Source organism: Erpetoichthys calabaricus, chromosome 1 (assembly GCF_900747795.2).
Source record: "Erpetoichthys calabaricus chromosome 1, fErpCal1.3, whole genome shotgun sequence".
Lineage (NCBI taxonomy): Eukaryota > Metazoa > Chordata > Cladistia > Polypteriformes > Polypteridae > Erpetoichthys > Erpetoichthys calabaricus.
The window spans coordinates 238,047,423-238,293,441 of record NC_041394.2 but is presented as its reverse complement, the minus strand read 5'-3'; the positions used below and the strand labels follow the sequence as shown (position 1 = coordinate 238,293,441).

General features: G+C 37.4%; 3 protein-coding genes across 5 annotated transcripts in view; all 3 read left to right on the top strand.

The window, feature by feature from the left end:
* Positions 1–34,829: 34,829 nt before the first annotated feature.
* LOC114660252 (ataxin 7-like 1) lies at positions 34,830–159,027 on the top strand. Of its 3 annotated transcripts, XM_028812839.2 has the most exons (11): positions 34,830–35,165; positions 35,725–35,793; positions 73,187–73,291; positions 100,465–100,687; positions 130,516–130,793; positions 135,760–135,842; positions 136,935–137,188; positions 137,568–137,760; positions 139,675–139,796; positions 143,065–143,968; positions 154,472–159,027. In XM_028812839.2, exons 1-11 carry the CDS (start codon positions 35,069–35,071, stop codon positions 154,487–154,489), a joined length of 2,346 nt encoding a protein of 781 aa, XP_028668672.1. In that variant the 5' UTR covers positions 34,830–35,068; the 3' UTR covers positions 154,490–159,027. The 3 variants fall into 3 exon arrangements, with proteins under 3 accessions (XP_028668672.1, XP_051786998.1, XP_051787002.1); XM_051931038.1 differs by lacking the exons at positions 34,830–35,165; positions 35,725–35,793 and adding an exon at positions 68,627–68,716; XM_051931042.1 differs by lacking the exons at positions 34,830–35,165; positions 35,725–35,793; positions 73,187–73,291 and adding an exon at positions 88,119–88,402.
* Positions 159,028–172,540: 13,513 nt separating this feature from the next.
* si:dkey-42p14.3 (EF-hand calcium-binding domain-containing protein 10) lies at positions 172,541–210,194 on the top strand. Its single transcript, XM_028812814.2, has 4 exons — positions 172,541–172,704; positions 178,895–179,059; positions 179,178–179,268; positions 210,156–210,194. The coding sequence occupies exons 1-4, from the start codon at positions 172,602–172,604 to the stop codon at positions 210,190–210,192; spliced, it is 396 nt and encodes a 131-aa protein (XP_028668647.1). The 5' UTR covers positions 172,541–172,601; the 3' UTR covers positions 210,193–210,194.
* Positions 210,195–230,351: 20,157 nt separating this feature from the next.
* znf800a (zinc finger protein 800a) overlaps positions 230,352–246,019 on the top strand; it is a 125,589-nt gene continuing 109,921 nt past the window's right edge. The window contains 1 exon segment of the mRNA XM_028812793.2: positions 230,352–230,606. The gene's annotated coding sequence lies outside the window, so the exon portion shown is untranslated.

The following is a 246,019-nucleotide window of genomic DNA, read 5'->3' as shown; positions in this document are numbered from 1 at the left end:
TATTGGGGCCACAAACAAATTTAGTATTTGACAACAGGAGATTATAGGGAGTCTTGTGGCCAGCAGAAAGTAATGAATGTGTTAAAGTGGCTCAAGAAAGTTGATTCCATATACTGTATAGTTTGGGTAATCTTGTTCGATTGGCTGCTTTTTTGGAACCAAAGAGAAAATAAGGCTGTCACAACCTTATTAAAGCTAAGTCCACTTGAATGGACAGCCTGAAGTCAGCTCCTTCCACCTGTGCCTTGGAAATTCCTCCAGCTGCCCTGAGTATGGACATACAGTCATTGAAGATACCACTGGAGAACTGTAAGACAATTACACTGTGTCTTTGGATTCCTCCAGCTGTTTGTACTTTATATATTGGAGTAGAAAGTGCAGTTATGAGTAAGCTAAATGTATACAACCAGTCAAAAGTTTGGAATCACTCAGAAATTGTAATGTTTTTGATAGAAATTAAACCTTTTTAGCTAGATAACATTAAATTAATTTAAAAATACAGCCCAGTCTTTCATTTGTTAATGGCTATTAATGTCTGGTTTTTAATTTATTATTTGCATATGACTGCAAGGCCTTTTCCTTCAGTGTCCCAATGGTCAACTCCCTTAGCTTATTCTTAGTTAAACATGTGTAAATGCTAATTGGTTATTAGAGGAACCTTATTTATTTCATTGGCACCGCTGAAAACAAGCATTCCTCAAGTTCAGTTCTGGGTACAGAACTGGCCAAAATGCAATAGCTTTCTCAAGAAAAATGTCAGTCTATTGTTTTGTTGTCTTAATAAAGATTATTCCATCTGACAGATTGAAAAAAAGAACAAAAAAAAATAAGATATCATACAAATAAGTCTATTACTATCTTGAGAAAACAGGGCAAACTGTGTCTAACCAGGACAGAAAAAAAAGGGAAGGCCCAGGTACACAACCACATGAGAGGATAAATACAACCAAGTCTGTAGTTTGAGAAACAAATACATTACATGTCCTCAGTTGGTTTCTCCTTCAAGTACATGCAAAATCCCAGTGTCATCTGCTACAGAGGAATGATAAATCTGGAATGCTGGACTTTGAAGAAAACCCCATACTGTATGTGAAAGTGGCAAACAAAAAGAAAATGTTAAAATGAGCAAACAAACACAGACATTGGAAGGAAGATGACTAAAAATGAATATTACAGTGAGCATCCGGGAGTCATTAGGCAAAACAAAAATATACCAATATGTTCCTTTAGAAGGCTGCTTCATTTCAGCTATTTTTGAACCCAAAACTGAACTTTAGGAATGCTTGTTTCATTGAACAGAATAACAGGATTCAGAGGCGCTAATGCAATTATAAAGGTTTCTCTAATAACCGATTAGCATTTAAAAATGACTAATTAAGGACGAACTGGGAGAGTTCACCATTGGGACAGTGAAGGAATGGCTACTGTAAAAGGGAGTTAGAGTTGGTCTGTGTTAGTCTACATCTGCAAAGGAAAAAAGTTTATAGGTTATCTTCACTCTAAGGAGTAAATGAGGTTAATGATACAATGTTTCTGCTATATAGCCTTCATCAAATATGCAACTGAAAAGGAAAGGACAGGTAACAAACATGTATAGGAGGGAGATCAAGGCCAGGGCCTTGTAGATTACAACCTGCCTGAAGAAGGGGCCTCAGTTGTCTCGTAAGCCTGCATATTGTAATCGCTTCAGTTAGCCAATAAAAAGTTTCATTTGCTTGACGTCTCTATGAAGCCCTGTGAAAGAACACAAACAGAAAGATCAGTGTGGCTATGATAAAGGTATATGAAATGTTCTCCAACAGGCACTGTAATTTCTTTAATTTTAATGGCTAGAACATGCTCCCTGAAACGGTCTGCTAATTGTCGCCCTGTTTCACCTGAATACAGTAGATGGCTGGACTCTTCCTACAATTAATGGAGTAAAAAAGATTTTCAGACTTGTAAGAGACCCATTGTTCAATTCTGAATTTACCAGAGCGTCCAGATACAAGGATATTGCTAATGACATATTTGAAAGTAACACAATGGTCTCTGTTACAGCTCAAAACGTCTGGTGAGGAATGTGGCTCTCCTCTGTGAAGTGAGCTACGGATGAGAATTTTGAGTAGGGTAGGTGGTTTACACAAGGAGATCAAGGGAGGGTTAGGAAAAAAAAGGCTGCTGTGAAAGGATCAGTCTGCAAAATTGGGAAATTTTATTTAATGACCTGTGGGAGAGATAGTGTTAGAGTGGAATGGAAGGAGCAGCCAGATGCAGGTTTTATTATTGGGTTCCTCTTAGAGTAGATGTTACAAGGTCTACTTGAGAACCCTGTCCTCAATATGAGAAAGGTATCCTCTATCAATGAACAAACTCCTCATTCTGTGTGCTTCATTACAGAAGTCAATCTCTTCACTGCATCAGCAGCAGAATCTAAGGAACTAGGAAAGAAGTAGATAGTTTTTAGTATGCCAGAGATAGAAGGAGCTGTAGAGAAGGTAACTGTGTGAGTTGCTTGGCTTGTAATAGACAGAGGGTTTAAGTCCTGGAAAGCTTATAGAAAGACTGATACCCAAAAATAGTTGAGATGTATTGGAAAGGTTAACCTTAAACCTAAGTGATGGATGGGAACTGGTAAAAATCATTAATGAATTCTTGTAGTTGGCTTCAAAAGCAAGAGGTAGCACCAACAACAACAACAACATTTATTTCTATAACACTTTCATAAAAATGGTATAGCTCAAATTGTTTTACAAGATGTAAATGAAAAAAATAAAACTAGATAAGAATAATAATACATAGAATTGTCCTTTAAGTCTCTAAATGACAGTCTGGCGATAAGGTCAGTTGGCCAGGGTGGACAGAAATAATAAAAAAAAACTTCAGTTAAGCTGGAGAAAAAAACTAAATCTGTAGGGGTTCCAGGCCAAAAGATCATCCAGCCCCAACTGGGAATTCTGCCTAATATACTGTAAATGTTCTTTATTGTGTTTTTTTAAGACTTAACGCAGTGGGTCTCATGGAAGCTTGGCGTATCTGGTTTCATTCAAACATCGCAGTGGCTGCACAGGACAGGTGTTGGTGTCATAGAATGCTGTCACAGAAGAACCACAAAAGAAATCAGAGAAAAGATTTAGAAAGATTGCAGGTTCATTGAAGAGTATGATAATTCCATGCATATCTACTTTAAGGGGAGAACTAAAATGCAGCTACGAAAAAGCCATCTTAAAAAACTGGGTTTTTGGGAGTTTTTCTAAAACTGATTTATAGTGTTTGCCTAGTGTATCTCTATTGGTAAAGTATTTCAGATTATGGTGCATAGCTGCCTCACCACTTCTTTTGTGATTATCTCTTGGAATAATAAGCAGGCTGCTGTTAGAAGATGTAAGGTTACAACTTGGAATGTGAAGGGACAGGTACTCCAAGATATAGGAAGGAGCAAATCTTTATATACCATTAGTAGTATTTTAAAATCAATTCTAAAAGACACAGGTACCCAATGGAACAATGGGAAAACTGCTCAGATGTGCTCAGATTTTCTTTTTCTGGCTAAGATGCTTGCTGTTGCATTCTGGACTAACTATAGTCGATTGATGTCTTTCTTAGGTAGACCATTTAGGAGTTAATTACAGTGGTCTAGTCAACTAAAAACAAAATTGTGAATAATTTCTCAGTATCTTGCAATGTTATACGATGTGTAACTTTTGCAATATTCCTTAAATGGAAAAATTCGTAGTAATACAATTAAAATGTGATTTGATGTTTACGTTAGAGTCCATGACCTAACCACTTTTCCACCTTCCAGCTTGACTTTTAATGCTGAGTGATCAAGCTTATTTCTAATACCATAATGACTACGATTTCAGTTTTTTTAGCTTGAGGAAATGACTATTCATCCATTTAGAAATACAAGAGAAACATTGGGTCAGACAGCCCAGAGCGTCAGGGTCATTGAGTGTTATAGATAAATAAAGCTGTGCATCGCCTACATTGCTGTGATAGTTAACCTTGTATTTTGAGATAATCTAGCCTAATAAGAGCACATAGATTGAAAATAACATAACAGCAGGCCCAGAAGTCCTAATACCATGGATCTCTGAACTTTAATGACCACAACTAATTTAAGACACAGCTTAAGTTGCCCACTCACTGACTAAGTTGATTTATTAGAGCACTGTGTTCTAAGGTGTCAAATGCTGCGTTCAGGTCTAGCAGAACAAGAACAGATACATGGCCTCTGTCAGCATTAACTCGTAAGTCATTTACTACTTGAAACAGTGCAGCTTCAGTACTTTGATTTATTCTATATCCTGATTGAAGCATATCAAGAATAGAATATTTATTTAAACAGTTGCTGAATTGCTGAAAAACTACTTTTATTTAAAAAGGGCAGGTTAGAAGTAAATCCAGAATACTCTGAAGAAAACAAATGCAGACACATGCAAACTCCATACTGACATGAGAACAGGATTTAAACCCAGGATGCCACATCCACAATGCAGAAGTGGTAACAACTGTATCATCCATTTAACATACCGTATAGTCTTGCCAAAATGGAAAATTTTTTTCCGCTAAATGCAAATAAAAAACACTGATCACTTCACTGACCACAGATATACTGTGTGCAAAATGTAACACAGAAATTAGATAAGCCCATTTTTCAGGGAATCATTGTGAGACCCTGTTAACACACCTTAACAAAGAAAAAGATGTTGTCACACTGTCCTATTGTTTTTCTTATTAAATGCAATTCTTCTCCCATGTGTGTACTATCAGCCAACTTCTTCTAGCTTCCATTTTAATTATTAGTTGCTATGAACTGCAATGCTTTTAAGGAACTTGAGTGTTTATGACCAGTTCTTCTGCTCTGTGCTTCTCTTTCTTCATTGCTGATTTATTATTCTCCGTCACTATGTAAATTTAGCTTGATATAGCAATATAATTTACTGTACGAAGCACTTTGCTGATGTACAGATGAAAATCATTGTCAAATTTGTGTGTTTTCATAATATAAATTAACTAGATTACAAGTAAACACACATTCAGTAAATAAAAATACAAATACACATTTCTTGAGCTAAATAAATGTGTTAAAAAATCTGCAGTTGAAAAGTGCATTAATATACTGTATAATTGACATATAACAATAACATTTTCTTTCTCTGTTAATTGTATAAATATTAAAAGGTATTATTTATTACCTTGGAGCATATTGTTCAACAACAAATTATCAATTTGAAGTGTCTGGTAACATATAGAAATGTGATAATGTTTCAGTAGTGAATATTTTTGACAACTATTTCAAACCTGTTGAAACATCTAGAAAAAAATATAAATAAATTTTACTATAAAGCACTTGTAAACCTCCTCCACTAACCCAATTTGTTTTAAAGCTACTATGTAGTAAAATGGATTATTCTTCTAATGAAGGATTTTATTACTACTGACAGTTTTGTTTGAAGGATGCCTGGTATTTCATGTATCACTTGGATAATTCCAATGCAAAATTCAGTTTGTTTATCTGGATAACATTCATAATATTGGCATAAATGTTTTATAATGTATTAAGCCTTTAGCTAGTCAGATTGCAGGTAGAGGGTGACATCAACCAGTCTGGGAAGGAATCTACTGACATAAACAGCAAATTCAAATTGAACAATAAGTAAAGCAAACAAAACATTCAAGCTTTAAATAGTATGGCAGTTTCACAGAGAATGCTAATAAAACTTAACATACTCTTCAGAAAGAAATTAAAATTAATTAGCATATATATTAATCAGTTTTAGACTAAATTGTGAAGTGAGAGGTGGCGAAGGCTAAAGAAAAGGCATATGATGAGTTGTATGAGAGGTTAGACACTAAGGATTGAGAAAAGGACCTGTACCGATTGGCTAGACAGAGGGACCAAGCTGGAAAAGATATCCAGCAGGTTAGGGTGATAAAGGATAAAGATGGAAACTTACTCACAAGCGAAGAAAGTGTGCTGAGCAGATGGAAAGAGTACTTTGAGAGGCTGATGAATGAAGAGAACAAGAGAGAGAAGAGGTTGATGATGTGGAGATAGTGAATCAGGAAGTGCAACGGATTAGCAAGTAGGAAGTAAGGACAGCTATGAAGAGGATGAAGAATGGAAAAGCCGTTGGTCTAGATGACACACCTGTGGAAGCATGGAGGTGTTTAGGAGTTTTTAACCAGATTGTGTAATGGAATCCTGGAAAGTGAGAGGATGCCTGAGGAGTGGAGAAGAAGTGTACTGGTGCCGATATTTAAGAATAAGGGGGATGTGCAGGACTGTAGTAACTACAGGGGGATAAAATTGATGAGCCACAGCATGAAGTTATGGGAAAGAGTAGTGGAAGCTAGGTTAAGAAGTGAGGTGATGATTAGTGAGCAGCAGTATGGTTTCATGAAGAGCACCACAGATGCGATGTTTGTTCTGAGGGTGTTGGTGGAGAAGTATAGAGAAGGCCAGAAGGAGTTGCACTGCATTGCATATGACAGGGTGCCTCAAGAGGAGTTGTGGTATTGTATGAGGAAGTCGGGAGTGGCAGAGAAGTACGTAAGAGTTGTACAGGATATGTACGAGGAAAGTGTGACAGTGGTGAGGTCTGTGGTGGGAGTGATGGATGCATTCAAGGTGGAGGTGGGATTACATCAGGGATTGACTCTGAGCCCTTTCTTATTTGCAATGGTGATGGACAGGTTTGACAGACAAAATTAGACAGGAGTCCCCATGGACTATGATGTTTGCTGATGACATTGTGATTTGTAGTGATAGTAGGGAGCAGGTTGAGGAGACCCTGGAGAGGTGGAGATATGCTCTAGAGAGGAGAGGAATGAAGGTCAATAGGAACAAGACAGAATACATGTGTGTAAATGAGAGGGAGGTCAGTGGAATGGTGAGGATGCAAAGAGTACAGTTGGCAAAGGTGGATGAGTTTAAATACTTGGGATGAACAGTACAGAATAATGGGGATTGTGGAAGAGAAGTGAAAAAGAGAGTGCATGTAGGGTGGAATGGGTGGAGAAGAGTGTCAGGAGTGATTTGTGACAGACGGATATCAGCAAGAGTGAAAGGGAAGGTCTATAGGAAGGTAGTGAGACCAGCTATGTTATATGGGTTGGAGATGGTGGCACTGACCAGAAAGCAGGAGACAGAGCTGGAAGTAGCAGAGTTAAAGATACTAAGATTTGCATTGAGTGTGACGAGGATGGACAGGATTAGAAATGAGTATATTAGAAGGTCAGCTCAGGTTGGATGGTTGGGAGACAAAGTCAGAGAGGCGAGATTGCGCTGCTTTGGACATGTGCAGAGGAGAGATGCTGAGTATATTGGGAGAAGGATGCTAAGGATAAAGCTGCCAGGGAAGAGAAAAAGAGGAAGGCCTAAGAGAAGGTTTATGGATGTGGTGAGAGAGGACATGCAGGTGATGGGTGTAACAGAACAAGATACAGAGGACAGAAAGATATGGAAGAAGATGATCCGCTGTGGCAACCCCAAATGGGAGCAGCTGAAAGAAGAAGAAGACTAAATGGTTGTCAAAAGAACCAAGAATGGAGAAAAAATGAAGTAGAAAGATATTCTATAGTTCTAAAGGATGTTAAAAATGGAAAAAATCCATATTTAATGACTAACAAATTTAGATAAGTACCGGTAATATAAATGTGTTTTGGCAATATAAGACATCCATTTCTCTACATATCCTTTAACGGACCAATTGAACCTAATTCAAAAACACTGGGGCAGCCATTTATCCTGGTAACACTAAGTACAGATCATTGCATTAGTTATTTACATTCCATCATACTTATAAATTCTAAAAGAGATTCTTGTACATAATATTGGCTCCTATGTCTTGAACAAGAAATGTCAGAGGCCTGATTGTTAAAACACATTTGGAAGAAACATCAGCCAGAAAATTCCTCAGCATAGTGAAGTTTGGTGAGGACCAGTAGCTAAGGTGATGTTGACATGAAGCAGAGCAAAAAAGACATGCATTGGTTTAAGATACAAGAGCATACAAACAAGCAGCTCCGAATAAGCAAAGTGGTGTAAAAACACAAACAGCAGTCTACTGAGAAATGGAAAAGCCAATTGCTTTGATTAATCATCATTCACCTTGCTTCAACAAAATGAGGAGTACGTAAAATGGTGTACAGCAAACATCTTTGTGCTTGCATGCCTGTTTCCCACAGTAGAGAATTCTTGTAACACTGTTATAGTGGGTGATGTATTTTCCTGGCATATTTTAAACCTTTAGGTTTCCTTAGAGGGCAAAGTAAATTCCAATAAATATAAAGCAACACTGAGTGATCTTGGTAATATCATGCTGAAGTAATTCTATCCTGATACTATTGGAATAGCATAGGGTGAAACTGTACTCATTGTGGCCAGATGAAGGAATGACAGGCTGCTGGAAGAAAATTGCCCTTGTCTTTAGGCTGTAAATTACAAAAAGAAAACGTAGCTTCTAGTCATCTGATCTCACATCTTAACAGAGCCTTAATGTTTCCGCTATCATCAAAACACTGAATGACTGAAGTACTGTTTTAACAGTTTATATGTGTATTCATTTAATGTTTATTTCTTTATTAAATAAAGAAAGCATGTAAAGGGGGTTGAATTAAAGCAGAGAACAAAAGTAAAAATAAATAGAAACTAAATCCTATTATCTCCTAGCATTCTAAAAGTTGTCTAACAGGTGGGGTGGCTTACCCACCACAAACTATTGCACAAATTAATCCCTTTGTCACTAGATCTCAACTTGAATCTTGCACTTAGTCATTGTGGATTTTTTTCTTTGTTGCTCAATTTTCACATTCCCAAAAACTCTCTTATCAGATTTATTTGGTAATTCAAAGTTACCCACAGGAGCACTGGTGTCTTGTTTAGGGCTGGCTCCTGCTTTGCAGCTAATATTGTGAGGATGTGATCCAACCTGAGAATCATAAAATATATTCTTTGAGTTTGTGAATGTTATGTTACATTATCTTATGTTACATTACTATTTTGTTAAATAGGTGTCATCATGGAAAGATTTAGTCCAATTCATACAAAAACTATTGGAATATTTTGCTTTCTGATTACTTTTATCAATATAAACTAAAGAAACTAACTTTCCCACTCACAAAAAAAAATTCAAGAAAATGTTTACCATATATACTCACAGATAAGTTCTCCTGCGGATAAGTTGGGACTTGATTTTACTGTATAATTTCCAGTATTTTATAATGTCGGTCGTATAAGTCGAATACGGGAAATCTCACGCTATTGGTCCAAGAGATTATGATATGCTAACACCCACCTGAGAGAGTAACCACAGAGCAGACTAGCTTTTTTTTCTATGTATTGTGCCTACGTTACCACACAGTAATACCAGAACTATTGCGAAGCAACGTTTGCACTGATTTGTGTTTTTTGTATCTCACACCCTCATACACCTTTATCGTAAGAGCATCCCTTATCTACGATGAAGCGTTTGATCAGAAGAAAATATGAAGCTGGTTTTAAATTAAACTTCGTTGAAGTAGTGAAAGAAATTGGTAACTGCGCTGCTGTAACAAAATTCGATGCGTCTGAGAAACTGATGTGAGATTGGAGGAGGCAAGAAGATGTAAAAAAAAAAATTTGAGTGTCGCATTTTTGAACGGACATATAAGTCGGGGTCTGATTTTATGATCGATTTTCCGGATTTTAAGACACAACTTATATGTGAGTATATATGGAAGCTCCCTCTATAACAGTATGTTATAGTTTTTGGTTAGGTTCTCATATAAGTTAGATTTTTAACAGATCATTTTGAAAAATTCCCTAATAATTGCATAATATTGTCTTGTACTACTGCATTACCATCTCATAATTAAAACATTTATTTTGAGAATTTTCTTTTGGAAAGGTAAAATGGGCTTCAAATGGCTAACACGTGAAAATAACAAATAAAGGCTTGCTAAAGGTAATGCAGAGAAGTTGCCATTCGACTTTCATCATCATTCACATAATCTGTAATATAAATCACATTTAAATGCTTTTGTATATCCAAAAAGTTTCTCCTCAAAAAATCATAAAAAGGTCAAAATATAAAATTAAACTAAGGCAGTAACCAGTAAAATTAAAATATTTGACATAAGAAAGAAAAAACAGTATGGTGGCACAGTGGTTAAAGACGCTGCCACAGGGCTTTGAGAGACTGTGTTCAAATCATACATTTTCTATCTCTGTGCTGTTTGCCTGTTTTCTCTGTGCTAGTATGAGTTTTACGTGCAGATTAGGTTTGTGACAAATCAAAATTAGTTGGTATAAGTGGGTGTTCCATAAATTAGCATATGCTTGTTTCTTCTTTAGACCTAAAAGTGCCAGAGTAAGTTCTGGACAACCATGACCAAAAGTAAGAAAGTAAAATAATTATTAAAATGAAACACAATTGAAATATTTTATTCTTTTCAACATTGTGTTCTTTAGGTTTGCTAGTGTAGACACTGGAGATGATTATGTTACTTTGTATTCTTGTTGTAACATGTCTGTTCAGTGATGTCAACAAAAATAATGGTGCTACTCCCCTTTAGTTAAATACGTGATGCAAAATAGATGAAAGGCCAGTCCCTTAGAAAATGCTGTATAAGTACCTTCGCAAATGTTCACTTCAAGTAGATGTTTGCTCTTGCCTTGGTAACTATGCCACACACAATCAAGAATGTAATTTCCTTGTTAGTTGTTAGCAGGTCGATTCAAAGCTGTCTGCGTAAGAGAGCCAGAGAGTTAGAGATAGAGGTACTGTTCATGCAAAAGGGTCACAGCAAATTTTACATGTTGCTCATTCAGTAAATGGTGAGCAGTAAGCAATAAACATGTTCAATAAGAAATGACAAACTACTCCTCACATTTATTTCCATTGTTAATGATTAGATGTAGGGGTCAAGAGTCACAGTATTGTTAAAGTTTTAATCCTCCCCGGGGAAAATGATTATAATCATTTAGACTTTCTGCAAAGAATAAGATGTGTAAATAAACCTGAACACACCAGTTTTGCATCCAAAATATTAAAGATATTTAAAGCATCAACAAACGTTACCCTTCAAAATTAGAAGTACTGATTTCTAAAATAAATTAAATGGCAGAACAAAGCTTGAATAACCTAACTAAAGCAGATACCAAACTATGTGTTTAACCTGACTGGATTATAGCCTGTAATATCTCAGTCATTAGATAACCACAAGCCTGACAGACCAATTTAAACAAAAAAAAAAAACCCTAATGTAAGGGGTATGAACATCAGGGTTACATTTCAATGGATTTACATGTTTTAGACCTGCCTGAGCACAATGTGATCACTTTCAAAGTGATATAAGAGTGTGTGTGTGTATGTCCATATGTTTGTGTTTCAGGATAGGAGTCAATGAACACAATAATTAAAAAACTAATCTCTCAATCCGATACAAACTTGGCATAGTTATTAACATTGCACAATGATAGAAGGCTATTGATATTGAGCAAAATCATTGAAACAGAGTGATTACATTATAAGTACAGTAATCATGGCAATCTGCCTCTGTTGTTCTTTTTAGCCCACTGCTATGAGGCACTCTTTAAATTCATTTTGAAATTTCTGCATAATGTACATTTATGTATTTTTATTTATTTATCAGTTGGTTTATTGATTGAATGATTGGCTGTATTATCTGTCCTGTGAGTCTGTATGCTTGTTTTTTATGCTTCTGCTGCTGTATGTATCAGAATTTCCCCTTGGGATTAATAACATTTATATATTCTAATCTTAATAATTCTTCTGGTAATTGTCAACAAATGTTTAGTCTGAGACCTTTCCCTTGGCACATCTGGAAGTGCACATGATGTGACCATATTCACCAATATGTCGAACAATTTCTAGACCCGTAAATATTATGAACACCTAGACATCCTATGTACATGCCAACCTATTTTTAAATGAAATTACTTGTGTCTTTTTGTCAGTTACCAAGAAGAATTGTAGTTGTTTTATTTTTCTAAGTGACACTGCAGATATTGTAGTTTTGACAGGCTGTATGTTTTGTTGTTGATGAAGCAGGTAATACTAATCCTGTCTCATTACACCAAATGTATGCTTTATTTTTACTATTAAAATTGTTTCAAATACAGTTTCGTAAAGCATTACAAGCATCAATAATAATAATAATAATAATAATAATAATTCTTTGCATTTATATAGCGCTTTTCTCACTACTCAAAGCGCTCAGCAATTGCAGGTTGAGGACCTTGCTTAAGGGCCTGACAGAGCTTTTTGGCATTTACGGGATTCGAACCAACAACCTAAATAAATAATTTATCAATTAAAGCAGAACAGAAAAAAGATTTACAGATGTAAAATATTAACCAATAATTACTGTTTCTATTTAATTTATTGACAAACATTTCAATGTGTTAAAACATCTTTTGGATGGAAACCTGGCTACTGTTACTAAGTCTGGTTTCATTAGTAAAAAGACACTGTACTAACAAAACAAGGAGAGAGTATAAATCTGTGGGGCACCATGAGGGCCAACCCCGTATACTCAAAATAAAACACATGGTATGTGTGCTTAGAAAAGAAAAAACATCAAAGTGATGCGAGCCTCCATAAGACTGATCAAGATAGCATTGTTTCTGGTGATAAAGGTCCTGGGCAGGAAGAGTCAGGTCCAGGCCAGCAGAAACCAGAACTGACATTAGAGGTGTCATGGTTGTCAGTCTTCTGGTCTGCAGAGAGAGGAGGAGAACACAAGAGAATCACATTGACTTACTGTAATTATGATCCAATATTTCAGTTTCTTTCTGTCCTTCAAAGTAAATTTCTTTCTCATCAACTTTAACTAATAATTACTTGAAGTAATGCTATCCTCCTCCTTCTCATCTTCCTCCAGGATCCTTTGTCTTTTTCATCACTTTTCTTTTTTCTCAGTAAGCAGAGAGTTTTTATGACAATATAGCTAAGTTGCTGTTAGCATACAATTTTACATTTTCAGGCCTTGCTGCTCCTTCAGTCTGTAAGTCTTCATTGTGTAATTTCTTGTTCTTGAACTCTGTATGTTCTGGATTAACAACTTTTCTAGCTCTAGTATCCAGTTAGTTTCATGCTGTGCAGTTATCCAAGGGCTTGTTAGGGGTGGATCCATGATGTAGTCTCTCTTTTTTGATTACTTTTTTGACCTCTTTTTTCATTCATTTGCTATAGGCTCCTCTCTGCAGAGTGTCTGGGTCAGTTCTCCCACCATCTGTAGCGCTTTTTTGACATTTTTGAATTTTGAAATGATTTATTGTCTTTTTTGACATTTTTGAATTTTGAAATTATTTATTGTTCTATCTATTTATTGTTCTATAATGCACTCTTTCCATTAACAGATCGCAAAAATAGCACATGGCACACAGCAGGCACATTAGATTGCACTTAACAAGTAGAAAATAAACTGAACATACAATTAGTGTTAAATCTGTCTTAATCATACTGGATGTTCTGCAGACACCAGCAAAATTCACAAACTCCAGATCTTCTGTATAGGCTGCCGCAGAGTAGAGATGATCAGACGTTACTGCGAGATGCTTGCTAAGGCTGGTAACTTCCCCCATCTATCAGTTCCCACATCTGTTTAAAGCAAACTCAATGACAAATAATTTCACTAACTCCCCTCAGAGTTTAGATGCACATTTCCTAATTGTAAAATGAGCCTGTTTAATATTTTACACTAGCTATAAGAATGCTTCACTAGTGATTCTTGTTGTTTATGGTTTTTGTCTAATACAACAATTGCCTACCTGTACATTTCTTTTACCAGCTATTTTACCTCAGCCAATCATATTCTGAAGACAGCAGCAACCTTTTCATCCCCTTTCCAATGATTTAGTTTGATTTTCAAGATGTGTTAATAAATGCATTGTCCATAGAGATCAGCACACTGCAGACACTCACATTTTATATTCCTTTCTTTCTGGCAGCAATACATTTAATAATTAAGTCTTGGAAGACACTTGGACAACTTTGCCAGCAGAATTTATATGTTGTGTAAGTACAAGAAAACTGTAAACAGGACACTTTAAGGTGGTGACCAGTTTCAAAGGCTGCTTTCATAAACAATCCATCTAATTAAAAAAAAAAAAAAAAGTTGGGTTAAATGCTGCAATGATTATTCTATCATGTAGCATCAGTACTGAGAAGCATTAATTCACTATATAACATACTATAGTACATTTTTAACAAAAAATATACTTTGAATTCACACATGCATCTGATGTTTTATATCAGCCAACTGTCTTTTAATGTACTTGAGCCAGAAATAATAGACATTTTAACTGTAGCACATATTATTTTATGGAACCTGTATGTACATTTTTCTTAATATCTCTTTCCATGGTTTACCAAGTTTATTGAAAAGGTTTGCAACATTAAAAATTAATTTCACAAAGATCTGTGGTAAACTTACTAAAAATCTGTGCGCATAAAATACTAGTAATAAGTTCCCAAATACATGGCATGTTGTCCCATACAGTAGCATACTGCATAATGTAACAGTGTCACTGCACCGTAAACAACAGGCTGACTTTCACAACCAATCAAACAATCCTTTGGTTTTCTATTTTTAAATCAATGACTAACTTTTATGATGTTTTGGTTTAGGTTTTAGGTTAACTTTATTACAGTATTAACATTACTCAAATGTCTTTGTTTGGGGCAGTATAGTGATGCAGTGGTTAGACCTGCTGCCTCACAGATCCACTTTCCTTGGTTCAAATTCTCCAGTCAGTCATACTTCATGCGAGTTTACATATACTTCCTATGTGGATTTCACACCTTAATCTCCAAATATTTATATTAGGTTAATTGGCAAAGCTAAAATTGGACAAAAAATTGGAAATCAGGCAGTTCAATTGTACACTTAAATAAGATATGAGAAAGACAAATAATATAAAGGTTTTTCTAATAAGAAATTAGTTTCAAGAGAAACAGTAAAAGGCATTTGTGCCTTCCTGTCTAACTCTCAAGCATCTCACTGATTAGATGGCATTTCGTCTCAGTGTTAGGTGTAGTCTGGGCAAAGACAAGTCCATGAAGGTTTGGTCAGTACATTAAAACTTGGACACTTTTGGTGTCTCTTTGAAATGTTTCTCTTTTTGTGAACCAATGTCTCAACATACCATACAGCCTACTTTACAGTATGAATAAGTATGTCAGTGCTCATCTTGAATGCCAAAGTAGCGTCCACTGGAAATATTAAGATAATAAGAGATATTATCAGACTCTTTAGTGAAAAATACTTCTCAGAACTGTGGCTATATAATTTAATATATAGTAATTCAATAATTATAAAATACACCAAGCATCTTCTGAAGCATAGATACAAATATATCAGGTGCCCCATTGTTCTGTTACTTTTTTAAAGCATTTTTTAAAGTCTTGTTCTGTAGCTGTGCAGAACTCCTTGTGTTGCCTTGTCTGTTACTGTTGTTTGTACTCTGTTTTACAGTATTACACAATAGCTATCCTGGATTTGTACTACTCCTTTTGACACTTCTTGTGTAAAACCTGTCAAGTATACCTCAAAGAGAATGCTGGTGTCTGCCAATGGTAAAATTCTTGTGAGTATATCCTTGATATTGTTCTTGTCAGTTTTTAAATCTGATATTGCTTTGTAATCTTGTACTGTAAGTGATGGATTATGTTACTAATGGCATTAATTAATGTAAACATTAATTGAATAAGGTGCTAAAACATAGTTAGGCTAGCAGGATATCAATTATCAAAAAGCAACTTACAAGAGCAACATTTATTTCTATAGCACATTTTCATGGTTATCATGGTTATAATGGACAGCCGGAGCACTCGCTTCATATGAGCATAGCAGATGGCTGCACAGTTCCTTGATCAGAAAAGAAAGGCAGAGAACAGTAGAGGTTAGTAAAGACTGCACATCCATGTAGAATATGACAATTCTGTGCATGTATAGTCTAAAAGGAGTACAAGTAGCATGTAGGTACAAAAAAGCCAAATTAAAATAGTGAATTTTTAGTAGTTATTAAAAATGATTCACAGTGTTATCCTTGCATACAGTATCTATATTGGTAAAAAATATATCCATGTGAATCATAAAGCATATATGGATATATATTTTGCTATTTAAATAGTGCACTAAAGAAAGTTTTATGATAATACTTGACTATCTCTACCAATCAGGCACTGAATTAATTTATTCGTAATGACTGGGGGCGATTCCAGCGCCTATCAGTCCTGGCTACAGTTTGGTGCTCTGCTTTATGTCAGATCATATAACATAAAAGAGATTTTTATGTCATCTACAAAAAGTGTCTGAATGTCTAGGCACATAAAGATCAATCACCAGTGACTGTACTAAGTGCAACTAAGTGTTCATGTCAGACTAGCAATCATTTTAAAAAATTTTGGCATGGCTTGACTACATTATTGTGAATATACAGCACAAACATATCTATAGGTTTTCTGACTGTGGATCATCATAACCCAATGCCTGAACTCATGAGTCAGTCAGCCATTTTCCAAACTTCCAGACTTAATAATAATAATAATAATAACAATAATAATAATTTGTTACATTTATATAGCACTTTTCTGACTACTCAAAACGCTCTCCACCCAGGGAGGACCCGGGAAGCAAACCCACAATCTTCTTACTTCAAAGCAGCAGCGCTATCACTGTGCCCCCGGCTGCTAGTCATGAAGAACTAAAGCACATCCTAATAACACTAATCATAAGTTGGATGCCACTCCCACACTGGGCATGCCCCATTTTCAGTTGAGCTCCAGTTCCTAGGGGTAATGAGTAAGTAGAACTAACCAGTGTACCATCATGCCACTCTCACCCCATTTATATAATTTAAATAAATCTTGTTATAATGGTGCATAAATTGTTTTTTTTTAAATAAAGCTATTTAGTTTTCTCACAAAGCATGTATTGAAAGTGAAGCACTTCTCAACATTTTGTTTACAACTCTTCCATTACCTTTTGCGTTTGTTTGTTTCCAGCCTAAAGCAATGCCCAGTTCTTTTTTATTTCAGCCTCAGGAATACCTTTAAGTTCTTTCTCAGCACATGATGCACTACTTCACTGTCTAGCCCTGCATTATTCTAATCAAGGTTGTAGGGTGAAGTTTGCTGGAATACCGGTCAGACAAGCATGAATCAAAACACAGGCAAATCAAATACAGGATTTCTTTTTTAAGGATTAGGTTACATACCAAGCCAACACTCACAATCAAATTTCAATAGCATACAGATTTATTTAGATAACCTAAAAAGGGAACATCTAACACAATAAAAGATCAATGCATACCCTCTTTAAGGTATGGCACTGTGCTTTTATGCCTAGTAATAGGCTGGCATCCAATCTAAAGTAGATTGTATTCTTGCATCTATTGCTGCTTGGATACTCACTTGCTATCAGTCCCCTGATTAAGATAAATAACTAACTTTAAATTAGTTGCTAATTGATGTTTGACAAACAACATGCTGTGGCTAAATGAACTGAGTAACTCTTATGTAATGTTCTCGATTCTTTAGGTCACTTGCTATATATAATGGTATCACTGACCACAAAGCAAAAGTAGTAGAATCTGCCTATATTAGGGTGTGCCCAGCTCAAAGGCATAACTAAAGTGATTTATTTAAATAACAACAAAAAATCTTAATTTTGTGGTTCACTTATTAGGCAGAATAACTAGCATGAGCAGTTATTGAATAACCTTGGGAACATTGGGAAGGTTGCTGTTTCAAATCCCATTGACTCCAGAAGTGACTCTACTCGGTTGGTGGCAGGATTGGCACTCCAGTCACTGTAAAAAACCTCTCACTGTTCCAGTGTGGTGCTGAGGTGTCCCGCACTGCAGTCAGGTCACAGTACAGGTGGTAATGTGTGCTGGGTGTGGCAACATGCTCCCAAATTCTCTTTCCTTGGGAATATCTTATTCTTTATGGAAAAGGTAAGTCCATTCATCATCCAAAGCAGAAACGAACCTTAAATGTGACATCAGCCCATCAAAGCAAAAGATAAGTACTTCAATAAATGTAAATAGAATTGTAATCCATAATATAAATAGTGGCATTAACAGTAAACACTTTGCATCAAAAAGAAGTAATAGATTTGGGAAAAAATAGGCAAATGTTATTTCCAGGCTGAAAAACTAAACAAAAGGTAAGAAGCATGATATTTTCGTCTGATGAACCATTATGAAATGTGTCCATTAAGTGGAGAGAGCATGTAAATTATATATACAAGTCAGATAAAGATGAGAAAAGGGAAAATTGATAGAAGATGTGAAGGGGCTGAAAGGACTGTATGGGTGCAAATGGCAGCCATTGGAATAAATAAAGGGAGAGATTCAAAGGTAAGCATTGGAGGAATACGTGATTCAAATTTGAAAAAGGTGTAGTTTCCTGGTTCCTGATTAAGATTAAAAACAAGCCTGGGGACACTGAGCCATCAGTGATAGTTATTTGGTCAATTGTTCAATTCCTCTATTATGTATTCCCACTTTGTCTGTTTCAGTGTCATAGCTGCTGGAGCCCAAACCAGTAGCATCAGCTGCCAGGCAGGAAACAACCCTGGACTAGATACTTGTCCATCAAAGGATATACCAACACACACACTTACTCAGGGCCAAGTAAAATAACAGATGTCTTTAGAATATGGGAAGAAACCCAGAGAACCTGGAGAAAACCCCATAGTAATATGGAAAGACCATGCTGACACCGCATAGCAGTAAGGCACAGGATATGAACGTACTACCCCGTTACCTCTGGTATTATAAAAAAGCAACATTAACCACTGAAACATTGCTAAAACACTTCAGTTCAATTTAAATCAAGTTAATTTAGTGTTGCACAAGTGTAAGATAAGATGAAATCTGCTTATATGATGACATCTACTGGCAGATACATTTAAGGCATGGAGTTCCATGTTACTTTACATTATGATGTTCATTCTATTTAATTTACACTATAAATAGCCAGGGAAATGACTATTAAAGTAATTTAGCTCATTTCTGTAGCTAGGCTAATTTAATATTCTGTATTGTCATGAGGCATGGATTAAAGTTTTGGGTTTTCCTGAATTCAAAAATCTTCTATTATTAATCAGGACAGATGACTCCATCAGCAGGTTACAGTTTCCCCTCACTACTCACAGTCCAGCTGTAAAATGTTTCCTGTATGTCCAGTGAAAAGCCTTAGGTCTATCTCCAGTGTCCCATATATCTTATTTCTGCTGGGGGTTGGGGGGGGTGCCCAGAAAGCTGTCGCAGTGGCAAGAACTTGCTTATAATATCTGTTGGGCCCTTGAGCAAGGCCCTTAACCTGCAATTGCTGAGCGCTTTGAGTAGTGAGAAAAGCGCTATAGAAATGCAAAGAATTATTATTATTATTATTATTATTATTATTATAATAAGAGAAATATGGAACAACAATGCTTACCTTGGCAGCATTAAGCAAATCAGGGCTTCAGAACACTGCAAAAGGCTGCACATCAAAGTTGAGTAGGAAGACAAAAGGTAGGAGAGACCAGGGGCTCTACGCACAGAAATGTTGCGTAAGAACGTTTCCACGGTTCAAATCGCGATTTATAAAACCTAAACTTGGCGTAAAGCCACGCACATTTCCACGGTACTTCATACCCTGTCATATGCAAGTTCTCTGCTCGGTTTTGCAGACTGGCAGCACCCAGCGTCAAAGCAGTGCTACTGTTCCTGTGTGGTTTATCTTTCTTTTTCAGATCCACATCCCTGACGCGGCTTTATAAATAGACTGAAATTAACTGCATATTGTTTATTAGTTTAAGGCATCTGATTGTAATTAACCTGTAACAATATAATGGTCCACTGAATGGCCAAACTAATCCAGATACCATAGCTGCTTTAGCATTGTTACTCTCACTGCACCTTCTTTTTCTCCTTTCAGCTGTTCCCATTTGGAGTTACCACAGCGGATCATCTTTTTCCATATTACTCTCACTGCACCACTCGGAGAAGCTGATCGGAAAGAGAATTATCAGTATACAGCATCAAGCACACGCTGCCTCAGCCATGCTTTCTATTTGAACTGCTTCTCACATGGCAAACGCTTCAAAACCTTTCCTGTACGGACCTTGCGGTTCAGAAAGAGTTTCATCCCAAGAGATCTAAACGCAATCAATCTGTCCATCAACTGCTCCTTGTAGAACTGTTTGTACTTATTAGTACACTCACCTCACTGTAAACTTCAGTAATACAGTTATAATACTGCACAACCAGAGCCACTTTATAAAGTGTGTATTTACATATGATGACGATATCATTTTAAAGATGAAATGCAGCAAAATACTATATGTTTATTATATTATACAGATAAAATTAACTTCATTTAAATAATCTATATTGTTAATAATTAAAGGACATGGTGTCGCTACGCTAGCAAGGATCTGGCACTCTGTTCACAGATTGTTCCTGCCTCGCACTGTATGCTTCACTGGGACTGGCGTGAAGGATAGAATAATTAAATACATACTACGAAGATATTTCAATGTTCCTTAAACGTTTTGAAGAATTGACGTTCTAAGCTTACAGATGGCTTAACGTCTATTACAGAGCTGATTGTGTGGCGATTGGGTATTTGGGGAAAGAAAAGTAAGGACAGTATTTGGGGGTTAGTACGTTTGAAAGACGCAGTACTGCTGCAATAAATTCATCGAAGGTCGCGCACAATTACTGCGCCACCGTGTTCCCATGTTTAATAACATGCTTTAAGTCCTATCATCATGAAAATTATATCAAGTATACATCTCAGTATTTTAATTATTCAGAGAGCTGTAATATTACGAATGTAATGGCTTCTGTGTCCTGTCAGAGGAAAACAAAACCCGGAAGCACGTAGTGATTCATACACATAGAGCACATACAAGATCAAATACAAAACAAAGCATTTAATGTGCTACTTTAGTTACGATGGGATTTGAGAAACTAGTACATTAAACAATTTTAAGATGAAGTTTATGATGTTCTACTTTAATGACAAAATAAACTACGTGATTAAAGTGGAAATTTCGAGATTGAAGTTGACATTTCGTGCTTTTTTCCCACTGTGTGTCTATTTTTTTTTCTCTGTACCCTAATGAGCTTTTATATGACACTCAGATGGTGTGCTACGACTCGCCTTTTCACGGCGACTTTGATATGTGACAACTTCTTTTTTATTTCGGGCACTGTGAGACTTTGTGAACTTGAGCTTTCGAGTTTCTCCGACACCCTGTGTCACTCGATTGACCTCCTTTTGTTGTTTATACCACTGTTTAAACCAGTGTTTCCCAAACTCGGTCCTGGGGACCCCCTGTGGGTGCAGGTTTTTGTTCCAACCAGATTCCTAATCAGTGACAACACCTGATAACACTAAGCTCATTTAATTAGCTGTTTTTTTTTTCTTTTATTCGACATTCAGAAAAGCACAGCAGCATGATTTTTTACATTTATAAGACATTTATACAGTAAATATTTCTGCTTTTGCTATAGATTTAAATGCTTAACTCTCTTTTGTGGATTTCATTATACTTTGCCCTTTCCCTGTGCAGTTTTTCCCCCTTCGTTGTATCTTAATAATGACAACCAGCAGAGCAGACACCCAGGCAAACAACACACTGAATAATCAAAGGCTACAACTACTTTAGAGTCAGACCCACTAATTAATAAATAATGGATTAATTAAACAATTAGAACACCTTGAAAAGTAGAATGAAGATGAAAATACTGTTGAAAAGAAAAAAAAATACATTATTCTTATAGAACTGCTTGGTACATTTTACATTTTTTTTTTAGCAAACTTAGTTTTCTAATTTCTATATTGGTCCCTAAACACAGAATTTGGGAAATAACACATCACTTAATTAGCCCAGGAGTTCAATTAAAAACAGAAGCTGGTTGGAACAAAAACCTGCAGCCACAGGGGGTCCCCAGGACCGAGTTTGGGAAGCACTGGTTTAAACCAACAAATAGTACGTTTTTCTTTGCCTCCACTTGGTATTTGCTGAAATTCTATTTTCCCCTGTGCTTTTCCCATTGTCTTTTCACAGAACACTGAGCTTAAGGGCTATTTATATTGATTTGCATATTCAAAGAAGCTTAATTCTGGGAGGAGTTGGGGCGGGACAGCAGGCACGTGTACAAGCGTTACTTTTCACGCTGACTGGGATTTATGTAGCGGAAAAACGTGGAAGCTGACGAACGCACAGATTTATGCATCTGGATTTTTTTGTGCGTAAGTACATTTCCGCTTTTGTGCTTACGTCATGTTGTAGTGCGAATTCTACACACGGCGTTATCCATGAGGCCCCAGGTGACAGTCTACAACAAATTGGACAATATTTGAGACTACCTTTGTCTACAGTGCAACAGGAAAGACTCAACGCTCTGTGATGCCCCTTGAAAGTGAGACCATTCAACAAATGGATTTCACAGGAATCATAAAGGATTTTGCTGCAAAGATCACCAGAATAAAAAGCTTATGAGGGTAGAGACATGTTTTTCGCTGTTGTGTTATTTTGTGTTATGCATTCACCTGAGGATTGTGGATGTTGTGGAGCTGACTGGCTAGACAGCAGTAGGCCTCTGTGTACACTAGCAGAACACATTTTGACTTACAAATGGTGCTGTTTGCAGTTGATTGTCACTGATTTTTCTTTCAGTCACTGTTACTGATAATATATTGTTACATTGGTATGTTAAAATAAATGTATGCATCAGGTGCCACACAGTGATTTGCATTTCATGCTTGCTATGGATCCCTTTCTGAAAGTAAGGTACAGAGAGGTGCGGCATTTGTATTAACAAGAAGGTCTTGGTGAGCAAACCTAGTCTCAGCCTAGGGGCCCCCAGGTTAATTATTCTGCCCCTGGATGCAAGGCAAGAATCATCTCTAGACTGAGTGCGAGTTTACTATAGTGCACACTCACACACTCATCCATACTGTAGAGTAAACTTATCTGCTGTGCCTGCCTGTGCATTATACAATAATGTTTGTTAACCTTAAAAACCTGAACAAATTTATCAGGAAATAATGCTCCATCAAAGGGCTAACCCTGGGCACACTGCAAGCTGTTGTAGAAAAGAGGACGGTGGCAAAATTGGGGAGAAGGGTCCGGCTACAGGCAATTGTATCTGGCTGCAGGTTGCAGACTCGGCCTTACACGCCCTCGGTCTTCCACGCCTCCTCCCTTCCACACCACGCCCCCAGCATTCACATCTGTCCTCTGTCACATCGCTTTCGTTGAAAAACTAGTAACGTTGATTTACCCTGCCACCCTAAAAGACGATATTAATATGACTTTCTCCAATCATGAGGCAAGAATCCCAGTTTCTCTTTATGGTATTACTGTCGTATTTACTTTTAGATACAAAAAAACAGTTTTATAATTTATGAGTCAGGATTCGATAGTTAAAAGAAAGAGGACATAACATATTTTTAGATTAAGGCAACACCATACTAAATATGAACGTGGTTGCTCTAACTGCTATTATAGTGAATTCTCTCATTCAAAATATTTGAAATTATGTTTACGATACTTGTGTACTAAATGGCATGTCTGACATTATTTCTAGAAACCTCATTCAATAAAGGAAAATTCCGTTAATGACATTAATTTATTATGTTACAAAATAAATAATGATCAATAACACAATATACAAATCAACAGGCATGAAAATGAAAAAAGAAACGTTTAAAATTGTTTATATTGAACAATTTTTTAAATGATCCAACTTACTATACAGTTCATGTGTACCTTCATTTCCATTGTCTGTCTTGAATTGTGTTTTCTTAATTTTGTTCCATGCTGCTGCTATAATGTTGATAAATTTCAAGTGGAGTTATTAAACTTTCAAACGTTTTCCTGGTTTTTAATTTTAATGCATAATTGTTCTCCCTGGGACCCTAACTTATAAATATGTACTTATCAAAAAAAGTGAAGCAAATCTCTTAAATTGCTTAATAGATATTATATTGTTTGTTTTTTAAGAAATGTAAAAATTTGCATTATTGAAAGTTGCAGTTCCATAAACCGTCTTTTTTATTTATTTTGGAACTGAACTAACAGATTTTAAACTTAACTTTAAAAATGTTTTGTTTGGGTAGATGCAGAAATTACAAATCATTTTTTTAGTGATTTAAATCCTTTAATCTCCATATACAGAGGCAAGTGGAGGAGTACAGGAACCTAATCAAGGACTTTGTTAAATGGTGCGACTCAAACCACCTACAACTGAATGCCAGCAAAACCAAAGAGCTGGTGGTGGATTTTAGGAGGCCCAGGCCCCTCATGGACCCTGTGATCATCAGAGGTGACTGTGTGCAGAGGGTACAGACCTATAAATACCTGGGAATGCAGCTGGATGATAAATTGGACTGGACTGCCAATACTGATGCTCTGTGTAAGAAAGGACTGAGCCGACTATACTTCCTTAGAAGGCTGGCGTCCTTCAACATCTACAATAAGATGCCGCAGATTTTCTACCAGATGGTTGTGGTGAGTGCCCTCTCCTACGCGGTGGTGTGCTGGGGAGGCAGCATAAAGAAGAGAGACGCCTCCGGCCTGGACAAACTGGTGAGGAAGACAGGCTCTATTGTAGGCATGGAGCTGGACAGTTTGACATCTGTGGCAGAGCGACAGGCACTGAGCAGGCTCCTATCAATTATGGAGAATCCACTGCATCCACTAAACAGTGTCATCTCCAGACAGAGGAGCAGCTTCAGTGACAGACTGCTGTCACTGTCCTGCTCCACTGATAGACTGAGGAGATCGTTCCTCCCCCAAACTATGCGACTTTTCAATTCCACCCGGAGGAGTAAACGTTAACATTATACAAAGTTATTGTCTGTCTGTATACCTGAATTGTTATTACTCTTTAATTTAATATTGTCTTTATCAGTATGCTGCTGCTGGAGTATGTGAATTTCCCGTTGGGATTAAAAAAGTATCCATCTATCTATCTATCTATCTATCTATCTATCTATCTATCTATCTATCTATCTATCTATCTATCTATCTATCTATCTATCTATCTATCTATCTATCTATCTATCTATCTATCTATCTATCTATCTATCTATCTATCTATGTACAATTTCTTGTATTAGGAATTTGTCATTTCTTGCATGCCCCAACTTACTCTCCAAATGGAGATATACTTTTTTGTAAATAAGATTGCCATTATTAGGTCATTGGTCTCACTGCTTGCTAAGGATTCATCTCTTCCCATAGTGTGTTCAGCTGTCTTTGAACACTTTGAGCCTGTGTGTGTCATCGTCTCTGTTGTCTGATTTGGTGCAATGCCTGAATCCTACAAATTGCCCCCAGGACAGTGTTCCCTCTCGATTAGTTAAGGGGTTTTTTGATTCTGTCAGACCAAGTATTGTTACCTTAATAAATGCTAGCTTGATTTGCTTGTGTTCCTGCTGCCTTGAAACACACTGTGGTGCAGAAACATATTTAAAAAACAAAATAAGGACCCTCTAATGTGTCAAATTTCAGGCCAATTTCTAAACTGCCTTTTTTATCTAAAGTCTTAGAAAAAGTTGTCCTAACTCAAACATTTCTGGATGAAAATAGTATTCTGGAAAAATTCCAATCCAGAGGTTTATGATGACCTCTTCCCAACTACTAATGCTGGTGATTCTGCCATTCTTGTACTGCTAGATCTTACCTCAGCTATTGATATCTTAAAATTTTTATATCCTGCCTTGAACAGTATGTAGGCATCCAAGGTAATGCCCTGAAATGGTTTAAATCTTATCTAGCAATAGGAGCTTTTCTATACATTTGAATGAGATCCCATCCTTTATAACTCCTCTTACTTGCAGGGTTCCACAGGGTTCCATCCTTGGACCAGTTCTCTTTTTGATATGCATGTTACCTTTAGGCTCCATTGTTAACAAGTATGGCTTCTCTATGCTGATGACACTCAAATACATTTGCCACTAAAATCAAAGTGAGAAAATACAGACCCTCCATGCATGCTTGAATGATATTAAAACCTTGATGGCAATGCATCTTCTTAAACTAAATGATAATAAAACTGTGATCATTGTGTCCAAAAGTTAAGAAAGTTTGAGTGTCTCTGATGTTGCTCTTGAACTCCTTGCCATAAACATATTATAAAGCTTCAGTTAGGAGCCCAGGCGTGATCTGTGACAGCTCATTCAAACTCACAAATTGTGAGGTTAAATTAAGCTTTTTCCAGCTGAGACTTTAAGGTAAAGGCTTTTTTTTTCTTTCAGTGATCTTGAAAAGGGCATCCAAGCTTTTACAACATCTCATTTGGACTATTGCAGTTCTTTGTATGTAGGTGTTGGTCAGGCCCTGTTACGATGCCTACAACTATTCCACAACTTTGCTGTTCACTTATTGAATGGCTCTCATAATTGTGGCCATATTTCACCAATACTGACCTTGCTTCATTGGCTTCTGGTCCGTTTCAGAATTGATTTTAAAATTCTATTTCTTGTTTTCAAATGTTTGAATGGATCAGCCCCATCTTGCCTCTCAGAACTTCTTCACTTGTATGTGCCAACAAGAGCCCTGCAGTCTACTAGCCAGATGCTCTTAGTTGTGCCGAGGTCAAGGCTGAAGCAAAGGAGGAATGGCTCACCTTATTATATTAGGTCTGCTCCAACACCGGCCATTTTTAAGTCATCATTAAAGTCTTATTTCTTCTTGCTGCCATTTGACCCTGCCAGAGGTTGACATTGTTTGTATATGTTGGCTCATGTACATTCATGATTATAAATATGTATGTATGGGTGTGGGTTTATCTTTTATGTAATGGTTGGTCATGCTTGCAGTTTTGTGCTGTGTACATACACTCGTATTTAAACTGCTTCTTTTACCCTTTCTTGTACAGCACTTTGGTTCAGTTCTGGCTTTTGTAAATGTGCTTTAAAAATAACAATTGCCTTGCCCTGCTTTATAAAACATTATTTTAATATATAACACTAAGAAGTGCAGATCTGAGACAATGGACTGTAAAGATGATGTTGGTTTGCAACACTTATTACAAAAAAGTTAAAGAATATATAAAATATAGAACAAGAATTGTAGGTTGTAACTGAACAACGAGGGACATATATGTTTGTTACATTTTCTCACAAAACACAGTCATTTTCCTTTTTCCTCTCACATTATCTAAAAACAGATGCTTGTCTTCCATATGTGAAAAAAGGATGATGAAGAGTCTAAAGAATATTCTTTCCCCTCTTCTTCTGGAAATTCAGATAGCAAATCAGATTTCTGAAGGGCTTCCTCAATGTCATCTTTGTCCATTGACAGTAATGCAGGGAGTAAGATGTGGCCCCTGAACACAGAAATATTCTCAGCACACCACTTCTCTGCCTTGGTAAGATGCTGAAGGATTCCATGTTGCTGTAATATGTTTTATTAAAAAAAGAAAAAAAGAAAATTCTTTAAATGGTCATTATAAAGTTTATAGCTTTTTCCTCCACATTCACAAGGAATGTAAGAAAAGGAAAGTAAAAACATTATGTACAGGATATTCTGAATTTGTTATACATTATTAACATTACTGCTTTCGATCGCAGATTCTACAAGTCTCCAATGTTTCTTACAATACACTATTATTAACACAGCGCACAATGCATTTCACATTTTTAAGGCCTTTAACAGTTGTACTAATACTCCAGTTTGTCAGAAGATGTAAAACAGGCTTTTAGTCTTTTGGGCTTTGACTCCTACTGGTTAACGATTAACAGTAGGCATCTGAGACAAGCATTGCAACCCAACCACAGGGGATGCACAAACCAGTGTGTTTCTTCGTGCTGGTCCCAAGCCCGGATAAATAGGGAGGATTACGTCAGGAAGGGCATCCGGTGTAAAATTTTGCCAAATCAATATGCAGAAAACAATACAAATTTCCATGCCGGATCGGTCGAGCCCTGGGTTAACAACGCCCGCCACCAGTACTGTTAGTCAACAGGGTGCTGGCGGAAATTGGGCTACTGTTGGCCAAAGAAGAAGAAGAAGAACAGGGGGGAGACGTGTCTGAAGGCAGGAGGAGGGGAGGAAGGTACGGAGAGTGGAACTGAGGGTAGGAACTTTGAATGTTGGCAGTATGACTGGTAAGGGGAGAGAGTTAGCCAATATGATGGAGAGAAGGAAGGTTGATATATTGTGCGTGCAAGAGACTAAATGGAAGGGGAGTAAGGCCAGGTGGATCGGAGGTGGATTCAAATTGTTCTATCATGGTGTGGATAGGAGGAGAAATGGGGTAGGAGTTATTATGAAGGAACAGTATGTCAAGAGTGTTCTGAAGGTGAAAAGAGTGTCAGACAGACTAATGATTATGAAGCTGGAAATTGGAGGTGTGATGATGAATGTTGTTAGTGCATATGCCCTGCAAGTTGGGTGTGCAATGGATGAGAAAGAATATTTTTGGAGTGAGTTGGATGAAGTGATGAACAGTGTACCCAAGGGACAGAAAGTGGTGATTGGAGCGGATTTCAATGGACATGATGGTGAAGGGAACAGAGAAGACGAGGAGGTGATGGGTAGGTACTGTATGGTGTCAAGGAGAGGAATGAAGAAGGTCAGAGGATAGTGAATTTTGCCAAAAGGATGGACATGGCTGTGGTGAATACGTATTTTAAGAAGAGGGAGGAACATAGGGTGACATATAAGAGTGGAGGAAGACGCACACAGGCAAATTACATCCTATGCAGAAGAGCCAATCTGAAGGATGTTGAAGACTGCAAAGTAGTGCAGGGGAAAGTGTAGTTAAGCAGCATAGGATGCTGGTCTGTAGGATGACATTGGAGATCAAGAAGAGGAAGAGAGTGAGGGCAGAGCCAAGGATCAAATGGTGGAAGTTGAAAAAGGAAGACTGCAAGGTTGAGTTTAGGGAGAAGGTGAGACAGGCACTGGGTGGTAGTGAAGAATTACCAGACAGTTGGGAAACTACAGCAGATGTAGTAAGGGTGACAGCAAGAAGGGTGCTTGGCATGACATCCGGAGAGAGGAAGAAGGAAAAGGAAACCTGATGGTGGAATGGGGAAGTACAGGAGTGTATACAGAGGAAGAGGATGGCAAAGAAGAAGTGGGATAGTCAAAGAGATGCAGAAAGTAGAAAAGAGTACAAGGAGATAAGGCGCAAGGTGAAGAGAGAGGTGGCGAAGGCTAAAGAAAATGCATATGATGAGTTGTAAGAGAGGTTGGACACTAAGGAGGGAGAAAAGGACCTGTACCGATTGGCTAGACAGAGGGACCAAGCTGGGAAAGATGTGCAGCAGGTTAGGGTAATAAAGGATAAAGAAGGAAACGTACTCACAAGCGAGGAGAGTGTGTTGAGCAGATGGAAAGAGTACTTTGAGAGGCTGATGAATGAAGAGAACGAGAGAGAGAAGAGGTTGGATGATGTGGAGATAGTGAATCAGGAAGTGCAATGGATTAGCAAGGAGAAAGTAAGGACAGATATGAAGAGCATGAAGAATGGAAAAGCCATTGGTCCAGATGATATACCTGTGGAAGCATGGAGGTGTTTAGGAGAGATGGCAGTGGAGTTTTTAACCAGATTGTTTAATGGAATCTTGGAAAGTGAGAGGATGCCTGAGGAGTGGAGAAGAAGTGTACTGGTGCCGATATTTAAGAATAAGGGGATGTGCAGGACTGTAGTAATTACAGGGGGATAAAATTGATAAGCCACAGAATGAAGTTATGGGAAAGAGTAGTGGAAGGTAGATTAAGAAGGGAGGTGATGATTAGTGAGCAGTGACAAAGTCAGGGTGGCGAGATTGCGTTCATTTGGACATGTGCAGAGGAGAGATGCTGAGTATATTGGGAGAAGGGTGCTAAGGATAGAGCTGCCAGACAAGAGAAAAAGAGGAAGGCCTAAGAGAATGTTTATGGATGTTGTGAGAGAGGACATGCAGGTGATGGGTGTAACAGAACAAGATGCAGAGGACAGAAAGATATGGAAGAAGATGATCCGCTGTGGCAATCCCTAACGGGAACAGCCGAAAGAAGAAAAAGAAGAAGATCTGAGATAAGTATTACAAGTCTTTTTATACATTTTATTCACTATACTCTAGGCATTGTAAGCCAGCATCAACAAAATGTAATTCATCTTTCTAATGGAAGTTTATAAAATGATGTGTCTGTACCTGCTCATCGGTGCCCTGTGCTGGATGTTGGAGAAGGGAGGCTGATGTTTCTTCTAAAAGAAAAGATCTGAAACCTGCATGAATGCAGTACTAGGGAACAGAATAGCAAGACATTTTTGTTTTCATTTCAGATGTAGTGCAAGTCTTTACTCTGTCTTCTCATTTATGGCTCAATAAAGTGTAAACCTGAAAACAAAGAAAATAATATTTACCTAAAGAAATGTTAAAAAAGAACCAAATGAATAAGCTCAAAAAATGACCCTGTCCTGGCTGTTCATTACTTCTATACCTTCTAATTTTTTGTTTGATTTTTGGCCTACATTTAGAAAGGTGTTTGCTCGCTCAGTCCAATGTGAGCAATTACTTCAGTGATTTCAAAAAGAAGCACTAAGTTTTATAATGGTAAACATTTTGACTATTTGTCTTTGATTTACAATATGGCTAAGTATATTTGCCATATTACCACAGAACTAAATTAAAGTTATTAAAGGAAATTTAAATTTCATTTACCCCTTAGGGCTGGAGTTCTCAAGCAACATTCTACACCAACACTTCCTCAAAGCTGGAATTTCATTCTAAAGGGGACTGAGCAGAGTCACGTGGTTAAAAGGAGTTTAATGTTACAAAAATATTTATGCAAACAATTATAAACATACATTTAAAATATCTGGATTTTGAAAGGTTGGTGTTTCTGGAAAATCAAAACTACTAGGGACAATATGCTAAAATTAAAAAAATACAAATATAATCAAATAAAATAAACATAACGCAAATTTCTAACACAAACTGTAGAAGGTAACAAAAATGGGAACCGACAACCAGATATGATCCTCGCTCTACAAATTCTACAATGAAAGAAGAGAGGACTAAAGTTGAGACACACCTCGTTAAAATTGAATGGGGCCTCGAGGATGAAATACAGAGAAACCACAAAATGGTCATTTGGAAACCTGGACACAACATTAAATACAGACATACAAAAAATATAGTTAAAATATGAAATGGTCATAGCATCAAGATGAAAATTCCACAGTCATGGCTATTCATCAGACTTGGAAGACCCTAATACAAGGGGAAAAACAATTAATTAAAGAAAAATATTAAATACTGACAAACAGTAAACTGTTGACAATGACTTTTAAACAAAAACAACAATGGAAATGGCCACTTGTTACACACCCTATGTTACATCTGTAAATATTATTTATCTGGTTTATACAATGCTATATACTGTATACCCTGTCGTTCTATCTTAAACTCTGTGAAATGCCTTGAGCATGGGAAAGGTGCTATATAAATAAAATGTATTACTATTATTATTATCTTCCTCCACTCTTGTACGTCACCCTATGTTCCTCCCTCTTCCTAAAATACATATTCACCACAGCCATGTCCATCCTTTTGGCAAAATTCACTATCCTCTGACCTTCTTCATTCCTCTCCTTGACACCATACAGTACCTACCCATCACCTCCTCGTCTTCTCTGTTCCCTTCACCATCATGTCCATTGAAATCCGTTCCAATCACCACTTTCTGTCCCTTGGGTACACTGTTCATCACTTCATCCAACTCACTCCAAAAATATTCTTTCTCATCCATTGCACACCCAACTTGCAGGGCATATGCACTAACAACATTCATCATCACACCTCCAATTTCCACCTGGTCGTACTCCCCTTCCATTTAGTCTCTTGCATGCACAATATATCAACCTTCCTTCTCTCCATCATATCAGCTAACTCTCTCCCCTTACCAGTTATACTGCCAACATTCAAAGTTCCTACCCTCAGTTCCACTCTCCTTACCTTCCTCTTCTCCTCCTGCCTCCAGACACATCTCTCCCCTCTTCTTCTTCTTTGGCCAACAGTAGCCCAATTTCCGCCAGCACCCTGTTGACTAACAGTACTGGTGGCGGTTATTGTTAACCCAGGGCTTGACCAATCCGGCATGGAAATTAGTATTGTTGTCTGCATATTGATTTGGCAAAACTTTACACCAGATGCCCTTCCTGACACAACCCTCCCTATTTATCCGGGCTTGGGACCGGCACGAAGAAACACGCTGGTTTGTGCATCCCCTGTGGTTGGGTTGTAATGCTTGTCTCAGATGCCTACTGTTAATAGTTAACTAGTAGGAGTCAAATCCCAAAAGACTAAAAGCCTGTTTTACATCTTCTGACAAATTGGAGTACTAGTACAACTGTTAAAGGCCTTAAAAATGTGAAATGCATTGTGCGCTGTGTTAATAATAGTGTATTGTAAGAAACATTGGAGACTTGTAGAATCTGCGATCGAAAGCAGTAATGTTAATAATGTATAACAAATTCAGAATATACTGTACATAATTTTTTTACTTTCCTTTTCTTACATTACTTGTAAATGTGGAGGAAAGGGTTTTAAGCTTTATAATGACCATTTAAAGAATTTTCTTTTTTTTTTTTAATAAAACATATTACAGCAACATGGAATCCTTCAGCATCTTACCAAGGCAGAGAAGTGGTGTGCAAAGAATATTTCTGTGTTCAGGGGCCACATCTTACTCCCTGCATTACTGTCAATGGACAAAGATGACATTGAGGAAGCCCTTCAGAAATTTGATTTGCTATCTAGATTTCCAGAAGAAGAGGGGAAAGAATATTCTTTAGACTCTTCATCATCCTTTTTTTTCACATATGGAAGACATGCATCTGTTTATAAATAACGTGAGAGGAAAAAGGAAAATGACTGTGTTTTGTGAGAAAATGTAACAAACATACATGTCCCTCATTGTTCAGTTACAACCTACAATTCTTGTTCTATATTTTATATATTCTTTAACATTTTTGTAATAAGTGTTGCAAACCAAATTCATCTTTACAGTCCATTGTCTCAGATCTGCACTTCTTAGTAGAGTAAGTTGGGGCATGTGAGAAATGACAAATTCCTAATACAAGAAATTGTATATGGCGATTAAAGGATTTAAAATCACTAAAAAATTGATTTGTAATTATTGCATCTACCCAAACAAATCATTTTTAAAGTTAAGTTTATAATCTGGTAGTTCAGTTCCAAAATAAATAAAAAAGACAGTTTATGGAAGTGCAACTTTCAATAATGCAAATTTTTACATTTCTTAGAAAAACAAATGTTATAATATCTATTAAGCAACTTTTTTTGATAAGTACATACTTATAAGTTAGGGTCCCAGGGAGAACAATCATGCATTAAAATTAAAAACCAGGAAAACGTTTGAAAGTTTAATAACTCGAATTGAAATTTAGCAACATTATTGCAGCAGCATAGAACAAAATTAAGAAAACACAATTCAAGACAGACAAAGGAAATGAAGGTACACATGAACTGTATAGTAAGTTGGATCATTTAAAAAATTGTTCAATATAAACAATTTTAAAAGTTTCTTTTACCGAGAACTCGAAGGTTTAGACCTTTGTTTTCATGCCTGTTGATTGTTATGTTGTGTTATTGATCATCATTTATTTTGTAACATAATAAATTAATGTCATTAACAGAATTTTCCTTTATTGAACGAGGTTCCAGAAATAATGTCAGACATGCCGTTTAGTACACAAGTACCGTAAACATAATTTCAAATATTTTGAATGAGAGAATTCACTATAATAGCAGTTAGAGCAACCACATTCATATTTAGTATGGTGTTTCCTTAATCTAAAAATATGTTATGTCCTCTTTCTTTTAACTATCGAATCCTGACTTATAAATTATAAAACTGTTTTTTTTTTTTGTTTCTAAAAGTAAATACGACAGTAATACCAAAAGAGAAACTGTGATTCTTGCCTCGTAATTGGAGGAAGTCATATTAATATCGTCTTTTAGGGTTACAGGGCAAATCAACGTTACTAATTTTTCAACGAAAGCGATGTGACAGATGACGGACGCGAATGCTTGGGGCGTGGTGTGGAATTGAGGAGGCGTGGAAGGCCGAGTCCGTAGCTTCACTCTGTTGCACAATTGCAGCCGGACCCTTCTCCTCTGTTGGGAGACACCTGCAGCCGGATACAATTGAAATTGGATGCCATTATGAAAAATCCCCTCCATCTCCTCCAGGGGGCTCTGTCTTTGGAGCACTTTTAGTCACAGCCTCATTCCATCACGATGTGATAAGAAGCGCCTGTGGGGATCTTTTCTGCCCACTGCTATCAGGTAATTCATGGTTTCCTCCTGCCTTACATTTTAAGTTCATTTTGAAATTTCTGCACGATACACATTTATTTATCGAGTTATTGATTGGCTGTATTATATGTCTCGAGTCTCTATCCTAGTTCATGTTTCTGACGCTGTATGCATCTAAATTTACCATTGAGATTAATAAAGTTTACCAAATCTAATCTAATCTAATCCAAAGTAGTATTCATTATAGAACAATACAGTACAGCAAAATGCCAAGCAGGGCCCTTCAACAGGCAGCAGAGCACTGATGTACACGGGATCAGAACTGGTCAGTGTCACAATGCATAGTACCCGCAGACTTGGAATGATGCCCACCTTCACACAAGCACCCAAAATTTATTTCAACGAAATAAAAACTTTGGTGGCTGGCAAACATTTAACCTATTGCTTTTACATCTTGGACATCAGCTATTGCCTAGCCTGTGTCTGTACAGTATATGCAAAAATAAATACAGAAATAATAAGCGGAAATGGAAGAGACGTAAACGCTTGTGTAGGCGTTTTCCTCTGAAGTTTGTTCTGTCAACAGTTTTTCGAAGAAATTCAGTCATAAAGGGAAGCTATTGCGGCAATAGAGCGTTTTCAAACGCGCGGCCAACTTTCTTAGCGACTCGGAAGTGCTCGGGGTAGCTACCGGAGTTTCCCGAACGTGACGTCACGACTCCGCAAGTCCCGTGTCGCTGACTGGCGAAGGAAAGGGGGAAAAGCAACAAGAAGGAAGAGCAATGGCGACACTGGATCGCAAACTGCCCAGTCCGGATGCGTTTCTGTGCAAACCCTGGTCCACCTTTATCGACGCAGCTAAATTACACTGCTCGGACAGTAAGAAAACCCGACCCGATACAGACTCGTTTTCCACGTCGAGATATTAATATCATGCCAAATGCTTTTAAATTCAGACAGTGGCCACTGGTGTCCTCCATGCGTCTGCTATTTATTATTATTATTATTTAATCTTTCTGAGTCCATACACAATCTATTGAATATACTGAGCGAAACTAGGAGGCCCTGGTGCTTGCTGGCCTGTCTGTCTATGCAAGTGTGTCCGTGTTTCCTGTTGCGTTTGTCTTTTTCTTCCTCACGAGTGTCGGTGACAGCTGCCCAGCTTCAGGAGTGCGCTCACCCCGCTCCGCTGCCGCTGCTGTTGCTGCTGTCTCCCTCTCCCTCTCTCTCTCTCTCTCTCTCTCTCTCACACACACACACACTCTCTCTCTCTCTCCCTCTCCCTCTCTCTGTGGGCCAGGTACCATATACCAGTCCAGAAGCACACCATGAATACATACATACATTCATATATACATACATAAATAAATAAAAGCACACTGCTTCGCTTCTCCACTGCCTTCATTTTTATTTTATTTCATTTTGCATTTATCTGCAGATGTAGATTTAGAAGAGACTGGCAAAGAGCTTGGAAAATGCAGGGAGGTGATGAGACTTAATAGAGAAGGTAAGTGTTGTCAATCATGCTTAAATATGATGACTTCACACCAAAGATGATAGACTTAAATGAGTATGAAATAATCAGTATCATTTGAGACGTGCCCACTGCTGCCCCAAAGAGAGTAGTCGCCCACGGTCCAAATCCATTTTTCTCAGTAATAATGAAATTGCCTCCAAGCTGAACTGGAAACCCTGCTTATCCTAGGTCTCATGAGGTTTTTACATTTAGGTTTGAGCTCTTTTTTTTCTGTAGAGCAGATTTTCTCAATAGATTGGGGTGTTCATGTAGTCTACCTTCATGGTTGTTGTTTAGTTTAATAATTCCTTCTTTTGAATTTGACTCTGCAGGTAAACTATGCAAAACACATCTGAAAAAAAGCAGCCTGTATGCCAAGCCATGTACAGTAGATGTTCAGAGTGCATTAAACACATTTCTGGATAAAACAGTTTCAACCTTTTACTTTCTGTTGGTTTTGTCTTTAAAGAATGCAAAATATCAGACCCATCCGTATGTGAAATTAAAATGAATTGTCCTTCTAAATTGAGATTAATTAAATTGTAAATGAAAGAATTTTTAGGAATTATGCAGGATTTGCCTCCTTTAAAGCATGATGCTTATAGTACATTTTTCACAAGGAAACTTAAAATATTTGCCTTCCCATTTTATAGCTACTACAGTAGACTTGTAACTTGTCTTGAACTGGATCCTGATGTACACCCAGTTCCGGCAGCATAGGCAATGGACTGCCACGGAGTTAAGCAAATTTGAGAGTGTTTTTATTTTCTAACATTGTTTCCTGGTGTGCTTTGCTGCTAGTTGTAATTTTACATTGGCTGTTTTTTATTTTAAGAATAAATTTCATAAATAGAACTATTTCTGTAAAACAATTTAATTGTAGCAGTTATTAAGTATATACATATATAAATACTTGATAAGAGGTATTTTATACCTAATTATTAAACATATTTCTAGAAGTTCCAAAAAAGTGACCAATTTTCCAGTTGAACTCTTCTTTCACAGTGCATCCAGGTTGTTCTGTTGATCCAACTAATGCTGTTGTTAAGGTGATCTCTGTCAAAACATAAAACCATATCTAGTCTTAAAGAATATCAACAAGAAATCAGTTTCAATGTAAAAATATACTGCAAATTAAGAATTATATTTATTTGACTAATCCATGCCGCCTCAGTGTTTACCATGCCCCCCAGCTTGTGTGTCAGGTAAAGCTCACTCAGCTAGTTGATCGTGTTACTTGCTTACAGTAATTCAGTAGTGCATGAACATTATTTTGGATTCCTGCCTTGCCTGCAAGTTTACATTACAAGTGATCTCTTAAGTGGAAAATTTTTTGTTTCTTTTAAATTAAAATTGTCTTATTTCTACTCTTGGCCTGTATATCATGAAATGTGTTTATTCTGAAACTATTGTTATAATTGTGTTATTGTAATTATCATCCTGACCATAATGTTCAGATTCTATTTGTCGCTTGTTTGCCAATTTCTAATTCATCCTTGCCTAATAATGACTGCCTTTTGTTACCTATTTGTTTCTGGTATTATAGAGAAAGGGTACAAGAGAAAAAAGATGCTTATTTTTTGAGCCTGTTTTTACAATACTAAAGTGAATACATATTAAGTGACAGAGTTTGGAAAGAAAAAAAAAATAGCTAAAAAGTGGTTCTCAGATGGCTTAAAAATGAAGTTAGTTGGACAGGTAATTGGATAGGTTATGTTTATTACATAGAAGTATGTTTGTTTTACTCTGAGATATATATAAAATATTTTTTTAATAGTTGTAATCTGTGTACCCTATTTCATTTTGTAGTTTTGTGTGACTTATTAGCCTCTGTGTCTATAAAATGGCTGTTACTTTCTAAAAACAGAGGTTTGCATTCAGGTATAACACAAATTATATTATTTGTCCACTGACAACATTATGAGTTGCATGTGCTTGTTCCTTAGAATTAACAAATGTTAATCAACATACTAGCATGGCACAATGTTGCAGTGGTTAAAAATGCAGCTTCATGGTTGAAGTGTCCTTATTTTAAATTCCATCCATGGTTGTTGAGTTTGCCTGTTTGCCTCTTTAGGTTAGGTTAATTGGTCATTTTAAATTCACCCTGCATGGATGCATTCACAAGTGGACCCTATGCTAGACTTTCCAGGATCCCCCCTTGCATTCAGTGTTACTAGGATATTCTTCAGCCACTGGTGACTCATAATTGGATTAAATATGTTTAACAAAATATTATGTCAAAAAACCTACTGTATTTACATATAAAATACAGACTTTAGCATGTTCATATAAAGAGGTACAATGCAAATCTGTGGACATTCAGAATCATAGTGAAGTAACAGGTAAATAGAATATTTAGTTAAGTCCTTAAATTTAGGAAGTAGGCACTGTTTAAAAAATTGAAGTAAATTTTGGCATTTTTGCCTTCTAGGACAAGGAAAAGTAAATAAAAGGTTTTAATATCTTTTAATGTTTGAGCTTTGCTAAGCAGTACTCAAAAGAAACAGTTCTGTATTGAATATTTTTTCAGTTATCTGATGAATTCTTTAATATTGGCTAACCCATAACAGAATTGCACCATGTAAAAATGTTTTTATTATGTAAATAACAGGGAAAAAAATATTAATCTTTACATAGAAATGTAGAAGAAAAATGTAAACTGTCTTTTGTATTTTAGCAATCACTATTTGTGTCCCAGCCAGTGAACCAATACTGCTCCAACATTCGGTGCGTAATATCCAAGTCTTTTTTCTTGTGAGCATATATCAAAAGTATTGACTGTGAAGAATAAAGTCTTGATATGAACTGTCTACAACAAAGAATTGTTGCAGTTATAGCACTCAATACATCATACTTGGCAGAAGAAAAATGAAATATCAAATATATGTCTGCTGAGACAGGACAATTTCTCACATCAAGAGTTAAAAATATATGAAGAGGAAAAGTTTAATCTGTCATCTCTTTTTTTATGCAAAGATTGTAATGTATTTACTAGGCTATAAGGTTCCATTATACTGACACTCTGTGCTTACAATTAAAGATAAATTAAGTGACATACACATTTAAACAGTAGTGGCCCATTTAAAATTTCTATACTTTCCTTAATTAACTAACTTCTGAGGCATTGCATCATTAGCAAATGACCACTTTTTAGATGAGAAAGCAGTAAAAGCAATTACTTTATACAGTATGCACCCATCACAGTAGATGGTACATTTTATATTACAGTAAATTAGTATTCAGTTTTATAATAATGCAGATTATTTGTCAGTTTTTGAAATAATTTGCAGTGATAGTGTAGTGCCATGACATTTCTGTCATTTTATTTGGTTAAAATTTTCCCTGGATGGATCAAGTGGGTTGATATAAGAAATGAAAAATAACATTTTATTGAGTATTACATTTTACATTTTCCTGAATATAAAAGCAAAGATTATGGCTACCTACTTTTCTTTTGAAATAATAGATTCAAAAATTACATTTACTGTCTAGCAGTGTCGTATAGTAATGAAGTAGAAATAATTAGTTACTGTAATTGAGTATGTTTAGCGAAAGTTTCTACTTGAGTATAAAATTTTTGGTCTACTTTTACATTATTTGGTAATCAGTATATTTTCAAATGCAAGTGGAGCCTTTTACTCCAATATACAGTGGATTCAGAAAGTGTTCAGACCCCTTCAATGTTTCAGCTTTATGCTAAAATTATTTAAACTAATTTTTTCCCCACATCAAGCAACACTCAGTACCTCAGAATGACAACATGAAAACAGGTTAGAAATATTTGCTAATTTAATAAAAAACTGAAATATCACTTTGACTAAATTTTTCATAACTTTTGCTATTACTCTTGAAATCCTTCTCAAGTGCATCCTATTCTATTGATTATCTATGAGATGTTTCTACAAATTGTTTGTGGTCCTCCTTTAGTCAGTTCAATTGTGTGGACTTGATTAGGAAAGACACACAACTGTTTATATAAGGTCCCACAGGTGACAATGTGTACTAGGGCAAAAACCAAGCCATGAGGTTGGAGGAAGTGCCTATATAGCTTAGAGACAGGATTGTGTCAAGGCACAGATTTGCAAATCTCACAAAAAGTTCTGTGACATTAAAGGCTTCCAAAAGCACATTTGCCTTCCTAGTTCTTAAATGGAAGATGTTTGAACAAACATGGCTCTTCCTAGAGCTGGCCAAATAGCCAATTTTTACAATTGTGGGAGAAAGGCCATGGTAGGTGTGGTGACCAAGAACCCGATTGTCATTCTGGCTGAGCTGCAGAGAACCCATGTGGGCAAAACATCAGAATGATAACTATCACTGCAACACTTCACCAATCTGGGCTTTATGACTGAGTGGCCTGACAAAAGCAACTCCTCAGTAAAAGACACATGTACACCCACTTGTATTTTGGAAAAAGGCAACTAAAGCTCTCCCAGACTGTGAGATACAAAATTCTTTGGTCTGAATAAACTAAGATTGGTGTCATGTCTGGAGTTAACCAGACACCACTCATCACCTGTGCACTATCATTCCAGTGCTAAAGCATGATGGTGGCAGTTGTTTTTCAGTGGCAGGGACTGGGAGACTAAACAAGGTTGAGGGAAAGCTAAACAAGGCAAAGTACAGTAATATGTTTAATGAAAACCTGCTTGAGAGTGCTCTGGGCCTAAAGGGGCAACTTTCACCAGGACAATGACCCAAAACACAAAGCAAAGACAACACAGGATTGGCTTAGAGACAACTCTGGGAATGTGCTTGTGTGGCCCAGCCAGAGCCTGGACTTAAATCCAATCAAACATCACTTGAGAGACCTGACAATACCTCAGCATCGATGGTCTCCATCTAGCCTACCAGAACCCGAGAGTAAATGCAGAGAAGAATGGCATAAAAGCTCCAAATCCAGGTGTGTGAAAATTGTTGCATCATGCCCAAGAAGATTCCGTGCCGGAATTGCTTGCAAAAAAGCTACAATTAAGTAACTGAGTTGTGGTATTCAGTATACTGGTAGAAATTTCTGTTTAATCATTTTTACTGTGGTAGAGTGCATCAGGACACTTCCTTTGTTACTTGTCGCAAAAGAGATGGCGCATGGGGGGGAAGTGGATATTCCGTTTCCTTCTGACACAGTCTGTAATTCTCACAGTTAACAACCTCCCCAAAAACTGTTTATGATTGCATCTTGGATTCTTTTTGGATTCTCTTTATATCATTTTTCTTCATATTCATAAAGATGTTTTGAACGGCAATATTAAAGTCTAGTTTAGGCTTGTTTCTTTTTGCTCAATGGGAAACCTTAGGAATTGGGAAGAATAAAATCCAATCTTCTATGTAGTTGTTTGAAGTACACTTCACTGCAGCCTGTGGAACAGGGCATAGCTGGATGTTGGTGGCACCCACTCTCTCAGTTATTTCCACAGCTGATGCCAGTGCTTTCAGACGTTGCCTTAATGGAGCCTGCTGAATTAGGTAGAGCTAGATCCACAGGCTGAACTGAAGTGTACTTAATAATTCTTTACATTTATATAGCACTTTTCTCACTACTCAAAGTGCTTAGCAATTGCAGGTTAAGGGCTAAGGTTAAGGGATTCGAACCAGCAACCTTCCGATTGCCAGTGCAGATCCCTAGCCTCAGAGCCACCACTCCACCTGTCTACTTGTACCTTCACATGCTGTGGTTCACTCACATGTCTTCTCAGATTAACTTGAGTATCACGGCTCCAAAACAGATCATCCGACAGTTGGAAAAGCTCTAGGAAAAAAACAAAATTCCATTCCTTTGAATGTTAAATTAGAAGAGATATAGTTTAGGTAAAGCACTTTATTTAACATTATTAGGGTTTGTTTTGATGACTAATGTTATTATTAATGTTATTATTATCCTGCCTTGCGCCCTGTGTTGGCTGGGATTGGCACCAGCATACCCCCGTGACCCTGTAGTTAGATATAGGGGGTTGGATAATGGATGGATGGATGTTATTATTACATTAATTCTGTCCATTTGTTTCTGTGGTTTGGTGTTCTTTGACCAATAATGGGGATCATTTTTGGGGGAAGGGAACACTTAAAAATGTTTTCCAGTAATTTTAGCTAGATATTACATTACTCACATTACAAAAAATCATTTTACAAAGGGATTTTCAGGAGTGAATTAGCTCCTTCCAAAAGTGGTGGAAGCTTGTACAGCTCTGCTACTAGGTCACACCCCAATGATTTAAGATATAAACATTAAGATGTCAACTCATGCTGATTGTCATAGCTTCAGAGTTGCTGTTCACTCATGTTGAATGTCATAGCTTGCAGTTACCTGGCAGTTAGTTTAGTGATTGGAATAAAACCTGTGCAAAAAGAAGGAAGTCTTAATTATTTTAAGTTTGCAAAAACTTTTTTTGACTATACAGTTTATAAATTGATGTAGTGCAGTGTTAATCCTGGGTTTTCCCTGTGTAGAGTTTGCACGTCCTCTCCGTGTCTGAGTGTTTTTCCTCCTGGCACTCTGGTTTCCTTACACAGTTGAAAGATATGCAGGTTCTGATCGATTGATGATGCTAAATTGGCCCCTGGTTTGTGTGTGTGTGAGTGTGTGTTCACCCTGCAATGAGCTGGTGTCCTGTCCGAGACTTGTTCCTGCCTTGCACCTGATGCTTCCCAGGGGAGGCTCCAGCTTCCCAACGACCCTTCTCCAAATAAATGGCTTTCGAAAATAGATTGATAGGTCGTAAATTTACTTGTGCTTAAGTACAATTAATATCAGATAACACAAATATTACTTTCACTTGAGTAACTTTTCAGAAAGGTGTCTCTACTTTTGCTCAAGTATGGATGTTGATTAGTTTATACAACACTGCTTTTTATACAATACAGAACTAGCAAAATCAGTCCTTTTAGTACTACTGAGCATATTTTTGTAGCACATGGTTTTAGGAAGAAAACACTTGTCCTTCATAGAATGTTGTCTATGGGACCTGGTATTTGAGATACACTATATTGCCAAAAGTATTGGGACACCTGCCTTTACACACACATGAACTTTAATGACATCCATCCGTTTTCCAACCCGCTGAATCCGAACACAGGGTCACGGGGGTCTGCTGCAGCCAATCCCAGCCAACACAGGGCACGAGGCAGGGACTTTAATGACATCCCATTCTTAAAACATAGGCTTTAATATGGAGTTGCCCTTTGCAGCTATAACAGCGTCAACTCTTTTGGAAAGGCTTTTCACAAAGTTTAGTAGTGTGTTTTTGGGAATCATTGACCATTTTTCCAGGAGAGCATTTTTAAGGTCAGGCACTGATGTTGAACGAGAAGGCCTGACTCGCAGTCTCTGCTCTAATTCATCCCAAAGGCATTCTTTTGGGTTGAGGTCAGGGCTCTGTGCAGGCCAGTCAAGTTCCTCCACACCAAACTCACTCATCTATTTCTTTATAGACTTTGCTTTTGTGCACTGGTGCGCAGTCATGTTGGAACAGGAAGGGACCATCCCCGAACTGTTCCCACAAATTCGGGGGCATGAAATTGTCCAAAATGGCTTTGTATGCTGAAGCATTAAGGGTTCCTTTCACTGGAACCAATGGGCTAGGATTAGAACTTCCTTTTCTAAATGTGTAGTAAACAACAAATTTTCTGCTACTGAATTTACTGTATGTTTCTAAAATATAACAAGTGTCCTGTTCAGTGTATAGAACCTAGGGCTCCTGCTGTGTCTCTTATTTCTGTATTGGGAAAACAAACAAAAAAAAACATTATATATTTGGGTAAACTTGAATTATATAACTAAACTGTTTAGATTGTATACTGCAAAAGACATGGACAAATTAGTCTTGTCTCTGTGGAGCTTCTTCTCATTATAGTAAACAAAATAATGAGGTTTCATAAATATTTCATAAGACCATATTAGGTAACATATCTGACATGCTTGACAAACATTTACAGAGAATTGCAAGGCATACCAAGGCGAAGAGAAGCATGGTTTGCAATAGAAACTTAGCAGAAAATCTAAAAAAATACTTTGAAAAAATGGTGGGAGAAGATCTTAAGGTAAATATCATGGAGTTATTTATTTAAGTATATCAGTATAAATGTTTAGGCAATTTAATATCTCAGTGGTAGTAATAATGGTTTTCTATAGTCTTTTTTTTTTTTAAAAGAGCTGCAATTGAATAGTTTTTGTCATGATATGGTATATCATGTTGGTAGTCAGTTTTTGTTGGCATCTATTTTACATCACTACAGTACAATTCTAGCATTTATTGATGTAAGAATAACATAGCATCAGACATTCAGCTTCCATGAACTCTCAGACGCCAGAGACTGCTAGCTGGAGCTGAAGAGAAAGAGGAACACAGCATACAGCTTTCTGTCAGAGAGGGCGGTAGATGCATTTTGAAATCTCTCTCTTTTCTAAATACACAGGAGTGAATATATTACCAGCAATACTTTAAACTAATTCTAGCAGCATACTACAATTGGTGGGTACAGCATTTTTGTTGTATCAGTATGTGAGGGATATCTCTTACCAAGGGATGACTCCTTGCAAGTATGCCTTGATTTCAATTACATTTTAAGCAGTATACGTGATACCTCAGGTTTCAGTTTCAGATTCAAGTTTATTTTCATATACAGATGATAGTGAGAAATCATTACCAGTAATAATGTCTAGTATAACAGCAACTGCACATTTAAACTATATAAATGTAATGAATTATTATTATTAAACATGTTATTTGTTATTTATTGATGTGACATTTTTTGGTGCTGCTTACGTGTTTGATTTGTAGCTGGAACTTTTGTAGAACAGTGCTGCCCTTGCACAATTTCTTGCATTATCTATCTATCTATCTATCTATCTATCTATCTATCTATCTATCTATCTATCTATCTATCTATCTATCTATCTATCTATCTATCTATCTATCTATCTATCTATCTGTCTGTCTGTCTGTCTGTCTGTCTGTCTGTCTGTCTGTCTGTCTGTCTGTCTGTCTGTCTGTCACAACAAGATACTGTTACTTGTGATACAAATGCAAATCATCCTGAGGACTTGGGTCTCATTTATAAAGCACTTTCCACGCAAATGGCGGGATTTGTAAAAGAAAATCTAGGGGGAACATGCATTTGTTTAGGGCAAGTCTGACTCATGCATATGCGATATTTTGGAGAAACTGGGAAATGACGACACCTTTGATTAATTAGGGAAATGCAGCTTAACCAGCTAAATGACAATTCACATGCATAATAATTCATATTTCTGAGCTATTATTATAATGTGCATTGACATCACAAACATATTACACCTCAAAAACATTGAATATAACGTATAGATTGTATTTTAGTTGCATGTCAAAAATATCTCGGCAAAGCTTAATCTCCATCGTGCCTTCTATGCTGGAAGCCATTGGCGAGGCACTACATCCAGTTTTTGTATGGTGAGGGTGTACATACACAAAACATAGCATGATTTTGCCAACATAGAACATCAATTTACACCAGTTTCTGGCTCTTCTAATGTGATTGGATCACTTTAATGCCCTCATATTGCAATAAGGGCACAGAGAATGAAGCTGTTTTTTTAACTATGAACAGCTGCATTTCATTAATGCCCAAGTCATCTGTTATGGAAAGATGTGGCTGAGAAACATTGTGTCTCCATGTCCTGGGTCAGCCTGTGATTCATTTATTTTGAAGGTAGCTTTGATAGATGTGACGGTGCACACAAAGTTTATAAATGAAGCCCCTGGACAGAATACCAGGGTGAGTTTAAAAGCTTTCCTGATCAAATTAGTTTTTACTTGTTTTTTTAAAAGAATGAATTGAGTCCACTGATCTCATTAACATAGGGAGTTTGTTTGAAAGTCTGGGTGCTGTACAGCTGATGACTCTGTCAGCTGTTGAGTATAGGTTTGTTTTGGGCACTACAAGATTGCCTGAATCAGTGGACCTTTATTGGCAGACAGAAGCATAATGATGGAGGAGGTTACAGATGTTGTCCAGTGCAAGGCCATTTAGAGCTTTATAGGTTAGTAACAGAATTTTATATTTGATCCTATAAGACAGAGGGAGCCAGTGAAGATAGAGGCAGGAAGTGTGTTATGTGACTGCTGTTTTGGGACTTTGTAAGGACTGAAATTCAGTGTTTTGAATCAACTGGAGCTGTGATAACAGATTAGAAGGGGCATGTGTCAGTAGGGAGTTACATTAGTCGATTTGGTATGTAATAAAAGCATGGACAAGTTTCTTAGGATCAGTAAAGGAGAGGAATGAGAGAACATGGAATATGTTATGGAGGTGGAAGTAAGAAAGTTTCTTAATGTGGTTTATTTGGGCAGAATGAGGAGGAATCAAAAATGACGTCAAGATTCCCTGCAGTACAAGAATGCCAGATTAATTGAAAATGTAATTTTCTTAAGCTGATCATTCAGTGCCAAATAGCATGAGTTCAGTTTTGCTGCAGTTTATTTTTAAAAAGTTATTTTCAGGTTTCACTGAGGCATGTTGTGAGCTTAGGAATTTCTAAGGAACTTTCACTTTTAACACTGGAAAAGATCTAAGTATCATCCACATAAAAATAACCTAGTACAAAGCTATGAATAATATGACCAAGGGAAAGCATGTACTGTAGATACAAAAGAATAGAGGGCTGAGGACAGAGCCTTGAGGGACACCTTGTGTGACTGATGCTGGACCTGCTGTTGCCAAGACTAACAAACTCTTGCCTTTCAGTAAGATAGGACTTACACCATTAGAGGGCAATGCCAGCGACACCCCGCATGTTCTCCATTAGTGACAGCAGAATATGATGCTTGTCAATATCAAATACTGCACTAGGGTCTCATAGAATTAATGTACTGGTTTGCCTACCGTCTGCTAATAATTAGTTAGTCAAAGCAGAGCAGTTTCACAGCTGAGCTATTAAACCAGATTGAAAGGTTTCTGACAGCTTATTACAAGTTATGTAACTAGTAATGTGGGAGACAACAACACACTCAAGCACTTTAGACAGAAAAGGTAAGTGAGAGATGGGCAGAAAGTTGTTCAGATTGTCAGCATCAATACCAGACTTTAACATTGGGTTTGCCGAGGTGAATTTCAAAACAACTGGCACAGAGCTGGTGTCAATGGATGTATTTATTATTGTCTTAATAGTTAGGATTACAGAATGAAGACAGGATTTATTGAAGATAGGGTCCAGAGAGTACACAGGTAGTAGGACTCATCTCACAGATCAAGTCATTAATTAATGTACAGTAGATAACAAAATTTTACAAAGTTTTCCATGAAGGAAATGATAAGGCCAGATGCAGGATAAAGTAGTTCTTTTAACCACAGAGAACAAAATCCTCGGGTTATTATGTCCACTCTCTATTATTTTGCCATAGTATGCATTCTTGGTTATAGAGAGGTCACCTCTGTAAGCCTTTTGATGGTTGGAAAAAGTCTGGTCAAACACAGTGAGAGTTTATATGAAACTCTTTGTAAATGTCGACCTGCTGCTTTCTTAGACCATAATGATATAATACCATAATACCATGGAGCGAATTATACCATGGAGCTGAATGTTTAAAAGAGACCACCTTGTGTTTTAATGGAGAAGTTTTATCTAATGTTAAATGGAGGGCTTAGTTATAGTGATCAACAAGACAAACTAATGAGCATGGAACAGCACAAGACAGAAAAGGGTCACAAGTAGTTCCAGCAAGGAAAAAGGAAGAGATAATTTTTCTGAAAGAAATTTGACATATACAGTTAAGAGCCAAAAGAGGCATTGGCACAGTGAAAGTACTGCTTTGTGATCAGAAAGGTCCAGATCAGTGTTGTAAGTGTTGCCAACAGATAAGCCAAATGTACAGACCAGGGGCCTCATGCATAACGCCGTGCGTAGAATTTGCACTATAACATGATGTAAGCACAAAAGTAGAAATGTACTTACGCACATAAAAATCCAGTTGCATAAATCTATGCGTTTGTCAACTTCCATGTTCTTCTGCTACATAAATCCCGGTCAGCATGGAAATTAACGCACATGCACGCGCCTGCTGCCCCATCCCAACTCCTCCCAGAATTACGCCTCTTTGAATATGCAAATCAATATAAATAACTCTTAAGCTCAGTGTTCTGTGAAAAGGCAATGGCAAAAGCACGAGGGAAAATAGAATTTCAGCGAATACCAAGTGGAGGCAAGGAAAAGCATATTATTTGTTGGTTTAAACAGTGGTATAAACAACAAAAGGAAGTTGATCAAGTGACATAGAGTGTCGGAGAAACTCGAAAGCTCAAGTTCACAAAGTCGCACAGTGCCCGAAATAAAAAAGAAGTTGTCAGATATCAAAGTCATTGTGAAAAGGCGAGTCGTAGCACACTGTCTGAGTGTCATATGAAAGCTTATTCGGATACAGAGAAAAAAAAAGGCACACAGTGGGGGAAAAAAGCACGAAATGTCAACTTTAATCTCAAAATTTCCATTTTAATCATGTAGTTTATTTTGTCATTAAAGTAGAACATCATAAACTTCATCTTAAAATTGTTTAATTTACTAGTTTCCCAAATCCCATCGTAACTAAAGTAGCACGTTAAATGCTTTGTTTTGTATTTGATCTTCTATGTGCTCTATGTGTATGAATCACTGCGTGCTTCTGGGCTTTCTCTTCCTCCTGCAGGACACAGAATCCATTACATTCGTGATATTACAGCTCTCTGAATAATTAAAATACTGAAATGTATACGTGATATCATTTTCATGATGATAGGAGTTAAAGCTTGTTATTAAACATGGGAACACGGTGGCACAGTGATTGTTCATGTCTCACGCAAGATGCTTACTGTGCCGTGCGCGACCTTCGATGAAATACTTTATTGTAGCTGTACTGTCACTTTCAAACATACTAACCTCCATTTCCTGTCCTTACTTTTCTTTCTCCAAATACCCCCAATCGCCATACAATCAGCTCTGTAATAGACTTTAAGCCATCTGTAAGCTTAGAACGGCGATTCTTCAAAACTTCTAAGGAACATTGAAATATCTTTGTATTATGTGTTTAATTATTCTATCCATCTATCCTTCCAGTGTCGCGCCAGCCACAGCAAGAATACAGCGTGAGGCAGGAACAATCCGTGAATGGAGCGCCAGCGGCTCGCTAGCGCAGCGGTACCATATCCTCACATGTTTAATTATTAACAAGATATATTATTTAAATGAAGTTAAAGTTTTATCTGTATAATAAACATATTTTGCTGCATTTCATCTTAAAAATATCGTCATCATATGTAAATACAGTACATGCTTTATAAAGTGGCTCAGGTTGTGCAATATTATAACTGTATTGCAAGTTTACAGTGAGGTAATTGTACTTAAGTACAAAGCGTTCTACAAGGAGCACTTGATAGACTGATTGAGTGCGTTTAGAGCTCTTGGGATGAAACTGTTTCTGAACTGCAAGGAAAGGCTCTGAAGCATTTGATGTATGAGTGCAGTTCAATAGATAGCATGGCTGAGGCAGCGTGTGCTTGATGCTGTATACCGATAATTCTCTTTCCGATCAGCTGCTGTACAGCTGTGATTCACACTCAGATACAGTGATATAAATACTCTGAGTGGTGCATTGAGAATAATATGGAAAAATATTATCCGATGTGGCAACCCCTAATGGGAGCAGCTGAAAGAAGACGAAGAAGAAGGTGCAGTGAGAGTAACAACACTAAAGCAGTTATGGTATTTGGAATAGTTTGAGCATTCTGTGGACCATTATATTGTTACAGGTTAATTACAATCAGACACTTTAAACTAATAAACAATATGCGGTTAATTTCAGTGTATTTATAAAGCCACATCAGGGATGTGGATCTAAAAAAGAAACGGTAACCACACAGGAACAGTAGCACTGCTTTGATGCTGGGTGCCATCAGTCTGCAAAACCAAGCACAGAACTTGCGTACGACAGGGTATAAGCTACCGTGGAAATGTGCGTGGCTTTACACCAAGTTTAGGTTTTATACATCGCAGTTTGAATGTGGAAATGTTCTTGCGCAATATTTTTGTGCGTACGCACCGTTTATACATGAGGCCTCAGATCTTATCAGACCACCAAAGTGGGTAGGAAATTCAACATGTTGCACCAATTCAAAATAGACCACTAGGGATAGGCATTCATTTGTCACCTTGCATGTAGGCATGTCAGTGTACATATTAAAATCACCTACAAGAATGACAACCTGGAAAAGAGAACTGAGCAGTTCAGTCAGATCAGCTAAAAACAGTAATTGTATTTTGGATGTTGGCAGAGAACGATAAGTAGGATAGTACCAGATTTCCTTGTCAGTTCTACAGCCAAACACTTGAAGGACAATTGACATTCAGTTGGTAATCTTTTGATGTTTAGTTCAGTTACAGTAAGTTCTCTGCCCTGATCAGAGCTCCTGAGTCCCTTCAAAGTAAACATAACCTGATGGAGTTGCTTCAATAAGAGATGCAAACATGTTAGGTTTTTGCCATGTTTTAGTTAAGCATAATATATCAAGGTTGCAGTCCATAATAAATTGATAGACCTTGTGTTATTTCAATTTGGCACAGACTTGACACTCTTACACATTGACACCCTTATTCCCTAAACCCTGAGTGGGACGGTGTATTCCAAAACAAATGTTGTCAAATGACGTCACAATCTAGAGTGTAAAAACTTTGGATGCTGCGCATTCTAAAATATATTTTTAAAATATTACAGTCCTACCATTTGTCTGTGCAAAGTGTACCATTTGCTCTGAGAAATAGCAAGCTGACTAAAAAGCAGAGCAGCACAGCGGGAAAGGTGGGAAGGGGGAGTGCAGCAAGAGTCCAGAGGAAACATTAAGTGATGTTACTTGATGTTTGATCCACTAAAATGTAGGAAAATAAAATAAGCTGCACATGAAAATAATTACCAGAGCTTGGAGGTTTGAGTACACAGCCATGGGTAATCAGAAGATGGACTAATCTTAGTACAATTAGTCCATAAGGAAAGGTGATGGTAGAGGGCTAACGATCCACTCAAATGTTAAGAAACAGAGCATGAAATACACAAAAAGGACAATCAAAGGAATCAGTAGGGCTCCTGTATCCCTGAAAGATTCCATAGGGGAGCACGGATATTAGCTTATCTCCCCAGTTGAGACACATGCAGATTGTGCTGGTAGTGATACTGTATATCAAGGAAAAACAGAATATTCCTAAAAATTTAGATCTACGCATTGTAAAGCAAAAATGTTCATAAATCAGGCTTCAGGCAGTAGCGTGCAATTGAAAAAACTTTAATCCAGTGAACTACATGGAGATTCAAATCAATTGTTGTTAATTTGGTTAAGATATCATCCTAAAAAAAATCCAAGTCTGAGATAAAAAAGAAGCAATTTGCTTGTGTGAATGAAACATACAGTGAGAGAAAGTAAAAAGTAATCTAAAAAGTCTTAAGGTTTAATGCAAAGTGTTTTTTTTTTCACAGAGTGAAGCGGCAGCAAACATGCACCAGTAAGCATGCACCAGTGCTCCCTCCCTGTTTGTCTAAGAATCAAAGAATATTGTTACACACTAATTTTACTGCTCTGCTCATGTATAGACATTGTCAATAGAATATTATGACTTAGTCCTAATTTTCTGTTTTGACATCTCCGTCTGTGCTATAGAAATTGTTTCAGAAGCTGAACTTGTTGTCTGTCTACAGTACCTGTTGGCTGTCTTTCTTTCATTTTTAAAAATAATATTATGTAGTTGGCTGACAAAGGTTATCCAGTGTAGCGGTAAGCACAGAATTGTAAAGGCCTGTTACAGAAGTAAAATTTTTAAGTGTTGTCACACTAAAGTATAATAAAAGATTTGATAACCAAGTTTTTTTATGTTAAAATTTAGACTGACTCGTAAGTCATAAGATGACCTTCTTGCATTTTAAAAAGAGCAGTTTTACTCCGATTTCAGAAAATTGCATGTGCAGTAGCTCAACTTTATATTGTTATCACATTCAGGCTGACAATGATGTTAGGAGTCAATGTAACAGTTCAGGTTGGCTCCATGCTCCTGTTTGCCTTTGGGGAGCATCTTGCACATAGATTGTTGATACTGTAACCGAGATGAGCTGAGCAGATAAGAACATGCATACAGTCATATGAAAAAGTTTGGGAACCCCTCTCAGCCTGCATAATAATTTACTCTACTTTCTTTCATTTCCTATTTTCTTTCTACTTTCTTTCATTTCCTAGGAACATCTGAGTACTGGGGTGTTTTCCGAACAAAGATTTTTAGTGAAGCAGTATTTAGTTGTATAAAATTAAATCAAATGTGAAAAACCGTCTGTGCACAAATGTTGGTCCCCTTGTAATTTTGCTGATTTGAATGCATGTAACTGCTCAATATTGATTACTTGCAACACCAAATTGGTTGGATTAGCTCGTTAAGCCTTGAACTTCATAGACAGGTGTGTCCAATCATGAGAAAAGCTATTTAAGGTGGTCAATTGCAAGTTGTGCTTCCCTTTGACTCTCCTCTGAAGAGTGACAGCATGGTATCCTCAAAGCAACTCTCAAAAGATCTGAAAACAAAGATTGTTCAGTATCATGGTTTAGGGGAAGGCTACAAAAAGCTGTCTCAGAGGTTTAAACTGTCAGTTTCAACTGTAAGGAATGTAATCAGGAAATGGAAGGCCACAGGCACAGTTGATGTTAAACCCAGGTCTAGCAGGCCAAGAAAAATACAGGAGCGGCATATGCGCAGGATTGTGAGAATGGTTACAGACAACCCACAGATCACCTTCAAAGACCTGCAAGAACATCTTGCTGTAGATGGTGTATCTGTACATCGTTCTATAATTCAGCTCAATTTGCACATCTGTATGGCAGGATGATGAGAAAGAAGCTCTTTCTACACTCACACCACAAACAGAGTCACTTGTTGTATGCAAATGCTCATTTATACAAGCCAGATTAATTTTGGAACAAAGTGCTTTGGACTGATGAGACAAAAATTGAGTTATTTGGTCATAACAAAAAGTGCTTTGCATGGCGGAAGAAGAACACCGCATTCCAAGAAAAACACCTGCTACCTACTGTCAAATTTTTTGGAGGTTCCATCATGCTGTGTGGCTAGTTCAGGAACTGGGACCCTTGTTAAAGTTGAACTTACGCAGGGGTTGGATATTCCAACAAGACAATTACCCAAAACACAGTTTGAAATCTACAAAGGCATTCATGCAGAGGGAGAAGTACAATGTTCTGGAATGGCTGTCACAGTCCCCTGACTTGAATATCATCGAAAATCTATAGGATGATTTGAAGCAGGCTGTCCGTGCTCGGCAGCTATCACATTTAGCTGAAGTGGAGAGATTTTGTATGGGAGAATGGTCGAAAATACGTCCATCCAGAATCCAGACACTCAATTGAGGTCGCCCTTTTGAAAGTCGCCTTTATTTATGTGCGCCTTTATTCTCCGCGCCCAATTGAGGTCACCTTTTTGAAGGTCGCCTTTTTGTGCGCGCCCTTATTGAATAGAACCTCTCTGCCATGAATGTTTCTCTTATCCAATGATCCACTTTCCTCTGTTGCACCACTGAGGCCCCTGACTAATCTACCAGGTTCTGCATGTATATGCGGCACCATTAACCAGCACCTCAATTAACCATGGAGTGAAATAAACTCGCACACACCTGTGCCTGATTGGAGCCTGCACTTTTTGGTGTGCGATTATCTACTTAAAATTATCCAGATGGCATGGACCACCTATGACAGTCTATACCTTCAAATGTTTAGAAAATACAGTAAATGTTTTTAGTCTGTAATGTTAGAATATATTTAATTTATGTAATACATTATTTAATATCAATAGCAAAATAAGTTTTGTAAATTTAAAGATAGCACTGTTGTAAGAGTAGCCACCTTCCTAGGTGATCCCAGATCAATAGGAAATTTGTGCATCAGCATTATTTTTTGTCTTCTAAACTGTGTCACTTTACACAAACTGCACTTGGTCACTAATTAAAATACAAGGAAATTAAGAAATGCATGCTTGTGATTATAGAAATCTCTGCATTTTAATTAATTTTGACAAAATGTTTACCTAAGCGGCAACATTTGCTGGGAGTTAATTTAGGTTTTAGACTACTCAGTCTTTTTGTTAAGTAGTGAGTACTACCATAAACTGTATGTCTTGAACAGTCTAAAGGAGTGATTCTAACTGCACTTGTCATTTTGTTTTAAATTGCATCCATGTGCTCTTAATGAAGCATCTACTGATTGTGTGCTCTGTAAAAGTTGCTTGTCTGCTAGAAAATATCAGAATAGTAGAATGTTTTCATTTTTACCTCAAAATAGCTCCTCTACAGATTCAGTCCCGTTGAAGAAGACTTTTTGGTACTTCATCATAAAAAGAAAAAAAATATTGCAGGAGTCCATTAGGAATTTTGTTTTTTATTGTGATCTACTGGCACAAAATCAAGGTTACTATTGCCTCAAACTGCATTGTAGTAACCGAGTTATAGTGTCCATCTACAGGGTTGGCTTTTGTCTTATGTCAGTGCTGCCACGATAACTTCCTTCCCTGCAATAAAGAGGGTTCAGATGAGAATTGTTGGGTAGCCATTGAGTAATTAATGTAAAATTTCTAATTAAAAAAATGTGACACAACTTTTAGTTAATGCAATGCTAGGTCTGTGCTAGCTACATTGTGCCATCAAGCAAAATCATCTTTCCCAAATCCTCAGTTCTTTTTATTTTTCTTACTTTTCCTAGAATTTTTTTTTTTTTTTTTTTTTTTTTTTTTTTTAAATACCTTGATGGCATCCATACAGATTCATATTCCCCTTTGGCCAACAGTTTCCAATATTCCTTTAGAAAAAATGAACTGTCCAAAATACATTTTTAATGAACTATTCAATTGTACATTAAACACAATAATATAGAAATTATCTCATGGCAGTCAAAATTTCCTACATTAAGCTAAATAGGATCCTCAGTTTAGTACTTGCATTTCAGAGTGTTAAATTTTCTTTGCCATTCTGAAGAGGATTGTTTTCAGTGGAAAATGGTGCATTATAATCTGTGCCATGAAAATTCAAAGTTCCAGATCTACATTAATTCAGTTCTTGTGATAGTGTGTCTACTATGATTATCAAGCTCTTGATCTGACTGTTCGTAGTAATAGTTTTTAAAAAATTCTGTTAAAAAATTATTTAACAAAAACTGTTTTCTGTTATTTTTTTATTTTATTAATTTTAATTAAAAGCAAATAACAATCTATACAATCAGATCAAACTTAACAAAACCAAAATTCAACCTCCACCCAAAACAAACAGAGAAGAGCCAGCCAACAAAGCAAATCTTTGAAGCACCAGGGAAGGAAGAGTATCTTTTCCCCTTATATATTAGCTTTTTCTAATATTATTATTGATTACATTTACTCACTGTTTGGTATTGTTCCAGTTGAGCAAGATTAAGTCTACGTGGTAGTAGAGAGGTAAAGGCAATTATGATTTGTTTGTCCTTCTCCATTTTAAGCCCATCTGGGAATATACCAAATACAGCTGTTAATGGGTAAGGAGTGATTGTGGCACCAAGGCTGTCTGATAGGCATGCAAAGATTGTGTTTCCTGTCATTTTTCACCAATACTCTCACTTTTACAAATACACTTTGTGGTCCATTTTGCTCATCCTCATTTTTGCACAGAATTGCAGTGTTAGTACCAGCTAGCGCTCAGAGTCTTGCTTTTCAGCCTGTGATTCTTCTAATCCTTAGACTTGTAGAGATCTGTTGTGTGGAAATTATTTTTAAAAATTCTAGGGCTTGATTATTGTGCATGTTGTGGTGAATGTTGATAGGCATGTCTAGTGCCAATCTGTAGCTTTGAAATTCAAATATACTGTTTTAAGATGTTACGCAAATATTGTTGAAGTGATATTTATGGTCTGGTAGTTCTTGGTTTGCACCAACCTGGTAGAAAAGGCACATTTGTCAAAGTGTTCCAGTGAGCACATATTGGCAATCCCTGTAGTATTTACAACATAAAGCTATACTCCACCTAAAAATGATATTTTGTTAAAATGTTTCTTACCCCATGTGCTTTGTAGTGACAGCCGAGAAAAAAAAAATATTTTCATGTTTTTATGCAGAACAAGATAAAAATGTTTTTGACAGAATAGAAATGGTGACCAGTTTTATCCAACAACAAACAAAAATTGAAAATGTCCATGGAAAAAATGCAAAACATTCTCAAATAAACTTGTGTTGTATAATCCACATGTCCATTATTAATTTGTGTGGTAAAAGTTAGCAAAATGTGGGAATTCTTTGCTGTAATATTAACAGTTACCTTCTGAAAACGTAGCAATGAATATCAGCAGGACAAAAGTAATTCCCAGAATACTGTGCATTTTTATTAAAGACAGAACTTTTGACCAATGAATGAGGGAGGCAGCTCTAAAGTTCTGTTATGACATGAACATGAGAAAAAAAAACTTTATCAACTGTCACTAAAAAGCACATGGGATAAGTAACATGTAATCAAAATAACATTTTTGGGTGGAGTATTCCTTTAACTGATATTCATTGTTCACTTCCATTCCTAAATAAAAAGAGCTCTCTGAGGCCTTCAGAAATAATGTCATAAATGCCTATTAGTCTGGGAAAGGACTTAAAAAGATTTCCAAGCTATTGAAAGTCAAGTATTGAATTCCACTGTCCAGGTGGAAGATCATCTGGAAGTGGAAAAGATTTAAAATCACTGTCAGGCCAGGTTGCCCCAGCAAGTTCAGTCTGAGAGCAGAATGCAACATGCTGCAAAAAGTCTCTAAGAACCCCAAGATTTCATTGTGGAACCTTAAGGTAGCTCATGCCACTGTTCATATCAAGATACATGAGTCTACCATTAGAAAGAGGCTGCACAAATTAGATCTATATTAGAAGTGTGGCAAGAAAAAAACTTTGATGTTAATAAAAAACATCAGGACAATACTAAAAGTTTCTTATAACACCTAGGCAAAGACCAGTCCAGAACTTATGGAATAATATGCTCTGGACAGATGAGTCAAAGATATTTATCTTTGCCACAGGGCCAGTGTTTGGTGAAAACCAAAGATGGCATTTGACCAAAAAACCTGATACTGTCTGTATATCATGGTGTTGGAAATGTTACGGTTTGGAACTGACTTGCTTCATTAGGTCCTGATCAGCTCACCATCATTGAATTACCTATTTTTAACTGTACCAGAGGGTTCTTGAGGATAATGAGAGACCATTTATTAGAAGAATGAAGCTCAACTGAAAGTGGACCTTGCAACTTGATAATGTTCTTAAACTTACCAGTAAATCTACCAAGGAATTTCTGAAAAAAAAGAAGTGGAGGGTTCTGGAAAGTCAAATCAAAGCCTGGATCTGAATCCCATCAGGATGCTATGAGTGGGATTTCAAATGGACTATGTAAACAGGACACCCTTTAAACACCTCACAGCTGCAGGAGTTCTAAATGAAGGAGTTGGAAATCAGAGTTAAAACTATTAGAGCTAAAGGTGTTCTGACTTTATCCACATATGGAAATTGCATATCTATTTATTTTTGTTGCATAAATTATTACAAAGTCAAATTTTCATTGTTTTTTTCTTCCAATTACATTTCCTTTATTTTAAGATACTGTAAATAAAGATGAAATAATGATATCTCCACATATGTTGAAAAAGAAAATGCATTTCATGTGGAGTAATTTCCTTTACACATGACTGTATGTATACCTTGGGCAGCTGAGCTCTTCTGATACTTATTGACATTCCTGTTCCAAAATGCTGTTGCACAAATGTTTGGAAACATGTATTCAGCTTTGTAGCTCCCACTTTGAAGGTCTTGATATATGTAAAAAAATATGTAAACACAAACACACACACTAGGGTTCCATGGTGGAATTTTTTGTTAAACAAAAAAACAAAAAAAAAAAACCTTTTTACAATATTTTACACATGGAGGACCCGGGACACAATTTCATAATCTCCTTACTGTGAGACAGCTGCACTGCAATTGCGCCACATATGTGGCTTGTTGACTGCTAACACATAACTGAACCACTACTGTTCTTACAGGAGCAGATGTATGTAGTGTATTTTTTATGTATTCATGTTAAATTGGTTGTATTGACATGAGAGTATCATTGTTGTATTCTACTAATGAAGATGAAAATAAATGATGTATATTATATGCCATACAGTTTTGAAGAAAAATGAGCATTGCATGCAAATGTTGCACGATTTAGCTACTCTTAGTAGATTAGAAGAAGGTTTGGGGTAGCCACCCCATATACTTGGAACAAATATTTGCCAAAAAAGAAATGGGTCGTTACGGACTGGAGTCCAAAACAGAACTGTGAAACAAAATGAAAATGGAGATTATATAGGTGAGCCAGAGGAAGTGACATCAGAATGGCCAGAACCGGAAGTGATGTCCCTAGACCCAGCAGGATTTCCTTTGGCTGGTCTGCAGAGGGAAGAGAGAAATGATCAGTGGCCTGCTTTTTCTCTTCTTTCGTCAGCATCTTTTCGCGTTAAAACTGATTGTGTTGCAATTACTTAGTACGTTTTCTTTAATTTTTCACTTAAGCTGGCTCTCAACTCTTCAATCTGCCTCAAGAATAATTTAAGATATGTAGAGGTAGAGGAAGTGACGGCGAAGATGGTAGGGAATGAGAACAGCGCCCGTACGCATGCGCAGCATGGCCGCCCTCTGCCGACAGTTGATTCTACAATACAATAAAATAAAAAGAGGAATAACCTTGGAGGTCAATCACCACCCCGAAAGCAGATAGTAGACGTCACGTAGTATATGTGTGCCAAATTTCAGGACAATGGGTCAAACGGTTTGCAAGCTACAGGTGATTTAAAATCCTGGACAGACAAATGGACAGCCACAGTAGCGTATTATATAAGAAAATATGTATAAACCATTAATTTATCATTTCCAACAGTGCCTTTAACTTACTGTAATAGTATTGACTCTATTGTGTATTAACCTTACTGTACTTAGAAATTTCTATACTATATTAATAAGTTATTGTTCACTGAAATTTTGTATTTGTTACTATTCCCTGATGGTCTTTGCAGATTTATATTGCAACTGTGTTTGATTTGTAAAGCATTATGTGATGTTATTACTGTTAATAGCACTATATAAAATAACTGCAGATCATGGTAAGGACTGCATAATCTATAATGTTCTTGCTCGAAATGGAAACGGATTGTGTCTTCCTGCATAAAACTTAAGAGAGTCATTTTAATTTTAATCAGTAATGGGTAGTTATAAAATTTCAAAAACTATTAAAAATCTGTATCTCTTGAAGGTAGTGCTCATGTACACGGCATATACTCTTCAGCCTTCTTGTCATCATACTTTCCTGTGTAACATTGCATTCATAATAAATAACATTACGTAAGGTTTAATTATTTACAGAATAGTACATTTTGCAACAGCTGACACTGATATACCTCTTTGTCTCTTTATCCAAATTTTGAGAGAGTGCCAACTTTCACAGTAGCACTGAACTACTGAAGATTTAATTCTCACCTAAAGCATGCGTTTGGAAGACCTAAAATACTCGTGCTTCTTGTGTTATATTACCATTACTTTTCTTGTTAAAAAAAATGTGGCCTCCCTTTATGAGTACATCATACTTTTAAATTTTATGATACATTATCTTTTATACAGTGACATGGTGGCATAGTAAGGAGACTGGGGTTCGTATTTTGGGTGTTTCATGTGTTGAGCTTGAATGTTCTCATCGTGTTCATGCGGGTTTCCTCTGGATGCTCCCATTTCTTCCCACAGTCCAAATGCATGCAGGGTAGGTGCATTATCATTGCTAAATTGGTCTGTGTGTGTTTACTCTGCCGTGGGGTGGCACCATGATCAGGTGTCTCCATTTTACTTGTGTGGTTTTTTGCTGTCTTTCACATGGCACCTATGAAAATCAGTTTTAAATAGATAATTAGATACTGTATAGAGATTCCAGATCAATTAATCTTCAATTATATCATAGTGTATACTACACAAAAGTACAATTACTCAGATTTTTAATATAATCTCTGAAAAATTATTTTTTGTATTTTTTTTTAGCTTTCCATATTTTAAATAAGTGATCAGCTTTAAAAAGATAAAATGTAATTTATATTAACACACAACTAAAATTTATCTTACCTATTAGAGGTCATGTTATTTTGTAATAGGATGTTCTGCGTTTTTTAAATCTGACATTTTAAATTAATATTTACTACAAATTGCTGGAAATGTAGTATGTGTATTAGGACAGTCTCTAATTATGAAGACATTGGATATGTCTAATGTTACAGAAGGTCTAAAGAAGAGCCCTAACTTGCATAGCAAGCTGACTGCTATTTGACTGCTGTTTTTATGCTTTCCTCTTTATTATTTTTGCTTTAGTACTATTACTGCTTATTTTTGCCCCTCTGGTTATTCAGTTCATCAAACCTTTTTGGCAAGGCACTAGGTACAAAATTAGGCTCTGAATGAGAAAGCTTTGCTGTATTGATCAATTACATGTCTACCGTATGTGTGTGCTACTCCATACCAGCAATTAAAGTATACTGAGGGGCAGTCAAAAGGTTGCCAGAATTCTGATATAGCGGGAGAGTGAGTGATCAGATTACGTGCACATTGTTGTGGAGGGGAGCGCAGCACATCTATAGACTGGTTAGAATTGGTCTGGATTGGTTTCGTCGTGTAGTATTGTTTTAATTACCATTTGAATTAGATGTGTGCGTAGTCATTCGGTGCAATGTTACAGTTCGAACAATATGCTAACATCAAATTCATGTGCAAATTGGGGACTTGTACACTAGCGGCACTGCAGTATTTGAAGCTGATTTGCCTTGTACAAACCCTTACACAAACTGGTGATCCACAGCAGGCCCACAGAGTCTCAATTGTAATGATGTGTAGACTTTGCGACCAACAAAGAGCCATTTAGACAAATAGAGTCATAAGTTGGCGCATGACTGTATTTTCATTTGTGGGGTACATTACTTTGACCATATTTGAAAATATGAAAATACTTCATTGGTCAGAATAAATTCATTGTTTGTTGTGTATATGTGTATATAACGCTGAGCCCTTGCATCACAGGCTGTTTGGGTGTGCTGGCGCACTTGTACTCTGAAGATTAAATTGGGGCCAATCAACCACTGCCGGCAAGTATTTACCTATGATCCCTGTGTGCTCACTCACTTGCCGCTGTGCTGCATGGCTATTCATTCGCAATTAGCCACGAGGTGTAATGTCATGTCAAAACAAACCTTCCTTGAACCTGACTCCTACCTCTCCTAGAAACAGAATACATAGGAGACCTTTCAAAATGATAATGAACATGTATTACTGCTGTGGTGGACAGCTGTGGCCCCTGCCTGGCCAGGACACCTGTATAATGGAAGGGCCAGGGGAGAGAGTGTGCTCAGGACATTTTCACCCCTGTGATGCTGGAGGGCTGCCCCCCTAGGTTGCTTCAGGACCACGGGTTCCCGCAGGGCGCATTGGAAGTTGGAGTTTGCTACAGCCCCGTTGGGTTCCATGATTGCTGCCAGGGGGGTGCTGCAGAGCCCTACTATGTTGGGCTTCCGCCACACCTGAGAGTAATTCTAGACCTCCCTAATGAGCCACCTGGAATACTCCCGGGTGCAGCTTAAATGGAACCAGCTGCCTCACAGAGATAAGCCAGAGTCAGGAGGTGGAGAACAAGGCTTGCCAAGAGGAGTAAGAAAAAGAGAGAGAGAGAAAGAAAAGAGAACAAGGGAAAAGAAAGTACTGTGTTCATTGTGTTGTTGCATTTGAGCTATGCTGTGCAGGTGGGAAACGGGGAAAAAAATATAAAATGTGTGTGCTGAACTTGTGTCCTGCACTCCTCTGTGTCGTGTTTGGGCAGCAGTAGCACCCTCTGCAGGCCACACTGTTTACAAAGTGTTTCTATCTTGTTTGAGGCACAGTGGCACAAAGGTTAGCACTGATGCCTCATAGTTCGTGTCAAATTTCTGGCCATAATAATCGGTCCTGCTTAGTTGGCAGACGCTTCCTTAGCCTTCTGGGAGACAAAAGACCATTGCAGCATTATAATCCAATTAAAACTAGTTCAGTTCCTCCTTCCCCATTGACTTCAATGAATTTCCCTAAGTTTGGCAAAGTTCCCGAAAAATCATGGCAAAGGAATTGCGCTGGGTCCACTCATGCCTATTTTCTTGTGGTAGAAGCTATCCTTTTTTCAGTTTCCTGACTGCCTGTCTAACATTCACCTTCAGGAGTTGTTAATATATAGTGGAATCCATTTTCCCCTGTACTCACATGGTGTTTCTTGTGTCACTAGTTACCACACAGCCCTAAAGCATAATAGATCCACCACTGTAATAAACAGTTGGCAAGGTATTCTTTTGGTTCATTTTTTCTCCAAACAAAACTTTTGTGGTTATTTCAATAGAGTAACTTCATGCAGCAGTTGTTTTGCATACATAAGATATTGTTTTTTGTGATGAGAATGCAAGTAAGGTTTCCTTCTGATTACTCTTACATGAAGGCCATGTTTGTTAAAATAGTGCTGCACACAGAGTAGTGCATCACCACTCCTTTCTCTGTTAAACTTGCCTGCAAGTTCCTTTTTTTATAGCCTTACCCGTCTTTGTAGGCATCAGTCACCTGCTTAGAAGAGCCCATGGTTCTTGAGTGTTGCATAATTTTTGAAGGGTCCAAGAATTTAGTAGGCTCTGGAATTGTCATCAGCAGACAATTCCTAATTCCAACTGTCGACCTGACCAACACCTAACAAGCTAAGTCAGACAATACTAACAACGCAGAAAGTTCTGAAGCCTTTCTAAAAGGGTGCCCAAACATTTACAAATGCCGTATTTACTTTTTCATTATTTTTTTAAACTTTTTTTGTTTATCAAATAAATCTTATGTGTTCATTAATATTTGCATAAAAACTCCATTGTTTTAGTTTGTTTGGTGTCAGAGTTTTATTTATTAATTTTTTTTACTTCAAGTGTCAACAAACATTGGATACCAGGGTTTGGCTAGCAGAGCTGTAAATTTTTCTGCAAAAAATGTCCTTTAGTTGACAAGATGTTTTAAAAATTTTATGGATAATTCCACCACCTTCCTGCTACACTGGAGCACACTTAGGAACATATACGTCCTATACCACTGAGGGGAATTACTTTTTAAGCAGACAGGTACTGATATATTGCAAGGAGGCATGCATAGGTTAGTCAAGGACTGGGGAATGTACAGGTCAGGAGTGTTTGGGGCATGCCAGTTTTATTAGTTCATGTAAGGTAACAGTGTTATTGATGAAAAGAATTTAAATGTAACTGTTAAATATTAATCAAAATGGCAGACATGTAAGAAGACAGAATCAGCAATAGATTCAGAAATGTTTGTCTTAATGCTAGTATTAAAAATAAATCAGTGCATTAAGTGTTATATGTTGTTACACAGAGATATGATGTTATAGCATTAACAGAAACCTAGCTAACTACTAGTAATGGAGATGAGTATAATATAAATCAATGCATTTAATTTAGAAAATAAAGTCAAAATCAAAACGTTGGGGTTTGGGAGAATAAATACTTATATACTGTAGGATTGACTTTAATACTAATCTGCTTCAAGTGGGCTATAATCAATGTCCTCATGAGTATATTTGGACTCAAATCAAAAGCAGATAGTGGCATGTCACTAACAGTGCGTCACTGACCCCTTAGTAGATCAGCCGTTTCTGAAGTTCTCAGACCAGCCTGTCTGGCACCAACAACCACGCCACCTTGAAGTCACTTAAATCACCTTTCTTCCCCATTCTGATGCTCTACCATCTTGACAATGTCTATATGCCTAAATACTTTGAGTTGCTGCCATGAGATTGGCTGATTAGATTTTTGCATTAACAAGCAGTTAAACAGGTGTACCTAATAAAGTTGCTGGTGAATGCGTGTGTGTTTTTGTATGTGTATGTATATAATTTTTTCATCACACAATCATTTGATTTATATTGGCAATTAAACTGCATAAATTTAAACATACATGCAGTTATACATTTAAATCATTTTAAATCATTAATTGCACTACAGCTTTTTGATGTTGAAATATACATTTATTATATTCATACAGGTGTTTTTTTCTTCATTGTAATAACTAGACATTTGTAGTTTTTTAGGTGTAATTATAAAATATGTATTAGCATTTTAATTATGTGGTACTTGTTTCTTATTTATGCTGTATGACAAGCAGCAACAAATAAAAACATAGTGTAAAGCTTTAAATAAAGCCTATTGTTTACTAAGCAGCAATTTCAAATTCGTTTTTATCTTTTTCCAATTAAAAGTGTAAGATGCTGCATTGTAATTAAAAAAGCTCATTGTCCGTTTAATTTAAAGGACAAGATAAAAAAGGTCTGAATTCATTAAAGTAGTTTTTATTGCCATTTGTCTAGGTGCACAGGATGACTTCTTTGATTATTTTTTGTTTTTTTTGTATTACTTTCTTTACCGTTAAGGCTAATAAACCAATTACCTCTTGTTCACTGCTAAAACAAGCTTCCACTTGCTGCCCTTTCTTTACAATAGTGATGTGCAGAACAATTCTTTTTAGTGATTTCACTGATTCGTTTACTTCAAAAACAACAAGAAGCTATATTCTAGTTTAAAATCTAGAATAGTATCATAACAGTGTAAAAACTTTAACCACCAAACAATATAAATAATATAAAAAGGAAGCAACACAATAAATAATGCATTCAGAATGCATGCATGCATTCAGTATGATTAGTGCAGTGGCGGACCGTCAGGGCCTGCAAGGCCTTCTCTGCTGGCCTAAAAAAATATCTGAATCACAGACTGATGTTAATTATATTTTGTCCATGAATACTTATTAAATCATTCCAAATAGTCTGTCCACTTCCTTTCATAGCTTTTCCGATGGTTGTGCTGCTTCCAGACATGTATTTTCGTATTAAAGCATTTAACCAATCACATTTCAGCCATCATTTGTTGCCAGGCAGGGTCAAAGTCAAAGAAGTCTGCTGGGAGGCCTTCACAATCCGTTCTGCAGGCCCTCTAACACAAAATAAATGTCGATTAAACTGTTGCTTCAACCAATCAGATTTTGAGTTGGTTTCACTAGGGCCCTCTAGCAGGCGTACGGCAACGTCACCGTATTCAGACCCATTGATTGGATAGGATGGTGTAATAGCTATTTTGTCACCCCATGGCTGAAGGAGGACAAGAAATAGATTTGGTGGCAGATTTACTTTCAAGGCCATTTTCAAGACGGACTTTTCAAGAAAAGCTGTACATTGTTAAGAAAGGTCGGACAACTCTGAAGCTAGCTAACCTGTCACAACCAGGAGGAGGATTTGTCCGCCACTTTCAGGTTACCAACTACGAGCAGTACCCCTGGCTCACAGGGTTCGAGGAACACTGCAAACTGTATTGCTGGGAGTTCTTGTTATTTGCCAATGGTCGACATGGTGTTTGGAGCCACACTGGGTTTGTAAATTTGACTTGCCTAACCAAGGCAGCAATGATACATCAAAGCACTGTCGGACACTTACAAGCAATGGTGCTTTCCAAAACTTTTGGGGAAACCAGAGTGGATTTACAGCTGAACGAGCAAGTGCGCAGGGAAATGGAGCTCCACAACGAAAAGGTGAAGAAAAACAGAGAAATCTTAAAAAGACTGATAGACTGTGTCATTTTTTGGGGCAAACAGGAACTTTCATTTCGGGGACACGACGAAAGCACGGGATATCCAATAACAGAGGGAACTATGTGGAGCTTCTTTCTCTCATTGCTGAAAGCAACACGGATTTACATTACCACCTGTCCACCAATAAAGTGTTTAGTGGGACTTAGGGTAAAATACAAAACGACCTGATCACTGCTATTGCTGAAGTGATGGGAGAAGAGATAAGAAGTGACGTTAAAAAAGCACCACTCGTCTCTATTATGGTGAATGAGACGACAGACGCGAGTAATGCAGTGCAGCTATCACTGGTCCTGGGTTACGTAACAGGCACAGGTGTCAAGGAGCGATTTGTCAGATTTGAAGATGTTACCAGTGGGAAGCGAGCTGATGACATTGCAGGTCTTATCATCAGATTTTTGTAGGAAAATGAATGTCTGGGTAAAGTTGTGGCACAGTGTTTTGACGCCGCAGCGTGTCATGTCTTCTGGATTAAATGGGGTGCAGGCTAAAGTTAAAGAGAGAGCACCTTTGGCTTTATTCATACACTGCTATGCACATCGGCTCAATTTAGTACTGACTCAAGAGGCCTCAAAGCTTAAAGAATGCAAGATCTTTTTCGGCCACCTCAATGGCCTTGCTGCATTTTTTTCTAGATCGCCTTGGCGCACGCAACTACTGGACAAAATCTGCCACCGGCGTCTCCCTCGTGTGGCACCAACACGGTGGCAGTACACATCCAGAGTGGTCAATACAGTCTTTGAGAAGAGAGATGCTCTAAAGGAACTGTTTCATCACATTCTGGAGCATCATGACGAGTATGATGAGGACACTGCGCTGTGCTGATGGATTTAAAGCACGTCTGGATGATTTTGTTTTTTGCTTCACACATTAAATGGCATTTTTGAGTATTCAGACGTGCTCTTTTCAATACTACAGGACAAAAAACTGGATGTGCAGTTTTGTCTGGCTAGGGTAAAGGAGTTCTGTGACACCATTGAGCGAGATAGAATCCGATATGAGGAACTCTACAAGGCCACTGAACGCACCGCAGGCGCTCTGAGCGCACAAAGAGGTCAAGCGCAAGATCCTCGTGCGCACTACCGCCAACTCCATGGCAGGATTCTGGACAATATTATTTGCCAGACACAGACCATTTTTCAAGACCATGAAAAACTGTTGTTTGTCACGCTCCTCGACCCCCAGAAGTTTCGGGAATACAAGAAAAGTTTCCTGCATGCAGCCTTCTCCAGTTTAACACAGAGCCACGGAGCACTTTTTGAACTGTCTTGGCTAAAAACAGAACTGACTGTAATGTATGCCATGGATGATTTTGCAGGAAAATCTCCAACTGATCTCCTTGACTTCCTTCATCAGAAAAATCTGAATGACAGCATGGGGCAGCTGTACACATTGGTATGTTTGGCGGTGACCATTCCCGTGTACACTAATTCTGTCGAACGGAGATTTTCAGCCCTAAAGCGAATTAAAACTTATGCCAGAAATACGACAGGGCAGGTTCGACTTTCAGCATTAGCTTCGATGGCGATAGAAAGGGACTTCGTGATGGAACTGAAGCGCATGGATAATCTGTACGACAGAGTAATTGAACTGTTTTTGAGGAAAGAGAGGAGGATGGATTTTGTTTACAAATAATCCGAATTTTTGGTGAGTAAAATGTTGCGATTTTCCTAAATAATATTGCAGGTTTATGAGTTATTATTGATGTTTTGTGTGTCGCAGCTGTAGCTTCAGTAGAAAGGAACTTGTTCTCCCCTGGTTTGTCTATTAAATAAAGGCATTTAATGTGGCTACAGGAGTTATCTATCTATGATGCAGCGGCTCTTTATACTGTATTTCTGCATATTAAGATGGTTTTTATAACCATAAATTAGTTTTTGAGGGGCGGGTTGATTCAGACGGAGCGCTACTGAAGGCCTACGTGTGAAATGCACGGTCCGCCACTGGATTAGTGTCAATATGCACTGAGCAGATTTGATTGTTTAGAGGAAAGGGAGGAATCAGAAAAGTATCCTGAAAAAATTGGCACAATACAAGAACCATCCCTGGATGGGGTGTTAGTGCATAACAGGGTGTTATCTTGCACATATTTGCAAGCATTTGCACAGATACAGTGTGGAGTCACCAGGTCAATGTAAAATGCATGTGAGGCACAAAGTAGGAACCAACTCTGGATTCTACCATCATAGGATACATTATCATACAGAAATCAAAACATATAACATGGAAAAATCATATAAAAACTGCACACATCATGTTCAATCAAACTTGAGTCCTTAGTGCTGTGAGGCAGGAGCCTAGTCACTATACTGCCTTGTTGCTCCATTTCAAAACATTATCTGCATTATTTATAGTGTACAACAAGTGCACATGTCTGATGCTAATGTCTGCATGCATGGATGTAATTCTTTAATAAGTAAATGCATTCTTATTATTTATTGTTTTGAGTGGCAGGAACAAACATCAGTAAACACAAGCTGGCACTTACTTTACTTCTATGAAGATTATGCATGTGGCTTTGGTCAACTTGAGTTATGTAAATACATACTGTCCTCCTGTGCTTTTGTCAACCTCAGGGTAAATATGACAAAAGTAGCATGAACTGTTTTCAGTTATTTAGAAGTATCAGAAAGTGAAAATGACATTATTTTAAATATGTAAGGAATGTGTTCTCGACTGTAATAAGCAGGATCTAATGATCTTACTTCTGTTAAATATTACTGTGTTTCTTACTGAATAAAGTATTCTTGCATTGTACATGTTGATCTACTCCTGGCTGCATTTACATCTCAACAATCTATTATGTGTTGAGCTTTTCTACAGTATGTATAAGAGTTGTTTGTTAATTTTATTTTTTCACTCACTGAAAGTTGTGACATTGTAAATACCATACTTTTTTAAAAATAAATGTATGTACATTAATGTATTGTTAATTTATTAAAGACTTTGCATGGGTCTACATTGCACAGCTGCATACATTCCCATGAGAACGCTTTGATGAACAATTTGGCTTTGAGTGTGCTATGCGACGATTTCAATATTTTTTTCACAGTGTGCTAATAGCAAGCCATTGACTCCTATTCTAGCATTGTCTTCAGCTGTCTACAAAATATTGAATTGCGTTTTAGCTGAACTGAAAACCATGGTTTCCTCTCATCCATAGACATATTCAAGGTAAGAAAATAATCATGAAATTCAGATTTTTTTCTGGTCTGTTCCTTTGAAAGTGGAAAGTTTGAGATATTCTCAGTTACATTAAATTATTCCAAGGGCATTTTTCTAGGGCTGTCATGTATTAAAAATACATAGAAATACTCCCAAATTAGCATATTACCGGTGTTTACAAAAGCAAATGCAGTTTGACTTAGATAATAGCAAGATATGGTTTTAAATCTTTGTAAGAAAAAATTTGTTACGAAAGGCAAATACCCACTAGAAAGTGATTGCATCTCTGCTGATTGGTATTTTTTGTAAGCGGTGCTATCTATTTAAGGTTTTGTCCTTATTGTGATATTACCAGTAGATAGATAGATAGATAGATAGATACTTTATTAATCCCAAGGGGAAATTCACATTTATACAATATAATATATATTGATATAACGTGGAAATCTAGCCAACAGGTTAAAAGAAAAGTTTTCTCATGGAGTTTTATTAGCTGCTTACTGATATTATGGCATAGTATACTGGTTAAAGGTGATGGTGTCCAGTTCAGGTATCATTGTATTTTTTTCTTCTTTTGGAAAATGCCACAAATTTACTGTTTTGTGACCATTTGCTTATCTTAACTGATTTTATCCTCTTTTCATATATTCTTGTCAGTGGAATTATAAGTTATTTACTTATATAATGTTACATGTTTTGGTAATCTTGATTTATTAAAGGTAGACCAGGATATCCGATTTTAAAATTCAAAGCCCTGTGTGTGTGTGAGAGCACATGACTCCAGCATTTCATCTTGTTCTGTTGATAGATAGTAGAAAGTGCTTTCTTTGGAAGCTTGAAGTTTTCTTTTCATTTACTCTTTATACATCAGTTTCCATTAGGCACTGAAGTATGCATGCCTGCATCTTTTATTTATTTATTTTTAAATATTGTTAGGAGTGATGCTATATAATCCAAGAATATCGCATAGGCAGCCCTGGGTCTTTTTCTTGTTGTTATACATTTTTGGAAAGTAACAATAGTCACTAAATTACTTCAGAAAAGTGTATCTGTCTATATTCTGTTGTCTGTACAATGTTTTGTAGATGCTGAGATAACAAGATTTGAATTTTCTCTTTAAAACTGGCCACACATGAATTATAGCCTTATTTGAAATTGTTTCAATGTTGGTCAAAAGGTGCAGTTTGCAAATATTCTTCTTTATCCAAGTTGCAATGAACAAAAATCGAACAAAAATTACATAAATCTTTTTTTTTTTTGCATGAAAATGAAATACTGTATACAGGTGCTGGTCATAAAATTAGAATATCATGACAAAGTTGATTTATTTCAGTAATTCCATTCAAAAAGTGACACTTGTATATTAGATTCATTCATTACTGATGTATTTCAATGTTTATTTCTTTTAATGTTGATGATTATAACTGACAACTAATGAAAGTCCCAAATTCAGTATCTCGGAAAATTAGAATATTGTGAAAAGGTTCAGTATTGAAGACACCTGGTGCCACACTCTAATCAGCTAATTAACTCAAAACACCTGCAAAAGCCTTTAAATGGTCTCTCAGTCTAGTTCTGTAGGCTACACAATCATGGGGAAGACTGCTGACTTGACAGTTGTCCAAAAGACGACCATTGACACCTTGCACAAGGAGGGCAAGACACAAAAGGTCATTGCTAAAGAGGCTGGCTGTTAACAGAGCTCTGTGTCCAAGCACATTAATAGTGAGGCGAAGGGAAGGACAAGATGTGGTAGAAAAAAGTGTACAAGCTATAGGGATAACCGCACCCTGGAGAGGATTGTGAAACAAAACCCATTCAAAAATGTGGGGGAGATTCACAAAGAGTGGACTGCAGCTGGAGTCAGTGCTTCAAGAACCACCACGCACAGACGTATGCAAGACATGGGTTTCAGCTGTCACATTCCTTGTGTCAAGCCACTCTTGAACAAGAGACAGCGTCAGAAGCATCTCGCCTGGGCTAAAGACAAAAAGGACTGGACTGCTGCTTTCTGATGAAAGTAAATTTTGCATTTCCTTTGGAAATCAAGGTCCCAGAGTCTGGAGGAAGAGAGGAGAGGCACAGAATCCACGTTGCGTGAGGTCCAGTGTAAAGTTTCCACAGTCAGTGATGGTTTGGGGTGCCATGTCATCTGCTGGTGTTGGTCCATTGTGTTTTCTGAGATCCAAGGTCAATGCAGCTGTCTACCAGGAAGTTTTAGAGCACTTCATGCTTCCTGCTGCTGACGAACTTTATGGAGATGCAGATTTCATTTTCCAACAGGACCTGGCACCTGCACACAGTGCCAAAACTACCAGTATCTGGTTTAAGGACCATTGTATCCCTGTTCTTGATTGGCCAGCAAACTCGCCTGACCTTAACCCATAGAAAATCTATGGGGTATTGTGAAGAGGAAGATGCAATATGCCAGACCCAACAATTCAGAAGAGCTGAAGGCCACTATCAGAGCAACATGGGCTCTCATAACACCTGAGCAGTGCCACAGACTGATCGACTCCATGCCACGCCGCATTGCTGCAGTAATCCAGGCCAAAGGAGCCCCAACTAAATATTGAGTGCTGTACATGCTCATACTTTTCATGTTCATATCTTTAAGTTGGCCAACATTTCTAAAAATCCTTTTTTGCATTGGTCTTAATTGATATTCTAATTTGGGACTTTCATTAGTTGTCAGTTATAATCCTCAACATTAAAAGAAATAAACATTTGAAATACATCAGTCTGTGTGTAATGAATGAATCCAATATACAAGTTTCACATTTTGAATGGAATTATTGAAATAAATCAACTTTGTCATGATATTCTAATTTTATGACCAGCACCTGTATAACCTGCTAATAGGCACTTTGTGTTTAAATACTGTATCACTTTTTCTTTTTTAATTTGCCTTTTCTATTTTAAGCCTATGTAAACTTGTAATACAGAACTGATTTGTGAACACAGCTTCAGTTTTAGTTACTGCTTTGTATTCTTCACATTTTTGATTTTGTCTGTAGTTAATCATTCCTACACACTTTAGTTGTCAGATTAACTGAACTATCCTGTGTTATACTAGGTTAAAATAATGAGTATAGACATGGCTTGTTGTATATACAGATTTATGTAAAATATAATGTTGATAAATTTTCAAGTTCATGAAAAAAAAATATTGTCAAGTGGTACATGCTGTAAAAATTACAGGCTGTATACAGTATAGTAGGATGCATTACTTTGTTACAGTATGTAGTAATTGAAGGTTTGAGCTCTCTTTGTCGTTGTTTAAGGTTTGGAAGAGGCAACCTAACATTTAGGTCCTTCTTCTCACATAATGGTCAGTGTTCTTACCCTTGCTCGCTTTAAATTTCCTTATACAACCTTCTTAGACAGACACTTTCATAAGCTGTTCTTCAGATGACCTTTGGCATGGTTCCTGTGAGGAATTTTCCCATTACATGATATATGATGGTATGTGGTCTTGTAGTATTATAAAGCAGAAAACAAAACAAAAAAAAAAAATCAAACGTTACTCTAGACTTCCCAGCAGAGCAAGATCCACCAATAAGCCAGAGGAAGTTACACATATAAAATGAATAAAATTATATAAACCTGCTAATGTTAATGCAAGGGGGTTGGTAACATTTGTTTCAATTAAATTATGTTCAGTTTTTTATTGTACAGTGCATTTCTAAAAAAATAATTACATCATAGCTGAACTAAAGTACAAAACAGTAGAGAAAATAATCCTTTTAGGCCAAAGTTAATTAAGAAAAACACCGCTCCATTGCCACTCAGCTACACCTTAAACATTCACAGTGTACAAGGATATTGGTGAGTGTGTATTTTGTTATAATAGGACATCGGATATTGGGTCTGTTTGCGATGCATATACTGTATACATTTTGAGTTCTAGTTTAGAAACATCACTTAAGCATCATCTCAGGACACTGAGTATGAGGGTCTTGAGCCCTGACGTAAATGATTAGAACAATTAGGCATATCTAATATTTTCAGGCAAATCATTTTACAGTTTAGGGACTCTATAGCCAAAGTCTTTCTTTGCAGTAGTTTTATTTGTCCAGAAAATTTTAAGGCACATTATTTGTTGATAAAGAAGAAGCTGCTCATGTCAAGGACAAGTGAATAGTCAATTCTAACAAAAATTCTACCCCAGACAAAGTGGACATCACATTCACATAAGAATATGTTTTATTTTTTTTTTTAGTAAGTATCAGATAAAGAGAAACATGTGGTGTTTTTCATATAAAGAAAAAAGTTGCGACACTCACCAGTATGTCTTTTGGGAGTGATATGCTATTGGGAAATGGATTTTACTGTAGCCTAAATGGCATTTTGTAACGAAAGTAAATGACATTTGAAAATTGTTACTTTTGTGAAAATATATTTTCACTGTGCTTGCAGGTGAATATTAATGCACATTAAACATTTTAATGCTGTACTGTTCATGTGTTTTTTTTCTAGATATGCACTTATTTGGCCATTGTCCAGCACATGATGACTTTTATCTCGTTTTATGCAATTTCTGCAATCAAGTAGTAAAACCCCAGGTGTTCCAGTCACATTGTGGTAAGCTTTTTGAACAGAATTATATAGAAGGTTTAAATTTGTTTACAGCAGCAAAGCCATGTTAGAGTATGTTTTGTATTATGGAGCCAGCTTTTATATTACATCATCTTATTGTGTTTTTACTTTCTAATGTTGGTTGTCATTCAATAAAAATGTGCTTTAGCTAATTACTTTTAGAAGAGCCACACTGTAAGTCCTGACCATAATATTTTAGCAACAAGGACGTCTCAGATTTATAATTTTGTTCTTCCAAGGTTGTCTATAATCCTAATATTTAATATTATAATACTCAAAATATATTTTAAAAAGAGAAAAACCACATTGTATTTTTTCTTATTTGTCAACTCTGCATACTGCTTATTTAATTTTCAGCAAAATTGTTCTATAACCATACATCTACTTGCTTTTAAACTGTGCTTGCATTAATGTACTGGTTTAGAATTTTTTTTTTTGCTACTCATTCTACTTTGGCATTTAAATGGTTAGGCATTTCAAAGTTATCTTTTATATTAGTATTAATACCACTGTCCAATTGTTTTTTCTTTAATATTCTTTTTACATCGCAGATTTATTAAACTTTTTTTTGGTTTTGTCACTAGATTCCCTTTGCCACTTTTGGGATAACAACCTCTGTTATGTCTCAGACAGCAATTTAGCCTGGTGCTTTTGAAAGAATCATCCTTTGGTCTATCTCTCTCTTCTAAATACATAGTGAATAACATGTCTTTCACAATGTTCACAACTTCACATCAATATGCAGTGTCATGAGAAGGTTACAGATACAGCAAATAAACATTTTGTGTCTATTGTATAGTATAGCCTTATAGGTAAAGGGAATTGAAGTTATCTGACACCCAGCTTCTTTTTTAATGGGTTTCATAATTTCATCATGAGAAGTATTTTATGTTACTTCCTAAAATGGTGTTTCAATTCTTATATCAGATCCTGGAAAGTTTCAAAACTATCCAATTTATTTCCATTTTTCAAATCGATGCCAGTTATTAAAAATGTGTCAGTCAGATTTCAGCTCTAACATATGGTCAGTTCTGAACTGCTTCCAAATTCAATAAACATTCAGAGTTTTAGTGTTAGGGGAAAGAGGTAAAAAAACTTTTAATTCAAGATATGTTTTAGCTATATATTTTATGTTAAAAATTGGTCCTTTTTAGTCATTTTATAACATACTAGCCAACCCGCGGCGTAGCATACGCCGCATAATTATGTATTGATGGGTGAACACTTCCTGAACGACACAGTTGTCCAAATGGGGTGGGTTTGAGGATACGACTGTGAGTGAATGAAAAGATAGACCTCTGGAGAGAGCAACATACAATTGTCTGCGACTGAAAGCGGGATTGTCTGTGACGATGGAGGCCATGCTGGTGAAAGTTACTTCGTCGGTAGGGATAAGTGTCAGTACTTGTTCATTAAGGTGTAGTTGACGCTTTATATAGCTTGCGTACTGAGTTGTTCCGGAGTCACAGTTGAGAAACACTTTTTTAATGTCTTTTAAGCACAGGGAAAAAAATGAACATGTGAAACATCCGTAATGTAATAAGCCACCAAGAAAAGTAACATTACAACAATGCACACTATGACCTGATCGCTGTAAACAGAAGTGAAAACAAAATCGAGCCCACTGCATTCTTTAACTGCCTTCTCTGCCTTGTGGCGCAGTGGTAGTGCTGCTGCTTTGCAGTAAGGAGACTGTGGAAGATTGTGGATTTGCTTCCTGGTTCCTCCCTGTGTGGATAGCGCTTTGAATACTGAGAACACCGCTATATCAATGTAATGAAGTATTATTATTCTTATGCGTCCAGCCCTCTCTCTCGCACACGCCTGTATGTGTGTGTGTGTCACCCTCTCTCTCTCTGGCTTGCTAGCTCGCTCGCTGCACGTGTTCCTGCAGGCATACGTCGCATAATTATTTATTGATGGCTGAACACTTCCGGAAAGACACAGTTGTCTAAAAGGGGTGGGTTTGAGGATACAACAGTAAGTGAATGAAAAGATGGAACTCTGGAGAGAGCAACATACAATTATTGTCCGTGACTGAAAACTGGTTTTGGCAGATACATGCATATCTTTTTAAAAGTTTGGCCCTGTGCCTTATTAATTGTCATCGCAAAGGCCAATCTAACAGGAAATTGTCTTCGTGTAAAAGTAAAAGGCAAATTATCCGCGACAAGCAAACTGTTTTACACGCTGCATACCAACCCGCGGCGTAACGGCGCATAATCACGCCGCTTTTTAATGTTTTTTAAGCAGAGGGAAAAAAATGAACATTTGCAAAATCCGTAATTTAATAAACCACCAAGAAAAGTAACATTGCAACAATGCACGCTACGAACCAACATACAATCATCGTTCACTACACACTGCCTGCTCATGTGCCCGCCCCCAACTCCTCACCTGAGTCGCTGTCGTCTAATCACCTCTGGGCCACGTTGTCTTTTCATTATTCTTTGCGGTTCCGGCTGCTTTTCTATATATAAAATTTTCCAAGCCACCCGACCATGGTAGTAGCAAGGTGGGGGGGGGGGTTGCGTACAAAGGGCAGGGACGTAATCAGTGCAAGCGTATGACCCGCACTTACTGGGTATTCCTCGTTCGTGGGGAACAATTGCAAGCCCCGGTCCCCATCACGAATGGGGTTCAACGGCTTATCCACGTCTCTCGGTGCCGGGTAGACACACGTTGATCCATTCAGTGTAGCGCGCATGCAGCACTGGACATCTAAGGGCATCACAGACCTGTTAATGCTCAATCTCACGTGGCTGAAAGCCACTTGTCCCTCTAAGAAGTTGGACGCCGACCGTTTGGTGATCGCGTAAGTATTTAGCAGTAGGGAGTCTCATTCGTTTTCGGAATTAACCAGAATAATCGCTCCACCAACTAAGTACAGCCATGCAACACCACACACAGAATCAAGAAAGAGCTATCAATCTGTCAATCCTCTCCGTGTCCAGGCAGGGTGAGTTTTCCCATGTTGAGTCAAATTAAGCAAAATTTGTGTGTGGTGAGATGTTGCGTCCGGGCACATGAGCAGGCACTGTGAATGCCTTGAGAGCGTGGGTGGAGGCGTGCCAGGGAATAATGAGTATCTATATATCTTCTTAGATATAGACAGTGTCTGATAGTTGTAATGGTTTTAAACTCCAGTACATTGCGGTGAATGCTGGTAACAGTCAGGCGGGCGGGCGGGCAGGTGTTCTCGTCCCATGCTCTTAGGGTTGGTGGGCGTGTCTCTCTATCGGTTTGAGTTGTTGGGCGGTGCTCTGTCGTTTGTAACCCATGGTCGGACGACTTGGTGGATTATATATAGAAATGCAGCCGAAACCGAAAAGAATAATGAAAAGTCAACATGGCTTAGTGGTGCATGTGTACTGTAGCAGAGATGAAAGCGAGTTGGTGAGTTGTTGCATCTGGGCACATGAGCAGGCACTGTGAATGCCTTGAGAGCGTGGGTGGACTCGTGCTCGAGTTGGTGGGCGTGAGTTGGTGGGCTCGGCTTTGTGAGTTGACTGACATGGCTATTTTTTGCGTATCCCATGGTTGTCTTCCGGCAGTGTGAATGCCTCGAGAGACAGGGTGTCCTTGTTTGGTGAGTTGTTGCAGTGTGTGAGTTAAAAGCTGCAATGGTTTTACACGCTGGTAGCAGTCAGGCGGGCAGGCAGGCGTTCTCGTCCCATGGTCTTAGAGTTGGTGGGTGTGGCTCTGTGAGTTGTCGGCGTATCCCATCGTCTTAGCGTTGGTGGGCGTGGCTATATCGTGCATATCCCATGTTTTACACACTGCATACAGCGATTCACATCCGTGACAAACATGCCTCTTCTTAGATGGTCCTGCCGCGTCCACCCTCGTTCTCAAAGCATACACATCGCCTGGTCATGCACCCGCTCGCAAGAGCAACTCACAGAGACTCGCCCACCAACTCTAAGACCATGGCGTGTAAAACAGTTTGTGATGGTGGACGCGGTTGTGCGTCGTAACCGAAAGAATAATGAAAAGTCAACGTAGCTCAGAGGTGCATGTGGACTGTAGCAGAGACAAATGCGAATGACGCCATGTTTTGTGAGTTGCTGCGTCCGAGTTGGTGGGCGTGGCCCTGCGAGTTGTTGTCGTATCCAATGGTCTTAGAGTTGGTGGGCGTGGCTACGTCTTACATGCTCCATGGGTGTCTTGCTTTCTGGCGGCTTAGTGAATTATATATAGATTGTACATGACAAATATACAGTATGTGTCCCTATTTGAGTTTACAACATGACAAAATGAAAATCACAGAAGGGGGAATACAGTACCTTTTGTTGTCATTCTAATGTATCAAGTAATGGTAGCTGCAAGAATAACTTTGTTTATAAAAAAAGGATATCTCCTGATGGCAGGGAACTAGGCCTCCTATGCTGATACCTCTAAGTTAAAAGGTAAGTTAATTAATTCATCCCCTTTAAAAGTTATGTTTGGCTATATTTGTATGACCTCCAAAAACTAATTTGTTACATTTCTGCGAATGCTATATTAGGTAGATCCATCCATCCATCCATTTTCCAACCCGCTGAATCCGGACACAGGGTCACGGGGGTCTGCTGGAGCCAATCCCAGCCAACACAGGGCACAAGGCAGGAACCAATCCCGGGCAGGGTGCCAACCCACCACAGGACACACACAAACACACCCACACACCAAGCACACACTAGGGCCAATTTAGAATCGCCAATCCACCTAACCTGCATGTCTTTGAAATGTGGGAGGAAACCGGAGAGCCTGGAGGAAACCCACGCAGACACGGGGAGAACATGCAAACTCCACGCAGGGAGGACCCGGGAAGTGAACCCAGGTCCCCAGATCTCCCAACTGCGAGGCAGCAGTGCTACCCACTGCGCCACCGTGCCGCCCTATTAGGTAGATCTTTATTATTAATTCCTGCTTGATGAGTTTGCCTGATGAGCTTTGGTTTATCAAGCATGAAACGGTAGCTTGGGACAAGGTGTGGGGCCAAGATGCAGTAAAACTCTAGAAGAGACAGAAATCAGTCTGGGAGTGATCAGGCATTGTGCAGCAAGGATACTGCACCATGGATAAGAAGCTGCCTTGAAGTGTTAGCAGCAGGCCAAAAGAAGGACCATGTTAATGTTTTTAAATTTAAAACTGGGGGGAAGCCAGCTGTATGTCTATAGCCCGTTACTTCTGAATTAATCACTTTATTTAGTAATTCAGTAAAAGATATGTCACCTTAAAAATAATGATTAATTTGTCTCACAAGTCACCATGTAACTCTAGATGCCCACCCACTACATTTTTATGTAATTCAGGGATTAGTCAGGAGTGACCCAGGAAACAGTTTAAAGTAGCCTGGAGTCGTAAGTCCTAAAACTCCAAAGTCAGGAGGTGAGTTGGATCAAGGGCTCATTAATGGAAGAAGGAAAAACCCAAATTGAGAGGAGGATGTAAGGTGAGGAAAAGGAGTGCTTCTGTGATGTTTTGAGTAAGGAAGGCATGTGAGGGCCAATACTTGATAGACAAAATTCAGACCCATGTGCATAGATGTATTTTGCACCTTTTTCTTTTCTCTGTGTTAATACCAGCTTTGTGTTTTGTTTGTGAACAAATACACTATTGTACTACATCTGTTTTGCATTATTCTTAGGCTAAAGAGTCACTGCAAGAACAGTTTCTCTGAAATAGCCTCAATTGTACCTAACCAAACTTTTAGATTTTTTTGCCAAGCAGTTATCACTATAAATTGACTGTTGTTGACTTTTATACTGTATTTTAGTTGTATCTCATGATAGATCATTTAAGATTTATTTTGACTGAAACGTCCCACTAAACTACCATAACCAGTTGTGGGGTACCTTAGTTTCATGTGGAGCAAACAATATTGACATATCTTCCTTTTCTTAAACATTCCTTAACACTATATTTGCTGAGTCTCTGAGACACATTAAGGAAATGTAACCTTTTTATTAATATGCTTGAGTACTGCATCTCCTTTCTTCACAAAACCAGATTTCAGAATGGAAATGCCAGAGTATCTGGTGAAATGCTAGAAATTACATAAAAATGACAAATCTAATTACTCCATGCTGTTCATAGGATTGAATTGTGGTACAACTATAGAAAACAGACTTGTGAATTATTTAATACTTGAATTAAATTGTGTTATGGTGTTGTATGTATACCTGACAGAATGCATGTGAAGCTGCTGTTGAGCCTGTCGGAACAAGGCATACAGTTTAATCTTTTATGCTTGTACTTCATTTCAATCTGCTTGTTATTATTAAAACAGGCTTATGGATCTGTTTTTAGTCCTAACAGCTATCCATATGAAGATACTTGTGTTCTTCACTGTTTTTGTGAGGATTCATATTTCGTATTTAATCATTTTTACTTAGAATTTTTCACCTCAAATATCGCTTTTTTTTTTTTTTTTTTTTTTTTTTTTTTTAATGTTCATGCATTTACAACTTTAGCATAATTTCTACTAAATAAAACTGCCATATGTAGGTGCATGTATATTTCATCTAGTAGTATATGTGCACAGTTTAACTGGAAGCAATGAACCAATCTCTGAACAGTTTTCATGCACTTTTACATTTGCAGGTAAAGACATAAGGTAAAAGAGAACAACTGAACAGGTAAAAGGGTTTATTTGTTGTCTGGAGACAAAAATAAAGAGTAAGCACTCTGCCAGGTACATGTTTTACTCTAGCATTGATTCTTCAGATGCTTCAATCCAGAATTAAGACAGCTTGGTATTAGTTGGTATTGGTTATTTGATTATAAAGTATCCCTGTAGGCAGAAAAGGTTAAGAGCCCTGGATCTGAACAAGGTTGGGGTACCCAGACACACACTTCATACTTGTAGGATTAGCAAAGACATTTCAACTATGTTTAGCAGAAAATCACCAAAAGTTAAAAAAAAAAAATTCTAGCGTTAATAGCTGAATGATGTAGCCTAAATTTGATACTAGTGGCATGTGTTAAGAAGAGAAATGTCAGAAGTGATCAAAAGTCTGAAACATCACTGAAGTCTGCTTTGTTTGAATAAGATAAATCTCTTTTAATTTGTGAGGTGCAATAATGTCATTCAAAAATGTACATACATTTTTGTTGCTACGATTACATTTTTGAAATTATACTGAAAGCAGCTATATTATGTATGTAAGGGTATTTTTGAAACATTTCTTCAAGCTTTCAAAAAATGCTGCATGGAATACTATGAAATTCATCCAAAATTGCTAACATATTTGTGGCAAAAAATTAAGTATAGTACAGACAAGGCTTAAAAATAATTTAAATGTCATTTTCTTTTGCATTATGCATCTTGTAATCTTGTGAGGTGTGTTGCTTGATGTCCCCATTTATAGTTACTTGCAACTTATTACTACAGTATGTGGTTGATTTTCAACACATACAGTATGTCAAGAGGTTAGCAACATTAGTACAGTAAGCTTACAAATGTTGGGCTCCTCATGAATTTTACTTATGACAACAGCACTTGTGGGTGGTGTTCTGTAATATAAGGACACATAGATTGGTTTATTGGTTGATTGATAAAATAAGACATTTTAATCTATATAGATTTTTCAGACAATATAATGGCTAAATTGTCCTGATAAAGGAAAAAATTTGTTAATGAATTTTCCCACAATCCAGGTAATTCTAAATGTTGGTAGTATAATAGCTTTAACTACATGACTACATTGTTTGTTCTACTCTTTAAATTCTCCATCTGTGAGGAGGTTTTGCTGGGGTTTTTACTTAACTTCACGTTTTTATATCTTTCTTAAGTGTCACAGATAAACTTTGAAGAATTTTAAATATCAAACTTCAGGTTGTTTAACGCTGCAGTGTTCTGGATTTTCAATATGTAGTTTATCTGTTTGTATCTGTCTATTTACTGTAGTTTCTTTTGCATAATACTGCACTCCAGATGTGTATATCTAAGTTTTTAATGACTGTAATTGCTTATAAGTATAATTATTAATTCATAAATCATCTTTAGGATTTCATTTCATTTGAGACTTGTAACTAAGTGTCTTTGACCTATTTATATTTTATTTTCTTGGATCCTGCTCACAGAATTAAACTTTTCTGTTTTTTGCTGTTATTTGATTTACATTGTCAGTCATGTCAGTCAGTCATTTTCCAACCCGCTATATACTAACACTGGGTCACGGGGGTCTGCTGGAACCAATCCCAGTCAACACAGGGCGCAAGGCAGGAAACAAACCCCTGGCAGGGTGCCAGCCCACCGCAGGGCACACACCCACACACCAAGCACACACACTAGGGACAATTTAGGATCGCCAATGCACCTAACCTACATGTCTTTGGACTGTGGGAAGAAACTGGAGCACCCGGAGGAAACCCACGCAGACACAGGGAGAACATGCAAACTCCATGCAGGGAGGACCCAGGAAGCAAACCCAGGTCTCCTTACTGCGAGGCAGCACTGATTTATGTTAACTTATCTTACTTTACTTTTCTTCCATAACAACTGCAAAACATGAGTACAAACATAAAACATGAGGACACCAATAATCATCAACGGCCCACAAATAACCAGTTAAAAAAATGACACACAAAGTCGTTATAGAAAACTGTAAAGCTAAGGTATTAACTTAATGCATCTCACAGATTGCATGTAAGTGCTATTATGAAATCTGGTAGTCCTGATTTTGATAGAAATAAGTCGTTTACCAGATGGGAGGAGAGTAAACAGAGGAGGGTGTGACGGGATAGATAAGATCTTTAGGGCTTTATGTCTGAAAGAGTACAGTACTCCACAGTGGAGAGGTGGCATCCAGTGATTTTTGAAGCAGTTCATTCTTTATTTATTCAAACCTATTAGTCATTTGAAAACCAGTTCCCTTTTACAGTGACAATCTGCCAGATATTGTCTATGGAATTAAAAATGTATACATCATAGATATAAAATACATTTTTATAGTTGGTTCTTAAATATTTCAGCCATTCTTAAATAAATATATTCAATAACAGACCTGCAGAAAATTTCACTAGTTCACACTGGGACAACACCAGTCCTAAAACAGATTTCTGTGGGATTCTGGTGTTATCTCTTATTCAACATGAGCATTATCCACCTATAATATCTCTACTGTCTTCCCATTAACCAGCATGGATTTCTGCAGAAAAATTCTAGGTCAAGCGATATTCTTTCACAGATGACAATGCCCCACATTGTGCATGTATCAACTGTGCAAAACATTAATGGTAATACTGTCAGTGGAGAAAATTGGTGATCACAAAGTAAAAAATTAAACACTGTAACAATGTACAAACATATAAGTGTTTATAATAAGATTTAACTCTTATGGAGTCTGGCACTGTACATTTTTAAAAATTTGTTTTGTAAATATTGTAACAATGTATGAATTATAATACAGTAAGTGAATTACAAGTTAGTTAAACAAAACATACCATATCTTATTCAGCTCGAGGCCAACATCCCTTCCCCTGCCAATTTACAGAACAAGATATCAGAAGATGTTAATTTAAAGTAATCTCTAATTGACATTAGGGCCTAAAAGGCTTTGGACAGTTCTTTGTAAAGTAAAGTAAAATAGCACATTGTTTTCTAGTGGTGTAGTGGTAGATTGGTTGATTCTTCTACGTGAATAAAATAAGCCAACCTGCTAGCAAAGTACTATAAGATATCAGAGTAATGCCTGATTGCAAATTTCAAAAATAGGATCTTGATCAGGGTACATTTTAGATATTCTGAATTGAGAGCAGTATGTGTTATGTAGAGTTTTAAGGTGAGTTAGATCACACTATGAGCAAATTGTTAACTAATCCAATTTATTGGTAGTTTACTTACATTCGTTTTGTGAAATTATGATTGAAAGGTTCAGTTTCTGGCACTGCCTCAGATAATCTAGGTGTTGCACTCTTTATAAAAACCAGTAAAGTTTAGAGATACTACTTATGTCCTTACCATTGTTCGATATTGATTATTAATATTAATTGTTGTTAGATACTAATTAAAATTTCTTAAACATCTTGATAAAAAGGGTTTTAGTCGGTGGCAATATTACAATTTTGTGTTTAGAAAAATTTTACCTTCCCTGCTAGTTATCTGTTTATTTTAAAGATTAGCAATAAGACATTATGCTCCCACAACATTACTAATTTCTTCCTCAGAGATTAGCAATATTATTAGATAGCTAATGTTCAGAGTGAATGAAAAGGAAAAGCCAATCATCCACTGTGAGCAGGAGAGGACAACTGTTAAACCTGCACTATCATTCTTGGCCAACAGGTGTCATTACTGATTCTGATGTTTTCAGCTTTAAACCAACGTTAGTCTTCTTAGGTGAACAATGCTTCCGTATTCCACCTGCAACTCTAAACTGAATTAAATGGGTTTGATAATGGATGGCTGGGTGGATAATAAATTAGTTTACCAGTGTTTTCAAAGACAAACTTTTAAGATTTTTAACATTGCTAATGTATTTTTGTGGAAACATAAAACTGCCAAATTACTTATACTGATAATATTTGCCGTTTGCTCAAGCTTAATATAGTACTTTCAGTGATGCTTAAATAATTTGACTTGTTCAAATGTATTACACTTTAGCTTTAATGTGGTTTGCCTGCTCATTAATTAGTTATACAATGACACTGCAATTGCCACACTCACTCATGAAAGTGCTTTTTTCTATTTAAAGTATTTCCAGAGGAATCGTGCTTTTCTATGAACTATGGTCACATGGCAATTTTTTTCCTATGTGTTTTCGACAGCTGTAGGAAGGAAATATTGCAAGATGTCATGGCTTGTAAAATCTGTTCAATAGTCATTTGAGCTTAATCTTTACATACTGTAGCTTTCCTTAACATTTATTTACCAACATGATAACCTTAAATTATAAAGCTTATAACATTTGCATACATATGTCCATATATCAGCGCCTAAATATAAAAAATAATGCCAGAATAGACTGTTGGGAACAGAAATTGACATATAAAATAATTTCCAATTTTTTTTTTAACTGTGATACAACTAAATTATTATATTTTATATTTGTATAATTGTATATTGCCTTTTGTCTTGTGAAAAGCTAATACCTTAGAGAGGCATCCAGTATCTGTTACACCATATTTTGTGTTTGCCTTTTGTAGAATGCTGGTGTCCAGAGCATCCAGGTGCTAAACGTAGAAAGAAATCACAGTGCACACTCACACACACCTACCATAATTCACAGTGGGGACATTTGTTGTTTTGAGTTCAAACCTTTGGATTATAGAAGAGACTGGAGGTTACCCCTGGAAAAAGGAGATAAACATAGGAACACACCTAGGGCACCCCTAGCAGAACAGAACAGAATCAAGACTACAAGAGAAAAAATAGTCATTTTTATTTGTATTTGTGTAGATTTAGTGTTATCCTGTTGCTGTATTGTGTTTGTTATTGTATTGTGTTTGTAAATGTGTGAAGTACTGGTGAGTATGCCATCTGGGAAAGTACCTATGTATAATTCGATCTAGTAGAATTGAATGTGTTGATTGTTTTATCTATTCCCCTTATAAACATACATTTTGTTTCCTCTTGTGATACATTTGGTCAGAGTGAAAAATCAATTTAAGGTATAAATGAGGAGTATTAGGTTTTGTAACATAAAAATGATAATGGGCTACAGTTTTTGCAACAAAAAATACATAATAAAATAATGTAAATAATTTTAAAAGTTATGTTTTGTATTTAGGCAAATAAGGATATAAGCTATGAGATGAGCTGAGCTGAATTTTTTCTTTAATAATCACCTATTCCCTGGCTAGTACCATCTGCACTACCACCCCCTATCTATATATAGTTTTAATGTCTTCACCATTACCATCAATGTATGATATTTTTCTTTTTAATCGGTGCACTGACTTTTATCTTTGATATGTTGTAGAGACAACTGATTTTTCCTGCAATGTTTAAAGTGTTGTTTGTGGACTGATTTGATTTGGTCAAATTTAAATAAATCTCCACTTTCTACTGTAGGTTTGTAATTTCCTACCTCATTTTCTCCTGAGATGGACAATTCATAAAACCTTAATAAGCGTTCCTTTTCTTAATGAATTTCTTAATGATCTTTCAGTATCAACATCACAGCCTATGCTAAAGCTTGCAACAAGTTCTGGAGTGACATCTATTGTAATGAAGTATGGTTATGTGTTACAGGGTACTTCATACAAGTCAGTTAATCTTAGATGGCTAAAATGTACAAAATAATGAGTACGACTGAACACTTAGTGTGGAGTGTCTGTTTGGCATGTCTGGTAAGATAAGCAAACAAAATAATGATTTCCTGGGCATTGTGCTATGGGTGAAAAGAATGAGAAAGGATGGCTTTATGTTTATGTTAACAATGCCTGTCAGGGTTTGTGGTCATAAGCTTCTTCCAAGTACAGAAAGTATATGTAGACAGGATTGGCAAATTCTCATGACTCCCTTAGATGTCTCCTATTGGTCAGCACTAACATAGTGAATAGAAAGGTCCAGTTGACATTATTTATTCAGGGGGGAAGCACTGCAATATGAACTGTCTGAATTCATAGTGACAGTGCTAAACAAATATGGGAGAGATGGACTTATAAAGATTTAGATAATATAATGTAAAACACACATCATATCGCACCATGTACCTGCTTTAGATAATATAATGTAAAACACACATCATATCGCACCATGTACCTGCTATGGTTTGGAACTACTTACAGGACAGGAAAGGCAGTGAAGTAGTTAAATGTAAAAGAAAAAGAACTCATCACTTGCTCTCACCATCACCATCTTGGAAAGTCTTTACTACACAGGTGGAAATATAAAGAATAATGCATAAAGTTAAAACCCAGAAAGTCTCACTTACAATACACAAAGTATTGTGATGGGTGTTAAACTATTACTATTAGTTTTTAATGGCTTTGAATGACTTAGGCATCTATGAACAAAATTTATTTATCAGTTTTGAAGTAGTCTTTTTGTGTATTTGTATCAAGGTGCAAGTCTGTGGGCACAATCAGTTAAAATCTCAATGACTCAGTCTGACAGAAACTTAGCAACATTATTTGGACTATGGACACATTTTAAGAGATTTATATTCATTGCATATGTTAATTATTTTACTGTTCCCCCACTTCACGAGTTGAGGATGTACAGTAATTTTCTTTTATTTAACAAGATATGATTGTTTTCATTTTATTTAAACGTCCTGCAGCATTTTACAGCTGAAATCATAGATTTATGTAGGTAAAACTATGTACCGGAGATATCGGATTTGTTTTTCTTTCATGTTTTCTCTTTGAAAATAGACTGATCCTTTTACTTATGCAATATTGTATTATTAGTAAGAAAAAAACATAGGCTTTTATAATGTAAATAAGTCTGATACAAACAACAATGTTCTACTATAGGTAGTGTATAGTAGGAATACCACAATAGATTTTAGGCAAGGCTTAGGCAATGTCAATGATGTGTGCAGATGCTACAATTCTATATAAGTGTTGTTAGTGTAAAAATAAATATCCTTATCCTTCTGGTTGTATAAAAGTCATTTTCTCATGCTTCAGCAGGTTTACCCTGAGTATGATTACAGTGCTTCCTTATCAGCCTTGGGTTTGTAAGGTGCACAAGGGCACTGGTAAGGAACCTAGCTGATTACTGCAAAATTACCAGAAATGTTGGGCTTTAGGAGCATCTGTACTGGTGTCTTTCCTTGGTAAAAACAAGCTCTAAGTATCTGCTCCTGGAATACTAGAATTGGTGTAGACACAGTTCTGCATCTAGTGTTCTAACTCCTGACATTATGGTTTTTGTTGTGCAGTTCTGTGATCAGAGCTACTGTATGACGTCTATTCTAGGGGGATTTTAAGATGTATAAAGTTTGAGATCAGTAGGACATCTTCCTGACAAAGAATGAAATGTGGACTTTATAGTTAATAATGTAATGCTGATGTTTAAATGAGGATAATTAATTTACACATCAATCAATCAAGTTTATTTACACACAATTATGATGCTGTTGAAACCTAAAGTGTGAATTTACTATCATTAGGAGGCAGTTTGGCTGAATATGAAAGGAGTAATCCCCTGCTTTCAACTCTGAAAACTGGCTATAGTCCAGGCACAGAACAAGTCTCGAGTTGTTAAAAATCATTTTCAAACAGGTTCAGCAGACAGTATTATCTGACTGATGTTCTTATTGTGTATTAGAATCTAGAACCTGACATTTTGTGCCATTCTAACTCTGACCAGTAGAAAACTGTTAACAGGAGTATAAATGGATGCTAACTGCTTGAAATAATTGAACAGGAATTAGAATGAGACGATGAAGAATCTTTGTTGGACTGTTTCCCTGTATTTCAACATTAATCTATCATTAGTAACTTACAATTTTGTGTAATATTTATGCATTCAAGTCAAAACAATTATCATAAACAACTAACACTGCCTATCATTTTTAAATGTATATTGGCAGTGTCACTAATCCACTGATTATTGCTTAGATCATTTTGCTGTATCATATGCTACTGATCAAGTTGTTAATAAACAGATACATCTATTTTTCTGCTTTAACAAAATCAGTAAATTTGCAACAGCAAATATTTTAGCTTAAATGAAGACAAAGTTGTGTTTATTGGGAGACCTGCTAACCAAGTTTAATGATTTAAGTAAGGATCCCATTATTTACAAGTGTGTGACAGTCAATGTGTTCATGTGCTGATAATGTGACTCAGTAAAGGGGGGTGTGGTGTTGAGGGTGTTTCAGCTTTGTTATTCCTGGCAACCATCCATCCTAGTTTTATATTCGCAGTGCCCAGGCAGTGGGACCTAACTGCTGTGGGTGTTTTATGAAGTGCCTGTCAAACTAGTAATTGCGGATGTGCTTGGATTGTTTGTTTCCTGTATCGGAGTTCTTACACCAGCTGTGAATAACTTGTTTTAGTATGGCATTCAAGTTATTATACTGTTCTGAGAAACTTGGCATCTGAACCTCTTTTTACTAACTTAGCTTTGTTTGCAATTGCCTCAGTTACTGGAAATTACAGCATGTTTACAGACGTTTTGCACTTTCATTTTTGCTGGCAACCTATGCATTTGTAAGTGGTTTAAGTTTATATTTATTATTCTTGTTTTTTCCTCTTATAAGCTGACACTTTTAATATGTATTACTTGTTACAGTAATGTCTAAAATAATATGTTTTTACATGTGTTGTGTGCTGAAGGCTGTTTCTAACTTGTGCATGTAACACTGTATTTTTCTCCAGGAAGTGAAAGTATTTTGCCCTGTTAATTGTGGTTTTATGCTGTAAGAGCTTGAACTATAAACAAAAGCTGAGTAGCTGCAAGTAGCATTTCTACTGTTCACTAGAATTCGATATGTTTCTATGCACTGACCTACTTCCTTTTGACAGTTAAGACATTACAAAAGTGAAACTTAATGGCGTTTCAGCTCAGCTGTGAACCATGAGTTACTTCTCTTCCTATTTTAGCTTGACCTATACTGCTATGATTCTGGGTATATTGTCAAAATAATATGACTTTCTTCAAATTTACAAAACAAATTTTATTAAAAACAAAACAAAAAAACTATTTGTATATGTCAAATAGTATGGCATTGAGTCACAGTGGCTAATAGTGCTGCCTCCTATCTCCAAAGTACTAACTTTGAATCCTGACCTAGAAACTTTAGCTGAATTTTTTTATTATTATTTTTTAAGAGAACTTTCACAGTCACTTATTTTTAGGAATGAAAGAATAGGAAGGATATTCATTTGTATAATTTTTTTACACTGCATTTCAGGATCGTGGGTGCTGGATCTGTTTTGGCAGTATTAGGATGTAAGTTAGAAAACAACCCTTAAAAGTTTCAGTGAAACTCTATTCTATAAACAAAAAGCTTCTTTGCCCTGATTTTTTTTAAATCCACAGAAAACTCGAAAGATTGAGTCACATTACAGTACTTTCTTATGTTTAACACTTGAACGAAGAAATGAAAAAATCTGCTTATCATGAAATCAATAAAATACTTAATTGATTGGCAAATATTTTGATTAGCTTTTACGTATATAGTTCTGTCCCAGTGAGCAATCAACAGAACTGTTCTATGAAATGAAGCATATTGAAAGCCTTGTTTAATTTAACTTTCCTTAGATGATGACATGAATTAAATGAGAAATTTGTTCAATTGTAAATGTGAAAAATTTAGAAAAGAAAATCAAATAATGCATTTCCCAAATAGAATCCCTAGAGGAAAATCATTACAGGCTAGTGATATTGGAAACCATAAATTCCAGACATTTAATTATCAGGAATGTCTTTTTTTCACTTTTGTTTTGCACCTGTAAAAGTGATGTAATATTTCAATCGGAGTCAGATCTAGAGATCTATATTTGCAATCATCCACCACTATCATTAAACACAGACACAGTGAAGAGAGTATTGACTCATCAGCAGATATACTGACACAATATCTTATATATACTGTATTTTGAAGTAGTAAGACTTGGTAAAATTATAAGTAATACTTAGCATCGTGGAATGATGTATTCTGTGAAAGATAACATAAAAACAGTTGATTAAAATAATATTTAAATAAAGATTCATTTCTGAGAATGTATTTTGAAAATCTCAAACCCCTGGCATCACATCTAAGACTGTTGTATTTTAAAATTATGAGTAAACATTATAAGTAAGAGCTACAGCTTCAGAGTCAGCTTCATTTATTCTTATAGCACCATGTATATTTACAAAATGAAGACAGTAAAAATAAAATACATAACATTATGTAACATACAAACACATATATTGTATGTGGCATGCCTGTGGAAATGGAGCCTGAGAGTGGAGACAAAATTGGCTCAAGGCAGTGCACATACTAAGTGAGCTACAATAAAAAGCAGTTAAATGTTTATGTACGATATATAGATATACTAATGCCTGTAATTAAATGATTGAAATCATAAGTACAGGTAGTATTACAGGAAAATGTAAGGACAAGAAAAGAAGAACAAATGACAAGCACAATTTCAAATCTACTACATTCAAACATTAGGTAAAACAGTAAATGGCTTTTTATAAGAAATCAGATTTCCCTCTTAGGAAAGTATACTAGAACACTACAAAATACATAGCTGCTATGTAATTAATTTACCTATGAGATTTAGCTAGAAGGATTGAGCATAGCAATGGGACTAACTTATAGTATATGCACATGTATACTGTATCATCTATACATAGAGGTTAGTAGCATGCGCTGATACAGCGGATTGCCGCACCCACCACATGTTAAACCAACTCAGGATCCCAGATTATAACCCAAGTGCAGCTATGCAAAGGGTAACACCTCAGCACCATATTAGTTCAGATGGAATGGAACAGTGTGAGGTTTTTTATGGTGCCAGTTCTGCCACCAACCCCCATATTTTTTCCAGCAGTTTGAAGGACCTACATGCAGGGCTGGATGCAGATTAACGTCATACCCAGGACGGAGCAATTGCAGGTTAAGGGCCTTTCTCAAGGACCCAACAAAGTAGAGTCACTTTTGGTGTTTACGGGATTTGAAATCCCTAGCCTCAGAGCCACCACTCCGCCAACTATACATAGTCATTAATAAATATAAAGGCCCCCTGTCATTCTAGTTCAAGCCTCGTAACCAGAAAAAGTAAGATAAACAAAGATCAGCTGCAACTGAGGGCATAAAACAAAATTTTGTTTAAAGTGGTTGATGTACTAGGACAGTATGGCGCTACAACATTTGGTCCTGCTGCTTTATAGCTCCAGAACACTGGGTTTAAATCCCAAGCACAGTCACTCTATTCATTGAGTTTATATGTTCTCTGTGTGTCTGTGTAGGTTTTGTCAACCCTAAATTAGTCTGTATGACTGATTATTGTGACTATGTTGGCAAAAGCGTTCCCTGCAGTGGATTAATACCTCATTAATAGCTAGTTCCTGCCTTACACCTAGTGCTGTGGGTTCATTTCTATTATCTATGAAACTCGGAGTCTCCACCCCTGAGCTCTAAGTATCTTAGTTTGACCTAATAGAGTCATTATTATTTCATTGAGTTAACCCTCCTACAACCCTAATCTTAACTATTGGGAAACTAGCCAGTGCTCTAGAGGTCTGCATGTAGACTCTATTGGTGCACATCGGAGTCAACTTCTCCTAATTTGAGCTTCAAGGTGGTGGCTCCCAGATACAGAGATATATACTGTTTTCAATAATGCAGTGTTCGTCAACCACTGGGTCTGGAATGATGGTGGCTGGTTCATGAGTGGCCATCTTTGAGTCGCATGCACATTAAAAACAAAAAGAAAATTTCAGCGACTAACACTTGCTCTTGTTATAACACCCCTTCCATTTCTAATTGGGCTCGTTTTACCAAAGGGGACCCAAGCTGTTTGATTTTGTTTAATTTCAAATTTGTAGTCATGCTTGTTTCTGCATGTGGGAAACCTCAATGTGGACATCAGTGTACATAAATAGGTGAACCTGGGTCCTGAGACCATAAAATTGAGAACCACTGTAGTTATGGATTAACAGATAAAATATTAACATTATTTTATTAGCTTCTTTTAGAAATACTGCAATACTTGCTTAGTATTAGCTGTTTGAAGTCCATCCATTTGAACCCTTTTATGCTTCTCACAATCCCTTAATTGAAAAAGAAACATTATTAACCAAATGATTGTAAACCTTAGCTAGAAAGATTGTTTGGTGCAACACCTACTTTAAACATGTCTAGTGCTTTAAATTAAACATGTCTAGCGCTTTAAATTAATATTAAACAGTGTACAGTATATAAACTATACAGTAGTACTTATTCATAAAATCCTAGGGTTATTACACATTCTAAAATAGACATTTGTAATTTACACTAATAAAGGATGTTAATTAATTGATGGCATTTCGGAATCGAAGTACTGTCAGTGAATTAGGTCTGTAAATTGTTTTTCTTTCAGAAATATTTTGAAGCAAGGCCATGCTTTCTCTGATGTTATAAAAAATATATGTGTAAAAACGCCATTTTAAAAAATATTTATTTAATAATTATGTGTGTGTTCATACACAACAGCAGAATATCAAAACTGCTTAGTATTAGCAGTTTCAAATAAATAATCAAATAATTAGCAGTCTCAAAACAAGATTTGAGCATTACATGTGTTTTGCATAATACTAGATAAGGCTAAAACTAGGATTGAGTTCATTATTATGATTTTTGTGATGAATTTCAGCATGGGATCCCAGTTGGTTTATTATAATTTAAAGAAAGTGGAAAAATCCCACTACTCTTTCAAGACAAAAGCAATTATTTTATTCTTGCCAATTTTATCTCATGTGTATTTAGAAAGAAAATCACACAATTGGTGCATATTTTGAGAAGATGATAAAGTGACCAGTCAGCTGTGAGTTGCTACTGTTTCACTTGTAGCTTCATGCAGTTGAATGACTGCAGACAGAACTTTAAGGCAGCTGTTAATTGGGGAAAATGTAGAATAGGGAAGGAGATATACAGTAAGAAAAAAGACGGGCATCATTGGGTTTTGGCAATTGAGGTTTTAAATAATTTGCATTGTCCCTTAAATCTTACTTTACAGTAAGGAAGTATTTCCTGCATGTACTGGTACAAACAAAAATGTCACAACTGCATTTCTGACCAGCCTAATTTGAAAAGTGTATTTTTACAAAAGCACATATAAAAAGTTGTTATAAAGGAGATGATCTAAATGAAAGTAACCTGAGTAAATTCACTATTTACTGAACCATGTGACAATAATATAATTATCTTTAGATTTTAGTTGGTTTAATATTATTTTAAGCATTATTTATTCTGCAGTGTCCGTATTAGTGAATAAAAATGTTATGTGCACATGGTAGGATAAATAATAATAATAATAATACATTTTATTTAATAGGCGCCTTTCTTATCACTCAAGGTCACCTTACAATAAAGTTAAACAACAATTAATAAAATAAAAACAAGAAAATGATAAATCACAAAGCAATAATTAGTAAACAAACAAATATGACAGGCAGTAACAGTGTAGAATTCGCAATTGATATGCCAGCTTGAAAAGATAAGTTTTGAGAGTAATTTTAAAATGTGCTCTTGAATCAAGCTAACGAATATGAGAGGGAAGAGAATTCCAGAGTTGAGGAGCACTATGAGAGAATGAGAGGTAGGGAGGAGCAAGGTTGTGGAGAGCTTTAAATGTTAAAAGCAGTATTTTGTATTGTATTCTGTAGTTAACAGGGAGCCAGTGTAGTTGAGAGAGAATAGGTATAATATGTTCAGTGGATTTAGAACAGGTTATTATCCTGGCGTCCTGCGGTGGGTTGGCACCCTGCCCAGGATTGTTTCCTGCCTTGTGCCCTGTGTTGGCTGGGATTGGCTCCAGCAGACCCCCGTGACCCTGTGCTCGGATTCAGTGGGTTGGAAAATGGATGGATGGATGGATATTATCCTGGCAGCAGAATTTTGAACAAGCTGTAAGCGATGAATACGTTTTTGCGGAATGCCAGATAAAATAACGTTACAGTAATCTATACGTGAGGTGACTAGGGCATTAACCAATACTTCAGTGTTTTGCTGGGTAAGAACAGGGCGAAGTCTAGAAATGTTTCGGAGATGGAAGAAGGCAGTCTGAGAAATGGTACTTATATGGAAAGAAAAAGCGAGAGTACTGTCAAGAATAACACCCAGGCTCTTAACTTGGGAAGAAATGTTTGTGTTAATATAGTTGATTAAAATAGAAGAATGGTTAACCTTAGCAAGTGTAGATTTAGAGCCAATGAGGAGTACCTCAGTTTTATTGCTATTTAGTTGGAGAAAATTGTGAGTCATCCATGTCTTTATGTCTTGGAGACATGCCATAAGGGTATCTTGAGGGAAAACAGAAGTAGATTTTGTGGATAGATATAGCTGTGTGTCATCAGCATAGCAATGAAACTTAATACCATGGTGCCGGAAGATATTACCTATTGGGGATATAAATGAGAAAAAGAAGCGGCCCCAAAACAGAACCCTGCAGGACTCCCTGAGTAACGACTGCGTTCTCAGATTTAAAGCCTTTTATTTGAACAAATTGCTTCCTATCAGTGAGGTAGGAAGAAAACCACTGAAGAACAAGGCCACAGACTCCAAAATTAGCTAGATGTTTCAAAAGTATCTGGTGAGATATGGTGTCAAATGCAGAGCTGAGGTCAAGAAACAAATAAGGGATCATTTAGATGATGATCATAATTATATTAATCTTAATCAAACTCATGTTGAAAACTAAAAGGCCAGGAAATTCCCAACCATTTGTATTTGTGTGAGGGAATCCCCTCTCAACCATCAAAAAATTAAATCCAGGCCCTACACTTAACTAGCTTGTTGAAGTTAGTAGAGCATGTACCGTATGAGCACGCACATTGGCAGAGGAAGTGTGTGATTAAACAAGGCAATTTCCTTTGGGGTTCTACAGTAAACAACTTCTTGTATGTAGAAAGTGTTCAAACATGAGACTATATATCAAAGCACATACTAAGTACACCCTTGGATATCCTTTCTCATTCTAGTTAAACACAGCATCTAATCTGTACAAACCTCTGACACATACTGTATCCAATACGACGAAATGCACTCAAAGTATAAAACACAAACCTGTCTTTCTAACACACTGCTTGTTGTTTTAGTGATACAAATTTAATAAAACTTTGTAAAGGTTCTTAACTTTTCTTTTAGTGTGATCGTGTTTTCTCTCTCTTGGGAGCTGAAGGGCTCAGGGAAGAAATTAATGTAAATCATTGTGTGTAGGAAATTCAGCCATTTAATATGCATTGCCTTAATCACATCTTTTTACCGTAAAGCACTGGACTATCTGAAACATTATGTTTACAACGCAGTCATTTGGTTATGTTTGTAATGTGTATGTTAAAAATTATACATGTGTGACATCAAATGTAATACTCCATATTTTAAAATTTTATATAGAAAGTTGCTAATGTTGGTCAGTATTTGGATTTTCAACCCACAATGCTGGTGTGCCGTATTATTTTCCAGTGCAGACTGCACAACAGTCATATCTTTTCAGTAGTACAGGAGATCCAGATATGAAAGCAACTCAGAAAATATGAGGAGAGTATAAAGGTAAAAAATGTGGTAGTGGGTCAAACGAACAAACACTGGAAATTGTGTGCTGTATCCGTACCCTTCAGAAGCATTATTCACAACACTACCTACATCAGTTCCATTTCCTAAATCAGAGAAAATCAACTACTGATTAATTTATTTCAAGCTAGCTATGACTTAAACATAACAATCTCAAATCTAATAAATTCAACATACTGTAATCACACAGTGGACAGGATGCCAGTCCACTGAAGTGCCGACTTCACAGGACGCATTTGGAGCCATCACATAAATTAACCTGCACTTCTTTGGAAATGCTGGCGGAAAATTGGAATACCTGAAGGAAAAACCATAGAGACATGAGGAACGTTTGTATATTTCTTATGGCTAAAGGGAGGGCACAGGATTCAAACCCCAGGGCACAGAATCAGTTAGGCAGCAACATTACCCACCATGCCACTCTTTCAAAATATGTAACCTTTAATGCAGTAGCTGAGCTGTAAACAAACAGTAAATTATAAACATTGTTGCCACTAGCTGACAAAATGGAGTTTTAAAAAGCGATAAAATGGATAATCATTAGGAATAACTAGTATTTTTAATAGAGATATACTCATATTTTATGAGTAGACATTACTGTAGCTTGAAGTCGTGGATACAATGATTTTGGACTGCCAATTTGACCAGTGATAAAAAATGTATGCTTCAGTGCCATAATATTCCACTTTATTAGTGAGTAAAGAACTCGAGCTTTCTTGAATGAATATAAAAACGTGTGCTGCTTTTTAAAGCTCAATACTATGTGATATTTAAGTGAAGATTGTTTTGGCTTTAATTTAAATGGAGAGACAGAAGTGGCAGCCAAACTAATTTCATTATACCTCCTAACAATTTTATAATGAATTAAGGAAGTCTGGGAAATGGATAGATTCATGAATATGCTCTTTCCTTATTTGAAGTCCTCTGGTAGTCCCTGTCCCAAAATAATACTGTAAAACTTCCACTTTTTCTCCAGATAGATGTTACAGCAACCTTTAAGACACTGCTCATTTACATTTGCGTAGTCTGCTATTCCTATCAACTTATTCTACAGTATAATAAAGTTCCTAATTAGGTGTTTTGTATACAGGTACATGTACAGTACAACATGAATTTCAAATTTAGTCATGTAGGTGTAACAGTACATTTTATTTAAGACTTCCCTTCTTGACACCCAACCACACTAAAGATATACCAAAAGAGAAAGAAAACCCAAAGTGTGACAACATGTTGCAACATGTACATGTAACACTGGACTGAAACTTACTTTGTATTTACTAGGTAGCCTCAAGATCACAGGGCAATCAGCAGATTTTGAGATGAACCTCTATTCATATTTACTGGGGCATTCGATAGTGTGTTGAATTCATGAAGGAGGTGAATGAACACATCTGTGAAGAAACCCTGTTAATGAGGACAGCATGTCAGACAAGCAACCATTTACCTTGACTTTTTAGATCCTGTGTATTAAAAGGTCAACCAACAACCCTGTCAAGTTAAAGTTCAAATTAAAATCTTTAATAATTTTCTCTGCTAGAAAGTGGGACTGGATGAGACATGTACTATCAGGAGTCATGCATGAGTCTCGGTGCCTTTTAAATGGTTATACAATAGATGTGTATTGAATGTGCTTCTATCAGTATGGTAGGTAAACTGAAATATATCCAATAAACCCTGTATTTTCTCTGTTTTTCATGTGTTTACATTAACAGTAATGCCAGAGACACTGGTCTGAAGTAATTTGTTTCTAGCTGTAGCATGTTTCCATAACTTTAAAAGCTTCTGCTGGTGTAATTACAACCTAGAAATAAGAGAAAGGAGCTCACTGTTGACTGATTTTTATTGCTGGAAATATTCTGTACACCCTGTTGATCAGAAATATATCACACCTATTTGTAAAAACACAGTTCTGTTACCTTAGAATTCATTAAACCCATTACTTTATGTGAATCAAAGCTGGTATTAAAAACATCATCATCATCTCTGACTACTTTTCTTGGTGAGGGTCATGGTAGCACCAGGCCAGGCAGGTCAGTCCAGACTTCCCTTTTCCTTGCCATAGATTTCAGCTGTTCCTGGGAAATTCCAAGGCATTTCCAAGCAAGCCTAGATATAATCTCTCTAGCGTGTCCTGGTTCTGATACAGGATCTCTGCCCATTGGGACGTGCCCAGAGCAGATTCGGGAAGGGTATCTGGCCTTACGACATACCTGAAACTCATCAACTGGGTCTTCTCAAACCAGAAGATCAGTGAGTCTATTCTGAAGCTTTTCCAAATTGCTGAGTTTCGAATCCTATTAAAAAGAGAAGTCATTGTCATTATATGCTTGCAATTTTGGACTGACACTGGCCAACCAAAGTTGTAATGCCTGGCCAGACATATCTTAAACTATTTGTGGACAGTTTCTGTTTAGTTCTGTCTTTATATTACCGTAGATACTCACGTATTAGTCGAAAAAATTTATGCCTTAAAATTCATTCAAAAAAACAGGGTCGACTTATCCGTGGGGCAACACAATTTAATAATTATAAGCCAGCAATGGGTCTTTTTACTTCTGGTACATGCTTCCTCAGTTGGTTTGCCCAGTTGATTTCATACAAGGGATGCTATTGGCGGATGGCTGAGAAGCTACCCAATTAGAGCAAGCAGTTAAGTTCCTGTGTGCTGATTGGCTCAGCGACGGAGCGCCAAATTCGATTCCGCTGCATTAACCAGGAAGTCTCGTCTTGCTCATTCAGCATCAACGTGTTTCGCTGTGTAAAGAGTTAACTTTTATGCTCTTTTGTGTTTATCTTTGTGCATAGTTAAGCCCTTCGTTATGGCTCCAAATCGATCTGCTCCTGCTACTGCTTCAGAGGCCATGCCCAAGCGCCAATGGAAGATGCGAACGATTGCCATAATTATAATTATTTATAATTAGTTTTACCCTCGACTTATACGCGGGTCATAACAAATTTCGTAATTTTCGGCTTAAAAAATACACTCGACTTATCTGCAAGATCGACTGATACGCGAGTATGTACGGTACTTTCTCTCAGGCATGGGATGAATTATGGTTTGTTAAGCTTGACATGATATGGAATGTTGTTTTTTTTAAATAATATCAATAAAATTAAATTTTAAAAATTGTATCTGCATTATCAGATTTAGCTTTTTAATTCATCTTTGCTATATGTGCCTAATTTTTATCACCTTGTTTTAAAGCCAAGTAACCTTTACAAGTAAGTGTACTTTAATGACTGTGTAACACGAGCTTCTGACTTAAAGTAGTTTATAGAGAGAGTATGCAATTTTATATTGTATTTATATATTATATATAAAAAGTACAGAGTACAAGAGAACTAAACTAAAAATAACTCCAAAAGCAAAAAGTAAACCACTAATGTTTCTTGGTCTATGCAACTGCCTTTCTTAAAGGATTGGGTGTCAGAATTTGTTGTCCAAATAACCAATTGCTTCCTTTTCAAGTGCAGCCATCATTTTTATATTCTTTTGTGTCTAAGCTACAATTAAATTTTGATGACTTCCAGGACACCAGTATCATAATGTGACTGAGGAAATGTTCTTCCTGTATAATGTTCTGTGGAGAATGTGTGTTTGGTAGAGAAAGAAAGAATTGAATGTGTTTCAGCTACAACAGGAAACAGTGTCTGCATAGAAGAATCTAACTAGACCAAAAACAAGATTAAGTGGATATGTTCACTGCCCTTTTTGAATGTTGTTATAGATATTAACTGTTTAACAAGGTCTAAATTAGAATGCTATACGTGTACCACGTTTTGCTAAAGTAAGGAGCGTCTGGTTGACCTTGCAGTGTAGTGTAATTTTTATCAGCTGTAGGCATACTGTATTTCAGATCGTTTAATGCTTTAGAGAGCCAACTATACTTCAGTTACTTGTAACCCTGTTTTTCTTTATCAGGTCATAGGATGTGAGAATTTTAAACCCTAAGTTACATTCTTATTAAAGGTAATGACATAAGTACACTCCTAAATACTCATGCCGTCCAGTTTTGGAGCAGCCTGTTATAGTACGATAGCATATTTGTGTTTGGAATGTCAGAGGATGTCCAGTTATCCAGAGAGTTTCGCTCAAACATAGGGATGATATAGAAAATCTGGAAAGCAGGTAACCTGATCAAGAGTTGAACTTAGTTGTACTTTACCATACAATCTGGCTGCAGCAGTTTTTTTTTTTTTATGAGTTCAGAATTTAACAGTAGGTCAGAATTTAGGGCATTGTTTTTGAAGAAGAGGACAACTGACAAGACATCATCATTGTATTTGTATAGCTTGGTAAAATGCCATTGGTGAATTCCATATTCATAACTGAAACTATGATATAATGAAAAGGCCCTTGATTGTGGTTTTGGGTATTTTGTATATAGTGTATATATCTTTTGCTATTGCAATGTAACATGATTTTGAAAGATGTCCATATACATGTAGAGTCACTTAGGTCTACACTTTTCTCACTTGTGAACTAATTTTCTTACATTCAACTGATAAATTCAAAGCCTTTTGCTATGAACTTTTAAATCTCAGCAGTGCTCTTTGTGAGAACATCAGAGGCTACTTTAGGTTTTGTGCATGTGTCATTTCAGTAAAATGTATGGGTAAGACAAATTGACTAGGTTTTATACTTTATGTATTATAAGGGCTTGTTTTAACTTACCTCATTTTACTGAGTAAATACTCACTGTATTTCACATCCACTTTTACACAGGAGCTAATTTTTTATTTAGTTTTACAGTGCTGTAAAATTTTTCTTTTACACAATAAATTCCTTTTTTTAGGAAAATGAAAGACCAGGTGTTTTTTTTTTAACATAGACTTCATATTCAAAGATGTAACATTTCAAGAACTGCATTGTGTGCTCTCTTATACATGCTGTGAAATTTGTTACAAGATCAATAAATATTGAAGTATGTAAAGGGAAAATTTTATGTAAATTCACATAAATGTAAGTGCCCAGAATGTAAACCAAATTTTCTTTTATTTCAGAAAGAAGACACAGCTCTTTGTGTAAACCTTCCCCCACACCAGCTTCACCGTCTTGTAATTCTAGAACATCACTAGCCCAAATGAAACCCAAAACCTATATCAGACATAACACAGTCAACAGCAGCTACAAGCCATTCAGAACACCCAAAGACAATCTACATACCTCCATTAATAAACAGCAGCCCACGGGATTGAATTCGAAACCAGTCAGAGATAAATCATGGTAAGTAACCTTTCCAAAAAGCCATTACCTGACTGGATCAGATTTTTCTTGCAGTTTTAAAATTGTTTGATTGGAGCATATGACTTCACACACTGAATATGTAAAATATTTGCAATGTTTATAGTCCGATTTATGAAATTCTGAAACTAATATTAATTTTAAAACAGTTGGAAGGATTTATGGAGTTCTATATATATATCTCCAATTTTTATTTGAAATTCTCAAAAGCAATACAAATTTCTGTTTATTTATTTTAGTGCAAAAAAGAATATTGCCCTGAAATTAGGCCCTAGGATTTTTATTTTTAAAAATCCTCTTATGACATACTGGCAATTTTCAATTTACAGAATGTCAGATTTTGCAACATAGATTTTTATTAGAGAATATTCTTGTACTTGTGTTTATTTCAAAAGAAGGCTGTCAATATGTACAGTGTACTGTGCAGGAAAGAACATAAAACAAAATGTAATGGGCCACTCAAATGCTCCTTTTTAAGATTTTTAAATTATTTATTGCTTATTTAATTAGAATATCTGGAAAGTGTCATGCAACCAAAATCATATTTAAAGAGACCATAGAATGATCTAATTTTATAAAGAATGCAAGGTAACATTTATCAAAGCACTTGGAAAACTAATTATTTGGTTTAGAAGGTGCAGAACTTTGATCAGTGTTTATTTGAGAATGTAAAGTGAGAGGTGTGATGGGGTTAGGGGTACCATATGCATTAGTCAAAAAGTCTTGCCTTGATTCATTGTGACATTTCATGTCAAGTTTTTAACTGTGCTTTGCCAACTGGTGAAGTATTTAGTATATGTGCACAGCTGAATGTGTTAGAAAAGCCTAATCCTTAAATTAAGATTGGACTCCCGATGATTTTGGCTAATTCATCAGTCCTAAATTCAGCTCCATCTTTGTAGTGCTCATCACTACATTAATTCATTTACGCAACTACAAAAGGTGTTTACTGTCTTGAAATTAAGATCTACAATGCTTTGTTTAATCTTATTTTAGGTATAAGATGTATTACAATCCATATTGGGGAGGGCATTGTTAATGTTAGTTAGTCAGACATTTTCTAACCTGGTTAGTCCTGAACAGGGGTACAGGGATCTGCTGGAGCCTATCCCACCTAGCATAGGGCGCAAGGATGGGAACAAACCCTGTACAGGGTGCCAGTCAATAACAGGGCACACACACTCACCCAAACACCCAGCACACACTAGGGCCAATTTAGGGTTGCCAATTCACCTAACTTGCATTCCTTTGGACTGTGGGAGGAAATTGTCGCACCTGGAGGAAACCCACGGAAATGGAGAGAACATTCAAGCTCAATGTAGGGAGGACCCAGGACACAAACCCTGGTCTCTGTGTTCAGAATTCTGTAATATGTTTTCTTACTGTATTTACTGTGCTTAACCTTGATCATTTCCACTTCTTGAATCCCTGGGTCATCTGGCTCAGATGTTTTCTTTGTGCTGAAAAATATTCCTTGGCTCATTGTACTTGTCCTGGTAATGAAATTATTTATTTGGCTAAGAGGTTACAGAAGAGAACATTCCCACTGAACTACTGAGTGGCATTTGGTGACATAAAAATTTTTCCTGCACTGAAGTAGTTGTGCTCCTAATGCCTTCTAGGTTTTGCAACAATCTGACTGAGCCTTCATCTCAATAGAGCCATAATATTTCTATGCATCACCATCAAGCTAGCCCTGCTCATCTATTCAGTGAAATATCAGTCATCCCCAGTAGTGAAATGTAATTCAAGCAATGCTGCACTGCTTGCATCTGAGGCACATGGTCTTACAGGTGCATTCATGTTCACCCTTGACACAAAGGGGCAGAAAACATTCCAACTGACCATCAAGCCCTCAGAGTATTTGTCCAACAGCACTTTTCTTAGGTCCTTCTGTGGACTATACTTGTTCTACTCTCAGACCTGTCGGCTTAAGGCAAGACAAGTCTATAAGATATTTTCAGTACACTGCTTTAACTTGCTTATGTCCATTCACCTACCAACAAGAATGCTTTAGATTCATTATGACTTGCCACAAAATCAAGACTCCAAATAAAGAGGTGCCAGATTTTCATGTGAGTTACAGAATTTGTGCACCACACACAGTTGGTGTAGTTTTTTTCCAGATTTTTTTATCCCCCAAAAAACAAACCTGAGATCTAATTCTGATAGTTAACCCGAGATTTAAAACATTAATACAGAAACATATAATTTAGCCCTTGTGAAAAAACTATTGTAGCTTTTTTAACATGGAATATTCTTACATTGATGCATCACTAAGCAAAGACAACCTTCCCATAGTCACACAAATAGGAAACCAGAATCTTGTATGATCTGGCAACATCTCTACTGCTGTGGACCTGTGGATATAGGCACAGTGTGTCTTTTCATATATTGGTACTTGAAAAAGCATGCCAAATAAATATAATTAAGACCTTCTTCTCACTTAGACATTTAGTCTTGTAAAAGTCTTTCTTTTCACTGCTCTTCTTAGAGCAGAAATGGATTCTGTAACCCAAATGGCAAACCAGAGACTTTGCGGATGGAAAGTACAGGTGGAATGCTTTATTATGGCAAAATAATTTCCATTGATGCTATTGCATATTGCATCCAAAACTCCTCTTAGATGGGTGTATTGTTTACTGCCAGAAATCAAAAAAGTTTAAAATTAGAGTCAGTTTCAAATGTCAGTTGTTGGTAAGACATGAGCTGCATAAAATAGGAAAGCTCTTTCACTTGCTAAAACTGTCTGTATGCATTATGACAGATACATATTCACAAGGCTCCCACCCCTTCTGCTACACAATTTTGTAGTGAAATGATCTTACCAGATATTTTTTACTCATTGTAGCCTGGACTTAACACCTCAAGGGAATACTTTTCATTTGCTGTATAGTAGACGAGAGGTTCAGTGCAAGATGGTAAGAAAGGCAGGTTTATTTAACCTGTAAGATGGTTCTTACAACTTGAATGAATTATTCCTTTCTGCCTACCCTGTGTCCAGTTGGTTTTTCAGAATGAGTGAGAGCTGATGTGATACTCCTTGTATATAGTGATGACATCTAGGAGAATGTTGAGCAAGGAAAAAAAATCTGAGATCACAAATTCATGCCCTTTTACCTACCAGATAAAACACAAAGTGAGGTATTGTAAGTAATGCAAGGTTTTTCTAGGTGCGTTAACCTACCTTCCTGATTTCCTAATGAAATATCTGCTGTAACAGCAATGGTATAAGGAACTCTTAGCTACAGATATATTAGGTAAACCTAGTATTTTTTAACAGAGTACTGTAATAAACATTTTTTATAAATCTGTTGAATTAATGTGGCTTGCTTTAACATCTTGAAAATTTGGAATGATTACAGCACATTACTGACAGCAATAGCAAAATATCTAAATGTACTTTTTTTAATATGGAAACTAAAATTAACAAGGCTCACATCTGAGGGTATGGTATGGCAGAGAGTTGCCAGATATCAGGTATATTACATGTTACGCTTCAACTATTTTTTTATTACGATACATAGTCATTTCATTCAAATGTATTTTATAAAAGACTCAGAAGTTCCAATTTATTATGCATAGAGTACAATGAAATTTTTACTTTCATGTCTAAATGACATACAACATGTCACTACCCTCAGTGCCCTGGTCAGCAAGTATCTCAAGTCAAAAGTGGACCTTACCTTGACATCTCTGGTTTAGCCAAACACTAATTCTATGTAGTCTACAAGTTAAGCCAAGTTTGGATTTATTGGAAATAGATAGAACTCGGGGGGAAAAAAACTTTTTTGAAAGGACCAGGAGGTAGGAGAGGCAAAACCTGTGGCTGAAGCTAAAGAAAGGGTCTAAATTACTGTGAAGCAAAGCTGGAATAATCACCAAAACTCAAATTTGAAAACAACATGCAAAAAATGTTGTATCCCTGAAAATTATTTTGTAAACTGCTCCTAACAACCCAAAATCTGTTTTGTGAGAATCAAAAACCTTTGGAAAAGGGTTGTCACGTGATGCCAATTTACATACCATTGCATCGGTGATATCATATGATGCAGCATTTGGGGGCCACACCCCTAACACAGGAGTACACTAAAAACAAGATGGGATAGCCATAAATTCAAAAGTTTACAAAAAATAAAATAGTCCAATGTCAAAATTAACATAAAATGAAGGTGAAACTAAATTCTGCATAAATCCAAACTGCAATAAAAATTAACAAACCCCAAGGAAAATGTATTTCACTCAGGAAAAAAAACCATAAAATGTTGTGAACATTAATAACAAGAAAGATATGTGGATAAAATTATTTTGACATTCTAAAATAATTAACATATTTGGTGTCCCTTGGGATTCTGGTTTTGACATGTTGATTGTCTATTGACATGAGCAGCTCAAGCAAAATCTTTTGTTTTATTTTTAAATGTATTAAGAATGCATTAAATTAACTCCTTCAAGAATTTTTTCAGAAAAACCCACTTTTTTCTGAAAGATGTCAAAATTCTTTTTTAATTTAACCCTATTGTGTAAACTGTCAACTAACAAATATCTGCAAATGTATAAACAATCTATACATAATCATTTTGGACTGTATAATATTGTACAATGCAACCAATTGTGTATTGGTGATTCACACTATTTGCAGTATGTATTGCACTGGTGAAGCTGTTGCTACAAACTACATAATCTGGCTTGTATTTCTTGATTTGATAACTAATTTAGTTGGCCTGCTTAGCAAGCGAGAGCAATGTCCAGTATTTGATGTCATGATGTAAAGTAAACAGCTGCCTAAAGTGCATGAGCCTCACTGTTTTTGTCAATGTTTAGAAATCAGTTTCAGCCTTCTATTCCTTGATATCGACTTTTGTTGACACCTGCCTTGAAAGAGTTAATATGACATAGCTAAATTGGGCAATGTACAGTAGAATCTACTTGAGGCTCTGAGGCTGGCTGTGCTGTTTTGACTAATTTTAAGAATCACAAGGCTTTCGAGAGTTCAGGTGACAAAAACGCACTCAAAACAAAAACAGGATTATTTCAAAAATATTTCACTTCATGTGTATGTTCCTAAGTAAGACTGTACACGTTTGGTAACAGCTGGTGACATGCAATACAGAAAAGTGCCTATTTTTGTCTACATTCATGCACTTTGAATATTATTTTGTGCTGCATGTATGGACTGGAATTAACTTGAAAATTGCATTTACACTTTAAAATAAAAGAAATGATTTCTACGTATGTGCTACTCAGTGAACCCAACTCTTTACAAATATTTATGAAAACATTGGATTAATGTGAAAATTCTCTGTTTTGAAATTTGTTACATTATGTTGATGTGTGAACAAATGAACAAGCTTTTTGACTGTATGAAGGCTTTCACACCAAATCACAATAAATGCAGGTGAGGCATAGATAATAACAATAGGCAAACCTTTAATTGGATGTGGATCTGGCATTGTCTATTTCAGTTTATAAATACATATAAATTCTGTGCAAAATGAACTTATTATTTACCCTTGTAATACAGACCAGCACAAACCGTATACTGTTTTTTTTAGCATTTTATGGTAGTTTTTGAGCTTCCCATACTTTCAAAGGTACACTTTCAGTTTGTCAAAAATGCATGGATATGAAATCTTTGCATATTGTCGGTATGTCTTCCCACATAACATGACAAATATATTGTAGGATCTTGTTACTGTAAGAACTGCAAGTAGAATAGTGAACAGTCAGGTTTACCAGATTATTTCTATAATGTTCAGTGATATTTTTAATATAAAATAAAAATGAATGAGAAACATGTCACATTATTGTATTAATCCTTGTATGTGGGAAAGGCACATCAAGCACATCACACAAGTACATGCTTTCCCATTTTATCTTTAGCTTGTGCCAAACAAGTAGGAGGGTCTGTATGTTCTATGATAAAAATTGATTTCTGATGCATTTGCCTCAGTAATTTGTTTAAATTACTGGAGCCAATGAATAAAGTTACTTTTGATTTTTGAGTCAGTATTTCTATTATTTTTCTAATTACTCTTTTATCACATGTTTCCCCCAGTCCTCCCAGCTGTGGAGAAGGGAGAATAGGCCAGTATGAACCAGACTTGCACAAGACGCAAAACTAAGTCTAATGTAGGGTACATTCATGGTTCTAAATATACCCCTTGCAAGTTCACTCTTTGAATGCCCAAAGCTGCACTAGCTTGTTTCCAGTATTACAATATAAATCTGAACAAGTCAAGTGTATTTTCATGTGTACTTAGTATAATGAAATTCTAACTTGCATGTCTCCTCAGAACATTTGAGAAGAACACAATACTCACAAAAAGACAGATAAAATATAAATAGCATGAAACATACTGTATATACAGTATACTGTACAATTAACAATAATATACAGTGTATGCAGTATTGATTTGCAAATATTTGTTTATATTTAATGTCGTAGCCTGTGTTAAAATGCTATTTTCCAGGTGGTTTTCATCTCATGTGGGTCTGTCATATATCTATTATAAGAGTCCATCCCAGTTATCAGGGTCAGGGTCTTGTTATAGTAGTTACACCAAGCATTAGGTGGAGTTCTTTAACACCAAGAAGTGAAATGCAGGAAGCACCGAGTTATCTGGAGTTCCTCACCTGGTTCCTCAAGGCTTTCCCTGTAACTGAACTTAGACATCACAAGGAGCAGGAGCGAACTGTGAAATAATATTTATATAAATCCCAATAATGTTTGAAATATGATATGTCCTAGCCAGTTATGGCAATTTAAACTCCTACAAAAGTAAAACTAACCACTGCATTTTCTAATAATGATCCAAACATCACCTGCTTCATTTTTGTAAGGTACCCCCAATTGATGACTATGGCATCTCACTTTCTTTATAAAAAAAACATTCTTTTAAGATCTGTACAGTAATAGTTGTATATATGTACAGTATATATTTAGTTACACGTGATTGTTAGGTGTAATGAACTTTTTTAAATATCAGTATGTCTTTTTTAATCTTCAATAATCCTTCAGTGACAGTTATGATCTTGGTATGTTTCTTTAAAACAAACCTCAGTTTCTAATGGGTAAAAGCAGGAGACTATATGTGCATGTACTGGAACTTTAGGGGAGCGGCAGCGCTTAATTCCTTATTACTGATGCATTTAACTTCTTCATTGTGACATGGCAGGAATCAAGCAGAAGTACTAAGTATTTTAAAGGTGTGTATGTCAGTTCAGGAGCTGATTTAGGATATAATTACAGTGTGCAATGTTGTTTGTATTTTTGAGGAACCGAGAGTACAGCTACCATCTGAGGCCAGCAGCCGCAAATAGGCTCAGGTTTGGGAATTACTCATGCAGGCATATGATCACATTTGTGTCACCAGCATGAGCACTACTGTTCCAATGCATGCCCAGGCAAATGTCATTGACCAAAACACATGCCACCTCCACCTAATTACAAAAACAAAAAATTGTCAGCATGTATGGGAGAAAGTTATTTGTATTTCAAATAAATGTTTACATTTCTTATTAAATAATTTATTAATTTATTAACTTGCACACTTGTATACTGAACTACAATGGTGAACAACTCAATTTTAAGATACTACATAGAGATTTCTTTCTCCCATTATGCTGATTTACTGTTAATAGAAAGTATTCAGCCCTATTTTAAAGTACTGAAAAGCTAAATAACTTGAAATTTCTCAAGAATTATTGTTTCCCTAAAGATATAGTGAAATCTGTGCAGCTTTGATGTGTGCTCTAAAATATAATGTGAATTAAACAAACTGTAGTATTTAAATATGCCCAATATATGTTAGCTCCAGCCCCTTCTGCTCCAAGATGGAGTTAGTCAGTTTGGTAATAAAAGCATAATACCTAAGTCTATTTTTTATTTTAATTTATGAATGTTTGTGATGTGTGGCAGTATCTTTTAAATCAGTAAGGATCTTGATTGATTTAATGTTGATGAATAAAACATTTTTAAATGTTTAAATATTTTAACAAAAATCAGATATGTTTTCTTTTCTATTTAAAGATGTCAGCCTATTTGATTATCATGTTATTTTTCCTTTTTATCTTTCTAATATTTTCCAGCTTGATTAAGTAACTGTCAGTATAGGAACCTAATTTGATTATAAAGAGCTTATCAAATATAAATAAACAGCCTTACATAATATTGGCAATAACGTTTCAAGCCGAAGTTCTTACTTTGAAAGATTGTTCTAATTTTATATTCCAAGGCTGGATTTTTTTTGTTAGCATTTTTGCCACGAATAACATTCCTTGTTTAGACTTTTGATTGACTTAAAATCAGTATGCACAAAGCATTTAGAACTATTTAAAATTCTTACTCTGATACTTGCTACACTTTATTATTCTTTTCTTTAAATATTTTTCAAACAAATGGATTTGGCTGACTGAGCTGCCTTTAAAATATTCAGGCATTTTCTGGCAATTATTTTTTCCCTCACATAAGTAATACTATCTAGTACCTGCAGAAACTGCTCCATCATTCCACACCTCATACAAGTAGTTTGCTGCTTTTTGCATGTAAGAGCCATAAATGCAAGGACCATCATAAGTATTAAGCAGAAAAGAAAACAATAAATGACAGAGACATGTACTTAACATTTATACTTTCTTCCTATAGCCACACGTGCACAAAATACAGACAGCTGTGTCAAAATAGGTACCATAACTGTCATGACAAACTTCAAATACATCTGGTACAATTCAGACATTTGGAATTTTTCCTACTCTGAATAAGAATTCTTTTTTCTGGACATTTTAAAGATATGGGACAGTTTAAAAACAAAAACTTTGTGCTTTTGGCATCTGTAGTTAAAGATTTGCAAGAAAAAAAGGTGTTATTATTAATTATTTAAAGATTACAAATCTAGCACATACATTCGACTTTGAGTTTGCTTAGTAATTTGGTTTAGATATTGATTTCTGGTTTATATTTCTACTTACCGACTACATATATATCTAGCTTGTTGGCTTGGTTACATGTTTCTGATCTCTCTGGCATCAACTTTTGCTATGTCTTAGTTTACACTCCATCCATCTCCAATCTATTAAATAAAATAAATCTTCCTTGCTCTGGTACAGGCAGAACAGCTAAAAGTTTCTCTGCATCCCACAAGCTAACTTTTGAGCAAGAAACCTCTGTTACCATTTTTTGGCAAGATGACATTGTAAATTAGTTAGAACTGGGCCTGCCACAGACAGGTTTAGTCTTCTTTTTGTTAATTTGTCTCATACTATTCTTTTCAGTGCAGGTACACTTAATGATAAGAACTGTATTGTTATGATCTAGAATGTTTGTGTGCTTAATGTTTGTTTGTTTATGTGACTGTATTTTATTTACCATTGTTTCTGAGCATTATTTGTATTTTTGTGGTCATTCTTTTATTTGATATGTGGAAGTGTAAAAGTGCCACATACAATGCAAACAGCCCACCATTTAGCATACCTTCTCTGACAATTATTATAAAAGTGCAGTTTGTTTATAAGGGTCCTTCATCAACACAAGAAAATTTTAGAATAAATAAATAGTAAATAACAGCTAAAATGATAAAAATAGCAGTCTCAATACAAAGAATAATACAAGAATACATTTAAAATAAAACGTATCATAAGAAGATAATTTAAAATAAACCCTAAAAATTAATGCTTTCAGATTGGATTTCAAAAAGAGTAACTGATTCTGTTGTCAATAGGATTATGCTGGTTCTACAAAATATGGGTCACTTTGGAAATTAATGATCATGTACTGCACATCTTCTAGTTCTTTAGAGGCCAGAATGAAATGTTCTGTTACAAATGGACAACATAATTTTTTGGAGAAGAAAAGTGAGCTATCTAACTAAAAAGAACCATTACCAGAGTCTGAACCAGCCCTAGACGTTGTGCTAAAATTCTCTGCTGTACAGTACTTGCATCACTACCCAGGTTGCAATTCTGTTTCAGTAGACTTTCTTTATGAACCATAAGCAGATTACTGCAGGTTCAAAATGCTGCCATGAGAGTTTTGACTAAAGCAGAGCACTATGCACGCATATTATCTTGGTTAGCTTGCCTACTTGGCTTCTTGCCCAGTATCTAATTCACAATTCTGCTGCTCACTTTTAAAGCTTTTTGTTCAAACAACCCAGAAAAACGTGTCTACACCACAGCACTTGTATTGTGTAATCCAGTGTGCTATATTAGATAAGACATTAGCCTTTATATACCTCCAGTGCCAATTCCGTTCTTTGACTTTAAGCAAGTCTTTTAAGCAGTCTGGTCTCCAATTATAAAGACATACATTTAAACAATAGTATTATATCTTTGTATATGCAGTGCACCTGAGGCTAGTGAAGAATACTTTGTAAAATGAGGTTTATTTGTTTGTATTAAGTGCCTAAGACACTTGCTCTTTCAAGTCCTACTCTGCATCTGTTGACACTTTTTTGATTTTGCTTCTCTTGACGAAAGCCATGCTGGATATTGTGGGTTTTGATCTTGATGTTTCTACATGTTTTTCATTTATATGCAGTGCTGTGAAAAAGTATTTGCCCCTTTCCTGATTTTCCTTGTTTTTTGCTTATTCATAACATATCATTATTTCTGATCTTCAAACAAATTTATTATAATACAAAAAAACAACATGAGTAAACTCAGGTTTCAAATTTTTAAATGATTATTTTATTTATTGAAGAAATAAAGTTCACCAACATCTATATTACATATCAGAAAAAGTAATTGCCGTCCCCCCCAAGTACTTGGTTGTGCTACCTATAGCAGCCACAAATGCAATTAAACACTTCCTTTAACAGGAGATCAGTCTTTAGCATCACTAAGGAGAAATGGTGACTCACTCTTCTCTGCAGAATTGTTTTAATTCAGCCATATTGGAAGGTTTTTGACTATGAACTACCCATTTAAGGCTTCACCAAAACTTTTCAATATGGTTCAAGTCAGGATTTTGAATAGGCCACTCCAAAACCTTAATTTTGGTTTTTTTTCCAGCCATACAGTGGTAAAATCATGAAAACTGATAATAACTGTGCTAAGAGGGGGCTGCAGTTCCTTGGATGTTTGTCTGGCTTCTTCTGTGACTTCCTGATGAGTTTTCTATGATGTTATTTTGCTAGGTCAGGTATTCCTGGGCACATTTACCACTGTTCCAGGCTTTGTCCATTTAGAGGTAATGGATCTCACAGTGGTTCAGTGGAGTCCCAGGATTATAAAGATTGTTTTGTAACGGTTTCTAACTAATGTATTTTAGTAGTTTTTTCAGGTCTTCTGGAATTTCTTTTGATTGAGGCTGATGTGCTACTTGGGTGTGTCTAGTCTAATTTAACTTATCATTTAAAATTAGTTCTATGGTTGATTAAGTGACTAAGGAGGCAATTACTTTTTCAGATGGGTGATATATGTGTTGTTTAATTTTTTTTCTTTCAGTAAATCAAATGATCATTTAAATGATGTCTGTTGTGTTTACTCAGGTTGGCTTTTGTATTATACTAAATTTGTTTGGAGATCAGAAAAATTAAGTGTTATAAATAAGCAAAAAGATAAAAGCAGTCAGGAATGGGGCAAATACTTTCTCACAGCACTGTGATACTGACACAAGTACACTGTCCTAACCTGGGCTACTAGCTTTGAATGTTCTACCCACATATCATCAGTTTTACCTTTACTTTGTACACTTCTGTAGTTATGCGCTGTACAAGTGCTCCATTTGAACACTTCAATTGAGTGAGGCACACTTTCGTGTTTACCTGGCATCTGCAATTTCTTTTGGTTTTGCTGCATTATGGTACACCTAAGTGTATATGTTTAATTTTGTGTTGTAATCTCCTTTGTTGTGTGACTATGATTAATGGTGCTATATTAAATAAAATGTATTTTCTTTTTAATGGCTTGGTTTATAAGTAGTATAGAATTCTGAAGGTGAAGAAGTTAAAAGGTTTTTGTGTTTGTGATGAGTCTGGTAGGTGAACCTTGAACTGCAAGGCATTACAGTAATCAAGATGTAATGCAACAAGGACTTGGGCTTAGATATTACTTTCTAAACTTGTTAAAGAACACTTTAGTTCAGTAATTTAAGGTGAAAAAAATAATATTTTAACCAATTTTATTATATCTGTGTGTTAGACATATATTTAGGGCTCCTGATAACACCCAGGTTTCTGATAGTAGTAAAGGCCTTATAATATAGCCATCTATTTTATGGGTCACGCTGTTTATTTGTGCCAACTTTGATGTATTTGCCAATATCTGAAACTCTGTTTTATAATCATTTAAAAAGTCTAAATGCAAACAATTCTTCAAGCACTGTATGCCGAAAACAAGTTCTGTAGGAAGAACGCTGCAAGTAATTATCTGTACTTTTCTGTTGTGAACAGGCTATGTTTGTTACAAATGATGTCTCCAAAATAGTTATTACTGGGTAGACAAAACTCTGTTGTGATGAGATCAGTAACTTAAATAAGACTTAATTAACATTTACCTTTAGCATTATTCAGCATTACAACATGGAACATTTAGGCAGCTTTTAAAGGGTATCTATATTATAAATGAAAGTTCTTATTAAAAAAAAGTCTTTCTTAGTTTAAACTGTGCTGTTTCTAATAAACAATCTTGAACTACTGTGCCTGGAATAAAGAAAATTAAATGGTTAGTATATTAAGTATTGATATCTAATGGTGAGGTGAATGGCCTGAATTCATTAAGACATTAATTCTTAAGAGGTGGTAATTGTCTATGCAGATACTATTGCAGTGGACAATTCTACAAATCACTCTACATGCAAAAAGCACACAGATTGTCAGTGGCCTTGAAATCTGATGACGGGGGAGGTCCCAAGTAGCAGAGTAGAAAACTAACGTAACCTAAATTTGCATACAGCTATAGTTTTTAACACCTATACACAACCAGTCAAAAGTTTTAGAATACCTCTGTTCTAGTTTTTCTTCATATTTAATCAGCTGAAATGTATTGAATGACCTAAACTGGTGAAAAGGTAAGAAGTAAACTGCCAGAGGTTTAAATTTAAACATTAGTTATCAAAAACTGAAACAGAGTAAATTTCAGAATAGTACAATTGGGCCTTCTTCAGTGAACAACTAATAGGTTAAAATCTACAGGTGTTCTGCAGCATTTAAATTAAATTAAGCCTTGCAATTTGAAGCAAACAATTTGCACAGGTGTCCCAAGTTCTGTTGATTACTTAAAAACCCTCTGTCTGTCTTGAAGCAGAGTTGGAACAGACTACATGCTCTACAGTTGTAAGTTCCAGTCATAATGGCAAGAAATTGGCATTTAACAAATGTAATGAGACAGAGCATTGTTACATTTAGAAGTGTAGACCTTTCATTTAGAGAAATTGCAAAACAAAAAAACATCAAAGTGTTATTGAGTATGGTATCCTACACAATTGAAAGGTAATTGGAAACTGGAAGAGTCTCTGATAGGAAGTGATCTGGCAGACCCAAAGTCACAACCCAATCAGAAGACAGCACAACAGCTTCAAGAACAGCTTAACGGTGGTTGAAAAAAGCAAGTCTCATTTTCTATTGTGAAGAGGAGTAGTACAGAAACAAGACTCCTCTAATATTAACTAAAAATGCCAAATTGTCTATGGCTCTCTGTGTGAAGAAAAACTTCCTAATCTTCTTCTTCTTTTAGCTGCTCCCGTTAGGGGTTGCCACAGCGGATCACTTCCTAATGTTTGTGTGAAATTTCTAAATCTGTTCCTGTGTTCTTATTTAACTCATTTTAAAGTAACAGTCTCGATCTACTGTACTAATTCACTTCATAATTATAAACACTTCAATCATGTCTCCTCTTAATCTAAAAGTTCATTTCTTTTATTCTTTCCTGATAACTCATCCACTGTAGCACTGGAATCAGCCTAGTCAATTTTGCAGGGCTTGTTCTAGCGCCACAATGTCCTTTTTATATCCTGGAAACCAAAATTTACAAAATACTGGTACTCCAGATGAGGCCTCACCAGTGCATTATAAAGCCTGAGCATAATTTCCTTGGACTTGTACTCTACGCATTGTGCTATATAACCTAACATTCTGTTAGCCTTCTTAATGGCTTCTGAATACTGTCTCTTAGTTGATAGTGATAACTACACTATGACCTCTAAATCCTTCTTATAAGGTGAACTTTTTATTTTCAGACCTCCAATTGTGTATTCAAATCTAACATTTTTATTTCCTATGTGTAACAATTTACATTTACTTACTTTCAGTTTCATCTGCCACAAATCTGCACAAGCCTGTATGCTGTCCAAGTCCCTCTGTAATGTTTCAACAGGTTTTAGATTATCTGCCAATCCACCTAGCTTAGTATCATCTGCAAACTTAACCAGCTTGCTATTTATATTCCTATCTAAATTATTTATATCTATATCTATATCTATATATATTATATATAATATAATATATATATATATATATATATATATATATATATCCTCTTTAATAAAATCCCTTTGTGCGTCCAGGTGTCCGTGTGTGTGTCTTCTGGTGAAGTGCGCACGCGCGGGGCTTCTGGTGAAGTGCGCATGCGCGGGGCACGGTGCGATGCGTGATATGATTGTCAGCGAAAGTTAGAGGCGTTTTACGGAAATACAAACCAGTATTACTGCGAGAGGAAATTAAAGGTACACAGTTCAGTGACGCATATTACAGCCACATTCAAGCCAGTAGTACTGTCAGAGGAGATTAAAGGCATATTACAGACGCGCACGCCTGTATTACCGCCAGAGAAAATGAAAGGTATATTACGGACGTACAAGCCAGCGGACGTGCAAGCCAGTATTACTGTCACAGAAAATTAAAGACACACAATACACGGCGGCAGCCCATGAAGAACGGTCAGCTCAGCAAGTAAACATCAACAAAAGAAAGGCTGAAAGAAAGAAAAATACGACCAACAAAAAGAATGAGGTCAAAGTCCCTTGCCATTTAATATAGACTGTTCCTACTAATGTTTATTCACTGTTATAGTGCCCGTTATTGTAACGGGCTAAATGACTAGTATATATATATATATATATATATATATATATATATATATATATATATATATATATATATATAATATTCTGCTGTTAGGGATGTCACAATACCAGAATTTTTGTATTCAATACCAGTACCAGTGAAAATTCACGTTATTTGATACCTTTCAATACCACAGCAAAAACGGAAATTCCATTCAACTGCTTTTTATTGAAAGTACCTCCATTATTAAAATGAACAATAAATATTGTGCCTTTTTCTGTAATAGTATTTGCACATTTTATATTCTATTTGGCTTATGCCATTATTCAAAAAGTGACTTACAACATTTGAGATACAACTTGTTCCATTTCTTTTGTTTTTCCAGCTGGAGCATAGACAGGTGAAGTGACATGCTCGTAGTCACACAGTGTCAGTAGTGGAATTTGAACCACACAATCTCAGGATTTGAAGTCCAAAGCCTTAACCATTACACCGAGCTGCCACCATAGTAACAGCAGCTTTTAAAATACTAGTATACCCATCAAGAAGTTACACAACTATCGTTTGAGTATTCTAGTATTGGCATTCATAAGTACCAAAATACAATGTGGGGTTTGAGTTTGTGTGATGTACAGTATTTGAGGATCCCCCGGTACAACATCAGATGGGGAAATTTTATAATCATGAGGGGATTTCAGCATATAAAGGGTGATATCATCATTGACTACCTAATTTATATTAACGCGCATTTTCCAAATTTATTCTCTGACATACTCTCTGGAGTAACTGAAAAATTCTGCTTACTAAACATAACAATTCAAACATTGTTATATCTGTAACAACATGCTTTTAAAATCTGGTTTGTCATAGAATCAGGTGTGTAACATTTTGCTATTGTTAGATTTATATTTGCATCTTTATATTTGCTTTAATTTTCCAAACCCCCTCCTTTTTTTTTTATTATTATTATTATTATTTTTTATATACTTTCCCAAAATTCAGTTTCTTGCATGAAATCAATCTTGTCAACATTAATCCATTGTTTCAGAGCTCTTGTAAAACACCCTTGGTTATGCTGTTTTCAAAGTATCTTATATGACAGATCAGACTTTGTTATTGCTTAACCTTTGTTCTAATCCAGAAGTAAAATATTAACTGGAGCTGCAGTTTAACTGGTAGACTGCATTAATCTCACCAAGGTACCTTTCATAAACAGTTGTGCCCAAAAGTTTATAGCCTGGCAGAATTTGTAAGATGTGTACCATAATTTAAGGAAAAGATGACTGATCAGGCAAAACACATTTCATTTACTTTTAACATATCATTGTCATGCGTCCCATGCTCAGCTTCCAGACTGATGAATGCAAGTTGTCCTGCAATATTTTACGGTAACATGCTGCATTCATCTTGCCATCAATTTTCACTAAGTTACCTGTGCCGCTGTAGCTCACACACCCTCAGAACATAAGAGATCCACCTCAGTGCTTCACAGTAGGGATGGTGTACTTTTCATTGTGGACCATGTTGCATTCTCTCCAAACATATCGTTTACAGTTGTGAACATAAAGTTCAATTTTGGTCTCATCACTCCAAAGGACTTTGTTCCAGAAGTTTTGAGGCTTATCTAGATATTGTTTGACATATTGTAAGCAGACTGTTTTGTGGCATTGGCACAGTAAAGGCTTTTTTCTTGCAACTTGACCGTGCAGCCCATTTTTGTTCAAATACCTCCTTATTGTTAATCTTGTTGGCAGTGGAGCCTGTGTTTCAGCTGAAGTGGCTTGTGGGTTTTTCTTGGCATCTCCACAAATAATCCTGGCAGTTGTGGCTGAAATCTTGATTGGTCTTTTTATCAGAGTTTGAACACTACTGACAGGCATTTTCATATCTCTTGATATCATTTAATATCCTTTTCCAAATATATACAAATCAACAACCTTTTCTCACATGTCCCTTAACAGTTCTTTTGCTTTCCCCATGGCTCAGTAGCAAAGTTAGATACTGTCTGCATGAATTTAAATTGAATACTGTATGTGTATATTATCAGCCCCAACATTCAATTGTAAATGTCTGATCAGGCCCATTTGGGTGATTTCAGTTATCATTATGATTTAAAAAGGGCACACACAATTATGTGATAATAAATTCCTTGCCTGAGCATACTTCCTATTTAAAAGGAAAGCTTTCTGCATGATTACTTATATTTTCCAAACAATAGGTAATTTTTCACAAATTCTGCCAAGTTATGGGTACAACTATACACAACATGTGTGCTTTTACTATGTTTGTCACATTTTAGAGATTCTTTGACTTGCCAGTAGTTTGGCTTCAGAAACGAGATGAATGACACAAATTTGCATATCCATATTTAGCAGTGAAGTATGACATTTTTGCCCATCCTGCTAACTGGCATAATAGTAGTACTTTGTAGCACTAAATAAATTTTATTTTGGTATTAACAATTGGAGCAGCTAATTCCATTTCCAGCGTTGGCAAGCCAAATAGCCCCATTGTCTGAAACTTGCCTTGAATTTTACTTGCTACAGCTGTTCATACTGCCAGCATGCACAGGCCTGTATGCACAGTCCATGGTGCATGCAACCTTTCTCTTGTGACCATGAACTGTAGAAAACCAGTTAGAAATTGGATGGATGCTTAAATGCACACCTGTTTGACGTAATCAAAGAATAAATGTGAAGCCTCCGTGCCTTTCTAGGGTCCTCATACAACATTTTGACATTTCAAGTTGAACAATTAAAACTCACATCTGATCAGTCACATCATTGCACTCACAAAGCATGCATGAAGCTATTTATGAGCTAACAAAATCCTATGTGTGAGTTTTGGCTTATTCTTAATTAATAATAAGCACGAGTTCCAAAGTCATCCGCTGAATTTTGCAGAGAAAGTATTTCTAGGTATGACTTCTGTTTTTCTTTTCGACACGTGGAGATGCAGTCCTATATCATCTTCTCTACGTGAGCCATTTTTATATGTAGTTCTTATTCAAATTTTTTTTCCTGTATTTGTGTTCTGGAGTAATTTGTCTAATGGTGTGTGTCTAGTACCATCTATCATTCGATACTATTAATACTGATTTAAAGGATAGAACTGTTATGTTTTTGGAACATTGGTGTCAACTAGCACCAAAAATATCGGTTCTTTTGACATCCCAAATAATCCGTATGATATCATAGTTATGCTCAGATTCATATAATTCCAACTCTTGTTTTATTTTTGATGCCTGTAGCTTTAAGGCAAGTTATTTTTAATGTGTTACTTATTATACTTTTTCAGTTAAACTCTGGGTTATAATTTACATTACTGTGCGTATGTGTTTTTACACCATTGTTCGTCCCTTCATGTACAATTCTAAATTAGGTCTGCACCCCCATTCCTAATTTCAAACAACCCTCAGTTATCCTATTTATATTCCTCCCTCACACATTTGAGCCCCTGTGGTTCAAATGTAACCCATCATGACAGAACAGGCTCCATTTGATCCAAAAGGAGTTCCAATGCCCTACAAACCTGTACCCTTATATACTCACCAAGATTTGAGCCACACATTAAGCATCTTAATAGTCTTGTTGACCACTGTATCACAGCCCTCATTCAGCATTAGATAAAACGGCTCCTTTAAAACATAATGAGGTTTCCTTTAAGTGTTTGCTCATTGGTATAATTCAGAATTGCGATATATGAAAGCTGCTGGCCGACGCCTTGAGAGAATGTCACGTAAGACTGGCCTCACCATGCACATCCAGGCTTTCTCTGACCACCAAAGAGCTTACAGAGAAGCACTAACTGCTGCCAAGAACACCCATTATGGCAGAATAATAGAAAGTGGCCACGATAACACAAGGGTTTTGTTTTCTGTAGTTAATAAACTAATCGAACCCGCATCTGGCCCAACTACCACTTCTACTGAAGTCTGTGAGGAATTCCTCCACTTTTTCCATAACAAAATTAAAGATCTAAATAATTCAACTAACATAAATACATCATCTGTTTATATCTCTTCCTGTTTTCCCACTTTATCCAGCTCCTTCTCCAAGTTCTCACCAGTCACATCTGCGTTTGTTAATAACCTGCTTTGTAAGATGAGACCGACCCCATCCCCAACACACTACTTAAATCCTGCTTTCATGCCATAATCCCGACTGTTACAATAATAATAAACTCATACCTTGACACTGGCTCTGAGCCGATCACTTTTAAAATCGCTTCTGTAACCCCAATGTTAAAAAAGTCTGGTCTTGATGCTGACAATCTTAACAATTTTCGGCCTATTTCCCAATTATGAGCGTGTTGTAGCTTCCCAACTTACCAACTACTTAACATCTAATAATTTGATGGAACCCTTTCAGTCTGGTTTCAGGGCGCAGCACAGCTGTGAAACTGCTCTGCTACAGGTAACCAATGATTTGCTTATGGTAGCAGACTCTGGACAAACCAGCATATTAATTCTATTAGACCTCAGTGCAGCATTTGACACTGTCAGACATGATATTCTACTGTCCAGAATGGAAAACATGCTGGGTATCTCTGGCATTTCCCTCCAGCGGTTCAAGTCCTATCTGACTGATAGGCAAGAATTTGTTAGTCTTGGCAACAGCAGATCCAGCTCCATGCCAGTCACACAAGGAGTTCCTCAGGGCTCTGTCCTCGGCCCTCTTCTCTTTTGTATTTATATGCTTCCCCTTGGCCATATTATTCATAGCTTTGGACTGGGTTATCATTTTTATGCAGACGATAATCAGCTTTATTTCAATGTTAAAAGTGGACCTTCATCAGAGCTCTCTCGGCTCACAACCTGCCTCAGTGAAATTAATACCTGGATGGAGCAGAACTCTTTAAAATTAAATTGCAACAAAACTGATCTCCTGCAAATTGAGACTAAAGTGCAACTTAATAAAATGAGCTCCTTCCCAGTCCATCTCAGCGGGGATCTAATCAGACCTGCCTCTACTGCAAAGAATCTTGGTGTCATTTTTGATTCCTCCCTTTCATATTCCGTCCACATAAACCACATTAAGAAACTTTCTTACTTTCACCTCCGTAACATATCCTGGGTTCACTCCTTCCTGTCCTTTTCTAATGCTGAGAAACTTGTCCATGCTTTTATCACATCCTGCATCGATTATTGTAATTCCCTACTGACAGGTGCCCCTTCTAATCTTATATCACAGTTCCAGCTTATTCAAAACTTAGCTGCAAGAGTCCTTACTCGAACCAGCAGCAGCGAGCACATAACACCCATCCTGCCCCGCCTTCACTGGCTCCCTGTGTCTTACAGAGTCGAATATAAAATCCTACTAATAACTTAAAAAGCCTTAAATGACCTTGCGCCAAACTACATCAGTGACCTTCTCCATCACTATGTGCCTGTCTGCCCTCTAAGGTCCTCTGATTCTGGCAATCTTGTTGTGCCCCATACTAATCTCCATGGGTGACAGGGCCTTCAGCTGTATAGCGCCCAGACTCTGGAATGACCTACCGAAATTAATCAGGTCAGTTGACTCCATGAATTCTTTTAAAAAACAACACAAAACTCATCTGTTCAGGAAGACTTTTAGCTCTACTTGACTTTATTACCCTTCTTTTAGTTTACCTCTATGTCAAGTTGCTCATGTAACCTATGTGTGTGTGCTAGACCATCAATTATGGTGTCTGTTAGGCTTTTTCTCTGAATTTACTGTCTTAATCTTCTTTATTTATTTATCTGGTTTGTACAATGCTATATACTGTATACCCTGCCTTTTGTATCTTAAACTCTGTGAAGTGCCATGAGCATGGGAAAGGCGCTATATAAATAAATGTATTATTATTAACCTTACCTGGAGTGGTGCATAGCACAGGCAGAACTTTTGAGAAAACTACCTTGTCAGTTCTGCTCCACAGCTTAGTGCCCAACTATTTAAATTTGGATTGCAGACCTGATAGCCTATCTATATGTATGTCATTTGTCCCAACATGAACAATGACAACGGGATCCACCACACTCTAGCCATGATCCTGTCCACCCTTCAAAGAAGGTCCCCACCTGTGCACCTGGAGGGGAACACACTGTGTGAGACTCTCATTTTTTGCAGCAAACCTGTGTCCCACACTATCACAACCTCTGTCTTTTGGGATCTGATTTTGAGGTGGACTGTTGGTGTTTCTCATGCCTGTCTATCACCGTAGAGTTTTCAGAGTCACCATCCAGCTCCTCAAGGTTCTGAAAACTGTTGGACACTTCCATTTCTGGGGTTAGTAACCCCAGACAGTGTGCACCCTTTGATTTTGACTGTGACACCCTTATCTCTACCTGTTTAGTTTGGAGCCTCTTCCTGCCCCACTTTAAGGGTGCAGATCAGTTCTATAACAGATACCTGGGCCAGGTTTGCAAATTTACTACTGCAATATAGGCCAGCCACTTCTTCCTCCAGTTTAGCAACCCTGAGCTTGAGGTGCTGGATCAGATAGCATCTCCTATATATGTAACCTTTGAGGTAGCTTCCAAAAAGTACAACATCCAACAGGACTTGCATTGTACTTGCCTCATTTTTAAAATTTGGATTTGGATTACTATACTGCTAAACATCTTTTTATTAAATTTAAACGATTTAAGTTAAATTGTTAAAATTAACACTACTGGCTCCTTAAAGGATAAGGTCACAATTTTTCAAGTTGAAGTTATTCCTTCACAATTATTGTATATATCAATTTGCCACATAAAACTGTGTTCTAAAGCTAAGCTTATATATATATATATATATATATATATATATATATATATATATATATACAGTAATCCCTCGCTATATTGCGCTTCGCCTTTCGCGGCTTCACTCTATCGTGGATTTTATATGTAAGCATATTTAAATATATATTGCGGATTTTTTGCTGGTTCGCGGATTTCTGCGGACAATGGGTCTTTTAATTTCTGGTACATGCTTCCTCAGTTGGTTTGCCCAGTTGATTTCATACAAGGGACGCTATTGGCAGATGGCTGAAAAGCTACCCAACTTACTTTTCTCTCTCTCTCTCTTGTGCTGACATTCTCTGATCCTGATGTAGGGGGATTGAGCAGGGGGGCTGTTCGCACACCTAGACGATACGGACGCTCGTCTAAAAATGCTGAAAAATTATCTTCACGTTGCTCCCTTCTGTGCAGCTGCTTCGTGAAGCGACATGCTGCACGGTGCTTTGCATACTTAAAAGCTCGAAGGGCACGTATTGACTTTTGATTGTTTGTTTTTCTCTGTCTCTCTCTTTCTCTGCTCCTGACAGAGGGGGTGTGAGCTGCCGCCTTCAACAGCTTTGTCCGGCGGTGCTTCTCATACTTAAAAGCCAGACAGCCCTATTGATTTTTGTTTGCTTTTCTCTCTCTCTCTCTCTCTCTCTCTCTGACGCGCACTCCTTTGAAGAGGAAGATATGTTTGCATTCTTTTAATTGTGCGACGGAACTGTCATCTCTGTCTTGTCATGGAGCACAGTTTAAACTTTTGAAAAAGAGACAAATGTTTGTTTGCAGTGTTTGAATAAAGTTCCTGTCTCTCTACAACTTCCTGTGTTTCTGTGCAAATCTGTGACCCAAGCATGACAATATAAAAATAACCATATAAACATATGGTTTCTACTTCGCGGATTTTCACCTTTCGCGGGGGGTTCTGGAACGCAACCCCCGCGATGGAGGAGGGATTACTGTATATATATATACAGTGGTGTGAAAAACTATTTGCCCCCTTCCTGATTTCTTATTCTTTTGCATGTTTGTCATACAAAATGTTTCTGATCATCAAACACATTTAACCATTAGTCAAATATAACACAAGTAAACACAAAATGCAGTTTTTAAATGATGGTGTTTATTATTTAGGGAGAAAAAAAATCCAAACCTACATGGCCCTGTGTGAAAAAGTAATTGCCCCCTTGTTAAAAAATAACCTAACTGTGGTGTATCACACCTGAGTTCAATTTCCGTAGCCACCCCCAGGCCTGATTACTGCCACACCTGTTTCAATCAAGAAATCACTTAAATAGGAGCTGCCTGACACAGAGAAGTAGACCAAAAGCACCTCAAAAGCTAGACATCATGCCAAGATCCAAAGAAATTCAGGAACAAATGTGAACAGAAGTAATTGAGATCTATCAGTCTGGTAAAGGTTATAAAGCCATTTCTAAAGCTTTGGGACTCCAGCGAACCACAGTGAGAGCCATTATCCACAAATGGCAAAAACATGGAACAGTGGTGAACCTTCCCAGGAGTGGCCGGCCGACCAAAAATTACCCCAAGAGCGCAGAGACGACTCATCCGAGAGGTCACAAAAGACCCCAGGACAACGTCTAAAGAACTGCAGGCCTCACTTGCCTCAATTAAGGTCAGTGTTCACGACTCCACCATAAGAAAGAGACTGGGCAAAAACGGCCTGCATGGCAGATTTCCAAGACGCAAACCACTGTTAAGCAAAAACAACATTAGGGCTCGTCTCAATTTTGCTAAGAAACATCTCAATGATTGCCAAGACTTTTGGGAAAATACCTTGTGGACTGATGAGACAAAAGTTGAACTTTTTGGAAGGCAAATGTCCTGTTACATCTGGCGTAAAAGGAACACAGCATTTCAGAAAAAGAACATCATACCAACAGTAAAATATGGTGGTGGTAGTGTGATGGTCTGGGGTTGTTTTGCTGCTTCAGGACCTGGAAGGCTTGCTGTGATAGATGGAACCATGAATTCTACTGTCTACCAAAAAATCCTGAAGGAGAATGTCCGGCCATCTGTTCGTCAACTCAAGCTGAAGTGATCTTGGGTGCTGCAACAGGACAATGACCCAAAACACACCAGCAAATCCACCTTTGAATGGCTGAAGAAAAACAAAATGAAGACTTTGGAGTGGCCTAGTCAAAGTCCTGACCTGAATCCAATTGAGATGCTATGGCATGACCTTAAAAAGGCGGTTCATGCTAGAAAACCCTCAAATAAAGCTGAATTACAACAATTTTGCAAAGATGAGTGGGCCAAAATTCCTCCAGAGCGCTGTAAAAGACTCATTGCAAGTTATCGCAAACGCTTGATTGCAGTTATTGCTGCTAAGGGTGGCCCAACCAGTTATTAGGTTCAGGGGGCAATTACTTTTTCACACAGGGCCATGTAGGTTTGGATTTTTTTTTCTCCCTAAATAATAAAAACCACCATTTACAAACTGCATTTTGTGTTTACTTGTGTTATATTTGACTAATGTTTAAATGTGTTTGATGATCAGAAACATTTTGTGTGACAAACATGCAAAAGAATAAGAAATCAGGAAGGGGGCAAATAGTTTTTCACACCACTGTATATATATATATATATATATATATATAAATAAATAAATACCTAGTCTGTTCTTGCACCTTACAACATGGCTTACTGTGACCTGGATTCAAACATGAAAAAAGGCTTAAGCTTACCAAATATGGCCTCTTTGAAGCAGCAATGGTTCCAATTTAAAATGTGCCTTCTGCATTTATTGGGCATCATTATGATAACGAAAGGAATCTATTAATAACGATCACGGATTCTTCGAACTATTTTCCTGTTCACTCATCTACTCACAGCCTCCTTCATGGTTGAAGCTTAAATGTAAAAAAGAAAGTTTATCAGCACAAAACCAAACTTGTCTGAAGCTACTTAGAGTAATATTGTCTTTCGAGAAAATGGTTAGAAAATGAGCATATTCAGGGTGTGAACCAGGATACCTTAGAGTTATGACTTGTAGTGCTTAGTTGGAGGATGACCTACTAAAAGCAGATCTACAAATGTGTAGCACTCATTTCTCTGTAAACTAGTATTTGCTAAAGATAAAAAAACATGTTCCTGATTGTCTGTTATTGAAGCCAATTGCTGTTCCAAACATATTTAATATAAGTCATTTCACTGCAGCTGCAACTGAAGTGGGCTGAAATGTAGAGCCGTAGAATATTAACAATAACAATGTTTTTTACTAGCAAACTGAATGTGGTATATATGAGTAGCTCTTATGTAGGGAAGCAAGGTAGAACAATTATTACGTGTGCTGCTTCATGTGAATTATGTGTCTGGTTGCTGTCCACATAAATAATAATAACAATCTCCATAGGTCACTCGGATCTCTCACACATCAATGCTAAGTAAGTGTTTAACACTGCAAAAAATAAGATAAATAAGCAGACTTACTTTAATGAAAGCTGCTCATTCGGTCGTTCTAGTTTTTATTGTTTCTTCCAGTTGAATTTTGAAAAGTGGAAAAATGTCTCCAGAACTCCATGATTGATGATAGCTGAAAATTTCGTCCCTATCTGTTGCCCACACTGCAGCCTCATGTAAAAAAGTGATCTTATCCTGATACATCTAAGATTTCCATCATTGGAAATCGCCATCACGCTCTGTGCAAGAGAGGCAATCTTCTTGATTGTCCATATCTTCATAATTTACATATGTGCTCCAAGAATCTACACTAGCATCAATGAGCCTTCCAGTTGTGTATTTTACTTTTTTTTCCCCTCTAGTTCTTCTTCCCTCTCTGATTTTTTCCTCTTTGGTCTTCTGGATCTCTGAATGACTGTATTCTGGCTCGTTCAAATATGTTTCAGTTATAATGCTAAATGAATCCATATCTTCATAGTCAGACATTTTGCCAATTTAAAAGGACAGCTTATTTGTCTAGGACCTTAAAGAAAACAACTCCAAAAGTGAAAGTAGTGTGTGCAATATTCACAACACAAGCTGTAGGAAACCATGCACCTGAGTTTGTGGGGATGGGACGTTATTGTGCAGGGATGATGATGACGAAGGGAGAGAAATTAATGAAGACAAGGAGCCAGTTTCCTGTTTTCTTAACTTTGTGTCTTCTTATTTCTTCTTACTTTCAAGCTGTCTGCCTACACTGTTTCTGCTACTTCTTATTAATAAACATGCTTCTGCCCTCTTGATAGCTTTAAGTTTCTTGAGCACTAAGAACTGTTCAATTAAATAAAACATTTTATACACTACTTCCTCTTCACTTCTTCACTAAGAAAACTCACTTACTGAATATCAGCCAGTAGTTATTTAGTCATTTATTCACTTGTCTGTTTCTACTGCAATTTGCCCCTGATCGGCACTTACTTGCTAGATGCTTGTCTGCATACTGTGCAGCCTTTCGCTTTATTTGTTTCAAGTAAGCTGCCTACCTGTACTTAAATTATTTCTTCCTTCTGAACGTGTATGCTCTTGTTCTTTACTAGTGCTAACACTTTACTGTATTAACACTATTTAGTGCTGTGTCCAGTTATTTTTCATATACCTTAAACTCTTCCTACTAAGGAATTGCTGTTACTTTTAACTGCTCATTGCCATTACTCCAGGTATTTACTCATGGATTTGCCAGTTTCTACAACTGTTTTCTGTGCTTTCTGCCCCACGCTATGCCATACTGTGCCTTGCAAATGCTAGTTTTGAATACAAGTAACATTTCTAAATGATTTTTCAAACATTCAGCTATCTTTGTTTCTTTGCAGGCAAAAAAAGGCAAAAAAAAACTCTTCAAAAGGGAAAAAAACTTTACAAAATTCCAATGTATCTCCTTATGGGCAACCAAAAACAACATTGTTAGGAGCAAAATTTGTACTTGAAATTACATGGATTATGTCCGCATTTAATCTCAGTCTCCAATCACTAGATCATCTTCTCCCAGTGATTTTATCATGAGTGGTTTATATTTATACAGTAGGGAACTTGGAGACATACAATACAAATAGTGATATTTAATTATTATTTTTTTGTGCATTTTATACAATGTAGTACTGAGAAAAGCGCTATATAAATGTAAAGAATTATTATGTGATTTACATTTGTTACCACTGGGGGCATTGCAGCACCCGAAAACCCAAACGCAACCTCACAGACACAAGGTTTATTAGCAAGAATAACTTGTAGAAAGGTTTCAAAATGACATAAATCAAATATGACTCCTCTCTCTTTTTGCTTCTCTCCTTCCACTCTTCCTGACAAGCTTTGTCCTCTTTCACCCAACTCTGACTTGCTTGAATGAGGTTAAGTGGTCTGTTTTATCATGGACCCTGAAGTATTTCTAGCGCTAGAGCATACAGTAGCTTGATGAAAGAACGTGTGGGTCAATCAGAAGTCCCAAAAATTAGGGACTTTGAATCCTTTCAGCTCCCCTTGGCAGCCCCCACTGAACCCAACAGGGTTGCCTCACGAGACTACAGGTATCAGCATGGCATGAGAGCATCCGTGTGAGGGTCTTTACCCAAAGAGGCTACCACTTAGCGTATTGTGTAGGAAGATATTTATCAGAGCTCATCTCCCTCAGTCCTTCCATTGTACTGGCTTCCCAGCCAGGTAAGGATCCTTCTTCGATCCTGGTCAGGATGCCAGTCAATGTGTGCCGTTCATTACACATTACAGGTTTTAGTCATCTCCACATGCCTTACCTCATCAGTTTTGGTTGCTTTCTTGTACACCAAAATTTTACAGTTGGCCGTGCTTTTTGAAATTTGTCACATATCATTGATGTATATAAACTACTGGTTATTTGCGGTGCTCTTAGGTTATAATTATCATAATGATGCCCCATAAATGCAGAAGGCACATTAAAATGCTATTTGAAAAAGAAAAAAGTAAAACATGAAAAATATTATATATGCTGTAACAAAATGCAGTTTTTGATTAGGCAATATTCCAAATCATCAAGATGTACCTTATTTCTGTCAGGAGCAGTTAAAAAACAACATGAAATATACATGAATTCAGTTTATGTTGGTATGTGATTGGTGTGCCATGAGATACATTTTTGTTTTACAATTTGTGGAAAAGCTATGTACCGGTAGTTGTAAGTTATAACTGAAGTTACTTTGTCTTTTGTAGCTCTAATGCTTACCATCCACAACCATGTTATCAAAAAAGGTTCATACGTAACAATTTTTTGCATATCATTTGTGTTCAACTTTGTGAGTATATCTGCTTCACCCACTTTCCCTCTGGACTTTTAAACCCCCAACAGACCTCAGAAATACCAGCTACTCTTTGGCGTAGTCTGTTCAGCAACTTGAGAGATCATTCCATGGTGATGTTGAGAGTGTAAAAGCTGTGGGGTTAAAATAGTGTTATTCAGATTCTTTAATAGAAGAGGCGAGACACTGTTCAACCAAACTTTTTATTCTACAAAGCAGAATAACAATAGCATGTACAATCAGCCCAAAGATCTAGCAGCTAAAACTTTTTATAGCTTAAGAGTGCACCATGAAATAAAGAGAAAGAAATACAGCCTGTCTTTTGAAACTTTGAGACAACTTGCACATCCTTTTGTATCTATAAAACAGATGATCATCTTATTTAAATCTCACAAATCCCTCAGCTGTGTAAGGTTATTTCCTTTTAAAAATGGTTCAGTGTTAAAAACAAGACAGACCATTTTATGCAGGAAATACCACAGATGTAAGGTGAGGGAGTGGGAAATTTGCAGTCTTGATTATTGAATAAAACAGGTTAGGAGACACATTTAAAAGAGGCAACCCACAACAAAAGAGTGTGTCTCTTGCAAGTTGTAATGTGATTACAATGTAAATGTACAACGTGAATGCTGTAGGACAGTGCCCGTCTTCTCTGGTACAGCTTTAACCTATAATAGACATGGAAGACATCTCACTTATCATCTATAGAAAAACATTCTGTTTGGAAGAAGCTTACCAGGTTTTTGGGGGTAAAATTTTTAATTTACCCAAGAACAGGCAGAGAACAGACAAAGTAAAGAATTTAACTAATTTAATATTGGGATTTGGAAGGAAACAAACACAAGCATCAGGTGAACAGGCAAGTGACTAGGCTGGAATTTGAATACGCTGTTCTGGAGTAATAGGCAGCAGTGCTAACAAGTGTTCCACCATACTGCCCAGTATTTAGATTTTAAAGTATAACTCTCAAAAAGTATTGTTTATACTAAAAATGTTTTGTCCAAAAAAAAAAAGAACATATGTACACTATGACTGAAATACAAATTCTAATAATGTATCAAACCATTACTTCTGACTGCTTTCCACAACGCTACAAACTGTTGTTAAAATAGACCCTGTAGATACAGTTAGGACTTCTGGATTATCTTACAGTAGTTTAGAACATATTGATTCAGATCTGTTAGTTTTTACTTTGCAGAAGCTATACACTCTGGAAAAATCAGAGACTAGGTCTAACTTAGCTAAACATATACTTTTTAAAGTCTTGCTACATACAGTGTTTAGGAATCATTATTTCCTTTATGCTTGGTGGTATCAGCTGCATGTAGATGAGCAGTTGGAAATGCCAACGTTTTGACCTTTGGATGATCCTAGCTTTGGCTAAGGTTTCCATATACCCAAGTAGTACTTTAAATGTCTCTATTATTAAAAAAATCACTATAGCTTTACCATGCCTTAAACAATTACATATTTTGTAAGTGGTTAAGTAGTTGTTTTTATTAAAAGTCAATATGTTTTGTTTGAAAAACAAGTTTAGCTATATTAAGAGTGTATGGTAAAAGCTTTTTAAAGCAAACCAGAATAAACTTTTAATTTAGAGTGCAGTGTCTATAAATGTGAGGATTACAAGAATCACAAAACTGGTTTTACATGAAGCAGTTTACTTTTTTTTTACATGAAGAAACAATTTAGCAGAATACCACAAGTGGACCCTGTTAATTGGATAGTGTTGATTTAGGTAGTTAAGATTTATAGTGTTGGTCAATTTTCATGGTCTTTTTCATTGATACTAATTATATGCAGAGAAATTGTTAAATAATTCTCTTAAATACTTTTTGTTTTTAGTGTGCCTATACCTGTAGTCAGCCTTGAGAAGATTTCTAACTTGGCAAAGGCTGAAAGTGATAGTGTTAAAATGATTTCCACTGCACTTGTGTCCTCCACCTCTTCATCTACCACATCTGCTGCAGCTTTGGCTAAATCTTCGGCATCAACAGCAGCAAAGCAAGTGTCCCTGTCACCAGAGAAGATTGTGAATGGCAAAGGAGTCACATCCCCCTCATTATTAGACAGAAAACAGCAGAATGGAACCAAAAGCTGCAAGTCTTACAAACGACTTTCTGGTGAGTCTGTGCATCATTTCTTTTTCTGTATTTAATATTTGTGGAGATTGCTGGACATCATAAATGTTGCTTTTCTTTAAAAAAAAAAAAAAAAAGTGTCGCCTTACCCTCTATTACTATGTAGTTTAGCTCATGCACTGAACACTATAGTAAACTGTATAATTGCATTATGTATTTGGTCTAACTAGTTTCCATTCTTCTCTGTAATGGACTAGCACTCCATTGAATGGTGGTTATGACCTTATGCCATACACTCTGGGACTGCATGACGCTCCACTGTAAAAAGTGTGTTAAGAAAATAGAATGTTAAAAAATTTTTTATATTGTTCTGAAACCACTGGTCTTTCAAGATATTGTCAATTTGATTGATCAGTAAAATGCAATTTCTGGTTTAGGATTTTTTTTATAATCAAAGAGTAAATAACTGATAAGGATTTAGCATAAGCATGAGCTGCAATTAAAAGGAAGCTGTTTGTATTCTTTGTTACATTTTGTAGAAGCATTTGACAGATAAAGACTAATAGAATAGGGGTGAATTAAATAAGAACAGAATGTTCATTACAACATTGTATTGCCCCAGACCACAAGTGGTCAGTGCTAAAGAAAGGGTAGTATATCCTAGTTAAATAGCATCTAAAATCATATTAGTCATGTTTGATTACTTTCATCATTATTTTTTAATGTACTTGAAATTGGTTATGCCAGAGAATAAATGGAACATGTCAAAATAAAGGGCGTTGAAGGGAAGCATACAATTTGAAATGGACCAGGTTAGACTGTGAGGAAGACTGCAAAAATTGATGGATGTAGTATGCATGGTAGGCAAGAAGGTGCAGGAAGTATGAAATTAAGGTCAATGGTGACGTAAAGGTTGTGAGGTTTATACAGAGGCAAGGAAGACAACATGAGGACATTTTTATTTAGGTTCTTTCATTCCCCACAGTAGCATGTACATACAGTAGATACTACTAAGTCTAGACACACAATGGCAATAGATGCCATCAAGAGTATACTATGAAAAAAACCAAACACAGAATTATACAGTATAGGGGCATGGGTATTTGGGATATAAGAAAAGAAATCAACTTTATAGGGACTAAAGTGTGTACATGCAATAGCATAATGTTATGCAGCAAGATCATGAGATAAACTGATAAAATACCAATTAAACAGTTGAAAAATCAATATTTTTAACATTTTTATTATTAGAAAAAAAGAAATGGGTAGGACATGTGACCAGAGGAGTGAGTATATAGAAACAATGGAAAGATTAAAGCCCAGATAATGTTATTATGGGATATGAAAAGAAGACAGTAACAGGAGACCATAAATTGACCTGGAGTTTGGTGAAGTGGCTCCAGTACCACCTTAGTTCTTTAATTTGCTTGTGGTAAAGTGGAAGCTGGCTTTTTTGAGTAAATTCTCTGTTTATTAAAGAATCTATGCTCTTATTCTCATACATGGTTAGAAAATATTGGTGATAATGGTCACAAGTGGTAGAATGTAATGATAAGGTTTCGTTTTTAATTGTTTTCTCAATTTTCTCAGTGGTTTTCAAGGAAACCTAATTTGTTTATGTAGGTTTTTTGGGTTGCTGAATGCATTTATGACGTTTGTGTTCAGTTTTAACCACATTTTGAGGTAGTTTAAAAAATCAATTGCATCTTTTCCGACATTATTTGTTTTCCTTAGAGGACCATAGCATTGTTATGTGAGACACCTAGAAGTGCATGATGATCAGTATTGTGCATGTCTTGATTTTCCAGGAGTACAGATTCTTCAGAAATACTTTTTGTTAGCTTTCAAGCAAAAGATTATTGTTCTTTCTCCTTTTGACTATGAATTTGATTTAGTTTTTTGGCTTGGTTATTTGTTTCATTTGACTTTCTAGTGTTTGATCTTGGACTGTTATTATAACTATATTTCATTTTCTTGGACCTAATACAAATCCAAATTGTCTTCTGACCACTTTATGCAGCACATAGAAATTAAGTTTTACAAACTCGTTTTCCAGAAATGAGCAAGTAGCTTGCTATTCTGAGATGACTTCAGAGAAGGGAAATCCTCTTTTAGATCGAAAATTATCAGTTGGTATTTGGTAAAGGAACCTCTGCAGCAGTACTAACATTTATGGTATATTGTGTGTTTGAACAAAGAAAGCACTGCACTGGGTAATATTTGCCACCTGTAAGGAATGCATCTTGCTACGCTTTTACTACTAAAATAGATTGACATACTCCCATACATATATATGGTATAAAATGAAAAACAAAATTCTGATAGATAGATAGATAGTTGATCTTAGTGTATCATTGATATATCTAAATGAAAAGTATTACAATACTCAACTGTACTGAAAGTTTTGCACCACTACCAATTATATAACCTGGTTATTTTGTTCAGATGGTATGTCATGCTTGGTTTTTAATCTTGTGCTTGGTGGGTTGCCTCATACAATCTACAACCAATGGAATTGCACCCACAGTTTCATTTATGCCGGCATCCTAAAAAGCATTAGTTCCTATGTTTGTGAGGACAATTTTTTAACAGTTTGCCATCGACAGCAGTCCATTTCTTTGGTTGTCTGTCAGTTTTAGTTTATTTACAAAACAGTGCCTTTGTATGGTGGTATTAAGATATCAATACAGAGAATATACTTAAGGATTGAGAAGTAATAAATCTAATTTAACCTCATTAGTGTTAGACCTGAGTGTCACTCGGCCTGTGAAAACAGTGCTAAAAGTTTTAGTCCCGAGTGCCACTCAGGAAACTATTTAGACGCGTCTCACATAAGTGCTAGACCCAAGGATAACTCGGGCTATAAAAGGGCCAACAAAGTTAGTCCTGAGCGTTACACAGGCAACGGTACAGGCATTTCTTACATAAGCATCAGGCCCGAGCATTACCTGGGCAATGGTGTAGATGCATCTTCTCCTAGCCTCATAATGGCATTTCGTAAGAAACGTTTCTCAGCAGCTCAGGTGTTGCTTGTTCTCATGCTCTTGCCAGTGATATAAGCAGTAATGTTGAGGAGCCTCTTATCAGCAGTGGTGACAAAGTGAATTACTTCAGGCAGTGAAATTGAAGTGGACAGTGAAACTGAAAGTGATTCTGATGAATCCAAAAGTGACGCTTACGTTTAGGTTTCTTCTTCAAGTTATTTCTTGATGATGACATGATCGAAAGAATTGTCGTTGAGACAAATTGTTATGCAGAACGGTATCAGGTAAATGACCGTACACCTAATCAGTTTCCCCATTCAAAGATATACTACACAAAAGACCTATACTGTCAATAATGACGGTATTAGCATCATCATCATCATTATTTTTATTATTCATTTCATATTATTATTATTCATTATTACCCTAGGTTCTTGTCTATAAGCCGGACTCATGTATAAGCCGGAGACCAAAAATCATACGATTTTTTAAAATAAAATCGTATCATAGATAAGCCGGACTCATGGATAAGCCGAACGTACTATAACCTATAACTAATAGAAGGGAGGGAGGTCAGTGGTCTCACTCGCACCCATTTAATTTCTTTAAGGGGGGAGAGAGTGTGAGATATTGGCGTCTCTCTCACTCCCCGCATGGCGCGGTTGGAGCGGCCGGAGCGCGTTCTTTCTGCTCTGGGCGTCGCCGAGTCAACACGCGCGCGTAGCGGTCATTTAAATTGTGATTTTATATGTAAGCATATTTAAATATATATCGCGGATTTTTTGCTGGTTCGCGGATTTCTGCGGACAATGGGTCTTTTAATTTCTGGTACATGCTTCCTCAGTTGGTTTGCCCAGTTGATTTCATACAAGGGACGCTATTGGCAAGATGGCTGAGAAGCTATCCAGCTTACTTTTCTCTGTCTCTCTTGCGCTGACTATCTGTGATCCTGACGTATGGGGATTGAGCAGGGGGGCTGTTTGCACACCTAGACGATACGGACGCTCGTCTAAAAATGCTGAAAGATTATCTTCACGTTGCTATCTTTTGTAAAGCTGATTCCTGAAAAGACATGCTGCACAGTGCTTCACATACTTAAAAGCTCGAAGGGCACGTATTGATTTTTGACTGAAAAACAAACTCTGTCTCTCTCCCTCTTCCTGCTCCTGACGGAGGGGGTGTGAGCTGCCGCCTTCAACAGCTTTGTGCCGCGGTGCTTCGCATACTTAAAAGCCAAACAGACATATTGATTTGTTTGCTTCACTCCTTTGAAGAGGAAGATATGTTTGCATTCTTTTAATTGTGAGACGGATCTGTCATCTCTGTCTTGTCATGGAGCACAGTTTAAACTTTTGAAAAAGAGACAAATGTTTGTTTGCAGTGTTTGAATAACGTTCCTGTCTCTCTACAACCTCCTGTGTTTCTGCGCAAATCTGTGACCCAAGCATGACAATATAAAAATAACCATATAAACATATGGTTTCTACTTCGCAGATTTTCTTATTTCGCGGGTGGCTCTGGAACGCAACCCCCGCGATGGATGTATAAGCCGGATTTATGTATAAGCCGATATTCTATTTTTTCATTTTCACAACTTTTTTCCTTAGATAAGCTGCGGCTTATAGACAAGAACTTAGGGTACTATTATTTGTATCATGATTATTGTACTTTTTACACTTCAGAATTTGTACTTTTAGTGTTTAGCATGTTTTATAGTAGAAAGATGAGATTTAATAAAAATGTAATTTTTCAAGCCAAAAAATGCAACACTTTTTTAAAATGTTTCTTTGAGGAAAAAACACAACTCTAAGGAGATTGAGGTTTTTAGAGACATGCTTTTGTTTATTTAGAATATTTTAGAGAAAGAGCATTCCTTATTTTCTATAGTTTGTTAAGAAGTATTTCTTTTGATTTTATATATTTATTTTAGTTAACTATTGAGTATATCAGTATGTGTTCATTCTGTATAATGTTGAAATCAGGTAACAACTCATGTTTTTTTATTTCATATATATTTTTTGTAGAAAGAGAATTTGATCCAAACAAACACTGTGGAGTGTTGGATCCTGAAACAAAGAAACCATGCACAAGGTCACTTACATGCAAGGTATAATAACAAAAATGAACATTTCTGTTTTCTGTTTTCAGGATGGCACAGTGGTTCCTATCATGGCTGGTTTGTGTCCTTGTGAAGTGTGAAACAGCTGATTGCACCTAGGTTAACTGGCAAACTCATGTTGGTACATTTGATTGTTAGAGTGGAAACTGATTATTAATACTGTTGAGAAAGGCTCCAGTTTCATTGCAGTTCTAGATTAGATTAAGAAGATTTTAGAATGTTATGCTTTTCTATTTTCTATATTTATTTGTATTTAGTAATGGCTGATAACATAGCTGTACGAATTCTATCATAAATAAATTAAAAATAGAAATTTAACTGTTACAAATTTTTGCCAAAGCAAGATTAGATTTTTGTATATTCTTTGTATGATATCATTGGCAAATTACAAAGCCTTTTGTAGACTTCATCATACATCTCATAATCAGTTCTAAAAGTGTTAAAAAATGGTGAAAATCGCTGGATGTTAAATCGGTACAAAAACAACTACAAAAATACAAATTAAGTCTTTTAGTACCCTGCTTATAGTTGGGATCTAGCTCCAGTAATTTTCCCTTTTTCTAACCTGGAAACAAGATATGGATAACAACACTTTTTAAAGAAATAATATTTTCATAGTTTCAATACAGTACTAACTGACAATGAAATAAAAGCGAATCCACCATTGGCAAAAATGCATTATTCTATTTATAGATAATGTAGAAAACCCAACACTCCATTTAAAATTAAGGCTCAATTTAATAATTATAAATGCAAAAACCCAAAGAGAAAAATGTAAAGAAAACAGAACAAAAGCTAGGTGTGAGACACGAGTGAAAAACACCCAAAAATGTAAAAGCAGTTCATAGTCCCAATATACAGTTTAACTGCTGAAATCTAAAACCTCATGATTAAACTCCGCACATAAACCAAAGCATTCTTACAAAGTACTGTACAGTTGAATTATCAAAAAATGTTTTACACAATACACCTTGTAAGGAGTCTCTAGACAGCACCCCTTTGCTATGCTCTGTCTTAATGCTATGTTTTATATCCATGAAAGAAAAATTACATGGTTACTCACATGTATTTACTCCTCAGACTCATTCACTGACTTACCGGCGAGCAGTTCCTGGTCGAAAGAAACAGTTTGACATACTCTTGGCAGAACACAAAGCACGAACAAAGGAAAAAGAGCCTGTGAAATGTAAGGAACATCAAGGGACAAGAGAATTAAATCACAATCAATCTATACATTCTCAAGAACCTATAACTGGGCTTGCAGTGAACTATGTCCCGGAGAATAAATCAACTTCTCCAGCAAAATCCAAGCTGTCCAATCCTAATCACTGTCGGTAAGGGTATCCCAAAGCTACAAATATGTATTTGTTAAAACCTTATATATTTGTAGAAACAAACCTTAATTTTATTCTTCTGCAGATGAATACAGGAATGCTATGCTTACTAGATATTTATCATTTTACAAGAAACAGTTTGCAATAATAAGCTATGCCAGAAACAGTAATAACAGCATAATATGTTGTTAGAATTGTTAAATTGGGTGGACATTCATAAATGATTATGTTTGTGGTAACCGCTGATTTAGAAATTATGGTTCTTTGCTAATATTAAACAAAATTGCTAGATTGTTTTTACTTCAGCCTCTGTAAAGGAAAACCTACATAAAAAAAGAAACCCAGTACTTATTTATTTATTTATTTATTTATTTTTTAGAACTTCACTTACTGGAAGTTTCAGCATTATCAAGTGTTCTGCTTCTAGTGGGATGGTTCAAGACTTGATCTTGTCAACTGTTGAAGGAGATGTAGAAAATCATTTGTCAAGTGATGAAGGAGATTTGGATAGCACTGAAGATGCAGACAAAATAGACTGTCATTTCTCAGGATGTCACCCACGGCCCTTGGCAGTATGGTGCTTTAATTGAATTTTATTTAGAAAAAAAGAATATGTAGATAAAGTGTTAACTCTGTAAGGTCAAAGAAGCATTGAGAATAGTAAATGTAGATAAACCCTGGAAGTTGTTTAATCATCACTATCATGGAGAAGTACCTGTGAGGTGTGACCTTTTATGCACACTACTTTAGGATGTACAGTACCCAACACTGAGCTGGCATGCAATTGATTTGATATTCTTTGCCCAGTTGTGACTGCTTTCTGATACTAAAGAGGTATTGTCTACATAATAGATAAATGAATCTTATTTAATATTGCATATTTGTCTATTTTTAAAGAAACAATTATATATTGCTATTTTATATAACTAGGGTAAATCAATTCTGAAATGTGTGTTTTGTGTAAGTAGCATCATGTCAACATTTCCAACAAGTCATTGTAGAGAAAAGCCAAGCAAAATGACACCTTTTATTGGCTAACTAGAAAGATTACAATATGCAAGCTTTCGAGGCAACTCAGGCCCCTTCTTCAGGCAAGATGTAATCACATAATACATCTTGCCTGAAGAAGGGGCCTGAGTTGCCTCGAAAGCTTGCATATTGTAATCTTTCTAGTTAGCCAATAAAAGGTTTCATTTTGCTTGGCTTTTCTCTACATTCATAATGGCTAACACGGTACAACACCCTAGTACAACAAGTCATTGGAAAAGTAGGATGTTTACTTCATCAATTGTGCAATAATTTTTTTTTTTTTTAAGCAAATGGTTTTTAATATTGTGAGTGACATTTTATTAACTCCTCTTAAAAGAGATTTAACTTGCAAGTAGCTAGCTAGATAGACTAGAGTGAAGCAGTAATTAGAGGAAACCCAGTTTGACAACTTGTCAGATGCATCTATGTTGTGAAGGTTTCCATCTTTACATTTTCCAAATTTGTGAAAACTAACTTGGAGGATGCATATAGCCCATGTATATTTGCTAGTTAGCGAAATCTAAAAGTAGCGTGTGAGGTATGTAGTGGTGATTAACATAGCCAGATTATGAATCAGCAGAAATGTCACATGAAATGTTAAAAATGAATAATAGATAAATAACAGAACACAACATATGAGCTCTCAATGTTATCAAATAATTTTATACACTAATGAAACACGGACCTCCTGTCCTCAAATAAACGAGAATTGAAAGTTTTCCTGTCATTTATGTCATGTGAACACATGTAGGATCACACAAAATCACTCTAACGAGGTTGCCACAGCTGTTTTTTGGTCAGACATGTATCTTGATCGCTTGGCCATTGTTTTCGTGCCAGCTATGTCTTGCAGCTGTACATTGCTTGGTAACGGAGGTGCACGACCTGCATCTCTGCTTGCTGTGAGAAGGAGTCAAAGGCCAGTTTCGGGACTACCATGATCTGAATGTGCAGTCTGTGGGTTGTGTAGCATGTGTCACAGCACAGGCCGTCGATTAAGACCAAGATCAAGCTTCAAGGACTAAGGGTGAACATGTTTTTGTGAAACAGACAGTCAACCCTTAGCATTTTATATATATATATATAGATTATTAGCACAAAATTTCACATGCAGCCAGTATTTTTCAGATATTTCTTAATGAAATGAAGTGTGTTTTTCATGCATCAAACTTTTTCCTGAAAGTTTTAAATCAGAATATAATCTTTTTTGCTAGATGATGGTTTACTGTACAGGTTTCCTTTGGTACAGAACAATTTATTCAGAATGTTACTTAGTGATTTATTCTTATCACAATTGTGATTCTTTATCATCTAAAATCAATTTAATGCAGAGTAGGAGATAAACATTAGGCGGGACAAATTAGTGCTTGGGTTTGAGAATGGTGTCATGTGGTAACTGTGCTTAATTTTGGACTTTTCCACAGGAGTAACAGTCTTGTTTCTTTTTTCTCTTACAGATATGCAGTTTTGGTAGTCGCCTCTTGGGACGAGGTTATTATGTGTTTGACAGGCGGTGGGATCATTTGCGCTTAGCCCTTAATTCAATGATAGAAAAACATCTAAATTCACAAATGTGGAAGTATGTATACCTTTATAATTCTAAGGGTTGAATTAAAGTTCTGGAAAAAGAAAATGTTTTTATGTGATTTCTGGAATTAAAGCTTGATTTGTGTTTAGATATACACTGTATGTACTGTATGAAGGATGACATATATTGATGCTTATTCAAAAAGCATTCATTTAGTATTCATACCATTTTTTTTGTCAATTACGCTAACTATATTCAGGAATACACAGTAAATACGTATCCTTCTTGTATTTTACAAATATATTTGGCCCAATCAATTCAGTTGTCTTTCACCAGATGTAAACTCCAAATGGCCTCTCTAGAGAGTTTGTTACCAGTGCATGAAATATATTATATTTATGAGTAGTACTTAGAAATTCATTGCACTCTAATAGCACTGTTTGGTAACAGACATTGCCAGGGTTAGGAATAATTAAATGGTTAGTTTTGATGCATTTTAATATAATACATCAACAAGCCTTTCATTTAAAAAATGGATATAATTGCAGCTTCATTTGAGATATGAGACCACAGGGAAAAAAAAATTCTTCAGATATGTAAAACCGAGCTGAGCCTGCTGCTACGTAACCTTCAGTTTTACTGCTAGGTTGCAAATTTACATGCTATGACATTATAAAAGGGAGCAGACAGAAGCAGACTTCTGCTCACTAAGTTAGACAATACAGGTACTCCTCACTTTACGATCGAGTTCCGTTCCGACGACTACGTCGTTAAGCGAATTGGTCGATAAGCGAGGAGCTTGCGCTGGGAATATAGGATCGTTGTAAAATTATAAAATTATATAAAATTATGCAACAAACTTCAAATTTATTCATAAAAAGACATGCATATGTACATATTATCATTTGTAAATGATTCTGTCGATTTTTCGCCTTCACGTGCCTTCAAAGTCTCAAAGATACTGCGTGCCATAGCTTGAATTATTAAAAGGCTTATCGGCATATTATTTTGCATCTGGTTGTCAAACCAGATCACCAATAATTTCTCCATCTCATTAATTAGACCTTTTCGCTGCCTAGTTATTATGGCTTTAAATCCTGTCGATGATTTCACCGCCTCTTTCACTCTAACTTTATCCTTTAAAATCGTTGAAATTGTCGAATGTGCCAATTTCAAGTCACATGCTATTTCATCCATCCATCCATCCTCTTCCGCTTATCCGAGATCGGGTCGCGGGGGCAGCAGCTTGAGCAGAGATGCCCAGACTTCCCTCTCCCCGGCCACTTCTTCTAACTCTTCCGGGAGAATCCCAAGGCGTTCCCAGGCCAGCTGAGAGACATAGTCCCTCCAGCGTGTCCTGGGTCTTCCCCGGGGCCTCCTCCCGGAACACTTCACCAGGGAGGCGTCCTGGAGGCATCCTGATCAGCTGCCCGAGCCATGTCATCTGACTCCTCTCGATGCAGAGGAGCAGCGGCTCTACTCTGAGCCCCTCCCGGATGACTGAGCTTCTCACCCTATCTTTAAGGGAAAGCCCAGACACCATATGGAGGAAACTCATTTCAGCCGCTTGTATTCACGATCTCGTTCTTTCGGTCACTACCCATAGCTCATGACCATAGGTGAGGGTAGGAACGTAGATCGACTGGTAAATTGAGAGCTTTGCCTTGTGGCTCAGCTCCTTTTTCACCACGACAGACCGATGCAGAGCCCGCATCACTGCGGATGCCGCACCGATCCGCCTGTTGATCTCCCGCTCTATTTTTCCCTCACTCGTGAACAAGATCCTGAGATACTTGAACTCCTCCACTTGGGGCAGGATCCCGTTTTACCAGCTTCGTAGTCTTGTATGATTTTTATTTTCATTTCAAGGTCGATAGCTTTCCTTCGTTTCTTAAGGTTACACAGTGACTGATTGTAGGAATGAAACTGACTGAAAAAGCGCATAGCAAGCCTATAGTACGTTCAGTAAGCATGTCACCATTCGCCACTGACCAACACTCAAGCTGAGAAAGGGGATTCCCCGAATTGCAGGTCGAAACTCAATTGGTCGTAAGTGCGAGTGGTCGTTTAGCAAATAGGTTGTAAAGTGAGGAGTACCTATAACGTGAAATCTACCACTAAAGATTCCCTTTTTTTCTCACCATTAATAACCCCCAACTAAGAAAAAAAAAACACCTGGTGGCTTAACATTCTCTTGGAACAAGGTAACAGTACAGGGCACAGATAAAGGTTGAAATGTTACTGTCAATTGCACCCTTATAAGATTACAATACATAATAAAGAATACACTCAGTATCTGAAGCTGACAAACCTATTTCTCGGCTCTAAACAACCGTGCCATAAATGCATCATGTCCTCATAATTTACTACGTGTAAGTCAAAGACTTGAGTAAAAGAAAATGGGATAATTTTTTTTTTCCAATCTTTATAACTGTGATACAGATGCAATGTCAAAAAATATACCACTGTTTTCAAAAGAGAGCACCTGAGACAATTTAAGAAGATGATCTTTCATTTACATTTTCTTATAATGAGTGGAAATCAGCACTAGATGAAACACACTCTTCCTCTATCTGTGTGATAGGTGGACTACATTAACTCAAAATACTATACTGTATCTGACATATTTTTCTTTAGTGAAATTATTCAAAATTTATCCAGGTTCAGACCCAGCTTGTGACAGATATTGTCAGGCACCTGCTTAACTAGCTGTCATGTTTTATAAATGTCGAATGCTCTCAGACCTTATTAAAATAAAGTCTTTGGTTATTTATCAGATGGCCTTGGGTCCACATTAATCCCTAATTCCAATAGGACATCTCTGCTTAACAAAATTCTCTTTTTGTTAAGTTATACATTACTGCTAACATCCCATCATATCTTGACCTACTAGAAGACTGTACTTACATTTACAGTATTTAAGAAACTTTCATGAGGAACAATTCAGATGTTCTTTATAATAAGTCAGGAATTTATCAGTAATGGTCTAAACTGAACACACAGAACCATCGCTAACCTTTTGGATATTTCAGTATCTTTAAATGATTGTTTCATGCCAAGTTTAAATTGGTATTAGTGTGTGTATCTGATCTGGTTTGTGTACAGTTTCATAATTTATGCCTTACTGATTTGTAATTTATGTATTGTAATATAGTCAGTTAAAAAAAGAATTCAACCTTGCATATCTTAGCTTATACTTCTATTCTCAGAAGAGCAATCAGTTTTCTGTTATCTTTTTGTTATAGTGTGAGAGATACTAATTAAATGAGTTGTGATTTGTAGTCTGTTGTTTAAGGTGTGTTTCTTATTGTTTTTTTAGGAAGATACCCCCAGCAGCAGACAGTCCTATAACATCACCTGCTTTGCATATAACAGCAACCTATCCTGCTCTTCAAGCTTTTAGCAGTCCAAATGCAGTTTATCTGTCTTCCTCAGTGGTCAATTCAAGTATCACATCGTCATATGTCATGACAACCCCAATCCTATCATCATCATCATCCTTTGCAAATACCTCTGACATCAATTCTATACTGTCTTACAGCACAGCTTTTTCCCAAGGAACTGCATCATTTAGTATTGTGAAGCCGACAGCTCACACTGGAGCTTCCCAATCATATGGTAAACAATCTCGAACAAAGACCAGCAAAACATCAAAGGTCAAAGACATTTCTTCTGAAACAGTCAGCAGCTCTTTAGGAAACAAAAAGAAGAAACCACAAGCTTCTGTTTCATCACCATTGTGCACATCTTCAGTGTTACCATATTCCCGGTCACACAAGAAAAATTATGTTTTAAATCCTCGTTCTCTGATCAACACTTCTCAGACCAATTCTTCCTTCCATGGTGTGTCTGTGCATGAAAGCAAGAATGGGACAAACTCACTTAGTGCCAAATCTGAGCCCTCAGGATGGACAGCATTGTCTGGCAATTTAATTGATTCTTCAAAACATGTAAGCACAGTGGTAAACAGTATTGACTCGACACTTTCTGTAGCTCCCCAGACATGTCACTCTGGGGAGTATGCCCTTACTGCACATAAAGCATTACCTTCAGGCCCAATTCCTTTTGACAAATCAGATGGGAAAAAGCGAAAAAACTCCAGCCCAAACTACAAGTCTAGTAAAATAACTAAAATGCCCGGTATGAACAATGTTCATAGAAAGAACACTGCAAACCATTTGTCTGTGGTGACTGAATCTCCAAACAGTTCTCTCCTCAGGCAGGTAAGTTCGAACTTCCTTCCTGATTTTCTTTCTCCTTTCACTTAAGAAATTGCCTCTTATTTAAAGTGAAATTAAATAATCTGTCATAAGCAAAAAATTACTTACAAACTGAAAATAATTTATTCTCACCTTCTGTTTATTTCTCTGTCCAAACGCCTGGTCATCCTTCTGCTTTAGCAATAACATTTGCTTTAATTTACCTCACAGCTCAATGATTTCCAGGTAAAGATCACAAGGACTAAGCCAAGACCTTCAGTATTTTCAGGGGTCAGTGATGAACCTGTTATGTCTCAGAAACAGCTACAGCCCTGAGCTCGGGTTTAGTATGGTGGGTTCTGGACTATACATTCTGTTAAAAAGGCAACACTGCTTTTCACTACTTTCCCATTAATGCTGTCCCCTAATAGCATGGAGGAGTTGGCTTGACTGTCTTTCACATTTCTTGGGTTTTTCTTATCCACAAATTGTAGCTGAAGAAAAACTTGACATCTGTAGCTCTTGCTTCCCCATTTTTTACTGTTCATTATGTATCGGTGTACAAAGCTGTGCTCTGACCACCAGTGGTGGCTCCTCTCTCATTCCATAAGCCTTAGCTTAAGCCACTTCGGATCCTGGTAAAGCCTTGTAGTCAGGTGATCCTCCATATTATCTATTAATCTCTAATTAGCTCATCTCATGTATTCAAATATATTTGCCTTTATTATTTATTTTTTTATGCTAGATGCCAAGTTGTTTTCTCTACACCTCTGGTGTGGTTTCCTTAAGATTACCATTGTAAATGATTAAGTTTGCACATTCTTTTTTCTTTTATCTAAAAATATGAAATCCAAAAAAGTAAGATTATTTTTTTTTACTTTAGTGTTTGCCATTATAGTCTACTGTCTGTTCATAAGTGTCTAGGAAGGATGTGAATTAAAAAAATAATGCTGTGAATGGCATAATGTATTGGAGTTAGTTTCAGAATATTTTTTTTCTTGTGTAAAACCAATAATTAGTTCACGTTCTCAATGAACAATGCCCCTAGGTGCAACTCAGTGGCAATTGGCAGTCAGAAACCCAATCACTAATATACATTATATACACCTTTGCCAAACTTTGCATCGCTTTTGGAAAAATCCTTTGTAAAATGTCAAATGTTAAAAGAGTCAGTTAATCTAAAAATGCTCAACCTAAACATTTGATTAAATATGTCTTTTACATTAATGCTACCCATTTAGCAATACTCTTCCAGAGGTCTGCATTATAATGGTAGAAACTACATTGCAAGCTTCTATGTAATTGGCTGGTATCATGGCAGTTTAGGTCTAAAAAAAAAAAAAGGGGGGGGGTGTCAGTCACAAAGGCTGAATCTCAAAGTGGCAGTAAAAATAAGTGCTGTGGCTATTTTCCTGTTGTGAGGAATGAAAATCTTGCCAATTATGGGGATTTCCTACCAGTGTGTGCTTAAACCTGACTCGCTCTCTCTTTGTAATCAGTCACCATGTGAGCTTGGCCTTGTCTAATATGATTTTGCAAATCAGTGACTTTAACTGCATCATCCAGGCCCAAAAATGGCTATGTCTAAAGGATTGTGGACTACCCTAGCTGATAACAGCCTGAAAACTAGGAACTTAAAACGCAATGAGGCATATTTCCTTTAATGCATATTCATGCATGAGTCATTTAACTTTAAATGTATCTTTTTAAACTAGCATACAGGAAGCTCCAGCAGGCATTCTCTGCTTTAATGTCTTGACCACATTAAACACTTTATGACATACAGCAAAAGATGACAGTTTCCAGTGGGTTTTGGTGGCTAAATTGAGAGCTCTCCATACAAAGCAGAATATACTAACAACAGAATTGGCAACCATAATACTTTAAAACTTATAAAAAAGAGGTAAAAAACAAGCAAACAATAATATGGAAAGGAAGTTTCTGGAGCTGCAACTGGGAGAGTGATTATGAGCAGCGGGTTGTCAGCGCTCAAGGGAAATAACTTTCCCCATTGTAGCCTGACTTTGTATCAGTTGTGTGTGCCATGGCATGCAAGAAAGTGTAAGTGTATCCAGTAGTTCTACTGTCTAATTTTCTTTACTGCACTTAGTACAGTAGCAAGTTTCTGAGAAAGCAGTCATGGTAAGGTAACTAAATGGCACTCTAGGTATAGGATAAAAGGTTCTGAGGGTGTACTTCAAACCTGCACAAATGTCTTTTATCTTTTACATTTTTTTCTATAGATTGGCAATTAGCTCTCCAAATTTTGATCAAAACTTATTACAAATTATGTCAACACATGCACGACAAGTACTGTTTTCTGGACCAAAACTTAATTAAAACCATATACCCACATGGCTGGAAACCAACAAGGCTTCCCTGAAATAAACTTTAAAAGGTGAAGCAGTATAAGATCTCAGCCACTTAAAACTTGATAAACATGTAACGAGATGTTAGCAAAGACTGCTTCTAATTCCTCAACCAAAACAATGTATACATTCACAAACTGGACAGTGGCTCCTCTGGTTTACAGTTCAGGGAGAGCCATTTCAATTCTGCACACTTCTATTTGGCTTGGCAACATCCCCATTCATCTACATGTAAATAATGTCAGCCTTTGGAAAGCAACTCTGCAGGTGATGTATTCATTTACGTGAAAACACAACTGGCTGCTGCAGGATCTGTAACAATAATATTCCCATGCAAAATGACGGACAGACATATGTTAATTGCAAAAATGAAAAATGTTTCATATAATATTATTGTTAATGAGCGACGCTTACAAGGCTGATGTAAACAAACCCCCTGCATGGTCAGTGTAATTAGATGTGAAGACTAATTCATTATTGGTATGCCATTTTAAAGCTGTAATATATTGTAGCTTTCTTTAAAATTAAAATCTTTAATGAAGCCAGACATTGTACATGGTAAAGACATGGTGAGGTTAAATAGTAGCAACTATTGGCATCAGTGTCAGAAATGTTCAGAGGCATCTCAAGCATTGAATTATAGAAGTCGGAGTTTCAGTTGAATTATGAAAATACCAGGCAGTGGAACATATGAAAGGAGAAGGCAAGAACAACCGCCAGGAGACCAGCAAAAGTTTCAGAAATCTTGAAATTTCAAGAAAAACTGTGAGACAAAAACAGGATTGAAAAAGCAAGAATAAAATAAAAAAGAAAGGTGATCTTAAGTCAAAGGCCAGATCACTAGGTTGGGTTTCTTAACCTAACTACTCTACTACAAATTACTTTTTTTATTTCAGAAAGGGTTCAACAATAGGATGCTAGGAACTGTGCACCACCATGTTTTATGAGTGGCGAAGATGAAACACCCCATCATGTGACCAGTAACAGGCATTGTGACCATAAACAACATGGCCACAGCCATGCAAAATAGTCACAAAATGGCAGCATCAATTAGCCCTCTTCACAACATTTGAAAGTGATGCATCGATTCATAAAGCCAGCAATAAATTGTGCCTATTCCACTTCTCCACTTTCACTTCCAGTGTTCGATTTTTGCACTGTAAGAAGTATTGCTGAAAAGCACTACACAGCAAAGTAATAAAAATGAGCAAAGGCTATAACATTTTCTTGGAGGAATTCCTTTATAATTGCCAATTTGAGTTTAGTAATGTTCTTCCTTTCTTGTCAACTTTCTTTATAACTTTGGTATGCTAACAGTTTCAGTTAACCTGTTTTTTATATGTAATGTTAACTTGCTCCTTGTTGACAGATATCAATATATTGTAATCTGGAATAAACAAGGTGAGTTAGCTTCAATCTTACAAAAAATCTGTATTTGATCCATGTTTACCTGGCAACCATCTATCTTTGCATAGAAGAAAAGCTTTTTCATTTTTGTTGCATGTGAGTTATTAGGTTCCTGACATGAAATGCGCATACATATGGCATTTGTGGTTCATATTGTTTGTCTGAAAAAAATAATCACATTGCATTTACGTTAAGTTCTTCGAACTGACCAGGAGCAGGTGCCATTGCATAGTTATGTTCCAGTGCCAGTTGTCATTAAATACTTTCAGGAGGGCTGTCTCAATACCATGAAAATGCCCAAAGCCAGATTGGTAGATCTCAAATAAACTGTTGGGGTTAAGATGATCAACCAATTGATTACAAATAATTATTTCTAATATTTAGCCAGAAATAGCAATTGGGAAGTCGGGCTAAAATTAGTTAACACTCCAGGATCTTAATCTGCCTTTTTTTTTTAGACAATGTCTACATGTTTTAAAAATGAGGGTACAACCCCCTTACTAATAGAAACATTGATAATAGTTAACAAAAACCCAGAACATTGAAAGCTTCAAGTAACATCAGGAGGAATGAAAGTAAGTTTATGTGTGTCAATAGTAATTTTTAGCTGTGAAATTGAAACATCGAACGATTCCAAGGCAATGCCATGATTAAGACGTAACCTGCTGGAAAAATACCAGAGCAAATTATATCAATTTTGCTTTTATATTTTTATTTTATTAATTGTCATTGTAATCATTCCATACAAACAGATCAATTTATAACCCAACAAAATTGAAGACAAATCAAACCCCACCCTGAGAAGGAGAGCTTAGCTAAAGGAAAATTGCTTAAGGCTTTTTAATAAGGCAACATTAAACAAAAGAAAGGGAGAAGTAAATATATATGTAAATAAGAGATGGAGAAGGGAGTTAAATGCAGTAATAGTTATTTCTCTTATTCTAAAATAATATTGATTAAATCCTGCCAGGTTTTGAAAAAATTTTGTACAGATCCTCTAACTGAGAATTTGATTTTTTCCAATTTCAAATAATATAAAACATCGGTTTCCCACTGACTTATAAGAGGAGAATTAGGATTCTTCCAATTTAACAAAATAAGTCTGCGTGCCAAAAGTGTAGTGAATGCAATCACCGTTTGCTTGTCCTTCTCCAATTCAAGTCCATCTGGAAGAACACCGAACACAGCTGTTAATGGGTTAGGAGGGATTGTGATACCAAGGCTGTCTGAAAGGCACTTAAAAATTTTTGTCCAAAATGATGTTAGTTTGGTGCAGGCCCAGAACATGTGACCTAGTGAGGCAGGAGCTTGGTTGCAGCGTTTGCAGGTTGGATCCTGCCCTGGAAACATTTTGGACAGTTTTAAGCGAGACAGATGAGCTTGATATATAATTTTTAGTTGAATAATTCTATGCTTTGCGCATATAGAACTCGAGTGAATTCTCTGCTTTGCTACCTTCCAATCCTTTTCTGATATATTGATTAAGAGATCTTCTTCCCAATGTCCTCTTGGATCTTTGAAAGGTAGGGACTCTAATAAGATTTTATATATTGCGGAAATAGTGTTTATTTCCTCGAAATTGAGCAGTATTTTTTCCAGCAATGTGGAGGGTGCAAGGTGGGGGAAATCGGGCAATTTCTGTTTAACAAAATTTCTAATTTGAAGATAGTAAAAGAAATGTGTAGCTGGGAGGTTGAATTTTGAACGTAATTGTTCAAAAGATGTAAATATGTTGTCTATATAAAGATCTCTGAGCATTTTAATCCCAAAACTTTTCCAGGTATTAAAAACTGGATATACTTGCGAAGGTTGAAAGAGGTGGTTCTCTTGCAGAGGTGCCACTGATAAAAGATTTTCCATCTTAAAATGCTTTCTAATTTGGTTCCATATTCTGAGTGAGTAAAGCACAATTGGGTTATTAGTATATTTGCGATAACTTTCATTTATTGGAGAGCAGAGCAGGGAATATAAAGAAGTACTACAGGATTTTACTTCTATTGCGGACCAAGCCTGTGTATGTTCATTTATTTGTGTCTAGGTTTTTATGGCTTGTATGTTTGCTGCCCAGTAATAAAACTGAAAATTAGGTAAAGCCATGCCACCTTCTGCCTGAGGTCTTTGTAGGGTCGCTCTTCGGATACGTGGGTGTTTTGAGTTCCAAATGAATGAGGTTATTGTTGAATCTAACTGTTTAAAAAACGATTTATTGATATATATTGGAATGTTATGAAATAAAAAGAGAAGTTTAGGTAGGATATTCATCTTAACAATGTTAATTCTTCCGTCTAGAGTGAGATGAAGGGTTGACCATCTATGCAAGTCTTGCTTAATTTTTTCCATACAGACGCCGAAATTTTGTTGATAAAGAGCTTTATGTTTACTTGTGATATTTATCCCTAGGTATTTAAACTGATCTGCTATGCTAAAAGGTAGGGTGTCTAATCTAATATTATATGCTTGTGAATTCACTGGAAAGAGTATACTTTTATTCAGATTAATTCTAAGACCAGATATCTTTTGAAATTCTGTTAGTGCTGTTAAAACAGCAGGGACAGTGTTATATTATATCAATTTTGCTGACAAAGAATGAAAGAAACTGCTCACATGAAAGAACACTACTATGTAATCCCATCTCTGAATGGGGATTAATAGCTGTATTAATTGCATTAATTAGACCCTAAGTTTATTAGAATGAGAGGATACCAAATCAGTGAAGTGATCATGTTTAGATTTCTTAACTGCATCCTGGAAGTTGAACAGAGAAGCCCTAAAAATCAGCTTAAATACAGTCAACCTATCTTTCTTCCAATGACTATCAGCAGTTCTACAGCCGTGGTGCAGCTGCTGTGTAGTTTTTCATTAAGCCATGGAGCAGGTCTTCCCTTATTGCAGCATTACTTGAGGGAAGCGATTGAGTCTAAAATCATTTTATATGATGAATTTAAAGCTAAGACAGAATTGTCAATAATATCACACTGGGCTAGTATATGAAGACTGGAGAATCTGGTTATAAAATCAAATATAATAGAAGAATTTAAAAATTTAAATTGGGCACAGCTTATAGTAGTAATGTCAACAGTAATACAAATCCATAGTTAGAGAAATATGATCAGTAAAAGGAACATCACATTTATCAATATTATTAACTAAAATACCACGTGTAAGAACGAGATCAAGGGTGTGACTGAGAGAATGAGTTGGAGCATTACTATACTGGATAAAATCAAATGAGTCCAATAATGATAAAAAGTCATTAACCAAAGGTTTAGATCAACAACAAACGTGTATGTTAAAATCACCAACACTAAGTGCTTTATTATAGGAGAATATAATATCAGCCGGGAGTTCAAAGAATTCAGAAATGAACGTATCAGTAATTACAGGAGGCTTATAAACCACACCACACAGCAACAAGGAAGCGCTAGACACTTTGAAAAGTTGCAGTTCAAAGCTACTAAATGGAGCCCATATAAGGCTCTGACAGAATAACATACTTTTAAAAACAGTGGCAATGCCCCCAAAATGAGACAGAGGAGTTCACAAATGAATAACCTGGTGGTACCAAGTCAGTAAAACATGAGGAGTGACCATTAACAATCTGTGTCTCAGTGATGAAAGAGATGTCCCGTTTCTTTGAGGTAATAAAGTCTTGGAGGATAAGAGTTTTATTAGACACTGATCTCACCTTCAGGAGAGCAGCCTTGATAGACATTGAAAAGCTTGTTGCAGGATGGGCTCCAATGAACTTGCGAAGATTAGTTGCATTTACTCCCCTAGAACACACAGGGAAAGAGTGATTCAGCCTGGAGATGCATAAATTAAATACAGTATCCCGTGCCCAAGGGCCAGGGTCAACATTCTGTGCAGAAGGGGATGGGTCAAAGACTAGACTCAGGCATCGAGAATCCAAGCCCGGTGATGAAAAATTGAGCTGGTGTTGTTTAACAGCAAAGTTGGCATGCGTTCCGCATTGGCATGTCTCACTCATACAGGTATATTCCAGCGTCCAGGTAAAGAAGTCAGGAGATGAATAAAAGAAGGGTGGAGGTTCAAATGAAAGTCCCATCAGAAGAAGAAAATTGAGAAAATAGCATACTGGAAAAGGTGTTAAACAAAGAAACACGATCACAGGACAGTAGCCGCTGGGATAAACTACACATAAAGATGAAATAAAAACATAAATTAACAAGACAAGCAGATGGCTAGCCACACCTGTTGGCACCATCTTTATGAAAAAAAAATGGGGGTGGGTATGATCTGGGGGAGGTAGTTTGACTTGATTGTATGGAATGTTACATGCTTTTAATAAATTCAGTAAATGGACTCCTGAAGCAATACACTTTGGACAGAGAAGTCAGTGTGAAGTTATTTTCCCTTAATGACAGATGTTATCATGTTTATTGTATCATTGCAATCATTCATCCTCCCGAGTTTATGGAACTGATGCTGGCCTTTTCAGACATTTCATTACCACTGTGAATAAAAACTCACTACAGTTGTTTATCCATGTTCATTTTTTACATAGTGCCAATTATACTAACCTTACTACGGTAATTAATTTTAGCAAATGAGCAGTGCAGATCCTCAAATGCAGCACAACTTGAAGTATGCCACATCTGTACTGATGTGGTTCACTTAAAACAGTCAAAAGTCCAGCTCATCTCATACACATGGAGGTTTAACAAACCAGTAGAGATTTAACTGAAGACTTTTCATGTTGAGACTAACTACTTGTCTACTTTCAGACATTACATACATCCCACAAAAACACCTTCATCCAGAGTGAGCCATCAATTCTAATCCCTCTAGCATTTTAATGACAACATTGTGAGAAGAGCTAGGTCTCAATCTGAAATGCATAAAGCTTTAAATGTGACATTTAATTACTCTTGTTAACACAGTCTTGCTTGGAAGAGAACAGGGAAACGGGCCAGCTTGATTATTCTGCTAAAAGAGTTGAAGTATTGTCTGAATCTGCAGATAATTATTCTTTCCAAGCACTGTTCTGAGTAACATTCTTCTCCTTTATCTATCACATTGTAGTGGCTACTGCTTATTGTCTCCAGTATCTCTAATAAAAAACTGATTAGCTTATGCTTATGCTCATCAGTGGATAGTCATTATGAGACGGACTATCTTTATCAAAAAGATAATTGTTTAGCTTTTTAAATGTTGAACGAATGAAATGAAACAGTCAGTACTGGTAGCTGTTTGATGATGTGCTGTGTATGTGAACACTGCTGTAAGAGATGGTGTGTATTAAGTATTGCTTGTACTGTAGATTACGATAGTGCATTTTGTGTGTTGTGTGTAGAATGGCTTGAAAGAGTACCTAAATTCTTATATGGTTTTATTTTGTTTCTTTATACTGTAGATAATGAGGATTTAGGTATCCTTTATAGATGATATTTTTAAGTAGCAGAACAAGCAAGAAAGGTGCTGAGATTTAAATTTTGTCAATGTAGGCAACTTGCTATTTCAATGATACTTACAAAGTCTCGATCCACCAAGTATTCAGATCTTAATTTAAATTAGGCTCACAAAATTGTCTTAGTGAGATGTGCAATTGCAGTTTCTGCTGAAAGTCCATCGTTCCATTTCCTGAACTTGCCTTTTATGCCCAGCACATAGCAGTTTCCCAACCTAATCTGCATGGTGTATTGTAATACTTGAAAGAATATGTCTATTTAAGCATGGCCTTTATTATAAACAGCTGTAACTACAGTAATCCCAACAGTGTTCATGACTGGCTGCCCGTCTATACAGGTTTTTGCATTGCTAAGGATGGGTTCAGAAAATGAGTGGATGAATCAATTTTTTCAACTTTAAAAATATTGTAACACAAATCTCCCTCTGGCCTCCATTATTAGTCCCAATATAATGTTGCTTTGCTAAGCAGGGCCTTCCATAGTAGCAAGGTGTGAACAACAGAAACCGAAGTTGGATGGTAAGCCACTCTGTCTCAGGACTTAGCCAAATGAATGAAAACCATGCAGACTTCATACAGATTGACCAGGCTCAGCTATGAGGCAGGGACACTACTGAATGTGTCACCATGCCACCTGGTTTATAGGGTCATTACTGTCACATGCTGGTTTAAACACATTATTTGTCCAAACTACCATATTTAAACTGGCTTTATATTTTTTTCATTTTTTTGTCATCCGAACTGCCTGCTGTAATAAGAAAATGGAAAATGTTTTTTCAAAGACAAAAGTACATGCATTGATGCATTGTTACTGAGCATCAAATGAGAAACATTACCTTTGTGAAATAATGTAGGAATTTTACAAAATAAAGCATTTTTTGAGTGACAGCAATTAGCTTTTGCAATACGACCTAAGATAAAAAAAAAAAAGAAGTATACACACACTGAAAAAAAATATATCATGTAGTGTCAATTTGTTCTAACAGCATTTTTGGAACATGAGAGGAAACATGAATGAATGAATGAAGAGAGAATGTGGACTCTGCGCAGACAGGGAGAGGCAGGAATTTGTGCCCAGCATCCTGAAACAATACTGAGACCTTGCCGACTACAGATCCATTACACTACTCACAGTGGGTCCTGTTTTGGAATGGGAATGCTGAACAGCTTTGTATAGATGGAATTCTTTTTTAAGCTTTTTTAATAAAGAGTCAGGATTTCAGAAAAAATATGAAAAATAACAAAAAGTTGTTTCGCATGTGATGGCTTCAGGTTGAAATGAGAAAAAAAAAAATACGCCTTTTACTTTTGCTGTCTTTTCAGCCTAAGGTACATTACTGAAGTCGAGGAAGTGAATGTTTCCGATTCACACTGAAGATAAGGAACTGCTTGGACTGAGCACAGGTCGTCACTTTCATTACTGTAATGGTGTAAAGCCCTACATACTGAAAAAGAGAAAAACAAGCAACATCAGATGAGCCTCCCTTGTCTACCTGCTGCCAATCATTGTTGCACAATTTTGTATGACTGCTCCTGCTGTCTCTCATTTTATTTCATGCATTTTTCATAAGGAAATCATTTTATTTTCTATTATTTTCTGTTAAGAGGGAACAGCCTACAACTGAATACAACATGCTGCTGCACCATTTCATTTACGAATATTAATGAATGAGAGCAGAATTGCATAGTGTCATTTACTGCTATGATTGTTTCATGGCTAAATTATTTGATTTGAAGGATATCTGTTTTTCTCCAAAGGACCTTGTGATTTCCTCAAGTGTGCTGCAGCTTTCTGCTTTAGTTGAATGTGTGTACTCTGCAGTTCAGGACCACCGGCACATCGTTATTACCTGATTTGATGGAAACTAGTGTGTAAAGTGATTCTTCATTTCTACAGTGTTAAAAGTGCACTTATTTGCAGCTTTCCTTAAAACTTTTCTTATTAATTGTGAAAAAGAGACTGTTGTTTAATGAAAGACTTTACAATCTGTGACATAAATGTTACAATAAATATAAATACAGGCTTATCAGCTTAAATTCCTAATGTAAATTTTTATATTATAGAGTAATTTATATTTACTTGATTGTTGTGCTAACTGACCAGGATATTTACATAAAAACCTGATTTTTAAAGTTCTATTTTGGGGTTGGGAGTGGGTTTTTTCCCCATTTTATTGTACAGTTCTTAAGGTCTGTAAATAATTGTGTACATATCTGTTATTTTTGCACAATTTTATTTTTGCTCATGTGAAATTTTAGATGTTTGTAAGATTTTTTTAAATTTTATATTTATTTTTGTTTTGTTGAAGCTGCAGTGAGGTCTATCCCCAATATCAACACAAAAAGCTTAATTATAAACTGCATTTAAATAATCAATGAAATATGTGCATTGTCATTTCATTTGTTTTGCAAAAACAGGTTATCCAGGATATACTGCTGTGTGGTGCTGTGTCTGCCAGCATAGGATTTATTATGTAAGTAGCCTTATTTATGGTTATTTTCATAGAAACTAATAATTCATTCAGTCCTAGTATTCTTTATGCATGTAAATAGACACAACACTTTACTATTTTTTTTCTTCCAGAAACTATAGCCAGACATTTATATTTGCTTGTGCAAATTTGTTAAGGGATATGGGAGTTGCTGTAGTTTGAGATATTTTTAAAATATGTACTGGACTGCAGATTTCTAGAAACAACAAAGACATACCGGCCCTCCTACCATACTAAAGGAAATATGTTTTGCTTGCACTTCAGCAATTAGCCACAAAGCTTGTTCTTGGTCACTTGTTTCCAAATTTGCATCTGTCTGTTAACACAATTCTGTGGCCATGGTGATCTTTAATCCTAACACCTGTCAAAACAGAAAACTAAATAAGAAAGCCAAGTGAAGAGAACTCGAGCAGCCCCATATTGACTTGCATTGCATTAGCAGTAACTCAATTCAGTTTATTCCTCTGCTTCTACTTATGAGCCTAGCATAGTTACAAAAATAACAAATATAGTATGGATAAAAAAAAGAAATATAATCACAAAAATAATGTTCACAGACAGGCATCATGCAATATATGGAAAAATTTATGGCAAATACATAAGGAAATGTGTTTACCAAAGAACATCCGGCATTTACATTCATTCCCACCAGTTCAGTTAACCTACCATAGAAATGCTGACCCTCGTGGATATGAGCAAAAAATGCCAACCCCTGTGGCCAAAGTGGGTGTGAGCCTGGAACCACAGGGCCGCCCTCCTCGGTAGCCAACTCCATATATTAAGAGTCAACTTTGAAAGAATATTTCTTAGCATTCATATGCAATTTTACAATTTGAAAATGTGCCTCCTAACCTTTAATTATAATACAACATTAAACTGTAATTATATTTATTAATACTTCTATTGCTCTTCTTTTACAAAATCTTGGAAGGATCAAAAATTGCATTGTTTTGTTATAAATTACTGTTACAAGACACTTATTGTCAGAAATGATCCATAGATGGGCAATGCCAATTACCCTTAGTATAGAGATAATGTGTGATCATCTGACATCAGAAAGGCTCCAAAGGACTAAAGTTCAGGAAGCGTGCAAGCTTGTATTCTTCTAAGATAAAAGTCTTACTGAGTGAGTTGTGTGTCTGACTACAAGACATATTGAATCTTTGCATTTTTTGCATTTGTTCCTTCATTTAAATAGTATGTCAGTAGTAAGGTGATATGGTTTACTTAACAGAGGGTTAGCCAGCACACAGTCTGCATCTATCCATATTATATGTGGTTGCTTTAAACTAAAACCATTATTTTGTTCTACATTGCTTTCACCTCTTTGTAAATGTAAATTTGCATTATTTAGTTTTTAGTTTTCCTAACATTTACAAAAAAAACTTAAGAATAAACTCAGAGCAGTATTAGTGACTCCCTTAAACTCTTCATTCAGATTAATTTAAGATAGCCCAGAATCCATGGGGTTAGCCCACCAAGCTTTTAAAAGAGGCTTGAACATCAAGTATTCACACACCTCTAATGAGTTTATGCAGCTTTTTCTTGCTGATGCTGTTTTTTTGTAGACTGCTTACCTTCTCCAAAGTAACAATACATGATGGTTCACAAATAGTGAACAAAACAAATGGCATTTTCAGCATACAGTACCTACAGTATGCACCATGGGAATGGAAAGGTGTAATTAGGTATTATTTCTTCCTTCCCGCTTTGCAGGATTGTATCCCAAAAGGAAAAAAAAATGCCTACAATGTTATTGATAAAGTGCTAAATTCAATTACATTCTGCTTTTGACTGGTAAGCCAGTAAAGTACTTCACTTTTAATATATGGCTGCTGTTACTTGACAACTTTATAGTTGGATTTCATCCTGGTTGTTGAGTGTTATGGAGCAGATGGTCTGCCAGTGTAAATTGAACAGAACTGCTGCACAGTGAAGCTGTCCAAATGCCTTCTTTTGTGTTGATGAACTGCTTGTGTGTGTGTGTACAGCTGTGTACACCTACAGTATGTACATGTTCATTGCGTACCCAGAGAGCAGTGGGTTCCCAAACTCGGCCCTGAGGAACCCCTGTGGCTACATGTTTTTTTTCCAACCAACTTCTGTTTTTAATTGGACTCCAAGCCTAATTAAATGAGATGTTATTTGTCAGTTTCTGTGTTTTTTGGGGTCAATGTAGAAATTACAAAACTAAGTTGGGTGAATTTTTAATAAAATGTACTAAGTATTTATATGGGAATAATGTTTTGTTTTTTACTTTTTAACTTCCTGATTTTCTTTCTGCTGTTCCACATGTTTTTTATTCCACTATTTACTAATTAAGTGGGTCTGATGCTGATATGGCTGCAACCTTTCATCATTCAGTGTTGTTTGTTCGAGTATATTTTAAATTGTCATTATTAAAATACAATGAAGGGATGCAACTACACAGAAAAGGGCAAGATAACAGGAAAACAATAAAAGAGAGATATGTATTTAAAGCTACTGCAAAATGAGAAATATTTCTGAATATCTAATAAAGGTAAATGTCATACTGCTGCACTTTTCTGAATGCAGAATAAGAGAATAGGCCAAAAAAAACACCAGCTAATTAAATGAGATCAATTATTATCGGTTATTATCACTGACCGTGAATCTGGTTGGACCAAAAACCTGCAGCCACAGGAGGGTCCCCAGGACCGAGTTTGGGAATGAGAGCTGTAGAGAGAATTGTTTATTGAAGTTCTCAGTACACAGTTAAATAACTTTTGCATCGTATTGTCCCTGTTTTTGTTGGTGTTTTTGTCATTCTTGTGTCATCCTACAGTAATTTGAAAATCTGTGGGCTTTTCAATGCTGGTTTATCATAGGATGTGCTACTAACTATTTTTGCACAAAAGTGCACTTTTTCACCCACCATAAATGTGCTTTATTAGTACAGACTGCAAAAGTTTTAAACTTTTTTTTAAAACTTAAAGCATGTTTGAGTGATTTTTTTTATATACATATATACGTGTGTATAAAAATTCAAAAAGTTGTTTGTTCTTTGTAATTTGTTTTGACATTATTCTCTTTTGTAACACTAAAACCATTTTGTCCAATGCATCTTCATCTTCATCTTTTTTTTTTTTTTTTTTTTAACTATTATATCTTTGCTTTTGATTAGCAGCATCAGGTAGTTTTTCATTCCATTTTTGGGCCAGTGTCGGCATATTGTGTTTTCAGTATTTGTGAATAGTAACAAGTGATGGCCAGCAGAGCAAAAGAACAAACTTGCAATGAAACTGAACTGATACTGCCATGGTTGAACCTCTACTTGAGAGAGACTCTCTTGTGTGGAGTGTGTTTTTGTTTTGATGTTTTGTAACTTGGTCTTTGTAAATAAAATAATTTATATGTTTGTAAAAATGGTGAGACTCTTTAATGAAATTACTTGCCAGCTGCATGGTTATAAAGAAGTTTGAAGACTTTCATAACAAAGAATGGGTAGCTAGAGTATTCAGTTATGAGGAGTTGGACTTCGACATATTTATAGTTACATGTTATACACTGGAATCTAAATAGTTAGGCACAATCAAATCATCACATTATTCACACAGTGCTAAATAAGAGCTGTGGGGAAAATGCCAAAAAGTGCAGGGATTCATGGTCTCAATTATTTTCCTTGGCTGTAGTAGTAAGTCATTTTGTTTTTCGTGTTGAATGGAAATGATGTTTCTTATATTATTACATAAAAGATCAATGAAAACGTCATAGGAGTACTTACTTAATCAAAATCCTAAATATTAAAGCATTAAAGGCATTACTACTAAATCTTGTATAATAAAAGGTCATAAGCAAACTTAGTAAAAGCCTCCATAAATTCAAACCAACATTTTACCTGTAAACTAGAGTGTTGCATGCTGGTTTGCATTGCCGTTTACCACTATAGGTGTCATGGTTTGAATCGCGTGCTTGGTCATCATGTGGAGTTTGCATGCTCTCATTGTGTTTTTGTTTTCTAGGCACTCCAGTTTCCTCCACATTCATGTGATGGTGTGGGTTGGCTCCACGCTCCCTGTTGCCATCGGGAGCCTCTCAAACCCATCACCGTCAATAATGTAACCAAGAATGAGCCAGTCAAATGAGGACACACACATACTGCAAGGGGTAGGTGTACAAGTGCTCAGTGCTCTTATTTAAAGCAAAGTCAGAAACAAGGTGTCCAAAACAGTGCAGTGCAATCTTAAATAAATAAATAATCTATTAAAAACAGTGACAGTCTGCGAGTTAAAATCCAGAATTAAAACAAGAGTAAAATCAACACAGCCCATTGGGTCCTTAATGATCCGTCACAAATTAGATGAGTCCAGCACAACTTCCTCTTCATCTCCCCGGCTCACCGATTACTCGCTCAGCAGGTGGAGATTCCAGCAGCCGTGGTCCTCACCTCCCAAACCCCGTCTTAGCTGCCTCAAGAGGTGCCAGACAGACTGCTTAGGGTCAGTTGTCCTCTTATCATTCTTCACACTACCCATAGGATCCCTGGGGTAGGACTCCACCTCAGTCACACTCACAAATATTCAGTGGGGATCACCCGCCTGTAGAGAGCGCCGATCCTTCACTCCTCTGTGAGGCCAATAACTGCGCTGCCTCTCCCACACTTTCTGGCTGGCTCGTCCTGCCTCTCCATCTGTTGCTTTTCTCATGGCTCTCTGTTTCCAGTCTATCTGTTCTTTTTGTTTTCTTTTTCTGACCCCTTCTGCCATCTAGGCTCCTTTTATCTTGCCTACTTATTTGGGTGCAGGTGTGATTGAGGCACTGGAATGCACTTGCACACCCGATTAGACCCTGTACTCTATGAGGCGTGATTATTTATTTATTATTTAAAATATGCACAGCACCATGGACCACTGATCACAGTCCCAAAGAAGTGCATGATACAGGAACTGGCAAGGCAGTGCGAGTTTGTATGTGTGTTTGTGTCCTTCATTGGACTGGTGTTCCATCCAGGGTTGTTTCTAGCTTTGCACACAGTGAGATCTGGACAGGCTCCAGCACCCTGCAGTCATGTTTTGGATCAAGTAGGTATGGAAGTTCTTGTTAGATCTTATGTCCAAATGTTGAGGGCTCTTATTACACATTTCAGACACGGTATTCAGTTTTTTGTGCACCAGCAGTAAAATGTTACAAATTTCTTGCACTTCTTAAAAATTTAGAGAACAATGGACTTACTTATGCTGAGGGAGACTGGAATTGGGGACGTTATTTATTTCAGGCTAATCCACAATTAATCAAAACAACAGAGAGTAAGGGTTGACTGTATTTTTGTACAAAATATAAATAATAAAATTACAGAAAGTGGCCAGGTGCAGGGTTGTGGAGTCATTACATAAAACCTTCATTTCCAACTCAATTTGTAATTTAAGCCAATATACAGTACTAGTCAAAAGTTCGGGGTCACTTACTCGGCAGTCTGTCACATAGAATTGCCTTCATTCTGCAAAAAAAATAAATAAAACAGCAAGACTGACATGTTTCTTGATAAAGCTATGTAATTTTGCTAATTTTGAACCTAGAATTGAACTTTGGAAATGCCAGTGCCTTGCAACACAAGTGAACAACAGGTTTCAGAGGTGCTGCTGCAGGTACAAAGGTTTCTGTAATAAATAACTAACATTTAAACCTGACTAATTAAGGATAAGCTAAGAGTTTACCATTAAGTCATGGGGCTTTGCAGTCATGTGAATATTATTGTTGTTGTTATTATCATTATTATTATTATTATTATTAATAATAATAAATTAAAAATCAGAAATTTCAAGCAGTAATGGCCATTATAAACACTAGTAATGCTGTGGCCGTATTTTTAAATCAATTTAATGGTATCTAGATAAAAAAGGCATCAATAACATGAAAACTTATTTGAATGATAAAAATTTTATCACAGCCAACTTGAATCATCAGGCTACTTTTAATAATAATAATAATAATAATAATAAATTTTATTTATATTGCACTTTATATTTTAGCAATCCCAAAGTGCTACAGAGTAAAAATAGAATAATAAAATAAAAAAAACAGAAGAGTCTATAAAATACCTTAACAAAATGACTTTCTAAAAAGATGAGTTTTTAGGTTTCGCTTAAAGGCCTCAGTCGACTGTGGGGCTCTCAGGTAATCAGGGAGGGCATTCCACAGCCTCGGCGCCACAGATGAAAACGCCCTGTCACCCATGCTGCTGAGCTTAGTTCTGGGGACTTGAAGAGTGTTAGTGTGTACAGAGCAGAGGGAACGTAAGGAGTTATGAGGGGTAAGGAGTTCCTGTAGATAAAGAGGGGCATGTCCATAAATGCACTGATGGGTAAGAAGGGAGACCTTGTACTCTATTCTGAATGAAACAGGGAGCCAGTGAAGGGTTTTCAGGATTGGGGTGATGTGATCATACTTTCGCACCCTCATCAGGATCCTGGCAGCGCTGTTCTGAATATACTGGAGTCTCTGGATACTCTTACCAGGAATCCCAATGAGGAGTGCATTACAGTAATCCAGCCTGGAAGAGACAAAGGCATGGACGAGTTTCTCTGCATCTGCCAGGGTGAGTAATGGGCGGAGTTTGGCGATGTTCTTGAGATGGAAAAAAGATGACTTACAGAGATATTTGATGTGGGTGTCAAAAGTAAGTTGGGAGTCCATTCTAACACCCAAATTAGTAACAGATGTGGAAAGAGGAATATTTTGGCCAGAGAAAGTAATACTGGTGATGGTAGAAGAGCGAAGATGATGTGATGTACCAACAAAGATGGCTTCTGTTTTGGATCTGTTCAACTGAAGAAAATTGAGCCTCATCCATGCCCTCTATCTCCTCCAGGCAGGTAGACAATGTAGATGTTGGCAGAGGAGCAGTAGAGGAGGTGGGAGTAGTCCTGAGGTAAAGCTGAGTGTCATCGGCATAGCAATGGAACGATAAACCATGTCTGCCAATGACAGTTCCAAGGGGGAGCATGTAGATAGTAAAAAGGATAGGGCCCAGCACAGAGCCCTGTGGAACACCACAGGTGACGTTGTGGGTGTGGGACTTTGCGCTGCCAAGGGCGACATGCTCAGTTCTGCCAGTCAGGTATGATGTAAACCAATTTAGAACAATTCCTGAGAGTCCAATAGTGTATTGCAGGCGGTGAAGAAGGATGTTATGGTCTATTGTGTCAAAAGCAGCTGTCAGGTCAAGGAGGATAAGTAGTGAAGGTGAACCAGTATCTGCCGTCATCAGAAGATCATTGGTGACCCTGACCAGGGCTGTTTCGGTGCTATGGCCAGGCGAAAACCAGACTGAAACTTTTCAAACAGATTGTTCAGTTTGAGATGATCGTGAAGTTGTGCTGCAACTATTTTTTCCAGAACTTTGGAGAGAAACGGAAGATTGGAGATGGGCCTATAATTGGAGAGAACTTCAGGATCCAAGGTGGATTTTTTCAGTAGAGGTCTGATGACAGCAGTTTTTAGTGCAGAAGGAATTTGGCCAGCCAGGAGGGACTGGTTTATTATCCTGGTGATAAGTGGAGAGATGGCAGAAATGTTGGCCCTCAGCAAGGGTGAGGGGAAAGGGTCCAGGGAACTAGTAGACGGTTTCATTTTCCTGATGACATCCTCCACCTCTTCCCGTGTGGCAACAGAGAAAGAGCAAAGAGGATGGACGGTCTCAGACAATGAGTCAACAGTTGGGAAGGGCAAGATATCCTTGGTAGAGAGGTGTAAACGGATATTATCAACTTTTTGTTTAAAAAAGTTGATATACAGTGGTGTGAAAAACTATTTGCCCCCTTCCTGATTTCTTATTCTTTTGCATGTTTGTCACACAAAATGTTTCTGATCATCAAACACATTTAACCATTAGTCAAATATAACACAAGTAAACACAAAATGCAGTTTTTAAATGATGGTTTTATTATTTAGGGAGAAAAAAAAATCCAAACCTACATGGCCCTGTGTGAAAAAGTAATTGCCCCCTGAACCTAATAACTGGTTGGGCCACCCTTAGCAGCAATAACTGCAATCAAGCGTTTGCGATAACTTGCAATGAGTCTTTTACAGCGCTCTGGAGGAATTTTGGCCCACTCATCTTTGCAAAATTGTTGTAATTCAGCTTTATTTGAGGGTTTTCTAGCATGAACCGCCTTTTTAAGGTCATGCCATAGCATCTCAATTGGATTCAGGTCAGGACTTTGACTAGGCCACTCCAAAGTCTTCATTTTGTTTTTCTTCAGCCATTCAGAGGTGGATTTGCTGGTGTGTTTTGGGTCATTGTCCTGTTGCAGCACCCAAGATTGCTTCAGCTTGAGTTGACGAACAGATGGCCGGACATTCTCCTTCAGGATTTTTTGGTAGACAGTAGAATTCATGGTTCCATCTATCACAGCAAGCCTTCCAGGTCCTGAAGCAGCAAAACAACCCCAGACCATCACACTACCACCACCATATTTTACTGTTGGTATGATGTTCTTTTTCTGAAATGCTGTGTTCCTTTTATGCCAGATGTAACGGGACATTTGCCTTCCAAAAAGTTCAACTTTTGTCTCATCAGTCCACAAGGTATTTTCCCAAAAGTCTTGGCAATCATTGAGATGTTTCTTAGCAAAATTGAGACGAGCCCTAATGTTCTTTTTGCTTAACAGTGGTTTGCGTCTTGGACATCTGCCATGCAGGCCGTTTTTGCCCAGTCTCTTTCTTATGGTGGAGTCGTGAACACTGACCTTAATTGAGGCAAGTGAGGCCTGCAGTTCTTTAGATGTTGTCCTGGGGTCTTTTGTGACCTCTCGGATGAGTCGTCTCTGCGCTCTTGGGGTAATTTTGGTCGGCCGGCCACTCCTGGGAAGGTTCACCACTGTTCCATGTTTTTGCCATTTGTGGATAATGGCTCTCACTGTGGTTCGCTGGTGTCCCAAAGCTTTAGAAATGGCTTTATAACCTTTACCAGACTGATAGATCTCAATTACTTCTGTTCTCATTTGTTCCTGAATTTCTTTGGATCTTGGCATGATGTCTAGCTTTTGAGGTGCTTTTGGTCTACTTCTCTGTGTCAGGCAGCTCCTATTTAAGTGATTTCTTGATTGACACAGGTGTGGCAATAATCAGGCCTGGGGGTGGCTACGGAAATTGAACTCAGGTGTGATACACCACAGTTAGGTTATTTTTTAACAAGGGGGCAATTACTTTTTCACACAGGGCCATGTAGGTTTGGATTTTTTTTCTCCCTAAATAATAAAAACCATCATTTAAAAACTGCATTTTGTGTTTACTTGTGTTATATTTGACTAATGGTTAAATGTGTTTGATGATCAGAAACATTTTGTGTGACAAACATGCAAAAGAATAAGAAATCAGGAAGGGGGCAAATAGTTTTTCACACCACTGTACATGTTGCATCTGTCATCAGTGGTCTCAGAATGGGCAGGTAAAGGAGGTTTGAGAAAATGATTTATGGTTGAAAAAAGTTTTTTAGGGTTGCTGGAGCCATTTCTGATGATGGTGGAATAAAACTTGGACCGTGCAACCTTCAGAGCTTCTGCATACGCTCTCAAGTGTTCTCTGTAAGTGTTCTCTTTTAAGCACCTTAACCTGTTAAAGTTTGGGTTTAAAAGTTGTAATGGATGCTCTTGTGACTTTTTACGTTATTTATTAAACAAGTTACAAATGTTGAATAACATTAATCAAAAGACAAAACGTATACAATTTAAAAAATGAGGATATATTTTTATCAAAGGCTAGAAAAAAAAAAGATTAATTTTTGATTTGATATACTTTGTTAATCCCCAAGGGGAAATTGTCTTTTCGCACGACCTTTGGGGATTTTGAATTAGTATATGTGAAACTGGAAGTTTTGACACATTATAATACAATTTACATTTAGTCAGAGTCGGTACATCTTTTCTGACTCCAACTCCTCAGCCCTGAACAGGTGACACGTAAAACATGATGGTCCTTGCTATACTTTGCATTATTTTCTCTCCACCACAGAAGAGAACTGAAGTGGCCATATCTGACTCTTAAATGTGAAACATCATTGGCGCTTTCTCAGATTTTTTCCTATCATTGAATTAACTTTTCAGTGAGATTAGATTTTTCTGGGCCTTATAGAAATGAAACTGATCTATTAGTGAAAAACAATTTTATTTAGGATGTGTTGAAATAGTCAATTATGACTTGTCAATCAGGAATATGTAGCTTTAGGGACTGTATAGCTACGGTAGTATTATCAAATTGAAAAGTATGAAATGAGCCTTTTTACTTTGCCCGGCCCCAATCCATCCATTATCAAACATTTAAGAAACCATTTCAGGATCACTGGGAGCCAGGGTTTGTTCTATCCACATTAGAGATGAGGAAGGAGCTAAATCTATATGGATACCCATCCATTACAAGGTTGCACACCTTCATAAAAGGCCAGTTTGGAGTTACTGTTCAGGTTAATATGGTACACAGACATTTGCTTGAAAAGAGAATCAGCATCTACAGACCTGAGGTCAAGATCCATTCTTGGAAAATAGTGGTATTTTCCGTGCAGGTAAGAGAGCAGCACCTGTCCCAAGTACCATGGGGTCTTGACTGTGAGATTGTCCAGCAAATTGTTGCAGTGGCAGCAGTTCTGCAGACTTTGTACTTAACCCTAATGGTGAAATGCAAGCTAAATTCACAAATGAAGATGTCAGTTTTCCAGTGAGTCAACATCCCTATCCTCACCTAATGTCACAAGCTAAAGGTAGTGGCCAAAAGAAAGAGATCACAAGTGGCCAAAATAAAGCACCATTGCAGGGTTAATGGCCTCAGTCGCCTCAAAAGGTAAGGAGCTTGGCAATACAGGAGGACCCGACAGCAGAACCCCTGCTTCTCTGGATTTGGGCATGAATCTAGGATGCATTGCAAAAGGCACAACCTTCTGGGAGAAGATTGAGGAGTAAATCCAGGAAATACTGGAGGGAATTTATCTGTCAGTTGTCCTGAAAATGTCTGGGTATTCCCACAGAAACTCAGAAGAAAGTTGCTAGGAATACGCAGGCCTCGTCAGCCCATGTCAGCACATTACTACCATGACCCTCACCAGAAAAAATGGAAATAATTGACAATAACTTCTTTGTGATTTGGGAGGAAAACACAAGAGTCTGGAGCAGTTAACGCCACAGCACTGACCACTGCAGTGCTATCCCTCTGACGCTGACAGGATTCATTTCTGTAATTAAAAACATAAATAAAAGTTTTATGAAATGATTAAGTATTTCTTGTATTAGTGATATGAGTAATATCTACTTTTTGCTTATTTGAAGTGGTCTATTAAAATATGCTTACCTCTGGTCACGGTGGAAGCCCACATTACCTTATTAAGTGTAGTCCAAGTGCTCTGCTGCTGGACTGATCTCTTATAATTTACATCGATCTGAAGACAACATTGGGTTAAAATGGAGCTGAACTGATGCTCTGTCTTTATTCTGGAAACACCACAGGCAGACAAATTGTGTGTGATCTTCGTCATATTGTAATCTAGCCATTACATTTTATACACTATAATATACTGCAAGCTTTATGTTTTACTACATACTTATATCAGACATTCTTATTCAAGGTTTTAGAATTGTCTTCACTACATTGCAAAAATAAATAGTTTTTGAAGTGTTTCGTTAATCTCATCTAACAGTGTTCTAATACAAATGCACCCAAGATAGTCAAAAATGCTATTTAAATGTATATATTCATTCATTTTGGATCTAACTGAAGATGAGGCATATGTGATTTAACAGTATAGAATAATTGTATTTGTTGATTTTATGCTTCCATAATGGTCATAGTGTTTGCAGTTGTTCTTCCCTTTGGGGTCAACAGTTGTAAACAAAAATTATAACTAGAGAATCAAACAAATGGTATGTTAACAGGATAGAAGAACTCAGAATCACAGAAACAGCACAGCAAAAACAACTCTCGAAAATCTTGGGGAAATAAAAGAAAAACTACTGATGCAATCAGTAACAATCAAGTTGGTTCAAGTAAAATATCTTCATAAAGATGTTCAGAGTGGTCCACTATTGGTCTCTACACCAGTAAGCTCCACAGTGCACTGCCCATGGAAGACTTTGAAGGCAGAACTGTAAAAGCTATGCCACAAAATGCAGCTCTCTCATTAACACCAAACATGAGAATACTAGCTACAAATACGTAGATGGACAAGTACAAAGTTTAGGATAATTTTGACAATATCAGGCCATTCCGCCCAGCAAAGCTTGCCAGTGCTATGCACTTAATTCTTCCAAAATAACGTCAACTCAAGTTTTGAAAATCGCTGAAGGTCTACCATCTACCACACTCCCTGGTAACTTACTCCATGTGTCTGTGGTTGTCTGAACGAAGATAAACATCCAAATGTTTGTGCGAAATTTACCCTTAACAAGTTTCCAACTGTGCCCTCATGTTCTTAATGAACTCTTTTTAAAAATAAGTCTCAATCTACCGTTCTAATTCCCTTCATAATTCTAAACATTTCAATCATGTATCCTCCTAATCTTGTTATGCTTAAAGTGAAAAAACTCTGCTCTTTTTTAAGTCTACTCCAAGTGTAACCCACCTGTCTCTACCTACGCTGTCTTTGAGAGTGCACACTATTTCCCTAAAAACACCTGGGAAAGATCTGCAAATTCTCTATTCTGATGGAGGCTAGCCACTCAGGTTCAGCAAACCAGAGCTCAAGGAACTGGAGCAGCAGATGTGGGCCTCTAGGAAGCATTACTCATCCAAGACAACCTCCAGCATCAAACAGAACTTGTGTTGTATTGGCTTTGTTATTAAAATTTGGATTACTGAACTGTTTAACCTTGTTTGAATAATTTTATAGGCACTGTATATTTCTTTTTGAGTCTGACAATACTGCCACACTGTCTTTGGTTTAGGTCAGGGTTCTCAAGCTCTGGTCCTGGAGGGCCGCATTGGCTGCAGGTTTTCATTCCAACCTTTTTCTTAATTAGTGACATGTTTAGGCTGCTAATTAATTTCTTTTGAATTAATTGTAATTGACTTGCTCTTGAAGACTCAGACCCCTTAATTGTTTGGTTTTTCTTTAATTAGCAGCCAAACAATAACGAAGATATAAAATGAGCCAAAACATGACCAGCAAACTGTGTCCATCATACAGTATCTGAAAATAAAGAAAGGTGAAAGTCTCAGGAATATTGATCTGCTCAGCTCCACAAAACATTTTAATAGTTCTCTTAGAAAAGAGAAAATCACCAATTTCAGAAATGTCTGCAGAGCAGCAACAAGCCATGGAATTAAAGAATGGGTTTAATTAACAACAAGAATCGGCGCCTCATTAAGCAACTGGTTGGAGTGAAATTGGTTGGAGTTTGAGGCCCTGACTTGGTTTGTCTTTTGTTGGCTCACTCAATGTTTAAGGAAAGAAATGAAGCAATTCAGAGGAACGATGAAGAAATTCAGGGGAATAAATCTTAAAAATAAGTAAATTAAAATGAATTCAAAAGACATTAATTAGCAGCAGAAACAGGTCACTAATCAAATAAAGGGTTAGAATGAAAACCTGCAGCCACTGCGGCCCTCCAGGACCGGAGTTTGAGAATCCTGATTTAGGTTCTTTCCCAGGATGGCCTGTCCATGACTATGAAGTATCTTCCCCTGGGCCATGAGATCATGTCTGTTGGCAACACTGCCTTAGTAAGCTCTGTTAAAACTGCCATCTAACCCAGCAATGGAAACCCTCCTTGCACCCACTGCTACTAAAAAAAGATTTATAATTGTATTAAATTCACTGTATTTTTCACAGTATATTTTCAGAAATACACCATATTGTGATTTAATGCCTTTCTACCCACATTGTTGCATGAAAGTAAATCAGAGAGAGAGTAGTGCTAAGAAATGGCATACTGTAACAAGTCTGTTAAACAGTTTTATCTGCCCAATACTTGTTTGTGTACTGAGAAAAAGGTCAGAAACACAAGTTTAGCTCTTCAGATGCTGCCCCTCATCCAAATTAGGAGGCCTTCTAAAGGTTTGTGTGTTTTGTCTGTTTGCTGTGAAGGCTTTTCTTTCTGTATGGCTACTTTCTAGATGTTTAAATGTTAAGGTTTGATGAAATGGGCTACCTGAGGGCTTGCTTCACTATATACAGTAGTGAAGTAACTCTGGAACTTCAAATAATGGTAAAACGTTAACTAATGTTGTAAAATTGAGCTTTCAGAAAGTTAAAATGAACACATGCCAAAGTTTTCTTCTAACATATTCTCTTTTCAATTTCACTTATCTAACATTTTCTTAATTTATGATTGACAGACTTTAGCACACATAATATCTCTCTTTGAGTTGAACTACAGAGATTAAGATTTTTGCAAATTTAGTTTTTTTCTTTTTTTGTTTAAATAAGAACATTCATCCATTTTCCAAACCCAATTATTCAGAGCAGGTTTGTGAGGGAGGCTGAATCGAGCACAAGGTAGGAACAATCCCTGGACAGGGTGTCGACCCATCGCAGAGTGAACACACACACGGGGCTGGTGCCACCATTAAGGTGGACTGGGCATTCGCCTAGGGCACAGATCATAAGGGGGAGGACCCAGCTCCATGGATTAGGTACCAAACAGTCAGTCGGGGCACTAATAACCAAGCACTGGCACTGCACACACACACATATACTGTACATCAGGAGCTCATTTAGCACTGCCAATCCACCTGACCTGCATGTCTTAAGACTGTGGGAGGAAACCCACCTGGACAAAATGTGAGCTCTGTGCAGGGTGCACCAGAGACTTGAATCCTGATCTTCGTATTGTGAGGCAGCAGTGCTTCCACTGTACTTAAAAAAGTATTATTTTAATTCATTTGAGCTAATAATATAAAGCACATATGAAGTCAGACTGCCTTCTTAATCCCTTTCCTTTTCAGTATACTGAAGATTTAAAAATGACATAACATTAGAAACAGATAGTAATGCAACATACAACTCTAATATTGAAATTTGAAAATAATACTATTAATGAAAGAATAATATAAAAATACATTACACAGTTTCAGATTGTGAAAGTGGAAAACTTTGTTTCTTAGTGCAAAGAGAAATGTCTGCCATCTTAACATCTTTAAAACCAGGGAACTGCTTATTGACTTTCACCACACCAAAGAGCCTCTATGTCCAGTCACTATTCAAGGAGTGCATGTAGAGGGGGTCCACTCGTACAAGTCAGGACCATCTTAATGCTGGGCAGTTGTCCGGGGGCCCATGTTGTGACTTGCTGAGTGGTTGTGTAGGTAGCGACCCCAGTGCACTGCTTTGCCCCGGGGGGCCTATAATGCTGTTAAGTCAACCCTGCTACAAGTACTTAGGGCTCCATATTAATGACAGGTTGGACTGGTCTCAAAACATAAATGAACTGTATCAGAAAGGGCAGAGCAGGCTCAATTTTCTTAGGATACTGTGTTCCTTTATTCTTCATATCTTCTATAACTCTGCAATGTCTAGTGTGATTTTCTGTGTTGTTGTGTACTGGGCCGGTAACATTGCGTCAAGAGGGGTTCAGGCTAATTAAAACAGCAACCTCAGTTATAGGATGCACTCTGGACCCCCAGGAGCTAGTAGCAAAGGAGAGACTTAAAACAAAACTGAGTGCCATTATGAGCAATGCTACACATATCCTCTCTAACACTGCCATTGAGGACTTTGAGCCAACAAATCATTCAGCAGAAGTGTGTCAAGAAACGCTACAGGGGTCCTTGTTACCAACACCAACATCTTAATAATGCCTCACTGTGATTGTGACTGCCAAGTCAGAGGTTTTCCTTCTTTTTAAATCTTCAGACCATAGTGTGTGCATTTGTCTGTCTATTAATGTATTTATTTATTAAAAGAGCTTGCGTAAGAATTTCATTTTCCCCCAGAGACAAATAAAGTTCTGTCCAATCTAAGTGAACCCCAGATGTTATGTGATGAAGGTTAAAAATTTAAAAGCTGGCACTGTCTGCATATTCCTGCATTGGAAGATCCACAGATGGCTCTGAAACAGTTTCATATATTTACCCCTTTGTGAGTCTATCACGGTTTCTCATTCACACATTTTCTTCCAAAATGACGTTTTCTAACCTTCCAAAAATGTATCTAAAATCTGGACTGTACCTTTTTTGACAGAGCGTGGGGAACGAAAATAATATGTTGAGAAAAATCTGTCTTGAATATCAAAATAAGACAAAATTTTAACTTATCGCTGGTACTTAATTTGTATCAAAACAGTTCTATTAAACCAAAACTAAAGCTGATTGTAATATTATTGTAAATTGTTACACATGTTAGAACAGTTAGTGGAATTAAGAAACAATTGTAGCAACCTTGAATAATTTCATTCCTGCTAAAAGCCTGTGAGGTAAGAACCATGACAAGAGTGTGAAAAGAAAGTAAATTCTCACTTTGTCAACAATAGGATTTTTTTACTGAACTGTTATGTATATCTGGAACACAAAAGGAACATGTAAACAATGAATTACTGTACTGTGTAACATATACATGTCAAAAATGATTTAATCCAAAATGATTCATTCAGTTAGTATTTAATTTGTAATCATAACTGTATGATGCAGGTATATTTATTACCTGAATGTACATATAGTTTCCGCACCCGGCTTGCCCGGGACTAACAATCATCATGTCTGTAAGAAGCAAACTTTACTAACCTGCATGCTTTGTTCTTTTAAATTTTTAAGAATATTAAGACTTCTTGAATGTTCCCCTCGTGGACTTCTCGTCTGTGACTTAACAGAAATCGTTGCTGCTTTTTTTCAAGATCAGCGAAACGCTGCCACCCAACGGTCAGGAGAAGCCGCTGCAGCACATTTTATACCGGCTACACTACACGACGGTGTCGAGCACGCGCTCGCATGCACGCGAGTTCCGGTGACTGTTGGAAGGCGTCCGCAAACTCCGCGTCAGTGGTTGCCTAGCAAACACACTCTTGCTGTAGCTGTGAGGAAAAATGGCGACTCCTCGGGAACTGGGAGCCACGCAATATATTGAACAGCACAAAATAATGGAACTCTTGGACAGTATAACCAGCATGCTTCTGTTCCACAGACCAGGTGAGATGGGCCGACTATATAACAACTTTGGTACTCCCTTGCCTTGTTGTCGTGTACTTTAACCAAATGATGCTGCCTGCAATTTAGAAAATAAGGTAGAGCGTGCGTCGCAGGTGGGTAAGGGTGACAGGATAAGCTTTTAATTATTCGCAAGTTAATGGGTTAAAAATCAAACAAACGAAGAGCTACATTAGTTTAGCACAAGTGTCAGCCGAAGAATTGTATCTTGTGATATCTACGCCCTCGTGCTGTCGTTTTAACAAGTGCAAAATGAGATCAGTTGATCACATTTAATTTATACTAATTATTATTTCAGAAATCCTTATAAGGAAAGTGGCATTTGATTTTTTTGTCAAAAGGCGAGATGCAGATGTAGATCAGTGTGAAGATAACTCGCCAGTGTGCATAGAAACGGCGATCATCGGAATAAACAGCACTGAGCTCGCGAGCCTTCGTTCAAATTAACCTTCTAACGGGTTTAACCAATCGAATGAAAGGATCATATAATTAGGAGGCTGTTCCTGCGCATTGTCCCACAGCAGAAATTTTCACTCCGATTGTTTTTCTTTTTTTTTTTTTTTTGTAATTTCGGGATGATCGCCCCTCGTCTTTTCATAAACCGCTAATATTTGTTGAAATGTCTCCATCAGCAATGACGTGATGCTAAATATCCGATCCCTGGTTGTTAGTTGCTTGGAATTAGTTAATCCTGCTACTTGTGCAAGGTTTAGGTAGAGCATATCAAATATTCAACCTGAGCACTAATAGAGTAAGTGAACTAAACATAAAAAATGTAGAGACAGAATCAGATAAATGCACCTAAATTTATGACTATGGTAAGCCTCTTTTTAAAGGTCACATGTGCAGGAAAATCTCACCCGCCGCAAATAATTACTGAAACTACAGACAAAGTTGGAACATCTGTTTGTATACACACCACACACCCTGTAGGTCTCATACTGGGTTGTGAATAGCAGGACCTTCTGGGAAAGCATTTAGGATTGCAGGACACACTCACACTAGGTCACTTTAGAGTTTACTCCTGAGAAAAGCTTAAGGATGTTAAAACAGGGGTGGGCAATGTCGGTCCTGGAGGGCTGTAAGTGGGTGCAGGATTTCATTCCAACTCAACTGTTTAAATAGAGACCAATCCTTGCCAGTCTCAGACCTTATGTCATTTTATGGCTTGTTAGTCTGCAATGTTAGGTTCTTGTATTGCAGATTTTTTCCTTTCCGAGGATTTCATCTAAATGATATGAAGCCTAAAACGAGTCCCATTTTTCTCTCAAGTGTTTTATATGATGAATCCACACAGGTGTAAATGGAAACAAGTTAGGAGAACTGCTGGCTCCTTTGTCATTTGCATCTTATTGCTAATAAGGAGCAATTAAAAACAGTGAATGCAGCTGTTTAAGACTGAAATAAGCAATTAAGGGTGAGGATCCTTAACAAGCGAGACGCTTCATCAGCAATAACTGACTTCTTATTAAGAAACTATGCTGTAACAAAATCCTCCAGGAGTGTGTTAGAGGAATGCAGAGGACCTGCATAAAACAAATTTGCATCGGTCCAAACATGGACACGGGTTTCTAGAGGTCTGAGGCATTAAAGCTAAACACACTTTATGTGTACTGTTCAGGGGTCTGGTCCTGGATGACCACTGTGCCTGCAGGTTTTCATTCTAACCCTTTTTTTAATGAGCAATTCAATTAAAACGAATTCACAAGAAGTTAACAAACAGCACTCATTAAAAAAAAAAAAAAGCGGGTTAGAATGAAAACCTGCAGCCACGGTGGTTCTCCAGGACCGGAGTTGACACCCTGCTCTATATGGTGTAAGCAAGAAATGGGTTATCAATATCTCAAAATGACACCCCTGTTTAAATATTCCATCCACCCAAGCATCCTTTTCCTGGACTGGGTTTTGAATCCAGACATTCCCGGCTCCAGATTGAAATAATAATTTGTCTGAAATACTAAGTGGGGCGGCATGGTTGCGCAGTGGGTAGCACTGCTGCCTCGCAGTTGGGAGACCTGGGGACCTGGGTTCACTTCCCAGGCCCTCCCTGCGTGGAGTTTGCATGTTCTCCCCATGTCTGCGTGGGTTTCCTCCGGTGCTCTGGTTTCCTCCCACAGTCCAAAGACATGCAGGTTAGGTGGATTGGCGATTCTAAATTGGCCCTAGTGTGTGCTTGGTGTGTTTGTGTGTGTCCTGCGGTGGGTTGGCACCCTGCCCGGTATTGGTTCCTGCCTTGTGCCGTGTGTTGGCTGGGATTGGCTCCAGCAGACCCCCATGACTCTGTGTTCGGATTCAGCGGGTTGGAAAATGGATGGATGGAATACTAAGTGGGGCATGGTATGATAATCCAACAAGTAACTGTGTACCTGACAACAAGGGTGAGGAGGGGCTTGACATGATATTGGTGGGGGCTCAGCCCAGCTAAATACCCTTCTGGAGCCGGGCCTGAATTTAGGACTTGGGAAATTACAGGCAACATGGTACACCATCACATCCAAGAGCGGGAATGTTCAATGTTAATTGAATTACTGTACATATGAAACTAAGATGTTTTGCCTTTTAAGTAAAAGATCCATTGTGAAGCCGCTGCCGCTGTGCAGGGAACTACATTTGTAATGCCTTTCTTAATTTCTGCACTGTGTAAATAAACCTAATGGAGGAAGACTGTGACAATTCAATTATTAATTGTGCTAAACTTTAATGGTTAAGAAATGAACACCTTCTGAAAAAGGAAACTGTGAGGCAGTAGAAAAGGATGTATACATGACTCTTGATTTTAATTGTATATTTGCTCTTCATATAGCATTATTTAACATACTTTATATAATAATAATTTGTTACTTTTATATAGTGCTTTTCTCACTACTGGAAGCGCTCCCCACACAGGATGTGAAAAAATATAATAGCAGTTACAGAAAGCAAAATGGCTTAACAAAGCAGTCTCCTTTTATGTTAAGGGGTGTTTCTAAATGTTTTTACTATTTTTATCAAATTATGTTAGGTGCTGGTTATTATTGTGAATCACCTTATGATGATTGTTAAGCGTGCTGCATAAGTAAAATCTTTGTACAGACCTTGCTCAAATTCTAACATTGGATCACAATAGCTAAATATCTTTTCCTACCTCTCTTTTTTGTTTGCTCCTTTCCTTTGACACATTTACACCACATACTGTATATACCAGAGTTCTATATCACGGTCCTGGGGCCTCATGTATAAATGGTGCGTGTGCACAAAAATGTTGTGTACTCCCATTTCCATGCTCAAATTGCGATGTATAAACCCTAAACTTGGCGTAAAGCCACGCACATTTTCACGCCAACTAAATGCTTGGCGTACGCAAGTTCTCTGCTCAGTTTTGCAAACTGGCAGCACCCAGCATCAAAGCAGTGCTTTTGTTCAAGTGTGGTTTCCCTTTCTTTTTTAGATCAATATCCCTGATGTGGCTTTATCATATACACTGAAATTAACTGCATATTGTTTATTAGTTTAAGGCATCTGATTGTATTTAACCTGTAACAGTATAATGGTCCACGGAATGACCAAACTATTCTGAATACCATAACTGCTTTAGCATTGTTCCTCTCGATGCACCACTCAGACTATTTATCCCACTGTATCTGAGTGTGCAATCTGATTGGAAAGAGAATTATCGTTATACAGTATCAAGCACATGCTGCCTCAGCCATGCTATTTGAACTGCTCTCAAAAGGCAAAAGCTTCAGAGCCTTTCCTGTATGGACCTCGCGGTTCAGAAACCGTTTCATCCCAAGAACTACAAACACACTCAATCAGTCCATCAAGTGCTCCTTGTAGAACTGTACCTCACTGTAAACTTTACTACAGTTATATTGCACAACCTGAGCCACTTTATAAAGAGCGTATTTACATATGATGACGATATCATTTATAAGATGAAATGCAGCAAAATATGTTTATTATATTATACAGATAAAACTTTAACTTCATTTAAATAATCTATAGTGTTAATAATTAAACATGTGAGGACATGGTGCCACAGAGCTAGCGAGGAGCTGGCGCCCCGTTCATGGATTGTTCCTGCCTCGCGCTGTATTCTTGCTGGGGCTGGCACGATACTGGAAGGATAGATGGATAGAATATTTAAACACGTACTGCAAACATATTTCAATGTTCCTTAAAAGTTTTGAAGAAGCGGCGTTCTAAGCTTACAGATGGCTTAATATCTATTACAGAGCTGATTGTGTGACGATTGGTTACTTGGAGAAAGAAAAGGTAGGACAGGAATTGGGGGTTAGTACGTTTGAAAGAGACAGTACTGCTGCAATAAATTATTTCATCGAAGCAAGCATCTTGCGTGAGGCAGTCTGTGGACAGGGCTCAAGCTCGTCACTATCACTGCGCCACCGTGTTCTCATGTTTAATACATGCTTTAACTCCTATCATCATGAAAATGATATCAAGTATACATCTCAGTATTTTAATTATTCAGAGAGCTGTAATATCACGAATGTAATGGATTATGTGTCCTGTTGTTTCAGAAGCACGTAGTGATTCACACACATAAAGCAGATAGAAGAACACATACAAAACAAAGCATTTAACGTGCTACTATAGTTACGATGGTATTTGAGAAACTAGTAAATTAAACAATTTAAAGATGAAGTTTATGATGTTCTACTTTAATGACAAAATAAACTATGTGATTAAAGTGGAAATTTCGAGATTAAAGTTGTCATTTCGAGCTTTTTTCTCACTGTGTCCCTATTTTTTTTTCTTTTCTCTGTACCCTAATAAGCTTCCATATGACACTCAGACGGTGGACTACGGCTCACCTTTTCACGGCGACTTTGATATCTGACAACTTCTTTTTTATTTCGGGCACTGTGCGACTTTGTGAACTTGAGCTTTCGAGTTTCTCCGACACTCTATGTCATTTGATCAACTTCCTTTTGTTGTTTATACCACTGTTTAAACCAACAAATAGTACGTTTTTCCTTGCCTCCACTTGGTATTTGCTGAAATTCTTCTATCCCCTAAGGGTTTTGCCATTGTCTTTTTCACAGAACACTGAGCTTAAGGGCTATTTATATTGATTTTCATATTCAAAAAGAGATGGTGCGGGACAGCATATGCATGCACGTGTGTTACTTTTCACGATGACCGGGATTTATGGAGTGGAAGAACGTGGAAGTTGGCGAACGCACAGATTTATGCATCTGGATTTTTTTGTGCGTACGCACATTTCCACTTTTGTCCTTACACCAGGTTTTAGTGTGAATTCTCCAGTTTTTGCTCCAACCCAATAACTTAACAAGAAGCACTTATTGCTCAAGTAACCCTTCTGCTTCACTTTAGTTGTCTTGCTTGTTAAGGTATTGAACCCTTATTGCTTATTTTAGTCTTAAACAGCTGTATTCTCAGTTTTTAATTGCTCCTAACTAGCAATAACATGCAAATGACAAAAGAGACCATTAATTCTCCATTTAGCTTGTGACCATTTACACCTGTGTGTATTTATCATGCACTATTGGGTTTAATTAAATACTTGGAAGGAAAGTGAACAGAAAAAAGTGAAGGACTGAGAATTACTCATCCATTTTAGCCTTCAAATCATTTGGATGATATTCTTAGAGAGGGGAATAACATCTAGGATATGAGAATGACCTGACATAGCAGAATTAAAGCACTAACAAGCCATGAAATTACATTATTGGCAAGAATTGCTTTCTAATTAAGCAACTGTGTTAGAACAAAAACCTGCAGCCACTGTGACCCTACAGGACTGTGATTGAGGACCCCTGTTATACACTGATATACAAGTTGTGTGCAGAAAAGGAAACCTCAAGTAGAAAAATGTGGTGACAGCTTTAAGTAAACAGGACCCCCTTGGCGGCTCTAATTATTATTCAGTTTCTTAGTTTTGGCCTTGAAGTTAAGCAAAAGCATTTTTGAGAAATCACCGTGCTCCAGTAAACAGCAATGTTGTCTTTGTTTAAATGGTCTTAATGGTCTTAAATTGTTTTTAATAGTTAATTATTGACTGCTGGGCATGTCTAGATTGATGCCATACATGGAGGAACAGAGAAGCAGTACAAATATTTGTACAAAATATAATTAAGCTATGAGTTCAATGAAGAGAATGAGTTGCAATTGGATGCATGTACCATAAATGCACTTTTCATTCCCACAGAGCGCCCAGTAGAGTTTCTGATTGGCCATCTGGAAAAGCTGAAAGCTGCCAGGGCAGCGTCAAGTGGTTATCCTTGTCTTTTTGATGATTCCAACCTGAATTCTGTTTATGGAATACTTGACCCCACTAAGCAGGGATACATTACAGTAAATCAATACAAAAAAGGTGAGTTTTTTTTTTCTTCTGTATGATAGACAAGTTGTGAATGATTACATTTTACTGTGGTTTAGTACAAGTTGATTTCATTATTTTTTTTTCTTTTTTACTTTTTTTTGTGTTCCAGCTTTGAGCACCCTAGGAATACATCAATATAATGATCTCCCACAGGGAGCCGATGTCAACAGAGTGTCACAAGAAACGTTCCTGAAGGAAGCGTGAGTAGTTAATTATATTTACCACAGTAAACTAAATACAGTCAAGATCTCGCATCCTCTGTAAGCCTACTCTGTTTATGTAAATCTGAAATTTAGTTACACACTTTGTTTTTATACATAACTAAAATATCGTAGTCTGTAATCTTTTGAGGTTGTTTTGCTTGGTGTAAATGGCTTGAAAATGATTGTACTGTAGGAAATAAAATGCATGTCTTTTTCAAAATGTGATTAAATCAATAAAATCCTTAGTGGTAATGATTTTGAATTTTAATACAATTTTAGGCATGTTACACCAGATATATAGGGTCTAGACAACAACTCCAGTCATTTAAGATTTGCATCCTACATTATTCTGAATAGAGTACAGGAGGAAAAAAAATGGAGGAAAAAGAAGAGTTTTTCACCCAACCTTTAAAAACATTTGTAAAATAAAGGCTTTATTAACCTTTCTGGGTAGTTTATTTCTGCTTCTACACATACTTACGTATTTAGTTGAAGCTCTAGATATATCTTAGGTCAGATTTATTTCACAGAATGAAATTTAATATAATAACTTAATGACCATGTGGTGGAGAATTATAATCTTATGTACAAAACCATTGTAAAAAGCAAAACAAAATGTTGCAATTTATTAAAGGGGCCTTTTTTAAGTGTAGTTTTGGGATTTTGGTCATAATCTTGCCCATGTTTCACATACAAAACAATGTATTCTACAAGGGAAGGCCTGTAGTGTTCGCTATGAAAGGCCATCAGGGTGTGCAGCTTTCTTTTACGGTAGACTGATGTAGTATCAGTCATGACCCTAATTTGTCTGTTAATCTCCATGTGCAGAAAGGCATGAGGATAATCAGGACTAATTAGGGTCAAAGTTTGCTTACTATAGTAGCTGAGCTGCCCCCTTAACCGTAATTATCAGAAAGGCCAAGGATGACACAATCCCAGGGAGATTTATTTTGGTGAGACAAGCTGACATTCGTTGTAGGAAACCTGATAGTGATAAAACTGATAGCTCAGTTAAGAGTCCTCAAGCCAGCAAAGAATCTTAAGCACCTTGTGATGCTGTGGTCTGTCAAAAGCTTTGTTTAAACTGCCTGAATGACCCAATGAGATAATACCTGGCTAAATGAGACCTATAGAGACAATAGGGGTCTCTTAGTCATATGTTCACTGCCGTTATGTTTTTAGGCCATAGGATATGCATTCAGTACAAGATAGAGCCGAAAGACTCATTATGTGTGCTTGGCCACATTACCTGCTAAGTACCAATGCAACATGCAGTGTCTCACGTGTGTGTGTGTGTGTGTGTGTGTGTGTGTGTGTGACGTAGATAGAGCTAGTAATCATTAAATCAAGTTATTTATCATGAAATATCCGATTGTTCCTTGCCTGTGTAGTTTCTCAGTTCAGACAACAGTCTACTCAGTATTTCTCCTGCCATGTATAAAACTTTCTTTGTGGTGTTCAATTAAAAAAAAGTGGTGCCATTAGTATAAAATACATAAAGCTATGCTGCAGTTATGGTCCTAAAGGGCTTTAAGTACCCTTTCACCAAGTTAAAGCAACAGTAATGTCTCTGAAGAAATCAAAAAAGCGCTATCGAGCTCCACATCTTTTGTATGGTATATGTTCTTAAATTAAAGGACTGAACATTACTGTGATTTTAATTTATTTTTTAATGAAAAGCTGTATGTAAGGTACTAGATAATTGTGGATGATGAGATGTACTGTCAGGCCACTCTATCATTCTGGGCTCTCATAATCCTGCTAGTCATATCATTTCCATACTCTGTTCTAAAATTGAAGTTCACTTACTGAATGACCAAAAGGGGTTTTTATATCAAGACCAGGAATTACTGCATTGACTAGCCTGGGAATAATGTCTCGAGTCAGGACTATCCTTTAGAACCTTTGGGACTATTATCTTAGCATTTGCGCTTGTGGCTCCAGGTGTCCTTACAACTCTGAGCTCCAGGTCCCTTTTCAAGAGTCAGAAAACCTATCCAGGCCACTGTAAGTTTAAAAAATGGGCAGTAGGGAGCCACACCTTAGCTGATCTCCTTGCTGAGAGCACTCATGCCTCACTACCTAGCTCTCCCTACTCTCCTGCCATTATACAAACACTTCTGGAGTACCTAACTCTATAAGCAAAGAGCATAGTGTCCCCTTCTTATGCTAGCCTGGCTATACTGACATGATCAGACTATTCCAGGGCAGTTTACAAATCCCACACCTATTCCAAGTCTGTCTGTGGTTTGCATGTCCTCCTTGTGCTTACGTGGTCTTTTTTGGGCTACCTCCTACATCCTAAAGATGTGCATGTCACGTTACTCAGCAGTTCTAAAACTGATGTGTGCATAAGTGGGCCCTGAAACAGACTGCTGCCACATCAAGGGTTAGTTCGTTCCATGTATCTGGTGCTTCCAGGATAGGCTCTGTTCATCCACAACTCCAAACAGAATAAAGGAGGTTTGAGAATGTTATATTATGCTATTCATTTTACCTGATCTGCTTTTAAAAATGCATTCATTAAATTGGTGTATCAATAATGTTGAACTAAATTACACAATTTTATTGCCCACCTTGTAATAACTTTTACCTATTTTTAATACTTTATCTCTAGGCTCAAAAAAAATCAAAGTCAAAAACACAATATTTTGGTGCCTGACTTACATCAAGTGTAACCTTTACCTCTTTGTTACTTTGCTCATAAAAAGAACATCATAAGAGATACAAATGAAATGACCTCTTTCAATCCATCAAGCTAGCTGATCATTCGTCTTAAGATCTTGTCCATGCACTTTTTTACAAGTCATCAAGTTTTGTTCTTTTACTACACGAGTCTTTAGTGTGTTGTAGATTCATAGGTTAATAGGGTCAACTTTGTCACATGTACAGAGTACAGCGAAATTCCTACTTGAATGTGCTAACCTTTTTGTGTTAAAAACGTCATTCTCGGTTCCCAACTTGAAAGGATAAATATGTAATCTTAAAAAAAAAAAAAATAAAAAGACATTGGCACATCAGGAAGCTGTGAAGGGAGGAGCAGCCAAGTGCATCTATTAACTTGAAAGGGATGTTCTTCTTTAATCGGCTAAGGGAATTTAAATTGTAGTCTATGCAAGAGGAGACAATGTGGGGAGATAATCCAGGTATTCAGAATTTTTTAAATGCATATACAGTGCCTTGGGAAAGTATTTACCCCTTTCCTGATTTCCTCTTAATTTTACTTCTTCTTAACACTTGTTATTGTTATCCAGACATTTTTTTTCTTTGTACCTTTTTGAGATCCATGTGGCTAAACTGTAGTTTTTATACTTGGGAATCCAATTTTTACATTAGTTTTTTTGCTATCTGCCATCCTTTGAGAATTAAACATCATTGTCTTTTTCATGCAGTGCTGTTTTGAATTGTTTACAGGTGCTGCTGTTTTTGTAAATTTTGAATACAAATACTTTGCTTCTCTGTGCCTTTCTGTTTTCAGCTTTCTGACTTACTTTCATGAAATGATTTTTGATTCTTATCTTACATTTCTGCCTTGGTGAAAGATCATTTTGTCTTTTTTTTTTGGTAATGACACTTGCTGATACAGTAATCCCTCGCTACTTCGCGGTTCACTTTTCGCGGATTCACGACTTCGCGGGTTTTTAAATACAAGTGATTGCCCGCCTATCGCGGAAGTTATGTTCCAGACCCATCAGCAACAGGAGAAAATCCGCGATATAGAAAGACCATATAAATAAACATTTTTATAGTTTAAGCCTTAAAATACCCATCCCACATGCTTTAAACACATGAAAACTTATAAAACACACTTTGTTAACACATATGATATGTGGATGTCGGGCTAAGGATATGAGTAACATCTCACTATTATAAAACATTTTAACTTCACGCAAGACAAGACAGTGAGACAGGAAAATTGGTGATGTACAGTACAGGCTTTTAAATTATTGACACACAGAGCGACAAGCAGCACAAAGCCAGCACAAAGTCCACTTCTCCTTAGCGTTCATTCAGCTCCCCACCCCCTTGACAATGCGAAGTGGCAGGAGCATACTGCGCCTCCGGGGAGGGGGGGTTTGAGCGAAGGTGCGTTCAGCTCTCACACACTCCCACTCCTCCTCCTTCCGAACGCGCAGAGCGACAAGCAGGCATTTTGGCAGAAGCAGCACAAAGTCCATTTCTGCTCTGCTGAGAGTTCAGCTGCCCCCCTTCACAAAGCGAGTGCAGACACATCGACGTCTGATCGCTGCGTGCAGTGTGCAGTGTTGGTCTGCGGTGTTTAAGAATGCAGAAAGTGTTTAAGAGCATAGGAAGTGTTTATAAGAGCGTGGGAAAGGTTAACAAGAGAGTGAGAAAGGTTTATAAGAGTGTGGGAAGGGTTTATAAAGCCTTAAAATATGTATAAATAATAAAATAAATATAGGTCGCTACTTCGCGGATTTTCACCTATCGCGGGGGGCTCTGGAACGTAACCCCCGCGATAGGTGAGGGATTACTGTAGTTTTGACTATGTTTCATCTCCTTGTTCAGATAATACAAAAACACGGGTTGACAATTAGGGATCTGGGGATGGAGCAGTATTTTGCAAGGCTTGAGTTGTCAGAACAACAAGCCTTAAGAAAACTAATACCGGAAATAAGTTCAAATCTTTATGGCAGTTTATTTAACTCTTTCAAGGCGGATGTCGACTTTTGTCAGCAAAAGGGGCTGAGGGTGGTAATCAACCGTAAACGGTGACCAAACCTGCCGTTATGTTTTAGTTCGACTCTCTTTGCTAGAAGGAAAGTTAGCTTAGTTGGTTTGACTGAGATTCCCTGCACTCGGGTAAATAACAGAGAGCAAACAACATCAAAAATTGCTTCGACCTCTGGCAAGAACTCAAAATGAATGCGTAAAGCTAAGTACTACGTGAAAGACGTTTTGCATATTATCGCTGAACTGGACTCTGATTTGTTAAGACTTCGATTTTGATGCAAGTAATCAAAAACGAACATGAGGTACCAGCATCAGCTGATCAGTCCCGAGCTGATTGTGGTCTTGAACACTTTCCTGTAGCTGATGTGCCTTTGGTAAAGTTCACCTGGGAGGACTGCCACTTACAATGACAAGAGGTACATAACAGATTGCATTGCACTGTGACTACTGCTGCTGCCCCCCACCCCACAAGAACAACCGTGAATTCCTGCCAGCAGTTATGCCACCCGTGAGCAGCTTGAGCTGCAAGAGACTGTGAACTGGCGGCCACAACATGCAGCAACGGACACTCATTTATTGTTGATTTCTGTGTGAAACAATTGCTTTGTGTGCTTTTCAGAAAACTGTGTTTTTAGGAAAAAATATTCAGCCCTCAAAGAGTTAATACAATAGTGGCTTAGAAACGTACAGGGTTGTGGGAATAACAATAAAAATGAGAGAGATTAACTGTGGATAGTCTTTATTTAACAATTTAGTCTTGGTTCCAGTAGTAGTTGGTAACTTAAGTAAGACTGCTGTCATCAGTTTGGGAGCTGCAGAGAAGTTCCTCTTGTCTTCAAAAATTAAAAGTGAAAAAAATGACCTTTCCAGTATTATCCTTGAGTTCTCTCGGAAGATGGAAATCTCATTGTGCAAGGGGGTGCTTGAATACACAAGTGAACACTGTTACACTTCAAGTTACATTCTGGGTATTACATTATGAAATTATTCCACAGAATATTTTGGGATTTCCTTGTCTTAGAAAGCATAATCCTTATGTTGACTGGAGCAAAAAAGAAATTGTTCATTGGGATGCCTTTTTCCAACCATACCTGTCTATAGGCAGTCTCACACCCTTCTACTGTTTGTTGCAATATTAATGTAATTCAGACTGACTATCAAGGTTATTATAATGTTTTTATTAAGGTGGTGTCATTAGAACTCCCCCCTCACATAAAACATGACCGTGCTATCAGTTTACTGCCTGATGCCCCTCTTTCTGAGCAGAAGGTGTATGCGCTGTCTAAATCTGAGATTCTGACTTCCAATGAAAATGAAATATCAAATATCGTTATTATCTTCCCACAATGCCATTTTGGATTGTTCACGGGCGTTGCCATTTTGTGGCAGCAGTGTCAGCTGTTCCCAGAGTTCCACAGGAGTGTGTTGACAAATGTTGTCACCAGTGTAATCCATAAGTACAGGTGCTTGCAATTCTGAATAATCCGTATTTTGGATAAAAATACTATACATGCGTTTCTCTGTGCCTTTTTCTTCTCGCTTTTTTCCAAGTGTCTTTTCGGGCAGCGGTTATCTTACATTTCTGGCTTGGCAAAAAATTGGTTTGTCTTTTTTTTGGTAATGACCCCTGCTTGTAATTTTGACCTATGTTTCATCTCCCAGTCCTGTAATTTTAAATCTTTTTTTCACTGTCGCTCATTGAGATAGTATCCATAGAACATTATCATGGTGTATTTTGGCAAATGTTAGACAAGCCTTTATGTGCCATTTATTCAGCAGCGGTTTTCACCTTGCAACTCTCCACGGATACCATTATTTCCCAGTGTTTTTCTAATGGTGGAATCATGAATGCTGACATTAACTTATCTGAGAGAGGCCTACAGTTCCTCAGATGTTTGTGTGGGCTCTTCTGTGACTTGAACTCAGTGAAGTAGTTTTGTTAGGCCAGTCACTCCTGTTCCAAGTTTTTCTCTATTTCAAGTTGTTGGCTCTAACTGTGATTGGCTGGAGTCTCAGAGTTTTAGAGACTGCTTTGCAACTTTCCCAACTGATATATTTCAACAGCTTTTTTCTCATGTTTTCTGAGAAACATTTGTGTGTTATAAATAAGCAAAAGAGGAAATCCAGAAGGGGTAAACACTTCTTCATGGGGGCTGTATTTGATCCAGCAGAATTTCTTCAGTTAAACATTGAATCTTGTTTGAAAAAATATTGATGGAAAATAAGTGTAACTACATTCAAAGACTTCTGTGACCTTCTGTGAATGTCTGGTATGAATAATGTGGAGGTGTGAGGCATTATAGTAGAAAACCTGTTTTTTCTTTGATGCTCATGATTTCAGCAGTTGGAGTGAATAACATTTTCCTAGCTTTCCATTTAATGATTTGGGGTAAGGCTGAAAAGCTATGAAAGAATTTGGCAGACCTTTACTAACAGTTGCCAGCATACAAGATGCAGTGATTCACCAAATGGGGAAAATATTCCATTTTCTCAATAAATGATGAACCCTGGAGGGTCTATGCTTTACGTGTGGATTATTTACTATGAAAATTATGTCTGTGCTTTTTACTTTGTAAGAGATTATTTCATATGAGCAGATATTTGGGAGAGATAATCCATTTCACTACAAAGACAGCATGAAATTGATAAATAGGCTATAACACTTTCATTTGACTATTTTTGGCTATTCTGAAAAGGCTTTCAAGATTTTGAACCAAGCAATATTTTATATTGCATCTTTTACAGTGAAAGTCTTCTCAGCACATGGAATGCAATCTTTAAAAATGTACAAACACATGGACTTAACAAACATGAGGAGTCTATTCAGTTAATTGCACTTTTTTTGTTTAGAAAATTTTTCCAGCTTTGAATTTTGAACTCCACATCTTCAGTTTATGAGTTGGGGATGTTAGCTTCAAGAACATCTCTGCTGGGTTTAAAGATAGATCATGGTGCCGGAGAGAGGTGATGTGTTGCGTGCTGCTCCTCGCAGACTTTTCGTTTTTGTGTCTGTATTTTTGTTGTTGTTGCTGTTTGTACTGCCTGTTCGCTGTTTTATTAAGTACGACCTTACAACATTGGTAAACATCGGAGCAATAAAGGCACAAGTCGTTACTTTTGAAGTTATTGACCAGGGGCTACTCGCCACAATAACTTGAGACCAAGGTGGCAAACGCGACCCACCCGACCATACCCAGAGGACGCGGAGGAGAAAACGTGGCCGGTGTGCTGGGATCCAAGCGAGGATGAAATGCCGAGGACTGCGACTTCCACTGCCTAGCATTTTCCTGGCCAATGCCCAGTCTCTGGACAACAAACTAGACGATCTCCGTGGTAGACTTCGTTTCCAGCGAGATCTACGTGACTGTTGTGTTTTCTGCCTCACAGAAACATGGCTCACCACCTGCACGCCAGATTTGGCTGTCCAGCCAGACGGGTTTTCTATCCACCGTGCTGATCGGTCGGTCTCCTCCGGGAAAAAGAGAGGTGGCGGGGTATGCTTCCTCATCAACAACGCGTGGTGTACGGATGTGGAAGTCATTTCACAAAGCTGTTCACCGGACCTGGAGTGTCTGCTCATCAAGTGCTGGCCGCTTTACCTGCCTAGGGAGTTTACTGCTGTACACATGGCGGCTGTTTACATCACCCCGCAAGCAAACACCAGCACCGCACTTAAGGAACTGTACAGCCTCAATATGGACTGTGAAAACACACCCCCCGAAGGTTTGGTTATCATCGCCAGGGACTTCAACAAAGCAAGCTTTAGGTCTGTTTACCCCAAATACTACCAACACGTCTCCTGTCCAACCAGGGGTGCTAACACGTTGGACCACTGCTACACTGCACACAAAAACGCATTCCGTTCTCTCCCACGGCCGAACCTCGGGCAGTCAGACCACCACTCTGTGCTGCTCCTCTCTGTTTACAAGCAGCAGTTGAAGCATGCAGAGCCAGTCTTACGAGAAGTGCACTGTTGGACCCCGGAAGCGGAGGAGAAACTTAGGGACTGCTTTGAATCTGTGGATTGGGATGTTTTCAAAGAGTCCTCTGAGAATCTGGACGAGTATGCCGCAGTTGTCACAGGCTTCATCGGGAAATGTGTGGATGACTGCATACCCACAAAGTTTGTACGCGTATTTCCCAACCAGAAGCCATGGATGTGTGCTGAAGTATGCTGGCAGATCCATGAGTGCAGCAGTGCGTTTCACTAGAGATACCCAGGCATACAAAAAGAGCAGGTATGATCTCCGAAAAGCCATTAAATGCGCAAAGCTCCAGTATGACCACAAACTGGACTCTCAGTTTAACAGCACAGCACACGCTCATCGGATGTGGCAGGGTATCCAACTGATCACGAACTACAAACCCCGGACACATATGGCCACAGCTACCACCACTTCACTCCTGGACGAGTTGAACATGTTTTTTGCTTGCTTTGAGCTCCGTAACTCGGACAGGCCTGTGCGACCCCCCGCAGTGCCACAAGACTCCAGCCTGAGGCTCTCCGAGGATGACGTGAGGAAGTCTTTTTCCTGACTCAGCATCCGCAAAGCACTGGCTCAGACGGAGTCTCAGGTCGCGTTTTAAAAACATGTTATGACCAGTTAGCTGCTGTCTTTACAGATATTTTTAACACATCTCTGAGAGTTTCATCTGTCCCCACCTGCTTCAAGCACACATCCATAATCCCTGTCCCAAAGAAAAATAAAGTAGACTGCCCTAATGATTACTGCCCAGTAGCACTTACTCCTATAGCCATGAAGTGCTTTGAGAGGCTGGTGCTAGAACACATATAGGACATCATCCCCGACAGTCTGGACCCCCTCCAGTTTGTCTACCTTTGCAACAGGTCCACTGAGGATGCCATCTCCATAACACTTCACACCACCCTGTCTCATCTGGAGAACAAGAACTGTTATGCCAGGCTGCTGTTTGTGGACTACAGCTTTGCATTTAACACCGTCATTCCAACCCAGCTCATCGCTAGAATCCTGGATCTGGGCCTTAACTCTACACTGTGCAATTGGGTACTGGGCTTCTCTCCGGCAGACCTCAGCAAGTGCGTATTGGTGGAAAAACCTCCTCCATCATCACCATCAACAACATCAACAGTGTGCTAAGCCCCCTCCTTTACTCTCTCTATACACATGACTGCATAGCTAAATACAGCTCTAACACCATCCTTAAGTTTGCTGACGATACCACTGTAATAGGTCTGATCAGCGAGGACGATGAGACGGCCTACAGGGAGGAGGTCAGACTCATGGCAGAATGGTGTCAGGACAACAACTTCACCCTCAACGTTAACAAAACTAAAGAGATGATTGTGGATTTCCGCAAACAGGCAACAGAGCACAGCTCCATCTACATCGGAAGTGAGGCTGTGGAGCAGGTCAGCAGCTTTAGGTTCCTCGGAGTCACCCTCACTGATGATTGTAAATGGTCAAGTCACACTGCGGCAGTAGTCAAGAAAGCCTCTACTTCCTCAGGAGACTGAGTAAGGCCCGGATGTCCCCCACAACCCTGTGCAGATTCTACAGGTGTACTGTGGAATCCATCCTGACAGGAGGCATCACATCCTGGTACAGCAACTTCTCAGTTCAGGACTGCAGAGCTCTGCAGCGTGTGGTGAACACAGCACAGCAGATCACAGGCACACAGCTCCCTGTGATACATGACATCTACACAACACACTATCTCAGGAAAATGAACTGTATCAGGTGGGATCCCAGCCACCCTGCACTGTCACTTTTCACCCTCCTCCCATCTGACGCACATCTCCAGGTTCAGGAACAGTTTCTACACAACTGCAATCAGACTCATGAACAATCAGTAACCTTGTGTCACCTCCACTGCTACCTGCGCATATACTTCTGCCACTGTCTATGTGCTGTATTTAAATAGCATTTTATACATTGAATTTGAAAATATCAGGATGTGAAAAACACAACTAAAATAACTCCCAACAAGAAGACTGTTAATCATAAAATATTTTAGAAATGAAAAAAAGACCTTTTTTGATTAATTACGAACTTACTAATAAAGCGCTATATAAATGTAATGAATTATTAATTATTATTATTATTATAACTTGATGTCAGCAGTGCAACTTGAAACAAGACCAAATAATTTGGATTCTTTTAGACTTCAGTGTTACAGAATTGATCCAATCTAATGCTCACTTTACATGTATTTTTTATTTTAGATGCTTATTCATAGACATCATGAATAGAGCTGATAGGCATATTTGGCATACAATCACCTAATAATGTTTATAAAGTGTGTTGCTGCACCCACCACATGACAAACAGTTTGGGATCCCGGTTGACAACCCCCCAGGCAGACACATGGTCCAGTCTCACCCTCCTGAAATGACCTTCTATCTGCCGCAGCCAGGTGTTACTTGGGCAACCCCATGGCCTGGTCCAGCCACTCGGGTCCCCAACAATGAGGATCTTACGAGCTGGATCACCCTCGGGGAAATGCGCTACATGGCCGTAGTGCCGTAACTGACGCTCCCTCACAATGCAGGTAATGTGCCTCATTCGGGACTCCATGAGCAACTGCTCATTCGACACAAAGTCAAACCAGCGGTACCCAAGGATTCTTCAAAAAGACACAGTACCGAAGGAGTCCAGTCTTCGTCTCAGTTCACTGGATAGGGTCCATGTCTACCAACCATATAGCAAAACAGGAAGCACCAGGACTCTAAAGACTTGGACCTTCATCCTCTTGCATAGATATCGGGAGCGCCACACACCCCTTTCAAGCGACCTCATGACCCCCATGCTCTCCCAATCCATCTACTGACTTCATAGGAAGAGTCACCAGAGACATGAATGTCACTGCCAAGGTAAGTAAAAATAAACATCTCTCAAGAGACAAAGTGAAGTAGGGAGAAAACCTTTACACCCAAGAACATTTTATGTGCAACTTTCACAGTTTGACTCTTTCAGGGCACTTCTTAATGTTAAAACTAGGATTTTGCCGAGTTGCACAATTTATGCGTTTGGCAATCTAAACTGCAGTAGAAAGTGTGTTCCTTTTAAAAAAAAAAAAAAAAAACCAACTTCCCAGCAGCAGCTCTGCTGCAGGCAGACAGCTAGCTGTGTGTTGCTGTACTGCACATAATCTTTCCGTTTGGATCAACTGCGCTGCTACATCTAACTGAGCTGGCCTGATCACTTACTGAACTTACAATTCAATAATTGGAGAAAATTCCCTAAAATACTTTATAAAGCTGAGCTATATTTATAGAGTATGTTATTGCTGCTCAGTTTTGACAGTTGCTGATAAAGTAGTTTTCTTTCAGAAAACAGTCCACAAGGTGACTGTTTAAGAGTTAAAAGTTGCCAGCCTTGCATAAATTACCTGGAAAACAGTGAAAATGCAACTCTTTCCAAAATAAAGCTAACAAGTGCATTTAACAGACTAGTCAGTCATTTTTAGATAGCATATGTACTGAAACATTGTTTTAGTCCAGTACACTCACAAGTAAGAACTTTGACAAATAACAAGAGCACTTAGCAGATAATTTATCCATTCGGTCCAAAGAAATAATGTGACTCTAACTTTTGTTCTGTCACTAGTCAGTAGCATGAATTGGTAAAGTTCCCCAGCTTCACAACTGTTTGACAATATTTCTTTTAGTGTAAGTAGGTTACTTATGGTACTGTTGGTTTGTCTGTTGCTGTACTTCACTGTGCTTCCTCTTCAGGTGCATGCATTGAACTAGTGCTGTTGTGGAACACCCATGCGTTTTTTACACAATGAACAAGCAATTTTCCTGATTTTTCAGGTCAAGTACTCATACACAGGAGAATTTTGCCTGATATTTGTAAGAACCTTCTTCTGCTGAATGTGCTGCAGCTGCCACCATGATTAGACTACTCAAAAACAGTGCAGAGAACCGGTGCATGGCAGCATGCCCTGTGGGATGGGGGCAAAGACAAGTCAATTAAGAACATATATTTCAAAGAACATTTTTAATTAATTATAAAAATTAATCATGGCAGGCCTAATAATTTGTGTTGTAAATATTGAAAAAGTCACCTGTTGGCCACATCAGTTTCTTTTAAGCCTGAGATGTGTCCACTTGAGGCTGTATAGGATATGGAAGTGGGGATGGAATAGAGATGTACACTCAGGATGCCACTCTACTTTTTGAATTGTTCCTTTAAATGTTAAGAGACAATTGTATGCATGAGGATAGGAGAGGACCCAGATAAAAAAAAAATATAAGATGGTAATTGTGTATGACTTTATGATAGAGTTTTACATTGCTATAGTGAGTTGCAGTGGAGCATTCAAGATTTTCATCAATTGTGCTAAGTTTAAAATCCTACGTCTCAGGTTTTGTGATGTCAAATTAGTTTCCCTCCACAGGGAAATGTTATTTTACAACTGGGACTCAAGTACATACATGGGAAGTGTAAAAAAAAAAAAAAAAATGAGAGTATGATATTATTTATAGCTCATTGTTTAACCTTTTGTTTGATACTAATGGGCGGTGGGCTGGCGCCCTGCCCGGGGTTTGTTCCTGCCTTGTGCCCTGTGTTGGCTGGGATTGGCTCCAGCAGACCCCCGTGACCCTGTATTAGGATATAGTGTGTTGGATAATGACTGACTGACTGATACTAAGGATCATACTAAGCTTAAGGATATTCAGAATATGGGAACGTCTTGTACCACCTAGATATTCCCATATGTAAGTGTAAGGCATGTGTTTATGACCATAGATATGAGGATGAAAGGACAAATTATAAATGATATTTAATTTAAACATGTTCATCTATCCAGTTGGATAAAAAGTTGTATTTTATATCCCTGCTCATCCAGTTGTTGTGGGTCTCAGAGCCCAAACCAGTACAGGTGCAAGGCATGAACCAAAACTGGATGGGACGGCAACTTTATTTGTGTATGCAATCTTTAATTACATTTTTTGTAGATAATTACCATCTATTCTAAAAAAATATGGAGAAGAAAAAAGCATCACTATTGAGCAGTGGCCAACTCACAAAATGTGCAAAAAAGTCAACAGAAGGCACATAAGCATGTAGAAAGAGGTGAGACAAAGACACCTATTCTCATTAAGTGTAAATCAGTAAAGGAAGATGTGTGCAGAAATATTAGTTGGATTTCATTCACGATTATACTGTTATGAACTCTCAGTATTGAGTCATTCACATAATAGTGCTCACAGAGAAAAAAACAACCATAATAATGCCAGTAAACTTGCAGAGTGTTTGAAACTTAAATTGAATGCGTAATGTGTTCAACCACAGGCCATAACTAACTGGTAAAAGTAAATGGCCTCATGGCATTTACACAACTGTCATCCAGTCTGAGTATCAATCAGTCAATAAATCAAATATTTATTTTATATAGTTACCCTCACAGATCATACTATCACAACAGAAAGCAAATAAAGTTAATACACTAACAAAATAAAATGCATGATAAATAGTGATGATTGTGTTCCTGGAAATTCGCTATGTGGCCACCTTAAGCAAACATTTTTTTTCCCAGTGCCTCATGATGCTATGTGAGGCTGGCGTGACATCATAGAGCTATAGCAGTCATGTGCAGAACTTGCCTAAATACTGTAATATTGCCACAGAATCTGCCTTTTTGCATGTTTGATGTCAAGATCCGATCCAGATGATTATTTATTTCAGAGGTACATTATCTGACCATAAAGTTAAAATTTTGATAGAGTGTACAGCAATCCACTGTCTAGCATTCCCCCCTGCCCCACTTTGAACCCTGAGATTATAAACATATTCAATCAGACATAAATAAAAAATCATTTATAAAAGAGAACTATTGGTCCTGGCTGGTTGACATGAGTAGGGCACGTTCAGAACTGGTGTCATAAGTCCCTCTTATGAGATCATACAGTGCATCCGGAAAGTATTCACAGCGCATCACTTTTTCCACATTTTGTTATGTTACAGCCTTATTCCAAAATGGATTAACTTCATTTTTTTCCTCAGAATTTTACACACAACACCCCATAATGACAACGTGAAAAAAGTTTACTTGAGGTTTTTGCAAATTTATTAAAAATAAAAAAATTGAGAACACACATGTACACAAGTATTCACAACCTTTGCCATGAAGCTCAAAATTGAGCTCAGGTGCATCCTGTTTCCCCTGATCATCCTTGAGATGTTTCTGCAGCTTAATTGGAGTCCACCTGTGGTAAATTCAGTTGATTGGACATGATTTGGAAAGGCACACACCTGTCTATATAAGGTCCCACAGTTGACAGTTCATGTCAGAGCACAAACCAAGCATGAAGTCAAAGGAATTGTCCGTAGACCTCCGAGACAGGATTGTCTCGAGGCACAAATCTGGGGAAGGTTACAGAAAAATTTCTGCTGCTTAGAAGGTCCCAATGAGCACAGTGGCCTCCATCATCCATAAGTGGAAGAAGTTCGAAACCACCAGGACTCTAACTAGAGCTGGCCGGCCATCTAAACTGAGCAATCAGGGGAGAAGGGCCTTAGTCAGGGAGGTGACCAAGAACCCGATGGTCACTCTGTCAGAGCTCCAGAGGTCCTCTGTGGAGAGAGGAGAACCTTCCAGAAGGACAACCATCTCTGCAGCAATCCACCAATCAAGCCTGTATGGTAGAGTGGCCAGACGGAAGCCACTCCATAGTAAAAGGCACATGGCAGCCCGCCTGCGGTTTGCCAAAAGGCACCTGAAGGACTCTCAGACCATGAGAAAGAAAATTCTCTGGTCTGATGAGACAAAGATTGAACTGTTTGGTGTGAATGCCAGGCGTCACGTTTGGAGGAAACCAGGCACTGCTCATCACCAGGCCAATACCATCCTTACAGTGAAGCATGGTGGTGGAAGCGTCATGCTGTGGGGATGTTTTTCAGCGGCAGGAACTGGGAGACTAGTTAGGATAAAGGGAAAGATGACTGCAGCAATGTACAGAGACATCCTGGATGAAAACCTGCTCCAGAGCGCTCTTGACCTCAGACTGGGGCGACAGTTCATCTTTCAGCAGGACAACGACCCTAAGCACACAGACAAGATATCAAAGGAGTGGCTTCAGGACAACTCTGTGAATGTCCTTGAGTGGCCCAGACTTGAATCCGTTTGAACATCTCTGGAGAGATCTTAAAATGGCCGTGCACCGTTGCTTCCCATCCAACCTGATGGAGCTTAAGAGGTGCTGCAAAGAGGAATGGGCGAAACTGGCCAAGGATAGGTGTGCCAAGCTTGTGGCATCATATTCAACAAGATTTGAGGCTGTAATTGCTGCCAAAGGTGCATCGACAAAGTATTGAGCAAAGGCTGTGAATACTTATGTACATGTGATTTCTCACTTTTTTTATTTTTAATAAATTTGCAAAAACCTGAAGTAAACTTTTTTCACGTTGTCATTATGGGGTGTTGTGTGTAGAATTCTGAGGAAAAAAATGAATTTAATCCATTTTGGAATAAGGCTGTAACATAACAAAATGTGGAAAAAGTGATGCGCTGTGAATACTTTCCGGATGCACTGTACATTTAATGTTATAATGTGTTACAGGACTGCAAAAGAGAAAATAAATGGTCATTCTAAAGAAGAGCCCAGTGGTGCAGTGAAAAAAATAAAAATGTGATAGAAGCAAAATACCTTGAAGTGCTGAAAACTATACCAGATATTTAAAAAAGTAAATAAAATAATGATTTGAATAACCCAGCAAACATTCCCATTCTCAGCCATCATGGGACCGGTTTGGGCTAAAAACTGCACCCCCACTTGGGGTGTGAAATTTTGGCCATCTGTGGGGGCCAATGTTAGGGGCCAGCATGGGCAACCCACAGCATACCCACAGTTTGTGGAGGTTTTCCGAGCAATCCATAGTTGGCCCACATTTTCTGTTTTGTTTGGGAAGCCCACTGGATGTTGTGGGTAGCAGTCGGTTGTGCACATTGAGCACGATCTTGTCACTGTGGAGGGAAGAAGAGATGATACTGATACTGTTAGGGACTGCACCCCCTCGTCCTGGAGTGGTGTCGCTTATCTTAACCGAGTCCAGAAGGTGATCCCCAGACATCCATCCATGTCAAAGCATAATATCTACACTGAAAGTATAAATAAGTTAAACTGTATTCATCTGTTGTTTTAAAGGTACTGATTCTTTCTCCGTCTATGTTCCTTGCATTTTGCATCTAAAGTTTAATTGCAGAACATCTCCAGGTGGTAGGGCAGCCATAGAGATGTCTCCCTACTACTTCCTGTAGCTGACCAAAAGATCCTTTTTATCCCACCTTGCATCTTATCTTTCTTTCTGAGCCACAGCCAGAAACTCCCTTTCTCTGCCTCCTCAGCCAGCACCTTGTGTGTCTTCCTAATAACAAACTGAGGATGAATGTGAAGGTTATGTTCTTTTTTTGCTTAATGCTGCAGTGAAATTGAGGCTCTGAAATTGCTTCTTGACTTGTAACTGCTTCTTTGTCTTTTGGTTTTGCACAAATGCTCACACATGCTTACCCGTGCCTGGCTTTTTAAAATTTTCTTTACGGTACTCGCATACCACAGGCTGAGGACTGACTAGATCTTGCAAACTTACAGTAATAGACTTTGATATAACCAAAATAATAAGATCACTGTACACATGAGAATAATATTGTCTTCATATAAATGTCTTGTGCCACACACTAATAACCAAGAAAAATCGATAAACCATAGCATATTTCTGATTATTTCTAAATATTCTTTATATAATAGAACTAACTTGAATCATACAGAAATACAGTACAGAAAAACTGTGGCTGTTGATTGTAGAGCAAAAGAAAGGTCTTTGTTTAAGAGACACTCTGGAAACAACCATGTGATTTTGAGGCTGAACAGGAAGTGATTTGCTGAGTTGAAAGGAAGTTCTTGCTTCTAGAGCTCATGCATGCGTCCTGGTGTCCTCTTCCTTTGTGGTTTGAGGACCTGCAGATTAAAGTTTGCACCATTGCCAATGTGCTGTGTAGCTTTACCAGTTTCTTTTTTCCTTTTAAAGATAAATGTCATGTCATGGGAAAAGATTGTAACAGTAAAGTGCCACATTCATTGTGGAAGAGTCAAGGAATAACTCAAAAGTGCCGGGGCCTTGAAATGCACAGGAGAATTGACTTGGTTCCCTGAATAGGAAGTGTGAATTGGCATTTCCAAAACTGTCACGAGTACTGACTTACTTCCCATAGTTGCAGATGTCTAGCCTGTTGAACAGTATCTTTATGGGTCAGACACTCAAAAACTTCATACAATCCAGCAAACCAGGTAAATATGGAATCATGACATGGGCATTCTGATATGTTAGCTTTCCTTGGAATTCTGCTGTTGATTGATTAACACATTGTCATATATTGCAGTCATGTAAAAAATGTCATGCAAAAAACAAAAAAATCAAATGTTATTGCCACCTTTTCTGTGACTAAAATCTGTTTAATTTTTTATGATTGCTATGTAATGTCTTGTATAACTTCTTGGTTGCTTACTGGATTACTTTGTTTAACACAAATCATATACATATTAATTCTCTATTAAGACTGAGCATGGGCAATGCTTAAATTTTAGATACCTAAAATCTGAGCATAGTGTAGGATGACCCCATGGTGTGTAGCCCACATTGTTCCCTATATGGGGCCCATGAAGTAGGCCTACTCTTGTTTCTTTGTGGGCAGCCTTAGCCCTCTGGGGCCTTTTTGCTGGGAATTACATTGAAGAAGCTACAACTACTGCATTCGAGACTAATGAGAATAACCTCACAAATGGTCAAGAGAGGGCTGGAGTCAACATTTCTAGCTTTAATATCACTGTGCAGTACAGTTCTGCGAAGCTGCCAACATAGACATGATCAACCGATAATGCGGCAGACGATAAGGGAAATGCAGGAGATAAGATGCAGAAACAAAGCCAGACCCCAGCAAAGGACCATTTCTGGTCTTTTACTTTGTTTGCCCCCAAAACACACAATTAAATATTATGTTCTACCACAAAGTGGCATTAGCCTTTTAAAATTAATTGATGTTTGTTAACTGCGATAGCAAAACAAAAGTTGAATTCCAGCAGACATGCTGTTGCACTCATTAGTTTCATTACATCCATCGTAAAACACAAACAAACAATAAAGGTAGGTAAATTTGAACCTTTTTTTACTTTCATTTCTGCGCTTTATGTGTTATTTGCCTATGTGATGTTCATAATTTGTGAGAATATGTGTGTCTGGTGGGGGTGTACTCAGTAGACGTAGTAAGTTTGGAGTCTATCATCTTCACATTGACCATCCTCCTCTTCCTCATTGTGCTAAGCTCAATCTTCTCTACATCCACACAGAAACACATTATGAGTATTACAGCACAAATACAGTGGAAATAAAATAAAATATAAACAACAGAGACAGAGATATCTAGTATAATTACGTTTTGGGTCAATATTGACTTTGTTCTGAGCATGTAATACCTTACAGTAATACTGCCTTGATTATTAAATCACAGTTGTTTGAACAGATATCGTTGGCACTTAATGTGTCCAAACTTACTCAAACTTGAACAGTTTTTGTCTTATGCTCAAGAATATTAGTTAGGTGAACACATCATGCACACCCAAATAAACGGGCATGTAACATATTTGTCCTTAGTTTAATTTTTTAGGACTTTTCCACTCAGCAAACTAACACATGTAATGTTGTAGCAAAGAGAATGGCTCATCAAGTACCACGAAAAATTGTTGAACTTTAGGAAGTCCAAAGCCTGATATTTACATGTTAAAAAGAATCAAGAGTGAACGCATACAAGGAACTTGACTCCAATTTTTTGATGACTGTACAAGTCTGTAATTACATGATAGGCATACATACACGTGAACCAATATGTGCTGGATAAGCTAAGAACAGACTCAATGATTGTTTTGTAGAACTGAATCAGTAACTCCTGTGGTAAATGGAACTCCCTCAGCTGTCGTAGGAAGTACATCTGTTGCAGTCTTTTTTATTATGGGGTCTATGTTGGTCTTCCATGTCAAGTTCCAGGTGATTAGAGAGCCCTGAAATGTGAAGGTTTTCACAACTGATACCTTTTTGTTAAGCATGGAGAGAGGAAGTAATAGAAGTCCACTGTCCAGGGTTGAAACCAATTGAAGGCTGCAGTTGCGCTTTCATTTTTTCTGTATTAATATTGAGAAAGTTCAGTGCCCTCAGAAGTCAGTCAATGACCAGATTAATAAAAGGATGTTACACAATATAAAGCATTTTAAACACTAATTGCCTGCTTGTTTATCACTTCATAAAGAATAGCATGTATGTAAACAATGATTTCATTCACTTTCGGAAACAAATTACATTTTCCTCCTAAACTGAAATGGGCATATCTATATTGTAATATAAACGAACATATAAAACACCTAATGAATGCATATAATGCTTAGTAAAATAAAATTTAAAAAAGGATGTTTTCTTACCGACAAACTACGTTTGGATGATAAGATGAGGTGATGGTGGAAGGCCAGTTACACTCTCTTATCCACATTTTTTTGTGATTATTTTTCATTTTATAATGGGACATATATCCACAAGTACAACAGCGGGTACACCTTTTTGATTTTTTTTCTTGGATGCAACTTTAGAATACGGGGTTTTGATGTGGATGGTGGATTTTGAAGGCAAATGTAACAGAACAACTTTTGGATAGGGTGGTTACAAATATCAAAAGAATGGTTTACAGTTAAGTACTAAAAGCCCTCGATATAGAGTAAAAGTTGAAAGTGCAATCTAATTAAAGACAATAATAGTGGAAAAAAAAATCACTTGGGTTTTCACCTTTGCCAAATCCAGCCAGACACCCATCGTTCACTAATGATAAATTAGTAAAAAAAAAAATGGTCTAAATGAGTCAATTTAAGAGCAAGGTGACATAGTAGAATTCAGATTAGTGATGTTAGTATAAATTAAGTCATATATGAGAAAATATTGGATAAAACTGGTTAATTACAAAATAAAACTGGGTAATTTATGAGCATTATTATGACATCATTTGGCCATATGTCAAATTGGCCTTAAATGGATCACAAAGTGCACAGGTTCTCGCAGTTGAGGCTCTATGGGTCTGGTACAGGTCACTGCTACACATTCTTTAACTGCCAGTATGGAGTAGGACAAAGCCATCTTCGAGTCTGCAGCTGCATGTCTTGTCTTGTCAGTTATGCACGGTGGTAGTGCTGCTGCCTCGCAGTTAGGAGACCTGGGTTCGCTTCCCAGGTTCTCTCTGTGTGGAGTTTGCATATTCTTCCTGTGTCTGTGTGGGTTTCTTCCGGGTGCTGGTACACACAGTCCAAGGACATGCAGGTTAGGTGCATTGGCGATCCTAAATTGTCCCCAGTGTGTGTGTGTGTGTGTGTGTGTGTCCTGCGGTGGACTGGCGCCCTGCCCGGGGTTTGTTTCCTGCCCTGCGCACTGTGTTGGCTGGGATTGGCTCCAGCAGACCCCCATGACCCTGTAGTTAGGATATAGCGGGTTGGATAATGGATGGATGGAAGATGCCAGTAGTGTCCATGCCATATAGATTGTTAAACTAATAATGATATGATAAGTGAGCAATACACATTGTACCAATATTGTTGGCATGTTTAAATATTAGCTTTCCTAGAAAAGAATATGAATGACAAGAAGGAAAAAAGAATATACATCACATGAAAGATATTAAATATATGATGTTTTCACATGAAATGTTTTTAACGTTACATTGAAATAGTTTAAATAGCAGTTACCAGTAAGACCTATAGTAAAAATTGTATTCTTATCTATTTATTTATTTTTTTTACAAAGCAGTTTCACAGCACTAACATTTGGCAGGCACTTTAACTTGAACCTTTTCCATACATTTGCTTAACTATTTAGAATAAACATAAATAGCATACATATATTATCAGACATGTTTAATTAATGCAGTTCAGGATCACATGGGATGAAGCTTTTTTAGCAACCCTGAGGGCAACGCCTGAAGCCTTCAGTAGAGTGGCAGTCCAAAGCAGTTTCCACATTCCCAGAATGTATCTGTGCTGGCTGTGCACAACCCTTGACTGATGTGGGATTTGGACCCTGGACGCTGGATCTATAAAGTGGTACCACTAGCCACTGCACTATCATAAAAAAGACAAAGGGTATTTCTTGCTGTCTTCTAACCAAGAAAGAAAAAGAAGAAATCATTAATCATTTACTACATTTATTGACTGAAAAAGAATCTTGACTTTTGAGTTTTGTCCTGTCTACATGAACTTTAGCAACCACACAGTGTACAGGCAGATGAGACACATAACTGATTTCACATCACACAGCTTAAAAATGTTCAGGTTGGAACACACAACATGCAAAGGGTTTGACTAAAGTAATTTTAAAAATGAAAGATATTTTTATTCTAGCCATATGTAAAAGTAAAACCTATATCCAACCTTCATTCTTCCAAAAGCTGAATTACTGAGCGTTTCAGCCTGTGCAGGTCACCTTGATTTGAAAACAGATGCTCGATTAGGGGACAAATGAACATTTATCTGCAAACTTTATAACACTCAAGGAATTGCTGCAGCATACTGATTCAGATGCACAACCATTTGAAGGCTAAACTTCAACCTCGGAGCAGGATTTGCAGTGGCTATTTCAGCATGCTGTGGAGACAGTGAAGAAATGTAGAAAATCATTTTATCTGGAAAACTGTGAACCCAAAGTGTAACAGTAAATAAATAAATGATTTTATGTGTCTTCTGTAAAAATTTGCTTTACTGTTAGTCCCTTGGACGAAGAGTGCCGGTGAAGTATAGAGTTTTGAAGTCCCCTTAAACAGTTTAGCACATACATTGTGAACACTTAATTCATTACTGCCACTGTACTCTGTCAAGGGAATAGGTTTTCAAATCAAGGGTATATATGTTAGGAAATAACCTAATAAAACATGTTTTGCTTTGAAATTTTTCAACATCATAATATTAGTGACATTTCTCTCAATGCCAATAAATTAGTTAGACACTGAATATCAGTGCCTGATATTATCAGTCGGATCCTAGTTTTCTGTGATGCAAAGAGAGGAATTTTGTCGGCTTCTGTCATTTACCACCTTGCATATCTATTTTAAAATGGCTGTAAGTTTTTAAACATTGTAACTTTCCAATATGTAGTACAGACTTAATCGTTGTATTATGAAAGTAAAATATAGTCATTTGAATAGCTAAAAGGTTAAGTGAAGAACTTCAAACATTATTAAGATACTTTTTCTCAACTTAAGAATCTCTCGGGTAAATAAAATAGTACAGTTTATTTTTTTCTCTTCATGTTGATTAATTTATATATGCATCATCAAGAACGTCCATACACAGTCCCGTATTTATACAAATAATCTAGGTGCCAGAATGTATAGAAATCACTTTATAATACCTACTTCTACATTCTGTTTTGCCCAGGAGCACAGATTGTGCCACCAGCTGTGTGTCTAAACCAGTGCTTTAGCTACATTATTTGCTATTCAAAATGTATGTATTTTATGTTATTTCATCAATAAAGACAACAAAATATGCTTGTATTTTCATCAAATGCTTGGCAGTTTAATGAAAGAGAAAGTTCAGAGCATTAAAAAGTTAAATCCCTTCTATCCGGTTATGTAGAAAATAGTAAGAATACATTTACAAATTAATGCCTCTATTGTGTTAAGAGTATTCTTTCTTCAAATGGGTTAGATTTGTTGGTAAGGGCAAGAACAAAAGATCTTTAAAGTCTGTAAGTCTTGGCTACTTTTACCATCTCAAACCGCGTTTCCCTCGGCGGTTGCTTCCTGTTCTCTCTACAGCACAGTATTGCCACAAAAAAAGACATAAAAAATTGAGGAGGATATTTGCGCTTTCCGCTAACAATTAATAGTTAGGTTCTAAGAAAAAATCCGCGAACGACTGAGTCTGCGAACCCTGAACCGCGACTTCGCGGGGGTCTACTGTATACACTTTTTTCAGTATATATGCACTTGATGTTTTGCTCCTTTATAAGGACATTAGTCCAGTTGTGCAAATGAAACATGCACAAAGTCTTTATTTCTTTTTATATAGTACAGCATTAGATTCATTATTTTGGACTTTCTGCTACCCAGGGCGACACGGTGGCACAGTGGTAGCTCTGCTGCCTCGCAGTTAGGAGACCCGGGTTTGCTTCCTGGGTCCTGTGTGGAGTTTGCATGTTCTCCCCGTGTCTGCATCGGTTTCCTCCGGGTGCTCCGGTTTCCTCCCACAGTCCAAAGACATGCAGGTTAGGTGCATTGGCAATCCTAAATTGTCCCTAGTGTGTGGGTGGGTGTGTGCACCCTGCAGTGGTCTGGCGCCCTGGCCAGAGTTTGTTTCCTGCCTTGTTTCCTGTGTTGGCTGGGATTGGCTCCAGTAGACCCCCGTGACCCTGTAGTTAGGATATAGCGGGTTGGATAATGGATGGATGGATGTTACCCATGAATTACATATGTAAGCAGCAAGAAATAAATAGATGGACTTTACTGTAGTCAGCTACAGTGGTGTGAAAAACTTTGCCCCCTTCCTGATCTCTTATTCTTTTGCATGTTTGTCACACAAAATGTTTCTGATCATCAAACACATTTAACCATTAGTCAAATATAACACAAGTAAACACAAAATGCAGTTTTTAAATGATGGTTTTTATTATTTAGGGAGAAAAAAAATCCAAACCTACATGGCCCTGTGTGAAAAAGTAATTGCCCCCTTGTTAAAAAATAACCTAACTGTGGTGTATCACACCTGAGTTCAATTTCCGTAGCCACCCCCAGGCCTGATTACTGCCACACCTGTTTCAATCAAGAAATCACTTAAATAGGAGCTGCCTGACACAGAGAAGTAGACAAAAAGCACCTCAAAAGCTAGACATCATGCCAAGATCCAAAGAAATTCAGAACAAATGAGAACAGAAGTAATTGAGATCTATCAGTCTGGTAAAGGTTATAAAGCCATTTCTAAAGCTTTGGGACTCCAGCGAACCACAGTGAGAGCCATTATCCACAAATGGCAAAAACATGGAACAGTGGTGAACCTTCCCAGGAGTGGCCAGCCGACCAAAATTACCCCAAGAGCGCAGAGACGACTCATCCGAGAGGTCACAAAAAGACCCCAGGACAACGTCTAAAGAACTGCAGGCCTCACTTGCCTCAATTAAGGTCAGTGTTCACGACTCCACCATTAGAAAGAGACTGGGCAAAAACGGCCTGCATGGCAGATTTCCAAGACGCAAACCACTGTTAAGCAAAAAGAACATTAGGGCTCGTCTCAATTTTGCTAAGAAACATCTCAATGATTGCCAAGACTTTTGGGAAAATACCTTGTGGACTGATGAGTCAAAAGTTGAACATTTTGGAAGGCAAATGTCCCGTTACATCTGGTGTAAAAGGAACACAGCATTTCAGAAAAAGAACATCATACCAACAGTAAAATATGGTGGTGGTAGTGTGATGGTCTGGGGTTGTTTTGCTGCTTCAGGACCTGGAAGGCTTGCTGTGATAGATGGAACCATGAATTCTACTGTCTACCAAAAAATCCTGAAGGAGAATGTCCAGCCATCTGTTCATCAACTCAAGCTGAAGCGATCTTGGGTGCTGCAACAGGACAATGACCCAAAACACACCAGCAAATCCACCTCTGAATGGCTGAAGAAAAACAAAATGAAGACTTTAGAGTGGCCTAGTCAAAGTCCTGACCTGAATCCAATTGAGATGCTATGGCATGACCTTAAAAAGGCGGTTCATGCTAGAAAACCCTCAAATAAAGCTGAATTACAACAATTTTGCAAAGATGAGTGGGCCAAAATTCCTCCAGAGCGCTGTATAAGACTCATTGCAAGTTATCGCAAACGCTTGATTGCAGTTATTGCTGCTAAGGGTGGCCCAACCAGTTATTAGGTTCAGGGGGCAATTACTTTTTCACACAGGGCCATGTAGGTTTGGATTTTTTTTTCTCCCTAAATAATAAAAACCACCATTTACAAACTGCATTTTGTGTTTACTTGTGTTATATTTGACTAATGGTTAAATGTGTTTGATGATCAGAAACATTTTGTGTGACAAACATGCAAAAGAATAAGAAATCAGGAACAGGGCAAATAGTTTTTCACACCACTGACTTAAAATTTAAAAAAAAATGTGTTTATTATAACACTGCACAACAATTTTTTTGAAAAGTTTTGCTTCCTGAAAAGTTTGACTGCATCATGTAGGAACTCTGAGAAATAGACATTTATATGTTTACTGACAATAAAATATTTAATCACATTTATGTTTCGCATAAGCTATTAAATTCAACAGAATTAAAGTGTTTTGCTCCTGATTTTCTTTTGTATTCAATGTCTGGTGCATCACCTTGCAGTGTCCAACAGTAGTCAGCAAGCATTGACGATTCCAGTTGCCCTGGTATCTTTTCTCCATCGCAGCAATGTCCTGGTGAAACCTTTCACCGTGTTCGTCACTGACAGCACCGAGATTTGTGGGGAAGAAGTCCAAGTGTGAGTGGAGGAAATGAATCTTGACTGACATGTTGCACTTCATTGTCTTGTATGCTTTGAGAAGTTTGTCTACTAGCTGAATGTAGTTTGGGGCTCTGTAATTGCCCAGAAAATTGTCAACAATGTCTTTGAAGGCTTTCCGGCCCAACTAACAGATCTTCAAACCGCTTGTCACTCATAACATGTCTGATCTGGGGGCCAACAAAAATGCCTTCTTTTATCTTGGCATCAGTTATTCTTGGGAACATCTGTCTTAAATAACAAAAACCTTTGCCTTCCTTGTTCAGTGCTTTCACAAAATTCTTCATGAGTCCCAGTTTTATGTGAAGAGGAGGCAAAAATATCTTTGCTGGGTCGACAAGCGATTCATGTGCCATATTTTTCTGTCCTGGAACTAACTTTTTACGGAGTGGCCAGTTCTGTCGAGAATAGTGTGACTCTTTGGCACGGCTGTCCCATTCACAGATGAAACAACAGTACTTTGTATAGCCGAGCTGCAGTCCTAGTAACAGAGCAACGACTTTATGATCTCTCCAGATATTCCAATTGTACCTGCTATACTGGATGTGCTTCAGCAACAGTTCCATATTCTCATACATTTCTTTCATGTGTGCTGCATAGCCAACAGGTACTGAAGGATAAACGTTGCCATTGTGTAGCAGAACAGCTTTCAGGCTTAACATTGACGAATCAATGAAGAGACGCCACTCTTCTGGTTTGTGATCACAACCCAAAGCCGAGAACAATCCTTCAATGTCACAACAGAAACAGAGACTGTCGACATGTGCAAAAAATTTGGTTATATCATGATGTCGGCCTCGAAACACAGAAATTTTTGTACCAGGTGACAGCAAACACCATACCTGCAGTCTCGAACCCAGCAGCTTGGCTTTTGCTTTTGACAGATCCAAATCTCTGACCAAATTGTTCAATTCGGACTGTGTTATCAGATGTGGATTGCCTGATGAGCACGGTTCATTTTTCGGGTCAATGTCACTGTCAGTACCCTGCACTGCATTTTCTTCATCTGGTTCGTCTAAGGTCCAATCCTCTGGTGGTTTCGGAATTGGAAGACTGTCGTCATGTGGCATGGGTCTCATTGCTGAAGGCAGATTAGGATATTCAATTGACTTCTTGTTTTTGGCAGAGAAACCAGACACATTAGTCGAACAGAAGTAACAGTCCATCACATGGTCTTTCTGTTCTCGCCATATCATCGGAACAGCAAACGGCATCGTCTTTTGAGTGCCACTGAGCCAGGCTCTCAGACTGATAGCACATGTCGCACAGCAAATGTGAGTCGCCCATTCTTTGTCTTGATCACCAATTTTGCAGCCGAAATATAGATGATAAGCTTTCTTCACAAGAACAGTCATCCAACGTCTCTGAGGCGCAAGTGTATATTCGCCACAGATATAGCAGAATGTATCGCGGCAGTTACGACATTGACAAGATATATCGCCCGACACCAAAACGTCTATAGCATCAAGCTCACTTACTGTTATATTGCTACAGATACTACACTTTACTATACTGATACTATACATACACACTGACTATCTATATTAACCAAATGAGCAGGATCGGTGTATGGAAGCCACCTTTATAGCATGGTGAGACAGCGTCAAGCTCGTTCAGACCTGCCCAGGATGTCAACTTCCACAGAACAGCTTCCAACCTGGCCCGATTCCATGCCTGGACATGCCCAGGCTGCACAAACCGTCGTTGATAAGTCACTTACGGGAGCTAAAATGTTTGGATACAAATATAAGAAAAAATCATGACAAAACTGAAACGGTGCATGATGGGTAAATTTTGATGTGATATTCGTGATCAGCAGCCAAAAACCTATAAGAAACACCCAACAGTGTTCAAGAAGCAAAAACGTGGTTGTGCAGTGTAATCAGGACACTGTATTTTCCTTGAAATGGGCCATTTCATAAGCTGCCAGCATTATACAAGATCTTTATGTGTACATCAGGGTACAGTAGGTCATTTCTTAGTTCTTCTGCCAGTCGGTTTCTGGCCTAGTGTATACCTGGGTGGAGTTTACACATCCTTACTGTGTCAGTGGGACTTCCTGCCACATCCCAAAGACATGTGCAGCTATGAATTGGCCAAGTAGGAGAGAGTTTGGTTTTGAAGAGCTGCCTTTCCATGATTTATTCTTATCTTGCACCAGATCCTCTCAAGCTTGACCTACAACAAGCAGGTCCAATGCATATCAGTTAGTGTAATAAAAAAAAAATAAAAACCTTTTATAGATGGGTGTTGTTTTGTGGTGTAAAAGTGTCTAGGAAAGGCACTTTAACCTCTAAGGTTCTTTTTATATTGGTGCACAAGTTAGTACTGGAACTGCCTAAACTGTATATATGTCCTGTAAAACTACCTATTCAACATTCACTCAGCAGAGATAAAGCTCAAATACAAAGCAAGACTATCTCAACACTGGCCAGAGGGGTAGCTACCTCAACTTTGATATCTTACCAGGTCTTGAAGCCATTCCACTAACGATGCATCCCTGCTGGGATTCACTTACATGTTGAACCATCTTCACATTGCTTCTCCTGAAAGGGCTGCCCTTCTGAATACCTCCGCAAACACCAGGAACTGCTACTCCTTTTGGGCCTTGTATCCAGATGGCTGCCTGGGGCTATACAATGTAACAGAAACGAAGGGCCTGTTTTTGTGTTGTTAACAATCATTGGTCATTGCTAAATGTCTGTAAACATCAGGACAATTCAGCAAAGCAATCCTCAAAATTGTACAATAATCAATTATGTTTATATGAAGTAAAAACCAAATGTAAATGTTAGCTATGAAAACATACAGCCTGAACAATTCAAATCAGGGTGAACACAGCAAGCTTTGGTTGCTGCAGACTTTGTTTTCTTAAACCAGGTTATGATGCTTGGGAGCAAAGTGTCAGTCTGTAGATGGCAACAACAGACCGAGTTGTCTTCTCTTTGGCAGTTGTTTTTCTCTTTCTCCTCCTAGTCTTGGCAGTTATGATGTCTCTCTGGCAGTGCCTTTTAAAATCTTTTGTTTTAATTTATAGTGTCTTACTGACTTATGTGTAAGATATTGCAAAAGTCAAAAATATGGGAAAACTGATCGATTGTTTTATTAAGTTAGTTTTGGCTAAACACAAAACATGTTAATCATAATGCCTCAAGCCTCCATTTCACATATTCTTACAAACATAAACATACTAATTACTTTTATCTAAGCTTAAACATATACAGTACATTCTAATAATCAATGACACTCTTTAACAATGTATACTTATTTCCCCACAATTCTTATCTATGTCTATTTTCCAGACACCCCAGAATTTTATCTACTTCAAAAATCTGACAGTCTTGGAAAACTACCTGATTATTAATGAGCTAATGAGGTCATTTGTACCTGCCTGCCACTTCAGTTACAGAACATTTCCCACATGAGCTCTGAGCCCACGACTTAAGAGTCATTTTCTAAATAATTCTAAAATAAAAACTACACATATTATATATTACACATTGTATTTAGCATAATACAAAATCACAATTCATCACTGATGTATACATTTATTCATTCATTTTTTAAACTGAATATTCCAGTACAAGATTGTAGACGAATGGAGCCTTTGCAGGAAAGAGTGCAATTCTATCCCAGGATGCACTGTTTCACACACCTATCTACCCAAACTCCTTAAGCGCCATATATAAAGTTGAAAGTCGGCCTAACCTGCATTTCCATGGGATGAATGAAGACACTGGTGTACCATAAGAAACCCACATAAACTAAGAAAAACCCCATTTGCGTGGGCTGTGATTTAAACCCATGACTCTACAGCCATGAAGTCCTAGATATTGTCATAAATGCAAAATGAATGTGCAGCAACTTACAGTAGAAGAAGTGAAATAAATCAGCACTGTAAGTGTTTAAACAATGTAGGAGTAACAAGCAGCCTTCAGTACTCCCAATTATTTCTTAAAACAACACAATACATGTACTTCAGGATCAGAATAGGCAAACTTAGATTTCTTGCATAGTACTTTTTATGGTAAACTTATTACATGGTACTTTATAACAGCTGTAGATCTGGCTGCATATTACTTTGAAATTGGCACAGAAAGGATAAATGATTTGCCCAGGGACACACAAGTGAGTTGTCGGTGTTGTAATGTAACATCGAGCGCTATGACCAGTAAGCTGATATACTTGACAGGTTTTGAAAAAGGAAGTTGCGATTGTACATATTATTATTACAGACCTTATTACAATTTATAATGGTTGCTGTGAAGGGTTACTAATGGTCAAATTCAAGAGAACAGACTTGGATGTGAAAAAAAATAATAAAAACACTTAGCTTTATGTTTCATATGTAGCTATGAATGATTTACTTTTGTGGATCAGAAAAGTGAAAGGTTCTGATATTTCACTTTTTGTAGAGTCTTGTCAGCTTTAATGGTTTTGATTCTGGAATAGTGTAGCAGACTTTCTTATTGAGGATGATTTGTTTTAATTAAACTTACATAGAAGGTATAGAACAATAATAGTGTTCTTGTTTGCCCAGGTCTACACTTCCTGCTCCCGATGTTAACTAACTATGTGATTTTTTTTTTTTGGTTGCCAACCTTATTATAGTAGAAAAATGTAACTTCTTATTTGTTTTCTCCACAGGATGGAAGGACTCAAGCGGACTTCTTCCTTTGAATGATATCATAGCCATAAATGAAGAGTTTGTTCTTTACAATTAAATCTGTTTGTCATTTATTGCTTTTTAATTAAAGGTAAACACACAAATAAGAAATCTTTCATATACTTAAGTCAAAACTTTTTCTGCTTATAAAAAGTAATTTGTTAATTTCTTCGTTCCATTCTTTCAATTCCTGAGTCCATTTATTCCAATAGAGGATCACTGGTAAATACATATTAAATAACATTACAACAAAATCATTTAACTTGCTACAATAACAACCATTAACACTTATTATATATTCCATTTTATTATACTAAATAGAGGACTACATGGTGGTGCAGTGGGTAGTGTTATTGCCTCATGGATCCAGTGCCTTTGGTTTAAATCCAGTGCTGATCTTTCTTTGTGTAGAGTCTACACTGGGGGGTTTTCTTCCTGGTACTCAGTTTGTTCTTCTGCATCGCCAAGGATGTGTTGGTTAGGTTGATTGCCAAGTCCAGTGAGTGTGGATGTATGTGAAAGTGGCCCATGAGATGGACTGGTACCATGTCCTAGGCTGCTTCCGACCTTGCACCTAGTTCTGCAGGGTCCCCCATGACATTCACAGCTAACAAATATAACATGTTCAAAAGAAAGGAAAGTCCGAAAAAAAGCAATGAATGGGACTTAATGTATTATTTTTTTTAGTAAATAAGTTATAATTTTGCATAAATGTACTAGAATTTTAAACAAACTATTAAATGTATTTTCAGTAGTTATCAGTTTAGTTTTCAAATTTATTTCAGTGGATCTATTTATAATTTTAAAGTTAAACTGTCTTTATTACAGTTCTTAAACATTTTACAGAAATGAATAGTGTATATTTAAAAATGTAAAGCCCTTAGAAATTTTAACACCCTTGTGTATTTAAAATGAAAAAGTGAATTTGAGAAAAACCAGCCACTGTACATAGACAACTTAATGTTTAGAAAGGAATACTGATACAATGTCTTTATGTATTGGTATTGCATAATTTAAATATTTTGCATGCAATATGTTTCTTTTGAGTAAAAAAACTTAAATAAATTGAAATTAAAAATGTAATTGCATTTTAATTAGTAGTAATGGTGAATGTTAAACTTCTGAATGTTTTTGGTATGAATTTTTGAAAAAGTTTAAACTCATAACTTGCTGAATGAACTTATGAATGCTTTATTATTATTAAATAAGATACAATAAAGTACACCCCAAAATTTACAAGGGTTACATTCCTAGAGCACCCGCAATTTGTGAAAAACCGCGACTTTTGGATGTGGTTAAAAAATGCCTTTTAAATGCCTATTTTTATAGTTTAAACCCTAAATACAGTATGCCCCCAAAGCACTTTAATTTTGTTGCAAACTCAGCTTAATACATTACATAAAAAATTACCTTAATACATTACCTAAAAACAGAATGTAAAGATAAACCCGTCTTCTGTACAGTACTGTACTGCTATGTCTCCCATGGCGCTTGGGGTAATTTTATAAAATGATACTGAACCTGCGCCAAATTCCAAATAGTTTGCAAATGTTTTAAAACTCTAGTTAACCTTTGAATTTAGTTTTCTTTGACCTCAGTATAGCATTTGATACTGTGGACCATGAAATATTGCTCTGTCTCCTTCATAACTGGATTGGCCTTTCTGGAAATGTTTTAAACTAGTTTAAATCATATTTAAGCAGTCACAAATGTAATGTTTCACTTGGTGGTTAAACCTTGCAGTGACATGTCCCTACCTGTGAGCTTCCCCAAGGTTTAGGTCTTGGGTCCTTATTATACAACCTTTACGAGCACCCACTAGATAGCCTAATTAATAAATACATTTCCACCAACATACTGTTGACACACAGGTTCATTTGTCTTTATCCAGTGACTCGAGTGACACTGTGAAGTCTCTATTAGACAGCATTGAAATTCATTTGTGGATGGCCCTGAACTTGCTTTAGTTGAAGAATGACAAAGCTGTGATTTTGGTAATTGTAGTGAAGATCAGAGGTATGCAATTATGGCTCATCCTGAATCTAGGGCATTCAAGTTAAAAATCTTTTTAGCAGTCTTAATTTTAATGATCATATTAGCACCATTTCAAAAACTGCATGTGATCATCTCAGAACCATGACCAGTATTTACAATTTTCTTCCTTTGGCAGATAGTAGATTACTTATTCATGCATTTGCCACCAGCAGGCTTGACTATTGTAACTCTTTACATCTGTAAACACCACAGAGTAACACTGCTGTTCTGTCAGGTTGATGGAAATCACTATAGCTAGTGTGCTAGGTAGGGAATATATAACACCTGCTCACTGTTCACTTCATTGACTTCCAGTGGCTATCAGTATTAATTTTAAAATGCATTTAATGATTTTTAAGTGCCTTAATAGTTTTATCTCCTCCATAGGTTTAGATATCCATAGGCTCTGGAATTCTCTTCCAATGAATCTCCGAGGCATAATCTCAAATGACATATTCAAAGCCATATCTTTTAAACTTAGCCTTAACTTTTGTGACTTTTAATTCTTATCCATAATTGTACTTTTTTTATCTTCTACTTTTCTACTTTGACTATTAGTATATCCTTATGTATTTCCTATTTTTTTATCTGTGTATGTATTTATATATATATGTAAAGTGTTGTGTATAAAAATGGTATTTAAATAAAGATTATTATTATTACCATTATACAGTATAAAGCATGTTTGTTATATTTAAGTTGCTATAGGTAAAAGTGCCAAACAAACTGTTTTAAAACACAGAAATGGCAAATCAGTTTTTTAAAAAGAAGGCAAAAGAAAAGTGATCAACTCAGTGTTGACTTTTAGTAATTGTGTGCATAATATACAGTATATATATAATCTGTATATATAATACGCTACCGCGGCTGTTCGTTTGTCTGTTGTATTGACCTGAAATTTGGTACACATATACTACGTGATGTCTACTATCTGCTTTCAGGGTGATGATTGAACTCCAAGGTTATTCCTCTTTTTATTTTTATTTTATTGTAGAACAACTCTTGGCAGCGGCCAGCAGGGTGGCCGTGCGGTACATGCGTACGGGCGCCATTCTCATCCCTACCACCGTCGCTGTCACTTCCCCTACCTTTTCATACTGTATTTTAAATCATTCTTGAGGCAGATTGAAGACATAAGTGCCAGCTTAAGTGAAAAATGAAAGAATATGTACTAAGTAATTGCAACACAAACACTGACTTAATCAGTTTAAAACGTAAAAAGATGCTGATGAAAGAAGAGAAGAAGCAGGCCGCTAGGGTGGAGAAAAGAAGAGCTGCTCAGGAAGCAGCAAGCGCATCAACCTCTGAGCAAACACATGCTAAACGTACATAAATATTTGCCGACTTGCAGACCAACCACATGTGTTACCTGGTAGGTAACCACCCATACAATCAGATTGTGTTTCAGACTACGAATGCTATGAATGTAATTACTCCAATCTCCAGGCTGTTAAATAAACGAACCACATGCCGTGGCGCAACGTAAAGGGGCTTCGCCTCTGACACTGACGTCCAAGGTTCAATCCCCACAAGGGGTGCAGTGGAGTGTGTACGCCTGATGAGCCCAAGTAAGGGCGAAACACATGTCGCGTACTCTTTGCATTATTTGACAGTAAACTATATATATATATATATATATATATATATATATATATATATATATATATAATTTATTATAAAAAAAATCTTGGGAGGGAGACTAAGGAGATGAGACGTGATCTTCTCGGAAGACGAACAACATTTAAAACAAGTTCTCGGACATCTAGCAGTTGTTGGAATGCTTTTGGCAGACACACTTCATGTGCTCCCAACTCTTAAAACAACAACAAGCGACAAGCAGAACACAACGCTCGCCAGCAGCAGCAAGCCAGCAGATGATCCGACTGCCTTCTCCTTAGCATACGTTAAGCCCTACCCCCCACCCCCAGCCCCCTTCACAACAAGAGCGGAAGAGACGCAAAGTGGCAAAAGGACAACTGCTGTACATGCTTTTAAATGATTGAAGCGCAGCACAACAAGCAGAACACGCAGCTCAACAGCAGCAACAAGCCAGCAGATAATCCGACCGTTTCTCCTTAGCACACATTCATATATACAGTATATTACATAAATAATACAGGTAAGATTCCGTTACAACGAATATCTTTACAACAAAATTTTCATTACAATAAGTATTTTTATGATCCCGACAGTTTCCCCGTATGACACGAGTCTATAGAAATCTCGTTACTACGAACTACATTCAGCAGATACTTTCATTACAATGAAGTGACCTTGAAATGCTTGAATGAATCATCCACAGAGCAGTTAGTTCTGTGGTCGCAGCTCAGTTGTTCTCAAACAGAAACACTGTAAAAAAATATTTCTTTCTTCAGACTTTCCTCATACTGTTTTTTTGCTGTGTTTGTTTTCTGTGGTTTTCAGTGATACCTTTTTCTTACTGCTCGTCAACATTTGAAAAACATCCATTGGAATTTAACTCATTGTCACCCTCCTATAGGAACGGCAGACACGAAAAAACGATAGCAGTTCATATTTAAAATTTTTACAGCTGTCGACTGTGGCAAAAAGAAAAAAGATGTTGTCAGTGAATTTGGAATTTCCCCATCGACACTGTTAACTTTCTTGAAAGGCCCTAGCAAAAAAACATGAAAAATTTCTGGTTGCAAATGTATGCAAACTGCTGCATTTAAAGACGGCAAAAAAGCCATTTTATGTGGTTCAGTGATGCTCGTTCAAGAAACATTCCTATCAATGCGGCACTCATTCAAGAAAATGTGAGGTTTCTAAACTCTCTTGGGACCTCACCCAACTGGGCAGCATCCCAAAGTGCGATCACTGTGTCAGTGGAAGACTGTTTATCTGTTGCCAGGGCAACTACAAGCTCACAACTCTACTGCAACTCTTCACCGAAGCAAACAGAAAAGATCTCGATGGGTGATGCAAGGAACACTGTAAATGCAGGGAACAGTATTACCTGTACTTGGCCACTAACCTAGCCACATCCCTGCCTGACTGCTGTGTCTGTGTATAGGAGAGTGGCAGATCCCACTACAATAAATAACCATGCTGTTCCTGTTTCAAGCTGAATGAAGCTGGTTTTACTAAAGTACTGAGACTCTTCCTCGTACTTTGGAGTGCAAGACAGGGACTTATAGTACGACTACAATCTTTTAGGATTTGCTTCTGTGGCGCTTCACTTCAGTGCTGTGAGCCTGCTGTTGCCCTGCCCCAGCAACAGACAAACAATCTTCCACAGACGCAGCAATCGTGCTTCAGGACGCACTTCAGCGTGTCGCCCCATTGGGTGGGGGGATCCCAAAGAAGTTCAGAAACCTCACAATATGAAGAAAAAGAAGAAAAGGATGATTCGTCTTCTGATTGATAACTGTGCTGCCCACAACATGCTTCCGCATTTAGATAATGTTCCCGTTGAATTCCTCCCACCCAAATGCACAGCACTGCTTCAGCATTTGGATTTGAGCATCATTCACACCCTGAAAGTGTGTTATAACAAGGAAATGCTGAGAAAAATTCTCGTCAGCATAACTCGTAGACAGGAGGAGATTACAATTAACGTGAAAGAAGCTGTTGAAATGATTGCAAACGCCTGGACACAAGTTAAAGAAAGCATTATACTGACAAATACAGAATCTCATTACTATGAAATTTTCATTTCAACGAAATATTTTTTATGTCCCTGGCAGTTCGTTGTAACGGAATTTTACCTGTATATTTTTTTACTCTTAGTGGTTAACGCTGATACCACTGAGCTTCAGAGATCTTTGTTTTAATTCTTTTTTGAGTCACTATCATGTCAGATTTGCATAGCTTTCTCTTGTCCAAGTCTACGTCTCTCCCCACGCCCTAAACAAATGCATTTTCAGTTAACTGGCAACTCTAACAAAGTCCAGCAGATTACTGTCACCCCCTTCTGTATTAGTTCTTGCCATTCTGATGCTGTTGGGATATACAGTTAGGTCCATAAATATTTGGACAGAGACAACTTTTTTCTAATTTTGGTTCTGTACATTACCACAATGAATTTTAAATGAAACAACTCAGATGCAGTTGAAGTGCAGACTTTCAGCTTTAATTCAGTGGGGTGAACAAAACGATTGCATAAAAATGTGAGGCAACTAAAGCATTTTTTAAACACAATCCCTTCATTTCAGGGGCTCAAAAGTAATTGGACAATTGACTCAAAGGCTATTTCATGGGCAGGTGTGGGCAAGTCCATCGTTATGTCATTATCAATTAAGCAGATAAAAGGCCTGGAGTTGATTTCAGGTGTGGTGCTTGCATGTGGAAGATTTTGCTGTGAACAGACAACATGCGGTCAAAGGAGCTCTCCATGCAGATAAAAGAAGCCATCCTTAAGCTGCGAAAACAGAAAAAACCCATCCGAGAAATTCCTACAATATTACGAGTGGCAAAATCTACAGTTTGGTACATCCTGAGAAAGAAAGCAAGCACTGGTGAACTCAGCAACGCAAAAAGACCTGGACGTCCACGGAAGACAACAATGGTGGATGATCACAGAATCATTTCCATGGTGAACAGAAACCCCTTCACAACAGCCAACCAAGTGAACAACACTCTCCAGGGGGTAGGCATATCGATATCCAAGTCTACCATAAAGAGAAGACTGCATGAAAGTAAATACAGAGGGTGCACTGCAAGGTGCAAGCCACTCATAAGCCTCAAGAATAGAAAGGCTAGATTGGACTTTGCTAAAGAACATCTAAAAAAGCCAGCACAGTTCTGGAAAAACATTCTTTGGACAGATGAAACCAAGACCAACATCTACCTGAATGATGGCAGGAAGAAAGTATGGAGAAGGCGTGGAACAGCTCATTATCCAAAGCATACCACATCATCTGTAAAACACAATGGAGGCAGTGTGATGGCTTGGGCGTGCATGGCTGCCAGTGGCACTGTGACACTAGTGTTTATTGATGATGTGACACAGGACAGAAGCAGCCGAATGAATTCTGAGGTGTTCAGAGACATACTGTCTGCTCAAATCCAGCTAAATGCAGTCAAATTGATTGGGCGGCGTTTCATGATACTGATGGACAATGACCCAAAACATACAGCCAAAGCAACCCAGGAGTTTATTAAAGCAAAGAAGTGGAAAATTCTTGAATGGCCAAGTCAGTCACCTGATCTTAACCCAATTGAGCATGCATTTCACTTGTTGAAGACTAAACTTCAGACAGAAAGGCCCACAAACAAACAGCAACTGAAAGCCGCTGCAGTAAAGGCCTGGCAGAGCATTAAAAAGGAGGAAACCAGCATCTGGTGATGTCCATGAGTTCAAGACTTCAGGCTGTCATTGCCAGCAAAGGGCTTTCAACCAACTATTAGAAATGAACATTTTACTTCCAGTTATTTAATTTGTCCAATTACTTTTGAGCCCCTGAAACGAAGGGATTGTGTTAAAAAAATGCTTTAGTTGCCTCACATTTTTATGCAATCGTTTTGTTCACCCCACTGAATTAAAGCTGAAAGTCTGCACTTCAACTGCAGCGGAGTTGTTTCATTTAAAATTCATTGTGGTAATGTACAGAACCTAAATTAGAAAGAAGTTGGCTCTGTCCAAATATTTATGGACCTAACTGTATTCTGGTTCCCCTTATTGTATAGTTGTTTCTTTATGATTACGTATACATGCACAATGACTTGCCTCATGTTATATTTGATCATGAAAGTTTTGACAAACTAAAATGGCCTCAGATTCTACAAAATTTCTGAACAATGCACTTATCGAGCCCAATATACACTGTTCAATTACCAAATGTTTGTGAATTAGAAAGAATAGAATCAGTAATAGGCTAAACTTATTTGTCTCAGTTCTAAAGGTATTACATATAAAACATGTGGAATTGAATGCTGCATACCTGCAAATATCTATGATTTAACGACAATGATAAAAACTGAGTCCAAGAGTTTTGAGTTCTCTTTAATCTTGCAGGGCCAGCCATGATTCTTAAGTGAGAGTACACATCTGGGGACAACCTGTTCAAAAGTTTATAGTGAACAGAGGTGAGATCTGATGCTGCAAAGGCTACTCCCACAGGACTTCTTCTTAAAAAACCTACTCCAATTTCTCCAGTCGGTACAATTTAAACTGCCAGGGTTTCAGGGGGACAGCAAATAAGACTGATCAAAATACTTGATGCCGAGAGAAAGTAACAAGCAAAAAGTTCCTGTTAGCCATTAAGGAGCTCAGTAGTGCAAAGTAACTGAAGCTTAAAATTTTAATTTGTACATTGGTGCCACAACACATATATATCCATACTACTGTACATGTTAAAAAGCAGTGACTATATTCTGGTTTGGTGTGTTTGAATTTCCAATTAGACAGTAATGTTAATGTAGTTATTTATTTAAATGTGAGATAAGGAGGTGGATGTTGTGCATCCTTGTCTGTGCCTTTACTGCTGTCATTATACAAATGTGTCAATTCAGGCGTTCTGCGTACTCATTTCTGCATCTCCTGTGGCTCTTTGTTATCATCTCTCTTAATAACAGTCCTTTTTACCTCCTTTTGATGGGGTGTGACACATCATTTATTTGAAAAGCATATTATTCAGTTCCTATGTTTTTTTTTTTTTGCCAGCATAGCTGCTAGTTCTTTCAGACCTTCATTGATTCCTACACCACCATCATAACTGAACATCAGAGAGCACACACAGCACCTGTGCCAATGGATTGTTCACTTTTCCCACTAGTCTGTTTATGTCTTTGATGTTACAGAAGGGGTTTTTCACGTGCATCAGGTTATGTTTATTTTTAACATTTTCAATGTGCTCTCTGAACACTCGACAAATATTGATATGTTACATTGGGTTCTTTTTAGAGACTTTTTAGCTGTAGACAGTTTACCATAATCAGATGCTTGCTCTCTGTCAGAGTATGTTAACAAGAACACCATTGCTATTTGCACTTTGACGGACACCTTCATGAGCTGTTGGATTGGTGTAGAAATGTGACACAAAGTGAGCCGTCTGTTCTCACCCACATTTAAGCAAAATTTACGCACAAGTGTCTCTGGACACATCTATCATATGTCTGGACAGGTGAGACTAGATTCTCAGTAATAGAGGTATATATTTTTAGGAAAAAAACAAAAGTAAATGGAAGTCCATATGGTATATACATGAGAAAGAATGTACAGAGTCATTCAAAAGGCAATTGAGACACGTCTTAGGATATTTAACAGCAGTAAGAATACAGAAAAAAAGACTTTGTCATTAAAGGATAAGTTGTTATAAATTTTATCACCAGGGTCCCAAAATGAAATCAAAAGCATTAAAATTTACAGAATATGTCCAACTCTGAAGCAGCAAAGTTTTCGATATGAGATATGCTCCTTGCACATTTAACAGGCAAGCTTGTGACAACAAAAATAAACTGGAAGGAATACATTTTATCATAGATTTTTTGTACTTTTTTCTTGAGGTAAGCATACTTTTCCTGTTCGCTTGTCTGCTTGTAATTGCCATTATGAGTGAAGTTTTGACATTTCCTCCGGTGCAACACTAATGCTGGCACATGTACTGAATCATACATAAAACTTTTTTGTTTTTTGTTTCTACTTTTTAATGTAATCTACATATATGTACAGTTCTGCTTTGCACTATGTATGGTTGGCCAACTTTCTGTTACTCTTATTTGCTGTATTTATCATCATGTTATTGTCAGATCGAAGATGGATAGAAATCTAAGTAATAAAACATAGACCTCAGCATTAGCAGTGCACCATGCAATTCATATGTCTCTGTTATATGCCTTTTGGTATGGGATTTGTAAAATCAATGTTAGTGTTTATGCTGCTATTAGAATGACAAATGCAATGTATTACTAAAAAAAAGTTTGTGATGAGCCATCTTTTGGAATAACAGACAACTGAACAGACACACAGACACTTATCCTTTTATTAAGATAGATGATTGCCTGTATGTACTTCCCTGTCCCACATCCCCCACATCTGTGGCAGTTTCACATGTATATGGCAATAAAGAACTCTAATCTGTCTAATCTAATCTAAAATTATTCTCAACACTCAAAAATAAATTGCATTATTTCACAATGGTTATTGCATTATTTAACAAATATGACCTGCTGCAACCACAATCTTCATGCACATTAGTCTAATGACAGCTAGTGGGAGAGAGAGAATGATAGAGAGGAGTGAGCATGTGTGTAGTGTGCAATCAAGTGACTAGAACTGAACAGATGTTATAGGCTTCAATCATCTTCAAATGTAGTAAATTCAGTACAGATGTTTAACATGCACAGAGTAGTAGCACAGAGCTGTCATTCCTGCTTTACAGCACCAGGATCTGCATGGGGTTTACACATTCTCTCCATATACTGTATGGATTACCTGTTTCACATCCATCCTACTTATCAACTTATCCTATAAATTTACTGAAATATGAAAAAAGCAAATAACTCTTAACACCTAACAGATATCTGACTTTAGAATTAATGGGCACAGAACATCAACAGTTAAAGTGGAATTTAGAAAAACATTTTTTTAGCGAATGAGGAGGTTGGGTATATTAAAGACATAAAATCATATTGTCAAATCTGCTTAATCCTAGAGCAAAGGTAAGCAGAATACACAAAAAGGACAGCAAATAATCTTCATGTTTTTCTCAGGTTTTCTTCTGTGGAGAGGGCATGCCAATAATTAAGGAAATATTAAGAGTGTACTAAATAATTTAGAGAGAGAACAATGTGCTTACATCATTACAAATAAATACATCTTCAGGACAACACATTTATTCAAGAATGCTTTAAACTATCCAGTGAATATATCTGCTGACCGTAAAGAAATATTCACTGTATAAAAAAAAGAAAACAACTAACATTTTCCTTTTATAATTCTTTTAAACAGAGTTTGCCCACTTCCTGATTTCTTCTTCATCCATTATCCAACCAAGGCAGGAACAAATCCCGGGCAGGGCGCCAGCCCACCGCAGGGCACACACACACACCAAGCACACACACTAGGGACAATTTAGGATTGTCAATGCACCTAACCTGCATGTCTTTGGACTGTGGGAGGAAACCCACGCAGACACGGGGAGGACATGCAAACTCCATGCAGGGAGGACCCGGGAAGCGAACCCAGGTCTCCTTACTGCGATGCAGCAGCGCTACCATGCCACCCCTGATTTCTTCTATTATTGTAAATTGATACTTAATAAATTCCACTCTTCAATAAATGGCACTCAAGTGGACAAAAAAAAGACATTTTCCTAACTTAATTCACCTGTCAAATGAAAGTTATCCAACACCAGTTGGCACTAATTTCCCATCTGTAAAAGAATACTTCTAATCAGCTGATTGATTACAGCCAGCCAGTATTATATACATTTTTGATTTCTAGTTGTTCTTGCATTCATCTCATGTGCCTTGCCTTCATGGCCGTTTGTTCCAGTTGCTAGGTTAACCTCTTCTGTCGTTGGCTCATATCTCACTGGTAATACCAGCCCACTTTCCTACTCCGGGCTGTGTATTTTAAAAAAAAAAAAAAAAAACTTTGTTAAACATTTCAGCAAAAAAAAAACTTTATTGATTTCTGAATTGATCTCTTAGGTTCCAGACTTTAATTATGTTCTTCTGCTCTTGATTTTCATCTTGTTCTTTGGCTTCATTGTTTTGGCACTTTTTGATCTCCTGGTTTTGACTCTTTTCTGTTTTGTGTCTCGCATGGTTTGCCATTTAAAAATCTGGTTGAATTCATAACATTACATTAGGAAAGTGCTAAAAGAATCTGCAAGGTTCTGGTACTCCGCTGAACCATGGTGAGACCCAAAATTTCCAGATAGAAAACACTATGACTAGAATGGTTGCCCTACAAAACATTCTCCAAGGGCACAGCGTAAAATCATCTAGGAAGTTACAAAGGATCCTAACAAAATAGCTAAAGAACTCCAAACTTCTATGAGAAAATGTAATTATTTAGGAGTTCACAGTCAGAAAGACAAAGGGCAAAGTTGGGCTTTTGTGGTAAGTAGCAAGGTAGGAAGTACTTCTAACCAAGAAGAACATAAACACTCCTTACCTATTTGTCAAGTAACACCAGTGTTATCCCCCTTTTGGTAGAATATGTATGGGAAGATGAGACAAAAGTGAAAGTTAATAGGACTCATGTTATCTGTAACGGCTGGTGTGTTTGCGTGTGAGAACGTCTCTTATTAAACGGTGCTCCCTCTCACAAGTGTGTTCCCATAAAGCCTGCTTCTCAGATTCCATCTTTGTTTTCAAGGCATCTTCCTCACCTCCTGTCCGTTTTTATATTTGCTGTGTTTGAAGGTGACTCTCTCAGCATGCCTCATACAACTCCTCCTCCTCCTCCTCGTGTGTCTCGCACATACTTTTTTGTTGCATTATCAAAACCAAACTGACCAATCAGATTGCTCAAAGGGATTGGACACACAGACCTTAGTGTTTTATTATATACTGCAGTTCTTAGTAGGGTGGTCTCATGGACTCAGTGGCATGGCTTTCAATGTTGCACCCAGACATTGTCTGTAGAGTTTGCATCTTCTCCCCAACTCTTAAAAGACATCTGTTAGCTTGACTGATGTTTCCATATTGAACCTTTGGCTATATGCTTTTCTTGGCACTGCATTAGATTTATGTGACATCAGAGGTGTTGATGCTTCCAATACTACTAGAATAGGCTTTAATGTCTGAATTGGAATTATGATTAGGGAATATATCAATATAAACAAGATGGACCAAGGTTTTATGAGACACCATATGGCAATCAAGTTAGCAGAAATTAATTCTTGAATTGGAGAACAAATTATGAAATTAAATTTGGATGACTATGCATTTTTGGCGCCCATTTTACTAGAAGCACATAGCAATATGAGAGAAAGCTTTAAGAAAAGCTCCTAGAATAATACCAGGGTAGGAGCTAAGAAAAAGAATTCATCCAGTTTAGGGTCGCATGAGCCCATCCCAGCAGCACTGGGCCTCTATCCTTCACATGTCTCATCATTCGTGCATGTGTCCACAATGGACTAGTTTAGGGTCACAAGTTAACATTACATGTCTTTGAAATGTGAGAGGAAAACCAGAACATCTGCAAAACATGCAAACTCTACACAGGCAGCATCTGGAACACTAGCTTTATGAGGACCAACCATGCTACCCTCTACATCCCAATTGTTACTTTAAAAAAACATGGTCATACAGATGGAAGCTATTTTTTATGTACTTCTTCATAGAGAAGCATGTGATTACCAGGTTGTGCGCTTAAAATTACCACATTAAGGACCTTCACAACTCAGTTCTACAATATTTAGGAAAGATTAGGTCAACAAGAGTTGTCAAGCTATGCTGGACTGGAAGCCCTGTTAATGCCCAAACTCATTGCCTGTTTGTACATTTTGCTCATCATTGTCTTGGATGAACACTCAAAGGGTTAAAATATTCTGAATAAGCAGATGCTGGGAAAAAAATTCATATATTAAGAACCAGTTATTATGCGTCACAAATACATAGGCTCTTTGAATTTTCCTTGAGATTCTGTCAGGCCCACCATTGTAGCATACAGTCAAATTATTTCTACTTGACAAAAACTGTTAAGGTCATTCAAAGCCTTAGATTACTTTCAAAGAACCATAAAGGCCTTTCAAAGAGACTGGAGTGAATGGTTGATTATTAAAGAACTTCCTGTTTCCTCTCAAAATATAAGTTGTGTGGCACACTAGCAGGAAGGTCCATTGCTGAAGAAACAAAAGCATATGTTAAGGCACTATAGAGAGGATGAGGTTAAGAGGGTCATCAGCTTTTACATTTTTTGAAGTAACCATCAGTGATGAAATGAAGTGGCCAGTGATATTTTCATAACGAAAATGAGAACTAGAACTAAAAATATCGTTTTTCGTTTTACAAGAACGAGAACTGAAATTAAGGCAAACAGAAACTCAATAAAAATAAAAATTAGTGATATGTGAACAAACTAAAATGAGAATGAAAATTGAGTAAAAATGAAAAAAACAGCAATAGCATTTTCGTTCAGTCCAGTTCAGTCGTGCAGAGGGGCTGTTTGTAGGTTGCCCTTAGCGTTCAGTTACGTTGCGCTGTTCACTATACAGTGATCTTATAACATGGGCTTACTGTAGTCACATGGCACAACTTCCGTAAAAGGACTGTTTTTTGTTGAGCACATTTGGCTCGTTGGGTTGAAGCAGTAAGCACTTGTGGTTGACGATGGCGAGTTTTGCAGATGTTTGCAGGTAGAAAGCAAGAAAGTAATGTGTGGAAATACTTTAACTACAGCGCAGATGATAATAAAAGCAAATATAGTGTGCAAGAAGAAAAAAAAAAAAAGAGTCTCCGAGTTTCAATGCAGGACCAGCTGGATCAGTACTTAGTGGAAGTCCAGCACTTCTCTGGCACCATGACTGCACTTCAGGGACATGCAGTCAGGGACCATCATGAAAAATAAAAAAAACTAACAATGATAACATAAAATACTGTAAAATTGTCCACTTGTCTGTTCTATACATTTGTTTTCTGTTTGATTCCAATAATTTTGATCATTTTTATAGTGAAAAATCGCTAAATTGGCACATTTTCTGTTACAGGGGAGAAACGCGAGATGCGGCACCGATGAGCCTCACCTCACCTCTGACTGCGCTCTCCCTCACACACTGGGTTGATGCTTGCAATTGGCACGTGCCTGTTTCTGTCTCTCTATCCACAGTCTGGCTGATATCTTTAATGAATGTGTGTGACATATCTAGTCTTGTTTGATCGGCCATAAAACCGCAGTGAAAAGGCACAAGGTGAGGCAGACAGTACTGTGCCGCACTGAAGGAGCAGATATGACCCCAACAGGTGCTCGTTGCTGCTGTTCTTCTACGCAGAGGCTCTAGGTGCCAATAAGTTAGCGATAGCAGGAAGTCAAGTGCACTGCAGCGGTCCATTTATTTTTATTTTTTGTTCCCACTGACTGCCAAAATGGAAGATTAAGACTTTTAAAACTAAAGGAAAATAAGGAAGACTTTTACAAGAAAGTGACGGAGATTTTCATGGAGAAGGATAGGCACATGGACTTCATTTACAAATAAAGGTAAGACCATAAACAGTTTTCAATTTTATAAAAAGTGGGATCAGACTAAGAAAAAAAATCCAATATTTAAAAACTAAATTATGACTAAATAAAATATTCTTTTGTTTTTCTTGTTATCCTTTTGTTGAACAGTCTGCATTAAAATCGATTAAAAACAGCAGAATTAAAAGCTTTTAAAAACAACTAAAATATTTCAATTAAGGTCAAAATTGAAATCCATGTTTTTTGTACACCACTCTATACTTTCACTTATATTGAATGAGTATGAATTGAGGAATTGCAACAGCAAACTTAGAACACATGGAGGGTGCAGAGCAAATGCGCTCTCTCCGCTCTCTCTTGCTGCTGTAAATGTAACATTCTTTCTTAGCCAAATACTGTATGTGCCTTACCGATGCGAGTGTAAAGAATGCTGATGAGATTTGAAACATATACAGTAGTCAATGTGCATTGTGCCAGCTGAATAGTGAATAAGCTACTCTTTTTGGTTCATATATTTGTAAATCTGACTCTGAAGGAGTCAGTGCCTCACCAGCTTCAGTACTGGCAGCAGAAATCGTCAACATACAGTCTGCTGGCGCCAGTGGCCGAGGACCATGTTTGTACACCTGCATTACAGGCGTTCATCGAGCGAATATTTTGACTGTGTGGCTATCTGTGCAATGGATGTTGTTGCAGCGTGAACAAATCTCTCAAAATTCTTTAAAGCTCAACAGCAACGTGCTTGAACATACTGGTTTCTTGGGTTGAAACATTTGATCTTGCTGACTGTACTCATTAGGCCACTTAATCTGTTTAGTCAAACAGGATGCACCTGACCATAATTTGCTGTTCCACACCAAATGAACGGAATACTTAGAAGTTATGAGATAATTCAGTTTTTGATTTTTCATAAATTTGCAAACCTTTCTGAAAAAATGTTTTTATTTTGTCATTATGGGTTATCGAGTGTAGATGGGCAAAAACGTGGCAAATTTATCTATTTAAAATTAAATCTGCAACCCCAAATCAGAATAAGTTGGGATGGTATAGAAAATTAAAAAGAAAAAAATCATCCATACATCCTGCTTTTCAGGCCTGCAACACATTTCACTCACATACCATTCCAACTTTTTCTGACACAAACTATTGAGAAAGTGAAGGGGTCTGAATACTGCCTGAAACCACCGAGTATATAATTTCAATTTCCATGTGCTGTTTATTTATTAAGCATCTTTCTTTTTGCGTTTCATTGTCACTATTCAGAGGGGACATGCAAGTAAGAATTTCATTGCAATAGGTATGCATGTAAAACAAACTAGCAGCAGCGTGGCATAGTGGTTAAGACATTGGACTTCAAACCCTGAGGTTGTGGGTTCAAATCCCACTACTGACACTGTGTGACCCCGAGTACCTGCCTGTGCTCCAACTGGAAAGCCAAAAGAAAAGTAATCAATTGTATCATAAATGTGTAAGATAAAGGCATCAGCCAAATAAGTAAATGCATAAACTTGTACCTGAACATTAAATTGTGGTGATGGTATTTAGGGCATACTATATTGTGAATATACCAAAAATACCAAAACTAGGAGGATTGTTGAGTTAAATTGATGTTTTCCAGTTGGTAAAAGACTCAAGACTAGGAAGGATTAGCATTCCAGAAAGAATTTCTAGTCACAAAGGAAAAACAACAACAGAGTGACTCTAGCACAAGAGTAAGCAAGTTAATGACCATGTCTAAATCTAATGCAGTGCAAAAGGTTTCTAGCTAACCTAAAAGATCATGTGTTGAATTACAATGAGTAATGACCAAAAATTGAACTAGGCCACTATAGAAAGTTTTGTAGAGATTTGCACTAAATGGCTTAGGGCTGTTAATACTATAACAGGGGCTAATGCTAAATAGATAGTGTGGTCTAGTGACTAACATGAGGGAATTTATACCAGCAACTCACTTAACCTGTTGGTGTTTCAACCATACAAAAAAAAAAAGTATATGCGTTTGTGATTTGTAAGTCACTTTGGATAAAAGCATTAACTAAAATAAATACATTGATTTACAGAGTGTGAAGACTTAGTGTAATCTTTTTTTTAATTCTTAAATGCTTTCTGATTATTTCAGTGATTGCTTGCTTACTTTGTAAGTAAGAGAAACAGTAGTGTTCATCAAAGGTCAGCCAGACATAATCCATGCATTTATTTAACCTGCCATAGAAATATGGTAGCATCAGTTCCTCACAAGGCAGGCAGTTTTGTTTTTTTTGGTACTCCTGTTCACATTATCTATCATCAAAAGAAGTTTTGTAGAGCAAAGAAAAATACAATCTAGACCAATGAAATGATAGCATTTATTTCTATAAGCTTTTATCTATATAAATTACAAATCATAATGTTACAATGTAAAGAGAAAATGTTGTTTTTATGAATGCATCCCTAGAAAGAAAACTAGAATTTCAAAACTGAAGCATGCAAAGTAAGATTTTTTTCAGGAAAATTGTAAAATAAGACAGTATAATAGGTAGTGGTTAGTCCTGCTTCCTTGCAGCTCCACAACTCTGGGCTCAAACACCAAACCAGTGACCATCTGTGTGGAGCCTACAACTTCTCTCCATGGCTACATGGATTTATCTCTCTGCTTACATTGATTTTATTCTCATCTTTCAAAGGTATGCACTTTAGATAACGGTCAACTGTAAATTGGACAACTATAAATCTACCCATCCAGCTTTGAAACTCGCTTATTGAGAGCAGGGTAATGCGGAGGCTGAAGAATATCACAACAGGCATCATCGTAGATCAGGAAAAGTCCCTGGGTGGGATGCCAGTCAATCACAGGGAGAACACACTCCAAGTCAAACACACAATACGGCCAATTTTAGCATCACCAATCCACCTAACCATAATATAACATTCTCAAACCAACTTAATCCAGTTGCTACAGAGCCAAATTAATATCAGTAATTAAACTAATTCAAACAAGTTGGGCATGTAAAAAGAAAACCTATGTGGACATGGGAAGAACATGCAAACTTCACAGAGATAATGACAGAATGCAGGATTTTAATTCATAATGTTAAATCCATTAGGCAGCAGCATTCAAAGGAAAAAAAAATGGGTAAAGGTCATTTCCTCAATAAAAAAATTAAGCATTTTACCCATTATATATTTTCATTGGAGTCTAGGCCATAGAATGACACACACAAACACATACAGCAGACTAATTAATCTAGCTGCATTTCCTTAGAATGTCGAAGTAAAACCCCTTATAGACATGGCAGGGACATGAAAGCTTTGCAAGGCCAGTAGTCCCCTGGAGAAACAAGGCAGTTGCATTAAACATTGAGCTCTCCATCCGCTGCCTTTAAATTAATGTACTGGAAGATTTTCGTTCCAATCAGTTTCTTCCACGACAATGATGTGCTTTACTTATACAGACCTTTATTCCACCATCTAAAATATTTTGTGGACTGGAGATGATGGGTGCCTCATCTTATTTATCATGTATTATTTCTAATTATTTTATTCATATGTTTTACATTTATGTTTGGGAATTAGGCCATTTTATCTGATTACATGATGAATACTTATTTACAAACAAACAATCTCATTATTAAATGTGATGCTATGAACAAAAATAAGAAAGAACTTTGATTTTAAGTCACATACAATAAAAATGGGAACACTAAGGGCTACCGCTTCACATCACTTAATCAATTACAGCTATTGAACAAGAACTTAAATGTTTTGTTACCTGTAATGCATCTATTGGTTAGTTCCTGCAATGTAAGAAGATCTGAAAAGAAGCAGTGCTGGTGTCGCAGAAAAATCATGTCTAACAGATTAACTATGGCAAGCCTGTAAAGTCTCAATTCAGAAGTTTTACTTTGGAACAAGACCTTAACTATTTTGTTTGTTATCAATAAGACTTACAATGCACCAGTGACAGTAAGATCTACAGCACTCTTAAAAATACTTGTTCTTTAATGACAGTTTATGGTTCTTTAATGAGTTAGGTGGTTCCTCATAGAACTATTACTTAACCAAGCATTTCATTCTTGGAAGTGTTCTTTGCACATGAAATTGGACCTTTGAAAAGCTTCCTAACATGTAGAAAATAAAACACACTGAAATCTTTAATGTCTGGTATGTTATCTAGCAGGACACTAACAGATTATGGAAACCCGAATTTAGCCTGTGCTACTGTATGAAGAAAAAGTCCTTTTAAGATGATGACATGGTATTTCTCAAATCTGTTACCATCTAGTCGTGGTTACTTACTGGGTGGAGCCTGGTATGTATCTAAATAAACTAAGGTTCTTTCTGGAACCATCATGAGGACAGGTCTTTTGGGGTTCCCCTGTGGCGTCGTTCAGAACCACCTCTCTGGCTTACCTGTTGTACAACAACTACTGTACAGATCTAAAAAAAAAAAAAAGGCTTTAGCATTAAAGTGTATAACAGATTCGCTATGACATGCTTTTAAAACTACAATTCTAAAGCGCTACGGGAAAACTGAAGCCAAACTGAAAATGGAAAGTATACGTTCCGACTGCAGGAGGTGCGGTATCTTTCTGAATTTCATTATTAAATAAAAACCGCGCTGATGACAAATTCAAAGATCGCGGATAGATAAATGAGCCTCAAAAATAATGAAACGATTAATAAAATTAACAGTAGGAATTCACTTCGAATTAACAGGCGATGGCCACGAAAACCAGCAGCTGATGAGCCGCCTCCGGAACTGAGTTTAAAACCTCGTCCCAACATTAATCTTTCAACAACTGTCGAAGTGACGCGAGTGGAATAACGGATATTAGGGTGAAGATAACTGTCTTACACCTACTTTACTGTCCTCGATAAGGATTAAAGTAATAAGCGGATTTAACAGAAAATAAACAATTAAGTACAGACGTGTATATTTCTATTTCGTTTTTTTCTGATTTAACGTTAGGGAAACCGGCAAGGGCAGAAACGTATGCGTTCCGCTAAAAGGACGCATCATATTGAAGTGAGCCGAAGCCAGCTAGCGCAACACGGAGGGGGGCCCATCGCACCCCACCCTCCAAGTGACAGGGGTCCTGACATTCCGAGTGCTGCAACTTTGCGCAGCAGCCGCAGCTCTTGAGTTGTGAAAGCTCTCCCTCTCACACGGCGCACAAAGGCAGCTGCCGCCGGAGGAGTAATAAACAGTCTCCAGTAGAGAGATAGCGAGGCGCAGAAGCTCAAGGAAGCCGCACGGACGCAATCGCGTGACTCCGCTCTGCCAGTGTTTCCCTCCTGGGTTTCCGCTTCAGGCCAGGTCGCACAGGTGAGGCCATTTACCACATCGTACCATACAGGGCCCTGGACATATTCGGAGCCCAGGTTCACCCTAAAAGGGGTCCATTTCTTTGCCTAACCGTTTCCCGTACGCGGTTGTGTTTTCCCCCTCTTCAGAAAATGGCGTCATTCGCTCGCTCTTGTGTTTCAGCCGTGCGCGAAAAAGAGAAAACGCATCGATTTGTGAAGCCGAAACGAGCGCTGGACTTTGTCAGCGGCATTGATTCGGTTGCCGGTTTCGTCGGCATAATGTTTTGCCACTGTTACGGTGTGTTGTGCCCAAGCGAAGGCCGTGAAACGACGCGCAAAGCCGGAAGGGTCACCGGCGCTGTGCGCCAAGCTTGTTGGAAAAGGTGGCACTGAACCGCAGAGCGCAACACGTTCAGCTCGGTACCGGTCCGTTTTCGGGTTGCTTTTAATAGGGCGGCATGACGCTTTTCGAGCTAGTGTGGAAATGGAAACAACAGGTTGGGGGTTCACGAGGCGAAATGCGCATAGTTCGGTGCAGGTGGGTTATTTTTCCGCTTTGGCTAATTTCTCTTTGGTTCGTCCCGCTTTTACGCTGCACTCTTCAGCCATGCACACAGCGATCAGCAAAAAAAGGGGCCCCTCTCTTTTACGGTTTGAAAGGTGCGTTTAGTAATTGGCTTTTCCTTTGATCAAGTTAATCTGGCCTTTTGTGGCCCGAAAGAGGGACGTTTTGGGTTGACAATGTAGCCGTGTAAAGGAGATTTCAGGGGGATAATGGGGCGATGCAAATCGTGCCATGAGAATGGCAAACTGCTTTTTTTGCGTCCAGGATCGCAGAATGCCCACTAAGAAAGCTTTAAAACGCGTATCTTCGTCGGGTTGGTGTAATGCACTTGTTAACCCATATACACGTTTCTGTGTACGTCTATCTGAGCTTTCTTTCTGTTTTTTTTCTACAGCTCTCTGCGCCACGACGGTGCTGTTTTTGCGCACACCGGCTGCAACTGACACGATGCAGCAGGCACTTCTTGAGTATTGTTTTTTCCAGGGGGGCTGGGGGGTCCTTGATAACCCGGTTTCTTTTTCATTGGTGGGTCTGCTGTGGAAATGGTTAGTATTGTTTGAAAAGAATTCGGATCCGGCTAACTGTTGTCTTGGAATTCAATTGAAAGTTTCTGCAGCTGCTGATGCCTCCTTGTCCAATCGTTACGGGTGTGCACCCCCTCCCCTCCCATCCGAATGTAGCCAAGCATTTGAACGCCGCGATCGGCCCTTGTATAAAGGTCACTTATTCTACACGGCACTTGATCGCACAAAAGTTTTATGCATAAGTGAATGCCTTCCACGCAGGCCTTTGAAGTAGTCGGCGGCAGACTGCACAAAACGCCTCCCGTTTTTAAAAAAAAAAGGTACGACGTTGGCAAAACAATACGTGTCAGTAAATACAAACTGATTAGCATTACTCAGTTTTGTCATTTTTAGAATGTTCACTGACCGTTTGCATACTTACGCCTCTCTCGATGCTACCCCCCCATCCCTTTCTCCATACTGAAGTTTCAGAAACCGTTGTCGAAATGGCTTAGGTGGTAGGATTCCGGTACGGTGCATAGAATGGAAGTAGATTGAAAGCTCTGCTTAATCCGGGTTAACCGTCACCCATTTACGTCCTGTCTTTGGGTCCTTTAAATAAAGATTAGGGTTTGCGCTTGACTTTGCAGCTGAGCATTGATGTCCAAGTTTCCCTGGGAAGGAAGGAGAAAGGGGGGCGGCGGGGTTCGACTCCTGGGTATGGGGTTAGTGGATGGATGAATGAATGCATGATTGAATGAATGGATAAGTCACTTTGAAAGAAAACGTAAAACTGAGTGACGTGTGAAAATGCGACCATCTGGAGAATTAGCGCGTCGTTTTACCTTCGTGCGCAGGGGCATGGGGCTGAACCTGAACGGAATTTAGAAAACTAATAAGGGAAAATACTTGAGTTGTATAGCACCTGTGGTTCGTTTGTGTGTTGCTTCGCATTAACGACAGCGAGGTAAATTAGTGAGCAAAGTCAAAATAGACAAGGCACCAGAGCGCGTGGATTTTAGCTCGTGAGTTTCTTCACTAGTGCTACACATTGCAGAGACGTAAACGCACATGACCGTGTAACCTGTCACCCGCGTAGCGCAAGTGTCGCGACCGTTCTACTGGTCATAAACGCGATATGGAACCGTTCAAATGTTAGAGTACCGCACAGATTGGTTTAAACGCTGCAGTTTAGGTAAATCATATCTTTAGAACAAGACTTTGTGTGGTGGTGTTATAGGGGATGCATGATTGTAACAAAATATGGCTGTTGGAAAAATAAAGGCCCATGCTAGAGTTTTGAAGTAATGAGCGTTTTAGATTCTGTTGGTGTTTATTTCATTCTGCATATTTTAAGTCATATTCCTGTTGTACATAATATGTGTAAAACAAGAATTACCTGTTAAAAAAAAGCTAAGATACTCATAATCTAACACAACAGGACTACATAAAATGCTTCCATTTCAATCCATATCCTATACAGTATACATTTTAGAGAGCCAATTTTCATGCTAACAACACCAAGTGTTCTGTCAGGGCTTTCAATAACCTGTGTTGCTGTAAAATCCCATACACATGAAAATGAACGGGGTCCTGAAGGAGCCGAAATGGTGGCAAAGCTGTTTGTTTCTTTGTGCAGTCTCAAATTGTAACTGTCATATTTAAACATTTTGTAACCTTTTGCTACTTTTGTCTGTCACGCTTGCATGTCAAAGTTCATGTGCTCCAGTAACAGTAGAATGATTTATTTTTTTTATTATTATTGGTGCCTTATAGAAAGGGTCATCAGTGACTGGTCTGGTGACTCCACGCTAGCTTTAAACAACATCACCAAGTTGCTTATAACTACTCAACAATCTGGACTATCCTAATGAATTAGATCAATACAAATCACTGTTTGCAATAAAAGCTGACTTGTAACTATTAATTTTGAAGAAGAGTGATATACCAAATGTGGAGAGATTCTTTTAAAATATACATGTGTGTGTTTCATTTGAAGCATGAGTACATTAAATGATGTTCTTGGGGTCACACAGTGAGTCATAGAATCAATTGTCACTTTGTGGTTTAGAATCCATTGATCTAACACAAATGTTTTTTTTTTTTTTGTATTTTGACTGAATATATAGAAAAGTGGAAAAATGCATGGATTAAGGTGTTTTTTTGTGACTTTGAAGACATAGGGTTCTCTTTGTTCTTTTTCTGTTTTCAATAGAATTCTCTTAATTTTGGTAGACTTTGCTGTTTTATTTAGTATTCCTCCCATCATAAAATAATTAACAACCAATAGTGACTTTTGCAGATGTTACCCAGATTGAAGCTGCTAGTATGTGCTCTGATCACAGACTATGCATATCATCAGAAAGCTATAAGAAATGAGGATAATTTGGATTGAGCTACATATCAAATGCTGGATTACCTTGTGGTTTGGGATACCATCATGACACCTGGCTTTCATTACACCAGACTTTGCAGTACATATATTTTTTCAGTGTTTAAGCAGATCTTAAATTCAACATTTATGTTTTTGTGTTGGTGCATTCATAATCTCTTGTGCTGCATTGCAGTATGCTTTCCAAGTAATTGAACAGTTCCTTCAAAGAAGTGAAACACTCTTGTAGCAAAAAAAGGTGAAAAGGCAATACTACTGCAGATGAATCCTTAGCGTTGGGAGGCATGTATACTTTAGCCACTACATTAGAATTATGGGGTTATACTGTTGTCCTGTCATATACTATTTACAAAACTTTTTCGGCACTCTAAATGAAGATTCCTAGTGGTGCACCTTCACATTTGTTCTTTCTTAAACTTTTGAAGTAATGTTACAAATTATAGTTGATCTTAATGTCTCACTATAATAATTTTAGTAAAATCCATTGTAGCCTATAGGAATGGAAAAATGTTTGATTAATTCAGTATTGAGGCTAATTAAATAACTGACAGCTGGGCTGGGATAAAAAGCAATTGATTCTGCAGCTGTCCAGGACTGGTTAGATACATCTTTGCACAAGGGATTTTTATTTACTTTCAGAACTGCTGCATGGTTTTGAAAATGATGCTGTAGCAGTTCTCTTTTAAAAAATGTGATCCAAACAATGGATTGGTGCAACTCCAATACCTGTCTTTATTTTTAGCTGTTTTTAACTCTTTTTACAGAATGCATACATTTAAAGGGTTTCTGTGTATTAAAAGACTAATAAAGTCGTTGTACAAGCTGTCATTGCCTGTTGTGATGAAACATCAGCTTAGTAAGGCTGGATTGGCTTTTCTTGTCTTTCCAAGGGAATGAAAAAAGGATACGACGTGTGGAGCCCAATGCCAGCTGGAAATTGGCAGCTTGCCTATCCTGACTGTTCTCATCGTTTTGCCCCATAACTATTCAGGCTACATCTAAAATTACTTTGTTTTATAATTTATCATTTAGACCTTTTAAATACAATAGGTAATTTGCTGTTATTATTTATTTTTTTATTTTTTCAAGTTGGCGCTTTGTGCATGACTACCACTTTCTTGACTTCATTCTCTGTCTTATTACTTTGCAGGAGTTTACCTTGGTGTTGTGTGAGATAAAACCAAATTAAACTGCTTTTGTTTTGTAAATTGTATATGACCCAAAGTGTGTATGTTATTGTATTTCAAAATCTACAGACCAGTGCTTTTCATTCAGTAAATTATGTTGGAGTTTTTGCAGGTACTTCTGTTGAACAAGTTCTTGTTCTTGCACATTTCTTAACAAACAGCCACTGTAGAATGCATTTCTTCAAGGCATCTATGAGGTCAAGCAAAATTACACCTTTTGTTGGCTAAGTGAACAGAATACAATATGCAAGTTTTTGAGGCAGCTCAGGCCCCTTCCTCAGGCAAAGTTGTAGTGAAGAAACTGGAGTTCCCTATGTGTGTATATGTATATGTATAATATATATATCCACATACACACACACACACACACTAGGAAAGAAATAAACCCCTTAAGTGGGCCATCTTCAATTAAAAAAATTAATGGACCTCTCCAACCAAAGATTTATTTAACAGGAGAAGATAACAATGTACTGTATAGTCAAGATCTTTTGATAAAATAACTGCCCAACAAATTCTAATGTTTTTGATGAGTTTTCCTTACAATGCGGATCTGCAATCAAATCGTCTGGGTCAGTCAGATAGCTGTATATAGTCCTTATATCTGATCATAAAACTATTTGTCTGTATTTAAACCATGTTGTAAGAAGTTAAGCAAAATGACATCATTTTTGGCTAACTAGAAAGATTACAATATGCAAGCTTTCGAGGCAACTCAGGCCCCTTCTTCAGACAAGATGTAGATCTCTACAAGAAGTAACTAAAAAGATGGTAAGTAGCTTTCCTCTTGACACCAGGGATCATGTAAGCAGTTTAATTCCTGAGAATCCCCAAATGGGTTACTTCTGCATGCTTTCTAAGATCCACAAAGAATGGAACCCAGGAAGGCCTATAATGTAAGGAACTGGTTCACTTACAGAAAATGTTTCAGGATGGGTGGAGCATATCCTTAAACCCCCTCGCCTGCAATACAACCAGCTACATTCAAGTCACCACGGACTTCCTAAAAAACTGTTTGCTATAGACTCCTTACCTGTGAGAACCTTACTGGCCACAATGGATGTTGAAGCACTTTACACAAACATCCCCCATGATAATGGCATATTGGCATGTGAAATGTACCTTAGACAACATTGTTTACCCACAGAGTCAGGTATACAAATGATAAAATTCACTGTGACAATTTATTCTCATTTGGACAGGACTTCCACTTGCAGTAAATGGGGACTGCAGTGGGCTCTCGGTTTGCACCTCAGTACGTAAACCTATTTATAGCAAAATTGGAGGAAGATTTTATGTCAACATGCAATTCTAATGTTTTATCTGTGTTCCTTAGATGACATATTTATAATCTGGATGGAGAGTGAGAAGGACCTCTTCCCTTTTTATAACAAATACAGTTCTTTCTACGCCAACATGAAGTTTAATTACTCAGAAAAAGAAGTCGGCTTCCTTGACACCACCATTCACCTGAAAGATAACACCCCTGTGACCTCTAGTTTTCACAAACCAACAGGCAGATGGACATACCTGAGAAGTGATAGCTTCCACCCCAAACATATAAGGCACTCCACCATTTTCAGCCAAGCAATACATTACAATCAGAGACAACCTTCTGCCATATAAAAACAAAAACCGCATCCCAGTTGTTGTCGCCTATAACCCACATCTTGAAGCACTTTACAAAATTATAAACTTCACCTGAAACCAACTACTGTTGACATGCTGAGTGTTGCATTCCTAGAACCTCCCCTCCTGGCATACAGACAACTACTATCCCTGCAGCAACTAATTGTTCAAAGCTTCCAGAGTGAACTAAAAGAAAGTGGTACATCTCCCTGCCTACAGAAAAGATGTAAAACGCGTGCTCACGTTTATGATACAGATTATATAGTTATACCACACTGCTGACAAGAACGTTGCATAAAGGGATCATTTACCTGCAGATCATCTAATGTGGTCTGCCTGATTCTGTGCATGACCTTTCTCAACACTGCACTCTGTGTCAGAGAAACTAGAAAAATATTCTGCCAAAGAATGAATTTACATAGGTTCCACATTAAGCATGGCAATAGAGATGTTTTGTAGGAGCTTACTTCAGCAGCAATGGACACTTTGAAAAGGACTTTAAAGTCGCATGCTTATTGGCAACTGCAGGACACAGCAGGAGATAAAGGAATAAGAAGTTAAACTGATGCTAAAATATAACACATTACAACATGGTTTAAATAGAGACTAGTTTGATGGCCAGATATGAGGACTATTTACATCATTTTGATTGATGCAGACGATTTGATTATAGATCCACATTGTAAGGAAAACTTATCAAAAACTTAAAAGGACTTTGTTGGACAATTATCTTATCAAAAGATCTTGACTATACATGGCTCTCCTCTCCTGCTAAATGAATCTTGGGTTGGAGAGATCTGTTAACACTAGAATCCCTGAAGCCTACGAGAAAAGTCATAATCCCAGGCCACCTTAAATTCCTTCACACCTCTCAATCAGTGTCTTTTGTTTTGCAAAATTGTTGATCAGCACAAGCAGCCTGCTATCCAGCGAAAATGAAAGGTTTCGTCTCTTTCCTAACGTATATATAAACACCGGGAACTCCAGTTTCTTTACTACAACTTGCATGAAGAAGGGACCTGAGCTGCCTCGAAAACCTTGCACATTTTAATCTGTTTACTTAGCCAATAAAAGGTGTCATTTTGCTTGACTTCTCACTGGGTCCATAATGGCCAAAATAGTACAACACCCTAGTACTTTAAGGAATCTACAAACTATCAAGTTGCATGAAGTTTTTTTAATGTATAGAATAGACCTTTAGTTGCCTTGTGTGAGCTCTTCATGCTTTACTAGTGTTTTTTCAGGATTGCATGTAATACATACTTTTAAGATTTAACATCTGGATAACTACATTTGTTTACCAAGCAGTCTCCTTTATTAAAGCGATAAGGCTTCTGTAGAGATGAGATTTCGGTCTCTCCCAAGATGTTTTTTTCCAGTGTTTTATTTAAATTTCTCTCGCATGTTACCATCAAGTCCTGAGACATGTAGTTGAAGTAGAAACCTTGGCAACCTTGAAGAAGTATCTGGATGAGACACTGGGGCAGCTTAGTTGTTAGCTAAAATAAACAAGCCTGATAAACTGAACGGTTTCTCTCATTTGTCAGATATCTTAATGTTCTTTTTAATAAAATTAATATGAATAAAGGAAGGTTTACTTACTGAAAACTTTGTTTTCCCACCCAAGTCATTTTGAAGTGTTTTGTTAGTGCTGTAAAAGGAAAACTTGGAAAATAGATGTGTAAAAATTGTAGTGTTCAATTTGTACATTATATCCATTGTATCATTAAAGCTCAAAAAAGTTCTGTCAAAAGAGAGACACAGTTTTAGAACATTTCCAAGAAAAGATGGCATGGACCTTAAAATTGTATAGTATAAGGGTGTCTGATCCTAAGCTCAATTGGTGTTTGCTCACAGTAATAACCTATTAGACAAAAAAGAAATGTCAAAGTACTTTTAAGTTCAGACTACAATGAGAAGTAAAGCAAAATGATAACTTTTATTGGCTAAGTGACCCAATTACAATATGCAAGGTTTTGAGGCAACTTAAGCCTCTTCTTCAGACAGACTATAATGTATAAAGAGAGAGGTTCATTTTCTGGTGGTATGTTACAGCAGAGGCAAATGTAGTTCAGCAATTGCTAAGAGACAAAACTTGTTCCTTTGTAAAGGACTACTGAATGACCCATCAGTAAGGAGTTACGGAAGTATAGCAAGTTTGCTGACATTCAAGAATCCTCATCCTCAGTCCAGGGCTTCAGTTTATACACGTGCAATTTTCATGTGTGATTCTGCAAAACTGAATACTCCAGTGTCATGGCAAGTTTGGAGAACATCAATCCAGAATGAAGCAGGTAGTTGTCATACTTGTTTTTGAATTATTTGAATGTGATGCTTATGCCCACCTAGGACAGAAATTAGCAGGTTTATTACAAACCTAGTCAAGCACCCATTTATTAAAATAGGTTTAATGGTACAATCATAAGTTTGTTTCGATTGCATTGTGTAATTACAAACCTCTGTTCATCTTATTTGCCTTATATCCCCCCTTTTTTTGTGCTGCTTATTGCCTTTCTTCATTGGACATTCCAGCCCTGTTAAGGACGCTGGACGCATACTGCACGGTTTACTATCTTGTGCAAGCTACTCGCCTTTGTTCATTGGATATTCCTGTCCTCTTGTGGATGTCCAATAACAGAGACACAGATGCTAGACAGATAGACGTCTTACCGCTTTATATAGTGCTGGCAATATAAGAGCTTGTACTCTTGAGTTTGTGTTTTCCTTGGTGCCGCAGATGTGGTCTGTCTTTTATTGGCTTTAAATGCCACTTTTCCCATCCACAAGGTGGAGTATAGAGTTCTGAGCCAAATGAAGTGCATTCACACCTGTAATTGCTTCACCTGGGGTATTCTACAAAGCACATTTAGCAAGGAATGCCTCCCATTGTAGGATGAACACACTCGCACATGCATGCCAGGGCCAATTTAACAAAACCAGTTCATTAATTAAAGGAAAACTGGGACATGTAAGTGGAAGCCATGTCAACAATGGGAGAATCTTGAAACTCCTTTTAGCAGGGTGTGGAATGAGTAAGGTCCCTGAAGCTGTGAAGGATCAGCATTAAGAACTTCCCAGTGTCCAAAGTATATGTAGCAGTTGTGTTATCTCAGGGAGTGGAGCTAGTGGGAGAAATGACACCCTGTGATTTCTGAGCAAATACAGTACATTTCTGCTAGTTAAGGGATCAATGAGTACATTTAAATGCACACACATAACCAGGTTAAGGTGAATAACCTGGTTAAGCAGAAAATTGCTTCAATAAAATCATGGGCAAGTTACCTTCTGGAGTTCTCCTTTGTCAAAACAGTCATTAAATTGTACAGAAAGAGTTTAATGGCATCGTCAGCCACTGTGAATCCGAAAATAATCATGAACTCCAGTGATAATTTTCTTTTGTTTTAAAAATATGTTTAGTCAATTTGACACATTATTTTTAGGTTTATGTTACTGGATTGTGCTTGGCTGTGCGATTGAGCCCAGACACGTGTCTTTGGTGCTTCTTTACAGGTGAGAGTTTTGATTTAAACAAATTAAATGTTACTTGTGCATTTGGAATAAAAGGTTTGCATTCACTTTCATTTTAAAGTAGCAGCACTGTGAAAAAGAAAATTTGAGTCCACTTTACTACGGACTCAAACAGTTGTGTTTTGATTCTATAGCACAACCCTCTGTGCCAAAGTTGTGATTTCTACTAATGCTTGTGAATGCAATGCAAATAAATGTCTTTGCAAGTTTGTTTAATCCTCATCTAGTCTTCCCCCACCACCTTCCTGAAACAGCTAGTGCAAATTAAGACACAAACCAATTGGGATGCCACTTTTTCACAGGGCACAAACACTACACTGTGTGCCCTATGAAATACCTGCCATATGTTTTCAAACTTGGCCCATTTATGCCAAAATGCATCACCGCAAACATGATAACATGGCAGATTAACTAATGAATTTCACAAGTATACCAACTGTAGATTTGGGCTAAGCAAATATCATTTGTAATTTAACTTAGGAATCCATCTTGTCCAAAAGGAAGTAATAAAAACTGACACAATACTATTTTTTAGCTCTTTTGTGTCCTTTAAATATTGCAGTTTGTTCTACACAGGTTTTTTTTTTTTTACTTCTTAAACAATGCCGTGAGTGCTCCCCCTTCCCCTAACTAATCCTTAAGCAAGCTAGACTTTGGCGTTAATGTTTGCAGTGCACCATAAAATGAGTATGTCTCTATTATATGGCATTTGGTATGGGATTTGTAAAAGCAGTGTTAATGTTTGTTATACTCCATGTTTTGGAATGACGATGACAAAGACATAGCAACCAGACAGTCATACAGACACTTATCCTTTTATTAAGGTGGATATAAAGATTGCTTTTCTCAATACAGACACAATTCCTGTAATCTTCTAAAAAAACAGAAAATTGAAGTAAGAGTTGCAGTATAAGGGAGGAGTGTACAGTATTGCCTAGTACAGAGGGCAGCTAACCCAATGATATTTAAGGGCTCCTAACCCCATAATTTATAGAGGGTGTTTAGGGGTTTTAATGAAATAGTCTAGAGGCAATAGAGGGAATTATGAATTAATATTCTTCAGTTTTATTAAGGCATGTTCAAGTTCGGTCAAATTGGATGGTGAGCGTTGGTGGACTGCTATCTTCAAATCTTTCCACAGATTTTCAATGGGATTTAGGTCTGGGCTCTGACTGGGCCACACGAGGACGTTCACTTTTTTCTCCTTCAGCCACTGTATGGTCAAATTTGCTGTGTGCTTCGGGTTGTTGTCTTGTTGAAAGGTGAACATTTTGCCCATCTTCATCTTTCTGACAGAAGGTGGCAGGTTTTCCTCAAGAATTTGATGGTATTTTGCCCCATCCATTTTTCCTTCTACCCTAACGAAAGCCCCAGGCCCTGAGGCAGAGAAACACCCCCACAACAGGATGCTGCCACCTCCATGCTTTACTGTAGGTATGGTGTGTTGTGGATGGTGAGGTGCATTGGATTTCCGCCAGGTGTACCGTTTGGTATTGAGGCCAAATAGTTTGACTTTGGTCTCCTCTTTGGTCTCCTTGAAGATTCTGATGCTAAGTGGAAAAAGGTCTTATGGTCATAAGACCTTTTTCCACTGAGCATCATAATCTTCAAGGTGCATTCTGGCAAAGCTCAAATGAGCCTTAATGTGGCCTTTCTTGAGAAGTGGCTTTTTCCATGCGACCCTCTCGAAACAAGCCACAATTGTGGAGCACTTGTGAAATTTTTGTCACATGTACACAATGACCACTTTTTGCCGTAAAGTCCTGTAACTCCTTCAAAGTGGCCATTGGCCTCTTGGTAGCATCTCTTTCCAGTTTCCTTCTTGCTCTTCCATCCAGTTTGAAGGGGTGACCGGATCCAGGGAGGGTCCTAGTAGTGCCACTTCTTTATTATGGACTTTACTGTGCTCCTTGGTATTGATAAAGCCTTTTGAGATTTTTTAGTATCCATCTCCTGCCTTCTGTCTGTCCACAACTCTATCCCTGAGATCTTTTGAAAATTGCTTGCCACCCATAGTCAGTTGTTTGCTGTCAGTTGCACTTCCAAGCAAGGGAATGCTCCAGGAACAGCTTCACTAATCACACCGAGTACAGTTGATCACTGGTGGAAGCCAGTAACCATGGTCTGCAATGGAAATGGTGGTTGCTTACACCTGATTGAGTTTACAAATATTGTTTAGGAGGGGGGTGATCCTTTATTAATCTCAGTATTGTTTTTTTTTATTTTTTTTAAATTCTTCATTCATTCATTTATGTTAGGTAGAATGCCCAGGGGGGACTGGGCGGTCTCGTGGCCTGGAACCCCTACAGATTTTATTTTTTTTCTCCAGCCATCTGGGTTTTTTTTTTGTTTTTTCTGTCCACCCTGGCCATCGGACCTTACTCCTTTTCTATGTTAACTAATGTTATCTTATTTTAATTTTGTATTTTGTCTTTTATTTTTCTTTTCTTCATTATGTAAAGCACTTTGAGCTATTTTTTGTATGAAAATGTGCTATATAAATAAATGTTGTTGTTCTGAAATGTAGCTGTGATATCTTTCCTTTGGATGTTATAGATTGCATTGAGTAACTAAAGTTGGAAAAAATATTGGTTTGTGTGTTTTTCATTTAAGGCTGTAAAGCAAAAAAAAATGGGAATATTTTGAAGGGGGTGATTCTTTTTTATACCCACTGTGTGTGTATGCTTGTGCGTTGGAGTCACATTTACAGTTTTTTCAGTCATAATGTACTCTTGAGCATATTTCAACAGTAACTCAAAAAGGTTTATAAGTGATAGGTTCTCTGGGTTGTTTTTGTCATCATGCACAAATGATTCAGTAAATGCACAGTCTATACTGTTTTTGGCTGTAGCTATCCCCAGGGATCTATGTCTATGGAGACTGAAATAATGCAGATAGGCCAGACTTTCCAGAATAAGCTGCCATTATCTGAAAATGTAAGATTTTTGACATGAATGAGATGAAATGTGGAGTAGCTCTGACAAATTGTCATCATGGAGGATGATTTTACTAAGGCAATATATGTAATAATATAATGGTATATTGTTTTATTTGTGAAATACAACCGACAGTTTTTAAAGCTTGAAATTTTGAAATTTGAAAGCAGTTTTTAAAATGCAAATTCCAATATTTCTTTTACAGAAAAACTCTACTGTCTTCAAATGTCACAAGGATGATTGAGAGGATGGTAACATTAAGCACTTTGACAGGTGGCACTTGTAATTGTAGTAAAGTAGATAATGCAAAGAACAACTTTCAGCAACTGTAAAGGTGACTCTGTTATTTAATTGTGCTACAATAAAATCATACCCACAAAAAAGCAATACATGCATATTTAAATTACAGTTCCTTCACAGAAGGTAAGCTTGCACAAAGACATGCATATTTTTAATTGAGCCACATTTTCTAAATTATTTTAATTGGTAAGAGGAAAAAATGAGTTTTGGGGATGAATATACATTGGGTTTCTGTCTAAAGACACTGTACGATTTACATGTCAAAACTAACACATAACATGATTACCCACAAGGCACATTGGCCTCTATTAGCGTGTAGCTCAAGATGAAGGTGATTGTTGGCACACATTCAATGTCGGTATAAGAACAGGAACACTGCATAAAAGTAAACAAACATCATAGAGAGCCAGTTACAGTATGTCCTCTTTGAAAATTCACAGTGACTTCATAAATTCATTCAATTCACTTTAAGATTTGATGATGCAACTCCTTTACTTCTCCACTTCCCCAGTATGCCTAACCAGGAATATAATGAAGATTACTTGGTGGCCCAACAGTTAATTTCAAAGGAAGGGAAACACTGCAGGTAGTCTTAACAAACACTTGTGTCAAGTTGCTGCAGCAAATGTCATTCATTTAATTAATTATTATTAGATAGGATTTAATGTTCCCACTCTAGGGCTTTTCTGTATTTTTTATAACTTACAGAAAAATCTGTTCCAAATCCACAGTGAAACGTACAGTATAAAGTAATGTATACAGTTAGCTTATTGGGAAACACTTTATTCCCTTTAAGGTAAGGCAGAATCGACTGTTTTACCCCTGTTTACAGCATGTATCAACCGAATATCCCTCTATATTGCTTTTCAGTGGTCTATTCTATTGCACTGAATAATGAAGTAACTAAACTAGCTATATTTAGATACTATTTATAGTTTGGCATCTTCTAATGTTGACATGATGTTTATTGAATAAACTAGTGTTGTTCAGCTCGGTTCCAATGAATCTCCTTCAGTGGTAATTCTGAAAAGTTATTTTAAATGGAGCTTTCTATAAAGTGAATTTAAGCACTAGTTTAAACTTAACTGTTGTTGAGCTAATGAAATTGATATGAACAGCCGGCTCACTGAGTGTCACATTTGTAAATCAATCCACCGGCTCATGAAGGCAGCACTCAAAGTAGGGGCAGTAATTTTTGAACTGCAAAGATCAGAGGTGCTCTTGTTAACTAGGTCCAGCAGCTTTGGACTGTGTTGTGTACTTGTGAGAATGGGGAAGATGTTGCCCACAAGAGAAAAACCAAAAGTAAAATCTGTGTGCTTTTATAAGTGTGACTTCTGCGTCTGTCTGTGTCAGGTTGGGTGGCTGACACACCCGGAGAGCTATCACTATTTTTATTTATATATACTGTATATATAAAATATATATAAAACTGATCAAAAAAAATTAAAGGAACACTTTGACAACATATCAGATCTCAATGGGAGAAAACATGCGGATATCTGTAGTGATATGGACTGGGTAATGTGTTTGGAACAAAAGGATGCCACATCGTTTGATGGAAATTAAAATTATTAACCTACAGAGGGCTGAAATCTAAGACACCCCGAAAATCAAAGTGAAAAAATGATGCGGCAGGCTTGTCAATTTTGCTGAAATTTCATTGCAGCAACTCAGAATTGTACTCGGTAGTTTGTGTGGCCCCCATGTGCTTGTATGTATGCCTGACAACTTCGGGGCATGCTCCTAATGAGACGATGGATGGTGTTCTGGGGCATCTTCTCCCAGATCTGGACCAGGGCATCACTGAGCTCCTGGACAGTCTGAAGTGCAGCCTGGTGGCGTCGGATGGACAGATACATAATGTCCCAGAAATGTTCTATTGGATTTAGATCAGGCGAGCATGGGAGCCAGTCAATGGCATCAGTTCCTTCATCCTCTTGGAACTGCCTGCATACTCTCTCCACATGAGACCAGACATTGTCGTGCACTAGGAGGAACCCAGGACCCTCTGCACCAGCATAGGGTCTGACACTGAGTCCAAGGATATCATCCCAATACCTAATGGCACTCAAGGTGCCGTTGTCTAGCCTGTAGAGGTCTTTGCGTCTCTTCATGGATATGCCTCCCCAGACCATCACTAACCCACCACCAAACCGGTCATGCTGAATGATGTTACAGGCAGCATGACATTCTCCATGGCTTTTCCAGACCCTTTCACATCTGTCACATGTGCTCAGGGTGAACCTGCTGTCATCTGTGAAAAGCACAGGGTGCCAGTGGTGGACCTGCCAATTCTAGTATTCTATGGCAAATGACAGTTGAGCTCCACGGTGCCGGGGAGTGAGCACAGGGCCCACTAGAGGACGTCGGGCCTTCAGGCCAATCTCATGAA

Excerpts from the sequence above, each read along its gene's own strand:
- LOC114660252 (XM_028812839.2), top strand. The coding sequence starts at position 35,069 with ATGGCGACACTGGATCGCAAACTGCCCAGTCCGGATGCGTTTCTGTGC. Across the intron at positions 73,292-100,464 it reads GGTGTTCCAGTCACATTGTG|AAAGAAGACACAGCTCTTTG; the intron begins GTAAGCTTTTTG and ends CTTTTATTTCAG. Across the intron at positions 139,797-143,064 it reads CTAAATTCACAAATGTGGAA|GAAGATACCCCCAGCAGCAG; the intron begins GTATGTATACCT and ends TTGTTTTTTTAG.
- si:dkey-42p14.3 (XM_028812814.2), top strand. The coding sequence starts at position 172,602 with ATGGCGACTCCTCGGGAACTGGGAGCCACGCAATATATTGAACAGCAC. Across the intron at positions 172,705-178,894 it reads GCTTCTGTTCCACAGACCAG|AGCGCCCAGTAGAGTTTCTG; the intron begins GTGAGATGGGCC and ends TCATTCCCACAG. Across the intron at positions 179,060-179,177 it reads AGTAAATCAATACAAAAAAG|CTTTGAGCACCCTAGGAATA; the intron begins GTGAGTTTTTTT and ends TTTGTGTTCCAG.